Source organism: Geotrypetes seraphini, chromosome 13, assembly GCF_902459505.1.
Source record: "Geotrypetes seraphini chromosome 13, aGeoSer1.1, whole genome shotgun sequence".
Classification (NCBI taxonomy): Eukaryota; Metazoa; Chordata; class Amphibia; order Gymnophiona; family Dermophiidae; genus Geotrypetes; species Geotrypetes seraphini.
The window spans coordinates 59,211,363-59,499,720 of record NC_047096.1 but is presented as its reverse complement, the minus strand read 5'-3'; the positions used below and the strand labels follow the sequence as shown (position 1 = coordinate 59,499,720).

At 42.6% G+C, this 288,358-nt stretch overlaps 6 protein-coding genes across 10 annotated transcripts; 5 read left to right on the top strand and 1 right to left on the bottom strand.

The window, feature by feature from the left end:
* The first annotated feature begins 25,516 nt into the window (after positions 1-25,516).
* LOC117347737 (glucose-6-phosphatase-like) lies at positions 25,517-39,416 on the top strand. Its single transcript, XM_033919049.1, has 5 exons — positions 25,517-25,809; positions 28,086-28,195; positions 30,714-30,819; positions 33,775-33,890; positions 37,565-39,416. The coding sequence occupies exons 1-5, from the start codon at positions 25,592-25,594 to the stop codon at positions 38,074-38,076; spliced, it is 1,062 nt and encodes a 353-aa protein (XP_033774940.1). The 5' UTR covers positions 25,517-25,591; the 3' UTR covers positions 38,077-39,416.
* A 68,127-nt stretch (positions 39,417-107,543) lies between these two features.
* Positions 107,544-131,382, top strand: LOC117347676 (glucose-6-phosphatase-like). 2 transcript variants are annotated; one of them, XM_033918895.1, is made up of 7 exons: positions 107,544-107,612; positions 109,254-109,641; positions 116,701-116,766; positions 120,791-120,900; positions 125,844-125,952; positions 129,057-129,172; positions 130,224-131,382. In XM_033918895.1, the coding sequence occupies exons 2-7, from the start codon at positions 109,424-109,426 to the stop codon at positions 130,733-130,735; spliced, it is 1,131 nt and encodes a 376-aa protein (XP_033774786.1). In that variant the 5' UTR covers positions 107,544-107,612; positions 109,254-109,423; the 3' UTR covers positions 130,736-131,382. The 2 variants fall into 2 exon arrangements, with proteins under 2 accessions (XP_033774786.1, XP_033774787.1); XM_033918896.1 differs by lacking the exon at positions 116,701-116,766.
* Positions 131,383-139,134: 7,752 nt separating this feature from the next.
* Positions 139,135-209,894, bottom strand: LOC117347206 (alanyl-tRNA editing protein Aarsd1-B-like). 3 transcript variants are annotated; one of them, XM_033917804.1, is made up of 17 exons: positions 209,418-209,845; positions 201,706-201,819; positions 201,097-201,163; positions 199,801-199,899; positions 192,119-192,208; positions 190,607-190,669; positions 166,663-166,791; positions 165,342-165,501; positions 162,215-162,272; positions 159,492-159,648; positions 158,161-158,277; positions 155,362-155,492; positions 154,433-154,499; positions 151,681-151,772; positions 148,208-148,262; positions 145,412-145,506; positions 139,135-139,666 (listed from the first exon to the last, which is right to left on the bottom strand). In XM_033917804.1, exons 1-17 carry the CDS (start codon positions 209,420-209,422, stop codon positions 139,528-139,530), a joined length of 1,638 nt encoding a protein of 545 aa, XP_033773695.1. In that variant the 5' UTR covers positions 209,423-209,845; the 3' UTR covers positions 139,135-139,527. The 3 variants fall into 3 exon arrangements, with proteins under 3 accessions (XP_033773695.1, XP_033773693.1, XP_033773694.1); XM_033917802.1 differs by lacking the exons at positions 190,607-190,669; positions 192,119-192,208; positions 199,801-199,899; ... (1 more) ...; positions 201,706-201,819; positions 209,418-209,845 and adding an exon at positions 173,086-173,264; XM_033917803.1 differs by lacking the exons at positions 139,135-139,666; positions 145,412-145,506; positions 148,208-148,262; ... (6 more) ...; positions 165,342-165,501; positions 166,663-166,791 and adding an exon at positions 185,635-186,055 and having other exon boundaries at positions 209,418-209,894.
* On the top strand, positions 173,409-179,780 carry RPL27 (ribosomal protein L27). Its single transcript, XM_033917805.1, has 5 exons — positions 173,409-173,486; positions 173,781-173,863; positions 174,787-174,956; positions 178,227-178,337; positions 179,685-179,780. The coding sequence occupies exons 2-5, from the start codon at positions 173,783-173,785 to the stop codon at positions 179,731-179,733; spliced, it is 411 nt and encodes a 136-aa protein (XP_033773696.1). The 5' UTR covers positions 173,409-173,486; positions 173,781-173,782; the 3' UTR covers positions 179,734-179,780.
* A 7,894-nt stretch (positions 209,895-217,788) lies between the features above and the next one.
* Positions 217,789-247,392, top strand: RUNDC1 (RUN domain containing 1). The gene is made up of 5 exons (XM_033919208.1): positions 217,789-218,287; positions 228,632-228,790; positions 241,648-241,846; positions 244,926-245,039; positions 245,899-247,392. The coding sequence occupies exons 1-5, from the start codon at positions 217,901-217,903 to the stop codon at positions 246,765-246,767; spliced, it is 1,728 nt and encodes a 575-aa protein (XP_033775099.1). The 5' UTR covers positions 217,789-217,900; the 3' UTR covers positions 246,768-247,392.
* Positions 247,393-254,953: 7,561 nt separating this feature from the next.
* Positions 254,954-283,366, top strand: IFI35 (interferon induced protein 35). 2 transcript variants are annotated; one of them, XM_033918794.1, is made up of 11 exons: positions 254,954-255,028; positions 259,631-259,710; positions 263,479-263,598; positions 265,834-265,926; positions 266,723-266,881; positions 271,789-271,905; positions 273,683-273,824; positions 274,199-274,305; positions 277,462-277,648; positions 280,931-281,040; positions 282,114-283,366. In XM_033918794.1, the coding sequence occupies exons 2-11, from the start codon at positions 259,678-259,680 to the stop codon at positions 282,330-282,332; spliced, it is 1,287 nt and encodes a 428-aa protein (XP_033774685.1). In that variant the 5' UTR covers positions 254,954-255,028; positions 259,631-259,677; the 3' UTR covers positions 282,333-283,366. The 2 variants fall into 2 exon arrangements, with proteins under 2 accessions (XP_033774685.1, XP_033774686.1); XM_033918795.1 differs by lacking the exons at positions 254,954-255,028; positions 263,479-263,598 and having other exon boundaries at positions 259,636-259,710.
* The last annotated feature ends 4,992 nt before the right edge of the window (positions 283,367-288,358 follow it).

Sequence of the window (288,358 nt, the reverse complement as noted above, 5' to 3'; positions counted from 1 at the left end):
CCTGACAACCCAATGAGGTTGTGGTCCTCAAGGACTGAGATTGGACCCCCCTGTGCTAAACATTTGTGCAGGGTCTCGCAAACTTTGTGAACCTGCGGCACACTAAATGTGGTGGCCACATCTCAAGGCATCTGGAAGTGCGCAGATGTCGACGCGATGATGTCACACGCATGTGTGACATCATCACATCGACATCTGCATATGTGCAAAAGTCCTCCAGATGGGGGCTCTGTGCCACTAATGGGGGGGAGGGTGCTGGAAGGGAAGAGGTGTGGAGAGGCGCTGGCGCCAGCTGCCTATAGGATGTGCCTCTCGCCATGAGAGGAACATCCTGTACATAGTCAGCCGGCACCAGCACTTCTCCTCCTCCCCTGCAACTCACGGCACACCTGGAATCTCAGGCGGCATACAGTTTACATATCCTTAACGGTTTGTTCTGAATAGCATGTCTTGATCTGTTTCTTAGACTCACCTTATGTCTAGGGTTTACCAGAATTTGCATCTGGTAAAAGGAGGACATGTGGCCCCGCCTCCCAACCCAGGCCTTCCCCCCCCCCCTTTGAAAACCTCATCTCTTCGGGCTGGGTCTGGAATGAATCTTGGCCCTACTTATGTCTAACCCTACTTATGTCTAACCTTGTTTCATTTTGTCTGTCGATCAGTCTGTAATTTCCCCCAAGAATTTTGGATATTTATATTTCTCACGTAAGCCGCTTTGACTTTGATAAAGCAGGATATCAACTTTTAATAAATTTGGAAACTTTATAATGATAATTATTTATTGACTTGATATACTGACTGTACCGCTCGAGGATCAAGGCGATGAACATGTTAAAACAACTAATCTGAAAGGAAAGAATGCCAAAATGTATAAAGGAAAGATATAGTATACACTATTAAAATAAAGAACTAGGCTTGTCGGCCTGTTGTCCTCTGGGTCACCCACCCACCTACACCATCACCTGATACCACTAGACCAGCATGAAAATTCTGGGTCTTGAGTAATGATTTAAACGAGGGAATGATTTTTCTGATCATATGAAATCAGGGAGAGACTTCCAGAGGGAAGGCGACAAAAATAAACAAAACTATATTTCTAGTTGACTCAAAATATGCCTGTCATAGGCTTGGTAAGACCATTCTATTTGAGGTCAATGATCGTAAAGCTTGTGATGGAGCATGGGGAACGGTAGAAGATGAGAGTTAAGGAGGAGGAGGAGTACTTGCGTGCAAATATACGAATTTCCAATGTAATTCATAAATACACAGGCAACCAATGTAAGCGTTGTAAAAGTGGAGAGATGTTTGCCACTTCTCCTTTCTTTCGGTGTTGATGTGAAGAAATTTACATTCTGTATCACCACCACCTTTCCGAAATCTGTTCTTCAGAGATATGATAGAGGTGTATAAAATCCTGAGTGGAATGGGATGACGTGAATCGCTCGTTTACCCTTTCCAAAATTACTAGGCCTAGAGGGCATGCGATGAAGCTATTAAGTAGTGCATTTAAAACAATTCGAAGAAAATATTTGTTCATGCAATGTGCAATAAAACTCTGGAATTCATTGCCAGAGAATGTGGAAAGAGCAGTTTGGACCATTTCCTAATCCACTGCTTAATCCTAGGATAAGCAGCATAAAATCTGCTTTACTATTTGGGATCCTGCCAGGTACTTGTGACCTGAGTTAGAAACAGGATACTGGGCTTGATGGACCTTCCGTCTGTCTCAGTATGACGACCCTTATGTTCTTATGACATTATGTGGCTAGAGCTGCAGACTCCATCCAAAAATACTTTGAGCAATACAGATTGTGATATTTTGAGCTAAAGCAGCAAGTTATTGTGGACCCACAAACAAGAGGCAAAAGCAGAGAGTAGTAGGCACATGACCTCCAAGGTGCATGCAAAAAAATACAATAAGCCAGTGGTTCCCAAACATTTTTGATTCAAGGCACCCTTAGTGCTTCAGTAATTTATCACGGCAACCCTATGTCAAAAGAAATACCTAACAGTTCCCTCCTCTCCTCCCCAATGGTTTGGCTTTTCTCCTCTCCTTCCCTTCCACCCAATCTGGTATCTCTCTCCTCTCTTTCCCTTCCCTCCCCATGGTCTGCCATCTCCCTCTCCTCTCTTCTCCTCTGCCTTCCCTTCTTTGGTCTGGCATCTGTCTCTTTCCTTCTCCCCCCACGATTGTTTTCTCCCTTACTTGTCCTAATCAGGTGTGGCATTTCTCTCCCCGTTGGATCTGGTACCTCTCTCTTCCTTCCCTACTCTGCAGCTTGCGATGCTTGAGCTGCCAGCAGCTTTAAAATACAGCCGTCGGCTGCCTCAGAAGCTTTACCCTCTTGATGGTTGTTTTGTATACTGCCCACTAATATTAGTGGCACTAATAGGACAGTGGCACTCTGCAATGGGGGTGGTGGTCCCCATTGGTGTCGTAAGGTGTGTCTTCTTGATCGTAAATGTATCTTGCAATCTTGGACTGTTTCAGTCCCTCTGTCCTTTTGGTGTATACTTTAGCCTCTTGGGAGGCCCGAGAGGCGGTGGGTCATGCTCGCAGACATAAAAGTTTTCCGCTTGTCTGGGGAGCTTATTTGGCTTCCCTTTTGACCCGCAGTTGTAGTCTTCTTATGAATATTCTATCTTAAAGAGCATGGTGAACCCTAGGTTTGGCTGGGGATCGGAGAGTGCACATTCTTTCCATTTTTTTCCCTTCTTTTGTCTTTCCTTTCTTCCATTTTTATTTTTTTTTTTTTTGGGGGGGGGTATAGGAATTATTTGGAATCCCTGGGGCCACAAGAGTAAGGGCCCTTGGAGTGCTTGAGACCTATGGGTCTTTCTCAGTGTTATTTTTCGGGGGGGGGAATTCTGGGATTTGGGGGGTTGGGATGGTTGGGTTGTCTTCTTTATGACATCATTATTGTTGGTTCTTGGTTTTGTATCTTTGTATTTTGTCTTTGATAAACAATAAAAACAGATTTGAACATAAAGTGTAAAATCCATCCACTGAAACCTGTTGGCAGTGACACCTAATGGTCTGATATGCTATCATATTTGGCTTAATTTTATTATTCTTTCCTAAACACTTTTCCCCCCTCTCCTCTGACCTCCAGGTACAAGACACACACAGAAAGAAGTCCATGAGCTATGCTCCACTTGCTTTCTTCTCAGTTTCTGGAACATTCTAAAAGCAATGGCACTTTATGGACAATAATATTAAAAGATTAGGAAAGGTTACTAGGGAGCATTAATGCTTAAAGTCAGCACATCATAAAGTGAGGAAAGCTGAGTGAGAGCTACAGCACAATTATTCCTGCATCATTCAACTTATTATCTCATATGCTCGTTAGACTTTGCACTTGGCTATAAACTTCTAATTAAACTTACAACTTCTAGGAACAGAGTAAAAGAAATCTCATTAATGCTGACTGCAGTCCAGGGAGCTCCACGATTATAATGTAAGCCAGCTGCCTAGTCAGATGAAGGTAACCACTTTATTTCATGACTAGTTCAAGTTCAATTTCTTTAATATACCACAAATATAAAACCAAGGGTAAATCTAAGCGGTTTCCAATAAAAGTTTAAAATAAGTAAATATAAAAATTGAATAGGGTAGGGAACATAAAATACAATTAAACAATCAAATCAAGTAGGAAATATGAGGAAAGGATAGGATCAGTAGGTTACAATAAACAAAAAAGGTTGGGGGAAAGGGAAGGAATGAACAATATGGTAAATGAAAAAATTTATTTATTTATTCTACTGCTCTCTCAGGGGAGCTCATGATGGTATACATGAATGGAAGGGAAGATTGAGGAGATACTGGACATGGGGGAAAGTGGAAGGGAAGATTAGAGGAGATGTTAGACATGGGGGAGGTAGAGAGTGAAATCAAGGGAGACACTGGTAGGAGTTAGAAGCAGGGTCATTGTTAAATATGCAGGGCTATGGGAGAAATTTGGAAGCAGGCTGTTTCTACTTCATATTTAGGCAGGCTTAGGGTCCTCTATAACACAGAGGCCAGGACAACTGCCCTGTTTATACCCATTTCAATTTGGGGAAGATACCGGACATAGAATAGGTGGAAGGGGAGATCCAGGGAGACACTAGAAATGGGGGAAGTGGAAGGAGAAATCATGGAGATGCTGGCCATAAGAAAATTGAATGACATGATGGGGAGATGCTGGACATGGGGAGGTAGAAGAAGAGATTAGGGAAGATTCTGGACATGAGATAGATGATAGGAAGGAGACAGCAAAGGACAAGAGGGGAATTGCTGAACACGTTGGAAGAGAAAAGAGAAGATAATCTGGACACTAGCAAAAGGAAGAGAGGAGAGAAGCCTGACACAGATGGAGAGAAAGGGAACAGAGAAGGTAGTATTTGGTATGGATAGAAGGGAAAGAAGAGAGAAGAGAGTGCTTGACTTGGATGGAGGGGAGATGTTGGACAATGGTGAGGGACAGATGGAAAGCTTTAGAGAGAAGCAGTAAGAAAAATGATATTAAACAATCTAAAACTTAGCTATATATATGGGGTCATCAACCAGAAGAAGCTCGACTCGGTTAACAAATAATTAAAAAAGATATGCTAGGGGATTAATTTTCAAAATGTTTAGCAAACAAAAAAGTTTTGAATGATTTACGGAAGAATTGGAAAGGACGAGGGTATCTCAAAGTTAAAGGGAGTTCATTCCATAATTGAAAAAATTTAAAAGCCAAAGAAAGGCTATAAAGTTCTTGATTCCTTTAATTCCTTTCCTAGAAGGAAGGGAAAATTTAAATTGTTGAATGCCTCTTGAATATTGAAGACTGGATGGTGAGAAGGAGGGATGAATTTTGATGGCTTGAGAGACAAAAAATAAATAAATAGAAGAAAACTGACCAAGAAAGATCAATTTTGCAAATGTATTTAGGGGAGGAACTGAAGGAGACAGGAGAATGAGAAATGACGAGGCAGGAAGAAAGAAGAACCAGAGTCTGGGACAAATTGATTAGAAAAATAAAATTACCAGACAACAAAGATAGAAAAATACATTTCTGTTTAGTGAGTGGAATCTGTCAGTTGTGAGAATTTGCACAGTGCAGATTTTGGCTTCTTGTGGTTTTGGATTTTTTTTTTTTTACTACATATTTCTACTTGTAGTTTGTGATCACTTATCTGGTATGTAGATAGTTTGTTTGTGCTCTGCATGTGGTAATGAGATTATGAACTCTGTTAGGAAGAGGTCTGTGAGACCATGGGCTGTTGGTTGGGACGGTGTTCACAAGCGCCCTTTTCTGGAGGTGCTGTAAGGTTGTGTACAAGGCAAAATAATTTCTTGTTGTCCAAGGGTTTTATTTTCTATTTCATAGGCATAATAGTTTTTCTTAGCCTCAGCAATATTACATTTGTATTTGTTAATCACTATTCTCCATATTATTTTGTGGTCGGACGTCTTATGTTTCTGTCATTGTCTTTCCAGTCTTCGGCAGGTTTGCTTTACTTTCTTCAGTGTCTCTGTGAACCATGGGGAGGGTTTAGTGTATTTTATGCTGCAGTGGTGTAAGGGGGTGAGAGCAATTAGGCTGAAACAAAGAGACGCCTGTACATCCACCCCCCCCCCCACCCCCCCACCCCGGGAAGGCCTCTCCTATCAGAAACTGCCTGCAAACGCTCCTACAGCCATGTCACCCCTCAACTTTGCAACCAACTCCCCCCCCCCTGCAAATCAGATCACAGAACACATTGATGACATTCCGAAGAGCGGTGAAGACCCTCCTCTTCAATTAAAAGTCCAGCCGCAATCAATCCCTCTGATCCCTCTCCTACCAACAATCCTTAAGTTTATATACTGAATCATCCACAAATATTGGGACTCGATTCAGTTTACATTATTGTTATAAAAGGAGAACAATAGTTGAATCTATTTGCTCACCGTAATACTAGATAAAATCAGTTTTATATTCATCTAAGGCAGTGGTCTCAAACTCAATCCCTTTGTAGGGCCACATTTTGGATTTGTAGGTACTTGAAGAGCCGCAGAAAAAATAGTTAATGTCTTATTAAAGAAATGACAATTTTGCATGAGGTAAAAAAAACTTTATAGTTTATAAATCTTTCCTTTTGGCTTAGTCTAAATAATAATATTGTAATTTATAGCTAAAGAGACATATGATCAAGAAACTGTTTCATTTTACTTTTGTGATTATGATAAACATACCGAGGGCCTCAAAATAGGACCTGGCGGGCCGCGTGCTTGAGACCACTGATCTAAGGCATGTTGAAAAAGATAGGTTTTCAGGGATTTCCTAAATAGATGAAGTGAGACAAGAGATCTATTTAAGGATATACATTCCAAACAGTCGCAAAAATGTATGCAAAAGATCGAGAGAAATTTCCCTTAACAGAAGGGAATGAAAGTTTGAACATATGAGAGTCTTGATCTTGTAGGTCGTAAAGAATTCAGTGAACTAGCTACCAGTGGTGTAAAGATCCCATGTATAATTTTAAAAATTATACTAGTAACTAGTGCATTTGAATTTAATTCTAAAATGAACTGGTAACCAATGGAGTGCTTTCAACAAAGGGAAGACGTGTTCGAACTTCTTTTTTCCAAAAATTAATCTTGCTGCCGTGTTTTGGACTAATTGCAACCTTTTTAAGTTATCCTTGCTCAAATAGGTATATAAAGAGTTGCAACCACTAATTGCCGACTCTTAGGTCCAATTTTCTGTTAAACCCTACCCCCCCAAAAAAAAAAAAAAATCCCTTTGAATACCCCCTCCCAAGCGGACCATAAGTCGCTGCTCTTCCAAGCTTGAGCTTACATTGTTAATTGTTCTGTCCAATGTAATCCCCTTTAATATTACCCCCCCCCCCCCACCCGGAAGCTGCCCTCAAGCTACTGTTCTTCCAAAATTCTGCTTAAGTTACTGCATTGTCATCTGTACTGTCCAATGTAATTAACTGTGAATGTTAACTTGAAACCCGTTCTGAGCTACTGGGAGGACGGAATAGAAATCAAATTAAATAAATAAATTGTTCCAATTTGACAACATTGCATTGGTCGAATCAGTTGTGACAGTTAGTGAGATAGCAACTTATTAATATTATATTCACTTTTCCAAAGAAAGCATCCCTTGAGCAACAGTTGTTTCCAAGAAAATAAATGCTTTAATTTTATATTTTGCCTTTAAGTCTGAGCCAAGTTATCTGAGCCAACCAGAATATTTAATTTTAAGGTCAAATGGAATTTTATGAAAAATGCTGTGTTCTTATCTCTGTGTGCCTATATATGTAAATCTATCTACAAGAGAGATATAATTTTGGGTTCGTTTTCCTTTTTTCCCTTTGTGTTACTGATGGGACTATTTAACTCTGAATTGAACTTTCTCTCTGAAACAGATTCTGTTGGCATTGTTCAGTTCTAATGACCTTCTCTGATTTCCTCATTAGACATTCGAATATGATGAGAGTTGGCGTTGCCGCAGGAAGGAACATGCAGGCACAAGGGGCCTCCATGATCTTGGAAACTCACATAAGCCGACATTTTTGTTGTCTGGCAGCATTGCCTGGAATGAGGAGAAACTGAAGGACTGGTAATGTAGACTAATTCAGAATCTGAGCCCTGTGGATGTTGTTTGCACAGACGTTGAGAGCTGGAGCTGCAGCAGTAGTTGAAGAGACAAATACAGAGAGTTGAATAGCCTTACTGGGTCAGACCAATGGTCCATGAAGCCCAGTAGCCTGTTCTCACGGTGGCCAATCTAGGTTCCTAGTACCTGGTCAAAACCAAGGAGTAGCAACATTCCATGCTACCAATCCAGGGTAAGCAGTGGCTTCCCCAATGTCTTTCTCAATAATAGACTATGGACTTTTCCTTCAGGAAATTGTTCAAACTTTTCTCAAACCAGCTACGCTATTCGTTCTTATCACAACCTCTGGCAATGCATTCCAGAGCTTAACTATTCTCTGAGTGAAAAAATATTTCCTCCTATTGGTTTTAAAAATATTTCCCTGTAACTTCATTGAGTGTCGCCTAGTCTTTGTAATTTTTGACGGAGTGAAAAATTGATCCACTTGTATCTGTTCTACTCCACTCAGGATTTTGTAGACTTCAATCATATCTCCCCTCAGCCTTCTCTTTTCCAAGCTAAAAAGCCCTAACTGTTTTAGTCTTTCCTCAAACAAGAGGAGTTTCATTCCCTTTATCATCTTGGTTGCTCTTCTTTGAACCTTTTCTAGTGCTGCTATATCTTTCTTAAGATAAGGAGACCAGAATTGAACGCAATACTCCAGGTGAGGCTGCACCATGGTACAATAGAAAGGCATTATAACATTCTTAGTCTTGCTAACTATCCCTTTTTTAATAATTCCTAGTATCCTGTTTGCTTTTTTGGCTGCCGCCAACCATTGGGCAGAAGGTTTCATCGTATTGTCTATAATGCACCCAGATCCTTTTCTTGGGCGCTAATCCCCAAAGTGGACCTTAGCATCTGGTAACTGTGATTCAGGTTATTCTTCCCAATATGTATCACTTTGCATTTGTCCACATTAAATTTCATCTGCCACTTGGACTCCCATTCTTTCAATTTTCTAAGGTCTGCCTACAATTTTACACAATCTGCATGCATTTTAACAACTTTGATCAGTTTAGTGTCAGCTGCAAATTTAATGATCTCACTCGTCGTTCCAATTTCCAGAACATTTATAAATAAATTAAATAGCACCGGTCCCAATACAGATCCCTGTGGCACTCCACTGTTTACTCTCCTGGCTGGTTAAATTTCTTATTTGGGTTTAACAGGCCATTTTCACTGACACTTGATCAGTTAGCGCCACTGATAATGACTGGTTAGCGCCTAAAACAAAACCAGCTATTTAAGGGACATTCCAAAGCAGTGGCAAAGCCAGACAGCCAATTTTAGGTGTGTCTGAGCCCAAGGTGGGTAGGCACAATGCTTTCTCTGCCATACCCTACCCTGGCATCATGCAACTTAATATAAATAATTTAGCTATTTAAGACCCTCAAGCTCTGTCAGCTGAAGACTTCTCTGAAGGCAGCCCAAATTCCCTTACAATATGTTTGGCTGGCAGTAACAACAGTCCTTGAGCCACTGATGCTAACACCCTGTGCATGCTTACTTTTTGGTGATTCAAAGATGCTGCCACTGACTGCAGAGCTTGGTGGAAGGGGATTCTGGCCACCTTTGGAGGAGGTGCTCAGCTAATAACATAACATTATACTTATAAACCGCATAACCGTAAGTTCAATGCGGTGAACAAAAGATTAAAAATAACATAACCTAAGGATGATTTAAATTAGTTTGCTAAATATTTTTTTAAAAGATGAGATTTCAGTTGAGTTCTAAAGTGCTTGTAAGTGCAAGCACAACATTACATTACATTACATTAGGGATTTCTATTCCGCCATTACCTTGCAGTTCAAGGCGGATTACAAAAGAATTATCCAAATGTATTACAACAAGAACTTACAAAAAAAAAAAAAAGGTCATTTTCAAAAAGAGTAAGAAATGGGTAAGGTTATTTATTTGGGGTAGTTGGAGTTTGAGACTTGCGGTATTATTTCTTTTTTCAGAGTTTTCTTGAAGAGTATGGTCTTTATTTCTTTTCTAAAAGTCTTGTAGTCGAGGGATGCCGTCAGTAGATTGGTGATTTGGTTGTCTAGTTTGGCTGCTTGAGTGGCCAGGAGGCCATCATATAGTTTTTTCCGTTTGACCTCCTTAATTGGGGGGTATGAGAATGGGGTGTGAGTTTTCCTATGTCTGGTTGCGGTGTTGTGGATGAGGCGGTTATTCAGGTAGTTTGGACTGTCTCCGTATAAAGTCTTAAATAGTAGGCAGTAGAATTTAAATTGTATTCTTGCTGGGATCGGAAGCCAGTACGATTGGAGATATGCTTCTGTAATGTGATCATGTTTCTTTAATGAGTAGATGAGTTTAGTGCTGTGTTTTGAATAGTTTGTAGTTGTTTTGTTATGGTTGTAGGGCATGGGAGGTAGAGGATATTACAGTAGTCAAGTAGGCCTAGTATTAAGGACTGAACTATGAGCTGGAATTGAGTTTTCTCGAAGAATTTCTGAACTTGTCTTAAGTTTCTCATGACTAAGAATGACTTTTGTATTGTTTTATTGATTTGCGGTTGCATGGTGCAGCATCTGTCGATAGTTATTCCTAGCATTTTTATGGTGGTTTGTCTGGGGTAGTTGATTGCGTTGATTTCAATGTTGGTTATGGTTGGTATTTTGTTGTTTTCTAGGAGGATGAATTTAGTTTTATCTGGGTTCAATTTCAGTTTCATCCAGGTTGCTATTGATTTTAGTGTTTGGTATATTGTGTTCGTCATGGAGAGTTCAGATTGATCGAAGGGTATGAGAATAGTAATGTCATCGGCATAGCTGTAGGAGGTTATGCCTTGTTTGTCCAGGTGAGAGCTGAGGGAGGCTGTATAGAGATTGAAGAGAGTCGGGGATAGAGGGGATACTTGGGGAACTCCGCAGGGGTTTGACCAAGGTTCAGATTTTTGTTTGTCTGATTTTATTCTATAGGTTCTTGATTTAAGGAATCCTTCAAACCTTGTGTATACTTTATCTGTGATACCTATTGTATCCAGGATTTGTAGTAGAATGTTATGGTCCACCAAGTCGAATGAAGCGGTAAGGTCTAGTTGTATGAGCATCATTGGGTATCCTTTGTAGAATCGCGCTCAGTGATGCTCAGCACTGTTTAGACATCTAATTTTTGAGACTTCCTATAGAGAAATCGGGTTTTAGGTGAGAATTAGATGTCCAAACAATGTCCTTAATGTTATAATATTTTATTATTATGACATTATTAGAATGGTGATTTTATGGTGGTTTTTTTTATTATAATTGTGATACAGGGAGTTGGATCTTTTTAATGCTTTTATTTATTTCTCTTCTATCAGAGAGAGTGACTGGGATTCGAACCAGCAACATTAGGGTAGAAGGCTGTAGAATCAGGGCCTTAGTGTCCTATGTCCGCTTCAGGTTACATTTTCATCCCAGTTCCCCCCCCCCCCCTTTTTTTTTTACAAAACCATAGCGTGGTTTTTAGCACCACCGCACTACAGTTTTGTAAAAGGGTGTGTGTGTCTTCACTTTAGATATAGGATGGCCTGGGACTGAAGATGAGTGTGTGTACCTACAGTCATGAGTTTAATGATTTATTTCAGGTTAGGAGCAAGGATTTTATTTTACAGTCTTCTTGAGTTTATAAAGTAAATGCATCTATAACATTTTCATGGCATGGCAAGCTCGAGCAACCTACCCACTTTGATAAACACAGAAAGAAGTCTGAAACTGCCCAGTAAAAGATCCATAATATTTTACAAGGTTAGCCATATAGGGGATACAAAGGATGCAGATGAGATACAAAGAAGCTGAGTTAGAAACAAAAATACAGAAACGGAGAAAATGATAGCAGATAAAGATCACACACTCGATCACATCTGCCCATCTGTAGCTGATGGCCCTTCTCTCTTCTCTTGCTAAAACTCGGGACCCATGCCTTACAACAATCAACATTTGCTAATCTAGTCTGCAGGACTGGGTATGGAAAAAAGTCATTTTGTGCCGTTACATTTTATTCTTTTTCAGACTTGTGCCTTGTATCATTTTGCATCCCCAGGTATACCACTTGTAGCGGCATTTTCAAAACTCCAAAATGTAAAAAAAACAAACCCACATTTATATGGCTTCCATAGGTCAGCTGTTTCAATCACTAGGGGTTGAATATCGAATATATGTGGACGATATTATTATTTTTTTCTTCCCAGTGTGTGTATGGGGAGATGAGTTAGAGAAACAGATGAGTAATTATATGAGTGAAATTACCAAGTAGATGGAAAGGCAAGGTCTGAGATTAAATGTAGAGAAGACAGGTTTTGTTGGTGGGTAAATCTGATCGGGAGAGATGGCCAAAAGAACTAGAAGTGGTAGACGAGGGAGTCAATGACAATTTTGGGAGTGAGATTGGACCCTGGGCTTACAATGAATTGTCAAGTGATAAAGACAATACAAATATGTTTCACTCAGATACATTTATTGTATTGTGTGAAACCAATGCTTTCACCGTTTGATTTCAATGCCATTGTACAGGCAATGATCTTGTCGCGGTTGGACTACTGCAATGTCCTGTACAACCAAAGCCAGATGCAGGGCATTGTAGGTGGTACAGAATGTTGCGGCTAGATTGATAACAAGAACATCAGGATATGAGCACATAAAGCCATATCTTCGACTTCACTTTTTGCCAGTTGTGTTTAGAATCCAATACAAAGCAATTATGATCTGTCACCAATTTCTATATGACATGATTCCAGAATTCTTTTAAGAGTAAGATGTCTAGTTATCAACCAACAAGATCACTGCGTTCGGAAAAGTCTGCATTGTTGAAAACAAATGTCAACCCAAAATATGCAGAAACCAATGCAATGACCTTTTCATGTGCAGGGGTAAAACTATGGAATGCCCTTGTTGGCCAAATTCGGAAATGCAGTGACAGGAGTTCATTTAGAAGACTGTTAAAAATGCAATTATTTGTTGATGCATTTTTCAGAGTATTGACTGTTGTTAGAATTAATGCTGTCTGTTTCTACTTGTCCTGATGTGTTTTAACATTTTATGTATGTAACTATTATGGAAACTGTTTTTGATATAAAATGGTATAGAATTTTTAAAATAAATAACAGGGAAGTTATGCAGTCAAACTGCGACTGCTGTAAGTGCACACATGGTAATTTGACATAATGACCGTGTGCTAATGGCAGCATTAGCACCTGTCTATTAATACAAAAAAATATAGGAAAAAGCCATTTTTATGGCTATGGTAAAAATGTTCTTAGTGAAACATAGAAACATAGAAGATGACGGCAGAAAAGGGCTACAGCCCATCAAGTCTGCCCACTCTGCTTACCCACCCCCTGTCTATGCCCTAATGACCCAATTTCCTTATCTTGACCCTCGTAGGGATCCCACATGGGTATCCCATTTATTCTTAAAGTCTGGCACGTTGTCTGCCTCGATCACCTGCACTGGAAGCTTGTTCCAATGATCAACCACTCTCTCTGTGAAGAAATACTTTCTGGTGTCGCCATGAAATTTTCCGCCCCTGAGTTTGAGCAGGTGCCCTCTTGTGGCCGAGGGTCCCTTGAGAAAGAAAATATCATCTTCCACTTCGACACGTCCCGTGAGGTACTTAAATGTTTCGATCATGTCTCCCCTCTCCCTACGTTCCTCCAGAGTGTAGAGCTGCAATTTGTTCAGTCTCTCTTCGTACGAGAGACCCTTGAGCCCCGAGATCATCCTGGTGGCCGTCCGCTGAACCGATTCAATTCTGCGCACATCTTTTCTGTAATGTGGCCTCCAGAATTGCACACAGTACTCCAGATGAGGTCTCACCATGGCCCTGTACAACTGCATTATGACTTCAGGGGAAAACCTAGTGCAAGAGTGTGCTAAGGCCACTTTTACCGCAGCTTAGTAAAAAGAACTCTAAACTGCTAGCCTTAGGTTGAATGCACATTTTCTCAAATGTATTAATCCAGTAGAATGGGCATACAGTGATGTGAAAACTTTTTTGCCTCCACTTGTGATTCCCCTATTACACCTGTCGCATTGAATGGGTTCCGATCTTTAAAGTTAGACAAGTTCCTGCTGAACCAGAACGTACGCTGGTAAGGCTAGTCTCAGATGGGCGCTGGTCTTTGACCTAAGGGCCGCCACGTGAGTGGACTGCTGGGCCCGATGGACCACTGGTCTGACCCAGCAGCGGCAATTCTTTTGCTCTAATAAATCGGCACTTGGACGTTTTTCTCGCTAAAATGTCCAAGTGCCGATAATTGAAACAAAAAAGTTAAACATCCCCGTGCGCTTGGTAATTATTCCAGCCCTTTCTGTTGCACTCTTTCTCTGCCTCGCACTCCCCCTGCACTCATGGATGATGTAATTGGGGGGGGGAGGAGCCAGCCTGCTAAAAACCACAAATAAGTGAAATCGCGAGTGCAGAAACCGCGACTATGGAGGAAGAAGTGTATTCTCTATAGCTGAACCATTTATGTGGAATGCGTTGTCTGGTACCTTACGGTTTTGTAGACATCTATTGCAATATAGAAAGTTGCTCAAGACCTATTTGTTTGTTCAAGCTTTTCTAAGCTAATAATCTGTTTCTTGAGTTAATATTGTACTTTCTGAATACCATTTTTTTTGCAGATTATTAGATTTGTCCTGCTTGATTCAAGTAATGTAGTAAATGAGTGGCTGAGATGTCATTTATAGACTGAGATGGAATAATCTTATGATTTTTGCTGATGTAAGGGATCTTTATGTTGTGCAAATCCTGAACTATGTATGTAATACTGTGAGCCGCCTTGGATAAAGGTGGATTAAAAATGTTTTAAATAAATAAATAACGTTTCCGATGACAAATAACAAATAAGCTAAATTCAGTGTTGCAGTCTAGGCAGATCAACTAGTCAAAAATACGTTTTAAAAATGGCAAAAAAAAAAAGTTTAGACAGGCAGAGTATATTATTTAATGATTTACCTGAATGTGATATGTAAAACAAGCTCCAATGAGACAAATCCACATGGCGATATTACTCAACACCGTCTGCCTTCGCAAAACAACCCACATGGCATTGGCTCTGATCCATGCTGACGTTTGGAAGGTCTAAGGAGATCATTTCATGAAAACTTTTGACCCTTTCACATAAAACCAGTGATCCATACAATCATCGAAAAGCAACCTCAGAGGAGAGTGTGAGTGCCTCACGGGTCAAGGCTGCGGTAAGGACATCGTTGCTGATTCTAAACCAATGGGAAGTTTGAGCCAGGAAACAAACAATATTTGCAGATAACCCCTCATTCAAACAAGGTCATGACTTTTTCTAAGTCTGTGTTCAAGTCAGCCATTTTTCTTTTACAAGAGAGCTGCGACATTTCAGCACTGACAACTAGGTTTTGGATTGTATTTATTATTCTTGATTTATCGCTGTTGACATAAGTATTCATAGAAACATAGAAATATGACAGCAGATAAAGGACAAATGGCCCATCCACAGCACCCACTGTCTCCTACTCTCCCTAAGAAATACCATGTGCATGTCCCATGCTTTCTTGAATTCACACAGCCTTTGTCTCTACCACCTCTGCCAAGAGCCTATTCTGTGCATCTACCGCCCTTTCTATAAAAAACAACAACACGTATTTTCATAGATTATTCCTGAACCTATCATCTCTTGACTTCATCATATGCCCTCATTCTGGAGCTTCCTTTGAAATGAAAGAGACTTACCTCATGTGCATTTATGAGTTACTGCCCGGGCCTATAATATCCTTTCATATCATGAGATGGGCCTATACTGATGTCCATTCTATTCATTTTTCTTTAATATTTAATTAAGTCCAAACATTCTCACCAAAGGGAATAAGAGTGTTAGCTAATTATGGTTTGGACATAGGTATTTAAACATGTCTTGTCTCCCTTCGTCCACCTTTCCTCCAGAGTATACATATTGATATCTTTAAGTCTGTCCCCATAGGCCTTATGACAAAGACCATGCACCATTTTGGTAGCCTTCCTCTGAGTTGACTCCATCCTGTTTATATCTTTTTGAAGGTGTGGCCTCCAGAATTGCATAGAATATTCTAAATGAGGTCTCCCCAGAGTCTTATATAGCAGTATCAATACCTCCTTTTTTTTACTGGCCACACATCTTCCTATGCACCCAAGCATCCTTCTAGCTTTTGCCGTCGCTTTTTCAACTTGTTTGGTCACCTTAAGACCATCACATATTATCACACCCAAGTCCTGCTTCTCTTTCGTGCACAAAAAATTCTTCACCTCCTAAAATGTACCGTTCTCTCGGGTTTTTGCATGCCCAGGCATTTCTTAGCGTTAAATCTTAGCTGCAAAATTTCAGATTATTCTTCACGCTTCGCTAGGTCCTTCCTCATGTTATTCACACCATTAGGGGCATCTACTCTATTGCAGAGGAGGGTTTTAGATTTGTTAGGAACTGAGCAATATACTATTCTGCAAAGATGGGCTCCACCTTAATCAGGGTGGAACCAGGCTGCTGGCGTCACCATTTTAAAAAGGAGATAGAGCAGCTTTTAAACTAGAAATTCTATAATTTAATGATTTAATTTAAATTGTTCTTTTTCTTAGATATTTCTGGGCCAGAAATCTTCCTATGCACCCAAGCATCCTTCTAGCTTTTGCCGTCGCTTTTTCAACTTGTTTGGTCACCTTAAGACCATCACATATTATCACACCCAAGTCCTGCTTCTCTTTCGTGCACAAAAAATTCTTCACCTCCTAAAATGTACCGTTCTCTCGGGTTTTTGCATGCCCAGGCATTTCTTAGCGTTAAATCTTAGCTGCAAAATTTCAGATTATTCTTCATGCTTCGCTAGGTCCTTCCTCATGTTATTCACACCATTAGGGGCATCTACTCTATTGCAGAGGAGGGTTTTAGATTTGTTAGGAACTGAGCAATATACTATTCTGCAAAGATGGGCTCCACCTTAATCAGGGTGGAACCAGGCTGCTGGCGTCACCATTTTAAAAAGGAGATAGAGCAGCTTTTAAACTAGAAATTCTATAATTTAATGATTTAATTTAAATTGTTCTTTTTCTTAGATATTTCTGGGCCAGAAACCCAGAGCTCTGCCCGGTATTGTGCATCTACTGGAGTCTCCGTGAAAGCTCACTCCAGCTCATCTAAACCATCCCAGCCCATCCTCAACTGAATGTCCATATACTGGACACAGACCATGCAAATCTGCCCAGTATTGGCCTTAGTTCAATATTTAATATTATTTTCTGATTCTAAATCCTCTGTGTTCATCCCACGCTTCTTTGAACTCAGTCACAGTTTTACTCTCCACCACCTCTCTCGGGAGCGCATTCCAGGCATCCACTACCCTCTCCGTAAAGTAAAATTTCCTAACATTGCCCCTGAATCTACCACCCCTCAACCTCAAATTATGTCCTCTGGTTTTACCATTTTCCTTTCTCTGGAAAAGATTTTGTTCTACGTTAATACCCTTCAAGTATTTGAACGTCTGAGTCATATCTTCCCTGTCCCTCCTTTCCTCTAGGGCAGTGGTAGGGAACTCCAGTCCTCGAGAGCTGTATTCCAGTCAGGTTTTCAGGATTTCCCCAATGACTATGCTTTGAAAGCAGTGCATGCAAATAGATCTCATATTCATATTCATATTCATTGGGGAAATCCTGAAAACCCGACTGGAATACGGCTCTCGAGGACCGGAGTTCACTACCCCTGCTCTAGGGTATACATATTTAGGGCTTCCAGTCTCTCCTCATACGTCTTTTGGTGCACACCTCCTACCATTTTTGTTGCCTTTCTCTGGACCGCTTCAAGTCTTCTTATGTCCATTGCCAGATATGGTCTCCAAAATTTACACCAGGTTCCAGCAGGCAAAAATCTGGTTCCCAGATCTAGATACAGAAATCGTCACTAAGCACTATTCTAAAAAGCGCTTAGCACCAGTCTTTTCTGATGCCCATTTTTGCTCATTCACTTGCGTTTGGAGAACACCGAGGTGCTGGCTCTGCTTATTCATTGGTACACATTCTGAATAACGGACTTGGTACAGTATTACAATTTTAGGAGGCATTTGCTGAAACATGGCCCATGTCGGGTTTGTTTGAAGTATGTTCCATACAAGCTACCTGCCAGCCTGAATACCTCAGTCATCTCTACTCATTTTTGGCCCATTTTTGAACGCCATTTATAGAATTCCCCCCCTCCCCCCCACACACATAAATACAAGGGAGCATATACAGGGGGAGGTGTATGGACAGGTCAAGTTAGGGTTGCCAGATTTTCCAATTGGAAAACCTGGACCCCTAGACCTGCCCCCCAGGTCCGCCCAGTTCCATGCATCCCCACCCTGTAACGCATGCACGTGACATCATCGAGTGGCATGTGCGGATTTCCTCCCTGCCTGACACGATGTGAGAATGTATAATCCAGACAAATTGCGATTTGAGATGATATAACCCACACAAAGTGCCCGGTTTTGAAAAGCTGTCCGGAGCCCCAGACATGTCCTCAAAAGGAGGACATGTCCGAGGAAATCCAGATGTCTGGTAACCCTAGGTCAAGGGCTTGCGATTAATATAAGTGGATGCACCTAAATGCCGACTTATGTTAGTATTCTAAAATGGAATTGAGGTGTCCAGATGCCTTTCTAGACTTTGCACTCAGCATACGTCATTTTGGCATATAAATTTTGTTGCATTTTATAAAACTTCCCAGAATATATTGCATATTAATGCTGAGATCATGGAGGCAGCAATCGGGATGGAAGAATGGATTTTGGCCTAGTGGAGACTCTTCATATTCGTTGATGAGCTGGATTGGAATAAGAAGACAATCCAGTTCAACTGAGTTCTTGGGCTGATTCAGATGTTTGTTTGGCAGGAAATGTCATGAAGACCCTGAAAAGAGACTGAATCGATATCATCTACTGACTGGGAACCACCACAGTCTTTAGAAAAACAAATTGCTCTGATTGGATTCCAGGTAAATAGCCATCCCCATGTTTATGACACAGTGCTGAGTTTCAAGGTCTACTTTGGAGCACAAATACCATTCCAGCTGATGGATGAGGGCTCTGTGTTGTATTATGTTTACCAGCTGCAGAACAGTTCAAGGATCTCAGCCTGAAATTCTCTCACAGTGAGTATAGATAAGGCCCAATCTTTCCTCCAGGCTGCCACTCATTAACCTGCTTAGCTGTTTTTTGTCACCCATTCACCTCATCATGAGAATCAACATGTTTTCTTTGTACAAGCTGAGCTTTAAGGCAAGGTACCAACAAATGTTTTGTGATTTAAAAAATATATATTTATTTGCCAAAATTTCTGAGTTCCAGATTGTGTTCTGCTAATCTCCTGAATAGCAAGTCATGCTTCAGTTTGAGTTTTTGCAATCATCCTCTCCTCTTCACTACCTGTGATTCACAAATCAGGAAATAGAAGTGCTAAGGGCTAGATTGACTATAGATAGCGACTCAATCGCTGTTGGCCGATTCTCTGGCCAGTTCTCCAACAGCAATTGATTCACTATCAAGTTTGCATGCAAATGATTTGCATGGAGGTGAGCGCAAAGCCCTAACAGCAGTGACAGGGAAAGCAGCTGAGCAGTGCCATGCCCCCACCGTGCCGGCACCCCTGAGCCACCACTTCTCCCCACCCCACCCCTACTGAATTTAAATATGACAGGAGGGATGCCCACTCCCTCCTGCCACCAGATGCTCCTCCCCGCCCGCCAAACTTAAATATGACAGAAGGGATACACACTCCCTCCTGCCAGCGGAGGTCACCCTCCAGCAGCCCCCCCTCCTCCAGCAGCCCCCTCTCTTCCCTGGTACCTTTAAGTCAGGAGCAGGAGGGGTGCTCAGTCAGTCCCTCATGTTCCTCTTCCGGCAGCTGTCCGCAATGCAGGCCTTAGACCCCTCCCCTGGTACATCATCTGATGCACAGAGAGGATCCTAAGGTCCTGATTGGCTCAGATGCCTCAAGCCCCTCCCCTTTGGTGAGGTCTTAGGCGTCTGAGCCAATAAGGGACTCCCTTAGGCTCCCGGATACAAGGGGAGGAACCTTAGAGTGAAATCAGATAGCTTAGCAGGGTTTTAAAATAATGTTTGGATAATTTCCTAAAAGAGAAGTCTATAGGCCATTATTGAGATGGCTTGAGGAAATCCACTACTTATTCCTAGGATATGCAGCATAAGATCTGTTTTATTTCTTGGGATCTGGGTTGACCACTGTTATGGCAACTCTTATGTTCTTATGTGAGCCAAGTATAGGACAGTCAAGCCATTGTGTCATCACTGATGAAGTTGGCTCTTAGGCATTGGTGGAATGAGGCATTATGACATCACAATCTCAGCTCTGGAATGTTGCTACTATTTGGGTTTCTGCCAGGTACTTGTGATCTGGGTTGGCTACTGTTGGAAAAAGATGGCTTGATGGACCTTCGGTCTGTCCCAGTATGGCAATTCTTATGTTCTTATTTCTGCCATGAAAACTTGATGATGCTCATCAAGTCACTGGGACTCGAATATGAGTCAACGGCACCTAGCAAATCATGCACATCTTGTAGAATCGAACTAAGCAGCAACGTGTCGCATAGCTTTTGGGTGCACCCATTTAGACCAAGGAAAATCAAGCCTAATACCTATGCCTAATTTGTGCATGAATTGGGTGAATTCCATAACAGTGCATTATAATTCTAGGAAGACCCACAATCCTCTCTGCTTCTCCCCTGGCCACTCCCCCTTTTCAGATTCGTGCACTAGACCTGGCACGCAGCACTTTAGAGAATACACCGACCAAGTTGCACACCTAACTTTTAATTAGCACCAATTAGGAGCCAATAAAATTAAGATTTTTTACAAACAACTTATTGGGGACTGAGAAGGGACATTTTAAATTGTGTTGTCAAGTTGACCATTTTAAATTGTGTTGTCAAGTTTTCCTTTGCCTTTTTGAATTGCGACAAAGCCGTGATTACCCCATCTAGGTCTTTTGAAGTCAGTGAACTGAAATCTTCTTCCAACCAAAATACACGCTCTATGGAATCTCATGTAGCCACCCCCTGTAATGTCTAGCCACTGTGGTGAAAGCTTGGCCTCATCAGCAGTTCTTAATACTATTTTTATAAGCCATTCCCTACATGTCAAATAGAGACCGGTTGTACCTTTCTGTGATGCACTGACTTTGATGATCATCAGTTAACCCCCCCCCCCCCCCAATGATTAATGGCATTTTATTATTTTAAGCATCGAGGTACCAGGAAGAATGATTTTAAACTGAATTAAAGGTACACTGTTTTGCAGTTCTAAGTTTGATAGCGCTTATCAGTTACGACAAATGACATTTCACCGGCTATTAGTAGCCTGCTACCAAGAAATCTGTAATGTGCGGACACACTTGAAAAATAGAGTTTTGAAAAGTATCCAGAGAATCACAGAAGCTGCTTAGGACCAGAAGGGACTTCAGGAAGGAGGCTGAGCTGACCTCCTCGGCCCACATCAATGTAACCCTAATTTGCTCGCACAGCCTCTGATGACAGAGGTGCCACTGCATTTTTGTGCTCGACTGCCTTCACAGTAAGAAAGTTCTTCCAAACGTCTACTAAGAGTTATGTATAAGCACTCAAAAACTTGGCTGACATCTCCGTCCGTGCCATCCCCACTCTGTTTTCCTGCTGGAGCCTAAGCCTATCTTTTTTTTTTTTTACAAATACTTGTAGCTAATCATTGGCCAGGATAATTACTTGATAAAAAGCAACGGTCTTGTCTTAAGAATGCAGTACGAGTGGAAAGGTGCCCTACTCCCCTTAGATCAATGAACACTCATGAAAACTATTGAATAGCACTCTGCTGGATTCCTCCTTGGCAGCTGCCCAGCTTCTATTAAACCTGTTGCATAATGATGGCTAATTTGAAGTTCTCTCTTTTCAGTTCACGTGTCAATATCTTTGTCTACCCCTGTTTCTACTAATATAAAAATATTGTAAAAATATGCCAATCCAAAGACCTCAAACCTTCTGAGAAAGGGTTCCAACCCTGCCCTGTCTCGTCCCAAACGCTGATGTGCTTCATCCTATGTCTGACCGTTCCATGTTTTATCGGACAGTGTTCTGCCACCAGTGGCATAGCGAGGGTGAGCGGTGCCTGGGGCTGTGGCGCCCCGCCCCCTTGCCCACCCCTCCAGCCGTGCGCCCCTTCCCCGGACCCTTTTTAATTTTGATGCAAGCAGCTGCCAACTTGCTGCCCGCATTGGCTCCAGCGATCTTCTCTGATGTCACTTCCTGGGCGCGGAAGTGATGTCAGAGAGAGCACCGAAGCCGACGCGGGCAGCAAGTTGGCGGCTGCTTGCACCAAAATTAAAAAGGTATTGGGGGGAAGGCAGGGGGGGGTTGCCAGTGCCCTGAGCAAGATGGCACCCCCCCTTTGCTACCACACTATCATACTGTTCACCAACCTGTCGTATTATACTATATTCCACTCATATATAGAATGCCCTTTGCCCCATATCAGTACTATAATGATGAATAATAAATAATAACCAACAACTCTGCACATGTACTATGATATGTGAGAAGTGTTGAGTGTCCTTATCTCTCGCACTAGAGCCGCTCGGAGAATAAGTTTGGGACCATCATATCACTCTTCGGTCCCTTCAGTTGGTCAACTTTATGTAAATTCATTAAGTACCCACAAATGTCTACCCAGTGATGATAAACTACTTATCTTTCTCGAAGCGGCTCAGCGAGAGTTCGCAAAATTGGTGCTCATAAGTGCATTTCCACTAGTTTTGTTGGTCCCCAACTCAGATCAGAGTTTCACCCGTAAGGCTTCCTCAGGAGTAGTGTTCATGACAAATAAAATGAGAAATATTCTTAAAAACCACCCAAACTAAATAATCACACATGTATAACTAGTTCAAACAGAACTGCTCTATTAAGTACCAAATGTTAGATATACAAAGCCCAATCTATATTCTTCTATGCTTTGGTACTATATACTATATTTACAATACTATGTCTGTCATGCTACAATCTCTCATACCAAGTTTACCACAAAATGTTTGCCATTCCATGTCTTCCATGCTATATTTTGTCATGCATGCTTGCCTTACCATTTTTGGCAAGTCATACTATGTTAGCCCATGCTTTGTAACACTAAGTTTTCATACTATGTCTCATAATGCCATGTTTTGTCATATTATATTTTACCATGCTTTGTTTATTTATTCAATTTTCTGTACTGTTCTCCCAGGAGGAGGTTTTCATGAGTTTATTCAGATACTAAAGCATTTTCCCCTGCCTGTCCCAGTGGGCTCATAATCTATCTAATGTACCTGGGGCAATGGGGGGGATTAACTGACTTGCCCAGGGTCACAAGGAGCAGGGTGAGTTTGAACCCACAACCCCAAGGTGCTGAGAATGTAGCTTTAACCATTGCACCACACTCTCCCCCTGTTTTGCCATCTTTGTCAGACAAGGTTTGCTGTGCTGTCAAGTTTCACGTTTCTTTAAAAATTTGATTACATCGCTTTTCCACAATTTTAAAGTGATGTACAATAAAATAGGGAAGACGGACAACCTCATCAGTGATGTCACAATGGCTTGATTGTCCATGATATCGTAATGCCTCATTCCACCAATAAGAGCCAGCCTCATCAGTGATGTCACAATGGCTTGATTGTCCATGATATCGTAATGCCTCATTCCACCAATAAGAGCCAGCCTCATCAGTGATGTCACAATGGCTTGATTGTCCATGATATCGTAATGCCTCATTCCACCAATAAGAGCCAACCTCATCAGTGATGTCACAATGTCCATGACATCGTAATGCCTCATTCAACCAATAAGAGCCAACCTCATCAGTGATGTCACAATGGTTTGATTGTCTTATACTTAGATCACTTTTACTAAATTTTGATTTTTAGAATGGTGCAGTGGTTAAAGCTACAGCCTCAGCACCCTGAGGTTGTGGGTTCAAACCCATGCTGCTCCTTGTGACCCTGGGCAAGTCACTTAATCACCCCATTGCCCCAGGTACATTAAGATTGTAAGCCTGCCTGCTTGAGTACCTGAATAAATTTGTGTAAACCATTCTGAACTTCTCTGGGAGAACAGTATAGAAAAACTAAATAAATATAAGAACAGATGTTTAATTATTAAGATTGCAAAAAAAAAGAGCCACCCCAAAAAACTATGAAGAGTAGAGATCAGGGGTAGACTAGGACCACAGGTCTGCTTACATTAATTTGCTTCTTAGCAGACAGGCTCAAATCTGAATCAGTGGAGAAAGTGGGACATTTGGAAAGGGTCTAGAGGAGGGGCAGCAACTGAAGTGGACTTCCATGGTTTTGGTGTTGGGAGGCCTACAGAATTTTCTGAAAGGTTCTAGATATTACACGAGCTATTTTGTAGTTCATAAAACATGTTTGAACTTAAATTGTCTCTGTTCTTACACTGTCCCCTGAAGTGTGTTGATAAGAAAAAAAGATGTGCCCCTCGATCTCTCTTATTCTTCGTCCCTGCAAAATGCCATTCATGACCCAGTCAGCGGAGAAATGTAAGGATAATGAATTGAATGCTAACAGTTAAATATAACTGGAAGGAAACATTAGCTGGAGATAGGAACAAAGAAAGTATGACATTCATTGGAAAGCTGTACTTGGTTCTTCTTTTGTTTTGTTTTTTTAAATAAAATTTTTATTAGCATTTTATAAACATACATCTTATACATATATAACACAATCCAACTTATATAATATTATATCTAATACAATACGAAATATACTATGTAGCCATACAATCATCCAGAGCAAACAAAACAAAAAACTGCAGACTTTGTACACGATGCAGGCAGCCTTTATTTATAACGAATAAAACATTAGATTAAAAACCTTTTACCAGGCAAGGGACCCAACACGGTCCGTGTTTCGTATAATCTTCATCAGGGGTCCAATAAGTGACGTGTTGAGGAAATCTGAAAAGCTGGTGACACCAGCTTTTCAGATTTCCTTATGACCCGTGTTGGGTCCCTTGCCTGGTAAAAGGTTTTTAATCTAATGTTTTATTCGTTATAAATAAAGGCTGCCTGCATCGTGTACAAAGTCTGCAGTTTTTTGTTTTGTTTGCTCTGGATTGTTTTTCACTGCAGACAGTTGGACCATTGTTTTTCTACTTCGGTTGGGCTTGCCATACAATCATCCAAAATAAAGGAAAAACATATATTATAACTCAAAAATTAATAAAAAAAAAATGAAAACATGAATCTCAAACAAAGTCTCTTTACAGAAATAGAGGAGCCTAGAGTATTACATTACATTAGAGATTTCTATTCCGTCATTGCCTTGCAGTTCAAGGCAGATTACAAAAGAATTACAAAAGACGGATTACAAAAGAAGATATCTGGTAATTTCCAGAGGAGATAAGGAGTAAATCAGGTTTATAGTAGATCAGTATTTTAGTAAGTTCCTACAATATTCATCTAGCGGGGCCCATTTCATACTAAAACTAGCAACATTGTTATGTTTAAAAGCTATAATTTCTTCATACTTCCTAATTATACACAAGTCATTCCACCATTCGTAAAAATTGAGATTAGAATTATCCTTCCAACTGAAGGCAATATGATAGACAGCTGTATTTTCTCCTTAACAAATCTCTTTTGCAAAGAGTGCACTATTGGAGACGGAGGGATGATTGGGCTTCAAGGAGTTAATGATTGCAAGGGGTCAGTAGTCGGCAGACCAGTTGGGTTTTTTTGTGCAACTTCTGAACATGTTTGTGTCACCTCTGTTGGCGGTGTACTTTTGCATGAGGGAGATTTGACGAAAGTGGTGTTTTCTTGGGTCCAAAGATCATTGGTGGGGTCACATTAGCAGGCAGCAAACAACAAGGCTAAAGCGTATAAAACGAAGCGAGAGAGGCAGTGTATTCTCAGGAGACAGACAGAAACTGAACCAACAACCAGCTTCTTGCTCTTAAATCGTACACGACAGCGATGGACGGTCTTCACGACTCAGGCGTCCAGATGGTGCGCTACCTGCAGACGCAGTACAACAGCTCCCAGGACTGGTTCATGTTTGTTTCTTTTGCAGCGGATCTGAGGAACACCTTCTTTGTCTTCTTCCCCATCTGGTTCCACCTCTGCGAGACGGTGGGCATCAGGCTCATCTGGGTGGCGGTGATTGGGGACTGGCTGAACCTGGTCTTTAAGTGGTGAGTAGCAGTAAAGAATGGCACGGGGACAAATTTGTCCCTGTCCCCATGAGTTTTGTCGCAATCCCTGTCCCTGCCCCATTCCTGTAAGCTCTGCCTTAACCGCACAAGCCTCGAACACTTAGGATTTTCAAGGGTTTGAGGCTTGTGCAGATGAGGACGGAGCTTTGGCATTGGTGGAATGAGGCATTATGACATCACAATCTGAGCTCTAGAATGTTGCTACTTAGGATTCTAAAGCATTTGAGGCTTGAGCAGATGAGGACGGAGCTTAGGCATTGGTGGAATGAGGTATTATGACATCACAATCTGAGCTCTAGAATGTTGCTACTTAGGATTTTAAAGTGTCTGAGGCTTGTGCAGATGAGGACGGAGCTTAGGCATTGGTGGAATGAGGCATTATGACATCACAATCTGAGCTCTAGAATGTTGCTACTTAGGATTTTAAAGTGTCTGAGGCTTGTGCAGACGAGGACGGAGCTTAGGCATTGGTGGAATGAGGCATTATGACATCACAATCTGAGCTCTAGAATGTTGCTACTTAGGATTTTCAAGTGTTTGAGGCTTGTGCAGATGAGGACGGAGCTTAGGCATTGGTGGAATGAGGCATTATGACATCACAATCTGAGCTCTAGAATGTTGCTACTTAGGATTTTCAAGTGTTTGAGGCTTGTGCAGATGAGGACAGAGTTTAGGCATTGATGGAATGAGGCATTATGACATCACAATCTGAGCTCTAGAATGTTGCTACTTAGGATTTTCAAGTGTTTGAGGCTTGTGCAGATGAGGACAGAGTTTAGGCATTGATGGAATGAGGCATTATGACATCACAATGTTGTTCCTTATGATATTAAAGAGCAGATGAGGACGGAGCTTGCAGGAATGGGGCAGGGACAAGAAAAGAATTCATGGGGATGGAAAAATGAGTTCCCGTGGGGACGGGTAAAAATTTGTCCCCGTGTCATTCTCTAACTAGCAGTTCAAAGCATTGTGTGATCTCTAGTAATTCTTTAAATTTAGTTGGGATTGTGCTGTATGCTATGTCTAGTGCACCTCATTCCCCACGAAAGGAAGTTCTATGGTGCTGTTCTCATGAACTCAAATCTTTTGATATGGTTTTTCACTCTGGTGGATTTTTTTAGCACAATCATAAATACATTGCTGTTTATTTTTTTTTAATTAATTAAACAGCTACACATTTTGAGAATAGTGTAATTGAAAATCATTTAAAAGCTTGGCAAATGAATGAATTTTTCCATATCAACTGGCCATATGTATGTAACAGTATATGAATCATGAAACTGTTTCCAGGTTCTCCAATTCCAGTATTACTATTGCAGAAAGCATTTTAAGAGAAAGGGAGTAGTAAAAAAATAAAACCCCACCAAAACCCACTTGTATTTAAATCTCTGATCACTATATTTTCAAAAGGTCTCATCAAATTTATGATTAATTTAATGGAATTCTTGCAAACATAAGAAGAACTTAGTTGCAAACAATTCCCTTCTTTGAAAAAATTCTTTTTTTTTTTTATTCGTTTCATCCTTAGTGTAACTAGCCATGTGCACTCGACACTGTTATTGCCAGTAGACTATAATTTAACCACATATTTGTTTAAGCAAACATACCCCCTTGTAGTATTTGACTACTCCAGACAGGCCATTCAGATACACTCACAATCTGGAAGAGGGCAAGGGGAAAAAGGAGGATGGCTTGAGATATCAGTGGAAGTAAAGCCCAGGTGTCTCTATCTGTCCTCCTTATTTCCATTGCTTTCAGCGGAAGTAAAACACAGATGTCTCAATCCGTCCTCCTTTTTCTGGAGCCATATGGTAACCTAGACTAGAAGGTGCTACCATAGTCTTCATTTTCCATCCAAGAAGTTATTTTATACCAAAGCATGCCGTTCAGAGACAGTCATCTCCTGTTTCTCCCCCCCAAGTCCTCTTTTCCAAAGCTTTCAAATCATAGCATCTATTAGAGCCCCTGAAGAGGACATCTTTAGGATCCTGTTCACTGATTAGCCCATAAGCAGCCAAAGTCCTAGCTGCGGCCAGCCCTTGCTATTTTGCCACACTGAGACCCATTGTGAAATTTGGAGAACATTGCCTGGTTTCAGGCTAGGCTATAAGGATTCTAGAGTTTGGAAGAGAAGTCTGACCTCATGTAATGTGGAACGAATGCTCGTTAACTTGAAATGCCACTCTCTCTCTCTCCAGATCTATCAATTGCTTCACGAAATAGTCAGCTAAACCTGATGCTTCTTTTAATTGCAGGATCCTCTTTGGCCAGAGGCCGTACTGGTGGGTCCATGATACGGATTACTACCGAAACATATCTGCCCCTGTTATAGAGCAATTCCCAGTCACCTGTGAGACTGGCCCAGGTAAGAACTCCATTATTTCAAGAAATATTCTGGCATTTTATGAGACATAACACCGTCATGACCGCTGTGCATTGCAGAAGCCATCTCTTGGATTGATCTAGAAATCAAAAATTGCTAAAATACAATCTATGCAATTTTGTGTTAATCTGGTGTAACAAAAATGACAATCTGATAACTCTCCAGCTTCAAAAGATGTACTTTTAAATAACAGGAAGTACGCAGCAATGGTCTTCACAAAATAGTACAGATCTTATCATTACGATTTCTTTTTTGCTTTAAATTGATCTAGCACACTTCCTGCTTCCATGTGCTCTTTCAAGCTCAAGTCAGGTCATTTGTTCCCTGGGGTGCTGAGAATGGGGATGGAGTTGCTATGGAAGCAGCATTTACTGCCCCCCATGCAAGATGAGATAGGGGTAGTTATTGCCTTCTCTCTGACTGGATTCAGATCCATGAGGGAGTTATAGTCCATGGTCTCCAGTCAAGAATGATTAGGGTTACCAGATTTTCCCAAAGAAATATCTAGACCCACGGCCATGCCCCCAGGTATGCCCAGTTCTGTCTCTTCACACTAAAGATGGCACTATTTAACTCAGTTTCATTAATGGTTGGGAGTTATACAACACAAGTCTCCAATACTTCATCCAACCTCCACAATATCCAACATCCCTCTCCACAAAATTACAAGTTGTTCCACATGCTCTCTTATATTTCAAATCTGGCACACCCCATTCTCCCCCCCACCCCTCCCTCCAAGCCCTGGACAAAGTGTCGGGTTTTGAAAAGCCGTCCGGACTCCGGACATGTCGTTGAAAAGGAGGATATGTCTGGGCAAATCCAGTCTCCTGGTAACCCTAAGAATGTTCCCTCTAATGACCTGCCCATGCCCCGCCCCACCCCTGCATCCTGCTAGTCTTGCCCCTTAACCAACACCCCCAAATGCAGCCTCTCTCTCTCTTTCTCTCCAGCCCCCCACCTGGGCCACCCGGAGTTGGGTATGGTTCTCTGAGTCTCCCCGTCCAGAGTATCTCCTCCAGCACTGCAATGTCAAAGTTTCGGGCAGCCAGCAGCATGAGCAGCATAATCCTACTGCCACTGGAAGCCTTCACTCTGTAGCACTTTCTGTTCTCGTGTAGGTGAGATGCTGCAGAGCTAAAGCTACTGGGGCAGGCCGACAGTAGAGGATCGTGTCACTAACACTGCCGGCTTCTCAAACTGTAGAAATTGCAGTGCCAGAGGAGGTACTGGAGACAGGGGAGACTCGGAGAGCCATACCCGAGTCTGGGGTGGGGCTGGACTGAAAAGAGTGAGTCCAAAACCCGAACAAACTACCTCCAGTCCAGAAAACTGTCTGGACACCCGGACAGTCCTCTAAAAAGACTGGATAAATCCAGACATCTGGTAACCCTACCAAGGCTAACTAAGAAAAACCTCCACAGACTCCAACGGATTCAGAATGCCGCGGCCAAGCTCATCTTCGCTAAAAGCAAATTTGACCATGTCTCACCGCTCTTGGCCAAGCTCCACTGGCTTCCGATAATCGCCAGGGTCCACTATAAATGTGCCTGTTTAACTTTCAAAATCCTATATGGTATCCTCCCTCCCTTTATCCCTCTTTCTTGGAATTCCTCAAACCCTAATACCACCAGATCCTCCCACAAATTAAAACTATCCTTCCCCTCGCTAAAAGGCATTTCCCACACAGGAAAGCTAGGGACCTCCCTCCACTTCAAAATCACTGAGCTCTGGAACAACCTTACCTCCCCTCTTCGGAACTTGAGCTCTCTCCAAGTTTTCCGCAAACATCTGAAAACCTGGCTTTTCTCAAAAAATGTAAGTCTCCCTCCAACTTAGGAATCAAGGAAACTCTTATATCATGGCATCCCAAGTCCTCTAAATTTTCTTCACACTTCTACCTCTAACCCTCTGTTGTAGTTCCTTCCTATTTCTCCTACTGTAAACCGCGTCGAGCTCTACGAACGTGGAGATGATGCGGTCTACAAACCTAAGGATTAGATTAGATTAGATGGCGGATGCTGCGGATGGGCAGACTGGATAGGCCATTTGTCCTTTATCTGCCATCATGTTTCTCTTTTTCTATAACCATAAAGCTCTATGACATCACAATGCAGGTGGAAAGAGCCTTAGCCTATGGGAAGAGGAGATGCAAATGTTAAGAGCCTTAGCCAATAGGGAGAGGAGGAGATAGCACTTCTACCTCTAACCCTCTGTTGTAGTTCCTTCCTATTTCTCCTACTGTGAACCGCGTCGAGCTCTACGAACGTGGAGATGATGCGGTCTACAAACCTAAGGATTAGATTAGATTAGATTAGTTGGAGCTGGGATAAACCTCCCCTGAGAGGTTTTTGTATTCACATAATGACTTCTAAACATCTAAGAATGTTTCCAAATTGAAGCACAATTTTTTGACTCGACGTCTGCCCGCTGCTGCCGCCTAATGAGCCCAGCTAGCCACGATCTCTTCATTCCTACTGTTTTCTCATTGCCTCTTGTGCAGGAAGCCCCTCCGGCCATGCCATGGGAGCAGCTGGCGTCTATTATGTGATGGTATCGGCGCTTCTCACCATTATACTCGAGAAGAACCAGCACACCCTAAAGAACTGGTAAGCAAAACGATGCCACTTGAGTTGGTATTGGGACAGACCTTATACTGAAGGACGTAGCTGGTTTCGGGTTTACTAAGATAATGCACAGAAAGAAAAGAAATATAGGCAATATCTTTTTATTGGACTAACTTAGGGGTCCTTTTATTAAGGTGCGTTAACAGATTTATCCCGTAGTATAGAATAGCAAGCGCTAAATGCTAATGCATCCATTATATTCTATGGGCATCTTAGTATTTAGCGTGCACTACACCGGTTAGCACGCCTTAATAAAAAGACCCCTTAATGCATTCTTTGATTAGCTTTCGAAGGTAACCCTTCTTCTTCAGATCAGAAATAAGCAAATGGTGACAAATCGCAGCATACGTACAAGTGAAACATCAAAGCATTTCAACGATGGTCTCACAGGAGGAGGGAGGGGTGGGTAAGGTGAAAGACAAAGAAGGCTGGGTGGGTGAGAGACAGAGAGATATGGGTAGGTGATAAGAAGGTGACAAAGCAGTAAAAATCCATGGTTTGCAATGCGATAGACAACCAAGGTCTGTCTGGTAGGCGTCAAAATATTTTATCATTTTGATTTCCAAGGTCTTACGTTCCAGGATTGTCTTAAAATTTCCTTAAAAATCATTGATGGTGAGGAGGGGCCTAGTGGTAGAGCTGTTGCCTTGGCACCCTACGCTTGTAGGGTGAAATCCCAGTGCTGCTCCTTATGACCTTTGGCAAGTCACTTATTCCTCCATTGCCCCAGGTACAAAATAAGTACCTGTATATATGTGAACCACTTTGAATGTGTAACCACAAAAAAGTGGAATACAAGATGTTTAAATACCTTCATGATGTAAATGCACATAAGGCGATTCTCTTTCATTTGAAAGGAAATTCTGCAATGAGAGGGCATAGGATGAAGTTAAGACAGGGGTAAGGAACGCCGGTCCGTATTCCAGTCGGGTTTTCAGGATTCCCCCAATGAATATGCATTGAAAGCAGTGCATGCAAATAGATCTCATGCATATTCATTGGGGAAATCCTGAAAACTCGACTGGAATACGGCTCTCAAGGACTGGAGTTCCCTACCCCTGAGTTAAGAGGTGATAGGCTCCGGAGTAATCTGAGGAAATACTTTTTTACAGAAAGGGTGGTAGATGCGTAGAACAGTCTCCCGGAAGAGATGGTGGAGACAGAGACTGTGTCTAATTTCAAGAGGGCCTGGGATAGGCACGTGGGATCTCTTAGAGAGTGGAAGAGATAATGGTTACTGCGGATGGGCAAACTAGATGGGCCTTTTGGCCTTTATCTGCCATCATGTTTCTATGTTTCTTAGTCCCACTCCTATTAGGACAATCCAGGAACATAAAATCTTTAAAATTAAAATGATAAAATATTTTGAGTCCCACCAGACAGACCTTGGTTTTCTATCGCATTGCAAACCATGGATTTTTACTGCTTTGTCACCTTCTTATCACCTACCCATATCTCTCTGTCTCTCACCCACCCAGCCCTCTTTGTCTTTCACCTTACCCACCCCTCCCTCCTCCTGTGAGACCATCGTTGAAATGCTTTGATGTTTCACTTATACGTATGCTGCGATTTGTCACCATTTGCTTATTTCTGATCTGAAGAAGAAGGGTATAGGAGCCAACTTTTCAAAATGATTGGGAGGTGCTAAACCCAATGGACATTTCCCATCCCTAGACACACTCCAGAAGTTTGCTCAGTATTGGGGCTGCTCAAGCAGCCACGGCACCCACAGAGCTGGCGCCAATAACAAAGGCTTACCTTCGAAGGCTAATCAAAAAATACACTAAGGGGTCCTTTTATCAAGCTGCATTAGGGGTTTAACGCGCGTAATACCACGCGTTAAACCGCCTGCCGCGCAAGCCGCTAACGCCTGCATTGAGCAGGCATTAGTTTTTTAGCCGGCCGCAGGGTTAGCGGTGATGAAATGTCCGAGGCGCTAACCCCGCTAGCACGGCTTGATGAAAGGAGCCCTAAGTTAGTCCAATAAAAAGGTATTACTTTTGTTTATTCCTTTTGTTTTGTTTTATTTCAATATATTATCTTACCACACCATTTCACTGTTTACTAAGGAAAGGGAATCAATCTTCTCTATGAAAGTTGCTGGAGTATGGCCTAGTAGGGATCGTCCAGCATTCTGCTCTACACCTGAAGGAGCAGAGCAAAGCTATGAAAAAGCCCGGTTCCATATTTTTGCAGACACAGGTCAAAGCAAATGCATTTCTTTAATTTATATACTAAAGGAGATAGAAAAAAAAAGGATTAAGTACAAACATCAAAATAGCAAAAGTACAATCAGAGTGTAAGCAAACAAATATTAAACAGATAAGACACAAAAATAAGAACCTCCCTCCCACCCTGCCCGCAATCCCATCCCTACCTCCCCCCTACAGCCAGGAGTAACAAGAGGATCATTTCTTTTTATTCCTTCTCATGAAAAGCAAATTATTTTTTTTTTTTTAACAATATGTTGGAGAAGGAGTGTGTATGTTGGGAGGGAGAGAAGAAATTGTTCTCTAGATCTTTAAATTCATCACTGGGGGCAAAGTCCTATAACCATGTTGGTCTTAGAGAAAGCTGGTTTATGCAGCTCATGGTACCTTTCACCAGATCAGTGTAAAATTTCTACAAAGAGATACAGGCGCTATTAACTTTTCAGACGGGAGCTGTAAGATCTCAAAAGTCTATGCTAAGCAACATATTTGGATAGTTCCTACACTGCTCCAGTAAAAGGTTCTCCCTGCTTGAAGGAAGTCTTATTTGCCAAAGAAGTGTTACCTTTTGCTCATAAGCGCATGACAAACAGCCCAGGAGCCCACTGACTCCCTCCGTGATTCTGAGGCATCGTATATCTGTGGAAAGACGACATCCAGGATTAAGATCTGCATCTTACATGAAGTTATTCTGTGGTCTCCAATAAGCCTTCTTCTTGCTTTGCAGGTGTCTTTGGGGAGGTCTGTGGTCCGGATTCTGGGGGGTACAGATATGTGTCTGCTTGTCTAGGATCTTTTTAGCGGCACACTTCCCTCATCAGGTCATCTCAGGAGTCTTCTCAGGTCAGTAGTTTCAACCACCTTTGCCTCATTGAAGCGACAGTTTTCTATACCGTGCAAGTGCCATACTTTCAACTCGTCTAAGAAATGTTGGGGGGTAATTTTTATAAACATTTTCCCGCTATCCTTATATATAGGAGAGGATCTTTAAAGAACATGCAAGCCTACTTTTAAGCAGGCCAGCATTCCTGGGAGTGAAGTTGAGGTGGAGGAGAAATTATAAGAGAGTGCGTGCACATGTTTACATATAGAAATGTAAACTAATGAAGGCAGATAGATACACTTGCTTTCATTAGCCCTTCCTCCCCTTTAGTAGATCCTTCAGGCATGGGCGTCGGAACGGGGGTGATCACAATGGCCACAGCCCCCCCCTAAAATTGGTGGTCGGTCAGAAGACATGGCTTTCCCGCCTTCCCTACCCACCTCCACCCTGGCCCCTCTCATTCTAAATCTTTGGGCAGCGGCAACAAGTGAGCCTGCTGCCGTCGGCGTGCCCGGGAAGTCTTCATTCGGCAGCATCCAGTTGCTGTAGAATGAAGGCTTCCGGGGCAAGCCGATGTCAGCTGGCCACTCATTGCCGCTGCCCAAAGATTTAAAATGAGAGCGGCCAGGGAGGAAGTAGGTAGGTAGGTAGGGGTGGCAGGAGCTGCCTATGAATTCAGATGCAGCCGGAAGGCCTTGAAGTATTTCCTCAGTTACTTGTGAGCCTACCTCCAGCAACTGGAAGATGCTGTTTGTACTGGCGAACATTTCAAGAGATATGCGGGAGGAGGTTGAGAGAAAGAGAGGCACCAGCGCTGACGCCCTGGTGAAGACAGTCTGCCCTCTACCCCCTGGTGTTCATGTTGGTTAAAGGGCAAGACAGGCAGTAGTGAAAATCTTAAAGGTATTCTAGCTAGGGGGGAAAAATCTGTGGTACTCCCTTTCCTTGGTGCCTTAAACACATGCTTAGTTTGCTTAATCCAGGGTTGAGGGAAGAATCTCATCTGAAATTCTTCAGTTTAAGAATAGACCAAACCAAGACTTGGTACTCTTAAGAGTAGCCCTACACCGAGAACAGCATGTATGTTATTTGAAATTTTAATCATTCAGAACAACTAGTTAATTTATTTTTCATTAAAGAAAAATGACCTTGTGTATAACCCCTGTATGAGATGTTAATCCTGAGACGAGGTTTAGGGTTCCTTAAAAGTCATGGTTGCACAGTTGATGTAGTGAACCAGTCTGCTGGAAGGGGTATGGACAGGGAATGACTCTCTAAACACTATAAATTAGCTCTAGACTTTGAATTACGCTTCCTTAGTCTCTTAAGTAGGCTGAGAACTGACGCAAAGTGGTCAGACCACCGCAGGTAGTGCAGTCCCAACAGCAGGTCAATTTGTACAGAAAGAGGTGATCTACAAGTCCCATCTATGTGTAGAATCACAATCGGAGGAGAATTGGCTTGTGAGCTAAGGCTGTGAAAAACCTATCACTGTTCCATTTGTCTCTTCCTAATGCATCTGCTAAAGCAGTATAAATTATAGGCTCACAAGCACCTCAAGGACCCCACAACAATTTCAGTATCACAGAGAAAATAAAATGCAAAAAAAGATGGAGATTCTTGCTAGAAGGGTCTGAGTCTAATCCAGGGGTGGGCAACGAGGGCTGCAATCCAGTCGGGTTTTCAGGATTTCCCCAATGAATATGCATGAGATTTATTTGCATGCACTGCCTCCCATTGTATGCAAATAGATCTCATGCATATTCATTGGGGAAATCCTGAAAACCCGACTGGATTGCAGCCCTCATTACCCACTCCTGCTCTAATCAGAAACCAAAGAGGTCATTCTTCCAGGTGGCATCTTCCTCCTAAGAGCCTCAGCATTTGCCCAGCCTAGGGGTGAGCTGGGAACCAGGAGCAGGCATGCCCAGAAGTTTATTTTTCCGATTCTCCATGCAGACCTGAAACTGCTAACCTCAAGGCTAAAACTTCTGGGGAGTCTCCTGTCACTGATCACGTATAGGACCTATGAACTAAGTTGGCAGAAGCCTCTGGCACCACAGCTATTCAAGTGCTGAATACACCCTGAATATGTTCATATCGCTTATTCACACAAGGCCCTCCCTAAAAATTATTTTGGAGTATCTGGTCCTAAGTAAATGTTAAAATTAATCACCCCTTCAATGGAAATGTAGAAACGTAAAGGTGACAAATTTTTCAGGTATCTGCCATATAAGAACATAAGCAGTGCCTCTGCTGGGTCAGACCAGAGGTCCATCGTGCCCAGCAGTCCACTCACGTGGTCCAGGACCTGTATAGTAATCCTCTATCTATATCCTTCTATCCCCTTTTCCTTCAGGAAGTTATCTAATCCCTTCTTGAACCCCAGTACCGTACACTGTCCTATTACCCCCTCTGGAAGGGCATTCCAGGTGTCCACCACCCTCTGGGTGAAGAAGAACTTCCTAGCATTGGTTCTGAATCTGTCCCCTCTTAATTTTTCCGAATGCCCTCTCATTCTTGTATTTATCGAAAGATTGAAGAATCGGTCCCTCTCCACTTTCTCTATGCCCTTCATGATCTTGTAAGTCTCTATCATGTCCCCTCTGTCTCCTCTTCTCTAGGGAAAAGAGCCCCAGTTTCTCTAATCTTTCAGCATATGAAAGGTTTCCCATACCTTTTATCAAATGTGTCGCTCTTTTCTGAACCCTCTCGAGTATCGCCATATCTTTCTTAAGGTACGGCGACCAATATTGGACGCAGTACTCCACATCCGGGCGCACTATCGCCCGATACAACGGCAGGATAACTTCTTTCATTCTGGTTGTAATACCTTTCTTGATGGTACCTAGCATTCTATTCGCCTTCTTAGAGGCCGCTGTGCACTGTGCCGACGGCTTCATTGTCTTGTCTTGATGGCAGACCTGACTGGTCCATCCAGTCTTCCCATTAGTTATACCCATTAAAAATACATGATTACGTTAACTTCTCTTCTTTGGTATTTCTGGGTCATAGACTGTAAAGTCCACCTGGTATTGTCCTAGGTTCCAAATGCTGAAGTTGCCGTCCAAGCTCCCTCCAGCCTATCCAACCATCCTGTTTGCAAGATGTCTACCATAAAGTCTGGCCAGTAACATCCTCATGTTCAAGTTAGTGGAGTTCCCATTGACGCCCTCCCCAGCCCAATCCTACACCAAATCACCACATATGGGACACAGACCATGCAAGTTTGTCCAGTATCAGCCTTAGCGCTTTAATTTACATCCTGCGTTTACAGTAGTTGTATTCCACTGAGCTAGACTTGGGTAATGGGAAATAATTTCATAACTCAGGGATCTGGCCACTTTTTCATGAATATGTGGAGGTATGAGAGGGATCTGAAAATTTAGTGGCCATTTTGAGACTGGAAAATGACTTTTGCTGTTTTACACCAGAGCTTCCAAGTTAACCAGTTCCAAGAGGGTAATTTTAGGTCGGACCTGGATTTCTAACAGTCCTGTCCTGGTGTATTATGGATCCTTCAGCACTGATTTCAATGGGTAGAATCAGGAACTACAAATCCCACACTGCTTTACGATGTAAATTCAAAACCGGGACGGACCCAAAAAATCTCCCTCAAGGGACTAGGTAAATTGGCAGCTCTGTTACTCCGGAAGTCAGTTTCTGTTGCCTAATTTCTGTATCCTGTTGATAGGAATGGCTGTTGCTGAAGCTTTTCATCATATTCAGTCCATCTACAAAGTGAGTCTGAAAAAATACATCTGTGCCACCCTCTTCCTCTTCTGCTTCGCCTTGGGATTCTACCTCCTGCTGAAGGTTCTGGGCGTGGACCTCCTCTGGACACTGGAGAAAGCCAAGAGATGGTGCGCCAGGCCGGAATGGATTCACATTGACACCACCCCCTTCGCCGGTCTGCTCCGAAACCTGGGGATCTTCTTCGGACTGGGGCTAGCTCTCCACTCCCAGCTGTACTTGGAAAGCTGCAAGGGCAAGCAAGGGCAGCAGCTCACCTTCCGCCTTTGCTGCATCCTCTCCTCCCTGCTGGTCCTCCACTTGTTCGACTCCTTCAAACCTCCCACCAAAAATGAGCTTCTTTTCTACACTCTGTCCTTCTGCAAGAGTGCGGCCGTGCCATTGGCTACTGTGGCCATCATCCCCTACGGCGTGTCTCAGCTTCTAAGCCAAAAGGACAAGAAGGTGGCGTAGGACTCTTAACATACTCTATGCTCAAAAGATGAGCAGAAGAGATTAAAATCTCTCGAGGCATGAAATCTCCTGTTCTCCTGTGGAGAAACCCTGTTCTCAGAGGCTCATTGTAGAGTTGTATTTTATTTATTACTGCTCAAGTTATGAAGTGAGTAGAATACATAAGGTGGGATGCAGCTGAGGGTTTGAAAAGAGCAGAAACCTGCCGGTGTACAATGTGACATTTCAAAAGGCTTCCTTCCATAGCTATAACCAATAACAGAACTGAAAGAAAAACATTTCAGCAGTGTCGGAGCGTAGAAACCTGGAACTGAAAGACTTTAATATCCATTTTGCTTTATCTCCTTTGGGGTCTAAGTATCCCTTCACACCAACAGGTTGATACAGGTAGAGTAGCTCCATCTACTGTTACGCCTACTATTTATTATTTCCATAGCGCTGAAAGGCGTACGCAGTGCCGTACATTCTAACATTCAGTCCCTGCTCAGAAGAGCTTACAATCTAATTTAGACAGGACATTTCAGGGTTGGGGAGTTTATAGTGGGTCTAGGTGTCTGACAGCAATGAGGGGGAGTTAAGAGTTGAAAGCAGTTTCAAAAAAGTGGATCTTTAGCTTGGATTTGAACACTGCCAGGCATTAGCCTTAGTTACAGCCCAGCCCAGTGCTGTTTTCTGAAAATAAACAGTAAAAGAACTTTAAACGCTTATTTTAGCCAGAGTACCAGGACGGACCTTTTGGCTTTTCACCTCTCCTAGCTGGACACACGTTGGAATGACTGAGAAAAAGATTTTCTCGCCTAACAGCTGGATCCGCCATAGCTTTAACCTGCAGCTGGGCTCAGCAGCGGACACCGAGCTATAACACAAGCAGAACAGAATCATGTGTCTGATTAAGCTCCCAGCGACATCTGCTTAAGATCAAGGCAAAATCCGGAACTGTACAAACAGCTGTGGAATAAGATCCCAGTTCCATCTTGGAGATCAGTGATGGCATGCACAGATGGGAGGAATTGATATAATTCCAATAGTGGATTTGAATATTCAGCTAGGGTAGAACTAGCAAAGTACTCCCATCCCCTGTAACTTATTCTGAACAGTGGACCCTTTATGGTAGTTGTAGTTAGTATACTGTCTTGACAATGCATGCCGACTAAATGCACCCAAAAGAATTTGCATTTACAGTATATATCTATTTATTTGCAAGCACTTGCGTTTCATGTGGAATTTGTTCTCCTAAGGAATGTACTGTGTGCTTCTGTGGTGTGACGAGATGGACTATTATGTCGATGCTCGGTATCTTTTGATAATAAAACGATGAAACATAAAAACAAAACGACAAATCCTTCTTCTACCTCTCTGTGTTTGTTTATTATGCAGTTGAACCTCACTGGTTGCAAAGGGTCACAGCGGCTTACAAACAAATCATAAATGAAAGAAGCACCAATTAATCGAAAGTAACGTGAACAAATAAACAAGGTATCCATTCGGACAGCAAGCCAATCAGTCAAGTCATGGTTCCTAAACAATTTAGTTCAGAGAGACATTGAAAGATTTTTTGAAGAACCAATGGTCCATCAAGCCCAGTATCCCGTTCTCACAGTGGTCAATCCAGGTCACTAGTACCTGGCCAAAACCCAAGGAGTAACAACATTCTAGAATCTCAAGGATTAAGCAAGATTCCGGAACCCCAAATAGTAGCAAATCAGGGCCTTCCAGATGTCTAGTTATATAAAGAGTTCCGATAATCATCATATAACCCTTACTCTAACACTAGATAGGAAGTGAATATTTTAAGTGTAGTGGGGGGGGGTCCCCCCTTCAATAAAAAGGGTTACTTTGTAACCCTCAAAAAGACAAAATAGTATCCATTCCATGCACGCATTTGTCGGAGCACAATTGTCGTGCGCGCATTTGATGGGTCACCATAAGGAAGAAAGCAAGAAATACCACCATAAGCAAGAAATACCAATAAGAATTATTGCTCTTCTTTAGACCACTAAAAAGGTGGGAAGAGTAGCTAAATGATAAGGAGATAAAAAAAAAAAAAGAAAAATGAACATCATTGTAAGGCTCATAACATGAAATAACCCCCCCTCCTCCCCCTTAGCTTCTGTGATTGGGCAAAGTCAACAATGCAATCAAATAGTTCCAGCTGTGATCTTCTGTAAGTCCAGAAAAGCTCTCAGTTGTTCCGGGATGAAAAAAAAAAGTACCCCCTCCCCTTATACAAATCCTAAATTTGACCCTCTGGAGACATTCCTGGGTCATTATTAGTGGAAACAGAAATTAAGTATATCTTGTTTAAAGAGGGATTAGATTCAGAAGATAATCTCAAAATGTCTATCAAATATTTCTTACATAAGTCTCCAGGTGTTATCCCAAGGGGCCTGGGAAAAATTCAAAAAACAAAGATTATCTCCTACTATAATTCTCAATTTGCGCAATCCTTTGACGTAATAACATCTTATCTTTTATTATCGTAGTTAAAGTCTCATGAAGCATTTTAACTTCATTTTCAACATGCTGTATTTGGTATGTGCTTTCTGATTTAACCCCATCCAAGTTTTTAGATATTAAATCCGATTCCACCTTACCCACAAAAGTGGAAAGCTCCTTCAAGGACTAGGGAGCATGCGATGAAGCTATTAAGAAACCGGAGGAAATATTCCTTCACTCAGCCTTTAATTAAACTCTGGAATTTGTTGCCTGAGAATGTGGTGAAAAGCAGTTAGCTTGGAAGGTTTGAAAAAGGCTTGGATAATTTCCTAAAACAAAAGTCCATAAGCCATTAAGATGGACTTGGGGAAAACCCACTGCTTTTTCCTAGGATAAGCAGTATATAGTAACATAGTAACATAGTAGATGACGGCAGATAAAGACCCGAATGGTCCATCCAGTCTGCCCAACCTGATTCAATTTAAATTTTTTTTTTTTTTTCTTCTTAGCTATTTCTGGGCGAGAATCCAAAGCTTTACCCGGTACTGTGCTTGGGTTCCAACTGCCGAAATCTCTGTTAAGACTTACTCCAGCCCATCTACACCCTCCCAGCCATTGAAGCCCTCCCCTGCCCATCCTCCTCCAAACGGCCATACATAGACACAGACGCAGGCTAGGGCTCTTCAGCTTGGAGAAGAGATGACTCAGGGGTGATATGTGCTTTTCAAGCCTCTCTCTGAGCAGCCTCCTTCATCTTTAATTGGACAGCGATAGGCGCTCAACAGGTTCTCGGCCCAGAAGCGTATGGGGGCTCGTTGGGTTTGGCATGCTTGATAACCAGATTTGTGGCAGTCGTCGGGCATCTTGCAAGTAGGGGGCTTTCTGTTTTTGTCTTTGCTCTCCTCTCGTTACATGACTGTGAAAAATTATTCTTTGCGGGGGAGGAGCCAGCATGCCAAAACCCATGAATCATCGAAATCGCGAGTGATGAAACCGCGAATACAGAGGGAGAAGTGTAATGTTTTCTGTTTTCTCTGTCAAACCTTTTCTAAGAATTCCTCGCATGCTATCTGCTTTCATCTCTTCCATGGCAACACTAATCCATGCATTTCAGCGTATTGTTTATAATGCCAAGATCTGTTTCCAGGGTGGTAACTCTTTATATGGAACCCAACATTAAGAACATACCGTGTGGATTATTTTTCCGTAAGTGCATGATAGGTAATAAAAACCTCCAGAAGTCACACTTGTTTCACTTTCACAGCGGCATGGTTTGCATTGCTGCTAGCTGAACTGGTTTCTCCCCAGAGAAAGAGCTCCTGAAACGTTTCCAGGACTTTTCTTGCACATAATAGGAACTTAGCCTTGAAAGACCCTGGAAGGAAACGGGACTTTAAGAAATATTTACTTTGGGCTCTTTTAACAAAACCGCGGCAGAGGTTATCGTAAATGCTACGATGCTCATAGGAATTCCATGAACACCGGAGCATTTTCCTCACTGGCTTGCAGTAAAAAAACACCTCTGCCGCGGCTTTGTAAAAGCCGGTGTTTATCAGGTAAATGACTGCTGCCATGGCTAAATAAAGCCTTTAGTCTGAGCACAATGCGGCAGAGATGCATGAGAGTGAAGCCAGGACTGACTTAGGGATCCTTTTTTCAAGGCGCGCAACGGGGGTTAGCGCGTCGGATATTTAATCACGCGCTAACCCCCGCGGCAAGCCAAAAAACTAACGCCTCATCAATGGAGGCGTTAACGACTAGTGCGGCAGGCAGTTAAACCCCCACCGCGTCTTGATAAAAGGAGCCCGTAGTCTCCTCCCAGTGAACATGTCTCAGAGCTGTAAACTGGGTTTTACTAAACTGGGTTTTACTAAACTGCGGAAGAGCTTCATACCATGGGCTCCTACATGGCATTGGACACACGCCTAATTCGGAACAACTCTTCCAGACCAAGGAGAATTCAGGCACCCTTCACCCACCCCCCAATCAAAGGCATTCAGTGTAAAAAAACAAAAAACCACGACGGACTACTCGCCACGTAAGCAGTGAAACTAGACAGCCACATCTTCAATTTGCTGATCTCAGCGCCAAACTACAGAACCTTCAGGAGGGAAATAAAAACCAGGTTGTTCAGGAAATATGTCAAGACAAACTCCTGATACCACCAATATCCTCACTCCATCACCAGACTCTAAATGTTCCGACCAATAGCTTCCCTGTAATCTTCTGGAAATGACCAGAATCTCATCCTTTTGGAATCCGCCTAGAACCACAAGGTATTGGTGGAATAAAAGAAGCTAATGTAATGTATGCTCCTAGGAATTGAATGAGTGTCGGAGTATTGACCTCGTGGCCCCGCAGTTTAATAAAAGGAGACATTATTTGCAGGTGTGCTTTATTTTATTACTTTGTTCCAGTGTCTTTCTGCTGTCATGCTATGTGCTCTTTATGCACGAATGTTTCTTTGGAGGTAGTATGGGATATAAGATGCTGTAAATAAAGAAATCTGACCCCACAAAAGGGTTTCTTTACAGATATCTGTTACCTGTAGAGGTTATTCCTGGCAGAATTCTGTAATTGCAGAATTGGTGCCAAATTCCTCACCTCCTCAGGACACGTGCGAGGAGCATAATCAAAAATGTGCCTAAGTCTGAGGATGGATGTTTTGTGCAAGGCGTCCACAAACCCAGCAGGAAAAATGTCCATTTTCAAGCTGCCAAAAGTCTCTTTTATTTTTGAAAATGAGCTAGGTATAAGTTTTGGTCCTTAGGACGTCTACCTTTTTAGCCCATTTTCAAAAACATGCAAAAGCAAGTTTTGTAGACGTACCCACCAACTACCTTGTCTGATCGTGGCAGAAGGAATTCCATCAGCTGAGCTGGTTTCGGGGATTCCTGGTGGCTCAGCTGATGGGGATTCCCCCTGCCAGGATCAGCTGATGGGACACCTACAGGTTTTTCTTTGGGTTTTTTTTGCTCTTTGGGTGGTAGGAGGAGGTCGTGACCGCTAGGGGAGTATAGGGAGGGTGGGATTATACCTTAAATCTTCCAGTGGCCTTCTTGTCAGTTTGGGCACCTTTGTGGAACTTAGATGCAACTCAAACAGGTCTAACTGCTGACATCTAAGTCCCTCTAGGAAAGCTTTGATTATTGCTGGGGTACATCCAGGTTGAAGCCCGTCTGATTCCTGCCCGTAACACACCTCCCAAAACACCCCTTTGCTCTCTGGAAGCACAACAGCTTAGAAGTACCGCTGCATGTCCAAAAAGTTGGTTTTGATTCTCGGCACTTGGACTTCCCTGCTATTAGGACATCCCAAGTGCCGACTTAGGCTGGTTTTTGGACATTTTAAAGTTTTGATTATGAGCCCCATAGAATTCAATGCAGACACAGGCAGTGGAGGAGGAAGTGAACCACATCACATCCTCCTCCTGTGCTGGCTTAGACCTGACTGTTTCTGTAGAAACTTAGAAACATGATGGCAGATAAAGGCCAAATGGTCCCTCCAGTCTGCCCATTCGAAGAATTCACTATCCCTCTACAATATTCCACCCCTCCAATAGGAAGTTCTACCAGGAGGGGCAGAACAAGACAGAGGAGGTCCTAGACCAGCCAGTGTCCCTTTAGTACTGCAACTGTTGGTCAAAGGCAGGGTGATGGGGGAGGGGAAGAGAGAGGAAGAGTGAGAGATGCCAGAATGTAGGAGGGAGGGAAAGAAAGGGATTGAGAGATAGAAAGTTGCCAGACCATGAGGAGAGGAATATTTTGATGGAGCAGAGCCAAGGTTGGAGTGGTCCACCCCATTCCGATGCTTATGCTTCAATCTCTTCTTTTAGGCTCAAATGAACAGCTGATTAACAGGCTGGTAGACCTTTGCAAGAGGAGCTGTTATACTACTGCTCTATAACAGAACTTAGGTGCCTGGGTTCCATTATAGAAAAGGCTCCAACCTTGGGATACCCAAACAAAGGGTTTCCAGAATCTGAACATGAGGTCCCGCCCCCCCCCCCCCAAACCTCTTCTCCTTGAGCTCGATGATGTGATGCGATGATGCCATGTAACGTCACCATGTTGCATCCAGATATGCGCAAATGCCCTCCAGATGTGGCCCTGAGCTCAAAGCTTTTCAAAACCCAGACAAAGTGCTGGGTTTTGAAAAGCCGTCCAGATGTCTGGACAGTCCTCTAAAAAGAGGACATGTTTGGAGATATCCCGACATCTGGTAACCCTATTGAAATGGAGATGCCCAGTTATGGAATTTAGTCTTTCCAAAAATACAAGGTCTAGGGGCCACAAAATGAAGGTACTAAATGGTAAATTTAAAATAAATTGGAGAAAATATTTCATCACGCAACATGTAACTAAACTCTGGAATTCATTGCCAGAGAATGTGGTAAAAGCAGTTAGCTTAGCAGGGTTTAAAAAAGGTTTGACTAATTTCCTACAAGAAAAGTCCATAAGCCATTATTAAGATGGACTTGGGAAAATCCACTACTTATTTCTAGGATAAGCAGCATAAAATCTGTTTTACTCCTTGGGATCTTGCCAGTTACTCGTGACCTATGTTAGCCACTGTTGGAAATAGGAAACTGGATTTCATAACCTTTAGTCTGTCCCAGTATGACTACGCTTATGTTGCTGAATATTGCTGCTTAAAAATATAAGCTAGATGGTTAAGTGGCACTCCCTCCACTCAAGTATCTCGAATCCCACTCCTTTTTGGATAGATAACCTTGACCACATAATTCATATGTCCAAAATTATCCATTCAAGTGCCACACTTTTTAATTTGAAATGTTTTTCAATATTAATCTTAGATCATCTCAGCAAATCAGCAAAGTTGGCAAGGCCCCTTTAGTAGCTACAGGCAGCATGTACGTGGATAGGGAAAGGCATATGCCACCCTTCTGTGATTACAATCAAAGTGGTTTAAATATTATACTTACAGTATGTACTTATTTTGTATCTGGCATTAAGAGCATTATCTATGTACAGGGCACCATTACTGGTCCCAGAAATACATCTTACATGTTTCATTATTACCCTTGAACTAGGGACTCGATTCTAATATGCTGAGAGAAATAAAAACCCCGCTATTCAAGAAATCCATCGAGACTAACTAACACCGCAGGAAGCATTTCAATCTTCCCCAGATCCTACAACCTGCTAACTAAATTATCTATCTTGTAATGACCCTGATACAATGTCCAGATCTCGCCCGAAATAACCCACTCTACTTTGTAAATCTCCTGGAAATCTCCAGATAATCTCTTGTGTATTCCACCTTGAACCGCAAGGTAATGGCAGAATAAAAGTCACTAATGTAATGTAATCTTCTTGGTGTCAGTATATTACATGACATGTCTTGCCTGGGCCCCATCTACAGAAGATACCATTTCGTTAAGAGTGTGATTTCTGGGACCATCTTGGGTGACCATTTGAATCCAGGTCAGCAGTCATCAGCTGATTTTTTTTCTGTTTGCAGATTTGGAGAGTGGGTGAAGCATGGGACAGGTACCCAGAGAGTGGTGGAAAACTGGAACGCTCTTCCGGAGGCTATCGTAGGGGAAAACACCCTCCAGGGATTCAAGACAAAGTTAGACAAGTTCCTGTGAACCGGAACATACGCTAGTCTCATAGGGCTAGTCTCAGTTAGGGCGCTGGTCTTTGACCTGGGGGATACCCCGGGAGCGGACTTCTGGGCACGATGGACCACTGGTCTGACCCAGCAGCAGCAATTCTTATGTTCTTATGTTCTTACCTGGGGTTACCATGATTTTGTTTTCAATTAAATTTCAGTATGAACCAGTTTTCGTGAAATGTGTATGAAAATGGATAATAATTGCTTTTCATGTTTTTTACAGACCACTTTTCTATTCAGAAGTTTGACTTTTTGACAGGCAGGTTTTCTGAGGCAGCCAGCCGCGAAACACGTCGGGACCCAGAGCAGTAAAGACGCAAGCGTTTCAACTTATGAAAGTTTACAGATAAGTGCTTTCAAAATTAAAAACTTTATTGGCATATAATGTGTGCAATGATTTAGAATGTCATCTCAGGCATTTAACTCTCGGGCTTGTACTGGCATTTTGGTCTGACACAAGAAAATCTCAGAGCACAGTGTTGAAATGCCATTGCAGTTGTTGAAAGTTTTGTATGCAAGCGATTAGTTTGCCACTCTGGGGTTGTTTGTTTTTTTTGTTTTAGTTGTCATCCTGAGTGTTGGATATCCAGTAGTCCAGGGGTCTCAAAGTCCCTCCTTGAGGGCCGCAATCCAGTCGGGTTTTCAGGATTTCCCCAATGAATATGCATGAGATCTATGTGCATGCACTGCTTTCAATGCATATTCATTGGGGAAATTCTGAAAACCCGACTGGATTGTGGCCCTCAAGGAGGGACTTTGAGATCCCTGCAGTAGTCATTTTTGCCATCTTCCTAGGCTAGTGGTAGGCAATTCCAGTCCTCAAGAGCCGGAGCCAGGTCAGGTTTTCAGGATATCCACAATCAATATGCATGAGATAGATTTGCATCTCAAGGAGGCAGTGCATGCATATCCATCTCATACATATGTATTGTGGATATCCTGAAAACCTGACCTGGCTCTGGCTCTCGAGGACTGGAATTGCCTACCACTGGCCTAGGCAAAAGCCGCTTGCTCGCGTTACTCTCTGTGTATCTCCCTGTGGATTGTGCAGACTTTTCAGGAGCTCTATTTCCCTATAATTCTTCAGTGAGAAACAATCGCCATTGTCTTTCCCACATGTTTCTGTTGTGTTGCCTGTCCCATTCCACTTTGCTTATCTCACTTCCTCCGATTTTCAGTGGCGGCAGGATGGAACATTAATTTCCTAGTCTTGTAGCACCAAAGCCAAGCATGAATTCAAACTGCCCATTATTTGCAACTTCCGTCATAACAAGAGCTCAAATGTTTTAAAGCTGTTCCACGATAAGTCACCCCAGTGAGATAAGCTGTAGAGTGCACAGCACTCCTCAGTTCATGTAACAGGCTGGAATAAGTAGGGTGATTACTACTACTGCTATGAATTATTTTTAGAGCGCTACCAGATGTATGCAGTGCTGCACAGAGTCATAAAGGAGACAGTCCCTGTTCAATAGAGCTTACAATCTAAACAGCCAAGACAGACAAACAGGATGTCATGAATACAGTTAAGGGGAATGGTTAATCTGCTGGCTGGGTTGGAGGGCAGAGGGGAGTACAGGACAATCAAGCCATTGTGACATCACTGATGAGGTTGGCTCTTATTGGTGGAATGCGCATTTTGACATCATAATCTTAGCTCTGCTTCCTAAATACAAACAGGATGTCATGGATACAGTTAAGAGGAATGGTTAATCTGCTGGCTGGGCTGAAGGGCAGAGAGGAGTACAGGACAATTGAGCCATTGTGACATTGCTGATGAGGTTGGCTCTTATTGGTGGAATGAGGCATTATGACATCATAATCTTAGCTCTGCTTCCCAAATACAAACAGGATGTCATGGATACAGTTAAGAGGAATGGTTAATCTGCTGGCTGGGTTGGAGGGCAGAGGAGTAGGGTTATGAATTGAAGGCTATATCATAAAGATGGGTTTTCAGTCTGCTTTTAAACACGGGAAGGGAAGGGGATTGATCAGGGTCTAGCATGTCCAATAAATAAGGAGAGGCAAGTACAGTTAATGATGTTTTTTTGTGACAGCAAATCCACTTCTTCCTTCTGTCTTTAGGATGGAAGAATATTTCTAGGAGTCTTCAGAAAGTGATGGGCAATTTATCTGCTTGTTACACTACAAGTGTTTGCAGAAATCTTGAATCATCTGTATACCTTCAAATGTTCTGCAGCTTAATGGAGTGATTCCTAGAAATCCCTCCCTCCCTCCTGCTGAGCTAGACTGTGCCTCTCTAGGAAGCCGCTGGTAGTGAGCAGAAAACAGTGCAGAGAGGAGCTGGCACGGTCAGGAGGGGAACTAACTCCATTTTGGCTTGGCATGGGGGGCAAAAATTCCACCTATCCCAGTGCCTGCCCTACTGGAATCTATCCCACACCCATCCCCACCTGCACCCGTAGGTATTTCCAGCACTAAGGATGAAAAGGAAAAAAAAAAAAAAGATGGGAGATGGGGGATTTATTTTTATAGAGCAGATTCAATTATTCTTAAAGGCTCAGACTATTTCAGATTAAGCTTTTGGCACTGACCTTTTTGGCGAGATCGTGTAGAGCAAACGTGTATATTCCCCCCCCCCCCCAAGTTCTATAAAAAGTGCTAAAAACTGTGCATGCAAATTTGGGGTGGGAGCGTTCGCCCAATTAGCACACGCAATTGAATTGAATTATGAGTCAATTGGCACCAATAATTGTGATCTTAGTGAGCTAATTGGTTTTAATTAAGATTTACTCATATAAATTTGGGCACGGAATCGGCGCCTAAATTTTACATGGAAGTCTAAAAAGCGGGCACGCAAGGGGAGGGTCGTGGGCGGATCAGATGCGTTCCTCCAAGATGCGCGCGCAGTTATCGAATAAGGGGGATCCCTGTTTAATTTAGGTGTGAGGGTTTGGGCCGCATTTTTGTTGGTTTAAATGGCTAGGTCTGATGTTGGGCCCAGTTCTTTAAATTTCAGCCCAGCACAAAGCAGGAGACAAATTCACTGCAGATCAGAGGACAAACAAAGCGACAGCGGAGGAGGCAAAAACATACGTTAGTGTGTAAAAGTCGACTTGAATCGCATAAACAAGCACTCCTGCAGAATTCAGCTGTTCGCCTTCCCCTCCCTAAAACTATGTCACTCCAAAAGATTCCTTGACAAAACTCTCGCCTTCCAGGCTGCCAAACTGAACCCATGGCTAGCCCAAATTATCCTTGAGGCCCCCACCTACCTCGGGTTTAGAAAATCTCTCAAAACTCACCTATTCCATGGACCTAACACCCCTCTCCAATGAACCACAACCTCCTCCTTTCCCCTTCCACCTCTCTACCCAGCCTACCCACCTCAATCCTCCCCCCCCCCTCCGACCTACACTCCCTTCTCTCTCTAACCTCAACTACTTCGTCGCTTCTAATATTGTTCAATTGTTGTGAACCACTTGTAATTTTTTTTTGATAAACAAATGTGAACTGCCTAGAACTCCTCGGGTATGGCGGTATACAAAAATAAAGTTATTATTATTTATTATTAACACCCTCCTTTTGTTCATCCCTTAAATGGCTCCTTTCCTATATTTTTCAGATTATTCAGGTACTCAAGCATTTTTCCCTATCTGGTCCGACGGGCTCCCACTCTCTAATGTACCTGGGGCAATGGGGATTAAGTGACTTGCCCAGGGTCACAAGGAGCAGGGCGGGATTTGAACCCACAACCTCAGGGTGCCGAGGCTGTAGCTCTAACCACTGCACTACACACTCCCAAATTGTAGGTCTTCCCTCTTTTTTCCTCTTGTCTCTAGTTAGTCTAGTTATAGTGAATGTCCAGGCATGTATGCTGGTTTGTTGTTGGGTTTTTTTTTTTTACGTGTCCCCCTTTGTAATTGATGTATATCACTTAGAAAAATTTATAAGCGTTTAATTCCTCTAACTTCTCCCCCCTCTTCCTTGCCTCCTCCTCGGACCTTGACTTACCCCAGACTCTCGACTCCTCCGATCCTGTCAGCCACCCAATGGCTTAACAAAATGGATCACCCTATCCAACTAATCACCCCTTCTTCGTTACCTCCCTTACTAAACGCCTCTGCTCTGCTTTATCGAACTCCGCAGTATATATCACCGCCGTATATAACACTACTGTATGAACTCCGCTATATATATGCAATTTACAGCAAATGTAACTTCTCTGCAATTGTAACCGACCTGAAAACTAACTTCACCGTAAATGTAGCATCGCCGAAAATGTAAATGTAGCTATGCCAAAAAAAAAAAAAAGTGTAACTTCGCTGTAATGTCCAGTCTCTTAATCTGTTAACCGCATAGAACTTCCATGGTAATGCGGTATACAAAAATAAAGTTATTATTATTATTAATCAAATTTTAAGTAAAACTTGGAAACTTGATTCGTATTTTGGCTGCGAGGCCTGTCTCAAGAGTCTGAAATGCTGATGGAACTTTTTTTTTTTTTTTACCCCATGAAATTTTATTGAAAATTTAAACAAATTAGTACAAGAAATGCTAAACATGGTCCATAACATAACATAAATATTAAGTAAGCACATATTGAAAAAAAAAAGAAAAGAACAAACAAAAATGGAAGCACAGTACATATACAATATCTGGAAAAGTAATCATAAACTTCTAAGTATCCATGAAGGAAGAAAACCTTGTAATATTAACAATCATGAGAATTACAGTCACAGTAAGAGGATAGAAGAGACCAGGTGAAATGCTTATGAAGCTATTGCTAAGGTGGCAAAGCAAATTCAGCACTCAATCAAAAACGCCAACGTGTCCGTAGAGGCAAATATATTGTGTGCTCCCAAAGCGATCGTTTCATCATCCTTTCGGACTCCTGAGGCAGACTTCGTGGCTTGTCTCCTGCTCCTTCCTTAGTCCCTTGGGCAGGAGCTAAGACCCAGCGGGCCCCGGATTAGGGTAACCCTAAGGCTCCAGAAAAAGGGAGGACGGATCGAGACCTCCGGGTTTTACTTCCAGTGAAGCAATGGAAATAAAACCCGGAGGTCTCAGTCCATCCTCCTATTTCAGGAGCCACAGGGTAGCCATAATCCGGATAGGTTTCCCTCCTTGCTGCTTCTCTTCATCCTTCAATCTCAGCAGTGGCGTAGCAAGAGTGAGAAGCGCCCAGGGCAGCCGTGCCCCTCCCCTGCCCCGCTCTGCTCCTTCTCCATCCCCCGCCACATCGCGCCCGCAGCCATTCCCCACCCTGTACATCTTAACTTCCCCAGCACGAGCAGCATCGCCAATGTTCTGCCCGCCTCGGTGTCAGCTCTCCCTCTGATGTAACTTCCTAGGCACAGGACCCGAAAGTGACATCAGAGGGAAAGCCGAGCAGCAGGTTGGAGTTGCTGCTTGTGTCCATGAAGACATGGAGGTATGAATGAAAGTGCATGCATGGTGGGGGGAGGAGGACAGGGGTCGGTGCCCTCACCAAGATGGCACTCAGGGCAGACCGCACCCCCTTACTACACTACTGACTCTCAGACCCTGTCTGGTGAGGAAAGGCCTCTTCTCTGGGGAAGGAAGGACCTTCTATCTGGTCCCCCTCTAAGGGAGGAAAGACATGGCTCCTCCCTTGTATATAACTTCATTGCATACAGCGCACCGCTAATCAGTAGCGATGCTTATTTATTCAATTTTCTATCCCGTTCTCCCAGGAAACCGGTTTATATGAGTTTATTCAGGTACTCAAGCATTTTTCCCTGTGTGTCCTGGTGGGCTCACAATCTATATAATGTACCTGGGGCAATGGGGGGATTAAGTGACTTGCCCAAGGTCACAAGGAGCAGCGTGGGTTTGAACCCACAACCCCAGGGTGCTGAGGCTGTAGCTTTAACCACTACACTACACTCTTCCCTTCATCTGACCTTTCAAACAACATTAGTCCAACCTTTATTAGGAAACTCCCTTAGCAAACGCTTTGCACCGTAGGCCTTATTTTGTCGCAAATATTTAATCGCAGCTTCATCTTCTTTGCTAAACGCTGTTTTGCTATGTTATTAAGATTGATTTGAAAACAAAAATTGCCACCAGCTTGCTTCTTCCTATCATTCCTCCTACCTACATCTACACCCTTGATAACTCAGGCCATCCCCAGAGGTTAGAGCTACACTGGGTGCACTAGGAATGCCTTCAGCTGGTTACTGGCTGTGGAAGAGAGGAGGCAGGACTGCTTGATCTCGATGAGGACCATTACAGGCTAAATGAAAACTCAGCCGAATTTCACTTGCAAATGCTTTTCTCTGCTTTACCAAAACCAGAAGCCATAAAGTTGACTTTTAGATATGACAAAACACTCTCTCCCATCCTGGCAGAGAAGAGCCACTTAAAAGAGGAAAGACCATGATGGACAGAGCTGTTCAGACACCTTTCCAGGGCTGGGGTTATTCTGCTGGCACAAGATGTTGTTTTCTTTAGATATTTTCAAAGGTCTTGATGCCCCTTGGTCTATATTCTAGAGGCTGAAAATGGGATCCACATAGACTATCACTGCTACAGTAAACTTCCTGCCCTGTTTTTTCATGCCTTCAAGTAGACGGAGTGTGAAAGAGAGGAAGGACAATCCAGTGCACCCCTATAACCTTCAGTGACAGCATCCCTACAAAGAAACATCACACACAGTACAGGAAGTGCACCAGGGACCTCTCAGAGACAATATGCACTATGCAGAAAGAAAACTGATGTATAGAGAGACACCCATCAGAGAGACAACATACGTATAGTTCAGGGAGTGTATAAGGAATTCCCTCCCCCCCCCCCCCCCGAGACGTATCCATGCAGAGGGAGAGAGAGCGTATAAACAGAAATCCTTCAGAGACATATCCATGCAGACAGACAGCATTTAAGCAGTACAGGGAGTGTACCCAGAGAGCCTCTCAGAGATATCTATGCAGAGAGACAACGCAAACACACACAATGTAATGATACCAGTGATACCAGGTGACCCTCAGAGACATATCCTTGCACCCAGACAGACAAAGAATGCAAGCTCAACAGCAGCACATCTCAAGAAAACCCGTAGGGTCCTTGAAAGAATGCCTCCAGGACTGCGTTTTGGTGGACTGCTAGGTGTCTCTTTAAGAGTGGCGCAACCCCGTGGTATTACTTTGCTGACTGACCTTCAGCTTCAGTGTGCCCATGGATATCTCTCTTTTAAGAGCCTGGCAATGAAAAACAGCTCCCGAGAACTGAGGACGCACAGTGGTAAGACTTTGAGGTTAATGATTGATCCCAATGGATCAATACCTGGCCCAGAATACTGTTTGCCTTTCCAAGAAAACAACTTGTTTGCATCAGTGCTTTGGTAATACATTTGTTCATTGGCTTTCTCTGTTCTTTTTGGTAGGGTTGATTGGGGATAGGAGGAAGGAGCCAAGAAATCACTGAAATTCAAACAGAACTGCTCCATCAAATGGCATATACTGTATATAATTCCTTGCAGGCCTGAGATGATGTAGAACATCCCTCACAGAGGGGCCAAGAAAGACTGAAGTGATTAGCGAACTCTGTCATTTTTACTTATTTTAAAATATTCTAGTGTGTATTATCTTAAGATCTAAGCTAGTTACAAACTTACAAGATTGACTGACAGAGAGAATAAACAGTGGGATGGACGTTCTCCATGACTCGGGCGTCCAGATGGTGCATTACCTCCAGACACACTACAACTCTTCCCAGGGCTGGTTCATGTTTGTCTCCTTTGCAGCAGACCTCAGAAGCACCTTCTGCATCGTCTTCCCCATCTGGTTCCACCTTTTGCGAGGTGGTGGGCATCAAACTCACCTGGGTGGCGGTGATGGGGGACTGGCTGAGCCTGGTCTTTAAGTGGTGGGTTTCTTTAAGAAGGACAAAGTGCTGCTCATTCAAGCAAATTACAGAGACATGTGCCATCCTACGTAAATATACTATCTCATATTTTCATTGGTTGAATTATTTTTGCTAAGATATCCATAAAATGCAGCAAAAATCAAGCTAAAATTGTGAATTGTTCTCGAATACTTGGGAGCAAGGAAGCCACACGGCTTCATCTCAGCGCTTGAATCCCTTTCCCTGCTAAGAAAACATACATAATGCATTTTGAAGACTTGCATGGAGATGCCAAATATTCATCACATGGAAAGACAATAAAAGGGAGGTTTTTGATCCTGAAATAAAACTTGCCTTGAACTGCCAATGAAAAACAGCGCGCTGACTACATTAAATATAACTCAAGGCTAGGGCTGTGCTGAATATTTATATTTGATTCAGCTCTGAATGGTGCCCGACTACATTATTCGTATTCAGCCAAATAGTGATTTAACCCCCTCCTTTACGAACGCATAGTGTGGGTTTTAGTGTCGGCAGCAGCGGTAACAGATCTGACACTCATGCAATTCCTATGAGCATCAGTGCAGTTACTGCCACTGCCGGCGCTAAAACCCAAGCTACGCGTTCGTAAAGGAGGGGGTGAATTTGAATACGGATAATCTGACGCTTTACTGTGCTAGATTCTGATGAAATAAACACTTGGCCTCTGACTTCACACTGTTTCTTTTATTATTATTTATGTTAAAGCTCAATGCCTGTTATTTGTATTCAACCAAATAATATTTTTCATTATTCGTATTCGGCAGAATACTAATTGCTCTACTTGAGACACTGTTACACTTGTGAATGTGGGGAAATTACATTTTGGAACGACTATAGTTACACCGTATCATCACATTGTGAAATATTTCCTGCTCACTGACAACAGCTATAGGCTGTATTCCAGGCCAGGGGTTCCCAAACCATTCCGGGGGATCTCCAGCCAGTCAGGTTTTCAGGATATCCACAATGACTATGCATGAGAGAGATTTGCATGCACTGTCTTCTTGGACAATCGCTGCCTGTCTGGCCCGGAACCTTCTCTCCGACGTCAGAATTGATGTCGGGGGGAAAGCTTCTGAGCCAGCTGCGTGCAGCGTGTGAGTCGCTGCACGCACCGTGGCCCGTCTATGTGCGGAGTTGCTGCTGGGGGGAGGGGATGAAGTGTGTCGGATCCGACGAGGTGGCAGGGGCAGCTTCGGGGGTGGTGCAGTGGGTGGGTAGACAGGGAGGGATCCACACCAGTGGCGGCGGCTTCAGTGGGGGGCAGGCAGGGATCCCCGGCAGTGCCTGCAGCTTCTGTGAACAGAAGGGCTTTGGGGGAGGGAGAGGAGGGGGAAGTGGGCACAAACTCGACACAGAAGAAAGGAAGGGGCATGAACATGGGGGCAGTAACTTGGGACATAGGGGGGAGGGAATAGAAAGGGAGAATTGTTGAACATGAGTGTATGAGTGAGAGATAGTGCACATGGGGAAAGGAAGAAAGGAAAATTGGGCATAGAGAGAAAGGAGTAAGGTAGAGATACATGGGGAATAGAAGGATGAGAGGGAGAAATGTTGGATATAGTGGTAGAGAGGGAACAGAGGGGGGATGTAAGGGGGAAGAATGTTAGACATAGTGATGGAGGGAGAAATGTGGCATTTTGCTGGAGAGGGATGATAGAAGGAGCAATGGGCCTGGGGCTGGTGGGAAGGGGTGAAAAATGCTGCACATGATCCGGGGATGAGAGATGGAGAAATGCTGGATGTGGCAGTGGAGGGGGTGGGAGACATGCCTGGATCTCTCAAGACAGATAGACAATGAGAGAGGGAGACATATTGCCAATAGGGGTGGAGGAGAGAGGAAGAAAAGTTGAAAGGACAGAAAGAGAGAGATAGTATCCTCACTAAAACTACTAAGAGTTACTATCGATGACATATTCTTGTATCATGAGCACATCAGTAATGTGGTAAAAAGTTGCTTTTATCGTTTACGCTTAATTCGTTCTATGTCCAAATTCCTTGAACCGAAATCATTGAATATTTTAATACACTCTCTAGTCATGTCCAAATTAGATTACTGTAACTCACTCCTACTAAACATTACTCAAAAAGAAAAAAAATGCTTGCAAATAATTCAAAATACTGCAATTAAAATTATCCACAACGGCAAAAAATACAACCACGTAACACCTTTTTTAATAGACTCACATTGGCTTCCCATCAACCAACGAATAAACTACAAAATATCACTTCTAACATTTAAAACTTTATCCAACAATGAACCTCAATTCATAGACCGATTGTTAATCCCATATAACTCGATTCGATCCCTAAGATCCACAACACAAGGGCTACTTACGGTTCCGTCTTTGAAGATCATCGGAACCAGACGTCACGAAATATTTTCAGTGATGGCCCCTCTTATCTGGAATACTCTCCCTTTATACATCAGAGAAATTAAAGACCTGAACTTATTTAAAACCAACCTAAAAACATTCCTTTTTAAAGCTTCTTTTAATATTTAAAATATATTTTTTAAAATTAGTTCAACAGCATTAAAAAAAAAAGAAAATTTTTTTATTTATTTTATTTATTTTTTTTTTTTTAGAACAACTTTTTAGAACAATTTTTTTTAACCCCAATCCTAACGTTTTTTCCCCCTACTAGTTTTTCGTTTTCCTCTCTCTTGAGAAACTGCGATTTGTAACTTTTACCCACCTTTGCTCCTTCCCTGTGTTCCACAGTTCGTCTGTACTGTCTGTTAGAGGCTTCTTACCCCCTCTTAAGGTTGTGTATAACATATTTTTTAAATTGTTACTCACTTAGTATGAAATAAGCGATTTATCAAATTTAATAAAACTTGATAAACTTGAAGGAAGGAGGAGAGGAAGTGTGCAGGAGGCAGAAAGAAAGAAATATTGGAAATGCAGCCAGAGACTCATGAAATCACCAGACAACAAAGGTAGGAAAAATGATTTTATTTTCAATTTAGTGATCAAAATGTATCCGTTTTCTAAATTTATATCTGTTGTCTATATTTTGCACTATATTTGTCTATTTTTCTATAGTTGTTACTGAGGTGACATTGCATATTTTAAAGTCATCTTTGAAAACCTCCCCAATATAAATTATAATTAACATTTTCTCTGCGTACAGTGTGCTTTGTGTTTTTTTAAATTTTTGTGGTTACCATTATGTATTAATAAGATTATATTATGTGTATATGAAAAATGGATGGAAGAAATGACGTTACAATTTGTACTATTATTATGTGGATGGTCTGGGGCGGAGCTTGGGCGGGTCTAGGGTGGTGCTTGGGTGGGGTACTCGGTTGGTATTTGTTAGGCTTAGGGGGTACTTGACTTGAAGAAGTTGAGAAATACTGGTCTACAACACTTGGATGCTGACTTCTAAAGTGGACCCTGGCAACTATGATTTGGATTCTTCTTCTTAATGTGGATCACTTTGCATTTGTCCACATTAAATTTCATCTGCCATTTGGACGCCCAGTTTTCCACTTTCCTAAGGTCTTCCTGAAATTTTTCAGTCTGCATGTGTTTTAACAACTTTGAATAATTTTGTGTCATCTGCAAATTTAATCACCTCAATTGTTTCAATTTCCAGATCATTTATACATAAGAACATAAGCAATGCCTCTGCTGGGTCAGACCTGAGGTCCATCATGCCCAGCAGTCCGCTCACGCGGCGGCCCAACAGGTCCAGGACCTGTGCAGTAATCCTCTATTTATACCCCTCTATCCCCTTTTCCAGCAGGAAATTGTCCAATCCTTTCTTAAACCCCTGTACTGTACTCTGCCCTATTACTCCCTCTGGAAGCGCATTCCAGGTGTCCACCACTCGTTGGTTAAAGAAGAACTTCCTAGCATTCGTTTTAAATCTGTCCCCTTTCAACTTTTCCAAGTGTCCTCTTGTTCTTTTATTTTTCGAAAGTTTGAAGAATCTGTCCTTCTCTACTCTCTCTATGCCCTTCATGATCTTATAAGTCTCTATCATATCCCCTCTAAGTCTCCTCTTCTCCAGGGAAAAGAGACCCAGTTTCTCCAATCTCTCAGCGTATGAGAGGTTTTCCATCCCTTTTATCAAGCGTGTCGCTCTCCTCTGAACCCTCTCGAGTAACGCCATATCCTTCCTAAGGTACGGAGACCAATATTGGACGCAGTATTCCAGATGCGGGCGCACCATCGCCCGATACAATGGCAGGATAATTTCTTTTGTCCTTGTTGTAATACCCTTCTTGATTATGCCTAGCATTCTATTTGCATACGAGATCTGTTCAAAAAATTCAAGGACAGTTTGAATTGTGTGCCAAGGGGAAGTTCTTTTGAGATGTACTTGGAAGCGCTGAGTAGCTTGAAACCTCACAAGTAACCTTTTGTTTTTTTTTCCATTTGTTGATATCTGTGTTCGTCTCCGAGCTACAGCAGTTTTTGTGAAAGTGTGTTTTCGTGATCAGCTATTTTTCATCATGTGTGACCTCAAGAGCAGCGCCACAAGCGTGAAATTCTGTTGTATGTTGGGTAAGAGCGCTACAGAAACTTATGAAATGGTGAAAGTGGCTTATGGGGAAGATGTCATGAGTTGGGGAAGGTGTTTTGAATGCGTCAAAATTCCTGGATTTTGCGCCAAAAAACTTCTTCTCCAGCCACCTTACTCTCTTGACTTGGCCCCTGCCGACTTCTTGTTTCCTAAACTTAAATCCACGCTGAAATGAAAGCGAATCGACACCATTGACGACATAAAGCAAAAATTTGACGCCGCAACTTTTGGCGATTCCTGAAGATGCATTTAAGGACTGTTTCCAGAAGTGGAAATGACGTTGGGAAAAGTGTATACGTAGGGAAGGGGAGTACTTTGAAGGGGACCCAATGGAATAAGTTGTAAGATTTTTTAAATATATTTTTATAAAATCACTTTTAGGAACTTTTTGAACAGACCTCGTAAATATGTTAAATATCACCAATCTCAGTACTGATCCCTGTGGCACTCCACTATTCACCATCCTCTACTGAGAAAAATGACCATTTATCCCTACCTTTAAATGAGGAACCATATTTAACTGTCCTTTCTGTTTTTGAGCTGGTCAGGATTTGGTTACAAAACACACATAGGATATATGCAGGGGGTAAGCCATTGAGTTTTTCCAATTAAGTTATAATGCATTCTACTTCGCATTTCCAGATTTAGCAAAACCACATATCCTTGAACTTAAGAACAAAGACAAAAAAAGAGAAACTGACTCTTAAACAAAAGAAATTTACTGCCAAGGCCAGAGCTAGACACACTGCATCCAGGGGAAAAGAACAAGGACTGACTTCGCTGGGACCAGATGCTCTGAAGTTCGGTCTCAGTGACATTACATAGCTTCACTAAGGGGGTCCCTTGTAGTGCTGGGACCAGAGCCAATCTTAAACTTACTGAGGCCCTTGGCAGATTTTTTTTTTGGGTGGGGGAAGGGGCACAACTCTACTAGTTTGCTACATTGTGAGACTCATTTTCAAAGTACATAGACACACAAAGAGGTGCATTAAAAAAAAAAAAAAAAAAAGTCTAAGTCCAACTGGAACTTTTCGGCGGCCCCTCATATATCACAAACAAATAGAACAATGGTTACTTTGCACTGGGCTGCTATATTATTTTTAAATCAACAGTTTGAAATATTAAAACTTTTTAATGCACATACCATGATTGTATTACGTTAATTCATATGCATGAAATCAGTTATGTGAATAGAAAATATTATTTTAAAGAGTGCTAACAAACTGAAAGCAAGCTGACAAATGCACACCTTGCTCTAGAGATCTTAAGCTCCTGCCATTTGCTGAGCCATTTTTACATTTTATAAACTGAAAATTGGAAGGATTTGCCCCCAGAACACACCCATGGAGTGAGCATGAGATAACTGCACGTATCATAGTTAAATATCTCTAGGTCAATGTTTTATCAATCTTTTTGAAGTCAATACAATTGTGTGATCCCCCCGAGCTGCAGAATTTAGAGATGCCAAGCTACCCAATTCCAGGCCAGAGATTTCGAGACGGTCCTGGATTTCTGACCACCCCATCCTGAGGCATTATGGCAGTTGCAGTACTGATTTCCATGGAAAGGATCAGGCACTACTTCTACTCAGAGAATAATTAAGCTCTGGAATGCATTGCCAGAGGTTGTGGTAGCAACGGATAGCGTAGATGGTTTTAAGAAAAGTTTGGACAAGTTCCTGAAGGAAAAGTCCATAGTCTGCTATTGAGAAAGACAAGGGGGAAGCCACTGCTTGCCCTGGATCGGTAGCATGGAATGTTGCTACTCCTTGGGTTTTGGCCAGGTACTAGTGACCTGGATTGGCCTCCGTGAGAACGGGCTACTGGGCTTGATGGACCAGTAAGGCTATTCTTATGTTCTTACTATATATTATTTCGATAGCGCTACCAGATGCACACAACGCTGTACATCAAACACACAAGAGATGATCCTTGCTCAAAAAAAGCTTACAATCTAATTATGAAAGACACAATGGACAAAAATGGTGAATGAGATATAAGTTCAAAACTAGGACTGGCCAGAAAGTCTCCACCATGAATCCAGCCAATGTGGCATCTCTGAGAACGATGTACCTATAGAGAACCCACTAGTTGAGATTGGAGCTATTGTTGTCAAGTGACTCTCAGGGAAATCATGACAGGCATCTCATGGACCCAATTTATTTTAAGAAAGAAGGATGGAAAACAATGATGTAAGCATTGGGGTGGGGCAGACCTTGGGGAATAGGCCCCAGCACTTTTGAGTCAGGTCTCCTCCACAACTGGAGTACCCTGTGATTGTCAGGGATGCCCAACCCCTGCCAGCCATTGAGATTTGCAACCAGAATTGACCCAGTGCTGTCTCTGCAGGGAAGAAGTCAATAGCCTTCCTTCTTGCTGCCGACATCAGTAGGCCATGCACAATGAGTGCTGATATCAGCAAGAAGGGAGGATGCTGACTCCTTCTCTGAAGAGACAGCGCTGGGATAGTTCTAGCCACAAATCTTATTGGGTAGTAGGCAATGGGCATACCTGCCAGCAAAGGTAAAAAATGCAGCAGCAATGGCCGGGGAAGGGTGAAAGAAATGTGCTGCCCCCAGTCTACCCCAGCCCCCTCCTCCAAATCCAAAGCTGGCTATGACTGATTGGAAAGTATATGGATACAACAAGGCAAAAGCAAGAGTCTTGCACACTATGGCTATGAGCAGTTTTTTTTAGCGAGATTCTGCTGGAGTATTTAGATTATTGAAGAAGCAAAGATGGGTCTGTTCGGCTATAGGACCATCTGATGGGTTGAGTATGGGTCAATTTGATAGGCTGAAAAGAAAAGCTGTCAAGGTCTGGGGCAATCTGAAAGGCTGAGAGATGGGCAAGTGTTCTTAAGGTATGTGATAATTTCTTCCAGGGTCCTTTTGGACAGAGACCATATTGGTGGGTTCATGAAATGCTATGGTTACTATGGTAATGCTTTCGCTCCAGTCATCAAACAGTTTCCTATCATATATGAAATGAGGTCAGGTAAGGTCATGACACATAAGAATCAATGGTCCATCAAGCTCAGTAGCCCGTTCTCACGGTGGCCAATCCAGGTCACTAGTACCCAAGGAGTAGCAATATTCCATGCTACCGATACAGAGCAAGCAGTGGCTTCCTCTGTGTCTTTCTCACCTCTGAAGTGCTTTTTGTCGTGTCAGCTTTGAAGTGCTTTCTGTTGTGTCAGCTGGATGTTTCCATTGCACGAATGAAACAGGAAATGTTTGCTTTGCTATCTGGCTTGACCAAATGTCACCTTATTTCTTCATTATCAAAAAGATAGAAAGAAATAGCTGAGCCTAGCTAAGTCTGAATGATGCGAGCCAGGCACGGAACACCATTCTAAGCTATTCATCTGGACAAAGGCGTTGACTGACATATTCACACACATATATGCACACATGATATAATACCCACATAAACAGACATAGGCACACACAGACCAATTTCAACTTCAGTGTTTTTCAATTGTAACTTTAAGAGGCCGATATTCAGGTCACGGGAGACAGCCGGCTATCTCCCATGGTTGGCAGTGAAACCAGAAATTCAACATTATATGTGTGTGTTGGGGTGGGGGGGTGGGGAGGGTAGTATCAGGAATGCGAAGCTGCTATGTATGTGGGTTCTAGAAAGAAAGACTACAATGTCAGGGAGGGAGGGTGGGGGGACAGGGTTCCGGAATGGGAAGCAGCTACGTGAATTGACGTGTGTGAATCGGGAGTGATCCAGAATGGGTCAGTACTTTGTAGAAGTGCAGGATGTGGTGTCAGGTGTGTTTGGGACAGAGGGAGAAGAGAACACAGAAGCGATCAGGCCGCGACCTGCTGGAAGTTATGTGGGTGTTAGTCGATATTCAGTGCCAGCACTTGATTAACTAAATGCCCAAAGACAGGACCACTTTATGTGTGGTCCTGTCAGGGCACTTAGCCATACGGACATCAACCCTGAATATCGTTGGTACCGACATCCCCCTTGACTCTTCCCCATGTCCATGCATGGATCACTTCTGTACTGGCCACTTTTGAGGCACCCTCAGCGGTGTTGACCAGTTAATTGCCCCTGAATATCGACTCTCAGCCCACTCAGCGTGATTTAAGCGAAGGATCTGATGCCAAAGGATCTGAGTTTCCAAGCAGGTCCGGGAAACAAATGTTCACCAAAGGGGCAAACCCAAGGGCTAGAGTTGCTTAATAAAAAAATGGAAACAAGATGCAGGCTTAATCTGCAGGCGGTCCGCTCTCATTGGCTGGGCACCTAGAACTGAGGAAAAAAAAAAAAAGCTGCATAGGAATATACACGCAGGCACAAAACCAAAAATCTGGAACAGCTGGGATAAATTCACACAGCTAATATGTTGACTTTCTCCCAATGTTACACATGCAAATAGATCTCATGCACATCCATCATGGACATTGTGAAAACTCAACTGGGATGTGGCCCTTGAGATCTGTGATGGTCCACCCCTGGATTAGTGAACGGTGAGAACTAAATTTGTTCTTCCCATGCTACTCTCTGTCTCACACACACATACAATCTAGTGTCTCTTCTCCCTAAGCTTAATTCCAGCACTCTTTCTGTTCAACCACTTTGACTTCCTTCTCCCCCCTGCCTTCCACATTCCTCCAGGCTTCAGATGCTCCTATGTGGGAACCGCAATACGACAGGACTGTGGTAATCTAGGGCAGGATTGTCCAACGTTGGTCCTCAAGGGCCACAATCCAGCTGGGCTTTCAGGATTTCCCCAGTAAATTTGCATGCACTGCTTCCGTTGCATGCAAATAGATCTCATGCATATTCATTGGGAAAATCCTGAGAACCCGACCTAGGGCATTCTGTCAATTAGGAGTGTAAGTGGGAGCAGTGGCGTAGCGAGGGTGAGAGGCGCTCCTCCCCTCCCCCCTGCTCCTTCCACAATCCCCCATGCCCACCCCCCTTACCTCTAATTGTTCACCGCTGTGAGTAACAATTTCAATGTGCTCCTCGCAACCCCAGCGACTCTCCCTCTGACGTCACTTCCTATGGGTGGCACCTGGAAATGACATCAGCACAGAGCTGACGCGGTCGCAAGGAACTCGTTGACGTTGTTGCTCGCAGTGGTGAACAGCTAGAGATACGGGAGAAGGGAAGGGGAGTTCATGCCCTCTGAGCACTGAGCTCTGTGTAACAGGCATGCCAACCTCTTTTACCTCTGTCATTCATTTTAAGCATCGACCCCTCAGGAATCAAATCTATGTCCCTAAATAACAAGTGTACAGAATTGCCACCAAGCCATAGTGGCAGCCACCCTGTAATATGACTATTAACAAATTAACAGCTCTTATATTAACAGTTAATGTAACATTTTGTTGTCAGTTATTTCTACATAATAAAATGAACTCACCCAGCAGCCACAATGCAAGTACAGTGTAGCAAGAGCTCTCTGCAAGGGTGAGTAGAGCCAGAGCGCCCCCTGCTGTCTGTTGAGGAACTCAAGAGGTTTATCATAGGAGCAACCCTTGTTTTTCGGGTTATTGCTTTATGAAACGCAATAACCACATAATGTGCCTAGCAGAAAACTGTTTGGGAATACATTGAAGGAACTAAGGCTGGCATGGCCTGTGTCCCGTATATGGGCATTCAGTTGAGGACGAGCTGGGGAGGGTTTCGATGGCTGGGATGGTTAAGATGGGCTAGAGTGAGCTTTGACGGAGACTCCAGTAGATGGAACCTAAGCACACTACCGGGCAGGGCTCTGGGTTTCTGGCCCAGAAATATCTAAGAAAAAGGACCATTTAAACTAAATAAATTTATGGAAGACAGGATGGACCACTCGGGTCTTTATCTGCCATCATTTACTGTTACTATGTTATGTATGTTATTTACAAAAAGCAGTTTTATCCAAGTGTTAATTAAAGCATTTACAAATTGCCTTTCTGTGTCATCAGATGCTTCAAAAGCAACATAAAAATAGCAAAATCATTATCAAACTGTAAGCACATCAAATCAAAACAAAATACATAGCATACCAAGAAGGCAGTGCAGACAAATCTCTCTCATGCATATTCATTGCGGATATCCAGAAAACCTGGCCTGCCAGTAGATCTCGAGGACCGGTCTTGGGCAGCCCTGCCATAGAGAATGAAGAGGGGGAAAATTTCACCAGACTCACCCTGTCTCTGCATGCTGTCCTTGCCCCATCCCTGTGAGCTCCATTCCTGTCCCTGTCTCGTCCTCTTGTGCTCCATCCCCAGCAGCATCCATACAAGCCATATGATTTTGTGTGCGTGTCTTTGTATTAACGTATAAAAAACAAGCAAGCAATGTTCCTTACACATTAACTTAACAAACCCAGCCTGGACAAGCCCAACCTAAAACATAGTAGCATAGCAAATGTTAGCAGATAAAGACCCGAATGGTCCATCCAGTCTGCCCAATCGTACCCTCTCTTTAAATTACTGATTTAATTTAAAGTGTCCTTTTCCCTAGTTATTTCTTGGCCAGAAACCCAGAGCTCTGCCCAGTGCTGTGCTCAGGTTCTATCGACTGGAGTCTCCGTCAAAAAGGCGACTCCAGTCCATCTAAACCAGTGTCTCGCAAACTTTCTCGAGCCGCGGCACACTAAAGGTAGTGGCTGTGGCTTGAGGCACCTGGAAGTGCGCGGATATCGCCGTGAGGACATCAGGCCCATGCATGACATCATCATGGTGATGTCCGCATGTGTGTGAAGGCCCCTCCAGGTGGGCCCTGAGACGCCAGTGGGGGGTACCAGAAGGGAAGAGGGCCAGAGAGAAGGAGAGGTGCTGGTGCCCACTGATTGCCTACAGGACGTGCCTCTCGCCACCGGCGCATCTCCTCCTTCCCAGTGTACCACGGCACACCTGAAATCTCAGGAGGCACACGGTTTGAGGTACACTGATCTAAACCATCCCAGCTATTGAAGCCCTCCCCAGGCCATCTACGGGACAAAGACCGTGCCAGTCTGCCCAGTACCAGCCTTAGTTCTTCAATAGATACTATTATTTTCTGATTCGTGATCCTGTGTGTTCATCCCATGCTTTTTCCTCTCCACCACTTCCCTTAGGAATGCATTCCAGCTGTCAACCACCCCTACTGCCCCTGAATTTTAACTATATGAGTGATGAACGTGTCCCCAGAGGCCAATAAAATAGCCATTTTCAAGTCAATGTCATTAATATGCCCAGTTAGCCCTGGACAAGGGCCTTAAATGGCCAGGGACCATTTCTGGCCTTCTGAAATGCTTTGATTAGAAACATAGTAACTATAACCTGTACTTTGAACTGTCCTGAGTTTTTAATCCATGGATGAGCAACAAATCATCCACAATCTCTGGAGATCTACAGTCGTGCCACTATAAAATCCAACAGTTGTTTAGGCTCAAAGAAAACATTTTGCAAGATAAGTAATATAACAATTAGCAGGAAATTTCAAAAACTATGTGACTGCGTTCTAATACCAAGAAGGCCCTTGGGCACAAGGACAAGAAGTCATTCCAGCACTTCTAAGTCACCAGAGATAAATCAGAAAAATACAAACAAATGAGCCCCCAAACTGCTTATGCATAGGACAAAAATACAAGTACAAATTGGGGTGAGGAGGCATCCCTTCTACCAGTCTTCCGTTGACCAGTTAGGGATAGGCATCCCTCCTGCTGGTCTTCCATTGATCAATAGGGACTGTTCCGAGTTCCCCACAGAACTCTTAATGATTTATTTTTTTAATAAACTTTTAATGGCATGGTCAATTACCACGCCAATTAAGCTCGTTATTCAATTTTGAGTTTCACGTGGAACTCGGCTAGGTGTCCTCAATCAGGGCCTAGCAGTGCCTAACCTAGGCACTGTTCGTAGAATCTGATCCACAGTGCATACTATTTCCAAAGAATGCACACTATTATTGAAAACTGGCAAAATGGCAAAATGGCAAAATGGCCGTCAGGCAGTCGGTGGTATGTGGCCAAGTTCCAAGTTTATTCTATATTTAATATACCGACCATCAGCGAGTATCTGATCGGTTTACAGAGTAAAATTACAATGTTAATTACAATATTAAAATTAAAATATAGTTCTAAAAAGAAACATAGAAACATGACAGCAGACAAAGGCCAAATGGCCCATCCAGTCTGCCCATCCGCAGTAACCATTATCTCCTCCTCTCCCTATTGGCTAAGACTCTCTTAACATTTGCATCTCCTCTTCCTATAGGCTAAGGCTCTGTGCACCTGCATTGTGAGGTCATAGAGCTGCCCATCCGCAGTAACCATTATCTCTTTCTCTCTTCGAGAGATCCCACGTGCCTATCCCAGGCCATCTTGAATTCAGACACAGTCTCTGTCTCCACCACCTCTTCTGGGAGACTGTTCCACGCATCTACCACCCTTTCCGTAAAAAAGTATTTCCTTAGGTTACTCCTGAGCCTATCACCTCTTAACTTCATCCTATGCCCTCTCATTGCTAAATAAGTACATAATTGACGGACAAGACGTAGACTGGTTTGATACGTAATGTAAGGGGATTAGGTTGGGAGAATAAAATACATCAAAGTAAAAAAAAAAAAAATTAAAAGGACGGTGAAATGGGGAGGAAGGGAAACAGAAGGAGGGGGGTTGCTTCTTAAAAGTGGTTCACTTTCATCCTTGATCTGAGGAGGGGTGGGAGAAGTGTTTTTGTCTCATGTTAGATATGCTCTTAAATTTGTCGAGAGATTCTTTTAATCGGATGTCAGGTGGGAGAGAATTCCAAAGTGTGGAAAAAATCGTAGAGCTTCTTGATTGCTCCCCATAGGTTCACTGCTTCACTCAGACCGAGCCCTCCGAAAGTAGGTAGAGTTACATCAGCTGAGTCAGAGAGACTGGGCTCAGGCAGGGAGGTGATTAAATGCCCTGGGGCCCAACAGATTAGAGAAGCCTTGAATGAAGAGATTTCCAAGAAGAGGCCAAGGGAGTGGCAGCTGATACTACAGTACCTACCTAACTGTTTGTATTCATTCAAATTAAAAGCAGAAAGTTGTATAATTCATTTAATCAGTAGTGGGTGATTAGCTCCACTCAACATTTCTTTTGTTCAAACTGGTCTTTAGGTGGAGAAAAAAAATACAGGGAGAGTGTGGCGCAGTGGTTAAAGCTACAGCCTCAGTTCCCTGGGGTTGTGGGTTCAAACCCACGCTGCTCCTTGTGAGTAAGAAAACAGTCCCTGCTTCAAAGAGCTTACAATCTAAACAGACAAGACAGACAAACAGGATGTCACGGATACAGTTAAGGGGAAGGGTTAATCTGCTGGCTGGGTTGGAGGGCAGAGGGGAGTACAGGACAATTGAGCCATTGTGACATCACTGAGGAGGTTGGTTCTGATTGGTGGAAAGAGGCATTATGACATCACAATCTCAGCTCTGCTTCCCAAAGATTGAAACTCTTCACACTAGTAATACTACTATGAATTATTTCTATAATGCTACCAGACATACGCAGTGCTGTACAGTCACAAAGAAGACAGTCCCTGCTCGAAAGAGCTTACAATCTAAACAGACAAGACAGACAAACAGGATGTCACGGATACAGTTAAGGGGAAGGGTTAATCTGCTGGCTGGGTTGGAGGGCAGAGGGGAGTACAGGACAATTGAGCCATTGTGACATCACTGAGGAGGTTGGTTCTGATTGGTGGAAAGAGGCATTATGACATCACAATCTCAGCTCTGCTTCCCAAAGATTGAAACTCTTCACACTAGTAATACTACTATGAATTATTTCTATAATGCTACCAGACATACGCAGTGCTGTACAGTCACAAAGAAGACAGTCCGTGCTCGAAAGAGCTTACAATCTAAACAGACAAGACAGACAAACAGGATGTCACGGATAGAGTTAAGGGGAAGGGCTAATCTGCTGGCTGGGTTGGAGGGCAGAGGGGAGTACAGGACAATTGAGCCATTGTGACATCACTGAGGAGGTTGGTTCTGATTGGTGGAAAGAGGCATTATGACATCACAATCTCAGCTCTGCTTCCCAAAGATTGAAACTCTTCACACTAGTAATACTACTATGAATTATTTCTATAATGCTACCAGACATACGCAGTGCTGTACAGTCACAAAGAAGACAGTCCCTGCTCGAAAGAGCTTACAATCTAAACAGACAAGACAGACAAACAGGATGTCACGGATACAGTTAAGGGGAAGGGTTAATCTGCTGGCTGGGTTGGAGGGCAGAGGAGTAGAGTTAAGGATTGAAAGCTATATCAAAAAAGGTGGGTTTTCAGTCTGATATACGAGTGTTTTGAATTACAAGCATGGTTTCGGAATGAATTATGCTCGCAAACCAAGGTTTTACTGTATAATAGTTTTTTGGGGGGAAAAAAAATCTCAAAAGCATGCATCTCGGTGTAAAATCCCAAAGCCCGCAAATTTATGCATTTGCAAACTGCGCGTGATTTGTGCTACGACAGCAAATGGCATTATGGATGGTGGTTCTTATCTTCACATTCTCCACGTTGTCCTGATGAGAAAAGACATGCGATGAGACCCATGAAATCGCTCATTTACAGAAGATTTTTGTGACTAAGGGGCCCTGTATAGTGCTACAGCTCAAGCACTGCCTCTTATTACATTGGTTCATTAACAGTTACCAATATGTAAGACGCTATACTTGCTCAACAGAGAAACATGGGTTTCTAGGGTAATCAAGACTCTTTTGAAGTCTGTAATAAATTTTCATGAAAATCCCCAAAATCTTGATTGCTGATGTGATAGTATGATGTCAGAATGGTGTATTAAGCATCACTCTCTGGCTATGACCAGCTGCTCCTAAGATATTTTATCATTTTACCAGTACATTTCACGAAAGACTTATCTTTTGTTCCAGAGGCTGCGAGAGGTGAGCGTTGAGGGCAGGGATGGGGGGAGGTTGTCCTAGCGCTATGGTTGGTATGTAGAGTTGGAATTTTAGTGTTTTTTCGGAGTTTGGCCCTGTTGTCTTGAGGAGTTTGTTGCCTGTATACCTTTGCTCTTGTCAATCTGTTGAACATTAATGGTGATGAGCAGAAATTTCTCTAAGCATTGTATTTATTTATTTTAAAAATTTCTATTCTGCTTAACAACCTTTAATGCAATGACACCATTAATGCAAAAAAAGATATAAGAGATATAGAGAATTAGTAAATTATAAAAAGAAGGAGTCGATCTCTTAGGAAGGCCTGGTCTTAACAGAGGATCTTCCACTTGGACACGGCAGAGCAAGGCTTGGCTGAGTACTGCGTCCAGTATTGGTCACCGTACCTTAAGAAGGATATGGCATTGCTCGAGAGAGTTCAGAGGAGAGCAACACGACTGATTAAGGGGATGGAAAGCCTTTCATATGCTGAGAGATTGGAAAAACTGGGACTCTTTTCCCTAGAAAAGAGAAGATTAAGAGGGGATATGATAGAGACTTACAAGATCATGAAGGGCATAGATAGAGTAGAGAGGGACAGATTCTTCAAACTTTCAGAGAATAAAAAAACAAGAGGGCATTCGGAAAAGTTGAAAGGAGGCAAATTCAAAACTAATGCTAGGAAGTTCTTCTTTACACAACGGGTGGTGGACACCTGGAATACAATTCCAGAGGAAGTTATAGGGCAGAGTACAGTACTGGGGTTTAAGAAAGGTTTGGACAAATTCCTGCTGGAAAAGGGGATAGAGGGGTATAGATAGAAATTTACTGCACAGGTCCTGAACCTGTTGGGCCGCCGCGTGAGCGGACTGCTGGGCGCGATGGACCTCGGGTCTGACCCAGCGGAGGCATTTCTTATGTTCTTATGTTCTTATATATAGAGATGGAGAAGGAAGCCAGGGTCTGAACATAAGAACATAAGCATCGCCTCTGCCGAGTCAGACCATAGGTCCATCGTGCCCAGCAGTCCGCTCCCGCGGCAGCCCCCTAGGTCAGTGACTTGTAAGAGATCCTTTACTTAAGACATTTTATCCTATATAGTACCCCTCTAACTATACCTCTCACTCCCATTTTCCTTCAGGAACTTGTCCAACCCCTTTTTGAAACCCAAAATCGTACTCTGCTCTACCACCTCCTCCGGAAGTGCATTCCAGGTATCCACCCCCCTCTGAGTGAAGAAGAACTTCCTAGCATTTGTTCTGAATCTGTCTCCCTTCTGCTTGTCTGTTTTCTAACAGTTCAGTTTAATATTGAGTGAAATGGTGTGGTGGCCATGTTAGTCCATTTTTCAAGGTGACATAAGAAATAAAGCAAAGGAAATAAAGTGACACCTTTTTTAATGTTGGAATGAGCTGTTGGTTATTGTAGAAGAAAGGGAACGATGTCTTGGCAGGAGACAGGGTTGGCTGCATCACAATGGGATGGTGGTTGCTAAGGAAAGCTACATTAGTCCCTGGGCCCATCTCTAAGGTTTATGATCAATACCAATGGAGAGGGAGACTTTCTGTGCCATTCTTGTATATATCAATACATTTATAGAGACAGTTATAGATTTCTGGATAGGTGGGAGCCACTTATCTACATTGTTGATATATACATTCTTTTTTTTTTTTAAGACAGAGAAATGCTGGGTATGGAGGTCAGGTTTTCAAATTAAACATGCCATTTAACCAACTTTTAAAGCTGGGATATTTGTTTTAAAAAGAAAAGATTTAGTTTATGGATAATAGTCACAAGCAAAGACGCTGGCTTTGACATTGAGCTACTCGAACTAAGTATCCGAATAAGCATATATATTAGTGATTGAACCAAACTGAACGCTACAAGTTGAAATGAATTGAATGTTTTGAAATGAATTTAGTTTGAATTGAAGAAATGGACTATTGAAAGTTTTATAGCATTTTTATAGTATTCACAGCACTTTTCACTATGCACTTTAAGTATTTCAAGTACTATAAGCACTCTTCAACCATTGATGAAATGGAAAGAGGTGTATTTCCCACACAGGAAAGCTAGGGACCTCCCTCCACTTCAAAATCACTGAGCTCTGGAACAACCTTACCTCCCCTCTTCGGAACTTGAGCTCTCTCTAAGTTTTCCGCAAACATCTGAAAACCTGGCTTTTCTCAAAAAATGTAAGTCTCCCTCCAACTTAGGAATCAAGGAAACTCTTATATCTTGGCATCCCAAGTCCTCTAAATTTTCTTCACACTTCTACCTCTAACCCTCTGTTGTAGTTCCTTCCTATTTCTCCTACTGTAAACCGCGTCGAGCTCTACGAACGTGGAGATGATGCGGTATACAAACCTAAGGATTAGATTAGATTAGGTGTAAGATATGTGAATTAACAAAGAAAATGAAGAAGGATTCTGGATGAGATAATCCCGAATGAGCATGATTAGATGAATTGAGAAGATCTAGCATGAGTTGGTTTTGAGTTTCAAAGATGGCATGCTGATTCGCCCAAAGTATTTGTGTACGCCATACCAAAATAATAAATGTGGTTTTAAATTTAATAAGTTTTTAAGTATTAAAATTATTTAAAGAGTAGGAATAAAGTTTATAAGTATTTATTTGAAAAAAAGTAATGCAGTCTAGTTTAAAAAGTTAATGAAGTATTTAATATATTAAATTTGTTGGTAGGGAGGTGGGGTAAATAGCCGGTGATGTTATAAGGAGGCAAGAGAATAATTCACTCTTCTCTTGAAGTAATCCCAATTTGGGAAATATGTACTCCTAAATCTGAGGCTTGTCCCCGTTGAATTTAAATTAGTTTAACTTGATCAAAGGTTAAAATTCTAACTAAATCAATTTAATGAAAAGTCGAGATTTTTTCAGTAAATTTAGAATCAGTGTTCAGTTTTGATCTTTTTGTAAATGGGCTTTAATATTTGTTCATTAAACTAAATCCAAACCATTAATCTCCAGCTCTCTGATTCTGACGTGTTCATGACGACCTGTTGGTTTTTAAAAGCTGATTTCCAAAATCCTCAGATAATGTGTATGAAAGGCCTGCAAAAAAGAAAACTTCACGTTTATGTACATTCCTTTGTCTGTCCCTATTTTTCCCATCCTCTACACTCATTGTCACTTGCCCATTCTCTTTTGGTTACAATTTCTGTGATACTTTATACTTTTCTCCTGACTTTTCTTGTAGCTGGGTAGGCTGCCCATAGGCATCTGCTGATCTCCTAAGTTGGTAACTCGCCCCTGGGTAGGGTTGCCAGATTTTCCAATTGTAAAATCTGGACCCACCGCCCCCAGTTCCACCCATCCCTGCCCTGTAATGCCCTAATCTCGCCCCCAGTTCCGCCCTGGCCCCGTTCCCCACTGCAGGCGGCGATCCTGAGCCATGAACCCCCTCTCTCCCTCCCTTTCTCTTTTCCTTACCCAAAGCACAACTGTCAGCAGGAGGCAGCTTCAAAATAGGCTGCTTGCAGCCAGCCCTGGCAGGGCCTTTTCCTACGATGCATTGGAAGTGGTGTGTCAGAGCACTACTGGGGCTGGTCATGAGCAGTCTGTGTCTCCTGCCGACTGCTGCACTTCAGGTTAGGAAGAGAGAGAAAGGGAATTTGCGGCCCAGGACTGCCGCCTGCTTCTGCTACTTCAGGGTAGGAGGGAGGGAGGTTCATAGCTGTTTCAGGCTTGGTGGAGGGCGAGAAGGAGGATTTTCAGCTCAGGATGCTGCCGATGGTGCTTTGGGGGACTTTTTTTTTTTTCTACTGGCGAGTTTTTGGGTGGTTGCGTGAGAGCCCCGGTTAACTGAGACCCAGTTAACCAAGACTCCAACGTATGTAGACAAAAGTTAAATTGAACCACCAAGAAGCCAGACTCGTCATACAATACAACACCACAGACAGTGATGCATGTCTCCTAATATTGTACATAATATAAAAATAGCAGATGTAAATTTGAAAAAAGAGAAATAACAAATCACTTTACAAATTAACAAAAACAAAAAATGGAACATAAGATAATATCTTTTTTTTTTTTCCTTCAGGTCAGTAAAGTATATTGCTGTTACAGTATCCTATCCTGACCTGAGGAAGGGGGATTTAGTCTCTGAAAGGCAGTCAAAAATGTATTAAAATTAGTGAAATAAAAGGATCACCTTATTTCCATTTTCTGTTTATAAACATTTATCAACACAGCTACAATACTACTTTATCCTAAAGCAAAAAACATAAATAGAAAATGTTTTCTACATTTTTTATCTGGTTTCTGCTTTCTCATCTTCTCATCATGCTCTTCCTTCCATCCACTGTCTGCCTTCTGCCTCTTCCGTAGGGCATCTGCTCTCTTTCTATGCCTCTTCCAGAAACTATCTGCCGCCTCTTCCATCTTTCCCTCCTTCTCCCCCCCAATTGGTTTGTCATCCATCTTCTTTCCTCCGCTCCCCTTCCCTTCCATCCATTCCTCCCTCTCCTCCTGTGGTTTTAGCATCTCTTTCTTCTCCTTTCCTCCCCTCAGATCTGGTGATCTGGTATCTGTCTCCTTCCCCCTTTCTTCCCCCTAGATCTCTAGTATATCTGTCTCCTTCCCCTCCCACATGCTCTGATATTTCTCTCTCCTCTTCCTTCCTTTTCTTCCCTGGTCTTCCTTCTCAATTTATTTTCTGCCTCTGTCTAGATTAAATTATTTCTTACTATCCAGTTCTCGATTTCCCTCTTTTCATTGTGCCTACCTACAGCTTGTTACCTTTTTCCCTCACCATTTCCAGTATCTCACTAACTCTATCCTCTTCCTCCAATCCAGCATGTGCTTTTTTTACCTTATCCCCTCCTATCCAGTATGTGCCCTCTCTCATCACTTCCATTCAGCTGTATGCTCCCCTCTCTCTCACCACGTCCATTCAGCTGTCTGCTCCCCTCTTTCCTCCTCCTTCCAGCATCTGCTCCCCTCCCTCTCCCATCCAGCTTCTGCTCCCCTTCCTTCTCCTCTCAAGTTTATTATTAAGTTTGAGTTTATTAAAATTTGTTATACCACCTAATCCACTTCCATTCAGCATCCTCTCTCTCTCTCTCCCACTTCCTTCCACCATCTTCTCACCTCTTTTATAGGAACTCTATGATCATCGGAGCAGTGCAGAGCATTCAGCACGCAGGCCAGTACTAAAAATCTCTTCCATGCCTTTGTAAAAAAGGGGGGGGGAGATTATTTTTTAAATTCCCTTCATAAGTATACACTAGAAGAGATGACATGTATGTCACATACGCAAGAATCTGTCAATGTTGTGAGCATCTATATGCATAAGAATACAACTGCCCAGAAAAGTATCATTCTTTGATGTGATTGGTCCTTGAAAACTAACGGCAAGTAATTTTATTTTTATTTTTTTATGCAGTAGTTATCCTAACTTGACCAACAAAGCAATCAAGGCTTTTGTTACCATTTGAATCTTCTTATCTTTGCGAACTTGGATTTTCAGCTCGTGACAGAAATTAAATTGAAACAACGAGAACGACTGCAGATGGTGGATGATGAAATGCATGTTTGCTTGTCAACTATCGATAGTTCCACCGTTGCTACAATTACCCATACGTAGCTTAAAGAATTTTAAATAAATAGCTCTCAAATTTAAATTTTTTTGTTGGTTTTGCAATTTTATAATTTCAATTATAATGTGCCGTGAAAACATTTGCTCCGTTTAGTATGCCGGAGCTAAAAAGTTTGACAGACACTGTGTTAGACCTTTTTGTCTCCCCCATAGACAGATGGAGAAACAGTTATTAAATCAGCTATAGATAGATGAGGAGATTCTGTAATGTGTTGTCCTTTGATTTTCATTCTAGGTGACTTGGTAAAGCTAAAGCCGTGCTATCATCATGACCACGAACTATATTTTTAAACACCTCATTTCAGCTGTGGAGTGTGGGCTCCAAGCTGCTGGTGCTGTACTGAACCATCAGGTAGTCAAAGCCAAGCGCTTTCTGTTCCAAGCATGGTACAGGAGCTTTGCAGATTTCAAGGTAAGTTCACACCAAGGGGAGGGGGAAAAAAGAAAAATTAAATTTTCGTTCAAATACCATCAATGGTAAATGCCATCTGTAAACCTTATTCAGAATGTTGAAAGAGATATCATTTGTAGGATGAATGTGAAACCAGAAGAACATGTTACATTATGTGTTGAACAATTTGATAAACCAGGCAATAAAACAGAAGAGATATGCCATATTAATAATAAGAGGAGAATAACAGTAACATTAACATTTGCGGCTACACTGGGTCAAGGAACGAGTGCAGCACAACACTACTTGGTGTTAACATATAGAATATCCAGGAGGTGTGTCTGAATCAAAATGATGTCTAGAGGGGACAGACTCCTGGATATAGAACCAGCTACCCAGATTAAACCTAAAACACAAGGAAAGGAGTGGGACGTAAAAATGTTAGGGCAATAACAAAGGGAGTGTGTTGAAAAAACAAAGTGCTATATGTCTGAGAGAAAGAGAGAGAGGGAGCATATTTGGAGGCAATACAGTACGAATGATATAAATTCATTATTAAGTAAAAATAAAAAAAGAAAAATTTAAATTGATCAGATGGGTTAAGATGTTAATGGATTATGTATCAGGGATAGAAATAATCCAAAGAATATAAATAATATAGAAACTTGTAATAAAATATGAATTCATCTATCAGTTAAGAAGTTGGAGCTGTACATATGGAGAGCAAAAATCATGAAATGTAGACTAAAGATGCTGTAACATTAATCCGGGGGGTGGGGGGGGGGGTAACACAAGTCATGATGGGCAATCAAAATTGGAAGATCGAAAATATAAAACCATTTAACAATGATTCATAAATAAGGTAAGTAAAAGAGGGTTATTAAGAATTCATCAGCAAGGGGAGTAGAGGAAAAAGCATGAGTAATAGATAAACTAGTTATAAAACATGAGTTCATCCAACCGTTAATAAAGTAGAACAGTATATATGAAGGATAGCTATAAAATTCATCAGGGGGTAGCACAAGTTATAACGGGTAAGGAAAAGTAGCCAATCAAAAAGTAAAAAACAATTTAGTAAAAGTTCATAGATCGAGATAAATAAAGAGTTCATCTGCGAGAGGAATAGAGGAAAAAACATGAATAATAGATAAACTAGTATGAAAAAATGAATTCATCCATCAATTAATCAAGTAGAATTATACATAAGGGGGATAGCTATCATAAAGGCAAAGTTGAAAATGGTTGAAAATTCATCAGCAGGGTATCATAAGTTATGATGGGTAAAAAGTTATCAGGGAAAAGTATAAAACAATTTAACAGTAGTGTACAAATCAAGAAAAAAAAAAAAAGGGGGTTATAAGGAGCTCATCAGTAGGGGGAATAGAGGAACAAACATGCATAATATATAAACTAATAGGAGAGTGTGTGATCATCCGTCAGTCGGTAATTTAGGTCTGTACATAGGGAGGACAGATATCATAAAAGCAATACTAAAAATAATTTAAAGTACATCAGGGTTGGAGTGCAGGCAGTAATGGGTAAGAGAAATTAGTCAGTAGAAAAAATACATTAAAAAGCAAATTAGCAGCGAGTCGTATTCAAAGGCAAAGAGAGGGGAAATATTATGTGACTGAGCAGCAGGAGAAGAGAGATAGAAAATTATAAGTTCATATAGCATAACATGAGTCAATGTGATCAAGATAAGATATAAAAAATTCATGACAGTAAATTCATATCATCCAAGGGACAGAATATTAGGCAAAGAAAGAGATAGGAAACGTTGAGCTAAATTATACTGCATGAAGAGAAGCATCATGGAGGAGGGAGGAACAGAGAAGAAAAACAGAGAGCCGTTGGAAAAGCGAAGGTTACCATGACAACACTCGTAAAAGTAAAGGGTATGCAAAATGCAGAAAAAGTTAAAATATAAATATAACAGCAATTGAACAAAATTTCAACAAGTTGGGTAGGCAAGAGGCGGGAGAGAAAAATGACATACAGTATGTTAGAGTGGTTCTAGGAAAGAGAAAGCACGTGTAGAAATGGCGGGGAGAGAACATGAATAAATAGGTACAAATTACAAGCGTAGTATAAATAGGTTGTAGAGAGAGAAGGGGGATAACAAACTTAAAACGAGAGGGGAGAAAGCTCCGGTTAAAGAAAGTAAAATCTTCGCTGCAGGAGGGAGAGCAAGATATAAAAAAAAACAGAAAAATTGAAGAAACTGAAGAAGGAGGACCCAAAATGGCGGGAGGTGGACGCGTGAGGGAAAAAGATTAGAATAGAGTAGAGCCACTTATATTATCGAGAAAGAAGCAGAAAAAGGAAGATTTGAGTATGGGCAGGTAAAGTAAAATAAGCAACAACAAGTCAGGGTTTAAGAGGGTGGAAAGTCCATGAGTTTGCAGGCAGCGTAGTGAAGAGTCCGATGCGGGGAACCAGGGAGCATACGGCTGGAGAAATCAGAAGGATTGTACAGTCAAGTCCAGTGAGAAGAGCCGTTGGTAAGCTAGTCGGGAAGCAGCAGTGAGTCAGAGGCGATGTAAAAGGGGTTAAGTCGTCCCATAGACTTGAAGGCAGTTCGGTGAGGAGATCGCAGCAGGTAACTGGGTAGCACATGATGGTAGATCACATAGTGAGTACGGCGCTAAGTCCAGTGCAGGGAGCCGCAAATAAGACAGTCAGAGATCGACTACCCCATCTTCGTCTGTTGGAGCCACGCAAGCAGAACCTCCGGGTCACTGTAGTTGTCCGTTTTGTTGCGATAAGTCACCCGGAACCTAGCAGGATAGAAGAGTCCATACTGCGCGCCAAGGTCTTTTAAATCCTGCCGCATGGAGAGGAAGGACTTTCTCTTCGCTGCAGTGGCGGGAGCTAGGTCGGGCACAATTATAATTTTACGTCCCTGATGTAACATGGACGCCTTTCCCTTCGCGGCATTTAAGATTTGTAAGGCATGCTGGAATCGGAGTACCTTGACGACCAGCGGGCGTGGGTGCTTGTTTCCAGGCTGCAGGCTGGAAGGGGAGCGATGAGCACGCTCGAGCTCTAAGATCGGGGAGAAGTCAATGTCCAGGAACTTCGGGAGCCATGAAGTCAGGAAGGCTATCGTATCATTACCCTCGGCCCCTTCCGGCATTCCAAGGATCCGTAAATTAGATCTACGGCTGCGATTCGCCATATCCTCGAGGTCAGTGGTTAGTTTAGAAATGGCCGCCGAGTTAGCACTTATTGTCGGGAGATCTTTTTCCACAGCAGTGACTCGTTCAGACAGTAAGTCGAGACGCTGCTGAGATACAGCCATCTGTGTGTGGATTAACTCTAATTCCCCTCGCATATCTTGTGATATTTCCATGTGTGATTTCATTAGAGATTTTATATTCTGCAATTCTGTTAGGATCGGGTCAATCTCCTCCACGAGGTCTGCAGCGGAGCCAGGCTTCTCAGGAGAGGGGGGAGCCGACTTGAGACGTTTACTTGCTGGAAGTGTGTCGGCTTTAGATTTTTTGCTAGCCATGATATATTAAAAGTTAGAATAGTTGTTAACAAGGCTGCAGCTGAGAAAAAAAATGAAAGAAAGCAAAAAGAACAGGCAAATTCTAAAAGATAAGCTTAGAAAAGGGTGGGAGCAAGCAGCTCACGCGACCATCTTGCTCAAGTCCAAACCAGAAGTCGTCTAGGTTTAAAAAAGGTTTGGACAAGTTTCTGGAGAAAAAATCCGTTGTCTGCTATTGAGCTAGAAATGGGTAAAGTCACTGCTGGTCCTGGGATTGGTAGCATGGAATCTTGTTACTCTTTGGGATTCTACAAGATACTTATGACCTGGGTTGGCCACTTCTAGAAGCAAGATACTGGGCTAGATGGGCCATTAGTTTGTTCCAGTGTGGCTATTCTTATGAAGAAGAAGGATAGGGAAGACCAAAGAGGTGGAGGAGGAGTGCTTTATGAGAAAAACAGTATTAAAGTGGCTGAAATGCAGGGAACCTTGGAAAAGGAGGAAGCAATATGGAGGAGAGTGTGGTGCAGTGGTTAGAACTACAGCTTCAGCACCCTGAGGTTGTGGGTTCAAACTCTGTACTGCTCCCTGTGACCTTGGGCAAGTCACTTAATCCTCCACTGCCCCAGGTACATTAGATAGATTGTACCTGCCCGAAGCAAACTAATCAGAAGGAGGGTGCAATCAACAAAGTCAAGAGCAGCAAATTGATCCAGAAATACAAGCCAAACAACAACTGCAATTCAGGTGTTATCAACCTTAGACTCGCCCCACCCCGGTTCTGCCCTGTCATACCCCCAAGCCCCGCCTCCAACCCCCCCAACCCCGCCCCCCCACTGCCTTCTCTCGTTGGGCAGGACAACGCAATGACATCACACACATGTGCCAACATTGTGTCGTATCTGCGCTTGTGTGGATGCCCTCCTACATGAAGGAAAGCTTTTCACAACTCGGACAAAGTGCCAAGTTTTAAAAAGCTGTCTGAACTCCCGGACATGTCCAGGGAAATCCGGACGTCCAGTAACCCTATTTAATGTCAACCTTTCTGAAATGCAGACTATGTTGGATGTAATCTCTACCTTCAAGGAAACTTGATAACTGGATGAATACATCTTGTTCAGTTCTTTTACCCAACAATTTACTCTTCTTCCAGACATTAAGAGGCCCCTTTTACCAAGTAGTGCTAAAAAGTGGACTGTGGTAGCCCTAACCTGGGGGTTTCATGCGCGCTGAGGCCACTTGTAACACCAACAGCAAGAGGTAGATTTATCTAATTTTCCAATAATGGCCATGCGCTAATTTCCCCCTTAGCGCATAGGCATTAGCATTTGAGCCCTACCCCCACCTATTTTGTAGGCGGTAAGGGCTCACGTACTAATCCTGCGCTAATCAGTTAGTGCACGGCAATGCCTACGCACTAACTGATTAGCATAGCTGCACCTACTCTCCGTCCCCCAAGCATGCCCCAGCACTAAAAAATGAATGTTATTTTTAGCGTGTGGGTAGTATGTGCATATGCAAAAATTATCACGGGATGCCTGAGCGTGCCCCATAGCAGTGCACTATAATGTACAGTAAGCACACATTAGTGCTTTCTGTAGCTTAGTTAAAGGATCCCAAAATCTTATCAGCCCCTTTTATAAGCTGCGCTAGAGGTTTTATCATGGAGGTTTTAGAGGTTTTTAGCAGTAAATGCTCCGACGCTCATAGAATTTCTATGAGCGATGGAGCACTTACCTCGTTGGCCCGCTCTAGAAACCTCTAGCACAGCTTGATAAAAGGGGGTTTATTAGGAACTCTAGCCACATCATCAATCTCCTGAATGAATTTGATGCTGATGTTAATGACATTATACTTGTGGCCTTCGACGTGGAATCTCTTGATATCAACTACCGCAAGATGAAACTCTTCGAAATTTTAAGCACAGTCCTGAACAACAGATCCCTACAAACTATTTAATCAAACTCACATCTCTCGCCATTAAAGAGAATTATTTTTGTTTCCAAGGTCGGTTTTGCAAACAAATCAAGGGCACCAACCACGGGTGCTACTATGGCACCAGATGCTGCCTCTCTACATTTTGAGGATTTTGAACATCAATATTTGAATGCAAACCCCTTCCAAGAAGTGAAATTCTGGAAAAGATACATCGATGATGTTCTGGTGCTATGGAAAGGGAGTCACCTGATTACTTTCATTTCATGAATGGATTAATTCTTAAAGATCCTAACCTCAAGTTCACTTTGAATTACAATTCATTAAAAAAAAATACCTATTTGGCATTCTTATTCTAAAAGAAGAGAATATTTAAAAAGAACCACTGATAAGCATCAGGTTTTTTTTATATCTAAAGCTCTCTCACCAGAAGTTTAAATGATGATAATTTACCTTTATGCCAATTTTTAAGATTAAAAAGTCTCTGCAGAAATTTTGAAGAATTTAATCACCAAGCAAAACCCATGGCACGAATATTCCAAGAACATGGATACCATTCAGATGTATTAAGAGTGATATGCAAAAAGCAAAGCCCGATAAAGAACTCTTAGCTAGGTAGACTGATTGACCAAAGCCTGAGCTAGTATGCACTAGTGCTGCCTGATTCTCCGATTCAAATCGCTAAAGCTGCGTCAGGAGAAAAAGGTCAAACTAATTTCACACCGCTCAGCCTTTTTGACCTTTTTCGCCTGACACAGCTTTAGCCAAACAAGGCCTGTTGGCCAAAGTCTCTAGCTGAGAACTAAGAAGATAATACGAAGAAGAGCAGAAGCATGAGACCTTGAACTACGTGAGCTCTTTAGAGCAGATTCACCAACTAGGGAGTGATGTTGTAGCTGTGTTCTATCAAAGCCTGGAGACACTTCTTTATTCTATATATGGTGTCAATTTTTTAGGAGCTACCTGAACAGATAGAGGAGTCTCCTAGTTCTTTAAGGGAGCATCTGTCATGATGTGATGTAAACATACTGTTATGCATTCCCTTGGAGGAGAGTCATAGTCAAGGAACTCAAAAAGTTCACAGCAAGGTTCCTCCTCTGTCTCCATTTCCAGGAAATGCTATCAAAGCCACTCAGCTAAGTTCTTAATATGCAAATCCAATAGCTGAATTCATGAAGTAGTTTATAAAACAGTTCATGTAAGTTCACATAAAAGTGTGAATGGGTCCAGTACTTTGATATTTTTGGACTAGTACTTTCAGCTATTGGATTTCCATTTCCAGGAAGGTACAAAAAAATTCAAAAGTTTGACACACTGAAAGAGAGAACTGCAGAGACAGCTTCTGAGCTCCACAGAAAACTAAAGACTAATGATCTCACACATTGACGTCAGGTGGGAAGGTACCTGCACACGTGGGGTGTGGGTGCTGCCACAGAGATTTAAAGTGACAGTACACTTGGCAGTGTCTGCTTGTTCTTGGAGAACACTTCCTTTCCAGCAATTGTGAATGCCAAAATTAATCAAACTGTACATTTTAGAATGTTACCATACCCTGGTTCTTAGCAATAGTCCTGCAAGATTACTTCCAGGGATCACAGATGCATTATGAAACCTAGGCTGACATAAGAAGGAGCAATTGGCCATCACTCCTACTCCAACTAATACCAGAGGCTTCAATAACAACCAGGGAAGAGACTGAGGGGGGGGTGTCTATCATGGGGCCTAAAGGTGCTTCATGCCATGGGAGGGTCAGGTGGGGGATCTAGATGTTTTGGAGGGGTTTATTGCATGAATTAGATACTGCGGAAGATGTCAGGGAAAAGGGGTCAGGAAGGCTGAGGTATGTATATGGATGAGATTGGAAAACAACCTTGAGATGCTGTTTTCAGGTGGAAATTAGAAGCAACAATTTTAAAAAGCTGTTTCCATATACATGTGAGATTGAACTACACATGTCGTTTTCCCGCATGAAGCTTTTAAAAATTGCTGCCCCTGTGGGATATGGAGAGACATAAATAAGCAACTATGCATATTTCGTACAAATATTTTACAAGAGGTTTTGTGTTTGGCAAAGCTTTTGGAAAATAACAGAAGAATTGTGCACATTCTGACCTGGACGTCTCAATTCCATTCTGCAATTTCTATCGAAAATGACCCTCCAATTTCAGAAAAAATGGCTTTTCTCAAAAGACAAGTGCTTAAACAATAATTCCAAAAGATTCTCTTCTTTTTGCCTCTAGAGATCTGAAGAGAAACATGAATTGAAATCTGATAGCAACCTTAAAGTGACAGATAAAGAAAAGAAACTTCAATTGAGTGATCAAAATCATGAATCTGATGGCAAGAAGAGAACAAGTGAGCAGCAGGAGGAACTTGTAAGCAACAACCAAAATGAAGATTTAGAAAACCACCAGACATACCTACAACAAAACTTCCATCAGAGACATGTGAGCCATCACCAAAATGACACTGGGACCACAACAGTGGACATAGATAAAGTTCACATTAGTGAATCTAAATATATTATTAATGAGCAAAAGGAAGCTGCTCTTGAAAACACAGCTACAGGAAGTGCAGGTCAGATGCCTTCAATTAGCTGTGATGTACGTACACAGTTTTATAATGAAAGAAATGTCGATGTATATTATCAGACTGACAGAGACAACTGTCTGAAAAATACTGATTACATACTGAAAGATCTGAGGGATTCCCAGGAAAAGGATGAATTTTTGGAGAACAAATACACTGTAGACATCTCTCCATTTGAATCAGAGAAGATAGCTGTCCAGTGTTCTGAAGGACAAGACATTTCCACAATAATTCAAGGAGAGCAAAAAAACACAGAAGCTCCAATTAATGATCAGAATAAAATAGAGGATACACATAAGAACCTTTATGGCTCTCGTGAAAAGGTATCTGGGATCCCAACAGAAGAACAGAAAAATATTCAAAATAGTGAACAGAAAGATATTAATCAACAAAAAGAAGCCACTCATGAAGAGAGCACTACAGGAAGTGCAAGCCCGATGCTTTCGATCAGCTGTGATGATGAACATAGTCACTATTCTAATGAAAAATATGCTAGTGGCCATTTTCAGACGGAGGGATGCTGTTATCGGGAAGACACAGAATACAACCTAAAACACATGAGGGCTTCTCAGAGACAAGATGAATCTTTGGGCAAGGAATATACTATGGATGTATCTCCATTTGAACCAGAGAAAAAAACTGTACAAAGTTCTGAACAACAAGACATTACCACGAAAATCCAAGGAGAATGGAGCTCTGAGCAAAAAGTCACAGTGGTTCCAATTAATGATCAGAATCAAATAGAGGATGCACATAAGAGCCTTTATGGCTCTCATGAAAAGGTATCTGGGACCCCAACAGAAGAACAGAAAAATATTCAAAATAGTGAACAGAAAGATATTAATCAACAAAAAGATACCACTCATGAAGAGAGCACTACAGGAAGTGCAAGCCCGATGCTCTCAATCAGCTGTGATGATGAACATAGTCACTATTTTAATGAAAAATATGCTAGTGGCCATTTTCAGACCGAGGGATTCCATTACCAGGAAGACACTGAATACAACCTAAAACACCTGAAGGTTTCCAAGATACAAGATGAATCTTTGGGCAAGGAATATACTATGGATCTATCTCTGTTTGAATCAGAGAAAAAAACTGTCCAAAGTAATGAACAAGACATTGTCATGAAAATCCAAGGAGAAGGGAGCTCTGAGCTAAACATCACTGTAGTTCCAATTAATGATATGAAAAAAAGAGAGGATTTGCATAACAACTTTGGTGGTTCTCACAAAGAGGAAACTGGGACTCCAAAAGAGAAAAAGGAAAATATTCAACATAGTGAATTCAAAGATGTTATTAATCAAGAAAAAGAAGCAGCTCATGAAGACAGCACCATGGGAAGTGCAACACAGATGTCTTCAATCAGCTATGATTATGATTGTCTTCACTATAATAATGAAAAATATGTCTGTGACAACTATCAGATTGAGAAATACAATTACCGAGAAGCCTTGGAAGACAATCTGAAAGATCTGAAGGCTTCTCAGAGACAAGATGAATCTTTGGACAAGAATTTCACCATGGATTTATCTCCACTTGAATCAGAGAAAACAAGTGCCCAGAATATTGAACAACTTGACATTACCACATTAATTCAAGGAGTGGGAAGCTCTGAGCAGAAAATTGCAGAGTCTGTAATTAATGATCCGAATAAAATAGAAGATTTTCATCAGAGACATGATAGCTCTTCCCAAAATGTAACTGGGACTCCTATGGAGCACCAGGAAAATATTCCAAATATTGAATTCAAAGACATTATACATGAACAAACTGAAGCCTCTCATGAAGACAGCACTATGAGAAGAGCAAGCCAGATGTGTTCAATCAGCAGCAATGATGAGTGTATTCACTATTATAATGAAAAAGATGCAACTGACTATTATCAGACTGAGCAATTCAAATACCAGGAAGACACTGAATATACTCTGAAAGATTTCAGGGTTTCTCAAAGACAAAATGACTCTATGGACAAGAAATTCACCTTGGGTTTATCTCCACTTGTCCAAAGTTTGGAAGAAGAAAACCTTACCACAATAATTCAAGGAGAAGGAAGCTCTGAGCAAAAAGACACAGAAATTTTAATTGATGACCATAACAAAATAGAGAATTTCCATAAGATGCTTAGAGACTCTCACCAAAAGAAAACTGGGACTCCAACAGAGGACCAGGGAGATATTCAATATGAATTCAAAGATATTATTCAACAAAAAGAAGCAGCTCATGAAGACAGCACCATGGGAAGTGCAACACAGATGTCTTCAATCAGCTATGACGATGATTGTCTTCACAATAATAATGAAAAATACGTCAGTGACAGCTATCAGACTGAGAAATACATTTACCGAGAAGCCTTGGAAGATAATCTAGAAGATCTAAAGGCTTCCCAGAGACAAGATGAATCTTTGGACAAGAACACCATGGTTTTATCTCCACTTGAATCAGAGAGAGCGACTGACCAAGGAACTGAACAAGACATTACCACATTAATTCAAGAAAAAGTTGCTGCTCATGAACATAGTACAATGGGAAGTGTCTGCCAGATGCTTTTAATCAGCTATGATGATGAATGTATCCAGTATTATATTGAAAGAAACAACAATATCTATTATCAAACTGAAAGAGCCAACTTTTTGGAAGATACTGATTACATAGTGAAAGATATGAGGGATTCTCAGATACAGGATGAACCTTTGGAAAACAAATACACTGTAGACATGCTTTCACTTGAATCAGAGAAAAATGCTGCCGGTATTACTGACTATTACCAGGAAGACACTGAATATACTCTGAAAGATTTGAAGATTATTCCGAAACGAGATGAATCTATGGACAAGAAATTCACCTTGGGTTTATCTCTACTTGAATCAGATAAGACAATTGTTGAAAGCTTTGAAGGAGAAGACCTTACATCAATAATTCAAGGAGAAGGAAGCTCTGAGCAAAAAAACACAGAAATTTCAGTTGATGACCAGAACAAAATAGAGGATTTTCATAAGATGCTTGGAGACTGTCACCAAAAGAAAACTGGGACTCCAATAGAAGACCAAGGAGATATTCAATATAATTTGAAAGATATTATTATTCAACAAAAAGATGATGCTTATGAAAAGAGTACTATGGGAAGTGTCTGCAAGATGGTTTTAATCAGCTATGATGATAAATGTAACGAAAAAGATGCTACTGACAATTATCAGACTGAGCAATTCAATTACCAGGAAGATACTGAATATACTCTGAAAGATTTGAAGGTTTCTCTGAGACGAGATGAATCTATGGACAAGAAATTTACCTTGCTTTTATCTCCACTTGAATCAAATAAGACAATCATCAAAAGCTTTGAAGGAGAAGACATTACCACAGTAATTCAAGGAGAAGGAAGATCTGAGCAAAAAAACACAGAAATTTTAATTGATGACCAGAACAAAATAGAGCATTTCCATAAGATGCTTGGAGACTCTCACCAAAAGAAAATTGAGTCTTTAAAAGAACAGGGAGATATTCGAAATGGTGAATTCAAAGATATTATTCAAGAAAAAGTTGTTACTCATGGAGAGAGTACAATGGAAAGTGTCTGCCAGATGTTTTTAATCAGCTATGGTGATGAATGTATCCAGTATTATAATGAAAGAAACATAAATTTCTATTATCAAACTGAAAGAGGCAACTATTTGGAAGATACTGATTACACAATGAAAGATCTGATGGATTCTCAGGTACAGGATAAAACTTTGGAAAACAAATACACCGTAGACATGCCTCCACTTAAATCAGAGAAAAATGCTGCCCAAAGTTATAAAGGACAAGATGTTATCACAATAATTGAAGATGAGAGGATCTCAGAGCAGAAAATTGCAGAGGTTCCAATTAATGATCACAATAAAATAGGAGATTACCATCAGAGACATGATTGCTGTTCTGACATTGAAACTAGAACTTCCATAAAGCACCAGGAAAATATTCCTAATATTGAATTCAAAGACATTATACATGAACAAAATGATGCTACAATGACACAGAATGACACAGAAATTTCAGTTGATGACCAGGACAAAATAGAGGATTTCCATAAGATGCTTGGAGACTCTCTCCAAAAGAAAACTGAGACTCCAACAGCGGACAAAGGAGATATTCAATATAAATTCAAAGATATTATTCAACAAAAAGATGATCCTCATGAAAATAGTACTATGGAAAGTGTCTGCAAGATGGTTTTAATCAGCTATGATGATGAATGTAACGAAAAAGATGCTACTGACAATTATCACACTGAGCAATTCAATTACCAGGAAGACACTGAGTATACTCTGAAAGATTTGAATGATTCTCTGAGACAAGATGAATCTATGGAGAAGAAATTTACATTAGGTTTTTCTCCACTTGAATCAGATAAGACAATTGTCGACAGCTTTGAAGGACCAGACCTTACCACAATAATTCAAAGAGAAGAAAGCTCTGAGCAAAAAAACACAGAAATTTCAATCGATGACCAGAACAAAATAGAGCATTTCCATAAGATGCTTGGAGACCCTCACCAAAAGAAAATTGAGTCTTTAAAAGACCATGGAGATATTCAAAATGGTTTCAAAGATATTATTCAAGAAAAAGTTGCTGCTCATGGAGAAAGTACAATGGGAAGTGTCTGCCAGATGTTTTTAATCAGTTATGGTGATGAATGTATCCAGTATTATAATGAAAGAAACATAAACTTCTATTATCAAACTGAAAAAGACAACTATTTGGAAGATACTGATTACACAATGAAAGATCTGATGGATTCTCAGGTACAGGATAAACCTTTGGAAAACAAATACACCGTAGACATGCCTCCACTTGAATCAGAGAAAAATGCTGCCCAAAGTTATAAAGGACAAGATGTTATCACAATAATTGAAGATGAGAGGATCTCAGAGCAGAAAATTGCAGAGGTTCCAATTAATGATCACAATAAAATAGGAGATTACCATCAGAGACATGATTGCTGTTCTGACATTGAAACTAGAACTTCCATAAAGCACCAGGAAAATATTCCTAATATTGAATTCAAAGACATTATACATGAACAAAATGATGCTACAATGACACAGAATGACACAGAAATTTCAATTGATGACCAGGACAAAATAGAGGATTTCCATAAGATGCTTGGAGACTCTCTCCAAAAGAAAACTGAGACTCCAACAGCGGACAAAGGAGATATTCAATATAAATTCAAAGATATTATTCAACAAAAAGATGATCCTCATGAAAATAGTACTATGGAAAGTGTCTGCAAGATGGTTTTAATCAGCTATGATGATGAATGTAACGAAAAAGATGCTACTGACAATTATCACACTGAGCAATTCAATTACCAGGAAGACACTGAGTATACTCTGAAAGATTTGAATGATTCTCTGAGACAAGATGAATCTATGGAGAAGAAATTTACATTAGGTTTTTCTCCACTTGAATCAGATAAGACAATTGTCGACAGCTTTGAAGGACCAGACCTTACCACAATAATTCAAAGAGAAGAAAGCTCTGAGCAAAAAAACACAGAAATTTCAATCGATGACCAGGACAAAATAGAGGATTTCCATAAGATGCTTGGAGACTCTCTCCAAAAGAAAACTGAGACTCCAACAGCGGACAAAGGAGATATTCAATATAAATTCAAAGATATTATTCAACAAAAAGATGATCCTCATGAAAATAGTACTATGGAAAGTGTCTGCAATATGGTTTTAATCAGCTATGATGATGAATGTAATGACAAAGATGCTACTGACAATTATCACACTGAGCAATTCAATTACCAGGAAGACACTGAGTATACTCTGAAAGATTTGAATGATTCTCTGAGACGAGATGAATCCATGGAGAAGAAATTTACGTTGGGTTTATCTCCACTTGAATCAGATAAGACAATTGTCAAAAGCTTTGAAGGACAAAACCTTACCACAATAATTCAAAGAAAAGGAAGCTCTGAGCAAAAAAACGAAGAAATTTCAATTGATGACCAGAACAAAATAGAGGATTTCCATAAGATGCTTGGAGACTCTCAGCAAAAGAAAACTTGGTCTCTAAAAGAGGACCATAGAGATATTCAAAATGGTGATTTCAAAGATATTGTTCAAGAAAATGTTTCTGCTCATGGAGAGAGTACAATGGGAAGTGTCTGCCAGATGTTTTTAATCAGCTACGATGATGAATGTATCCAATATTATTATGAAAGAAACATAAATTTCTATTATCAAACTGAAAGAGGCAACTATTTGGAAGATACTGATTACATAGTGAATGATCTGAGGGATTCTCAGGTACAGGATGAACCTTTGGAAAACAAATACACTGTAGACATGCCTTCACTTGAATCAGAGAAAAATGCTGCCGGAATTACTGACTATTATCAGGAAGACACTGAATATACTCTGAAAGATTTGAAGGTTATTCTGAAACAAGATGAATCTATGGACAAGAAATTCACCTTGGGTTTATCTCTCCTTGAATCTGATAAAACAATTGTCGAAAGCTTTGATGGAGAAGATCTTACATCAAAACTTCAAGGAGAAGAAAGCTCTGAGAAAAAAAACATAGAAATTTCAGTTGATGACCAGAACAAAATAGAGGATCTTCATAAGATGCTTGGAGACTCTCACCAAAAGAAAACTCCAACAGAGGAACAAGGAGATATTCAATATAAATTCAAAGATATTATTCAACAAAAAGATGATCCTCATGAAAATAGTACTATGGAAAGTGTCGGCAAGATGGTTTTAATCAGCTATGATGATGAATGTAACGAAAAAGATGCTACTGACAATTATCACACTGAGCAATTCAATTACCAGGAAGACACTGAGTATACTCTGAAAGATTTGAATGATTCTCTGAGACAAGATGAATCTATGGAGAAGAGATTTACGTTGGGTTTATCTCCACTTCAATCAAATAAGATAATTGTCGAAAGCTTTGTAGGAGAAGACCTTACCACAATAATTCAAGGAGAAGGAAGTTCTGAGCAAAAAAACATAGAAATTTCAGTTGATGACCAGAACAAAATAGAGGATCTTCATAAGATGCTTGGAGACTCTCACCAAAAGAAAACTGGGTTTCTAAAAGAGGACCAGGGAGATATTCAAAATGGTGAATTCAAAAATATTATTCAAGAAAAAGTTTCTGCTCATGGAGAGAGTATAATTAGAAGTGTCTGCCAGATGAATTTAATCAGCTATGATGATGAATGTATCCAGCATTATAATGAAAGAAACATAAATTTCTATTATCAAACTGAAAGAGACAACTATTTGGAAGATACTGATTACATAATGAAAGATCTGAGGGATTCTCAGGTACAGGATAAACCTTTGGAAAACAAATACACCGTAGACATGCCTCCACTTGAATCAGAGAAAAATACTGCCCAAAGTTATAAAGGACAAGAAGTTATCACATTAATTCAAGATGAGGGGATCTCAGAGCAGAAAATTGCAGAGGTTCCAATTAATGATCACAATAAAATATGGGATTACCATCAGAGATATGATAGCTGTTCCGAAAATGAAACTGGAATTTCCATAGAGCAACAGGAAAATATTTCAGATATTGAATTCAAAGACATTATACATAAACATAATGATGCTACAATGACACAGAATGACACAGAAATTTCAATTGATGACCAGAACAAAATAGAGGATTTCCATAAGATGGTTGGAGACTCTCACCATAAGAAAACTGGGACTCCAACAGAGGAGCAAGGAGATATTCAATATAAATTCAAAGATATTATTCAACAAAAAGATGATGCTCATGAAAATAGTACTATGGAAAGTGTCAGCTATGATGATGAATGTAATGAAAAAGATGCTATTGACAATTATCACACTGAGCAATTCAATTACCAGGAAGACACTGAGTATACTCTGAAAGATTTGAATGATTCTCTGAGACGAGATGAATCAATGGAGAAGAAATTTACGTTGGGTTTATCTCCACTTGAATCAGATAAGACAATTGTCAAAAGCTTTGAAGGAAAAAACCTTACCACAATAATTCAAAGAAAAGGAAGCTCTGAGCAAGAATACCCAGAAATTTCAATTCATGACCAGAACAAAATAGAGGATTTCCATAAGATGCTTGGAGACTCTCATCAAAAGAAAACTGGGTCTCTAAAAGAGGACCATGGAGATATTCAAAATGGTGAATTAAAAGACATTATTCAAGAAAAAGTTTCTTTAAATGGAGAGAGTACAATGGGAAGTGTCTGCCAGATGTTTTTAATCAGCTACGATGATGAATGTATCCAATATTATTATGAAAGAAACATAAATTTCTATTATCAAACTGAAAGAGACAACTATTCGGAAGATACTGATTACATAGTGAAAGATCTGAGGGATTCTCAGGTTCAGGATGAACCTTTGGAAAACAAAGACATTGTAGACATGCCTTTACTTGAGTCAGAGAAAAATGCTGCCGGTATTACTGATTATTATCAGGAAGACACTGAATATACTCTGAAAGATTTGAAGGTTATTCCGAGACGTGATGAATCTATGGAGAAGAGATTTACGTTGGGTTTATCTCCACTTGAATCAGATAAAACAATTGTCGAAAGCTTTGAAGGAGAAGACCTTACATCAAAAATTCAAGGAGAAGGAAGCTCTGAGCAAAAAAACACAGAAATTTCAGTTGATGACCAGAACAAAATAGAGGATCTTCATAAGATGCTTGGAGACTCTCACCAAAAGAAAACTGGGACTCCAATAGAAGACCAAGGAGGTATTCAATATAAATTCAAAGATATTATTCAACAAAATGATGATGCTCATGAAAAGAGTAATATGGGAAGTGTCTGCAAGATGATTTTTATCAGCTATGATGATAAATGTAATGAAAAAGATGCTACTGACAATTATCAAACTGAGCAATTCAATAACCAGGAAGACACTGAATATACTCTGAAAAATTCGAATGTTTCTCTGAGACGAGATGAATCTATGGAGAAGAGATTTACGTTGGGGTTATCTCCACTTGAAACAGATAAGACAACTGTCAAAAGCTTTGAAGAAGAAGACCTTACCACAATAATTCAAGGAGAAAGAAGTTATGAGCAAGAAAACAAAGAAATTTCAGTTGATGACCAGAACAAAATAGAGGATCTTCATAAGATGCTTGGAGACTCTCATCAAAAGAAAACTGGGTCTCTAAAAGAGGTCCATGGAGATATTCAAAATGATGAATTCAAAAATATTATTCAAGAAAATGATGCTGCTCATGGAGAGAATGCAATTAGAAGTGTCTGCCAGATGTGTTTTATCAGCTATGATGATGAATGTATCCAGTATTATAATAAAAGAAACATAAATTTCTATTATCAAACTGAAAGAGGCAACTATTTGGAAGATACTGATTACATAATGAAAGATCTGATGGATTCTCTGGATAAACCTTTGGAAAACAAATACACCGTAGACATGCCTCCACTTGAATCAGAGAATAATACTGTCCAAAGTTATAAAGGACAAGAAGTTATCACATTAATTCAAGATGAGGGGATCTCAGAGCAGAACATTGCAGAGGTTCCAATTAATGATCACAATAATATATGGGATTACCATCAGAGATATGATAGCTGTTCTGGAAATGGAACTGGAATTTCCATAGAGCACCAGGAAAATATTTCAGATATTGAATTCAAAGACATTATACATGAACAAAATGATGCTAAAATGACACAGAATGACACAGAAATATCAGTTGATGACCAGAACAAAATAGAGGATCTTCATAAGATGATTGGAGACTCTCACCAAAAGAAAACTGGAACTCCAACAGAGGAACAAGGAGATATTCAATATAAATTCAAAGATATTATTCAACAAAAAGATGAGGCTGATGAAAAGAGTACTATGGGAAGTGTCTGCAAGACGGTTTTAATCAGCTATGATGATGAATGTAACGAAAAAGATGCTACTGACAATTATCACACTGAGCAATTCAATCACCAGGAAGACACTGAGTATACTCTGAAAGATTTGAATGATTCTCTGAGACAAGATGAATCTATGGAGAAGAAATTTACCTTAGGTTTATCTCCACTTGAATCAGATAAGACAATTGTTGAAAGCTTTGAAGGAGAAGATCTTGCCACAATAATTCAAGGAGAAGAAGGCTCTGAGCAAAAAATTCCAATTTATGATCAGAACAAAACAGAGAATTTCTTACAGCCATATTTCAGCTCTCACCACAATGACCAGGAAATAGTTCACATTATTGAATCCAAAGACATTAATAATAATAATAAAAAAGAAGTAGCTAATTTAACCAAACTGATAGAAAATATATCCAAGAATACAGAACGTGGGCTGAAAATTGAAGAAAAATATTTTTCAGACAATATTTACAAGCAGAGTGACCCTGTCCTTTTAAAAATTCCCAAAAAATCTCATGGGAAAAAGAAAATATCAAGAAAAGGGTCTTCCACCATTAAAACGACTTTAAAAAATAAAAATTACAAGCCATCAATCAAATGCAGAATGCTGAAACAGAAATATTCTCTCTCGAACCATGAACCATTCCTAGAACCTGATATCTTTCAAGCTGAGGTGACTCAGAATGATACTGTAGAAATGCAGATTACACAAAAGGAAATGCTTATGGATGAGACTGAAAAAGTTGATGTTATCATGGAGAAGACAGATGCTAATAATTATCAGATGCTTCCAGTCATATTAAGTCAGAAGGAAAACCAGAAAATGAACCAGGAAGAAATAAGAATTGCTGAAGCTAAACAAACAATCTGTAATCTAAAGGAAATAATTTCTGAAAAGAGACATACATTGGAGAATAATGAAATATTTTCCATCAGTCAAGTGATGAAATTTACTATGGAATGCAGTGAGAAAGATACCAGCTGTATCGGACAAGTTGAGATGACTCAAGGAGATCATGTAGAAATGGAGAACAAACACAAGAAATGTGTCAGTTATACTCAGAACAATAGTCTGAGTATTCCTCAACTTGAAATCAGTAAGGGAGCTGATGAAGCTTCAGTAGAAAAAGATATTTTTGCTAGCACTCTAGAACACACTTGTTGCCAGAAGTATGATATAAGCAACAAGCAGAAATATATCAGTTCAAATGAAACTAACGAAAACCAAAACAATCAAAAGGATATCGGGATTTATAGTCACCACAATGTCAGCTCAATATTCCAGAATGAAGAAAACAATGTTGCTATTCAGAATTTAGAAGATGATGAGACTGACATACATGAGATAAACCTTATGCAGTTACAAAAGCTAAAATCAGGTAATATCAAAAAAGATGAGATAACTCAAAGAAATGCTATACAAATGGAGACTAATTTTACCACAGAAAAGGCAGATGTCATGTATCAAGACACGCTTGCAATTACACCAGGCCAGAAAGAAGACCTAAACAAAAATCAGAAGGAAATTCTAGTTACAGAGCCTACAGTAATCATCTGTGAGGCAGAGGAAATCATTCCTAAACAGAGAGACATTTTGGAGGATGGCCAGATGTTTGGTCAAGAGCATCTTATGAATTATCACCAGGAAGACAAAGACAACATGGTTTACATCCAGAAAGAGGCAATATGTGATCATAAAGATGTGAGATATACTATGAATGATGATGCAAATGATTTTGTAAGTTATATTGAGAAAGATGATAGGAGTATTCCTCAACTTGACTCTGATAAAGTTGTTGGTAAGGCATCAATAGAAAAAGATCATTATGCTATCAATCTGGAACACAACCTCGATTTCCAGAAATACAATACAAGCTACAAGCAAAAACATAAAAGTTCAAATAAAGAGGATATATGTTACGATCAAATTCAGATTCTAAATGATGACATGATAGATGTACTAAGGTTTAATCAAATAAGTTTTGACAGTTATAGCCACCATGATGTTGGCCAGAATGAAGCCATTGTCTTCCAGAATGAAGCCATTGTCTGTGAAATAAAAGATTATAATCAAAATTTAGAAAATATTGAGATTGATACACATCAGAAATATTGTCAGATAAACTTTAAGCAGTTACAAAAGCCAAAATCAGAGATGTGTCAGAAAGAAACCGTACATATGGAGACTACAGAAGAGAAAATCTTTTTGGATGAACATGAAAACACTAATATTACAACCAAAAAGAGAGATGCTATTCATGAAGAAACTCCTGCAATTCTACAAGATTGGAACGATGACCTAAATAAAGATCTGGAAAAAATTCAAATTACTGAACCTAAAGAAATCATCCGTGAGGAAATTATTTCTGAACAGAATGACTCTTTGGGGGATGACCAGATATTTAGCATTACTCGAGAATTTGAATTTCTTATGAAGCATCAGAGATGCAATTATAAAGATGATATGTTTTACAGCCAGAAAAAGCCAAAATGTGATCTGAAAGAAATACATTCTGAGATAAAATATACCATGAACAATGACCCAGAGAATATTGTCAATTATACTCATAAAGAAGATATGAGAATTCCTCAATTTGAATCCAATAAAGAAGCTCATGTGGCTTCGGTAGAAAAAGATCTTTGTGTTATTAAACTGGAACATAACATCAATTTCCAGAAATGTGTTATCAATTACAACCCAAAACACATGAATTCAAATGAAAATGATACAATCTATAATCAAAATCAGATTCCAAATAAAGATGTTATAGATGTACCGAGGTACAGTCAAAATAATATGAATGCTAAGCAAAATGTTATTGAGCATTATGGCCTCTGTGGTATTGGCACAATGTTACAGAATGTAACCATTATCGATGAAGAAAAAGAGGCTATTTGTAAAACTTTAGAAGATATTGAGATTGATACACAACAGAAATATTGTCAGACAGACTTTACACAGTTACAAAAGCCAAAATCATATTATTTTACAACAGCTGAGATGACTCAAAAAGGTGCTGTACCAACGATGTCTACACTCAATAAAATAACTTTGGATGATCATGAAAATATTAACGTTACTATAGAAGAGAGAGATGTTAGTTATGAAGAGACTCTTGCAATTTCACCTGGTCAGCATGAAGACCTAAATCAGGAAAAAGTGTTAATTACTAAACCTAAAGAAAAAATCTATGTGCAAGAGGAAATCATTCCGGAAAAGAAAGATAATTTGAAGGATGACAAATTATTATTTACTATCAATCAAAAATGTCAGTTTATTATGAACTACCACCAAGAAGATAACAATAGTCATCACAAATGTAACAACGAAGATAATATAATTCACATCAAGAAAAAGGCAAGATATGATCTAAAAGAGGTATGGAGTTCCAAAATGCGATATACCATGAATGATGGCCTAAGGGATATTATCAGTTATACTCAGGAAGATGATAAGCGTATCTTTCAACTTGAGTCCAGTACAAAGGCTGAGGCTTCTAAAGAAGAAGATCTTTACCTTAATAATCTAGAAAATAAAACCTATTTCCAGAAAAATGATGTGCGCTATAAGTCAGAAGACATAGATTCACATGAAAATGATATAAACGATGATAAAATTGAGATTCCAAATAACGCCTTAATAGTAGTAGTGAGGGACAGACACATCAATGTCACTGCTAATAAAGGCACTGGTTATGAAAAACAAGATGCAATTAGTGGAAATTTACAAAATATTGGGATTGATGCACAACAGAAATGTCAAATAAACTTTAAACACTTACAAAAGGAAAAATTATATCACATCAGATCAGCTGAGATGATTCAACAAAAAGCTGAACAAATAGAGACTTCATGCATGACAAGAACTTTGCACGACTATAAAAAGGTTGATATTGCTACAGAAAAGAGAGATGCTCATTATGCAGCGACTCTTGCAATTACACCAGTTCAGAAAAATTACCTAGTAACAGATCATGAAGAAACTCTACTTACAGAACTTAATGAAATTATCTGTGAGCAAGAAAAAATCATTCCTGAACACACAGATACTTCAAAGGATGACCAAATATTTGCAAGGTGCAGGCAGCCTGAGGTTGAGAAAGATCATCCAATACCTGTGATGAGCTATGGAGAATATCCTACTGCTTATAAGCCAGTTGAGAAGGTGATACCTCAAGAGCTAATGGGGCATATATCCAACCAACATGGAGAATTTCAGCAGAAGTTAGCTAATACGCATCTTCCACATGCTACACAATTGGCAACTGGAGAAAACGTTATCATTACAGACCCGAAAACATTGATAACTGACAATGAGGAATCTGCAAAGAAGAGAGAGTCAAGGTTTGAAGAAATTAATCCAGTAACCATTGATAAAATACATGAGTGGAGAACAGACCAGCTAAAAAGTCTCCCTGAGGAAAATAAAGATTCTATCCATATGTTTGACCAGACTACCCTCTTCCAAAGGACTGACAATGGATGTAATTCTCAAAATGATTTTCAATATATGCCCAAACCCTCTGAAGACAGGAAACTTAGAATCTCAAAGATTCTTTATCAGAACTACATTCTTGAAAAAGAGCAAGCCATCATCTCTCCTGGAAAAATTTTAACTTTTGACATCCAACTTTATCATTCTGCAACAAGAAAAACTGAATGCCGTAGACGTAAAATGCTTCTAAAGATTGCCCCACATTTTATAAAGTTACTTGCCAAGAAACTGCATCCAGCCAAATCTGCAAAGAATGTTCTTAAGAGATCTACAGACTCTGTTTCCATAATTCCAAAGCCTGAGAGTTCAGTAGTGGCCTGTGGCCCTCAGTCCAGTATTTCCCATTTCTGGATCCCAGAATTCTCACTGAGCTTTACACATCGAGAAATTTTAATGAGCGATGCTTGGCTAGATGATAGAATAATAGATGCCGCGCAGTCTTTATTGAGAAGACAGTATAATGTAGATGGACTCCAGTCTATAGTACTATCTATGGTAGAGAGTACACCCATCTCAGGTGCAGGGGTCCAGATCCATTATAATGATATGGAGCACTGGTTTACATCCTCCACTATGAACTCTAGAGTGGAGGTAGCTGATAGCCTACTTCCCACCAAACTTTCTACATCAGTGCAAAATCAGCTACTCAAAAGGTACTGGAACAGAAGGGAAAATGGAAGACTGGAAGTTTACCTTCTGCCAGTTGACCGTCAGCCCAATGCTTATGACTGTGGCCTGTACGCAATTGCAAATGCAATTGAATTTTTGGAAGAGAATGGAAATCCCCTTGCTAAGTACGACAACAGACATATGCGTCGTCATCTTATGCTATGTCTAGAGAATCGGGTATTAGAACCATTCCCGAAGTGCTCCAAGAAAAGACGCCTCAGTAGGATAACAGGAAGGAAAATAGTAATTTAGAAAATGTTAATAAAGGTTCATATTATCTATAGTGCAAACAAATAGAAGACGTCTTTTTATTTCTTAGGCTCTGAACAAAACCAGTGTATATCCTTTTAAAATGTCGTCATTGCCTAAATTTTCTGCAGTATATCAAAATAAGAATCAGTTTAAAATATTCACTAATTGGCTTATATTAGAAATATCAACAGCTAAAGATCTTAATGAAACTATTATCTTTGCTGACTTGTGTCTATGATCATCATTTAGGACCAAAGGCCCGATATTCAGTCGGCGGCAATCGATGTAACAGGTTCGAGAGTTTTCAATTGAAAAATCCAGCGCTGTTTACACTGCAAAATTTTTTATATCGATGTTACCTCCACGCTGGTCCGGTAATACCCGATCAATAACAAAACAAGTGAAATGATCAAAATCATGTGTACCACTAGACAAAGCGCCACAAGTGGAGCCCCATCTTTTCTCGTAGTTACAGGTCTGGTAGTTTTACCCATATAAAGCTTATTAGTTACATCTTAGAACACAAATGACATAATCAGATTTACAGTTAGAATATTTCAAAGTACTGTATACTTCTTACCATCTACTGGATTGATGAAACTGCTTAATTCCTCTGTCCTTTCACAGGTTTTGCACCGAACACATTTTTGATATCCCAGAAGCAGGTCAGAGCAATTAGGGAGGCCTGCCCTAAAAGGAGGGGCCTCCGGGTTGGGAAAGGAGGAGAAGCGGAGAGGAAGAGCCAGTAGGAAAAGAAAAGGAGTGGGAAAAAGGGAGCGGCGGGTTCCTTTAAAGTGGTCTCACCCGGCACGGCCATATTTTAGTGGCGCGCCAGGATGACGGAAACATCGATCTGTAGAGCTGCTGCTATATCGCTCCACAGAACCGCTGCTGTCGAGTTTCTCCGCCACAGGCATTGAGACTTTTGTTGCCAGCAGGCATGCCATGCAGATAGACCACTCATGTGCTGAGTGGTGTGCAGCGGGCAGCATCAGAGGGCAACGTCAGGCAGGGGCCAGGAGAAGTGAACTGCCTGCCTTCTGGAGCAGACAGTAGTTCAGGGAATCCAAGCGTGCAGGCTACAGAGAGGTGTCCCGGAGCTTAGGTGTACTTCCTCAGTGGGAGAGTGCAGCAGGTAGCACAGTCCAGCATTGAACTCCTCAGGAGGTGCATAGGTGCATGAGTGGGTATATTCTCGGTTAGGGTAGTTGGTGCTAGTGGGGATCAGGCGGCCTAGTGCATCGTGGCCACGGGTCCGTCGGCAGTCATATGTTAACAAAATCTAAAAAAATGAAAACAGAGAAAATGGTAGTGCACTGGGGAGAGGTGGCCACATGCTGATGTGGAATAGGCCTCATAGCTCACATCCGGCAGGCTCCTTTGTCATCGAGCCTCTATGTGGCTGGATGACCCCATTTTGAAATACTACCGATCAGGTTGGCATTTAGTATGATTAACAAAAAGAAAAAACAAAATTAAATGAATAAATACAAATAACATTAAATAAATAGCATAAAATGGAGAATTATCTCAGGGGCTTTCACTGCAATAAAAATTTTAAAAATCTAGGAAAACATAAGGAAGAAGTCCGGCTATTTCATTAACAGGGTTCAGAATTGCTTAACTCATGGAATTAATGCCTGTTTCTAATTGACTGCTGTGGATACAAACTAATGTGTGTAGTTTCAACTTTTTATTTAAAATTTTATATAAACGCGTATATAAAATTTCTAAGCGATTAACATTATGCTAATCTCTTAAATGTGCTTAAATTCATTTTCATGGATGTTCAGTTCATTAGCTTGAATGCTGTGCAGTGTCACGGAAGAGATTAACCTACTATGATTATATAACCCACAGCTTATAAAGCCATGTCTTTTCCTTAGCCGTTTGTCTACAGGCATGCCACCCGCAAAGAAGGGTATGCAAAAGCCCACACAGGCAGTGCGGGAGAAGGGTGCCAAGCACAAGAGCTGTACCACAAGAAAAGCTCGGCTAGGCACGCCCTGGACAGCGCAGTAGAGGATCTCGTTTGGGAGTTTCCTAGCAGTGCAGAGTCCAAGAAATGTGGCAGCGCATCCAGAGCACTCCTCAGGTCCAGTAGGCCACCACGAGCTCTGAAGAAATAGTGACGGCCACAGCAAGCAGGGGTGAGTCGCTCCCAGACATGCCTGGTGATTCCATTGCTGGTGCACGGAAGGCAGATGTTCAAAGATCCAGAACTGATGCAGAAGATGATCTAGCCCTGGGCATCGTAATTCAAAATGCCATTGGATTGTTCAAGCTGCAGAGGAATGGGGTGGACAGACAAAGGCCGCAAAGGGCATGGGCCATGGCGGGGTCGACTACTGTAGAGCTGGTGATGCAAATAATTCTGCGGCACAGGCGGTACAGACACCGGCTCTGCTCACTGCCCCGGTCCTGGTCACAGCTTCGGCTACACCATCTGTAATCGAACCCCTGCCAAAAATGGTGGGTACGGAGGATGTTATATGCGGGGTGAATTCCCTGACTAAAGGGGTACCTCTAAAAATAAGGAATAAGGAGTTTATTGACAGATAAGAACATAGGAATTGCCATACTGGGACAGACCGAAGGTTCATCAAGCCCAGTATCCTGGTTCCTTATTGATTAGGGACCAAGATGAAGCTAGTGCGAGTGGAGAAGAGAGCTGGCATAGCTGCCAGGACAGAGATAGGAAGCAAAGAATTGCAAATTGGGTAGCTGCCTTTCACATATACATGAGTGTGGTGGTAGAGAAGGAGCTCGAGCTTACCCTTACCCTTATCTAGCTACCATCACCAGGGCACATAAACGTTACACTGAGTGGGCCTGGTTAAATTATGACATTAAGTTTAGGAAAGTATGGCCGAGGACAAGTCTATCTTGGCAACACCAGGTTTTGGACCAATGGCTTGATGAGATGACTCCTGGTCGGCCTTATAGCTTCATGGATCGTGTTTTGAATAGCATTGCCAATCAATCGCAGCAAACCACTTACGTACAGAGGCCGGCTCCTTTTCCTAGTAAAAAAAACCCAAAACTGCAGACAATTTAATAATGCCCAATGTACCTGAAATAACTGCATATTATGGCATGCCTGTTTCCAATGCGGAGCTCCGCACCCTGGATTTCAATGCTGAAATAGCAGGGACTGCCAACCTCAGCCCACAAGCCAACCTCAGCTAACTGACCCCTCCGCCCCCCCGACTCCCATGCCAATTAATCTAACAGCCATGTTGCTCTGGTTAGCACAATGCCCTCAGTGCGACCAGGCTACACAATTATGGGAGGGTTTCAAAGTCCGTTTCAGGATACCTTTAATGGGCACGATGCCAGGCACCACCCGGATGGCCCCACAATGTGGGTTCAATCCAGATACCCATTGCGTTAGCAAAAGAAAAAAGTTCATAAGGAAATTGATTTAGAGCAGGTGGCCGAAGGCAAGCAGTGAACACGGGGGAATGAAGGAGCCTGATGTTTAGGTCCACATCCTGAAGCAGGTGAAACGCTGGCCATCGTCAATGTGGCAGGGTTCCTATTTTCAGATAAGTATCTGAATGTTCATTATCTTCAGACTTATAATTGATCATTTGCATTGCACAAGGCTACATAGTAGACAGTAAGGAGGGTTTTTATGCCAGTGAGGTTTCCTTTACACCCCCCCCCCCCAAAAAAAAAAAAAAATCAAAACCCAACCTATCACTGAATTTATATAAAAAGATAGGTGGGGTTCTGAGGCTTTTTCCTCTTCCATATGTCATTCTGAAGTAGCTATAATGAAATGTTTGTTCCTCAATGTTCTGAATAATGTTTGAAGTGTCAATAAGCAGAAGCATTTGCTTATTGCATAGGTCCAAGACAGACCAAGGTGCCAGAGGGCGGGCGGATACCTTGGGAGCCCTGCCAGGAAGTAGCATATGCCCCTTGCCTGCTGTAGGTCCCGTAATACCATTTTAGGTCTTTTGGAGACTTCTTTTAGCATCTTGCACCCTGCTCTGGGAGTCAACTTGTTTGGACGGCCAGATATGGGCATGTTGGCAGTTGTTTGGAAAGTCTTCCACTTGTACACTATTTTCCAGACTGTGGAATGGCTAATGTCAAATTCTTTCGAGATCTTTTTAAATCCCTTACAAGCTGTTACAATCTTCTTTCTGAGGGCCTCAGGCAGCTCTTTTGATCTCATCAAGGTGTTCACTCTCACCGCAGCAGTCATGAGCACACCAAACTAAATGTCTGAGGTTTAAGTAGGGCAAACCTCCTTCAAAATGCTGAGTAACGATGTTCTAATCATGTGCACTTGATGTGATACACCTGTGAGTGATTTGAGCCACTTTAATTGGGAGGATATGGGGGAGGGGCCTACTTTATTCCTCAGAATACACATTTTTGTGGATATCTTTTGTTTCTTGAGTAAATCAAGGAAACTTTTTGTTGTTTACCTGCAATTACATCATTTTCTTTTCCAGAGATAAATAAAAAAAAGATTTGACATCGATATGTGAACATTTCTTAAGAAAGAACTGAATATTTCATGGGGTGTCCTAATTTTTTCACATGGCTGTAAACCAGATCCTTGACTTATCACAAGCCACACCCCTCAACCTCAGTCAAATCCCATAACATAAATGCATTGACAAACAGGTATGTTTTTAATAATTTCTTAAAGCCTAATCTCGACACACATAGCCGCAAGTTTCGAGCCAGAGTGTTCCAAAGCTTCACATATACACACCCCCAACAGTGACACCATAGCATCTCCAATCCTTGAATGTACAATTGACATACTCTATACTGGTAAGCAGGCCAAAGCAGTATATAAAATAAATATAGCATAAGTACAGGAAAACCTTGGTTTACGAGCATAATTTATTTCAGAAGCATGCTTGTAATCCAAAGCACTCGTATATCAAAGCAAATTTCCCCATAGGAAATAATGGAAACTCAGACGATTCATTCCACAACCCAAAAACTTTAATACAAAATACTGTATGTACTTGTATTTCAAGACTTCACTCATTTAGAACAGTCACTATACTCCTGCAGCATCAGAAAGAGAAGAACCATCGGTTCAGCTGTGATGATGTGACGCTTGTATACCGTATGTACTCGTATTGCAAGACCTTGCTTGTATATCAAGTTAAAATTTAATAAAATGTTTTGCTTCTCTTGCAAAACACTTGCAAACCAAGTTACTTGCAATCCAAGGTTTTACTGCCATTCTTTTCAGTATACATTTAGTTTTTATACTTATTTCATATAATAATAATAATAATAACTTTATTCTTCTATACCGCCACAATCTTGCGTCTTCTAGGCGGTTTACAATCAAGAGTGCTGGACATTCAGCGAAATACAATAAGTAGATATTCAGAGGAAATACAGAGATCAGAGACCTCAGGAGGCAATAGTATAGAAATACAATTTGCTGAGCGAAAATGTAATATGTACATTACCTACTAAAATGTACATATTACATTTTCACTCAGCAAATTGTATTTCTATACTATTGCCTCCTGAGGTCTCTGATCTCTGTATTTCCTCTGAATATCTACTTATTGTATTTCGCTGAATGTCCAGCACTCTTGATTGTAAACCGCCTAGAACTTAGAAGTCACAAGATTGTGGCAGTATAGAAGAATAAAGTTATTATTATTATTATATGAAATAAGTATAAAAACTAAATGTATACTGAAAAGAATGGCACAATAATATAAAAACGGATAGCTATCATTCAACAGAAGAAAACAATCATACAATAAGTAAAACAGAAAACAGAATCAAGATAAAAATAAATGGCTCATGATTCCTGACAGATCAACAGTCCAAGAGAGTTTCCGCATGCCAAATGAAAGAAATGAGGTTTTTTTAAAAAAATACATTTTTTTAGATGTTTGCTTTCGAAGTAGAACTGGGAGAGAATTCCAAAAAAGTGGTGAGATGCAAAAAACTGCCATGGTGCGAGTAGGCTCAAGGTGAGCATGTGATGATGGAGCGATGCCAGACAATTGGAGCGAGGGAAGAGAGGGAAAATGCTGGAGCACGGGGGAGAGGGCAGGAGGGAAGAAAGAAGGGACAGGGAGGTGAGAGGCTATGAGGACGGGGGAAGAAGAAAAGGAGCAGGTACAGGGCCAGAAGGGTGGAGCAAGGAGAACTGAAAAGAGTGGAACTATGTGGGAGAGGCCAGGAAGGTGGCAAGGACAGGAATAAGGAATGAAGAAAGGAAAGAGCTGACAAGGAACCATCAATATGTCAGAGGCAGGTATATGAGGGGTGAGAGAGAGAAAAGAGGACAGGCAGTATGAAAGTGCCCTTCTATAGTCCAGTGTGTGGAGGTTGGGCCCACTAGGTGAGCATCTGTTTTGGGATAGATGATATTCTGGTAAATATGGGATAAATAAACCAATTTTGACAGGAATCTGGGATGTGGAATTTTGAAGGGAAAGTAGTCATTCGGTTGGCTGGTGCCGAAGTCTTGACTGGATTTAATGGCAGGCCTTTCCAGAGAGTTTGTTTTTTGTTTAATTTATTTTAATTTTATTCTTTTTTTTTTTTTTTCCATTATTTGAATTGGACCTTTCCCTCACCATTTTTGGAATTTTGTTATATCTTTATTATTTTAATAATTGTTTACTCAGGTACTTTAGCTAGATTGTGAGCCTTCAAGACAGACAGGGAAGTTCTAAGTATCTAATTTTATTTTATTGTAAACCACTTAGATCTGTAATATGCTTAAGCGGGCTATCAAATGTTAATAAAACATAAACATAAACACCCTGTCAGAAAGGTCCACAGGCTCCTGGTCAGCTTGTGGAAATGCCGCAGGTGTACCCTAGGAGCCCAAGGCCCCCCCCCCCTTGCTCGCTGCCATACTTCACCTGAGTATCCTAGCTATCCAAATAAGCTCTCCACATCAAATTATCAAATTCAGGAGAAAAGGCATCATTAGGCAGCAGTGAGTCCCCTTCAGCTTCTACGTTCGTGCTCTTAGGTACGCCGCTGTTCCATGGCTTTGGAAAGGGAATTTTTCCAAATGGTACTTCAGCCCTAGAGATCAAAGGGAAGGCTAAGTTGTAAGCTCCCACCTCCCATTCATGTACTGCACAGAATGTGGCACAAGGGTGCTCTTCAAGCGACCATCTAGTGTAACTCTGGCATGAATTAGGGGTAAAAAAGCCTGAGGACTCCATCCCTATGAGTTTTGAGGCAAAACTAGGTGAGTTGAAGGTTCTGGAGAACTTTGAAAACAAATTGGGAAATCCAAGATGGCCGCTGAGGCATTTTAGCACCAAAAAAGGCTCAAAAACAACTTATCCCAAAATAAAAACAACAACAACAACAGGGTTTTAGAGGTGGGAGACATTATAGGAAATGACAGAAACCCTTAAAAACAGGATTTTCAGGACCCCCCTTCCCTCCAATTTTGTCCATAAGCTATAAAATAGCCTTACTCACTGTGACATGTGCTCTGAAGGTGCTACTTCTGCATCTGCTTTAAGAAGTAGCTGGATATGGGAGAAAAAAACTCTACCTCAATCAGTCATTCCTTTAATGCTGAGATCTTCAGGCTGTCAACCAGACTGAGGTCGGACTGATCTTCAACCCACACAGAAACACGCACACAAAGAGAGGGAGGCAAAATTGCAGCCTGCATCCTGAAGAGCTTCGCTGAGCCACCCTGCGCTCAACCCCTGCGATTCAGCAAGTGAGCTAAGGTACTAGGGATACGAACCCCGAGCTCCACAAAGATCTCTGCAGACTGGCCATACAGGTCCCCAACAGATGAACCTGCCAGCTACAGATCCAAGTCTGCTTCTCCACGTAGGCAGAGTTTGCCCCTGAATTGAGGAGCTCTGGTGCACCGATAGCCGCAAAAATACCACAAATAATAAAGAAATATACAGAGCAGAACAGAAAGACACCTTCCAGCTTGCATGCAAAAGGAAAAACTGAAGAGGACAGCAAAGCCCTCAGTAGAATTGTGCGAAGAAACGATATTAGACCAATTTAAATCGTAACTAAAAACATGTTTATTTAAAGATGCCTTTGATCTTTAACTGTTCTCCATACTTTTATGTACTACACTTAATAGGCTCCCTATCCTATTAAAAATGTAATTCTTCCCCCTCCTCCCTTCTGTTCTAGTATGTCTGTGCGTCAAAATCCATGTATCCCCAATTTTATATTTTTATGTATACCACTTAGAAGCTTGATAAGTGGAATATCAAATTTTAATAAAACTTGAAACTTGAATTGAAAACCTGGCGTGGATCCTTCTGCATGGCTTGCGAGCATAGGGAGGATACCCTACTGTCCAAAAGAACACACCTATTACACTAGAACAGAAATTAAAAAGCAAAGCACGAGGACAGAGCGAGGAGCCAGAGAAAGGAAGCTCAAGATAAGGGGTCAAAACAGAAAGCAGGGGAAGGGGCGGGGGGGACTCACAGAGAAAATATGAGAAATGTGGACAGGGTGACAGTAAATGGGAGAGTGACCAAATTACAAGAGATGATGATCTGAGACTGAGTACTGTCTATAGCACAACCATTGGGCCAGACCAAATGAGTTCAAGGGTCTTTATATTTAGCAACAGTTGCCATGTTACTATCTTAGGACTTGTCAAGGGTAAAGAAAATGCCCTCCCCCCTGGAGAGAGGCGAGGGTGGTTCACTCCATGCCCATTCATCTTTTGGCTTCCGTGCAATAGACCAGCGATTACTATGTCACCTGCTAGGATGTTGTGTCAGTGAAGACACTAGTTCCTGAGGGCTGGAAGGTTTAGGGAGCCACTACTCCATCCAGACTAGAATCAGTAACTTAGAGGTAAGACAATTTTTCTACTTACACAAAATTTTCAGTTTAAAGTAACAAATAGGTTATTTTAATGCAAAGCTTCACAATTCTGTTTATCTTTATGGTCATTGTATTCATCTAGTTTATGTCCAACCTTTTGTTTTACCCCATTCTTAAATTTATTTTAACGTTTTTAGCTTTGTAAACCCGCCAGATACATGTTGATGGTCGGTATATAAAAATGTAAATAAACTTGGAAACTTCTATACCGCTACTAATGAGCGTTTACATGAGCTTCTGTAGAAATGTTACCATACACAGAGTTACAAAGAGCTTCAGCGAGGTGTTACAATACAGAGTTATTAATACCGGCATGATTATGTCCTGGTGATTCCCCCCAACCCCCACCCCAAGCCAGTCAGGTTTTCAGGATATCCAGAATTAATATGGCAAGATATGCACATCCTTTTTTTTCATTTTGAGTTTTAGGAAGGAGGAGATTATATTTTTAGTAGATAAATTACATTCAAGGACAGTCCTTGTCCATGGAGGATTTATTATCTAATAGCCCCATTTCCTGTTGTGCATTAATACACACCCTGTATGGGGCTTAGCTAAAAACTGCACAACGCATTAGTACAGGTTAGAAAATCAGGCTTTTAGTTTGTAAGGCAAGGGAGAGTTAACGGATCTGCCCAAGGTCACAATAAGCATCAGTGGGAGAGGTAGAACTGGAACCCTGAATTTCTGCACCCAATATCTCTTAGATTTTAGGGGTTTATAGAATCAGGCCCTAAAAGTCTACCCAAGTGCAATTCTGTAAATACACACAATGTAAATGACGGCAGATAAATCCGTCCAGAATTCCGAGAGAGCCACTTTACTCACGTTACCCCTCTCCTAAAGTCACTTCACTGGCTTCCCATCCGTTTCCAAATACCTACAAAAATGCACTCAACTCAGCTGCCCCTCAATATCTCTCTTCACTTATTCTCCCCCTATGATCCCCCTCCCCCCGTGAGCTCTGCTGAGCTGGTAGATCCCTCCTTTCTGTGCCCTTCTCTTTGACTGCCAGCTCCAGATTCCGTCCCTTCTCCTTTGCTGCGCCATGTGCTTGGAGCAAGCTTCCCGAGTCCCTGCGGCGGGCTCCATCTCTAGCAGTGTTCCCTTTTATGATGTGGTCTTAAGATCTCAATATGATACCTTATTTCTAATGCACTCGAATATTGTATGACAACCTTCCCTAGATGGTCTTTCCATTGATTAAGCTTTAAATGCACCCTTATGTTCTTTGGATTGTATGTGACACATTTTACTCTTTGCATTGTATGACTTTTAGAATACTTATACCTAGGACAAAAAAGCAGGTAAGAATAATTAGTTAAAAAAAAAAAGCCTACAACCATCTAAGCACCAATATCTGTCTTATCATTCCCTCTGTCATTCCCCCATCTGAACACAGTGTATTGATGCACCTTTGTGTTCAGTTTGTCTGATTTGACTAGACTAAACTCTCTTGATCAGGGACTGTCTCTTCTCTGTTTTGATGTACAGAGCTGCATGTGTCTAGTAGCACCTTCAAAATGATTAGTACATCTACTGATTGCTAAAGCTGAGCAGCAAAATGATTTACTTCAGACCTGTTCCTCTGTCAATATTTTTGGCTCCCAGCAGCTTTTGCCTTATCAAAGATCAAGTATCCAGACGGGTGACTGACCTAGGAGGGATCAGGAAATATAAATCCAAGAGCAAAGGGCAGAAAGCCCTCAGTGTAGGATCAGCCCAGTGATGTGAGCCGGCTGCAAGGCGCTTCTCAGCTGAAGAACAAGCTGGAGGGCAGGATGGACGCTCTCCATGACTCAGGCGTCCAGATGGTGCGTTACCTCCAGACGCAATACAACTCCTCCCAGGACTGGTTCATGTTTGTCTCCTTCGCGGCAGACCTCAGAAGCACCTTCTGCATCTTCTTCCCCATCTGGTTCCACCTCTGCGAGGCAGTGGGTATCAAACTCATCTGGGTGGCAGTGATTGGGGATTGGCTGAACCTGGTCTTTAAATGGTGAGTTAAGCATGTGTGGAGCGCAGGTGAGTTGAGAGTAGGGGGAACCTTCTTAAGACTAGCCAGGCTTCATCTAGTCATCCTTCAGGTAATTTTTGCTAAATGGGAATTTCAATGGCGGTTTCAGGGCACCCCTTAATAAAATCATAATTCTGGAGGACTGACGCTATCACAAGATTTCCATATGTGGCTCCCAGATTTGTATATCCAAGGTGCATGCGCAAATTAATTCATGAGCCCTTACTGATCAATAACTGGAAACTAACAAGAGAAATAAAAACCCTGCTATTCAAAAACTTTGTCAAAACTAATTAGCTAACTTTTCCCCCCTTTTACTAAACCGCGATAGCGGTTATTAGCGCAGGGAGCCACGCTGAAAGCTCCGCACTGCTCATAGGAACTCTATGAGCGTCGGGAGCAGTGCGGAGCATTCGGCGCAGCTCCCTGCGCTAATAACCGCTATCACGGTTTAGTAAAAGGAGGGTTTTGTCAAGACTAACTAACTAATGCCATGCCAACGTATCCCTTATTTCAGTCCTAGACCCAATCTTGTAATTAGCTCCTAATCCTGTAATACTCCTGGAAGTGTCCAGCTGACCTCTTGTGTAATCCACCTAGAACTGCGAAGTTAAGGCGGAATAAATTTGTAAATTAATGTAATGGGCATGTCAGGTCATTCCAAAAAGTTGCATGTGTAGTTATCAAAGACTACCTCAGTGCACTTTTGGGCACCAGGTTTCAGCAGGCATTAGTCGAACACTTAAAATTAGTTGCAGGCATCAGGGCTATGAATTATTCTATGAAGGGCGTCCACCCTTTCTAGAATCACGCTTAGTGCCGATTTTTTTGGCTGCACATTTTGAGCCCCATTTACAGAATTCCCTCCTACATGTCAGCATATACTGCGCTATAGATCCAGCTTTGCCTGTTCTCTCTTTACAATTATTACTCCTGGAAAAATTCTGGTGCAACAAATCTTTTAATTGCTCAAAATTTGGGAAAATTCTAGGCACAACTTTTTTTAATTCTGCGGAGCTTCTTGTAGTGTTTTTCGCAGAATTCCTCCCATGTAAGGCTTGAAATCTCTTCCTGCCTTTTCCGTTCTCAGGCTCCAGCCTCCCCAGTTCCCTCTCTCATTCCAATTCACTTCTCTCTCCCTCTAACTCCCAGCAAGACTCTTACTGCTATCTGCCCCCGTAGTCCTCTCCCACATGCAATACCCACTTCTCATTCTTTCTCCTCCCCCCCTCCAGGTATCATTGTATCTTCCTTCCACCCTCAAGCTTTACCCCCCTCCCACACACCAGTGACACACTTTCACCTTGATGTGCCCTACCCCACATCATGGTACATTCATCTTATTCTCTACCCCCCAACCAAGGACCCCATGGCACACTCATCTTGTTAAGAACATAAGCATCGCCTCTGCCGAGTCAGACCACAGGTCCATCGTGCCCAGCAGTCCGCTCTTGCGGCGGCCCCCCGGGTCAGTGACCTGCAAATGATCCTCTTTTGAAGACATTTTGACCTGTATAGTACCCCCTCTATCTATATCCCTCAATCCCCTTTTCCTTCAGGAACCTGTCCAACCCCTTCTTGAAACCCGAAATTGTTATGCCCCTGCCTCACTTCCCGCACCCCCCCAACCCTTCTCAACCTCCACCAGAAGCAGCAGCACCTCTGCTCTCCCCCTCTACTGAGTTCACACGGGAAGAAGAGAAAGAAGTGAACCACTGCATGTGCTGGCTTAGACCCTACTGTTTAAGTGAACTGTGAGGGCCTCCAGACAGCCCTGCAGTTCACATTAACAAGCTCACACAAGAGGACGGAGTGATCAAAGTACGATTCACTCCCTCCTCTTCTAGCTGGGTAAACTCAACAGGGGAGTGGGAGAAAGAGGAAAATGCAAAAATCTGCCTATTATGTGGGCCATGGGGATTTCCGTGCAAGGTCCACCAGGAATAAACTGTGTAAGTAAATGTAATGGTTCCTTTTTGCTCTCTTGGAATAGGAAACCATGCCGAATGCACCCTGGTGGTGGTTGCGCTGCAAATTTCCGAAGAGTTGAATGTATAGTGGGGTCCAGTCATCATTGGTTTATATCAGGGGTTCTCAATCCACTCCTCAGAACACACCCAACTGGTCAGGCGTTCAGGATATCCACAATGAATATGCATGAGATAGAGTTGCATGCAATGGAGGCAGTCCATGCGAATGCACCTCGTGGATATTCATTGCGGGCATCCTGATGACCAGGACTGGGTTGAGAACCCCTGGTTTATACAATTCTTTCAGAAGGTGAAGAGCAAAGCCCAGAATATCATAATGCCTCAACACTGATCCTTACTGTGACTGCATCCTGATCATCCTGTCTCCAAAATAAAACTAGACAAAAGACGGGAAACAACAATAGAAATGATCAAGAGAATGGAATAGTTAGGAAATGAAAAACCACAGAAGACACACCTATAGAAATTGCAGGGAAATACTTTTAAAACCAATAGGAGGACATTTTTTTTTTCACTCAGAGAATAGTTAAGCTCTGGAACGCATGGCCAGAGGTTGTGGTAAGAGCGGTTAGCATAGCTGGTTTTAAGAAAGGTTTGGACAAGTTCCTGGAAGAAAAGTCCGTCTGTTATTAAGACATGGGGAAGCCACTGCTTGCCCTGGAGTCGTAGTATTGAATGTTGCTACTCTTTGGGATTCCGGAATCTTGCTATTCTTTGGGATTCTGTTTGGAAGTTTCAAGTTTTATTCGACTTTGATGAATCGCTTATTTAGTTTTACTAAGCGAGATACAAGTGTTGCTACTCCATGGGTTTTGGCCAGGTACTAGTGACCTGGATTGGCCACCGTGAGAACAGACTACTGGTCTTGATGGACCATTGGTCTGATCTAGTAAGGCTATTCTTATGTTCTTATAGAAGATACACCTATAGAAAAATTTACAGTAAATTTAAAGACCTATTTAAGGACGCTTATAAGTGATCTCCATGGTGACCCGTCAAATGCGCATAGGACAATTTCACGCCAGCAATTACACCCCGACATTTGTGCGCATGGACAAATGTGAGCCCTGAATGGGAGGTGACCTGACAGGATACTATTTTGTCTTTTTCAGGGTTACAAAGTAACCCTCTTTTTTGAGGGGGTGGAGGGACCCACCACCACACTCAAAACATTCATTTCCTATCTAGTGTCAGGGGTAGCTTTTAATCATGATTATGGGAAACCTTTTTAGTGGATATCTGGAAGGCCCTGATTTGCTCAGGCGCCTCAAGCCCCTCCCAAGGGACGGGGCCTGAGAAGTCTGAGCAAATCAGGGCCTTCCAGATGGTACACCAACAAATCTGACGGGCTGCAATTCTCGTGCGCACACTTCTCTGTTTGCACATTTGTTGGGGCACATTTGTTGGAGCACATTTGTCCGTGTACCGATCTCTGTACATTAGAAAGAAGGAAGAGCATCTCCCCCACTACTGTATTGACCTTTATTATCTCTCCTATCGCCAATTGTATTTCTCCTCCTATCCCCCTTCTTTCAATATGTCATTTAAGTCCATTGTTGGCCAATTATGTCCCCCCCCCTTGATTTTATCTGTTCATGACTTTGTATCCCGCTTAGGCAACTTTTTAAGCGGTATATCAAATTTTAAACAAAACTTGGAAATGAAAACACACAGAGGTTTATAAAATCACGAGAATGTGGTGGAACAGGAACAGATGTTTAGCATTTCAAATAGTACAAGGTCTCCATGAATTTAACTGGTACAGGATTTAACAAAAATCAAAGAAAGTACTTTTTCACTCAAAACTCAAGTCATCTGTGAAATTTTACACCACATCTCAGCGGCTCCTCTCAATGGTATGGTCCACGTCCCGCAGAACCTTCAACAGAATACATCTAAACCTCCCATCCACAAAAAAATCTTCAGTGCAAATGCGTTTTCCATTCCATGTTCACCTTTCTAGGAGTAAAAACTTGGAACGACCTTACAGAATCGATCAGAACAGAACCTAGCCACACCATATTCCAAAGGAAACTGAAAACCCATCTTTTTGATGTTTAATCTCCTGTACTCTTCACCACCCTTTACCACTTCTTCCCCCCTCCTCCCCCACCCTCTTCTCCCTTCTCTCTCCCCCCTTAAAGTTGCCTTGAGCCTGCATAAGTATGAGCGATGCATAAACGGAAGATTAGAAAATGTGATCAAGGCATCAGGCACAGCTGGATTTTAATAAGAGTCCCTGAAAGAAAAGCCCACAAACAATTATTAGCCAGGTAGACTGGGGGAAAAGCCACCACTTATCCCTGAATAAGCAATTTGCTGGGTATTTCGCAATCTGGTTTGGCCACTCTGGCCTGACCCAACAGGCGCAGTTTATGTTCCACAAGGTGGATTAAGGCCAGTCCTGGATTTCCTGTGGCATTTGGGGGGCTGCCTTGCTGATTTCAGGGAATCGAATCAGGGAATATAAATACACCACTGCTTACAAGTTTTTTAAAAATATGATAGACCGCCTAATCAAGCTTCAAGGCGGTTTACATATTTAAAATAAAAGGGGATGCATATAAATAAATAAATAATAATCAAATGAATGAACACGAACTACAAAAAACAAAGCAAGACTAGAACTGGTCATTCTACCTTAAACCCTTGTATCAGTCTTGAAGAGTTCCATTGTTGGGCAAGAGTAGAAAACAGCTTCAGTGGATTTCTTCAGAAAGGTGGTAAATGAATCTTAATAAATAAAACCCTATTTGGAATCCAGGGCTAGAGAGTTACATTCAAAGCAGTACAAAGCAATTACTGTAAATAAGAAAGCAACACTGGGTCATCCAGTTTTGAGCACACTGACTTTTTTCTAGTAACGATACCACTTGAAAAACTAACAGAGGCTCTGCAAACCAACTCTGACAAACTAGGCCAAAAAGAAAAGTCTAGCGGGGACACTTGTGAAAATTTGCTGGTATGCTGAAAGGTGAAACCGACTCTTGCAACAGCCTCCTCTTAGGTCAAATATTCCTGGCATGCAGTTTTATCTGTTCATTCAAAACCAAACATGTGTAGGCGAGTGGGAACATTGATGCCCTTTTGTCCAGCTGTCTGGAGTAAATAGTACAGAAGTCACTAGGTTAGGGTTCAGCTTGGATTAATTCTAAACCTCGAGTTCTTCACATTTGGGCCTCTTGGAACAACTTTCATTTAGTCTCATGTAACTCATTCAAGTGAGAACATTCCAAGTTTCTTTATTCTTTGATATACCGTTTATCAAACAGGTACCTAAATGTTTTACAGTGGAATCCGTCTAAAAAAACATTAAAAGTAAAACATATTGTGTAAGAAAAATAATAAAGAAGGAGCATGACAGACTGGAGACAAGATGGGAAGAGGGGCTTTGGTGAATTAATAAATACAGTATACTCCCATGTGAAGACACGGTTCACAGTTCGCGCCCCCAGTCATTTGTGGGGGGTTTTCTGTCTGCCACCTCCGCCCCCCCCCCCCCTGATCTGCTCTGCCTGACCTGCCCGAGACCTGGGACCCCACCATGTGCATTTTCCGGCCCCCCAATCCACTCTTCCTGACCAGCGATCCTGGCCCAGGTCGGAGCCACAGGCACCACCGCCCACCGCCGTTGCCTCTGCAGCCCTCTCCCACCTCCAATCCCCGCTCCTAAACCGCATTCAACAATCGCAGTTTTTCAAAGTTAGCGGAACGCAACCCCAACAAACTTCAGGGGTATACTGTGTACGGAGGTCCGAAAATAAAGGGGTGGAACGTGTTGGGGACGAAAATACACAATGGTAGGGCTCGCTGCAAAAGAAGCGTTTTAGCGAAATCCGTCAAGGAGCTACATGGGTTCCGTTTGAAAGGAAGGAAGTCAGAGGTTGTAGGCGTCTTTAAAAAGAAAAGTCTTAAAGTTTGGGTTTGAATTTTTCAAGAGAGTTTTCTAAGTGGAGATCCAATGGGAGGGCATCCCACAGAGAGGGGGCAGTAACCGAGAAAATGGATTTACAGGTTGTGCCATAGAATAGTTCACATATAGAAGGGATAGTATGCAGATTTAGACTGTTGGAGCAAAGAGTCCTAGAGGGAGCATAAGGGATCAACATATTAGGTCTTCCATCACAGAACTCAAATCATCCAAATACACAAGATCCAAACCTATTTTATCGTGTATTTCTCCTGATCTGGTGTAAACATAGTTCAACAACTTTATAAACGATCTGGACATTGGTACGACGAGTGAGGTGATTAAGTTTGTGGACGATACAAAGTTATTCAGAGTAGTGAAGACACAGGGGGATTGCGAAGATCTACAAAGTGACATAATCAAGCTTGAGAAATGGGCAGTGACATGGCAAATGAGGTTCAATGTAGATAAGTGCAAAGTGATGCATATCGGTAACAAAAATCTCATGCATGAATACAGGATGTCCAAGGCGGTACTTGGAGAGACCTCCCAGGAAAGAGACTTGGGAGTTCTGATCGTTTCCCAACCAAAAAGGCATTTCACTGAGGAGAGTGGCTGGCCGTCTCAGTGGCTGTGAGGAGTCACTAGATAGGTGGTAAGAGCCAGTTAAGGGGAGAAACTGAAGGGTGGCTGACTGGTTTCTTGGGTAGTGAATGTTAACTTGGCGTGGCTGGCTAGGGGAGAAGGGAGATGGTGGACTAGAAGGGAGAGATTGGTGGGGATAATTAGTCTCTAATCTTTTCCATGTAAAGGGCTGCAGTGTGAATGTGAGAAAGCTCTGACGGCAACCAAAAGATTCAAGCTTACACGTACCACTAATTTTGTACACCACCTTCACTTGCTTCTTCAGACTGGGTATTATACATTAAAAATGAATATTAATATTGATTGTACAACACTTTGAGGATATATTTTAAAACCTCACTTTATTTTGGATTGTCAACAGTAGCAAATTCCATAACTAAGACCCCTGAGAAACACAAAAGATTGTTTGCAGTTACTATATTCAGTGGGCAAGGCTGAAATTAACACATTTACAGGATTTGAAGAGCATTTTTGTCAACTGTTTGAGGGCCACAGTGGAAGACTTCGGGGCCACACATTGGAGACCTCTGGTAGAGAGAAGAGGGAGAAGAAACAGACCAGGTAAGAACAGGGTGAGTGAATGAGATGGGAAAAAAAAAAAAAAAAGAGATAGAGGGACTGAGACAGTAGATAACCACAGGGGGGGGGGGGGAGAGATAAAATCTGGGGAAGACAGAGTGGGGGAATAAGGGAAGAGAAAGACTGGGGTGAGGAGGGGACTGCTGGCTAGGTAAAAGACCCTATGAAGGCTAATTTATTAAGCTTGGAATAGAATGACCTGGGAAAAGGCCTTAGTTAAATGAAGCCACAATACATACCATCAGGAGCTGCCATAGACCTCTGAAAGATGTCCCCTCCCCCTTATATGCCGCTAGATCTCTGAAAGGATTCAAAGTGGTTTACAAAACAATTTTTTGTCATTTTCTTCCTTTTATTTCTAATTTTAGATATGTTTTATTTTTTATCTCATTCCATTGTATACCGTTTAGACGCCTGTTTGATAAACAGTATATCAAAGAATAAAGAAACTTAGAAACTTGGAACTGAATTGACTTAAGTAAGGGCCAAAAATCTGATCAGGTACTTTGAATTTCCCCCTCTGTCCCAATGGGCTCACAGTCTAATTATAGTATAGTCCCCCTTTGACTCTGGTGGGGAGGGCAGCTAGCTTCATTTAGGTCCAAAGGCAGCTGTCAGAGTCAGCATTTAATCTCAGGCTGCACCAGTCCAAAAATGGCTCTATATGCAATGTCACTACGCAGATGGTGGCTAGCACTGAAGATCTGTTTAAGGCAGACAGACCCTGATTCTATAAATGGCGCGTTCCATGCCTAACGTAATTTTTTTTTTTTTTTTTTACTTGGTTAACTGGCAATGATAATTGAGAGTGTCATTAAAAAATGTTAAAAAAAAAAAATTTTAATTAATTTTCCTCTAAATGCCTAACTCGGTAGGCACGATGTAGGCGTCTACACTGAGGGACCTAGCAGTGCCGACCTGAAAAGTAGGCGTGGTTAGGGGTGGAGTTTGGGCAAGGATTGAGTTAGGCTCCATCCATGTTCTGTCCCGGCACTATCCACTGGGGGCACGATGTATGGATATTCAATGGCCCTATGTGGATCTAATCTAATCTAATCTAAACCTTAGGTTTGTATACTGCATCATCTCTACATTCGTAAAGCTCGACACGGTTAACAAGAGTTAGGGTAGAAAGGAACTCCAGTGGAGGGAAGAGGCAAAATGAAGAGAAAATTTAGAGGACTAGAATAACCAGAGAGGGAGGAGGAGTTACATTTTTGAGAATAACCAGGTTTTCAGATGTTTACGGAAGAGTTGGAGGGAGCTCAGATTCCTAAAATGGTGCTGTGGCAGGAAGTAGCCACTAGAGAGGTCAGGAAATGCCAGTATGTGATCACAGACCCGTGCTAGAAGGCCCCACAGTTCACCAATATACTTTTGGCAGTAGCAGACCTAGTAGGTAGGGTTCCCAGACATTCGGATTTCCCCGGATATGTCTAGACGGCTTTTTAAAACCCGACACTTTGTCCATGTTTTGAAAAGTCTCCTCAAAAGGAGAGGCACTCATGCCAGCTGATTGTCTACGGGATGTGCCTTTCCTCCTCCCCAGTGTGTCTCGGCACACCTGGAATCTCGGGAGGCACACAGTTTGCGATACACTGCACTAATGTGTGAGGAGTGGCTCAAGTGGTAGAGCTGCTACCTCTGCACCCAGAGGTTGTGGCAGTGGCGTAGCGAGGGTAAGTGTCCCTCCTCCCCCCCTCTTCTTTGCCCCCTACCCTTCCCCCGTACCTCTTTAGTTTTCCCAGAGTATGCAGCATCATGAATTTGCTACCTTCGTCGTGTCGGCCCTCCCTCTGACATGATGCAGGATCCAGAAGTGACATCAGAGAGAGCCAACACCGATGCGGCAACAAATTCATGATACTACTTATGCCGGGAAAATTAAAGAGGTACAAGGGAAGGGAAGAGGTGCACATGTGTGGAGGAGGGAGGGGCCGGGAAGGAGCGGAGGCAGAGAGGAGGATAGGTGCCAGCGCCCCCACCAAGACGGTGCCCAGGTCGGACTGCCCCCCCCTTACTATGCCACTGGGTGGTTGTGGGATCAAATCCCAGTGCTGCTCCTTGTGACCCTGGGCAAACACTTAATCCTCCATTGCCCTAGGTACAAAATAAGTACAAATAAGTGCAAATTTCAAAAAACCGCAAATGCGGTTTTTCACCTATCAAAAGGCAGGGGAAGCAGGAGAGGGCAGCTGGAGTGCCGGCAGGTGAATAAAATCACTCGCAGTTGCTCCAACCGCCTCTTCCTGTAGTATAGTTGGGCTACACCAATCAGGAGCTGCTGTGACATGCAGCTCCTGATTGGTGTAGCCTGACTTTATTACAGGAAGAGGCGGTCGGAATGAGCGAGTCTGCGATTCGTGAACCGTGAATGTGCGGGGGGAACACTGTATCCAAGTCCCATTCCCTTTCATTTTCGGTTCGGTTCAAACTCAATTTGTTTCTCATGAACCTCACGGTATAGCGGTATATAAGAAATAAAATAATAATAATAATAATAATAATTACATAGGGTTACCAGATGTTCGGGAAAATCCGGACATGACCTCATTTTAGCTGGGTTTTGGAAGGTCCCGAGCTCGAGGCCATGTCTGGAGGTCCTCTGCGCATGTTGTTACGTTGACATCCACACATGCACAGGGGACCTCCAGACACGGCCACGAGCTCAGGAAAGGAGACACAAAATTTTTATGGGAGCGGGGATGTGGGCGGAGCAGGGTGGGGGCTAGGGCTGGGGCCAGAGTAGGGCGTGGCCAGGTGTCCTCTTTATTTCTAAGACAAAATCTGGAAAACCCAGTGGCATAGTAAGGGTGAGCGGTGCCCCTCCCCGCCCTCTTCCCTGACCCTCCCTGCCACGCCCCTGCGCCCCCTTCCTTTTCTCTGTACCTTTTTAATTTCTCTGGCATGAGTAGCATGCCCAGGTCGGTGTCGGCTCGCCCTTTGACATCACTTCCTAGGTGTGGGTACTAGAAGTGACGTCAGAGAGAGCACCAATGCTGACACGGGCAGTAGCTTCACGCTGGCAAAGGCAAGGAGTGGGCACTCGTGGCAAGGAGAGGAGGAAGGCTACTGCACCCTTAGGAAGACCATGCCCAGGGCGGACTGCCCCCCCTCCACTTCTCTCTTACTATGCCACTGGGTAACCCTATCACTACAGCATTTAAAATTTGCACAGTCTTTCTTCCCTTTGTAAAAGAGGACAAAACCTGCACTTTAATGTACCAAATTGACAAGAAATCTTTTCCTAAAAACCCCCAACGCAACCCCCAAGCTTACATTACATTTTCAGCATTAAGGCCAGCATTTGCTTCAGAGAGTTGGAAAGGAATTCTAACTGGCCTCATTTACCTTCATTTAAGTGCATTTCAAAACCAGTTAGCAGCCATCTTTGGCGCACAGGTTAATACTCGCACTAGAGCCCTCTGAGCATTCTACCACAGTAATTGTGTGCACTAATCCAGCGCTAACTGGTTTTAGGCTTGGAGCACTGGCCTAGGAGAAAGCCAAGGCCAGGATTCCCATACTCAGAAATTCCAGGTCCACGACCACACTGACACCATACCATAGCGCTAACAATGAACCCAGAATGTGAGTTAACTTTTCTCCAGGTTTGACCTGGGAGTTAAATTTCAGGTGATTAAAGTATAAGAGGGAATCTTTCAGCGTCTTCTTGCACTTCCCTGCATTGGAATATACAGTGATAGCTAATCCTCTCAGTTAAAGGGATTTCTATGCTAAGTTAAGCACATGGTGGTTGTTTTTTTTTTACTCATGTTCTCACACGCTTTTTTGAGTTATTTTTTAAATTAAATCCTGAGTAAATGTTTATTCATATAAAGATGCATTAAATTGTGAGTGAAAAGATACTTTAAGCTTAGCATATCTTGTACATCAGCCTACTTATTTTGAGCACGGGATAGATGAATGCTGGTTCAAGACCATGAACACTGAAGCGCTGCCCAAACCTCGTTTCATTCACACTAATCTTCCCTTTCCATGGTAGGATTTTGTTTGGACAGAGACCATATTGGTGGGTCCATGACACGGATTACTACAAGAACACATCTGCTCCCATCATTGAGCAATTCCCTGTCACCTGTGAGACTGGTCCAGGTAAGAAACAGCAACAATCTTTAATTTGTGGATCACACTATGCCTATATAGGTTCAAAAAGCAGAGGCTGTGAGAACGGTGTCAATAACAACACGTTCACAACACCGTGGAACACACTAGGCAAAAAAAACTTGTAAAGAAACATTTTTAATGTGTAATGAGAGTCCTCAGTTATCTCAACTCTTGCAGGGAATCCCTGTAACTAAAAGAGTTGTAGATTGTACTCAACCCATATGGATGTGAAAACATCCCAGGACCTCCCAATTTATGTGATAAATCAAAAACAGTGTGCAAGTGAAAAATTAAACTCACATACTTCATAGTAATCATGAAAATAGTCCACAATGAAATCCAAATGGACAGAATGCCCCGTAAGTTCATAAATCTAATGCAGAGTACTTATCTTATGATAGCTTCAGTGCCGATTCAAAGCAAACTTACTGCTGTTATCAAGGTCGCTCAACAGAGCTCCGTTTCTGAGGTCTCAGCCGCCTTCTTCGGGAGCATACTGTCACCGTGCGTCACCAGGCGAAGGCCGTGCCATGCCCAAACGGGTATGGCCGAGGAAGTCCAGAGCACACGGCGCTGACCGAGCGGCTAATCAATTCCCAATGGAGTGATGGATCAAGTAATAAAAACACCTGGATTGATTCAAACTTAAAGTACTTTATTCCTTCAGGAACGTCAATTTCCAGAAAAAAAACCCAAAATAACATTCATGGTCCAAACGGAAAACTGGGCTTTCAAAAATAGATTCCAAAATGGCCTCCCTTGGCCTGTGTCCCTCCTGGTCCCCTCAAACTTCTGACACCAGGGACTGCTTACAACTCCCAGTACTATATTCAACTGGTTCCCAAAATTGCTTTCACACAGTTTCTATTTAAAAATTGCTACTGGCAGCGTCTACTGCAGAGCTCAGGGCAGAAGGGACCTCCTCCCACAGTGACCGTTGGTTGTGGCCCCTCTCCACAGGATCCACAATCCAGCCAAAAAAAAAGAAAAAGACCAAAAGACCACAGCAAGTGCTGTGCAGTGCAAACTGCCCCAGCCTAGAAAACAGTTTATTTTCCAAAAATAGTTGCAAAAAAACATTCGCATTGCATTAAAGCACTATATCAAATTTTCCCAAACTTGTGTTTCCTTGGACAGCCAGCCCCATTGACTTCTTTATCCAACTTGCAAACAGTTTCAAATTCTAAGCTTGCTATATGGCAAAGTTTCAGCATGACCTTAGTTCAAATAAAGTCAGGTTCCATGTCACACAGGTCAGTTCCAGCAAAGTCCATGACTTCCTCAGGGTCTAAATACTCATCATTCTCAGAAGTTTCATTCCTAAACTCTTCCAACATTTCAGTATCAAAAGGATCACAAGTTCTGACCTGTGTGTTCTGTTGAGGTCTGCTACTTCAAGTCCTAGGCCCTGTTTCCTCTCCAGCTTGGGTTGGTTCAGTGGCTGCCTCCCCTCTGAGCACTGCTGCTGGCCCTTATAAGCCTCAGGATAACAAGCAACACTTGTTCCTGGCTACAATGGAAACTAGAAGGTTGTTGGTGTCACCTTGAACTGGGTCCTCTATTAATGTTATGAGTTGCCTTGTAAAGATTCCCCCTAGGAACACTATTCCTAGCACTACTAGTCCCACATGCACAGTGTTCCCCCTTCCTTAATTCAGGTGAAAACAAATAGGTATTTTCCTGCTCATGACTAAACCTTCCCTGACTAGCTCTAGGTCTGGGTTGAGGTGTTGGTAGGGTTCTTCCACTTTGGGACAGAATTTTCCCTTGCCTAGCCCTGAGCACAGGTGCTTTCTTACCACCCTTCTCAGTCACAGGGTCTACCCTGTAACAATATGCACTGCTCATTCACACTGGATCTGCATACAAAGGATAACAAAATGAAAAATGGCGCTGCAGTAGTTATCTGGTCACTATGGATACCTTCTGAGCACTGAGACCTGTTTTTAGATCGCCTAAGGCACAACGTATAAGTTCCATCTAGGAAGTCTCGTTAAACTTTTGATTATCGCTGCAGGATGATTAGGTCAAGGTCGGCCCATCTCCCACCCTAACCACTTCTTCAAATATGCCCCTTTTCACTCTGGGCGTACAGCAGCAGTGTGTCTGCTTTCCGCTATGGCTCCTATATCAAATCTACCTTGTGATGATCAATTCTCCTATGTATGCTTGATATCTAGGCTTTGATCTACCTATTGAAATTCTCTGTATTATGTAGTGCTTCATCCCCCTTTCCTTAGGACATCATTCTGCTGAACTTTCCTTTATTGGTCTTCTTACTAATATCACTATCACTTGGACCATCATAACTCAGTCATTCTCATTTCTCTAGACTTGTCCTCAGCCTTGAATACAATTGATCACCATTTACTCATTCATCGGAAATAGGAATAGCAGACAAAATACTAAACTGGTTTATCTCGTATTTCAAAGATCGTTCCTCAAAAGTATCATTTAACGGTTCCTTATCGGATTCATACTCAAATGACTTCGGTATTCCTCAGGGATCAATCCTCGCTCCTCTCCTCTTTAATATTTTCCTGGCTCCTGAATTGGCTTTACCATCTATGCCTATGCCGACGATATCCAACTAATTCATTGTATCAACTTAGATAACCTTGAAGACATCTCCAATATCAATCAAAAGCTGGAAAAAATAGGTGACTGGCTCAACTTTAATAAGTTATCACTTAACGTTAATCAAACTAAAGCAATGATTTTTCCAATTAAGAAAGGTTCTTCCCTACTCTCTCCAATCAAATTCAAGTCTATCCCGGTTCAGTCAGTTAACTCAATCAAGCTCTTAGGCATTACTTTTGATGAGAACCTCAATTTTCATGAATATATAAGCACAGTAGTTTGTAAATGTTTTCACTGCCTCCGGATGATCCGTTCTCTTGCTAACTTCCTTGACTACTCTGCTCTAAATATTCTTATTCATTCCCTGGTCATCTCTTGCCTGGACTACGGTAATGCTTTATATCATGGAATTACTAAAAAAGAGATCAGATGTCTACAGATAGTCCAGAATACTGCTGTTAAAATCATATTTAAGGCCAAGAAATTCGACCATGTCACTCCCCTCATGATTAAAGCCCATTGGCTTCCTATCTCTTATAAAACATTATTACTGCCATTTAAATCAAGAAAAACAGGACAGCCAGAATTTATCAACAAACTTCTGATCCCATACTCATCACCATGCACCCTCCGATCCTCTGATCAAAATTTATTAGTAGTTCCATCACTTAGACACATCAATACCAGGAGAAATTCCATTTTTTCAGTTGTTGTTCCTTCCCTTTGGAATTCGATGCCTAACTCCTTAAAAGAGACAACAACCATGGAGAAATTCAAATCCTTCCTTAAAACGTTCCTTTTTAAAGATGCTTTCCAAGTTTGACTGTCCATTTAAGGATTTTTTAAACTTAATTTCAGTCCACTTCAGTTAGACTGCTTATTGTCATCCAGCCCTTTTGTATTTTCCTGTGTTTCTCTCTTTCCTTTAATTATATTGTACTTCTCCCTTTTCCTCTTGTTTCAGTATGTCCTTTTGTCTTGTTTGTCTCTCGTCTTAATTGATGATATCGTTTCTCTGTTACTATTTGTTCCCCCCTTGATTTTATTGTACAACTACCTTGAAATATTTGATAAGGTAGTATAACAAATTTTTAATACACTTGGAAACTTGGAGATAGACACTAAAGAATGACACGGGATGGTTTCCTGCGGTTATCCGCAGGGACGGGAACAAATTCTTTCCCCGTGTCATTCTCTACGAGTCCAGACACAGATCATCAGTCGACCGCCCTGTTTGCGATAGAACTCGGCTATTTCTTCTCTGCTGCAGTGACTCTATCAGGCAGTTCTCGGTCTCTTTTTTAATGTCCTCAGCACCTGCAGATTCTTAAATGTCTCTTTCTAATCACCAGCTGATGTCACTGCCTTAGAATATCAGACATTAACACCTTCACTTCTATTTGAATGCAGCATTGCATTGCTACCACATACTGGTGAGCTCAACATCTATAAGGTACAGGTGTTTCATAGGATAAAATAAACCACAAATAATCACAGTTTCTATTTGGAGAATTAATGTAGCCTCTCCTGTATGATGCCATCTGAACTTTAAAGGATTCAGTCCAATACCCTGTGCTTCTCAATCCATTCCTCGGGATTCACATAGCCAGTCAGGTTTTCAGGATGCCCACAATGAATATGCATGAAATAAATTTTCATATAATGGAAGTAGTGGATGCAAAATAATCTCAGGCATATTGGGGGGTATCCTGGAATCCTGACGGACTGGGTGAGTCCCAAGGAATGAGTTAAGAACCCCTGTCTTAGAATGAGATGGCTACGTGTCTCCATGCTAGAATGCCAGTCCCAGTTTTATCCCACTCAGGAGAAAGGAGAGATAAGGAGAGAGGGAGAAAATATGTGAGACAGAGTGAAAATGAGAGAGAGGGAAGTGATACAGTATGCAGGTGGTAGTGAAAGGCAAACAAGACAGAGAGGAAAAAGGAGAGAAGGGGAGGGAGAATATTTGAGACAGAGAGAGCATGAATATGAATGAGAGAATATGAAAGAATGCACATAAGGAGAGAGAGAGATAGAATATGAGAGAGAGAGAGCGAGAGCTCAAATACCTGCCACACACCTATCTTTGCATTCTTTGTTCTTGTAAAGGGGGCTCCTTTGGAAAATGCTGTTGTCTGTTGATTGTTTTGCTATTGTCCAGGGTCATTCTCACAGTTATAGCAAAATGAAATATCCTTTTCTGTGCACAAGACTATTGCTCTAGCCCTTTGCATATGGATAAGGAATGGGGAGGTGGAGGTTCCTATGGAGTGCATAGTCAGCATAAAAGAGAGAGAAAAAATCTTAACATCCAATGCTATTTTCTTCCATCCACATTTTGTTTTTACCAGGAAGTCCCTCTGGCCATGCAATGGGCTCTGCTGGAGTCTACTATGTCATGGTGACTGCTATTCTGACCAGTATACTTCAAAGACATCCAGCAAAGAGCTTCAAAAACAGGTAATTCAATCGGGCAGTAGATAGCAGGATTACCAATCTCCAGCGAGAACTGGTTTGGTCTGAGGGGCAAAGGGTAATGGGCCTTGATATGCCGCTTTTTCTGTGTGCTTTATAGAGAATGACACGGTAACAAATTTGTCCCTATCCCCAAGGGAACTCATTTTCCCATCCCGGCCAGTTTTTTTCCTGTCTGTGCCCCATTCCTGCAAGCTCTGTCTTCATCAGCACAAGCCTCAAACACTTTAAAATCATAACTGTTTGAGGCTTGTGCAGTTAAGTCAGAGCTTACAGGAATGGGGTGGCGACAGGGACAGCGACAAAACTCACGGGGACAGGATGGGAAAATTGAGTTCCTGTGGGGATGGGGAAAAATCAATGTGGTTTACATGGAGCAATGAAGTGAGTGTTAAGTGATTTGCCCAGAATCACCAGGAGCTGTAGTGCAAATTGAACTCACAAGACATCTGTTCTAACCAATAGGCCACTCCTCTGAGCAAATTCTCTGAGGTTAAAGTTTAAAAATTCACTGAATCTGAGAAGTCAAAGGAGTGGAGAGAGAGTGTTACATATCCATAAAACAGTGTTTGCTCTGAATAACTTTATGGACAGGCTTCCTATCCTCCCCCCTCCAGCCCTTACTTCCATTACTGGGAGAAGCCAAGGAATAACAACCAGACACAAATTGTATTTAAAACATCAAGGTTTTGGGAGAGTTTGGTGATCTGCTAACTGGCATGGTTCCAACCAAGAATCTACCTGAACCACGAATGACAGCCCATTTTATTAACTTCATGAGATCATTTTATTCATTATTCACAGGTAAGTTAGTACATCTTCCAATTACAATGCAATTTCTTCATTAAGATCCAATGATAAAATTGCATATGATTGCCTTTTGCCACAAGGTCCATATTTGGTTCTTTGGTCATGTGATTTCTTGTCATTCTTACTTCATTAATAATTTCCCTTAATATTAGCAACTCTATAATAACTTATAAATCATGCGCTTGTGGTTTCATTTCTGTCAGTGATCAATGCAGTCCCAGGCAAAAGAGTGTCATACATACTGGGGTTTGGGACCCCTCTATATCTTGCTTAATACTATTTTGCCCATCAAGAGAAGGATAGAGTAAAGTCAGAGAAATTATTTGGCAAGAAAAATCTTAAAGTTCACAGACATGGCTCGCTGAAGTAGCAGCAACCAGAAAGACAACCTGGAAAGTCAAGGCCAAGAGGGAAGCATCCCAAATAGGCTCAAAGGGAGCTATGGTAAAGCCAGACAGCACCCAATTGAGGTCCCACAAAGAGAACAGTGATCTAATCAGTAATTTAATACATATAGTCCCCTGCAGAAATCTGGCAATGGTATTGTGAGATGCCTCAGAATAAGGACATCCTGGGCTCTGAAACAAGAAAGCCCAGCCACTTGAATATGAAGGAATGCCACAGTGAGTCCTGTATCTAGGCCAGCCAGAAGAAAGGCAAAAACTATCTAAAGTGGAGTAGAATATAGCTCCGTCCATTCCTGGTCACACCAATGCTGGAAAGTCTGCCATGCCCCAGCATAGGCAGACACAATAGTCAACTGCATAGACTTGAGAAACAGGGCAAGAACTATCTCTGAATAGCCTGTGTGTGCTACACTGCGCACACAAAATCCATGCAGTAAAAGCAAAGCAACCTGGGTCCTTCATAGAGAACGGATCCTGAGAAAGGAGATCTTGAAGAGGCACGGAACTAAAAGCCACAACCTCTGTGAAGACACTGCAGAACTGAGTACCACAGCTTACAAGGCCAGTCAAGTTTCAAGTTTATTTAGAACTTGATATACTGCTTTTATAAACAAAGCGGTTTCCAATTTATACAAAACATTAAAAACGTATTAAAAATATAAAATAGAGGGAACAAATTCACAGTTACAGTACAGACATAACAGTCCGGACCCACCAGAAAGACACAGCCTAGAAGGGTCGCTATTCGCTGAATGACTCAGCCTATCATGGACCAGGGAGGAAAGACATACAGATGAATCCCCTGAGGCCAGGGTACCACAAGAGCATCGAGATCTGTGCTGTCGGGCTCAGATCTTCAACTGAAGAATTGAGGCGCTGTCATGCCCTATGTTGTGGCTATGAGGAAGAAGCAGGGCTGTCTATATTTTGCAGTGATCAGGAAGAAATGTATTTCTTTCTATTTCTCTGGTGTTGTACTGCATGTAGAGCCTGGCATCTTAGGGTTTCGTTTGTGTACATTAGGACTTTGGGTTTGTGGTCCTGTATTTGCATAGGATTTATCTGTACTCTGCATGTGTGACCAAGGCCAGGTGTTCTGGTAGGAATGAATGCTCTGAAGCGTTATTGCTGTCATAGCCCTAAATAGGAAGATAATTGTTGGCAGTTTGTCTGGGTTTTGGAAGGCTTTGAGTTTGAGGCTGCGTCTGGAGGGCCTCTGTGCATGCACGGATGTTCATGTGATGACATCACACACATGAGCATGCTGTCATCGCATGTGCAGAGGCCCTCTAGATGTGTCCTGGAGCTCTGGGAAGAAGACACAAAGTCTTTGTGGGGGTGGACTTAGAGGCAGACAGGGCGGGGCTGGGAGCAAATAGGGCTTGGCCATGTGCCTTCTTTTTTTTAAGAGGAAATCTGGTAACCCTACTACTGAATAACCTACTGCTTCCTGTTATAACCAGGATAGGAATATGATGTTCTTTTTATTTCAGTAAATTAAGTATGGTTTCCTGTTGTTAGCATACTGCAATTAGAGAATGACACGGTGACAAAATTCATCACCGTTCCTGTCCCCACCTCCGCGGATAACCGCGGGAAATAATCCCATGTCATTTTCTAGTGTCTATTTCAACCTCAGTCCTTCTACACCAGCATTCTTCAAAGCAAAGCTTGCGGGTCAGTGGTTGTGGCCATTCATACTCTGATTCTTCCCTCTTTCCTTAAAGAATGACATGAAGATGGTTTCCCGCGGTTATCCGTAGGGACGGGAACGGTGATGAATTTTGTCACCATGTCATTTTCTAACTGCAATCCAATCAAGTCACAGAAGGATGTTCACATCCTCACACTCTCCAATTTTATCTTATTTAGGTGTCTCCGGAGCATCCTGTGGACAGGATTCTGGGGGGTTCAGGTCTGTGTTTGTTTATCACGGGTCTTCCTGGCAGCCCATTTTCCCCATCAGGTCATCGCAGGAGTATTTTCAGGTCAGCATTCAGTTGCCTTTCCATGTCATGTTCTTTCTAACTGAAAGTTTATGTTCAATTTATATTTTTCAAGGGCTTAGTTTGAGATTCTGTCCCAAACTGAACTTTGGTGCTTTCTGATGTTATTATACAGCATGGGTAAGTTGAATCAAGCCCTCTCCTCAGGGGAAAAAAAATCCACTTTTTTGGAAAGGAGAGTCTGGTGAAATTGTTAGGTCTAAATAACTATGTGAATAGGCTTATCTCTCCCCCCCCCCCCCAGCTCTTAATTTCTATCTCAGGGGAGATCATAGAAAAGAAATCGAAAGCATTCACTATAATGCACTAATCTGCCACATTCCTTTATATGTTTTCTTTGGATACACCGTGTCATACACTGACAGCGGTATGTTTGATAATGAATTAATTGATGATGACATTAACCCAATAAACTGGCGAGCCACTTGTTGTGTGGGGAGACTTTTGGATGTCATCTTACCAATTTTAGTAAGAGGTCAAAACGCTCCTCAAGGCCTTGAATATTTAAATTTCACTTTTGTGTAAGATTTCTTTTCTTTGATCTCCTCTGAGATAGAAATTAAGAACTGGAGGAGAAGCCTGTCCACATATGAAATGTGTATCCACATAAAATTACCCACTTATCATGGATATTAGCTATCCTGTTTGACATCACCATGTGGAACTCATGGAGTTGCCATCTTCTTGCTTGCTTTGGTTTGTCCATTTTCACATGTCCATTTACTGATTTCAGATCAGCTGTCATTAACTTCCAAGCATTGTTTATGTGCAGCAGAAAATCCATACTATGTGAGAAATGATTTTTGGCATGCATTACAGGTTCCTCAAGGAACCTAGGGCAATGATGAGGGACTACAAGTCTTGAAATGTCTTGTTGTTTTGATTTAACGAATGAGAATGCAGAATGTATTTCAATCTTTTGCTGAGCTCTACCTTGATCCATACACTGTGCTGTAAATACATATCCCATGCTTCAGTGGAGTTACACAGCTTGTGAATGGTTCTAACCTGGAGATCTTTCTGTTTTTCACAGGTATGGTAGTAGCCGAAATTTTTGAGCACATTAGCCCAGTCTACAAAGGGAGTCTGAAGAGATATTTCTATTCTACCCTCTTCCTTTTCTGTTTTGCCTTGGGGTTCTATTTGCTGCTGAAGGTTCTTGGTGTGGATCTCCTCTGGTCTTTGGAAAAAGCTAAGCGATGGTGCGCCAAGCCTGAGTGGATTCACATTGACACCACTCCTTTTGCTGGTCTTCTCAGGAACCTGGGGATCTTCTTCGGATTGGGACTAGCTCTCAATTCCCAGCTCTACCTAGAAAGCTGCAAGGAGAAGCAGGGGCAGAAGCTCACCTTCCGCCTCTGCTGCATCATCTCCTCCCTGCTGGTCCTCCACCTCTACGACTCCTTTGAGCTCCCCACAGACGTTGAACTGCTGTTCTACTTGTTATCATTCTGTAAAAGTATGGCCGAGCCTCTGACAGCTGCGGCGATCATTCCGTACTGTGTATCTCATGTTTTACGAGGTCAGGAGAAAAAGGTACTGTAGGAGATCAAAGAGCAGGTACCAGGAAAGATCTTCTTATAAAGAGAATGCTAACAGTGTTATAAGGGAAGCAAGCAAGCATCTTCCTTCCATCCTTCCCTCCCCTCCCCCCTCCATCTATTTCCCAGTCTACCTTGTACAGTGACTTTTCATATTAAATTGTATTTTTAAGAGTGTTAACTTTTGTTGATATCTGTTTATTTGCAATTCATCGGTACAAAGGAAACAAGCCCGGGCCATGATTCTTGGCAATAACACATCAACCTCACAAAGGTATTGCCCAGTTTCAATTTTACTATCCCTGTCTCTACATTTTTTTCAATATCCTTTCTTTTGCCATCAACAGTCACCTCCCTCTCCCCCTTTTCCCACCTGCTTCTAACCCTCCCACTATCTTAGCAAGACAAACACATTTGACAACCTCTGGCAGACGCAGTGCTCACATCCCCATAGTCGTTGCATCTCTGCACATTGCCCCAATCCCAACCACCTCTCCTAAACTGAATCCCTAAATATCTCATAGGACCATCTGCTTCTTTTGCTTTCCTGTAAGTACTGATGTTTTCGCCTTTATAAGTTGATTTTAATTTATGAACTGCTTTGATTGCTCTGTTGAAAGGCAGTATCAAAAATACCTAATAATCAAAACCTCCCCCCCTCCCCCATGGTCTTGACTTATCAACGTTAAATGCCAATTGATATTTTAGATTTATCTAGATTGAGTTTGAAGCCCCCCAAATCTTCTTAATGCCTCCATTAGGGAGTCTTTAGGGTTACTCAGTAAGACCAACATATCATCAGCAAAAGTCCAATCTTTAAATTCCCATGACCCATATTTACTCCCTGAATTCTCTGGTTCTGAGCTACAGCAGAAAAAATAAGGGAAGCAGGGCATCCTACATGAAAAACTTTTCAGATAGCACACCACCGACACCACTGTGGATCTGTAATAAATAGCTCATAGTGTTGCTAGGAAGTATCCCTGTGTACCATAGTACTCCAGGGGCCCTGAACAGACACTCCCAGTCAACCCGATTGAAGCTTTCTTGGTGTTGCAGCTGAAAGTCAAAACAGCAGCAGCGAGAGAAGAGTCTTGCCTTTGTGTAAATAGGACAAGCAAAAGAAAGGCAAGTGAGATATCCTTAAAACCAAATTCTTTCAATTTATTCTTTAACAAAGTAATGTCCCAACAAGGATCCAAGTTTTGGCACCAAAGGGTGCCTTCATCTGGGGATACTGAATATGACAAAATTCCAAACGCCAGCTGGCTTGCTTAGTCGAACGTAACTGGAGCCGTTCGGTGGCGGGGACTTATAAAGATTGGCATTAAAAAGGAAAGTTCTAAAAATGATGTGGGCGTGTGTAGCTGGCGGTGTCATCTGTGAGCAGCCAGGCATATTGATAACGCCTCCTAAGTTTTCAGATATTGGACATTGCCTGCCCACTTCTACCTCTTGCATTACCCACAGAGTACAGCTAGGTAGCCTCTTAGCAAAAATATTTGTCAGGATTTTCAAAATCTGTATTTAATAAATAGATTGGGCAATACGATTCCTCATTTGTAGGATCTTTCTCTGGTTCTGTGATCACCATGGCAAGAGCCTCATTACCATGCTCTGAGAAATACCCTTGGTCTAGCACAGAATCAAAGTAGGTCTCCAGTGGTCTACAAAGCTGCAACTATAATATTTTATAGAATTAACTGGTAAAGCCATTTAGGCCTGGAGCTTTACAAACCTTGAGTATTTTGATTGCCCACTGAATATCCCCTCTCTCCCGGCTAACTGGCACATTCATCCACTCCATATCCACAGATATTAAGTTCCGAAAGCTCATTTCTTCCAAACAGGTTGCAGCAGCCTCTATATCTGGTTCCTAAGCCCTGTAAAGCCCAGCATTGTGTTTGGCAGTTAATTCCTCAGATTTTGTTTTCATATGCTGATCCTGGTCTCAAGCTGCTGACACATTCATGGGCCCAACCAAGGTCCTGTCAATCTGGCCAGCATCTTACCCGATGTTCTTTCACAATGATACATTTGATATTTATAATACAGCAATTCTCTCTTGGTTTTCTCTGGGTTCAAAGTACCTGGGTTGTCAGGGGAGCCCCAATGTACTAATTCTTATTATGCTTCCTGGACCTGTGCTTAGGAAGTGACATCAGAGGAAGAGCCAACACTGGAGTGACAGCAGCATGGGGGCAGGAGCATGTAGAGGTGGGGGGGGAAGCGAAGACGACGAAGGGGGGGCCCCACTGCCCCAGGCACCTCTCACCCTCATTATGCCACTGGCCTGGACTGGGGCTTCGATGACAGCTTCAGAAGTTAGAGCTAGGGCCAGGCAGCCTTCTACAGTCTGCACCCAGATTGTGGCTGAACAGATTCAGCTTTAGTCCAGTCCGCACTCTAAAATAAGTGCTTTCCTCTGCTTTCTTTCAAGGATGACTGCAGATCTATCTCTCCAACTCCCATCTTTCTTGCTGCCTACCAGTAGACCCTCTCCCGCTGTCTGGCTGGCTGTAGTCCCTCCCAAGCAAGCACTCAGGTGACCTCACTAGCTTTGCTACCTATTTAATCTATGCCCTCTCTGGACGGCACCTGATGCATCACATAACAAGGAGCACGTGCTCCTTAGCGCACTCCTTTGTGTAACTCCTGAGGCCTAGTGCTGCGTGATTCGCTGATTTGAATTGATTCAGTAGCAACAATCAAAACTTAACTCTCCTCAAAAAATGACTGACGAACGGGAGCTTTTGAGAGTCAAGTACCTCTGTGACTCCCTTATATTGTTCTGGGGCTTTTCCCATCACCTATGTTTTGATATGTATGGTGACTATTAAACTATATATGCCGTGAGGTCTCCCTCTCTCTTTTTGAGGAGAGTTAAGTTTGATCGTGGTGGTGTTACAAAATAAACCTGCCAGAACATTTGAAAAAAATGCCCAATTGGAAAGGGAAAGCATATCGAATGGAAAAATCGATTCAATTGGTCAAATCAAATCAAAAATTTTTTCGCTGAATCAAGCAGCACTCCCTTTTCTCACTACCTCACTTCTTGTAGATTTCTGTTTCTTTTTATTGCTCTCGTTATGGCTCCAATTCACTTTCTACTTCTCATTCTCACTCTTCCCAAACTCATTCCTTTTCCCTCTCCATGCCACAAGTCCTCACAATCCTTCTCCTTTTCCTATCCCCTTACCAGCCATCTTGTCCATTTACCCCCACTCTCTGATTCCTATGCTCCAGCAAGTTTTTAATCCATGTGAGTATTTCACCCTTGATGCCATGGCATGCAATTTTCTGAAGTAGTTGTTCATGTGGAACTTTGTCGAATGCCTTCTGAAAATCCAGACATACAATGTTGACCGGGTCGCCCTTGTCTATCCGCCTTTTTACTCCCTTGAAGAAGTGCAGCAAGATCGTCAGGCAAGATCTGCCTTTACTGAAACCATGCTGGCTGGACCTCAACAGATCGTGTCCGTCAAGGTGATCAATGATGCGGTCCTTTATCAGCGCCTCTACCATCTTTCCCAGTACCGAGGTCAGACTCACTGGTCTGTAGTTTCCAGGCTCTCCCCGTGAACCTTTTTTGAAGAAGTCAGCAAAGGCCAAGTCAGGAGAGTAAGGTGGCTGGGGAAGAACTGTCATCATGTTTTTTGCGGTTATTCTTCTGGTCGTCGGTCATCAACCATGGAACAAATTTTGCCACAACGCGAGACATCCCCAACTTCTTTGGTAGAATATTGTGGCATGAATCAATGGAGATATGCATTGCATTCCTCTGCCAATTCTCTAACAGTTAATCGCTGATTAGTGCAAATAAGAACCCTCACTTGATCAACATGATCATTATCAGTTGACGTTGATGGTCTTACAGTTCACGATTCGTCTTCCACTGATTCATGACCACTTTTGAACTGTGAATACTATTCAAAACACCTTCCCCAACTCATGACATCTTCCCCATAAGCCACTTTCAACATTTCATAAGGTTCTGTAGCGGTCTTACCAATTTAAGACAGAACTTCACGCTATAGTGCTGCTCATTGAGGTCACACATGATAAAAAATAGCCGATCATGAAAACACACTTTCACAAAAACTGCTGCAGCTCGGCGACAAAACGAGATATAGACAAACAAAAAAAGGTTACTCGTGAGGTTTCAAGCTCCTCGACGCCACCTAGCGCATCTCAAAAGAACTTCCCGTTGGCACACAATTCAAACTGTCCTGGAACTTTTTGAACCGACCACATTCTTTAGTTACTTAGTTATTAGGGACAGACAGGTCCAGTTCTGGGTTGGCATCACTTGTGTGTGAGTCAGTGGGACCAGAAAGCTGAGTCACAGGGAAGGCTCAGGGCCAGTACATGCAGCAGATACGAGTTGCTTTTGCTGCCAGCAAAGAACTGAAGGATTTAAAAGGTAATGGGAGGTTGGGGAGAGTTAAGAGACCCCAGTCGCCTGAGAGGGGAGGGAGAGCTGCTGGGCAGGGGCAGGGTTCTCATGCCCCTCCAAAAAAAATGTGATTGTCTAGTGCGTCCCTTCTGGGAATTTTTGATATTTAGCACCGGTGCCTGGGTAATTATCCAGATAAGATAGAATATTTATTATGGTGGCATTGCAGCAGAAATGAGCTTGCAACTTTTGCTTGCTTCAGACAAGCCTGCAAAAAGCCTCGCTTACCACTGAACCTTTGTGCACATGTGTCTGGCAGGCATCCCCCCCTTATTAGCACTCAAGTTCTGCAGACATAAAATTTGTATGCCATCAGCTTTCTGCACACTCCAGTATTCAGGTCACGGCAGAAGGCAAACATTCAGTCATCCACTACAAGCCTCTCGCCAACAGCCCCACAGTGACAGGTATGCAACTGGGCTTCCATATGGCCTGGACTTCAGGTACCAGGCATTCTTTTAGCCATGAGGTTTGTGTACATGATTGAGCAATTGAAAAAAACAACAACCAATCTTTTTGGTCTCTAGGAAGCAAAACACAGAATGTGACACAATAATTGATTAGTCCTAATCTCTTTGTCAAAGGTCAGTTTGATGCGTAAACATGAATTTCTCCTCATAAAAACAGGTCAACAAAAATGAAGAGCTGAGGGTCAGGGACTGTAGGGTCACAGGGCTGTGGCTCAGGGTGCTGGAGCCACAGAGTGTGTATGATGTGCTGTGAGGACTCTGGAGGTGTAAAATATGCACAACCAAGTCGTGTGCCAATCTGGCCTCCAGCCTTCTCATGGTGTACATGAACTGAATAATTGCACAACACCAGTGTCCAAGAAAAGAAAACCTAGCACACAAAAGAGGTATGAGGAATAGCCTGATTGTTGGAGGGCTGAGATCAAGGAGAGCCTGCAGTTCCTTGTGATGCTGGACAAGTCACCCTCCATTGCCCACAGGTTCAAGCTCAGATTGTGAGCCTTCAGGGACAGAAAAATACCTACTGTACCAGAATATTCACTGCTTCAAGTGATGGAATAAAAGAAGTTCTAAAAGAAATAAAATATGTGGAAATAACAGAACTGCAGCATGGACATAAGAATAGTCTTACTGGGCCAGACCAATGGTTCATCTAACCTGGTAACCCATCTTCACGGTGGCCAATCCAGGTCACAAGTACCTGGCAAAAGCCCAAAGAGTAGCAACATTTCAAGCTACCGATCCAGGGCAAGAAGTGGTTTCTCTCATGTCTGTTTCAATAGCTGACTATAGACTTTTCCTCCAGGAACTTGTCCAAACCTTTTTTTTTTTCAAAACCAGCCTGCATATGTTAATTACCTATCTACTTTAAACTTATACACAATTTCATTCCTTAGCGGCTGCAAACAGGTCAGGCTGTCAAGATAATTCTAACGAGAGACAGATTTGCAAGCAATGGAGGTAGCATGCGTGCAGATACCTCATGCATATTCATGAGGGGAAAGTAAAGATACAAATGGAAGAGAAAATAGATGACAGTAAAACGAGGAGACAAGACATTTTTTAGATATATCAGTGATAGGAAGAAGTACAAAAGTAGAATTGTAAGACTCAAAAGTGAAGGGGAGGAATATGTAGAAGCTGATAAAGAAAAGGCTGAATTGCTTAACAAATATTTCTGTTCTGTGTTCACGGTTGAAGATCTGGGAGTGGGACCGCAGAAGACAAATGCAAATAGGGATGGTGGAATGGTAGACCCCGATCGATTTTCAGAGGGTTGTGTTTCGTGAGAAGCTAGCTAAATTAAAGGTAGACAAAGCGATGAGACCAGATGGTGTACATCCGAGGGTGCTGAAGAAACTTAGGGAAGTTCTGGTGGCTCCACTGACTGACCTTTTCAACGCTTCTCTAAAGTCGGGGCTGGAGAAGGGCGGATGCGGTCCCTCTACACAAAAGTGGAAGTAAGGAAGAAGTAGGGAATTACAGGCCAGTAAGTCTAACTTCTGTGGTAAGCAAATTAATGGAAATGCTTTTTTAAAACAGAGAATGGTGAAGTTTCTGGAATCCGGTAGATTACAGGACTAGAGGCAACATGGATTTACTAGAGGTAGGTCTTGTCAGACAAATCTGATCAATTTCGTTGAATGGGTGACCAGAGAATTGGATAGAGCACGCTAGATGTGGTGTATTTAGATTTTAGAAAAGCCTTTGACAGTGTACCACACGGACGGCTAATAAATAAACTGAGTGCACTTGGGATGGGCTCCAATGTGATGGGCTGGGTCAGGAACTGGTTAAGTGGAAGACGACAAAAGGTAGTGGTCAATGGAGATCACTCTGAGGAAAAAGATATTACCAGTGGTGTGCCTCAAGGTTCTGTTCTTGAGCCTGCTCTTTTTAACATTTTTATAAGCAATATTGCTGAAGGGCTGTCAGGTAAGATTTGCCTCTTTGCGGATGATACCAAAATCTGTAATAAAGTAGACACCCCGGATGGTATGAATGACTTGAAGAAAGACCTGGTGAAGCTTGAAGAATAGTCTGAAATTTGGCAGTCTTGCATCTGGGCTGCAAAAACCCAAAGGAACGGTAAAGTTTTGTGCACGACAGAAGAGCAGGACTTGGGTGTGATTGTATGTGACAATCTTAAGGTGGCCAAACAGATTGAAAAGGTGACGGCGAAAGATAGAAAGATGCATAGGTGCATAGGAAGAGTTATGGCCAAAAGGAAAAAGTATGTATTGATGCCCCCGTATAAGACTCTGGTGAGACCTCATTTAGAATATTGTGCACAATTCTGGAGATCGCACCTTCAAAAAGATATAAAAAGGATGGAGTCGGTCCAGAGGAAGGCTACGAAAATGGTGTGTGGTCTTCGTCATAAGGCGTATGGGGGACAGACTTAAAGATTTCAATATGTATACTTTGGAGGAAAGGCGGGAGAGGAGAGATATGATAGAGACGTTTAAATACCTACGTGGCATAAATGCACATGAGCAGAGTCATTTTCATTTGAAAGGAAGCTCTGAAATAAGAGGGCATAGGATGAAGTTAAGAGGTGATAGGCTCAAGAATAATCTAAAGAAATACTTTTTTATTGAAAGGGTGGTAGATGTATGGAACAATCTCCCAGAAGAGGTGGTGGAGACAGAGACTGTGTCTGAATTTAAAAAGGCATGGGATAGGCATGTGGGATCTCTCAAAGAGATAATGGTTACTGAGGATGGACAGACAGGATGGGCCATGTGGCCTTTATCTACCATCATGTTTCTATATTATTCTTCTGCCCTACGGTATAGACTTTTTGGACACAAGTTTGGAGTCATAAACACATGCTACTGAAAACTATTGAACCACGCAATTGTTCAGGAATAATTTTCAATATATTTCCTCCAAAAACTGCCTTTACAGAGCCTGTTAAAAACTACATAAAGATCATAGTTTAGGTGTATATTGTTACTGAGAATTTACTTGGCTGGAATGACTTCTTATCTTTATTTTTGAATTTATTATGGGATTTTGTTGTTTTATTTGTACAATCTTATTCTCAACTGAAAACGTACCTATTTTGTATATACCTCCAATTCAAATAGTTTCTCTATTCTGCTGATGTTTAATTTCATTTTATGTATTTTTAAAAACCCAATAAATATTATTGAACTTAAAAGATTTGCATACAATGAAGATGCAGGCAATTTTATCTCATGTATGTTCATTATGAGTACATAAGAACAGCCTTACTAGGTCAGACCAATGGTCCATCAAGCCAAGTAGCTCGTTCTCACGGTGGCCAATCCAGGTCCCTAGTACCTGGCCAAAACCCAAGGGGTAGCAACATTCCAGCATCTCAAAGAATAGCAAGATTTCAGAACCCCAATGAGAGTTAGTAGAAAGTGATCCCAGCCTAGAGGAATTAACAGAAGAGGAAAAAATGTAGGAGAATGAGAGAGCAAGACAGAGAACATTCAGACAAAATGATAATGTTCCATAAATGCTGTTTATTAACTCATGTTCCAGTTGGTGATGTAGACAGTGATGGTTGGGCTGACAGCTAATGAATACTTAAATATCTGCAACTTGAAATTTTGTCAATCTGCTTTTCAACTTTTAAGCCACATAAATGGACCACTTCATTGTTTTCATTTCCCCACAGTTGGGTCAATAGAAGGGAAAACAGCTCTCAACCAAATTTTTCAAATATACATCATCACTAAAAGGCCTACAATCGCTGATGCCTTATTCATTTTAGCATCCTAAACAACCAGGTGAAAGGCTTGTGATGTGGTCCAGTGTCCTTTGGTGTTTTTTTATATCAACTCTTAAAAAGTCAACACCATGGTAATACTCTGCATTTCTACCATATCTGTCTTCTCACTCCTCTGTCGGCCGCCAGTCAGCCAGGGCTTCTCGCAGCAGTGCCTCTACTTCGGGGCGGCGGCTCATCTTGTTTGCTTTGCCCTGGAAGCGACCCCGCTTCCCGGCACCTTTTCCCTCCAGAAGCTCAGCCACTCTGCCAGGACAAGAGACAGAAGCAGGGAAATGAAACACAAGAGGAAAAAGAAGGCTGCAGATTTTTAATGGTAACAAGTCAATCTAATCCTAGTTTTATTTATTAAAAAAATTTATATTTAGCACTAAATGGTTTACATAATTTACATACATAAAATTATAAAAAAAAACATAAGACAAACAATCCTCAGAGGTCATATCTGCAAACTAACACCAAAGCTTTTATAAAGAGATCGTGAATAATTCATCAATTATACCAGAGAAACAAATTATTGGCTAGAAAAAGGCGTCTTGAGTAGTTTTTTAAACAAGCCCTTTTTATGGCCATTTCGTATTTGGCCCACAAGGGAGTTACCGATTTTAACTCCTGCACAGCAGAAAGTCATCTTACCAGTCTCCACAAGCCTCAGGTTTGCTTTCGTTTTCAGTAAAGCTAAAGTCTCAGAACATAATGATCTGTTTAGAAAAGCAGCATAATTATAAATTATGTAGCTTTTATGGTTTGTTTTTCATCTTATGTATGTTTTAATTGATGTGAACCATTTAGGTTTTTTTGTAAACGGTATAAAAAAGTTTTTTTTAATAAATAAAAATGTATGCACTGGGAGTAAACCAGAACTGGATGAGTCGACAATACTGAAAAAACTAATCTAAAATGGAAAAAGTTGGCAAACCCCCTGAGTAAAATGCACCACTCGTGTACAATTTTCTCCCTTAGCAAAGAATTTTACAGTACAAAGCCTCCCTTCAACCTAGTTAAAAGACAGCTAGGAAAGTGGCTGGGCCACTTGAAACTTTTATTAAGTACCTGGATCTCAGGTACCGACCCTCCACCTAAAATCACACCAATTGACAGACCTGTTTCACCAATCACATCTTTTCAGTATCTAGGAGTTATAAAAAAACAACAACAAGGCAGGTGGTTGGCAAAATCCAAAATGGTGGTCAAAACAGCAAATCAGCAGAAGTGAAGTAACCAAAATCTGTTTATTGTAGTGGAGACACAATGGACATAAAGAAACCTGACACAGGCTGCGTTTTACCCATGCTAGGGCTGTCCCAGGTACCTTAGATAAATTGTGAGCCCACCGGGACAGACAGAGAAAAATGCTCGAGTACATGAAAAAATTCATGTAAACTGCTCTGAGTTGAATGGTATAGAAAATTGAATGAATGGATCAATCAATCAATCAAGGGTTTAGTCAAACCAGGTGGTGTATAAAAACAGCATCAGTAGCCAGGTTGGAGCAGTTCTTAGCTAAAAGATGGCAGTGCTCCACAGTCTAACTCTGCAGCAACCAGCAGCATAACTCAACTCAAGGAGTTATGCTTGCTTTGTCATTCCTTTTCAGTTCAGATTTCAAGTATGATTAAAACACTGAAATCACTTCGTTTATTATTCTACACATTCATAAATCTTAGATATGAATGCTGTAATACCATCTACCCCAGGTACATTAGATAGATTGTGAGCCCGCCGGGACAGAGAGGGAAAACTGCTTGAGTACCTGAATAAAACGCATGTAAAACCGTTCTGAGCTCCCCTGGAAGAACGGTATAGAAAATGGAATCAATCAATCAATCAATCTATGCAAGTCTGATGAAATCTGACCTCAGACGATTACGAGCATTGCAAAACACCGCTGTAAAAATACTCTGTTGTGCCAAACACTTTGATCACGTTACCCCTTTAATGAAACACCTACATTGGTAGCCCATTGACTATAAAATAAAAAAATGTTTGCTCTATTCAGGTGTCCCTGTATATCTCTCTGTGCTTACAATCCCATATACACCTTTACGTACTTTAAGGTCATTAACAGAAAACAGGCTCCTTCTACCTCCATCGAAGGCTAAATGGGAATCTACCAGGAAGGCTGTCTGAACTCTTTACTGCAACATATCTGATTAGATTAAGCCGAGTCTCCTGATTACGCAGGTGAACAGTAGTGTGGCTGCTCCCTGTGAGTATCTTTATCTTAAAAAGTCAACCAATCATTCCAGAAAGATAACATTGGAGATCTGCTTTTAATTTCCCTCAAAGAGTTTACTGTAAACTGCTTTCATTTGGGTGTCCAAAATTTGCAGTATGTCAAATTTGAATAAACAATAAAACGATCGTTACAGAACCCAAAACGAAAATTACCAAGTGACCACTCTAGCAAAGCCACCGTTTACAGGATAAACTTCTTGCTTCAGACTTGTACTACCGTATTTTCGCGGATATAACGCGCGCGTTATACGTGATTTTACGTACCGCGCATACCCCTCGCGCGTTATATGCCTGAGCGCGGTATACAAAAGTTTTTAAACATAGTTCCCACCCCGCCCGACGCCCGATTCACCCCCCCAGCAGGACCGCTCGCACCCCCACCCCGAACGACCGCTCGCACGCGCTCCCACCCGCACCCGCATCCACGATCGGAGCAAGAGGGAGCCCAAGCCCTCTTGCCCGGCCGACTCCCCGACGTACGATACATCCCCCCCCCCCGGCAGGACCACTCGCACCCTCACCCCGAAGGACCGCCGACTCCCCAACAATATCGGGCCAGGAGGGAGCCCAAACCCTCCTGGCCACGGCGACCCCCTAACCCCACCCCGCACTACATTACGGGCAGGAGGGATCCCAGGCCCTCCTGCCCTCGACGCAAACCCCCTCCCCCCAACGACCGCCCCCCCCCAAGAACCTCCGCCCGTCCCCCAGCCGACCCGCGACCCCCCTGGCCGACCCCCACGACACCCCCACCCGCCTTCCCCGTACTTTGTGTAGTTGGGCCAGAAGGGAGCCCAAACCCTCCTGGCCACGGCGACCCCCTAACCCCACCCCGCACTACATTACGGGCAGGAGGGATCCCAGGCCCTCCTGCCCTCGACGCAAACCCCCCTCCCTCCAACGACCGCCCCCCCCCAAGAACCTCCGACCGACCCGCGACCCCCCTGGCCGACCCCCCCACCCCCCTTCCCCGTACCTTTGGAAGTTGGCCGGACAGACGGGAGCCAAACCCGCCTGTCCGGCAGGCAGCCAACGAAGGAATGAGGCCGGATTGGCCCATCCGTCCTAAAGCTCCGCCTACTGGTGGGGCCTAAGGCGCGTGGGCCAATCAGAATAGGCCCTGGAGCCTTAGGTCCCACCTGGGGGCGCGGCCTGAGACACATGGTCGGGTTTGGCCCATGTGCCTCAGGCCGCGCCCCCAGGTGGGACCTAAGGCTCCAGGGCCTATTCTGATTGGCCCACGCGCCTTAGGCCCCACCAGTAGGCGGAGCTTTAGGACGGATGGGCCAATCCGGCCTCATTCCTTCGTTGGCTGCCTGCCGGACAGGCGGGTTTGGCTCCCGTCTGTCCGGCCAACTTCCAAAGGTACGGGGAAGGGGGTGGGGGGGTCGGCCAGGGGGGTCGCGGGTCGGTCGGAGGTTCTTGGGGGGGGGCGGTCGTTGGAGGGAGGGGGGTTTGCGTCGAGGGCAGGAGGGCCTGGGATCCCTCCTGCCCGTAATGTAGTGCGGGGTGGGGTTAGGGGGTCGCCGTGGCCAGGAGGGTTTGGGCTCCCTTCTGGCCCAACTACACAAAGTACGGGGAAGGCGGGTGGGGGTGTCGTGGGGGTCGGCCAGGGGGGTCGCGGGTCGGCTGGGGGACGGGCGGAGGTTCTTGGGGGGGGGGCGGTCGTTGGGGGGAGGGGGTTTGCGTCGAGGGCAGGAGGGCCTGGGATCCCTCCTGCCCGTAATGTAGTGCGGGGTGGGGTTAGGGGGTCGCCGTGGCCAGGAGGATTTGGGCTCCCTCCTGGCCCAATATTGTCGTGGAGTCGGCGGTCCTTCGGGGTGGGGGTGCGAGTGGTCCTGCCGAGGGGGGAGAAGAATCGGACGTCGAGGGGGGGCATCAGGCTTTCAGGATGGGGACAGGACTTCAAGGGGGGACAGGCAGACCTTCAAGGGGGGACAGGCAGACCTTCAAGGGGGGACAGGACTTCAAGGGGGACAGGCACGGAGAGGCGGGGCAGTGCACCGAAAGTCAGGGTGAGTCGGGGCAACCAGAGGAGAGTCGGGGAGGGCGAAAGGAGAATCGGGGTGGCCAGAGGAGAGTCGGGGAGAGCGAAAGGAGAGTCGGGGTGGCCAGAGGAGAGTCGGGCAGCATGCGCGTTATATGCCTGAGCGCGGTATAGAAAAGTTTTTGTACATATCATCGTGATTTCTGCGCGCTATACCCCTGTGCGCGTTTTACAATGGTGCGCGTTATATCCGCGAAAATACGGTACTGCCAACCACAGAAAGGCATTATTAGTGGCATCCGTTGGCTTTGCTGCTTCTGCTTAACTGGTTTCCAATGGGGGTTTCTTTTGCTTGATTTCTTTTACTGTTAGTTTTGATGAGCTAATGCGGTACCTCTTTGTGCAATCGCTCACTTTGGTCTAACCTGAGAAAGGTTACCGTCATTAGGGTTAAGTAATCTGGCTGGTTTCCTTTTCTATTTAAGAGGAATTTTTAATTGTGTCAATCCTACATTTTCCCACTGAAAAGCTGTATTTGGGCTCCCCTTTTTGAGAGAGGAGGGACAAAGAATGTATACCCAGGCGGTATTGTCTTCTCAGGCTCTCCACTTGGTGCACAGGAACCTCATTTAGCGGAGCTGCATGATCTCCTGCTCCTACCATGCTTCGCTGAATAATCAGGCACCTCTAAGCTACCTGGCACATAGTTGGTGAAGTGAACACATATGTATGTTCTCTAGCTGATTCACCAGCTAGAGAACTGTATCCACTTAAAGCGGGAAATAAGAAAAAACTGCAGACAATATGTACAAGACAATATGTTTATTATATCAAATATTAAATGTGGTCAATGATACCACCTTTCAACAAACCAAGGGACCCGACACGGTACATGTAACATTTTTGAGTCAATGGCTTCCTGGATAATGTCTGATACTGCAGAAGAGAACTGGAAGGTGGTGTTCGAGCCAGGCTGGGAGACTTGAACAGAGGGGCCAAAAGAATTGCCGATTGTTATCCAGTTTGGTTTTATCATAGCCAACTTAAAATAACCATTTACAGATAGGTCCACAATTCACCTGTCTTATTTACTCCAAATAATTTCAAAGTTAATCTTTTATTTTCCAGTTTTAATTATTAATAGCATCTGGGCACGCCCATGATATCTACATATCTTCAATAGTGGTTACATGATCAAAGGGAGAAACCATGCTGTCAGAGCTAGAGAACAGGAGCTCGGATGGAGGGACCCTTTGTTAACAGGGTTGAAAAAGCTTGCAATTTCCATGGCTGTTTGGATGAGAGTTCTAGTAGTAGTGGAAACCAAACTTAGAAAGGCACTATGAGAATCATGGTACTCTTATCTTGGCAAAGTTTGAGGAGAGGACTGGAGAAAATGTGTAAAGGAAATCGTTCCCCCAGTGGAACAGGTCGGCATCTGAAGTCATGCGATCTGGGGTAAAGAGTCTGAAACAAAATTGCGGAAGCTTGCTGTTTAGGGGGGAAGAAAGCAGATCTATTTCCAGTGTTCCTCACCAAGAGAAGATTAGATATAAGACAGACATGCTGAGGGACCACTTGTGAGACTGAAGAAGTCTGCTCAATTTTTCTACAAGAACATTTTGCTTCCCCGCTAGATAAACAACTCTGAGAGATATTTGCTGAGCCGCTGGAAAGGGCGGCAGGCAATTGTCCTGCGCGCAGGTGTTGGGGTGCAATTGACGTGCCACCGAATACTTATGTAGGTAGTCTTATATATACTGTACCTGGGTCCCAGTTTCTCAACTAATTCATTTGGTCCTGCCAGCAGGAACAACCCAGATGTCTTCTCATCTCCGACAGTTAAGAATATCAGGATTTCCTGAGAACAAACAATGAAAGAGAAGGTCAGAGGGCTCCATTTCCTGCATGGGAGTGAAATAAATATAACTGCATACCTATAATGAGTGTGGAGAGCAGGATTCGACAAACACACAGTTAGATAATTTCATTGGGGCAGCGTTGAATCTCTCCCTCCTTTCCCACCACCCCAGGGTCTATCATCTCTCCCTTTCTTTTCCCAACTAGCCTCCTATCCAATATCTCTCTTCCACCTCCCTGCACACCATCCCTTGGGTCCAACTTCTCTCCCTTTCTTTTCCCTCCCTCTGTCACATTGTCCACCATCTCTCTCCCTCTCCTCTGTTTTCAGACCCATTATTTCTTCTACTTCACCCCCCCCCCCTTCAGTCCAGCCTATGCCCCTCCCTTTGGACCCCCCTCCCTCACTTCGTGTACTTCTAATAGCTACCACACCAGGGAGCCCCCCAAATGTCGGCATGCTTCCCCATTCTCTCCACCATCATCCGGGGTCCCCCTGGTCTCTCAGTCTCACTTTAAAAACTAATTACAGCCTGTGGAGGATCGCTGGTGTACTTTCCCTCTGCTGCGGTCTGCCCCAGACCAAAACAGGATGTAGTGTGTAAACTCATAGAAACGCTGATCAAACAGCATATTGACACAATCCTAGACGAAGAAAACCTACGTGATCCACACCAACACGGGTTCACCAGGGGTAGATCATGCCAATCTAACCTGATTAGCTTTTTTGACTGGGTTACTAGACAACTGGATGCCGGAGAGTCACTAGACGTGGTATATTTGGACTTCAGCAAAGCATTTGATAGCGTCCCTCATCGAAGATTACTTTACAAGCTAAAATCGATAGGATTAGGAGACATTCTAACTACATGGATTGGGGATTGGCTGAACGGCAGACGTCAGAAGGTGGTGGTGAATGGTACCCCATCTGAAGCGTCGGACGTGATCAGTGGAGTGCCGCAGGGATCGGTCCTGGGCCCAATTCTATTCAACTTATTCATAAGGGATATGACACAAGGACTTAGAGGAAGGGTATCACTATTCGCCGACGACGCCAAACTTTGCAACATAGTAGGCAAAAGCTCATTACCTGATAATATGACACACGACCTACTGCTGCTGGAACAATGGTCAAAACCTTGGCAGCTAGGCTTCAATGCTAAGAAATGCAAGATAATGCACTTGGGCAAGAGAAACCCGCATAGAGCTTATGTACTAAATGGCGAGACCTTGGTTAGGACCACGGAGGAACGCGATCTAGGAGTGATCATTAGTGAAGACATGAAAGTTGCCAATCAAGTGGAGAAGGCTTCCTCCAAGGCAAGACAAATATTGGGGTGTATCCGCAGAGGTTTCGTCAGCAGGAGACCTGAAGTTATGATGCCGTTGTACAAAGCCATGGTGAGGCCGCACTTGGAGTACTGTGTTCAGTTTTGGAGACCACACTACCGAAAGGACGTGCTAAGGATCGAGTCGGTTCAGCGAACGGCCACCAGGATGGTCGTGGGGCTCAAGGATCTCCCGTATGGTGAAAGACTACAGAAGTTGCGACTTTACTCACTCAAGGAAAGAAGAGAACGGGGAGATATGATCGAAACGTATAAATACATCACGGGACGCATCGAGGCACGCAGCATCCCAGACTTCAAGAACAAATGGGATACCCATGTGGGATCCCTACGAGGTCATGCCAAGGATAGGGTCACTAGGACTTGAATGAGCGGGTCAGTAGAGTGACGGTATAATTACAATGAGCAGGTCAGTAGAGTGACAGTATAATTACAATTATACTTAAGAGGTCAGAAGACCTAAGAGGGTGGGTAAATAGTGTGGGCAGACTTGATGGGCTATATGGCCCTTATCTGCCGTCATTTTTCTATGTTTCTATGTTTCTATGATATCTTCTGGCCCATGGGTCCCTCGACCACCAGAGGACATCCGCTGAAAGTCAGGGGAGGGAAGTTTCACGGCGACTCCAGGAAGTACTTCTTCACCGAAAGAGTGGTGGATCATTGGAACAGACTACCACTCCAGGTGGTAAAGGCCAGCAGCGTGACAGATTTTAAGAATAAATGGGATACTCTTGTGGGATCTTTAAGGAAGTAAATTCAGGGGGGGGATACTTGGAATGGGCAGACTTGATGGGCTGTAGCCTTTTTCTGCCGCTTTTTCTATGTTTCTATGAAGCCTTCTAAACTTTTTACCTAAGTGCCCTGTTATAAAAAGCTCTTTGGAAGCAATTCTCAAAAGCATTTCCATGGCCAAAGCAGTACTTCATGAACAGGTACAGACTTTTTTTTTATAAATCTGTCTTCCCCCAACTCCTCCCCCCTCATCTAAGTCAAGTGTACAGCTTATACATGATGAATGTTGTCCAGACGGGAAGGGTTCATATTTAGTTGCGGACTTTTGAAACTTCATTATACATGTGGTAAAGGGCAGGATTAAAGGAAAACACAAATTCCCAAGAGTAATTTTCAAAGTTTAAGCATTATCATATTTTTGTCTTGAAAATTTGAAGAATCTTCCACAGGGAAAAATATGCACATATGATTATAAAAATGTGATTCAAGTATCCCAGAAACTCTGACCCACTGGGCAGATAATGGAATGTCTCATTTGCAGGACTGCACCCCAAACTTCATACAGCCTGAGGAAAAAGAAGAGCATGCGAGAGGGTTCACAGAAATCATCACACTCACCTCTGGCCCAATCTCACTGGCGACGATGTTCATAAACTCATTATCTCCATCCTTCCTGAGTGGCATAAAAAATAAAAATGAATACAAAAAAAGGTATGTTTGGGGTGGGGTGGGGAGGAGGTCCTTCTTTTGGAAAAGTCAGAACATAAGAGCTGCCATATTGGGACAGACCGAGGGTCTATCAAGCCCAGCGAGTGACCAAATCAAGTCACAAGTACCTGGCAAGATCCCAAAAGAGTAAAACAAATTATCCTAGAAATAAGCAGTGGATTTTCCCAAGTCCATCTTAATAATGGCTTGTAGATGTTTTTTTTAGGAAATTATCCAAACCTTTTTTTAAATCTTGCTAAGCTAACTGCTTTCATCACATTCTCTGGAAACAAAATCCAGAGATGTTTTTGTGTGGCTTCTAATGTCAAATTTATTTTATCTAAACAATATTAAGAATACTAAATTAGTGTATTTTTTCTCATGCTTGTATGTCTGCATGGAGATAAATTTTAAAAAACGATGTTTATAAATAATTTTTATTGAACAAGCAAAAAAAAGATACATAAAACTAACAGAGATATAGTTCAGTTTTTCAAATTACAAAATATTCCTTCCGCACTCCTCCCTTACTTCAACCAGTGATTATACAGTCCAATGTGAAATCAGAATATAATCACACACACACATGAACACAACCAGAATTCCTCTCCTAGCGAGATTCATTTCTTATATACCCCCCCCCTTTGCCAGGCAGGGAATTCCTTATCAGTATCACTCACCAATATGTGAGGAGATATCAAAACAACAAAAGATAAAGAGATTAGGTTCTTACCTTGCTAATATCTTTCCTAGTAAATAGGTGTGTCATTCTGGATAGTACGGTATTCTCCCCATGCCCGCGAGCCATGCAGAAGGAATCCACTCCAGCTTTTTAACACCTCCTCCTTCACTGGAGGGCTCTGCTGCCCCCTTCAGTTTGAACCAAAGCAGGTGATAGCCCTATATAGAAACATATGTGAAGGAAGGGTACGGGGAAATTCCCAGAACTACAACTCTGTTCTGTTCTGAAAATATAACAAATGTGTTAAACATTGCAACTGCTCAACAAAAAAGAAATCCTCAACATAACCTAATTGGAGGGGGATCCTACTGTCCAGTGTCAGCAAGAAATTCATAATTCATTATGTAAAGCGAACACTGAGGGTTTAATTTCAACAAAATAATTTAATTATCTTTTTGTCAATTCCCCTCCATTCCAACTATATACTTTCTTCCGAAGGTACATAAATCCATCACAACTGGATTATTGTAACTCCGCCTACTTGGGAATCAACACCACCCTTACCCACAAAATACAAAACACGGCAGTAAGATTCATTTTCGGTCTGAAAAAATATGACTCCATCTCAACATACCTCAAACAACTCCAATGGCTACCATCTCATCCCGAATAAAATTCAAAACATCCTGCATCATACCTCAAACAACTCCAATGGCTACCATCTCATCTCGAATAAAATTAAAAACATCCTGCATCATACCTCAAACAACTCCAATGGCTACCATCTCATCTCGAATAAAATTAAAAACATCCTGCATCATACCTCAAACAACTCCACTGGCTACCATCTCATCCCAAATAAAATTAAAAACATCCTGCATCATACATCTTATAATCTATGGAAACTAAACCGCTCCTCTCAAACTCCTATCTGATGCATGGTCCACCTCAGCGAAAAATCTCAAGTACAGAAGAATTTTCCAATCCATGTTCACCTTCCTAGGAGTCAAAATCTGGAATGATCTCACAGAGACAATAAGAACAGAAGCCAACCATGCACAATTCCAGAAGAAACTGAAAACTCTACTCTTTGACAATTAAATTTCTAGATCACCTTATGAACCTGTTCTTTTGCTTAGTATGGTTAGGTTTTTCTCGCCCTTCTCCCTTCCTTACTTCTCCTCTTTGCCCAATCTACCCTTTTCCTTCTTTATGTCGCTTAGAGCTTGTTTAGGTTTGTGTGACTCATAAATATTAAATTAGAGTCCACTACTTGGACTCTGAGGGACGCCACTGCAAGACTCTCATCAAGATGGGAAAACAGAAAAAAGAAGACCCAATTGTCCACAGAAGAAGGAGCAAATCCAAACGCAAAAAAAACTGTGGCAACCACAATGTTCTTGACTTAACTCTTTTATTTCTTGCAAAGAAGCTTCAAATGATCTTGACAACTTATCCACATTGATTATATAGAAATTTCACAGACCCGACATGGGCTGTGTTTCGAGGGCCCAAGAAAAGAAGTTTGGAAAAATTCAATTGTGAACTAGTTGTCCAAACTTTGGAGTAGTGATATGACATCTGATATCAAAAACAGCAGAGCCAGCTTGGAGGAAAGCTAACGCCACTGAGATCGGAGCAGAGAATGGCTCCACCTTCTCCTTAATGCATCAGTGCTGAAATGTTTCCCATGTCTTAGCCTAAGCAGAAACCATTGTAGGCTTTTTTGACTATGAGAAGAGCAGCAATCACTACCTTTGTGCGCTAACACCGAGCACCCAAGAACCATGCCTTATGAGCAAAGTGATCCAGACCTTCCATGACCATAGACCACTGAGATAGAAGGTCCGGCTATACCCGCAGTCTGAGACCTGCACCTGTCTGAAGATTTGCTAGATCTGCATACCATGGTCTGCATGTTCAATCTGGTACCAAGAGAATGACTTTCCCCAGATGGTTTGCAATTCTATGGAGTATCCGCCCTATCATGGGCCATGGAAGAAACATATACAAGAGCTCACAGTTGGACCAGAGCATCCAGACCTATGTTTATGGGCTTGGATCTTCAACTGACATGGTCCACCTTTTTGTTTCTTGCTGTCACCATCAGATCAAACGCTGGGCGACCCCAGTGACGAACAAAGGGATGGAAGGCTGCAACAGACGGTGTCCATTCTCAAGGATCCAGTGTCTGCCTGCTGAGGAAATCGGTGTGGACATTGTCCACTCCTGCTACATGTGCCGCTGAAAAGAGCCTGAAGATGAAATTTTGCCCACCGGAACAGTAAGCTGGCCTCCAGATTCAGCCAGCAGACCCTAGGCAAAGCAGCTCTGGGCCTGGAAGAAGGGGGAGAAAGAAGTGGAGGAGGACAGGCTCAAACAAGGAGAGAGAACAAATTCCAGCTTTACTTTAATCAAAATTAAATATAAACAAATAAAAATCACCTTTATCAGAAAACCAGAAATTTTGGTGGGGTCATATTGGTAGGAGACCACAAGGGTTAAAAGGGTATGAATGTGTTTTGCAAATTTCCCCAAGGACTCCCAGCTTGCATGGAGGCACTAGACCTTTCTTAAGCTCCTTCCAGTGCTAATTAGAAATAAACACTAAATGGGCTATCCCAGCCTCCAGCATATGATACGCCACTTTAGCAAATGGACAGAGTTAGAGGAGCACATTATGCTGATTGCCTCATCTTACCTGTGCAAAGAAAACAGCGAGCCTCGGTCTGCACTGCTTTTGAAATTCTGGGCTGTCAACACAGCAAGGTCTCGTAGTAAATTCAAGTTAGTCTGAAATAAGCAAAAAAATAAAAAATAAAAAATGGAGGGCCTGAGTTTTAAAGGATTTATTCTCTTAACTTCGAGGCCATTTTACTAAATCTTAACACGCGTTAACAGATATTAGCATGAACTAAGTGCCTCTTGGCCCATTGGTATAAAGCAGAGCTGAATTTCGATTCAAATTTTAAATCGCGATTAATCATACAATAAAAAGTGGAGCATAGCCAGCACAGGAATGGGGTAGCACAGGAGGAGAACGGGGGGGGTGGGTGGGGGGGGAGGGGGATATGCATTTCCTCTCTCTCCCCTCGTATCATACCTTAGCTCAGTGTCTCACAAACTTTTTCGAGCCAGGCCACGGTGTCCTCGGCTCGAGACACCCAGAAGTGCACTGACGCATGCGTGACATCAGTGCGCCGCCATCAGCGCACACGCAAAGACCCTTCAAATGGGCCTTGCACCAAGAGAAGGGCCTGCGCTGGAGAGAAGGGCCGGCAGAGAGAAGAGGTGCTGGCGTCAGGAGATTGCTTACAGGACAGGCCTCTCTTCATGAGAGGCACATTCTGTAGACAGTCACCTCTCCTCTTCCCAGTGTACTGCGGCACACCTGAAATCTCAGAAAGCGCATTGGTGTGCCGCGGCTCACAGTTTGCGATACTTTGCCTTAGCTGGTGAAGGTGCCAAAGTCCCACCAGTCAAAGAAATCCACTGCCAAACTGGAGAATTTGGAGATTTTTTGGAGCATTATGAAAGTTGTTTGAGCGCGGGTCCATTTAATCACGAGCAACCTCTCTGCAGCATTTTCAACAAAGTACAGATAAGTGACTGGCATGCACACACGAAGGGTTTCCATTTTGCATAGTGACAGTCTGAAGAAACAATTAGTGGAGTTGTTTTGCCTATGATAGGAAGGCAGCTGTATTTTACTTTATGTAAATTGCTGCTATAAGTACACTTGATCCAAACAAAAGGCAAAAAACAGTCTAAGGATTCTGAGAGTGTAGAATGCTAACAAGACATCCCTAGGCAAGGTAGCATAAACCCAATAGTAAATAAAAACTATAGAAATCAATAATTTTAGGGGAAGAGGCAACCTCAGTGTGGAGGATCAGCAAAGGGAGAAGAACTCCAGCGCTTCACACAAAGGGCAAAGGTACATCACCTCTGCCTGCACAAGATACAAATAAGTGCTAAACCACAATAGGGTGTAAGTGACACTAGGAGTGAAAAAATAGCCCAAAACACTCAAAGAACCTTCCCCAAGAAAAATCAAAAAAGAGGCCACAGCCGACTTAGCTTGAATCTGCCTTGCAAATACTTGTAGAGAACGCGATGCCGGGTTCAACCAAGCCCGGTTTCAGGAGAGTAATATCCCTTCATCAGGAACCCTTGAGTGGAGACATAGATATCATCAATTGGAGCCACTCAAGGGTCTCCACTCAAGGGTTCCTGATGAAGGGATATTACTCTCCTGAAACCGGGCTTGGTTGAACCCGGCATCGCGTTCTCTACAAGTATTTGCAAGGCAGATTCAAGCTAAGTCGGCTGTGGCCTCTTTTTTGATTTTTCTTGGGGAAGGTTCTTTGAGTGTTTTGGGCTATTTTTTCACTCCTAGTGTCACTTACACCCTATTGTGGTTTAGCACTTATTTGTATCTTGATTTCTGCACGTGAGGCAATCCATGATGGTGTGCAGGCAGAGGTGAGGTACCTTTGCCCTTTGTGTGAAGCTCTGGAGTTCTTCTCCCTTTGCTGATCCTCCACACTGAGGTTGCCTCTTCCCCTAAAATTAGTGATTTCTATAGTTTTATTTACTATTGGGTTTATGCTACCTTGCCTAGGGGTGTCTTGTTAGCATTCTACACTCTCAGAATCCTTAAGACTGTTTTTTGCCTTTTCTTTGGATCTTTTGAAGTATCTTTGGCATTTTTGAGGAGTTGTTTTGTGCATAAGTACACTTGAGGCATTTTTTCTCCACTTATGATTCTAAGTTTCCTCATAAGCACTAGCGCACAGACCTTCCGTGTGACAAATTGATTGCGTTGTTGATAGCTAATATTTGAGAGAATTTTTGTTTTTATTTTCATTAATTTCCCACTGCAGCTCCAGGCAAGTCACTTAACCCTTCACTGTCTCAGATACTTTGGCATGATATGATTCATTTTGCTGAATATCTGGAATCTAAGAATTGTATCTAAGGATTTTAAAATGTATTTCTTGGGCTGAACTCTGAATGAATCTAAGAATTATGGCTTGATTTCTGAATCTAAGAATTATATCTAAGGACTATAAATTGAAATTCTGAATGAACCTGGCCATCTACCTTGAGAACATAGAAAGCCTGAAACAAAAGGAGTTAATTGCCCATTCAGTGGATTACAAAGGATGGCAGGGTGAGGCAGCAGTATCCCCAAAGACCTTTAGGCCCCAATTCACTAAATGACTGCTATCCGACCCGATTCACAAAACGGCCCACCGCGTGCTTTCCCCCTCGATTGCCCATTTTCCGATTCGACCGTGCAAAATAGCCAAGCGATTGGTTCACTTACATTGCTTGGCTATTTTCCATTGGGTTTTACCATCCTAAAAACCCGACTGCTAGGTCTGCCGGAGGTTTTTCTCTCTCTCTTTTTTTTTTTTTAATGGCACTAATATTTTGCGTGTCTGTACCTTCTGTAGCAGTTTAACTGATTTCTGCATCTTCTCCACAGCTTCCAAATGTTCATCTGGTCCATTTCTGAAACAGACACAGTTTTTTTTTTAATTTTGCCGCTGTCTTCATGGCTACATAACTGCTCTGGTCAGACATAAGGAGTGAGGGTTCTACTCAATAAGGGGGGGACCAGTAAAAAGAATGCTTCTCTTTCAGGAAATAAAGTATAGGTGGGAGAGGGCTGACTACTTCCTCCCCCCCCCCCAAGCCCAAGAACAAGACCCTTGGTTTTGCAGCAGCTGTTTGTAAATAGTCTGAATGACATAGTTACGTATCTCCCCGACCTTGAAAAAGGAGCATAAAACGCGCCGGCAAGGGGATGAACTAAAATGAAGTAAAATGATTAAAAATATATAAAATGCACAGAGTATTAAGAAAATATGCAAACAAAGAATATGCAGCATAGCAAGCTGTATTCTTGGGATCGATGAGGATTGGTGCCGCATCGAGCTATATTATTCGGGTGGCGGTCTGAGGATCCCTGAAAGCACTAGTTGTATTGACAACATTATTTAAAATGTCATTATGTCACATTGAAACGTTGGGAATGAACACTGAGGGCTCCCTTTACAAAGGTGTGCTAGGGCCTTAACGCTCGCAATAACCACTGCCGCTTCCTTTTTAGAATTTTGCGCGTGCGCTAAAAAACCTAGCGCACCTTCGTAAAAAGGAGCCCCGAGTGAAGAGCGACTGATTTAAATCCGAAGAGTTAGTGAAAATTCAATTGTTAGCACTTCCCACTCATCCGGCCTCTGCCTGTCAGTTCACGTAAAGACATGCCCCCCTCCCCCAAGCCGCTTATTTCATGTCTTCTCTGTGCAAATGAAAACTGAGGTGAAGCGAGGGGCAGAGTTTCTGAGAATAAGCACAAATCGTGGCACCATACTTAAGAAGGGAGGTTAATGTCTTTTCCACTGTGTAGCTTCGCTCCAAGTATTTCAGCACTCTATTGCCCGCCAGGAAAAGCAAGTTGGTTTTGTTCTTCTTCCCCTTCTCTGTACCAAGAATCTTAATAACCTTAATTGAAAAAAATAAAAAAGGGGACTGCAGTTACTCAACTGTTTGCCATGAAACAGGCTGTTTTAACACTAAAGTTCTACTAGCCCCGACAGCAGTAAAGCCCCAAGTACAACTCAGACTGCATTTGGTCAGGGAAATAACTTGTGTACATTGCCTTCAGCTTCGATTTGGCAAAAGTCGAGAAATAAATGCAAAATCCTTATAAACCATTAAAGGGCAACAGAAATCAGTGATTTGGCTCTGCATGCAGCTGTTGAGTCTTTTATAGGTGAGAAGCAGCATGTTGGCCATTGTGCTTGGGCGCTTATTGGTTCCAAACGGAAGAATGTCAGTGGGACAAACCAGAAGCTCTTAAGCCAGTCCTCAGGACACACCTAGCTAGTCAGGTTTTCAGGATACCTATAGAGCAGTAATCTCAAACGCAAACCCTTTGCAGGGCCACATTTGGGATTTGCAGATACTTAGAGGGCCTTAGAAAAAAATGGTTAATGTCTTATTAAAGAAATGACAATTTTGCATGAGGTAAAATTCTTTCCTTTTGGCTAAGTCTTAATAAGAATCTTGTCATTTATAGCTAAAGAGACATATGATCAAGAAACTGTTTTATTTTACTTTTGTGATTATGAGAAACATACCGAGAGCCTCAAAATGGTACCTGGTGAGCCGCGAATTTGAGACCACTGAGTTAAGGGGAACGGTTAATCTGCTGGCTGGGTTGAAGGGCAGAGGGGAGAACAGGACAATCAAGCCATTGTGACATCACTGATGAGGTTGGCTCTTATTGGTGGAATGAGGCATTATGACATCACAATCTTGGTTCTGCTTCCCAAAGACAAACAGGATGTCATGGATACAGTTAAGGCAGTGGTCTCAAACTCCAACCCTTTGCAGGGCCACATTTTGGATTTGACGGTACTTGGATGGTCTCAGAAAAAATGGTTAATGTTTTATGAAAGAAATGACAATTTTACATGAGCTAAAACTCTTTATAGTTTATAAATCTTTCCTTTTGGCTAAGTCTTAATAAGAATATTGTCATTTATAGCTAAAGAGACATATGATCAAGAAACTGTTTTATTTTACTTTTGTGATTATGATATACATACCGAAAGCCCCCAGGGCGCGGGTTTGAGACCACTGCTCTAGTGAATATGCATGTAATAACTCCATTATGTGCAAGTCTATTTCATGCATATTCATTCTGACTGGCTAGGTGTGTCCCGAGGACTGAGTCGAGAACCTCCGAGACAGACTAAGGGCTCTTTTTCCTAAGCTGCGCTACAATGCCATGCACGCTAGATGCTAATGCCTCCATAGAGCTGATGTTAGTTTTTCCGCGCTTATATGCAGCGCGTGCTAAAAACGCTACCACAGCTTAGTAAAAGGAGCCCTAAGGGCCGGATTCTCAAAACTTACTGTGCCTTTAATGACGGTCGCTAAACCGGCTCCGCTGATCTATTCTGCACATGTGCCGATCACTATCACCAGCATGTAAATTCGGCAACCCTCCGCAAACCTCATTTGCAAGCGCGGATTTCTGAAACTCATTCGCCTTTTCTAAATCGTCACATTTACTGCTGCAATAGTGGCCTGTCAGATTTTATTGTTTAAAATGGAAAGAGCGTTGGCAGTTCAAAAAGGTTATTATAATTATTATAATGAATAATTTACACTTTTCCCAATTTTAATTCTTACATGTGGATCGGGGGGGGTTGGATTTCTATTAATAATATATATGAATGATAAGATATTATATTCATGTGGTATATTTTTTGTTGTGTATGGAAGTGAGAGGGGGTGGGGGTTATATCTTTTTGTTGTATGATAGACACAAGTGATATTGTGTTCTAATTGTTTGATTTTACTGTACACTTGTTGTGAATTATAAAATGAATAAAGAATTAAAAAAAGATTTTAGTGGCTATTTTAGAAACTCTTCTCCTAAGTGGGCTAGGTTGGTCTTTATCTGTTGTCAATGACTTGGGTTCAAGTTTCAAGTTTATTGAAATATTTAATTTGATCGCAAAATCCAAATACATTTAGTTAAAAATTAGGTTAAAAAAACCAAACAAGACAAGACAATTGGAACTATTTTAACAAAACAATACATGTGAAAAAGGGAGTGAAAAAAAAATTGAAGGATTAAATACAATCCATAAACAAAGAAAATGGATAGGTAATAAAACAAGAGTTTAGGGAAGGTTACCCACTTAATTTTTGCTTACCAGCACTACTAGTCGACTGTAAAGTATCCTAATATAATAGAATTTAAATGATTCCGTTAAAAGCGTCCTTAAAAAGCCAGCTTTTTAGAAGACTTTTAAACTTACTAAGGAATTTTTCTTCTCTTATATTGATCGGGAGCGAGTTCCAAATTTGAGGGGCTGTAACAGAAAAAATCGTATCGCTCCTTGAATAAACGAATTTTAGCAAAGGGACTACTAGTAAAGATTTTTCTTCGGATCTTAAAGATTTTGTGGGAGTATAAGGAATTTCTAAGAATGTGTATTAGTATTTTATGTGTGAGTAATGCAATTTTATATGTAATTCTGTGGTTTACTGGTAACCAATGCTTTTCTTTTAAAAGGGGAAGTTACGTGATCAAATTTTTTCTTTTTAGTGAAGATTAAAACATGGGAGAGTATGTGAACCATCGCAACTATACCTGTAGGTGGCTTAAGTTTGAGACATGTGTGCCACAGCACATGTTGGCATCAACACCCTCAATATCTATTATCCGAACTGGCCCAGCATGGTCATCTGGCAAACCACGGCTTCTCACCTGGAAGACAACGGACCAGTGAAAATGAGAAGCTTTAACAATTCTAGCACATAAAAAGCCCCATTACTGTCTACGAGGTAATGAGAAGTCTCAGGCAGAAATACAATTCACAGAGTGTTGCCAGCCAACTCTATATATGAGCATTTGGATCAGACTCATCCCTGATCCAGGCCTGCTTCTACCTCATCACAGACCTAGACCTCTTAGGGGAATTACAACTATACATCCCTGCATAAATGGTGTAAAATGTAGACTGGTGTTGCCAAAAATAAAAGGGAAAAAAGAGCCAGTCAGTAATCATACACATTAGCGATCAAAACAACCAGGATTATTCAGTTTCATCATTTTATTCATGACTTTTGACAAGACTTGAAATATCAGATGGCAAACATACTTGGGGGGGGGGGAGAGCTTGTCAGCCATTCTTTGCGAGGCTGTCATAAGAACATAAGCAATGCCTCTGCTGGGTCAGACCTGAGGTCCATCATGCCCAGCAGTCCGCTCACGCGGCGGCCCAACAGGTCCAGGACCTGTGCAGTAATCCTCTATTTATACCCTTCTATCCTCTTTTCCAGCAGGAAACTGTCCAATCCTTTCTTAAATCCCAGTTCCGTACTCTGCCCTATTACGCTCTCTGGAAGCGCATTCCAGGTGTCCACCACACGTTGGGTAAAGAAGAACTTCCTAGCATTTGTTTTGAATCTGTCCCCTTTCAACTTTTCCTGATGCCCTCTTGTAAGACACACTCTTTAATTGGATAAAGTTGGGCACCCAACGCTTTGGAATCTGAACTTTTTTTGTAGTAAATTTTGCCCCAGAATCCGAACTCTGCTTTGGAATCCGAACGCCCTGCACATTGTATGTGTCTGTTTCTGCCCCAGAATCTGAATGCTGCTTTGGAATATTTGTTAATATTTTACCTTAAAATCCAGTGTATTTCCTGTTAAAATTTGAGTTTGTGGGACCCAGGAACGGATTAATCCAGTTTCTATTATTTTCAATGGGAAAAATTGCCTTGGAACCCGAACGCTTTGGAACTCAAATGGGGTTCTGGAACGGATTAAGTTCGGATTCCAAGGTATCACTATAGTACTGTCATTTGAACTCAGCATGCATCATCCTGGTGCCTAACTTTCAATGCCATTTATTGACTTTGAACAATCAATACTGCCTTTGGGTAGTCAGTCTGGGAAGCCCAAGGAGTTCTCACTTACTTTCTCTACCTCTGGGTCGTCCACAGACACAATCTTGACAATGACGGGAATGTGTTGCCTGATCTTCTCATTCACAGTCTGTTCGATGGACTCTACCTGCTCTAGCGTGACCGCAGGTGAGTCGAGTTCTATGGTGCTGCGCTGACGGCCCAGCTCCCTGTAAAATTCCCAGTGTGAGTTTGGCACGGATCTATGGAAATTAAATCTTTCTGTACTGATTTTTTTTAACAGGAATATAAAATACAATTAATAATCAGATCATTTAATTAAATAAAGGAGAGCGATTTCTGAAGTAATTGACTTTACAAATGTGTCTTCAGGTGGTAGATTGAAAAGTGAATGTGCAGAAAATGCAAAGACTGAGACAATCAAAAAAAATAAAACCATATATAATAAATATATTAAAAACCTAATGGATAACAATGGAAATAAACATAAGAATATATATCAGTGGGCCAATGAATTAATAAATATATTGAGCAAGACCCGAGCTTTGAAAATGAACAGAATACATACCGTAAATATCTGAAAAATAATCTATACCTAAGAGTAAGGACAGATGATTGCTACAACTGCACTTAGTACATAAAATAAACATAACCATAAACAATATGACCATAAAAATATAGTAACACGTGGCACAGATATGCCTTATTATAAATCCTGAATAAGCTTAACTTACAACAAGGGAAGCCTATAGCAAAACCTAAATGGACATGAATGAAACTATAATTAAGAAAAGGACTGTATGATTAAGTATGGTACAGGTGCCAGACTTAATCATACAAGAAATCTTGGAATGTAATCGCACAACTATGATAAAAGATTGTATATGAATAACCTAGGAACATCCCAGTGAAAATAAAAACAAAATATAGCCTAATGGAATGAACCTAGCATAAGAAATTGCTAGATGCAGACTTGAGCAGAAAGACAGCTTTATAATAGAGAATGACACGGGGACAAAGTTTTTACTGTCCCCACGGGAACCCATTTTCCCATCCCAACAAGTTCATTTCCTATCCCTGCCCCATTCCTGCAAGCTCCCCATCCTGCACAAGCCTCAAACCCTTTAAAATCCTAAGTAGCAACATTCTAGAACTCCGATTGTGATGTCATAATGCCTCAGTCCACCAATGCCTAAGCTCTGTCCTCATCTGCACAAGCCTCAAACACTTTAAAATAGTGCTCGAGGCTTGTACGGTTAAGGCAGAGCTTACAGGAATGGGGCAGGGACAATGACAGTGACAAAACTCAAGGGGACGGGATGGGAAATTTGAGTTCCTGTGGGACGAGGAAAAATTTGTTCCAGTGTCATTCTCTACTTTATAATCACAAAAGGTGACCTAATAAAACAAGAGGCCAGTGGAGACAATACAGTCTAATGCTGTCTACATCCAATGGTTTCCATCTCTTTCTTATATCTATGAATTTGACACTGTTTTCCACCAAAAAACAACAGTTGACCTGTTTCCAATTAGTACAAATCATTTTTAAAGCTATGGTAATTAATAAATCTTATAACTTACTTTGCTCTTTGTTTAATAAGGCACTGAGCTCGAGTGAATGAATTTGGAGAGGACTAGCCTAATTGTTAGATAAGTAGGCTAAGAACCAAAGAAGTCCAGTTCACACCTCAATGCAGCTCTCTGTGCCCTTGGGCAAGTCATTAGATTACTATGGTACTTTGTGTGTCTAAGGGCTAGATGAACTAAAGTCAGTGACCATTGCTAAACCTGTTTTCACAGATTTAGCGACGATCATCGCGTGTTTTCCCCTTAATCACCCATTTTCCAATCCAGCTATGCTAATTAGCTAAAACCACATGCAAAGTAGCCCAGCAATTAACATCACTTGGCTATGCAAAAAAAAATACCAGGGGGTGTGGGGGGTCCAGGACCGGATGGAGGCATGGCATGGGGGTATTTGGCCAGACATGGGGAAAGTAGGCATCCCTCCTCCCATTTTCGCTGCCGTGGGGTACTGTGGGGCCGGTTTGTGGGGATGTCGTTGGGGAGGACCACCAGCACAGGGGAGGGGGGGCTTTTTATTTTTTTTACGGGACAGATTGTGCGTGTGTAACACACACACAACATCTGTGCCATTAAAAAAAAGAAGCCCTAACAGCAGTGACAAGAGTCTGCTTCCCCTGTCACTGCTGTTAGGGCTCTGCACATGTGTCAATCACTCACTGAGTGATTGATCTGTCTTGGTTTCATGCAAATGATTTGTACCTCTGTGCAAATCATTTACATGCCAAAATCGATCAGAGAATCGGCCAACAGCGATCCGGTCGGTGTTACCGACTGACTTTAGAGCATCTAGCCCTAAGTTCTTCAATTCAAGAGTCACAGCAGGCGCAATTGAATATGGTGGGTTTTGTTTTTTTCACAAATTTTAACAGAATTTCAAACAGGACAGCACCAAAAAGTGTTAGGATTTAAACTCTAAAGCAGCAATACAAATGAAATGCTCAGATCTTCTGGAGACAGCCAGCTTACTGCTGCTATGAATCAGCGAGCGACATGTCAGATTGCGCTGACACACATTATCTACCATTTAACCTGGAGCTAGTTCCCCAGCCACCGTACTTCTTCTCTTGGCATTTCCTCTCCATTTATAACCAGACAAGCTCTGCTGCTCTGAGTTAATGCTCTCCAGAAGTAACCTAATGCAGACTTTTAATCTTTTTGCTGACCTAGAGTGCAGCTGGTTCACCTTACCAGGAAGTCGTTTTGAATCCAAACATTAAATCCGCAATGGCAGTAATGAGATGTTGCCCTGAAATTAGAAATGAGTGAAGCATGTCAACACAGAAGGCACTGGCAGAAAGTAATCGCTAGGTCCACCTAGTCTGTCCATTGGTACTGGTATTCCATTCTCCAAAAGCTTCTCCTCCCCTCCCTCTGCACTATCCCAAGCATCCAAGTTTATCGTGGTTTGTTATACCACTTTAGTACCAAAGTGGTTTACATTATAAAAACAAAACAAGGGAGAGTTCAACATATGAAAATTTGAATTGTCAAGACATGGCACAGGAGGAAAAAGGGGAGGGTTACAATTTGTAAAATAAAAAATTGAGAAGGTAATGGGAAGAACGATATGGAGATGGGGAAGACTTAGGTGATCCGCTTATCTAAATCTCAAAAGCATCCTGTAAATTCTGCTCCTCTCTATATTATTCCAAATTCAAATTGTACTTGTTCTCTTTTCTAATTTTTGTAAACCGTGCCGAGCTCTATTGTTATAGAGAAGATGCAGTATATAAGCCTAAGGTTTAGTTTAGAAAGGTTTTAAGGTTAGTTTTGAAATGATTAGAGCTAATGCTGCCACCATTTTGGCTCCTATCACCCCCACTAGAAGTCTGTTCCATGTGCCAGACAAGAGACCTGCTTTTAACTACATGTGGTGAAGTGTTCAGCTATTACAAGACAGTCAAGCAGATACAAATATGACCACCCCTCACCCCCTGCAGAATGTTACTGTGCAACAGTGATCAACTCTACAGCTAGTTTGGAATTTTATACCCACACGATGTTGAAAAGGTTTAGGAAGTTGGTGATGTTAATGTGCATTTTCCATCTCTGCAAATGCAGTCTTTCTACAAAAAGCATTACTTGATCCTGTGTATATTTTGCAACTTTTAAAGTCCTGGTTCAGAACACTTCAGGCTCTATATTCAGCCAGCGACACTCAGCGGTTTGCTGACCACTGACAGCATTATGCCTAGAAATTCAATGCCAGGTCATGTCTGGGCTCTGGCATTGAATTTCCAGATATAGGGAGCCAGAACTGTAAAAAGATAGGGTTGATTTTTAGATTCAAACAATTATAATGAACAATCAAAGATTATTTAAAATAACTAAAATAACAGTGTTTGCAATGACATTTGCAGTCATCCAGCTACTTTGAAGAATATTAAATATTGAAGGAAGGAATTATTTAAAGAATAAAAGCACCAGATGGGAGGTTTTATGCCAGTGACTGAAAGAGGGAGCCTGGAAGGATTTTATGATTTTTCTATATGGCTCCCGTAGATTGCTGAGGCTTTTCCTACAGGTGGCATCTGGTATGAATTAAACAGTTAATAGTAGGTAAGCTCTGCTTGAGCTCTGATTTGACCTACTATTCCCAATCAGTAAAACTGTAGTAAAAGGACCCCATAACTTGAGGGAATGGGAGTAAATTCATCCCAAGTGGCATCAGAAACACAATCCTCTTCCAAAGATAACTTGACACCTTTGAAAGAATCTGAATTACCTTGAACTTTTTTTTTACAGAAAACATCACCAAATGTCTGACATTGTACAGCTCTCCCTACTATTCGCGGTTTTCCTATTCGCAAATTCGATTATTCATGATATTTTTTGCTTCTAAGTTTCTTCTAATTTTCATCTATTTTCAGGCTGCCCGAACCTCCCCGGACCTTACCTAGTGGTCTAGCGGTGACACAGGGCAGGAGCAATCTTCCTATGCTCCTGCCCCGTGCAGAGCCGTCATCAAAATGGCTGCCCTGAGTTCCTGTTGTAGTCTCAACGGGAACTCAGGGCAGCCATTTTGATGATGGCTCTGCACGGGGCAGGAGCGTAGGAAGATCGCTCTTGCCCCACATCACCGCTAGACCACCAGGTAAGGTCTTGGGATGCAGGAGGGAGGCGAGGGTGGATCAGAGCCGGCCCAAAAACTTATTCACAATTTTTCCCTATTCGGGGGCCAGCTCTGCACCTAACCCCCGCGAATGCGGAGGGAAAAGTGTATATCTACTCCAAAGTTTTGAGTAGGAATAGAAGTTAATTTCTTGGACAGAACTTTATCTTGTCAGGCTGGTATTTGAAGTAAAACTGTAAGTGAACTGTTAATAATTTCTTCTACATATCAATCATAAGATCTTTGAAAATCTTATATGATCAATTTTTCTAAACCATTTTAGTGATGTATTTCAGGTACACTGTTAATGTATGTATTTTTGCTGTTGTTTGACAACTTCTCTTGATGTAAACCGCTTTGAACTGCGGGATATAAATTATTACGATCATTATTTTTTTACTATTATTATTAAAATGTTAAACAGTTCTATAGCTGTGGATGAAGCATTTGAAGCAGAATTCCTTTTTTGATATTAATGTAGATTTCTGATGATCATGAAAGCATGTTGTCCAGGTCTTCCTGCAGTTGAATAAGTGGAACTGACATTTCAGCCATCATGCTATGACTTTCTTCAGGCTGTACTGTGAAAATATCAAAGGGGCAGTAGAGGCAGCAAGACACCTATGTAGCCTCAATGGAAACATAGGATTCATCTTAAACAAGACATGGGAACTGTTCTTTCAAAAGAAGTTTAGTGCAAAATGAATCAACACAAAGGTGAACATTTTCCCCTTGCCTAGAGTTTCAGAAAGTGGCATACAGAAACTCCTCCCCTTCCTCCTCCTCCAGACTAAGAACTATCCAAACACATTTTCTCATCAAAATTTAAACGTGACTAACTTTCGCATCAAAATTCAGATTTGTAACCAACAGATTTTCCCACCTCACTGAGGAAATCACCCACCTGAAACCCCAACCAATTAGGTTGAGAACCCACTGTATAAAGTCAAACTGCAGATCTCACAGCACACCCTGAAGAAAGTCAAAGCACAATGGCTGAAATGTCCTTTTCATGAACTCAAATGCAGCAAGACCAGACACAGAAACATGACGGCAGATAGGCCAAATGGCCCATCCAATCTGCCCATCCGAAGCATCCACTATATCCTCCTCCCTAAGAGGTCCTATGCTTTCAAAAAAGTTATATTCCATTCTGTCGTACACTTCTAAACAGGGTACAATTTTACCTGTTTATGCTCTGACCTGAGTGTTGTTGCATATGATCAAACCTCCTCTCCCAGTCCAACTTCACATGCACCTCCAAGTCCAGATTCAGGGGCGTCTGCACAAAATGAACAGCATCAGGCCCTTGACGGGACACTTGCAGAACTGGGATGTCATTTAAGAATCCTCTGTCATCTGGCTACATATGGGGGCAAAAAGCACAAATATGGACCCAATTATTTTGGGAATTCTACAGGAAAAATCTGATCAGAGAAAGTCCTGCAGGATCTAAAAGAGGGTGGTAGGTATTTATTACCGAGATATCCTTTTTTAGGGCTTATTTCAGCTTGAGCAGAAGCTCGTGTAAGTATCATGGGAGGGGCCTTAAACAACCTGGGACAATCAGAGCCTCAGGCCCCTCCCCAGATGCACCAGGAAGGGGCCTAAAACTCTGATTGACCTGGACGCCTAAGGGATTTGGAGGCAGTTTAAAGAGAGAAGAGTGCTATAGAGAGGGGGAGAGACAAAGGAAGAAGATAGATCTTTGAAAGTGAGAAAAGGTAGAAATAGGGAAGGTAAAAGGAGGAATGGTTGTTACAATAAGGGGTTAAGAAAAGGAGTAGAGGTGGTAGGAAATAAGTGACAGGGAAGGATATGGGATTTGGTAAGGAATTTGAGGCAGAAAGACAGGTTTAAATAATATGGATGGAGAGGGGATGAATACAGAAGGTGGAAATTGGGATTTACAGAGTAAGTGAAGGGCATAGGGTGTAAACGCAATTGAAAACAGAAAAATCACTTAAGGGCCGGATTCTCAAACCCTGCCAGTAAAATCTGTTGAGTCACTGTAGTATTGGGAGCAATTTTTATTTTGCAGGTGATTCTTAGCATAATAGCATGCAAATTATATGCACGCGAGAATCGCCGGTAAAGAGCGGGAGAAACTGTGCCTGGCGCTTGCTCAGAAGAGCAACCACTAAGCACAGCTCCCCCCTTCTGTCAAAGCTGCTCTGCATGCTCCAAATACATAAGTACCTGAATACATTCATGTAAACCATTCTGAGATCTCCTGGGAGAAATGTATAGAAAGTTGAATGAATGAATGAATAAATAAATAAAACTTAGCTGCAGGTCTCCCCGAGTCCTGATGGCTCAGCTGATTGACCAGCAAAGGGAAATGTTCCCCCTCTTCCGCCAACACTCCTCTCTCATCTGCTGCTGTGATTTTGAGCAACATTATCTGGATAATGTTACTGAAAATCAGCACTACTTATCTAAGCAGCAGTACCTGCTATCCAGAGAAGTAGCATGCTGAGCAGTCAATTTTACCTAAGTTGTTTAAGAATATCCTTGTTCTCACCTGTCCACCTCCCTCTGGAAACAGCAGAGTGTCTTTTAATATGACCTGAAAGCCTTTCAGAATTCCTTTCTTTCCATTCACATCTGTCTTTACTTCTGCAGGGCTGCAGGATACTACAACTGTGGAAAACTTCAAAAAAAAAAAAAGTGAAATGATAAAAACAGTTTGGTACAAAAGAATCGAGAGACAGAAAATTCTTACAGCATCTTGCATTTTGTGTACAGTTGTAAATAAGAGAGGAATCACCAAAGTATGCAAATGAGAGATGTTTTAGAAAATGAGGTTAGAATATGGATTCTCAACCTAGGCCTCAAGCCACACCAAGCCAGTCTGGTTTTCAAGACAGACACTTTAAAATTTACATGCACTCATAAGAGCCAACTTTTCAAAATGATTGGGGGTGCTTAACAAAAGCTGATGTTCCCTGGTCACAGTAAAGAAATGTAAACCCATTCCTTGCCACTCAAGGCAATAAAACACCAACAGCTCACCAATTAGCAGACCATTTCAAACTCAAGATCATCAAAATCAGGACAACCTTCAACAACTTAACTACCACACTCGACGAGTTAATAACAACCCCCACAATGGAAGAAGCCGTAACTGCAGACAGAACATGGACCACCTTCCCAACTCTACAATGGCCTGATTTGAACCGACTATATAAAAAATACAGCCACACCTCATGCGACTTGAACTACTGCCCATCGTATCTACTCACAAATGCCTCCCACAAATTCAAAACCAGCCTCACGCAGTGGATACAAAGCACTCTCATAGAAGGCCAATTTCCACAAGATCTTGGAGAGATCATAATCACACCCTTACTGAAAGACCAAAAAGGTCCAGTAGACACACCTACCAACTATAGACCTATCGCTTCGATCCCATTATATGTCAAGCTGATTGAAGGACTTGTGGCTCAATACCTCACCAACTACCTAGCTGACCACAATATACTTCACCCATCCCAATCAGGATTTAGATTTTACCACAGCACGGAAACACTACTAGCAACACTACTGGACATAGCCCGACAACACCTCAGTAAAGGACACAGGATCCTAATTATCCAACTAGATCTTTCCGCCGCCTTCGATCTAGTTGATCATACCATACTTCTCCAGATACTTGATGCAATAGGAATCTCAGGGGTGGTTTACAACTGGTTCCAAGGATTCCTTAAAACAAGAACGTACAGAGTTAAGATAAACGATATGAAATTCAACCCATGGTCAAATCCATGCGGAGTCCCACAGGGATCTCCACTTTCACCCATTCTATTCAATCTCTACATCTCCTCCCTTGGTACCACTCTTGACAACCTAAATGTAACATCATTCAGCTACGCAGACAACATAACTATTCTCCTCCCCTTCGAAACCCAAGACCACACCTCAACAGGACACCTGGAAACAATACTGAACGAAGTAGAAAAATGGATGACAAACCACAAATTAAAACTAAACTCGGACAAAACTAAATTCTTAATGCTCGAAACGGACAAAAACCCATCCATAACAGACCTGGAAATTAAAGCAATCAAATACTCAATCCAATCCTCCCTCAAAATCCTGGGAGTGCTGATAGACAGATGCTGCACTATGCAGACTCAAATCAACAAAACTACCCAAAAGGCATTCTTCACAATGCGCAACCTAAGAAAAATAAGGAAATACTTTGACAAAGAACACTACAGGATCATAGTACAATCCCTGGTACTAGGTCTTGTGGACTACTGCAATATCCTATATCTACCATGCCCTACAAACATGATCAAAAAGCTACAGACCGTTCAGAACACAGCTCTCAGACTAATCTACTCCCTCGGAAAATATGACCACATCACCAACGCCTACCTAGACTCTCATTGGCTACCAATTAAAGCCAGAATTCAATTCAAACTGTACTGTCTAATCTTCAAAGTTTTCAACGGTACTGCACCTGCCTATCTAAACGATCGCCTAAAACGTAACCTTCCACCCAGAAGAAGAACACTGACACCATTCTCATACCCACCACTCAATGGCACTCATCGTAAAAAGCTCTATGATAACCTCATAGCAACGCATGCAGCAAAACTCGAACCCTCCATCACTAGATTGTTAACCTCAACATCTGACTTCAAAGCTTTCCGTAAAGAAATCAAAACGCTGCTCTTCAAAAAGTATTTACAATCTACCTAATCTCCCTCCCCTCTTCCACCAACCAGGTTTGATCACTCCCTGGCACCATACCATCAATCGACAAAAAATACATATATTTAAAAAAAAAAAAAAAAAAAAATCCTAATTCACCCTACCGAAACCGATTGCCTACCAACGTATGGAAACAGAATATTTGATATGTATAGTAATGTAACCTGATTTATCTTCCATTGTTATTATGTCTACACACTCTCTCTGTCATTAGTCTATACCATCAATCTGTATTCTCCAATGTCATGTACCCTCCTGGAAATGTCCAGCTCTCTTCTTATGTAATCCGCTTTGAACCGCAAGGCACAAGCGGAATAAAAATCACTAATGTAATGTAATGTAATGTACAATATTGGGGAGTGCTCAGGTACCCACAGAACTGGTTTCTATCTATACAGGCACTGCTTTCATAGTATGCAAATCTATTTCATGCATATTCATTTTGGATATCCTGAAAACCTGACTGACTTGTGTCCCTTGGAGTGGGCAACCTCGGTCCTTGAGGGCCGCAACCCTGTCAGATTTTCAGCACTTCCCCAATTAATATGCATGAAATCTAATTGCATGCACTGCTTCCATTGTATACATACAAGTCTGTACTTTCACTTAAGTCTTGTCTAAACTCTGAATGTACTCTTGTAACCCGTTCTGGGCTCCTTTGGGAGGATGGGCTAAATCAGTGTTCTTCAACTGCCGGTCCGCAGAAACTTCCTGCCGGTTCGCGCAGGCCCGGCAAGATTGACGAGTTGAAATTTCTTGCTGGTCCACGCAGGGCTGGCGAGATGATGGGGAGCCTCTGACAGTGGCTTTCTCCCCTCCCAGCAGCTCTCAGTACTTGCCAGCACAGCGATTCACTTCAGCAGCCTTGGGGCTTTTGCTGAGTCATGGCCTGCCTCTGATGATGCAACTTCCTCTTTTCTCAGAGGTGACCCGACCCAACAAAGGACCCAAGGCTGCCTTAGTGAATTGTTGCGCTGGCAAGTACCGAGAGCTGGTGGGAGGGGAGAAAGCCACTGTTGGAGGCTGGGAAGCTGCTGGACAAGGGAAAATAGAAGGACAGCTGCTACTGGACCTGGAGGGAAAGAGGAGAGATGCTGCTGGGAGGGGAGGAGGGAAAGGAGTCTGGGAAGCTGCTGGACAAGGGAAAATAAAGTGACAGTTACTACTGGACCTGGAGGGAAGAAGGAGAGATGCTGCTGGACAGGGGGAGGAGGGAAGGGAGAAGAAAAAAAGGAAAGAAACAGCTGACAAGAAGATTAGAGGAGGGGAAGAGATCAGGGTCGAATAGAGAGATCAGATGAGGGAAAGGGGAGAGACAGGAATGAGAAAGTAGAGAGATTGATGCTGGGAAGAGGATCAGCAGAGAAATAAGCAGAGGGACAAAGACGCTAGATCTGGTGTAGGAGAGATAAAAATGAAGAGAGCAGTGAAGCTAGAATGAATCATGTAAAAAGGAGAGAGTGAGCGCAGGCTGAATGGAAAGGGGAGAAGGGCATAGAAAAAAGACTAATACCATATGGAAGGGGGAAGAGGGCAGACAGTAGATGGAACGGGCAGATGCTGGATTGAAGAGACAGAGAGGGCAGATGCTGGAAGGAAGAGAGTGAAAAGAGGATGAAAGCAGAAAACAGAGACAACAAAAAGTAGAAAAAATAATTTTATTTCTATTTTGTGATTAGAATATATCAGATTTGAAATATATATTCTGCTAGAGCTGGTGTTAGACATAACTGGGGACTGACTGCAAAGCCCAGGCAGTGCTTCTTTAGCTCCAGCTGGCTTAGAGCTCTCTCTGACCAGGGGGCAGTTGTCCTAGTAAAGTTGCACTCCTCTAACACTATTCCTGTCATGTGTGACTGTGGTATTCTGTTAGCATGATATTTCTATGTAGCATTCTGTAATAATTTGGCTTATTCGGTTTTCTTGATAGTAGAGCGGATATATGTGAAGGGAGGGGAGACAGGGGTTTTGTTGATCCATGCTCTGTATTATTTGTATTTATAAAATTACAACTGCACAGAATATTGTTTCTTTTATACTTTAATAAAATACATTCAATATAAAATTATAACTGAAGCTTGTGCAGATGGGATCAGATGGTTTGCAGGGACTGAGCTCGCAGAGACAGGGCGGAAACGGGGTTTTTAAATTTCAGTCTTAGTAGTTTGCCGGTCCACAAAATAATTCTTTTATTTCTGCCGGTCCATAGGTGTAAAAAGGTTGAAGAACACTGGGCTAAATGAATGAATGAATGAATGAATAAATAAATAAATAAATAAACAAACTAGATCTTATGTATATGAATTGGGAAAATGCTGAAAACCTAACTGGGTTTAATCCCTTGATGACTGAGGTTGCCCATCCCTGGGTTAGAGACAAAGAATAAAGAAACCACCTCATGTTTCAAAGCCAAAACAATTATCCCCTGTATCTTACAACCTCAGATAATTCACAAGATCATCATAATACATCACCTATTTTTATTTATTTGGATTTTAGCTCCTCTGTTCGCCATAGTAACTTAACTTTTGTTACATTCAGTTTTGTTACCTGGAGACTTAGATATTTAAGACCCTCTTTTACAATGCCGATTACCGTGGCGGCCCGCAGTAATCATACTGAAGCCCATTGGGAATTAATGGGCTTCGGTACTGTTACCGCATGGCTTTCTAAAGGGGGGGGTAAGTTTTGTACCAGATGCAGACGGAAGGTTAAGTAACTTACACTTGGTCAGAAGACATATTAGTGCCATTTCAACCCTAGTAACCAGCTCAATGCTGTAACCATTACTAGCTATTCTTATAACTCTTCAACATCATCTGCAACAGTCCTTGGGACATCCCCAGCCAGTCAGGTTTTAAGGCTATCCATAATGAATATATATGGATATAGATTTGCATACCAAGGAGACAGTGCATGCATATACCCTGAAAGCCAAACTGACTATGTCCTTGGGACTACTACTATTATTTCTATAGTGCTACCAGACACACGCAGCGCTGTACAAAATCACAAAGATCAAGAAAACAGTCCCCGATTGAAAGAGCTTACAATCTAAACAGGCAAGACAAACAGGGGAACGGATCATCAGCTGGCTGGGTAGGAAGGCAGAGGAGAAGGGTTAAGGATTGAAAGCTACATCTGCTTTAAAACAAGGAAAGGGGCTTGATGGACAAACTCGGGAAATTTATTTTTGTACACCGCCTAGAAGGTTCGAGTGGGCAGTATAACAAATTTGAAATAAACTTGAAAACCTGATTTACTGTAATTTTATCATACCCCATTTCCAATGCTACTATAACCATGATTCAGAGTTCTCAACCCAGTCCTCATGGCACATCAAGGCAATCTGGTTTTCCAGGTATCCCCAATGGGGACTTGTAAACCACCTCTTTGTGGCTTTGGCATTTTAGAGCTGACATTCAAAGCAGTGGGCACTGGAGGATTCAGTAACTTGCCCAGGGTCACAAGCAGCAGCACCGGGATTTGATCTGGGTCAGACCAGAGATCCATCATGCCCAGCAGTCCGCTCACACGGTGGCCCATCAGGTCCAGGACCTGTATAGTAATCCTCTATATGTACCCTTCTATTCCCTTTTCCTTCAGGAAATCATCCAATCCCTTCTTGAAACCCAGTACACATCTCCCTCGTTATTCACGGGGGATAGAGGCAGAGCTGGACTGCGAATAGGGAAATACCGTGAATATCCGGCTCTGACCCAGCCCTGTCTCCCTCCCGCCTTCCCCCGGCATCACCTGGTGTTCTAGCAGGCTTTTGGGGCAGGAGCGATCTTCCTACGCTCCTGCCCCGTGCAGATCGCCAATAGGAAATGGCTGTCGTGAGTTCCCGTAGTCTCTCAAGACTACGGCGGGAGCTCACGGCAGCCATTTCCTATTGGCGATCTACATGGGGCAGGAGCGTAGGAAGATCGCTCCTGCCCCGAAAGCCTGCTAGACCACCAGGCAAAGCCGGGATACCGGGAGGCAAAAATATGGTGGGGGGGGTTTCCCCCTCCCATGCAGAAACCGCGAATGGGGAGGGGGAAGTGTAACTACTCTGTCGTATCACACCCTCTGGCTGAAGAACTTCCTAGCATTGGTTCTGAATCTGTCCCCTCTGGGTGCGCGCTCCTTGAATGCGAATCTATTTCATGCATATTCATTGTGTGCATCCAGAAAATCGGGCTGGATGAGTGAGAACACGTCTCCCCGCAGCCCGGCTCACCTCCCGGGCATAGCTGTCCCTCTGACACGCAAATGCCATGCTGCGATCGACTGTTTCCGCCCTTGGAAGCAACGTCACGCCCTCTGGCCAATGGCTTATGCGTTCGACAGGACGTCACTACCTCTTCCGGGGTACACTTGCAGCCCTGGGTCCTAAACACGACTGCCCAGATGGCAGCTGCTGAGCAAGGCGCGATGGTTGCCCTAGAAAAAGGGAAGCGCCGTAAGCTCGCCTAACCTTTCCTCGTCGGTTTACTCCCCGGTTTTCAGCTACGAGAGAAGGTGGCGCGTGTCCCCCGGAAGCGGAAGTGACGCACCGTCGCACGCGGTGAAAGGTTAGGCGAGCTAGCGCGCTTCCTTTTTTTTTTTTTTTGGGGGAGGCCGGCTGTCGCGCGTTTGCGGGTGAGTACGCGGTTGATGTAGTTTTCTTTTTGTAATCGGGTGCCATCCGGTACAGGAGGGCGTTGGGACCGGTAATTAGAGGAGGCTTTTCGTTGCACGGGACGAGCCCTGCAGAATGGGGGTAATATTTGAGGCTCAGGAGCGTTAGGAGACGGGATGGAAGCTCGGGGTTATGTGGGCCGCTCGGAGACGATGTTGCAGTTAACACGTTATTGTCCTAAAACTTTAAGGAGATGATATGATATGAAGAAAGCGCAGGACTGAAATTAAATTTATCTTTTTTTTCGTTTCCAGACATGGGTAAATTTATGAAACCAGGGAAGGTTGTCTTAGTCCTGGCTGGACGTTATTCTGGGCGCAAAGCTGTCATAGTAAAGGTACTGCTGACCATTTTTTAGCTGTTTTTAACAGTACAGGAATTATTTATATTTTTAAATATCTTTTGTCAGATTGCTTAGAACAGAAGTGGCAATAAAGAGGACACATCCAACCCCAAACCCTCCCTCCCCAAAACATAACAAATAGAAGTTAAAATGAATCTCTTAAACACTCGCAAGACAATTTGCTTGCTGAAATTAAAACAAAAAAACTTTATAGGACTCGAATATAAAGAGTTCACAGATCTTGAAATTGATTTCTTTTCTCTCCCAGTGTGTGTAAAATTTTCCTTTGTAACTACTCCGTTCCTAGGGGACTAGTGTCTTTCCGCTGTTTAGCATGACTACAATGAACAACTAAAAAGAAGGCAAATAAATTTGAGCTCGTTCTTTGAAAATGGCCCCACATATTCTTTTCCCAAAACAAAAATATCATGTTAAAGGACGTAAGTACCCCAGAAATATTGTGAATAGAGCTTTGAATTTTAGCCCAATAAACTCCAACACAGGGTCCCACTTGCTAATTTGTAAGAGAGTGAGGTATGATCTCATCAGGATACATTAATGAGATGGGAACAACTGGGGGATTGCACTACTAAAGTTTCTAAGGGAATGCCATAAAGACTTTGTCCGAATGCTCATTGATACCATAGCTGCTCATCTATGGGCATGCAGGAATTTCTTGTTTCAGCTGAAGTATCTCATTTTAGGATTTGTGTATGGCAGTAGGAGAAATTGCTTTGTGTTCAAGATGAAGAAATGAAATATGTATTTTTTAAAAATCATTGATGTTCAGAAAGGTTGAAGCCAGAATCCACAAAGCATCAAAAAACTCAACATAAACCGATTTAAAGCTTTTGGGTAAGATTAAGAATTTTAAATGATTTTTTTCCCTCAAAGTGCACTGTGTTTGGTTGTGTTAGAACATAGATGATGGCACCTCAGACAGACCCTACAGCCATGCTCTGGTGGCTGGCATTGATCGATACCCACGCAAAGTGACTTCAACAATGGGCAAGAAGAAGATTGCTAAGCGGTCCAAAATCAAGTCATTTGTGAAGGTTTTTAACTACAATCATTTGATGCCAACCAGGTAAGGCAGGTGGGAATTGTGTAATTAAAGATTTATTAGTCATTTCTAACATGAGTGAATATTCAACATGCTCCAAAGAGGGGTTTTGGGAGGATAAGTTTAACAGTATAGCTGCTTTGGAAGTGTCAGCAATAGTACTATTTATTGTTACTCAAATCCATGCATGCAGGATATAGTGTACCATAAACCTTCACAGATGAGTCATATTCACTGTAAAGTGTCTTTACTTCAACAAATCAGAAGATTTGATCTGAAGATAGACTGGGCTCTGTGTAAGCTTGCTGTGAATTTTTAAAAATGCACTTTGAAATTTTCTCTCTGCTGCTATCACGGGAAAGGAAATGTTTTATATGGCAATTTAGTAATTCTAGTACAATCCTACTCTTCCTAGACTAGTGGATTATTTTCCCTTATTCGCCAGAGCTTGTAAAAAGCCTCATTACAGAGTCTTGAATGCCCTCCAGGAATTCAGTTTCTTAATTGGAATTTGAAATTACAATTTTTTTTTTGCCTATACAAGCTTCGTTTTTGCAAGAAAACCACTCAGGTCTGATCAATGGTCCATCAAGCCCAGTAGCCCACACACAGTGGCCAATCCAGGTCCCTAGTACCTGGCCAAAACCTAAGGAGTAGCAATATAGCACAGTTACTTACCGTAACAGGTGTTATCCAGGGACAGCAGGCATCATATTCTCACGTATGGGTGACCTCCAAGCTAACAGAAATGGGATGGTGGGAGTGTTGGCCCTTAGGGAAATAAATTTTGCAATACAGATTGGCTGAAGTGCCCATCCCTTCTGGAGAAGGACTCCAGACAGTAGTGAGAAGTGAAGGTATGAACTGAGGACCAGGTGGCAGCTTTACATATTTCTTCAATGAGAGTAGATCTGAGGAAAGCAACAGAAGCTACCATAGCTCTAATTTTGTGGGCTATGACATGACTCTCCAGTGCCAGTCCAGTCTGAGCATAACAGAACGAGATTCAGGCAGCCGGCCAGTTAGAAATCGTTCGCTTAGAAACAGGATGACCCAACTTGTTTGGATCAAAAGAGATGAACAGTTGATGAGATGTTCGATGTGGCTTTGTCCGGTCAGTGTAATAGGCCAAAGCACATTTACAGTCTAAAGTGTGCAAAGCGATTTCTCCTGGATGAGAATGAGGTTTAGGAAAAAAATACTGGTAGAACAATTGACTGATTAAGATGAAATTCAGTGACAACTTTTGGAAGAAATAGTGGATGCCCTTCATTGTGTAGATAACATGAGGAAAGACCTAGTGAAGCTTGAGGAATGGTCTGAAATTTGGCAGCTAAGGTTTCATGCTAATAAATGCAAGATCATACATTTGTTCCCAAGGGAACAGTACAATATAGGGGTGAAGAATATTTGTGCACGAAAAAGGAACAGGACTTGTGTGTAATCATCTTAAGGTAGCCAAATAGGATGTAAAGGCGATGGCGAAAGCTAGAAGGATGCTAGGGTGCATAGGGAGAGGTATGGCCAGTAGGAAAAAGGAGGTATTGATGCTCCTGTATAAGTGGTGCAACCTCATTTAGAATATTGTGTACAATTCTGGAGACTGCATCTTTAAAAACAATTAGTTTGGTGATCTACATCATAAGGTGTTTGGGGACAGACTCAAAGGTCTCAATATGCATATTTTGGAGGAAAGACAGGAGAGGGGGAGATACAATAGAGATGTTTAAATACTTATGTGTCATAAATGCGCATGAGGTAAGTCTCATTTGAAAGGAAGCTCTTGAGTGAGGGCATAGAATGAAGTTAAGATGTGATAGGCTTAGGAGTAATCTAAAGAAATACTTTTATACATAGATGCGTGGAATAGTCTCCTGGTAAAGTTGGTGGAGACAGACTATCTGAATTCAAGATAGCATGGGACAGGTACATTGGCTCTCTTAGAGAGACGAAGAGATAATGGTTACTGTGGATGGGCAGACTGAATGGAACATTTGACCTTTATCTGCCATCATGTTTTTATGTTACTTGCTTATTCATTTATTTAATTTTCTGGATTGCAGCTGCGTTTCATGCATTAGTCTGAATAGTGTAAGAGTAGAGTAGATGCACAATCAAGGACTTTGCTTTGATCAATATGGCAGTATAGACTATTCTAGACATTGCTGTAAAGTAAGACAGGACTTATAAAAATTTCCTGAACTTGATTATATTTGTCCCCACCCCCCTTTTTTTTTCTCCATACAGTAGGGAAAAAAAGCTATAGTAAATCACATCCTTAGCTTGCTATCTGGGCTTTACATTACATTACATTACTGGCTTATATTCCGCCTGTACCTTTCAGTTCTAAGCGGATTACATCAGAACGATAACTGGACATTTCCAGGAAGAGAAATACAAATTACAATTAAGGCGTAAGGTCTAAAGCAATTTTGATGAGTGGGTTCTAAGAGGGGGAGAGAGGGGGAAAGGAAGGGATTAGGACATTTGGGTGAATTTCTTGAATAGTAGGGTCTTGATTTCTTTGCGGAAAGCCTTGAGGTCAGTTGATGCTGTCAGTAGGTTGGTGATGGAGGAGTCCAATTTAGCTGCATGTGTTGCAAGTAAGTTGTCATACATCTTTTTGCGTTTAGTTGATATGAGAGTGTTAATAATTGGAACAGACCAGTGTGTCATTGTCAAGATATTAGCTTACTGCTACAGAGGAGATTAAGTATGTGGGGCTGAATCTAAAGGAGTTTCAGGGCAAATAAACAGAAAGGAGATCCATCTGGGACTAACGTGACGAGCCAGGGCCATTGTCCTCCTACCGCATGGGCTGCTACAGCTCCTGGCCTGTTGGCACTTTTATATACTTCTTTTGCTGCAGTGGTAACAGAGAACGAGTGGCATGACAGGGCAGGATGTAAACTCAAGTAGCAGCATGAACCTCCACCCCACCGAGTGCAGGCTTGAGTGATTGCCCTGATTGATGTGACTTTGCAGTTTTTGAGATTTAGCCTGAATTCTGTACAAAGAGAGGCTTATCAGATTATACAGCATGTCTATAGTATAGTTTGTCTGTCTGTTCTCCCATCCCCAGCCCACTTAAATTTAAAACAAGTAAACCTAACTCCTCCAAACTCTGTGGGATGACAGCAGACTTTCGACAGGTGGTGAGTGGTTTGAGAAGACAGTAGTGGGGCAGAATTGGTCATGCTTATCACTATGAGCCAAAACTATTGAAACGAGGCATTTTATACTAGGTTTTTTTCTTTTTACAGCAATGTTTTGTGGTTTTCTTTTCCTTATTAGATACTCTGTTGATATTCCTCTGGACAAAGCCATTGTCAACAAGGATGTATTCAGAGACCCTGCTCTCAAACGCAAAGCTAGGCGTGAAGCCAAAGTGAAATTTGAGGAAAGGTGAGCACAGATTGTTTGTACACTCCTTAATCTATCTCAGTTTCTCTTTTACAAGCTTCTATTGCTGCTACTCACCCAGCCACTGAGTTGTAGCACTTATACACTCCAGCTTGACCTGACGCTAGACACTGTTTCTTTGACCTTACAAGAGCAGTAACCGAAGGGGAGGGCTTTAGACTTAGTTCACACTTTTTCAGTAATAGTTCACGGTGGGTTGTATTCAGGTACACTAGGTATTGTACCCATTCTTTCTCCGCAGCAAAAATGGCCATCTAGATTTCCAGTGGCAGTCTTGTGAGGCTTCAGCAGTCTCGTGAGGCTGCTGTTGAAAGTCTCAGCAGCCATTTTTGCTGCAAAGAAAGAATGGGCAGGAGTGAATGGGAATTGCTCCGCTAGACCACCAGGAAGTCAAGGTAGGTCTTAGAGGGGTTTTTACTCTTGCTTGGGAGGGAGGGAACGCATTCTAGCTGCAGGCTAGTGGGGATAGGGGCACAGATGTGGGTACAGGCTGAAGTCTGCTGGTTTTGTGGGGGGGGGGGAATGTTGGTGGCAGAGGGGGAAGACTCAAATATTAACAGAGACCCCATTTTTGGGGCCTTTTTTTTGGCCCCAAATCTTTTTATATTTGTATATACGGTTCTCCCTGTCCTAGAGGGTTTACAGTATAAATTTGTACCTGAGGTAATGAAGGGTTAAGTAACCTGCCCAAGATCACGAGCTGCAGTGAGATTTCATCCCCTGGTTTCCCTGTTATCTACCTACTGCTGTAACTATTAGGCTGCCTTTCTATCCAGACTCATTGCTTTGGGTAACGATGACCTCATGATTTACGTTTTCACGTCCTTCATTCCTTGTTTTGTGGGGAAATTTGAGTCTGGTGTCTTATATTGCTGATAGTAGGGACATGGGGTGTGGAAGATGTGTTCCATTGGCATTCTGGCAGGTGTTTTACGGCAAACCTATTATTCACAATTATGCAATGTAACATTTGAGGAAAATAGCCCAGGGATACCTCTCCTATGTGAATGAATGCAAAAGAAATTTGTCCATATAGTGATCGAGCTCTGAGATTGCAGCAAGAGCTTAGGATGTGAATGAAAGAACTTTTCATAATTCTAATTTGTTATCCTGCTCTTCTCAAAACCAAATCAGAGCAGTCACAATAACAATATTAAAATAGAAGACAAAAGGTAAAATAAAATAGAAATACTCTCTCAGGGAATGACTTGTGCTGGCCTGCTTAACTTATATGACAGTTGCCTATGCCAAAATTACAGGGGGCCTTTTAATTGTGTACTATGGGAGAATCACTTTGGCTAATGTGCTGACTTAATGTTTGTTTTTCAGATATAAGACTGGCAAGAATAAATGGTTCTTCCAGCAGCTGAGATTCTAAATCTGCAACAGAATCATTGTCCATAATAAAAAGTTATTACAACTCTAGTCTTTGGTTTATTCTTTTTTTTTTTTTTTTAATCATGTTTATTGAGGTCAACCAGAGTAACAAATGGCATACAATGAAAACAGATGCAAACAAAAGCGGCTGTGAACATCGCAAAATAATACAATCACCAGCAGAGAACACAGTAATGATATAAAGTCCACATTTTGCGCAGACAAAAACCAAAAAGAAAGAGGAGCCCACGACCCCCCACCTAGAGTTTATCAAAAAGAACAAATGCAATAGCCAATGAGAGTGTGGGGCTCCTCAGTCCATGAGAAAGGAAACGATGAGCGACAGATAGCTCCAGACCGCGCTCCCATAACTCACCAACCACAAGAACATCCCGGTTCCCCCATTTGACCCCAGAAATTTTTTCTATGTGTAGTGGCTCATTCTGTATTAGGAAAAAGTGGGTTGCTCTGACTATTATATTGTTATATATTGAAATTGTGTGAGTTGCTCTGCTTCTGTTGGGTCACTCTGATGGGATTTATTTATTTTAATCTTTATTTGCCCTTGAAAGATGGCTTAGGTGGATTTTTTGTTTATCTTGAATTATTACTACTACTATTAATCATTTCTCTAGTTCTACTAGGCATACGCAGCATTGTACACATAGGCAGGTACTATCTCTGTCCTTAGCGGGCTCTTGCCTTTTTTTTTTTTTGTACCTGGGGCAATGGTGTGTCAAGCAACTTGCCCAGGGTCACAAGGGGGCCACAGTTAAGTGCTAGGGATGGGGCTTGACGTACCGACTCAAGCAATCTGTTGCAGGCATATGGTGCATCAAGGGAGAAGGGATGTAGTCTGGTGTTAGTAGTGGAGGTGAAAGGCACAGATTTTGCCCGATGAATGGAGTTCCCAGGGAGGAGTATACGGAGAGATAAGGGAGGAGATATATTAAGCTACAGAGTGAATGCATCTGTAGATGAATAAGAGGAGTTTGAATTGTATGCGGAGGCAGAAAGAAAGCCAGTGATGAGGGGGTGACTGAGCATAGTGACTCTGGCAGAATATAAGTTGTGCAGCAGTATTTTGAACAGATTGAAGGGGACAGAGGTTAAATGGGAGACTAGTGAGAAGCAGGTTGCCGTAGTCTAGATGAGAGGTGATAAGGGTTTTGGTGGTGTGCTCAGAGAGGAAGGGTCAGATTTGGCAATATTATAAAGAAACGGCAGGTTATGGCAGTCTGGTGGATTTGTGCAGAGAGACATTAAAGTTGACACCAAGGTTGAGGGCTGACGAGACAGGGAAGATAACAGTGTTATCCACTGAGACAGAAAGTGTGGGGCGAGGAGAGAGGTTTGGATGGACGGATAAGTAGCTCAGTCTTAGCCATGTTCAGTTTCAAGTGGTGGCAGGACATCCAGGCAGCAACATCAAACAAGCAGGCTGAGAGCCAGGCTTGGATTCCTGCAGACACATCTGGGTTAGAGAGGTAAAATTGGGCCTTGATTATTTTCTTTGGATTTAGGAGACATTGGCTGAGACTTCCACCTATCCCTGCTGGTTGTCTCCACTGAAAGTGAGGAGCAAGATGGGAGCATATCTTGTTTGAGGTCTAATGCAATTCCTTTAGTGCCTGAAGTGCTAAAGCTGTTTTCCTATTTTGTGAGTGATGGAAAAGAAGCTTAATAAATTGAGCTCTTTATGGAACTCTTTATGCTACTTAATTAAATACAAAACAAGCAACCATCCCTGCCCAACATACAGTTGTGTTACCCCGTGTTGTTTATCCTGTCTTTTATTTTTCATCAGTCTGCTTCCCTTATCCCATCATCTCTCTCCTCGCTTAAAATCAGTCACTCTGTCCTGGAGTACCCCCTTGCCAGTCAGGTTTACAGGATATCCACAATGAGTATGCATGAAAGAAATGGGCACATAGTGGAGGCAGTACCTGCAAATCAAGTTTATGCATATTCATTGTGGATATTCTAAAAACCTGACTGGCAAGGGGGTTCTCCAGGACCAAATTGAGAAACACTGATATCTAACTAAATACATGCCCAAACTCCATAGAAGCATGATGGCAGATAAAGGCCATATGGCCCATCAGAAACCGTTATCTCTTCCTCTTTCTAAGAGATCCCACACTTTCTTAAACTAAACTAAACCTTAGGCTTATATACCGCATCTTCTCTATAACAGTGGAGCTCGCCACAGTTTACAAGAAATTAGAAAGGAGAACAGATACAATATGGTTTTAGAATAGTATGGAGAGGGGTGGAATTTACAACTTTGAAAATAGCAAGTTTTCAGATGTTTTTGAAATGATTGGAAAGAGCCCAGATTGTGTAGTTGAACAGGAAGATTATTCCAAAACTCAGTAATTTTAAAAAGTAGAGACTTCCCTAATATGCCAATGTAAATAACGCCTTTTGGCGTAGGAAAAGACAATTTGAATTTCTGAGTAGATCAGGTAATATCAGATCTTGCAGCGTTCCAAGACAAGGGAATTACAGGAGGGAAGATGCCATGTAAGATATTAAATGTTAAAATAAACCCTGGAAATTATTGGAAGCCAATGAGATTTTTGCAGGAGTGGAGAGATGTGATCAAATTTACTTTTTGCAAAGATCAGCCTAGCAGCAGTATTCTGGATCAGTTGAAGTTTTTGAAAGCTTTTCTTGGACAAGCTTAAATAGACCGAATTACAATAATCCAGCCTCAAAAGGATGATTGAACAAGGACAGCAAAGTGTTGATGATGGAAACTGGATCTCACTTTCCTCAACACATTTTTTTTACCAGAGAATTAAGATGGTCGTTAAATGAAAGTGTTGAATCTATAATGACACCCAAAACTTCACTTGAGAATTCAACCTGCAGTGAGGATCCTGAAGGCAACACAATGAACAAAGGTAGCTGCTCTTAATTTTGGGCTAAGCCAAAGTGGTTTTGGACTCGTTCAGTTTCATTTGTACAATAAGGGCCCAAGACTGAAGTTTCATTATACAATCTCTTATATTCCCAACAAGGTTAGTGAGGTTCGAGAACAAAGATGTCGTCTGCATATGTAAATAGTGTTTCGCAGGGGGATAAATTGAAAAGTTTCAAAGGACATGTAGGTGTTGAAAAGAATAGGTGATAAAGGTGATCCCTGTGGGACTCCGCATAAAGGCTTCAAAGAGGATGACGGTGCCATTCATATTAGCAGTCCAAATATGCCAGCGTCTCTGTGGACACCTACATTGAGGTGACAAGGCACCTACTATCTAGTTAAACTTTTTAATTGGTTTTTAATGGCACTTTCAATTAGCAATACCAATTTAAAAAGTAGGGGGCTCATAATCGAAATGGAAATATATCTAAAAACCGGCCTAAATCGGTACATAATCAGTGAGCAGGTTGTCCAAGTGCCAATAATCTAACCGGGTTTTAGATGTATTTAAAAATGACCTGGGCCTTCACAGTGCTGCTGAATGACCAGAGCTAAAAGGGGCATGTCAGGAGGAATGTTGAGGGCGGGATTTGGGCAGGATGTGGGCCGTCCTAGACTTTCGTACCTTCGTATAACCAAAAGTTTTACAACACTGCCTAGACAGAACCTGGACGTTGTGACTTAGGCTATCTAAAACCAGGTCTAAGAAAGTATACAAAGTGACCAGATAACCACTACAGACACAAAGTACAGACCCACACACACTGCCCCAATGATCACTGACCCCCCACCCCCATAAAAATCGTAATAACAACTTTACATATCTGCCTCCAGAACATCAACACCTGGCAGCCTGGCATATGATAGCCAAGTAGAGCTGCCCAGAGGTGGCTTAAGTGTTCTTAGGAGTGGGTTAGTGAACCTAAGAGAGGATGATCCAGGCCCATAAGCTACTCTAATCACTGCATTCATGGTGAAAAATATGCACCCCCACAAACCCCCCTAGTGGCTCCTGAAGCCATAAGGGCTATTGGGACGGTAGGTGGGTCTAGTAGATTCTGGGGGTGTTTTGGGGGGCTGACCATGACCTATAAGGGAGCTGTAGTGAGATGTTTATGTGAGACCCTTTTTGTGACGTTCACAGCATTGCCCTGTAAGGTACCCCACTACTCTGGTGCCATGTCTGGGTGTCCAGTCCAACAATTTTCTGGCCCCTCCCGCGGCCAAACGGTCTTTTTCTAGGCGTTTGTGACTTGGACAAATTTTTGGACGAAAATGGGGTATCTATCTTTATACCGTCTGGATGATCAGACGGCAGGAAGTACAGTTGGACTATTTTCGAGAAAAAAAAATATGTTGGATGTATTTTTCGAAAATGGACCTTTTCCCGTGTGACTTACGACTAAGGCCCAAAATGGACTTAGATGTTTCTTTTGATTATGCCCCTCCACGTGCCTTGATTGGCTAGGCGCCTAACTATAGCTATCTTTTATAGAATTGGGGCCTTAATTTGCAGAACTATCTGCAAGCTAAAATCTCTTCACTCATCAGGAGTGTTAACTGGAGTTAAAAGGATTCGTATAATAAGCTTTACAAATATGCAGTAGAAGGGTTTAATTAGAACTTGCTTAAGAACAACTCTGATATACATTCAATTGACTGCTGGGAAGATGCAGCCTAGAGCAGTGGTTCCCAACCCTGTTCTGGAGGACCACCAGGCCAATCGGGTTTTCAGGCTAGCCCTAATGAATATGCATGAGAGAGATTTGCATATAATAAACATGACAGGCATACAAATCTGCTCCATGCATATTCATTAGGGCTAGCCTAAAAACCTGATTGGCCTGGAGATCCTCCAGGACAGGGTTGGGATCCACTGGCCTAGAGGATCCCTGCTTAAAAAGTGGCCATTTTCCACCTGTTATGGTTAAGTAAGTTCTAATCCAAAAGTGGCTATGAATAATCCGTTTTTTTAAGCCAGAAAAGCAAATGGCATACAAATAAACTACATCCAATATTGTAGTAAGGGGGGTGTGCAGTCCGCACCAGGTGCCATCTTAGTGGGGATGCCGGCACCCCTCTTCCTCTCTGCACCTCCTCTTCTTCCACCCCCCTGTGCTCCTTTCCCCATCACGTGCGCACCTTCACCCACTGTACTTCTAGCTCAGGGTTAGGGAACTCCGGTCCTTGAGAGCCGTATTCCAGTCGGGTTTTCAGGATTTCCCCAATGAATATGCATTGAAAGCAGTGCATGCAAATAGATCTCATGCATATTCATTGGGGAAATCCTGAAAAACCCGACTGGAATACAGCTCTCGAGGACTGGAGTTCCCTACCCCTGTTCTAGCTCTTCGCTGGCATGAGCAGCAACTCCAACCCGCTCACGCCAGCTTCAGCTCTTCCTCTGACATCACTTCCAGGTCCCGTGCTTAGGAAGTGACGTCACTGGCGCAGGCAGCAAGTTGGTGATGCTCGCACCGGGGAAGTTAAAGAGGGTAAGGGGCACATGTGTGTGACAAGGGGGAGGACAAGAAGGGGCAGCACTCATCCTCACTTTGCCACTGACTACATCACATGAAGTAAGTTAGAAATCCACTAACTCAGGTCAATTTCTACATTTGAAAATTTCTCCCCTCTGCCTTGCTGAAAAGTATGTGTAGACTGCAGTAGCGCTTGAAATTTTAGCGGGGTTGAAAAGGGGCCATTCTTTGTTAAGGGTTGGGAAGGGGGTGTTTAGATTAATGGAGGAAAGAGGCAGGCATACATGGAATTTTCACAGACTAATGTTAGCTACCTGCACAAATAACATGGATGCCTCCAGTGCACAGAGCTCATCCATATTTCAAAGAGAAGTTGCCCAGGTGGTTTTCTTAAGAATAGCTTGCTTTGCCTTTTTTCGAGTTTCACGCTATGAGCCACAACTCCCTCTGTGCAGGAAGTTGGCAAGTAAGATACAGCAATCCAGGTGCACAGTTTTGGGACAATGCGATAACAAACACTTTAAATCCATCAATAGCAAAGTTCCACGTACAGTAGCGCAGCGTCAGTCCCAAACGTTTCACGCAGCCATTTTCTGTCCATGAGTACGAGATTATTCACATCATCCATGCATACTAACTCTTTGAATGCATCTCATTGCCTGTGCTACTACATGTATATTCTGGCTGTGATGGTGAACAGATGTGAATGTAGAAGGAACACTGGTCACTCATCATTGCAGAGTTAACTTCTTTGTGAAGACAGATGGGCATTGTATGCTTAAAACCAGGTGCTAAAGTTAGTCGTGTGTTGCGATGGCTTTTCTTGCAGCTCTAATGATCTGCCACTGGATCCATTTATTCTGTCAGACACATACAGCTCTTTGTACCCACATTAATTTCTTTCATAATTCATCCTGAAAAGAGAGAATCAAATACCAGTTTTCACTCAGAAATGCAGATTATTCCAATGTTCGTTGAGAGAGACTGTACAATTAATTGCTAATAAAGTCTTATCTTAGCAACAAGTCATTGTCCCTCTTTCCTAAAAAAAAATTTTTTACAGGATAGCATGTGGCTGCTCTGTTAGGCCCATTTTAGTATGTAGAAATAAAGATCAATCTGCAGCTTCTTGACCTTAAGGCTCTGTCCTGGAACCAATTTTCAATTTACACTTGCTCACTCGGAGCACTGATCTCCCCCGGCTTCCAATATCACCTCTAGTCTGAGGACTTCCAGATCTACCTCTCAGCACTAGAGATCTCTACTGAAACCCAGACCAGAGTCTCGGCCATTGCTGCCTGGATGCCTCACCGCCATCTAAAACTGAATATGGCTAAAATGGAGCTGCACATCTTCCCGCCTAAACCCACCTCGCCATGCTCTGTCTCTGAACAACACTCTCATCTTCCCTGTCTTCTTGCAATCTTGGGGTCATCTTTGATACCTCTCTTCTTTGCGGGCCATATCACTAAAACCTACTGGTTCTTCCTCTATCTGACACTTCCTCTCCGAGTACACTACCAAAACCCTTATCCATGCCCTCATCACCTCATGCTTAACTACTGTAACTCGCTACTCAGGCCTTCCGCTTAGACATCTCGCTCCCCTCCAATCCATCCAGAATTTGGCTGCATGACTCATTCCTTGAGAGCTGCTATTCTCACGTTACCCCTCTCTTAACCCTTTCAGGACCAAGGGACATATTTGTCCCATAACTTTAAAATCCTATAAATTTTGATTGGGATAGTCTACAGTTCTAAATTTGATATGTACGGATTCCATATGATACTGCCTTTATGTAAACAAACTGGTTCCGACATTCATTCATTAGCGTCGTTGCCAGATTGACGAGAAGATTCACTTGCCACACTGTCCATAAGCCAGAAGTGCGATTTAAAAAAAAAAAAATAATGATATTTCACAAAAAAAATCAATTTTTTGGCATCTGCAAGCCCTTTTTACCATAAAAATGTCGTCAAAACCACAAAAATTGGCCTACGATCCTTATGGTCCTGAAAGGGTTAAAGTCACTTCAATGGCTTCCCATCCACTTCCGAATACAATTCAAACTCCTCTAACCTATAAATGCACTTGGCTGCCCCTCACTATCTCTCTTCACTTATCTCCCCCTATGCTCCCCCCTCCCCTGCGAACTCCTCTCAGCCGGTAAGTCCCTCCTGTCAGTGCCCTTGTCTTCCTCCGCCAACTCCAGACTTTCCCTTCTATCTTGCTGCGCTGTGTGCTTTGAGCAAGCTGCCCAAATCCCTACGGCAGACTCCATTCAAGCTCCAGTTAAAAGCCCACCTCTTAGAGTGCTTTCAACTCCTTGGGTTCTGCAACCTATAGAAACATAGAATATGACGGCAGAAAAGGGCCATAGCCCATCAAGTCTGCCCACTCTAATGACCCACCCCCCTGACTTTACTCCCTTAGAGATCCCACGTGAATATCCCTTTTTCTCTTAAAATCTGACACGCTGCTGGCTTTAATCACCTGCAGAGGTAGACTGTTCCAATGATCAACCACCCTTTCTGTGAAGAAGTATTTTCTGGAATCACCATGAAACTTCCATCCCCTGATTTTCAGCGGATGCCCTCTGGTGGTCGAGGGACCTATAGGACAGAAGATTCATTTTCCACCTCGATACGGCCCGTAACATACTTGAACGTCTCAATCATGTCCCCCCTCTCTCTTCGTTCCTCAAGTGAGTACAGCTGCAATTTATTTAGCCTTTCTTCATATATGTCAATTTATTTAGCCTTTCTTCATATATGTCATGTCTGTCCAAATTAAATTGTAAGCTCTTCTGAGCAAGGACCATCTATTAAATATCAATATGTATAGTGCTGTGTACACCTTTCAGCACTATATAAGTGATAAGTAGTAGTAGACTAGTTCCTACAGGTAGGCTAAGAATGAAATTGTTAAGCACATATTATATATGACTGCTACCAGAAAATGGCTGGGGTAAATACCATGTTTGTTAGTGTATTCCTTTATAGCCAAACTGTCCCCCAATCCTGCAAAATTATTTTCAAGTCCATTTATAGATTTAGCTGTAAACACCAGCAAACATATTTGTTTATTCTGGATGGTTCACAAAATGATGATAATATCAATATAATAGCACATACAATGGCCAATCAGGGCCTTCCTTAGACTCCTCCCTAAGGAAGTCCCTGATTCGCTCAGGACCCTCCCAATCAGGGCCTTAGGCCCCTCCCTGTGCATCACATGATGTACTGGGGTGGGGCCTAAGGCCCGTATTCGCCATCAGAGGAGGCCTGGAGCAAGAGGGACTGAGCACCCCTCCTGCTCCCAACTTACAATTTTCAGGATATTGAGATGGATAACCTGGACATACTGGACTACCTTGTGGACATACTGGACTACTTTGCGTATGCTGGACACTACATCCATTTTAACACATATTTTCCCACAGTCTAAAACAGCCTTCCTTTACAAGCTAACCAGATGGAACAGCATGTACTTTGCTATCTATGAACGCATGTATCCTTTTGAAATGCTAACCCTGCTGGCCTAGTTCTTGTCTCCCTTAGGAGGATACTTCTCCAAGGTTCGGTGGCTATTGTTCATTTGTGCTGAGCTGTTATAAGTGCTGTATGACATATGCAAGAGTACTTAACATATGCAAGGCACCCTGAAAAGTCATAAAACACCCATAACAAGTAACAACCCCTGAAGGATGAAGGGGGAGTAGGGATGTGGGGGCCTGGTGCCTGGTGCCTGTCTCTAAAGCAAGCCATGGGATTCAGGCACGGCCAGAATGCTGGAATGTCACCCTTGCATCTTTGTTTCAACTTTCTGCATCCTGAAGATATACAGTGTTGTAAAACAAACAAATCAGCCTCAGCAAGGTGATAAGGATTCCAGACATGTAAAAAGAAGTTCACGAAGTGCCCTCTGTTTCTGGACTGCTTGGGCTCCTCTCGTGGGGGGGGAAGTGAGAGAGGCATGGACTGGGGGGGGGGGGGGGGAAAGTTAGGTATACATTTTTTGTATCAATAGGGAGTCATATGACCAGAGTTCGGGGATGGGCCTTTTGAAACAAAGAAAGAATTTATCTGTATAAAAGAAACATGCATCACAGGTAGAGCCAGAGAGTTTTACCTGCTTATGCTGGAGGATGTGCTAGCCCCCTGCTCGGCATATGAGTGTAAGTGTTACACTCCATTGCATATTCTGAACTGACAATATATATTTCTTTCTGCTATGTCTTTGCTGCTATAATTTTGTAAGCCATTATACTAACAATAAAAATATTGTCTGTTTTGGAAAATACAATGCCATCTTGTAGTCATTCCAATGAGGTAAACTAAGCAGCGTTACTTCAATATCCACAATAACTATGCATAAGACCTGAATGCACCTCCTCTACTAGGGTTGCTATCTGACTTAGGGCTAGATGCACTAAAGATACTGACTCGATCACTGTTGGCCAGTTCTCTGGCTCATTCTCCAGCAGCGATCAATGCACTATCAAGTTTACATGCAAATGATTTGCATGGACTGGTATTCCTGTCACCGGTGCATCATGTGATACACGGGGAGGGACCAAAGGCCCTGATTGGTTCAGATGCCTAAGGCCTCTCCCAAGGGTTTTAGGCTCTTTCCTCAGTATCCTGGATATAGAGGGAGGTGCCTAAGGCCCCTTCCAAGGGGTGGGGCCATAGACATCTGAGTCAGTCAGAGTCTTTGGCCCCTCCCCATGCATCACATGATGCACCGGGAAGGCATTTAGACAGGGGCCTGAGAGCAGGCTTCCTGCTTCCAATGTTTTAAAAAGGTATGGGAGATGTTTGGGGGTTAGGGAGGGCATCCGGTCCCTCCTGCCATTTGTTTTGGGTTTGGACCTGTTTGGCTCGGCGGGCCACATTTGTTGGGGGTCTTTGGGGAGGGCCATCATCAGTGGTGGGGGACTTTTTTCATATAGGAGAGATATTTTGTGTGTGTAACACACGCAAAATATCTGTGCCATTGATAAAAGAAGAGAAATGGGCCTAGGCAAATCAGTTTTTATGATCACTATAACCCCATTTGGAATAGCCAAGCAACATTAGTGAATCAATCACTAAGCTACTTTGCATGGGGATTTAGCTAATTTGCATGGCCGGATCGGAAAATGGGCGATCGAGGGGTAAAACACGAGGTAGGCCATTTTGTGCATCGGGTCGGTAACAGCGGTTTAGCGACAATCGCTGACTTTAGTGCATCTAGCCCTTAATGTCATTAGAAACAGTTCTGGTCTTGCTTTATGGACTTGTACTGTAGTTCTGATTTTCTAGGGAAATTCAAGGGACAATCAGAACTACAAGCCCATACAAACAATAAGGTAAAAGCAGGCCTGGCTTAGGCTGTTCCTTATGACATGTAGTGGCAATCCTACTAGAAGCCTAGGCGCCGACATTGAATTGATTAAGTGTAGTATCTTAGGTAGTACATACATCCCCGTCATCCAGATCATCCATTGCAGGAGGGGGGCCTCTCTCACTCACTTTCTGGATCATCTGCAATTAATAGAAAATGAGAAGCAGTGAGAAGAGGAAATGGACTCAAGACTGTACCTGCAACACTGAGGGGCTCTGCCCTGATGCCCAGGTCTAGAAAAATCATGAGAACTTGATTTACTGTTGCAACGATGTGTATCCAACCCTCTGCTTTAGTACAGTGGTGCCTCACACAACGAACTTAATTCGTTCCAGGAGCAAGTTTGTTATGCGAAAAGTTCGTTATGTGAAACGCGTTTTCCCATAACAATACATGTTAAAAAAAATAATTTGTTCTGCAGCATAAAATATGCTAAGATGACATAAAAAAAGATAAATTTGTCAAAATGGTGAAAATGGTGGTCTTGCTGAGGCCAAACTCTTTGACGAGGTCACACTGTTTTACCCCACATTCACTCCTTCTAATTATTTCCCGTTTCATTTCAACAGAAATCACCTTCCTGCTTCATGATATATAAAAAATATTGAGTTTATCTTAAAAGGACGACTGTATACAGTGAGAGAGGGCAGTTAAGTGCAGTGCCTGCGCGGAAGGATGCAATACATCGGCAGCTCGGGCGACTTCGTTGTGTGAAATGAAGTTCGTTGTGTGAAACGAAGTTCGTTGTGTGAATCAAGACATGAAGTTCGTTGTGTGCAGCGTTCGCTGTGCGAGGCGTTCGTTGTGTGAGGCACCACTGTACTACCCTGCTTCCCTGTTATAACAAAATAGCTTATTCTCCTCTTTTCTCTTCAAGAAGTTGTTACTACTGTTTATCATTTCTATAGCGCTACCAGGCATATGCAGTGCTATACAAAACACGAGAGACCGTTCCTGCTTGAAAGAGCTTACAATCTAGTCTAGTTATGTATTATCCAGTTGACTCAGTTCACATATAATTACGACTAGAATACATAGCTGAAAACATAGGAGAAGGAAGAATTAATTAAAAACTAAAGTACACTAACTCATCCAGTTGGATAGCGAGGGTGAGTGGCACCCAGGACAGAAGCGCCCCCCTCCTGCCTCCCCCCATCCGCTCCTTCCCAACCTCCCCTGCTTTGTGTGTGCTCCCCCCTTCCCTTCCCCCATACCTCTTTCATTTTCCCAGCGCAAGCAGCATCACAAACTTACTGCCCGCGTTGTGTCGGCTCTCCCTCTGATGTCACTTTCTAGGCGCAGGACCCAGAAGTGATGTCAGAGAGAGCCGAAAAAATTTGTCCCCGTGTCATTCTCTAGCTATGATTTGAAGTTCTGATTGTCCCATTTTATTCCCTTAGATAATAGGAACTACAACTCCAGGTATGCAATGGGGCAAAATCAGGTCTGGCACTGCATGTTTGGTTGATCCTACATCACACTCCAATCATGTACTGACAAGAGTCCTGAAAGAAATCCAGGCCTACTGCACCCATATGAAATACACTTGTTTCGGCAGGTGATATTTAGGTGTGTGGCCTGTCACTTACGTCTGCATAATGTTGCACCTGGGCCATTTCACTCTCTTCCTCGCCTTCCCAGTCTCTCCAGTTGTCAAAATCCACAAATAACCATGCTGGCTGAGAAAGCACACAAAAGGGGAATATGCTCAGAGGCAGAGGTAGAAGGCAGGCATATTTAAAGGCAAAGAAAATATCTGACTTTTTTTTTTTTTAACCTTGTCAATAAATGTTCTTGCTAAGCTTTCTTCCATTTTTAAAAATGGATAAGATGACTATTCATGTAAGGTAGACCAGGTATGCCAAACTCATGTCTAATGATGGGCAGCTAAAGCAGCTTTGCATTCATTGATGGACCACAGTAAAATATTTGTCCTCGCTATTCTCCCCATTACGGTTACTTAAGAACCAAATTTATATTATAAGAAAAAAAACAGGGGCCCAATATTTAAAATGATTTAAACAGCCAGGAGAGGCTCATGGCTGCTTAATTGCCTGTCTGGGGCTAACCAGGCATTTTCAGTGGCACTTAGGGGGGAATTCATCAAAAGGCACGAACCAACGTAGCGTGCGCTAATGATTACCACATGCTAAATGAGGATTTAGCACACAATAAATTGGTTAGCACCCCTTGATAAATTTCCCCCTTAATCACGTAGTGCCTCTGAAAATACCCGGTTAGTGCTCAAGCTGAAACCAGCTATTTTGGGGTGTTCCAGGGGGGTCTAGAGCAGTGGTTCCCAACCCTGTCCTGGAGGACCATCAGGCCAATCGGGTTTTCAGGATAGCCCTAATGAATATGCACGGAGCAGATTTGCATGCCTGCCACTTCCATTATATGCAAATCTCTCACATGCATATTCATTAGGGCTAGCCTGAAAACCCGATTGGCCTGGTGGTCCTCCAGGACAGGGTTGGGAACCACTGGTCTAGAACAATTCAGCATGGTCATTTCAGTGTGGCCAGTTGAGTGCAGCTGTTTCATCGCTGGCAAGCACTTACTTTGCTGAAGCTGATGTTCCATCAGACAAATATCGTGGTGAAAGAGGGGGGCATATCAAAGGAGACTTGCTCCCCCCACTGATGCTTAAGCCCCAATTGGACTGGTGAAAGAGGGGGGGCATTGCCCCCCTTACCTCTTCACTGGTGCTTCAGGCCCAATTGAACTGGTGAAAGACTGGGAACACTGCCCTCCCCCCGCCCCCTACACAATTACCGTTCAATTACTTAAACCATTAATATGTTCTTCTTGAGATTCAGGGATAATATTCTTCATTTCACTCCAATGTATGATCTATCTTACTCCTCTTATAACTGTATTTTTTAGATGTAATCTATGGTATAACTTTATGATAGTTTTGTTGGGTCCAATAAATTACAAAAATGCCATATACTGGTCTGACCAAAACGGTTATGACCAATCTGGAATAGAAAATGATAGGTCCAGTGGCGTACCTAGGGTATGTGGCACCCGGGGCCCATCATTTTTTGACACCCCCCCCCCCCCCCCTCATGTAAAATTTTTTTTTTTTTTTTTTTTGCAATAACCATGAAATGGAATAAATGGTCAGAATAGAAACAGGCAGTGAAAATTTTCTTTTTTTTTTTTTTTTTTTTTTCCAAAGTATTTTTATTGAGAATGGCAAAAGGTCCAGACAAGCAACCATGGTCTGTACAGAAACTTATACATTATCAAAAAGAACACAGAATGAGAGTAACAGCAACAACAAGCATGAACAAGCCTCTCCCAAGAGAAAATTGCCAATGAGAGGCATAGCAATACACAACAAAAGGCCAAAACTTGGGGCAAGCAAACAAATCCCACCCCAGAACCCACAAGAATAATAAGCCGGACTAGACCCTCAGCCATATTTTATAATGAAAAAAACCCCCACAAGCAACAACACCCAGACCGCTCACCAGACACACCAATCCGCACAACAAGCACCCAAGAAACACCCAGCCACCACCCAGACAAAACTACCAGACACACCTACCCCACCAAGCCCAGACCCAACCCCCCCTCCCCAGAGAGTGCAAGCGCAAAGTGGACCGCGCAAAGGGCAGCTGCAGAAGTGGAAAGCCCCCGATAAGTAGGTTAGCTAAAGAAAGCCCACAGATAGAAGAAATCAGGATAACAGAAGTTCCAACAAATGCTCCCACAGAAAATTTTCTTTTATTGAACCTCATTTATGTAACCATTATTCCAAACATAACATAACATAAATTATGTCTGAATTGTCATGACATCAGAAGTACATATGGAGTAGTTGCAGGTGATGCTTGGGACAGTTCTGATTATGTTAGTTTGGTTTTATGTGTTTTTTTAATAGAAGGGTTTTTATTTCTTTTTTTAAGGTTTTGTAGTTTGTGGTCGAGGTCAATAGGTTGTAGAGTTGGGGGTCAAGTGTTGCAGCTCGAATGGCTAGGAGGTTGTCGAACAGTTTTTTTCTTTTGACGTTTTTGGTTGGAGGGTGTGTGAATGGTGCGTGAGTTCTCCTATGTCTGTTTGAAGTGGATTGAATTATTTAGCTGAAGAAATTAGTTACCCCCCCCCATTCCACACACATTAATTCTCTTCCATTTTTGTTCCCATTATAAAAAAACACTGATAAGTTCCCAGGAAAAAAATACATTAAAATAAGAAGTGAAAACAAAGGCCCCTACAGATGAGAACATAACATAAGAATAGCCTAACTGGGTCACACCAATGGTCCATCATGCCCAGTAGCCCATTCTCATGGTAGCCAATAGTGCTGCCCGATTCAGAGAAAAATATTTCATTCGATCCGATTCACCCTGTTGAATCGATTTTTCGATTAGATTCACTGTTAATGACACCGCTTTTTAAGTTTAAACAAAGTATAACAATAAATTTCACAACAACAATAAATTTCACAAAGTACTTAAAAAAAAAAAAATCACATTTTTCCATTAAAGCAGTTCTGGAGACATTTGCTTGAACAGTCTTTTTTCCCAGTCCATAAGCAAGCAATATGAAAAAGATTTCCTTAATTATCTACTCAAACATTTTTGCTATTTACTTTCATTGTACCTATACTATTATTCAGTAGAAAAAATGGACTTAACTGTGCAGGAAATGAATCTCCTCATACACCCACCATATAGTGCAAAAATGTGCAAAGGTCTGTTTTTTTCTTTCGATCACTACATAGCCTAATGCCACACAAGCAGCGCTGTTACAAACATATTCTGAAGGTCAATGCTAAGGTTGACAAAGTTTCCTTCCTTGGACCAGAAGGAGATACTGACAAACCACTGGAAGAGATTCTAAAACAACTACCCAGAAATAACACCCAAAGACCCACTCAGTGTGTGAACCAGTTGAGTGGAGTGGACTAACTGGGGGTGGAAATGGGCCCAGAGTTTGCTCAGCAGAATTTCCCAGACTACCTCTTCCTCTCAACACACTGACATGCTACCACCACCACCAACACTAGGAACACCTCACCGAGTATGCCAGCAATGCTTATAAACTTTATAAAACACATTATTATATTTTCTTATAAAGCATATATTTTAACTGAACTCAGCCTTGCCATTCACAAAAATAGAAAAGTTCCCATTTCAAGCTGTCTCATGTACACTTTTCAAATCTAACATATTGTAATCACAAAACAGAAAATAAAATTATTTTTTCTACCTTTTGTTCTCTGATCAATATTCAAATCTTGTTGGTCCCAGGCTCTTGTTGTCTTGCTTGCCAGGGTCTCCTTTCTCCGTGCTAACCATCCGTCTGCCATCTCTGTTCTCCCCTTCCGTTTCCCTTCCCTCTCCCGGAGATCTGGCATCTTTCCTTTTTTTTGTCTCCATCCACAGATTCACCTTTTCTCAACTCCCCACCACCCCAGGATCCACCATCTCTCCCTTTCTGTTCCCAACTATCCTCCTATCCAGTATCTCTATCCCCCCTCCACACCATCCCCTGTTTCCAAGTTCTCTCCCTTTCTGTTCCTTCCCTCCCTAAATCCCATTATGCACCATCTCTCTCCCACTCCTCTGTTTTTAGACCCATTATTTCTAACCCCCAAAGTCTGGCATATGCATGTATCTTTGAACCCCCCCTTCCCTCTCCCCCTCTGTGTACTTTTACACCAGGACCCCCCCCCCCCCGAAGGTCTGTCCCCCCTCCGAAGGGCTACACCCCACCCCTGAAGACCTGCACCCCCCGAAGGACTTTACCTCCCACCCGAAGGCCTGTCCCCCTCTGAAGGCCTAAACCCCACCCCTGAAGGACTGCACCCCCCCCCCCCGAAGGCCTGCACTCCCTTGAAGGTCTGCACCCCCCCCGAAGGCCTGTCCCCCCCTTGAAGGCCTGTCCCACCCCCCTTGTAGGCCTGTCCCCCCTTTAAGGCCTGCCTGCCTGCCTTTCCCCCCCTTGAAGGCCTGTCTCCCCCTTGAAGGCCTGCACCCCCCTTGAAGGCCTGCACCCCCCCTTGAAGGCCTGTCCCCCCCCCTTGTAGGCCTGTCCCCCCCCTTGTAGGCCTGTCCCCCCCCCTTGTAGGCCTGTCCCCCCCTTGAAGGCCTGCCTGCCTTTCCCCCCTTGAAGGCCTGCACCCCCTTGAAGGTCTGCACCCCCCCAAAGGCCTACACCCCCCCCCCGAAGGTCTGCACCCCCCTGAAGGCCTGCCTGCCCCCCTTGAAGGCCTGCACCCCTTGAATGTCTGCACCCCCCCCCCCGAAGGCCTGTCCCCCCTTGAAGGCCTGCCTGCCTGCCTGTCACCCCCTCCCCCTTGAAAGCCTGCTTGCCTGCCCGCCCGCCCCACCCTGAAGGCCTGATGCCCCGACCCACCCCGAAGGACCGCTCGCCCCCCTGGCCTCCCCGCACCACCTATGAACAGCCGCAGCAGGATCGCGAAGTCAGCGTCGGGTACCAGCCCTAAGGGGGTGTTCCCGGCCTTGCCGTTCAGTCCCCCGCCACCCCCGAAGGACCGCTCGCCCCCCTGGCCTCCCCGCACCACCTATGAACAGCCGCAGCAGGATCGCGAAGTCAGCGTCAGCGATCCCTGCTGCTTCCTGCGCCACGGTCCCGCCCCTCCTCTGACGTCAGAGGAGGGGCGGGATCGCGTCGTAGGAAGCAGCGCAGGGATGCTGACGCTGACTTCGCGATCCTGCTGCGGCTGTTCATAGGTGGTGCGGGGAGGCCAGGGGGGCGAGCGGTCCTTCGGGGGTGGCGGGGGACTGAACGGCAAGGCCGGGAACACCCCCTTAGGGCTGGTACCCGGGGCGGCCCGCCCCCCCCCCCCCGCCCCCCCCTAGGTACGCCACTGGATAGGTCACCAAGATTATTAAAATACCCAAACAAATGTTGATGGCCTTTTACGTGTGTGTTTGTTGTGAAGTTGGTGATAAAATATTAAAATGATGTAATAAACCTTCAAGGTCTAGGCTCATCTAATTGTTCTAAATGCAAGTTAATGTCTCCCACTAATAAGTGAGAGGATGAGTTCCAAAGTATGTTTCACAATAAAATCATAAAAATTGTCTGTAGCACTTAATCATTTTCCTAGTGGACAATAAAAAAGGTTGCATGTTAATTGTCCTACTAAGGGGGGATCTTGAACCTCACATGCCAATATTTCTAAAGACTGAACAAAACGATTCTTCCAAGATCATAGAGAGGAATTTATAACCCAAGGGACATATATCGTTCAATATCGGGTCTTGGTCAGATTTTAACCATGTTTCTGTTAAAAATACAAAACCTGGCTGATGATCAATTAACTAATCTCTAATTAACTTAGCTTTGTTACCAATAGAGTGATACGTTATAGGCTAATTTAGCGGTATATGAAACGCTAATAAATAAATAAAACCCCTCCTTGTGTAATTTTCCATAATTGTCTCATTTTCTATCAAATATTGCCTTCCTTAATGGTTCTGTTTGTCCCGTAAGTTCTGTATACGGTATTTGCATTGTCTCTTTGTACATTGTTTTAAATTATTTTGGAATTGTACATCGCCTTGAATACATGATTAGGCGAGAAATCAAATTTTAAATAAACTTGAAACTTGGTACAGGAACAATTTAATGTACCTTAATTTGGTTTGGTAGCAGTGGTTCAACACATCTCTTATGAATATTTCAAATTAAGTATTCTTTCTTACGATAATCTTTCTTACAATTATTTATAAGCACTACAATCATATTAGGCTCATGTATTGTTTAATACATTATAACATTACCCTGATAGTATATATTTACATTTGATGGATTACTTAAAGATGTTAATAGAGGTAGTAAATGCCACCAAACTATTTTTTACTCTACTCAGTAGTAGAACAAGAATATACATTTGCATACTATTCATTATGGTACAGATCTAAACACCATAAATAAACAGTGGGAATAGACTTGGCAGATAAAGACAAGTAGTTCACCCTCTCCAAGGTAGGGAGAACGAGAGGGCACTCTCTAAAGTTAAAAGGGGATAGATTCTGTACAAACGTAAGGAAATTCTTCTTCACCCAGAGAGTGGTGGAAAACTGGAACGCTCTTCCGGAGTCTGTCATAGGGGAAAACACCCTCCAGGGATTCAAGACAAAGTTGGACAAGTTCCTGCTAAACTGGAATGTACGCAGGTGAGGCTGGACTCATTTAGAGCACTGGTCTTTGACCTGGGGGCCGCTGTGTGAGCGGACTGCTGGGCACGATGGACCACTGGTCTGACCCAACAGCGGCAATTCTTATGTTCTTAATAAAAATTAATCAGATTAAATTACGCCCGAAGGGGGCACACAAAGGGGCTTGACCTGCCCTTTTGGTATGCTCCTTCGGTGCAGTGCCTTTGGAGCGGGTCTGCTTTTTTAACTGTTACAAAAATAGTACATTAAGGAAAAACATAGTTCTATCTTTATGCAGTCCTTCATAGCTGGTTAAGGGCAGAAAACCTCTCATATACTGACAGGCTAAAAAAGCTGGGGCTATTCTCCCTAGAGAAGCGGAGACTTAGAGGAGACATGATAGAAACCTTCAAGATCCTGAAGGGCATAGAAAAAGTGGACAGGGACAGATTTTTCAGATTATGGGGAAACACGAGTACAAGGGGGCACTCGGAGAAATTGAAAGGGGACAGGTTTAAAACAAACGCTAGAAAGTACTTTTTCACCCAGAGGGTGGTGGATACATGGAACGTGCTTCAAGAGGCTGTGATAGGCCGGAACAAGTTACAGGGCTTCAAAGAAGGTTTGGATAGGTTCCTAGAGGACAAAGGAATTGAGGGGTACAGATAAGGGTTGAGGTTAGGTTATAGGGATAGGAGTAGAGATAGGTTATAGAAATAGTCAAGGATCACTGCTCAGGCAATGGGCCTGATGGGCCGCTGCGGGAGCGGACCGCTGGGCGCGATGGACCTCTGGTCTGACTCAGCGGAGGCAACTTCTTATGTTCTTATGTTCTTAGCCTTCTCCCTATACCTGGAAAGGGCCCAGCGTTCAATTTTTGTATTTTACACCAGCAGTGGTCGGCAAATGCTGATCGCCACCAGCTGAATATTGGGCCCTAGATACTACATTTAGAACGTGCATTAGATACTACAATGCAGGTTACAAAAACTTTCCCATGGACCACATGGTTGACACACCTGAGGTAGACGATAGTTTGTCTTGCTAGCAAGCAATAAAAAGTCTCTACAAAATTGGTGAGCAAACCTCCTCAGGGACGAGCGATACCTGCTACTATCCCACCTCACCTTGTTGTTCTCTTTGGTGAGACGTGGCCAGGCTCTCTTCTCTCTCAGCTTTCTCAAGAAGCAGGTGATAGATCTATCTGATCGTTTCTCTCTGGAGTCCTGTAGAAAAAGAAATTAAATCTCAGAGTAGATGAAGCAGTGTTCCATACACTAACCATTTGGTTTGCAATTTATGATAGATCAAAGAAATGGATGTATGCAGGTCAAACTCTGCATCCTTTCTCCTTCAATTCCTTGCTCATCTAGACTGAATCTGAGTGGTTCAATTTCCACGAATCACATTATTTCTCCCCTCAGGCCTCCTCCCAAAAGATTTATCAGGGCTATGGGATGTTCTACAAACAAAATGACAATAGAAAGCCTAAAGAGCACATGCAGAAAACCCTGAAACCATAGGCTAATCCTCAACTTTTCTGTTTCTTGAGACCTTACTGAGTCTTATTCATAAACTTCCTTTCCTTTGTCCGTGTTTTGGAAAGTCCCTACAAGCTCCGGCCTTATCTGGAGGGCCTCTTAGCATGTACGGATGATGTCACATGCATCTGCGCATGCTCCAGGCCCTCCATATGTGTCTGGAGCTTGTCACAAAGAAAGGAAACTTTCTGGGGGTGGGGCTGGAGGGTGGAACAGGATGGGGGCAAGAGGTGGAATTGGGTGGGGCTGGAGGCAGAACAGGGTGGGGTTATGTGTCCAGGGTTTCCTTTTTTTAAAAAAAATATGGTAACCCTACCAAGAAAGGGACTGTGGCTTGTAACTGCCATGTCCCACACACAGTCTTATATCTGTCTTCCTTTGGCCAGGTAACAAAGTCTGGCCTTAGCCAAATCTAAGAGTCAGGTTCCCAAATATTCAACAAGAAAAGATTCAGCTTGCCTCAGCCAAGCAGAATATCTAGTGGTTGTAGTTAAGGCCACTTCTTCCTCCTTCTCCCTCTGGGCCTCTGTAAATTAGTTCTGGCCCTGCCTCTTATGCTTCCTGGTAGCTGCTTCCCTGACTCCTCCTTCCCATGTCACATCCCATAAGGAGGAGCTACCTATGTTACAGTGGTTCTAGTATTATGAGGGAATATCTAGTAGGGGGAGAGTGGTAGCATCCTATTGACTCCCTCACGTAGTGGCTTAGCAGAAGAACCGAGTGTTATTGTACCATGCATGTGCCATGAAATGCAAGTAATTGTGGAAAAGCCAAGTCCCCCTGCCACATAAGGCAACAGTGACTATGTTGCCAAACTGAGTGGTATACAAGTCCCAATCCCAGGAAGACCAACCAATGAAGAGATCCCACCTCAGTACTTACATTTGGATGAATTGTGTTATACAACTGGATCTCATTGTATATTTCATCTCCATCAGCATTCATGCACCTGTCCTCAAAAACACAAACACCAATATAAGCAGGAAAACACACAGATAAAGAAACATCTGCTGTTCACCCTCAGGTGCATATCCTGATATTTGAGATCGTCTTCTGTAGAGGCCAACCGAATTACAGTTTTGGTTTAGGCTTCAGTGCCAAAACTGGTCTGAAATTCATGTTTGGCTTTGTTCGGCTGGAACTGAAACGTTACACTGGGTTCTCTAGCGCTAGAGGTCATGACAGAGGAGAGGACACGGGCAGGAGAAGCTGAGATAACTCCTGCCCCAACTAGCCCCTAGGCCACCAAAGGATATACAGTAGGTCTGGGAAGGCCTACAGGTGGGTCCAGGAGAGGTGCTCTTGCTATTCAAGGGAGGAAGGAGGGAATTAGAGCTCATGCTGTGCCATGTGCTACGCCAGACCCTAGTAGCCATGTGCTGAAGTTCAGCTGAAACCAATGAAACTGATTGAGATCACCCCTTAGTCTTGTCTTCCTGAAGGAGGAGAGTGTTGTCCAATCTGCTACCAGATTGAAAGGCACTGACATACCTAAATATAATTTTCTCCTTTTCAATGTCTACTTTAACATCCTTGCTGTCTTCCACACAAAACTCCAGGAAGACGTATTTCGGACGATCATACCAGAGGGTTTTTGCAGGTTGTCTTAAAAAGAAAAAATATATAGGTCAACTAGGAATCAGTGCTAAAAATTTTTTTTAATTACACTTAAGACCAAGACAGAAAAAGACTGATTAGCCAAGAGGGCCCCATGCTGCATTTTTTTTGTCAGTCTGCAAGCATGCAAGATTGATAGGGAAGGGGGGGGATACTGAAAGCAGCCCTTGTACAGGGAGGCACTGTTTTGTCCAGCAACTGTCCTGATTACACAGTTCACAAGTGAGGTGGATTATATCAGTACAAGTATATTGCTGTCCCTGGAAGGGAACCTACGGGTGAGCCTATGAAAGAAGTAAGAGACAAAACAATGTCCTAGTTACAGGAGCATAGCAAACAACAGATGTGCCCTGTGTGACATGCCCCCAAGTGCACCTACTTCATTTCAATTACTTCAGCAAGGGAAGCCAATAGATGGTTCAGTTATGGTGTTCCAGCTTACCTTACACCCTGTGTGGTTGTACTACCTAGATGCAAGTAATAAATTAGACTCCGCACTGCCCATCTTGTCCCCATCTATACATCTACACTTAGCCCCTCGGCTGCATTGTGAGTTATACTGTAGAAAAGCATCAGCATCATATCTATGTTCTAATGCATGCTTATTAGCTATTTTGTTGGCATTATGCTAACACCAAACTATATCAATATTATTTGAATGTTCTAAGAACATAAGAACTGCCGTACTGGGACAGACCGAAGGTCCATCAAGCCCAGTATCCTGTTTCCAACAGTGGCCCAACCCAGGTCACAGTACGTGGGACAAACCCAAAGAGTAGCAACATTCCAGAGCTGAGATTGTGATGTCATAATGCCTCATTCCACCAATGCCTAAGAGCCAACTTTATCAGTGATGTCACAATGGCCTGATTGTCCTATACTTGGCTCACACAAGAACATAAGAATTGCTGTACTGGGACAGACCGAAGGTCCATCAAGCCCAGTATCCTGTTTCCAACAGTGGCCAACCCAGGTCCCAAGTATCTAGCTAGATGGGCTACTGGGCTTGATGAACCATTGGTCTGACCCAGTAAGGCTATTCTTAGGTTCTTATGTTATGTTGTCAGTGATCCGTCACATGTTGGGAGACTACTTTATCTTCCAAGAGGACAATGCCCCAGCACATAGGGCAAAGAGCACCATTGAACTGCTACATTGGGAGACCCCAGATTTCATTGGTCCAGACCTCTGGCCTGCAAATTCACCTGACCTAAATCCAGCTGACTACCAGATCTGGGACCTGATATAGGAACGCATCTGCCAGACAGCGATATCTGACGTCAAAGACTTTAAACAGTGCCTCATCTCTGTTTGGGCTGAGCTGAAGCAGTGCGTCATTGACAAGTCCACAGATCAGTGGCGGCCAAGGCTAAGGGCGTGCCTTCGTGCAAAGAGAGCACACCTCGAACATCTGCTTAATTGAAACATTACTTTTTGACTTTACTTTTTTCTGCAAGATACTCATATGCCATAAAACATTTTGATGTGTTTTTATTCAGTTCACAATTCATTTTCACAAGGTAGTGTTGTGGTGTGTGGGAAATATTTACAACATTTTACATCAACTTCATCCAGGATACAATGCACTAAATTTCATAAGAATTGGCCAAGTTCTGGGAGAGGAGTGACGTCACCACGGAAGATGGCCGCTTAAACTCAGAGCTCTGACGGGGCTCGCGGCGTTCAAAAATAAATTTGCTTATCGCGAAGTAGCGAACATCACCCACGGAGGATACCGACGGCGGATTGCATGGCGAGTCGGAGGCGGCTGGAGAAATTTCACTTCACCAGTGTTAAGTCGGTGAAAACTCGCTCGCAAGCTCCCAGCTCCCCGATAGCGGCATCCAAGATGGCGGAGCCGAACGCGCCAGAACCACCAGCGCCCTTGCAGACCGGAACACTACCGTCTGATAGCTGTATGGAAGGGAAGATGGAATTGTGGTTCAGAGACCTCAAAGCAGAAATGGTGGGTCTGAGAACCGATGTCAAAGCTGCGCTGGGGGAGCTTCGAGCAGAAGTAAGTGATCTGAGTGGCAGAGTCCAGGTTGCAGAGGAAAGGTTGAGCCACGTGGAAGTGGTGGAGAAGGAACGAACAGCCACCATGGATACTACTGTAGCACATATGGAGGACTTGAAGAAACAGGTTGAGGATCTGGAGAACCGCTCCAGGAGAAATAACCTGCGTTTCAAAGGGGTGCCTGACCTGGAACGCTTTAAAGATGCTAGGGAAGTGGTCTCTGAATTTTGTATAGCCTTGCTTGCAGATGAGGGCCATATAGATCCACCGGTGATTGATTTGCAGAGGGCACATAGAAGTCTGGGCCAATTGAGGGGTCCTGGTAACCGAGATATAATTGCCTGCTTTGGTGATTTCCAGCTGAAAGAAAAGGTGTTGCAAGCTGCCAGACGTCGCCCGGAGTTTGTGTGGCAGGGGCTGAAAGTTGGGGTATACCAGGACCTAGCTCTGACTACATTACAGAAGCGAAGATCTTTCAAAGAAATCACCCAATTGTTGCGAGCTGAAGGGTATAGATATAGGTGGCTTTTCCCCTTTGGCTTGCATTTTACTATAAATGGGACTCATAGAAAGGTGGATAATGTCCTCGATGCTTGGATGGCATTGAAAGAACTTGGATGTCGGATGCCTCCGGATATCTCTCCCAGGAGTCAGGGTGGCCTGGAACAGGAGACAACATCAAGCGACAAACTACGCGGGGCCGAGGAAAACTTGCCTTCCACGTCTGCTACGGGATAGGGAGATCCAGTCTGGACTACACTGGCTAATTCAAGAATATTCCCACATTAGTAGGGAATGGGACTTTACTGTTGGTATTAGAAAATAGAGTGGATGTTTCTGGCATTCACAGATTATGCTGTTCAGGGTGGTGGAATTTTACAGAAAATGTTGGTTCTTTGGACTTATAGTAGATAGGGGGAAATATGTTATAAGTGACTTCTTGCGAATAAGTGTGTGAATGGAAGGGGGGGTAATGAGGGTAAGCATTACGGGATGTGTCTTTATGGGCCTTTTCAGTTTGACTCACTTCTTATCATGGCTGATTCAAAACTTGGGGAATCAGCTAATCGGAGGGGGGGAGGGGGGAGGGGAGGAGATGTTGGTAAGGGATTCGGCAGACGACGGGCTCTGGGGGATGGGAGATCACCGGGATTACCCCCTGGGCTGACTATAGGATCTTGGAATGTAAATGGGCTAAATAGCCCAGGCAAAAGGAGTATCGTTTTTCGGGAACTGGGTCGTATGAAATGGGATATCTGTCTTCTTCAAGAGACACACCTAAGGCCCCGAGATACGTCATTGCTTCGGCGGCCGCAGTTTGACATGATCTGGACCCACCAGGGAGAGGGAGCATCCAAAAGGGCAGGGGGATTGGCTATTTTGGCACGTAAGGGACTGGGTCTGCAGGTTGAACAGGAATACAGGGACGGGGAAGGGAGGTGTCTGGCGGTACGGGGAACACTACAGGGTCGCACACTAACCATTATTAATATCTATGGTCCTAATGTAGGTCAGGAAGCTTATTATAGGAAATTGAGGAGAGCATTGAGTACTTTTGCGCAAGGTGCGATTTATGTGGGGGGAGACTTTAATGTCCCTCCTGAACCTGCACTGGACCATTCAGGAGGGGGACGCAGGTCTCTGCGGAAACCAGCTGCAGAGCTCAGGGCTTTAATGGGTTCCCTTGGGCTAGTAGATGGGTGGCGGCTATTACATGGTACACAAAAGGCTTACACTTTCTATTCACATGCACAAAATACTTACACGAGATTGGATGGGATATGGATTCACAGGAATTTAGCAGGGGGGCTGCGTGCAGCAGAGATAGAACCGATGCATGTGTCAGATCATGCGCCGGTATGGATATCTTGCACGGAAATGTTAGACCCGGGGGGTAGTACATATTGGCGACTCAATGAATCCCTGCTGAGTTCCCCTCAGGTGGTTGATGCGGTAGACCGTCTTATTGGGGACTATTTAACTTTGAATGATAATGGGGAAGTATCTGATGCTATCTTGTGGGACGCTCTTAAAGCGGTTATTAGGGGCGAATTTATCAAATGGGGGGCTAGATTTAAAAAACATAGAGCCCGAACTTTTCTTCAATTACGAACCCGGTTGACTCAACTGGAAATGCAACATCAGAATAGGAGGGATGCCCGATCACTGCTATCCTTACAAAGAGTTAGGGATGAATTATATCAACTTCAAGTAGAAGAAATGGAACGAAAGCGAGAGCGCTTCCGAATTAATATCTATGAACATAGTAATAAAGCTAGTGCACAAGTCGCGAGATATATCCAGATTAAACAAGCCAGGAATACTATTACAAGAATCACAAGGGAAGTAGGGGGGGAAATACAAGTCAGGGATTCCACTATTCAACAGGAGTTCAAATGTTTTTACTCGGAACTATATGGGCGCCCGGGGCCCATGGAGGAGGGAGCGCAGACTAGATTTTTGGATTCGTTGCAGATACCGGTGTTACCAGATTCAGATCAGGAATACTTAAGAGAGCCGGTACAGCTGTCAGAGATTCTAGGGGTGATTGGGGAGTTGAAGCACGGTAAATCGCCAGGATTGGATGGGTACACTAGCCGATTCTATAAACAATTTTCGGAGCACTTGGGGCCCCTTCTAGTTAGAGTAGCTAATGGAATATCTGGGGGAGGTAGGCTCCCGCCTACGATGGGGGAAGCAGGAGTGGTGATTTTGCCTAAACCGGGAAGAGATCCTTTACTCTGTGGTTCTTACCGACCCATATCTTTGTTAAATATAGATGCCAAAATACTGGCCAAGGTTTTAGCTAAGCGCTTGGGAAAGGTATTACCTACCTTGATCCATCAGGATCAAGCGGGGTTTATTCAGAGGAGACAGGTGAGTGATAACATCAGGAGAACTCTGAACTTGCTATGGAAAGTGGGGGAGAGCCGAGATAAGGCGGTTTTGATATCGATTGATGCTGAGAAAGCATTTGATCGGGTTCTTTGGGGATTTCTATGGGAAGTGATGGATAGGATGGGTCTGGGGGGAAGGTTTGGAGAGTGGGTTCGGGCTCTATATGTAGAACCGAGAGCATGTATACGGATTAATCAATCATACACTGACTTCTTCCACATATACAGGGGAACTCGGCAGGGATGCCCCCTTTCTCCCTTATTGTTTGCGGTGTCCCTAGAGCCGCTTGCAATAGCTGTTAGACAGCATGCATCATTGGTAGGGGTAGTGAGTGGGGAGAGAGAACATCGAATAGCGATGTTTGCAGATGACATCCTCCTATACGTGGGACAACCTGAGCACTCTATACCTTATATACTACAGCTATTTGACACATATGGGGAGGTCTCTGGGTTTAAAATAAATCTAACAAAAACGGAGATTTTGAACCTGACGCTAACAAGACATGAGATGGATAGGTTGAGGGATATTTTTCCCTTCCGATGGGTGGAGCAGGGGATTAGATACCTGGGAATTTATATTCCTTCAAACCTCCAGAGAATTTACGACAAGAATTATATGCCTATCTATAGGCAGATCAGAGCGGACCTGCAACGTTGGCATGGGCTGTGGTTATCCTGGTGGGGTCGGATTGCGATCATAAAAATGAATGTACTCCCCAGACTGTTGTTCCTTTTTCAGACTTTGCCTATCCCAGTTCCATTAGGAGATTTGAGGAGACTGGATAGGGACATTCGAAGCTTTATTTGGCATCGTAGATCGCCTAGACTATCCAAATCCTTGATGTGGGCCCCTAGGGAGGAGGGGGGCAGGGGGTTGCCTAATTTGTCGTGGTATTATCAAGCGGCGCAGTTGAAACTGGTGCTAGAATGGGAAGTTGGGGACTATAAAAGTGGGGTACAAATAGAACAGAATTGTAGTGATATAGTACCTCTGAAATTCAAGATGTGGGCATCGGATGCGCAACGCATGTGGGTTCAGAGCATGTCTAATCCCTTTTTGCAACATTTGGCACGATTATGGAGTCAAACGCGTAAACAGATGGGTGACGGGGCTTTGGTTTCAACATTGGCGGGGATACAACACGAACCTTTATTTCCAGCGGGCAGAGATAACAGGGTCTTTCACAGATGGTATCAAAAGGGGTTAAGAGTGTTTCGTGATTTAATTGGAAAGGATGGACCAATCCCATTTCATATAATTCAACAAAACTATGACTTACCAGACGGGGACTGTTTTGCCTATTTGCAAATTCGGCATTTTATTATAGCTCAGGGTTGGGGTTCTGGGCTAAAGGTTGATAAGGAACCTTTGGAAAATCTCTGGTTGTTGCTGCAGAAAGCACCTAAGCCACTGTCAGTGATCTATCAATTCAGGAGGGGTTATGTACCAGCTACTTATCCCTTTAGATTGGCATGGGAGAGAGATCTGGGCATTCAGTTGTCTGATAAAGATTGGGAAACGATTTGTCGGGAGGCATATAAGGCTTCTACCTGTGCCTTGGTTCAGGAAAATGCATACAAGGTGCTGACGAGATGGTACTATACGCCAGAACGCCTGCATAGAATCTACCCTGGAGTGCCTGACCTCTGTTGGAGATGTGGAAGGCAGGGGGGATCTTTTATGCATATCTGGTGGGATTGTACACTTATTCAGCCCTTCTGGAAGGTGGTGACTGATATCCTGTCTGAATGTCTGGGGGAATGTGTTGATCTTTCTTCTAGGAGCTGTCTCTTGGGCTTATATAACTCCAGGGATTGCTCTTGGCAGACTAAATTTCTTAGATGGGGCTTAGCGGCTGCGAAATGTCTAATTGCCAATCATTGGAAAAGTGTGGAAGCTCCCTCTCGAGATGTATGGGTGTCTCGTTTGCTTTCTATGGGAAAGATGGAGGTAGCCATAGCAAAGAGAAGACATAACTATATCGTCTATTTTCATACCTGGAGGAAGTTGGAAGAAATACTGGATGCTCTGTAAGGGACCTTTGCCTTGTCGTCTGCCGGAAGAATGGGGTGGGGGGGGAGGGATGGGGATTGTGGATAATGGGGAAATTGGTATTTAGCGGGGATATGGGGGAGGTGGGCGTTTGTTTATTTGACATGATTATATTTTATTTTCAATTCACGTTATTTTCCTGCTGTTAGTACATGATACTCCTTGATGTATATATATACTGCTGAGTATATTGTATTGCTCCTGTGCATTGTTAACCATAAAAGTTTATTTTCAATAAATACTTAAATATTAAAAAAAAAGAATTGGCCAAGTTCTGTGGAAGATACAACAAAAAACATTTTAGTGTGGTATTTTTTTCAGTTCAGAGCCTCACACTGTTCTATTAGGGTTGTCAGCTGGCTCCAGGTTTGCCCACCAAAGTTAATCCAGTCCAGGTTTTACTCCATTGCATGCAGGGACTTGTAGTTCTGATTTCCAAACTGGTTTCCCTAAGAAAAGCAAGACTACAAGTTCCTCCATGCAATTGTGTAAAACCTGGCATGGATCAAACCTGTTGGGTGAATCTGAAGCCAGTTAGAAACCCTGTTCCCCATTAGAGGAAGAATAAAGCAGCTGAAACTTCTGCTCAGAGGGTCTCTGCATTCAGTACACCTACCTCATGGCTCCCCTGCTGCTTTCTTAAACTGCGGAGGATTGAAGCTGTTCTCTTTGTACGCAGGATGTTGGCTATAAAGACATTGCAGAGTCTCTCCAGTGGGATATACAGCAGCACAAAATGAGTGCTTGAATGGAGTCCCTGGTTTGTTCCTGAACAGTGTACAACTCAGACACTATTCTTTTGGGCTTGTGGTAATGGCAGCGACCTGTATTTCTCTCTCTCTCCGATGATCCCAGCTCACTATAATTAGACTCTTCAGCTGTCACTTCCCATATATAACCTCTCATCCCCACCCCCTTCCATGCAGGAGACCCCCCAAAAGAGTGCTTTTTAGATCCTTCCAGAAGCCTTCTCCCAGCACTTTGAGGGCTTCCAAGGGATGTAACTGGAAACGATTTAATCTACCGGGCTTAAGTGAGCCTTATCTCTTCACTGAGTCTTGCAGGGATTTATTTACTTGACTGTAACTGGTCTAACAGAGAGAGGGACCAAGCTCGCCAAACACTGTCAAAGCAGCTAACTCCAGGTCACGAGTAATCCTGTCCATGTTTTCTGAACTGCCTTCTTTAAAGCTTTTATTGCTTTTACAAATAAACTTTATTTATAAGAACAATATACATTTTACTTAAGCATTCATTAGAAACATTGCAATTAACACAGAATGCTATCCAAATATCTAGCAATCGGTAAGATGGCATTAGAGAACTTTTTCTCCCTCTCCTGACTCTTTCTTATCAGCATCAGGAAAGAATGGCCTTGTAAACATGCAGATGATGCTGGCACCGAGGAGGAAGAACAGTGGGCAGCCATGGTTCAGACCAGCCGGCCAGCTGGTAGGGCTAAAAAGAAAAGTGATTGGAAGAATGATGAGGCTAGTGTGCAAAATGTTTGATAGGGTTACCTAGGCCCTAGGATTACCATATGGCTCCAGAAAAAGGAGGACGGATTGAGACATCCAGGTTTTACTTCTACTGAAAGCAATGGAAGTAAAACCCAGATGTCTCAATCCATCCTCCTTTTTCTGGAGCCATACGGTAACCCTAGCCCGGTTACCAGACGTCCGGATTTACCTGGACATGTACTCTTTTTAGATGTCCGGGTGTCTAATCGGTTTCCTGGACTGGAGGGAGTTTGTCCAGGTTTTGGAATCACTCTCTCCAGTCCCCCACCTTGGACTTGGGTATGGCTCTCCGAATCTCACCTGTCCCCAGTATCTCTTCTGCCGCTGCACTTTCAATAGGGCAGCCAGCAGTGTTGGCAACATGATCCTGCTGTCATTGGCCTGCCCCAGAAGCCTTGGTTCTATAGCGTCCTACCTAGGTGGGAACAGGAAAGATGATAATGTGCAGGTAGGCCTAGGGTTGCCAAATTTTCCAATCGGAAAATCCAGACCCTTTATACCCATCCCCAGTACCGCCCATCCCCGCCCTGTAATCTTACTATATACCCCTTATAATTTATGATGAGCACTCCAAAGCTCCTCCAAACCCTACTAGACCCACCTGTCTACCACTCCAATAGACCTCATGGTTGCAAGTGGCACCTAAATGACAGTAGAGTAGTTTTGGTGGCCTCCACACTTTCCACCATAAACATAGTGGTTAGAGTGCCTTATGGGCCTGGGTCCTCCTCTCTATGGTTCACCAGCCCATCCACCAGATGTGATGCTCTACTAGGCTTTCCCATACTAAGTGCTGATGTTCTAGAGACAGCTATGAACCATTTCTTTCAGATTTTGGGGGTGGGGGGGGGGTGGGAGGGGGTTAGTGAGTAGTGGGGGAGTGCTGGGGGTCAACTGATCAGTTTGGGTACCTTTGTGGCACTTAGATGCTTCAAAAACAGGTCTAGCTCCGAACCTTTAAGTTTCGTCTAGGTCCTAGGACATCTTGGGAAAGGTTAAATTATATGTGTTGGACATCTATGTTAAGCACACCCAAAGCCGCCCATAACACCTTCTAACATGCTCCCTGGAACTAAAACATCCCGCTAAACGCCCAGGAAAATGGTTTCAATTATATGCACTTTGACGTCCCGGCAACTAGGATGTCCAAGTACTGACTTAGGCAATTTTCTGGATGTCGCTGGATTTGTTTGTTTTTTTATTACAAGCCCCATAGCGCCGTTTAATTGTTAGCACCTGCTACTTAGAATAGTCTCCCTTTGTATATTTAAACTGAACTATCATTTTTTAAAATAAATCTTTAGTTCAAACTTTTTTGTTTCAAAAGGCCTCGAGGGACTGTGTGCAGCATAGGAGGAAAGTCTTCCTTGAACTGTGACTGTTACTGTGTTTATTTTGGAATGTTACTCTGGAAATGTGCTCAGTAGTTCAAGTTTTGTTGTCTGCTGTGTGATATGCGGGTTTTCCAGCTTTCCTACCTAACAATAGAGTTCCTTTCAAGTTTTTATTTTAGTCTGTACACCACTTTATCCTGTTTGGTCAGTTAATAAAGTATAAACTATTTCTTGCAATAATGACCTGCAAAATTAATTGGCAACATGATCAATGTCGATCTCTTAAAAATCATAGATACTACAGACAGTGAGATCACATATATTTTATTCAAAAGGATTTTTGCAGCTGACGTCGTATTGCGTGGGTTGCCAGGAGAGAGGACAATAGCACATCTGCCACTCTTTGTCCCTCCATAGATCTGAGCAATGCCTAATCCGTTCTTGTGTTTGCTCAACCATAAAAGTTATCTGTCAGAGCAGCAGCAGTGCCTTGAAGCCCTGCATAAGGACGTGATTCCGAAGGCGGCAGCAACACTTAGGCCCTCTCCTATCAAACTGCAATAGCAGTTTTTAGTGTGGGGAGCCATGTTGCTCCCAAAGCTCATTGAGTTCCTATGAGCGTTGGGAGCAGCGCAGGCCATTCAGCGTGGCTCTCCATCCTAAAAACTGCTATCGCAGTTTGATAAAAGAGGGTCTTGATCTTTGGCTGCTGAGAACAGCACCATTGCTTCTTTCTGTTGTCTCTCCCCTGATTTCTGTACCTTGCCAGAACAAGAGACACAGGTTCTTTACAGCACTGTTTCTCAACTCGGTCCTGGAGTACCCCCTTGCCTGTCAGGTTTTCAGGATATCCACAATGAAAATGCATGAAAGAAATTTGCATAGAATGGAGGCAGTGGATGCAAATCAAGTTTATGCAAATTCATTATGGATAGCCTGAAAACCTGACTGGCAAGGGGGTACTCCAAGGCCGAGTTGAGTTGAGCTGAGAAACACTGCAGTTTACTCCAATCTCCATAAGAGTATGTGCTTGCTTAAATTGTAGGTTCCCAGCTACGTCACTGCTATGTTGACGTCGGGGAAAACAATGGGCCGTAGTTTGTGGTCTTGTCAAAAAGTTAAAGCTTTTTGGACAGTGATTCAGCAGCGTATACAAACATGGCTTAAGGTGACCATCCCTTGGGTCAAGGGCTGTGGAGTCAGTACACCAAACCTTCAACTCTGACCCCACTCCTCTAATTTCTACTGTCCAACTCAGACCCCTACTAATGTGTAGTAAATCTAGGAAAAATTTGATTAATTATAAAAACTTAGTTTTTTCGTAGACCACAATTACAAAGAGGGAGAGTAAAAAAAAGTGAGGAGCAACTCAAATAAGGAAATAGGCTTAGCAGTAGTCAAAGGCCCTTCTCTTTTCTCTCTTGTGACTATCTTAAGATCTTACTAAACTTTCCCTGGATCTGGACATCTTGCAGGAAATGCCAAAATCTTACTTACTTTTGAAAATGGCCCTCAAGACTGTCAAAAATTAAGGTTTCCTCTCCAGATTTTTAAAGCCTTTGGTCTCCTGCAAGACATCCAAATCCAGAGGCTCAGAAACGTCCATTTTTGAAATGTGAACTGCTAGATGTCCAAAAATAATTTTTTTTAAATCGTCTACTTGGACGACTAGACCGCCAGGAAATCCAACTTTATTCTGTGATTTGTAACTCTATTTTTGGAACCTTTATTGCTTAGCGGATCACATATTCTGAATTGCTTTCAATCCAGATCTTTTGAAATGGAGAAGACGAGAGGTTTCTTCAGGAATGGATTTAGGAACAAGTGCAGTAACCTAATATAAAACATTCCTGCTCCTTGACATGTAATTTTTTAAAATGTTCATCCCAAAACTGATGTTAAATCAAAGACAACATGCTGAAAGTTAAAGTGTTTGGATAATTTAAAAACAAACCCCAATCTTTCATCTAAGGCTGCTTTCAAAGTTCACGGTCCTTTCAGTCAACAGAGGAAATTGCCAGGTTTGAAATTTAGAAATTAGCTTTATTTCCCTGTAATCTGAGCACTGGTAGAAACAGCTCTCTTGCTGTGAAACACAGAGTTCCTTTCAGCAGAATCATGAAAGAACAAATGTCTGGAGCACAAAGAACCAACAATGATTTACCATATCAGTGAGGCTGGGCAGTGGAAGCTTTCCAGGAGCTGTGCCCATGTTACAGATGAATGCTTTCTCTGCCAGCCTTCTTCAGCCCCCAATCTGGGTTCCATCTCTAGATATTTTAGGGTTTGTACTGAAGTCTTGATATTCTCCTGAAGACAGAATGAGACAGATGTGATGTCAGACTTATGGCCCTGGAGAGGGCTTTCCTCTGACTATCCAACCTGAAATCCTCCATAGATCACAAACATATGACTTGCCTACAAACATATGACTTGCCATACTAGAACGGACCGAAGGTCCATCAAGGCCAATTTCCTGTTCTAAAAGTTAAATGGCATTGTGGCTCTGTTCCTCCACTTTTGAACTTGAAACTTGTGATAGAGAAAATCAGACAAAACAGGTAATTTCAATGCTTTCATACTTACCATTCCAGCAGTGTCTACTCAGGTCACAAATACTTAGCAAGATCTTAAGGAGAAAACAGATTTTATGCTGTTTCACCAAAGTCATGTTACTGAATTGCCATTCCAGATGATCACCATTGTGGAGTCCCAACCTCTCTTCTACCTTGTTTATAGGATGGGGGAAATTTTTTTTTTTAATTCTGTGGGGAGCTTTCCTCACCTTTCCCCATACCTTTTTAATTTCCCTGGCATGAGCAGCATACCCACATTGTTGTCTCACCCTTTCTCATCACTTTTTAGGCACAGGTCCCAGAAGTGATGTCAACACAGACAGCAACCTCGCGCCGGGAAAGCAAAAAAAGGTACAGGGAAAGGCAAGGAGAGGAGTGGGCAGGGGGGCGGAGAGGAAGACCGCACCCGGGGTCGACCGCCCACTCTTACTACATCACTGCAGGTGAGGAGGGATCATGGATACAAAAATACCTGCAGACTTCACATATACTAGGGTGGGTACATGGATTTTAATTTAGATTTATTTGATAGCAATAAGGGATCAGATTGAGATGAATAACCTGGATACACTGGACTAACTTGTGTATGCTGGACACTATAGAAACTTTAACACATTTTCCAGCAGCCTGAAAAGCCTTCCTATACAAGCTAACCAGTTGAAACAGCCTGTACCTTGTTATCTGTGAACACATGTATCCGTTTGATACTCTGCTGGCCTTTGCACAAAGTTCTTACATCTTGTCCCTGCTGAGAATATACTTCTTCAAGGCTCTGTGGCCATTGTTTATTTGTACTGGGCCATTATCAGTGCTGTACGACACATGCATGAGCATTTGACATATGAAAACCCATAAACCCATAACAAACAACAACCCTCCGAAGGACGAAGGAGGAGAAGAGGGGGACCGGTCAACCCATGTAAAGAAAAGAAAGGACTTTTAAAATACAGGCTGGACATTTATTTGCCGCCTGTCTTTGAAGTAAGCCATGGGAACCAGGCCTGGCCAGGGTGCTGGAATGTCACCCTTGCATCTTTGTTTCAACTTTCTGCATAAGACTGTTTACAAGGATGCCATCCTGGGGATGATGTACAGTGCTGTAAAATCCACAAGTCAGCATCAGCAAGGTGATAAGGATTCCAGACATGGAGGAAGGTAAAGAAAGTTCAAGAAGTGCCCCCTGTTCCTGTCTGGCCCCCCTCCCGGGAGTAGGGGGGAGTAAGGGAGGCGTGGACCGAGGGGGGGGGGGGAATAGATAGGTATGCATTTTTTGTACCAATAGGGAATAGGGAAGTACATGACCAGAGCTCGGGGATGTGTCTTTTTGGAACAAAGAATCTGTCTGTATAAAAATCTAAAAAAGTGTGATTTAAGATGTATTGTAAATAATATTTAGTAGCAGGGATTCATTCATACCACAAAGACACAAAAACTGTTGACATAACACAATACCTGTGTAAAATAATAGAACAAAAAACCGGAGAAAAATAAACCTCAATTGCAGGCAGCCGGGACTACACAAGTGCCCTAAGCCGCCTGCATCATCACTGGTTTATGAAAAAACTCCGTACAAGTATAAATAAATAACTTTCATTCATGTGGATTATAAATTTTCAGTTTTTCAGTCTTTCAATGTTTTCAAAGTGTCAACATTCAATAGACTTAAAGTGCATCAAAAAAAGATGAAAAAAATCCCAAACTAATTAAACTATGGCAGCAGCTCAGCTATAAGCATACAAAACGGTTTAAGCTACGTGGCCTGTAGAACAACAGTATCAAATATAACGAAGAAAGATATCACTCATCTGAAGAAGTAGGACTTCTAACTTCTTATCCCACACCTAAAGAGGCTACTTCAGGGGATCCATATCGTGTTCAAATTTCTCCATGCTTCTAGCACAACAACAAAAGTAGAGCTGGCTTCTCCAAAATGGATCCGGGGTTGGGGGGGGGGGCAGAGAGATATGAGGGCAGTAGGGAAGAGTGCAAGGGGAGGCAATGCTGAGCACCAACTTCCCTCACTACACCACTTGGTGGAAGAATAGCCTAATGGTTAGAGCAGCAGATTAAAAACCAAGGAATCCATGGTTCCAACCCCACTAATGCTCTTTGTGATGCTAGACAAGTCCCTTAACCCTCCATTGCTCCAGGTACAAACTTAGGGCCTCTTTTACAAAGCCGTGGTAGCGATGCTGTCAATACCACAGCATCATTACTACCATGTCTTTGTAAAAGAGGCTCTTAGTACTACTGAAACGGTGGGAGCAAAATCCTTAAATCTGTTCTTGAGAGAAGAGGAAAAGGATGGAAGTGGAAAAGGGAATGTGTGAACCTATGATTGCTTGTCCTTGGTGCTAAATTCCTAAAGAACTCTGAAGACTTGTCATTCCAATCAACCTGAGGCATGATGCATTTTGTCAGGTACAAAATAAGTACCTCTTTTAAAGGTCCCAGTTGAATAATAAGCATCAATAAATAGTAGTAGTAGTAATAACAAACTCCGCACTCGGCTTTTTGACAAGCAGATCAGGCATGCATATTTCTGGTTTTAATCACAAATGTCTTCCTCACTGGATGACCACCAAAGCTAGAAGATGAAAAAAAAATATATACAGTAAAACCTTGGTTTGCAAGCATAACTCGTTCCGAAAACATGCTTGAAATCCAAAACACTCGTATATCAAAGCGAATTTCCCAATAGGAAATAATGGAAACTCAAGACGATTCGTTCCACAACCAAAAATCTTTAATACAAAATACTATATGTACTTGTATTGCAAGACCTCACTCATTTAGAATAGCCACTACAGCATCAGAGAGAGAAGAGCCATTGGCTAAGTTGTGATGATGTGACGCGGATCGCCGGACTTGATGGACCAAAGGTCTGATCCGGAGATGGCAGTTCTTATGTTCTTATGTTCTTATGTATGTACTCGTATTGCAAGATTTTGCTTGTTTAGAACAGTTACTACATACACTCTTGCAGCGTCAGAGAGTGAAGAACCATCAGCTCAGTTGTGTTGTGTATTCTGTATGTACTTGTATTGCAAGACATTGCTTGTATATCAAGTTAAAATTTAAAATGTTTTGATTGTCTTGAAAACACTTGCAAACCAAGTTACTTGCAATGCAAGGTTTTACTGTATACGCATTTTAGGTATTTATATACCACCTATCAAGGTTATCTAAGCGGTTTACAACCAGGTACTCAAGCATTTTTTTTTTTTTCTATCTGTCCCGGTGGGCTCACAATCTATCTAATATTGTACTTGGGCCAATGGAGTGATTCGCCCCGGATCACAAGGAGAGGTGCAGGATTTGAACCTACAACCTTAGGTTGTAGCTCTAACCACTAGGCCACTCCTAATAGATCATGCAAATCTTTCAGGATCCTTTCTAAAAAAAACAAACCCCCCCAGCCTTGACATGTAAGGGGAAACCCGGGATCTGCCTCCTCCAGCCAGCTAGCGCATGACAGCCTTGAGGGAGGCGGGCGAAGCGCGGTCGTCAGGGAGACGCTAGAACATAGCTGTCAGAAGGAGGCGCGAGCCGGAGGAAGGGCCACGTGATCTCTCTTTCCAAGATGGCGGGCGGCCGAGCGGGGCTGAAGTGCCTCTCTTAACCGTCGCTCTGCTATCGCACGTTAAAGAGTTAAAGGTCGCTGTCGCCATGTCGGCGACGGAGGAGGAGTCGTCCTTGTCGGACGGCGAAGCGAGACTGGCAGGGGAACGGTGGGCCCCGGTGGGGGCGGTGGCGAGCCCCGCCGAGACGGAGGGAAAGGAGCCTGCGCAGCCGCTGTGGCGGGGGCCCGCGCTGCCGGCCGCCGTGCGCGAGCGCCTGCGGCGGTTGGAGGACGAGCAGGAGCAGCTGAACTCGTCCCTGCTGGCCCTCACGTCGCACTTCGCGCAGGTGCAGTTCCGCCTGCGGCAGGTGGTGCGCGCGGGGCAGAGCGAGGAGAAGGAGCGGCTCCTGCGCGAGCTCGAGGACTTCGCTTTCCGGGGCTGCCCGCACGTGCTGGGCTGCCGGGCGCAGGACGCCAGCCTGCTTGACAGCTCGGTGAGTAGGTGACGGGTTTTCTTGCACCTGCCCCCGCATCATGAAAATTGGCCTCTGAAATAATAATAATAATAATAATAACTTTATTCTTATATACCGCCAATAATCTTGCGACTTCTAGGCGGTTTACAATGAGGTGAAACTGTACAGACAGCGAGTTACAGAGTATAACAGTGAACATCTGAAATTAACAACATTAATAATAACAACAGTTTATATACTGCCGGACCGGGAAGTTCCGTGCTATTTGCAATGAGTTAGAAAAGTTTCATAAATTGATTGGAACATTCATAGTTTAGAGATTAGAGGTTAACAGTTTGCAAGATCAGATATGGGTGGGATTAGGAAGGGGGCTATTGTCCTTATTCGTTACCTATGAAATGGACTTGCAACTAAATTGAAAGCTTTTCCTTTAATGTCTTTGGCACAGTGCTTTGCTGAAAGTGGCATTTTGTTACAGGACAACTAATCTCAGAAACCATGTGTCCCAGCTCATAATGGGCTGAATAAGTGGTGGGAATTTCACAGCTGTAGTACACTTAATGATTAGCGTTACTAAGACTTATTACAGAAATCTTTTCAAAGGAAAATTAAAGGAAGAAAATATCTTCCTTCTATATAAGCATCTTTTTTCAAATCAGGCTCCTCAATTTAAAAATAGTTATCTCAACCAAACGTCATTAAGGCTTAAAAAAGGTGCCCAAACTTTCAGTTGGCAGCAAACTGTGTTGTTCCCCTTTCAGCGAAGATGTTGGACTAATAATGTGCCACTTTTCTGAGCATCAGCAGATGGGCAGTGTTGGAGGTGGAGGATCACGTTTGACGCGCCAACGGTGATATCATCAAATTTATTCTGCACAGAAGAAAGGCCCGGCAATCTACTTCTGCATTCTGCCATGAAAACTTGATCATTAAATTGCTAGGACTCTAACACAACTCAATGGCACCTAACAGTCCCCCTCCTTTACTAATGCATAGTGCAGGTTTTAGGGCTGGCAATGGCGGTAACTGCTCCGATGTTCGTGAGTGTCGGAGCAGTTACCGCCACTGACAGCGCTAAAACCCGCACTACGCATTAGTAAAGGAGGGGGAATATTTGTTTCCATTCTGGTAGATTATCAGTTTCTGAAATGATGCGGTGGGGGAGTTTACAAATTTTGGTTGAATTGACATGGAATGACCCATCTGGAGGATCCAGCTCCCTTTAAAAAAAAAAAAATCTGCCAGCAGTTTATCTAAGTATCCTACTGATCCGTTTATGGGTTTTTTTTGTTTTGTTTTTATAGTGGAAAGCATTAGAGCTGGAAGATCTGGTGACATGACTTCTGGACGATCTAGTGACATGGCTTCTGTTTTTTCTCCATGCTTCTGATCGCTTTAAAAGCCACAGGAAGTGGAAGATGCTTAGGTAAATTGCTGGTAGAGAAGAACAAGGAGCTGGATCCTCTGGATTCTGTTCAGAGGATCTAACACAGTGAATCATAAACTTGCCGCAGCAGATTCCAGGTATACTCCAATGAGATGCCAGTAAGGAGGAGAGATGCCAGCTGACTGCTTACAGGACATGCCTATTGCGGTGAGAGGCACGTCATATAGGCAGTCAGCCAGCGCTAACAACTTTCCTCCTCGCTGGCGTCTGCTCCAAGATCCACCATCAGCGAAGTGACAGGTTGAGGGTCGCAGCCGGAGGGCCTCTGCACATGTGCAGATTGGATTGATAATCCTTACCTTCAACATAAGGGTCTTTTAACTATTGTGCTTAGCAGTCTTAATAGTTGAAACCTGAGGCTACTTCCAAATCGCTGCACCTGCCTGGCCTTTCCCAGCAATTCCTACGTTTCTTCTGTTCTGGTGCTGAGCCAGAAGTAACCCCGCCCCCCCCCCTCCTCCCCCCCTGCTGCTGCTGCTTCTTCCTTGACATGACCTCACAACGGCAGCAATGGGAGGTAATTATATCTAGTGGGTGGGCGGGCAGGCTTGGAGGGGGGGGAAGAGGATAGAGACTGGAAGGCAGTGAGGGGAAAATAGGAGGGAGTGAGGAAGGGTCAATTGTTCGGCCTGAAGAAGGAAAGAAAGATATCACCAGACAACGGGGGGAGGAAGAGGACAAAGGCTGGAATGCATTGAGGGGGGACATAGGAAGGGACAATTGTTCAGCCTGAGTTGGGTAGGGGGAAAGAGGACAAAGGCTGGAAGGCAGTGAGGGGAAAATAGGAGGGAGGGAGAAAGAGACAATTGTTCGGCCTGAAGAAGGAAAGAAAGATATCACCAGACAACGGGGGGAGGAAGAGGACAAAGACTAAACTGCATTGAGGGGGACATAGGAAGGGACAATTGTTGGGCCTGAGGAAAGAAAGAAAGAAATTACCAGACAATAAAGGTAGGAAAAATGATTTTATTTTCAATTTAGTGATCAAAATGTAAGTTTTGAGAATTTATATCTGCTGTCTATATTTTGTGCTATATTTTATTTTTCTATAGTTGTTACTGAGGTGACATTGCATATTTTAAAAAGTCACCTGCCTTGACATCTGTGGCCTGTCTCGGCCTGCCCTATCCCAGCCTAGCACTCGACCACCAGAGGGGGCACACAGTACAGAGCCTGGCAGGGAGTGGGGACAAGGTGCAGAGCTTGGCAAGGAGTGTGGGGTTGGGTGCAGAGCCTGGCAGGGAGAATTTGGTTCAGAATGGTTTTTTTCTTGTTTTCCTGCGCTAAATCTAGGGTCTTATGGAGCGAAAAATACGGTATATTTGCACTGCTTTCTTTATATATTCCAAAGTGTAGAGTGCTGTTTCTCTTTCTCTGGTGTTGAACTGCATCTCTTACCAATCTTGGGGTTTAAGTTTGATTTTTGTCTGCATTTATTTAAGTTTATGGTTGCTTGTAGTTGTGTTTTCCTATGTAGGGGCCTTGTTGTTGTGATATATGCATCATAGATATTTGTTTTATGTTTAGTGACGTATGAGATAGTTGATAGGTACAGCCTTTATAAATTGGCTCACCAAGATAACCCAAATTTCTAACCTTGGTTTATATTCGAGTCAACCTTTTTTCCCCCTTTTTTGGAGGGAAAAAAATATACTTCGTTTTTATTTGGATCGGTTTATATTCAGGTATGCAGTATTTTGAAAGATGGCAGTTCTAGGAGCAGGAGCAATTTGGGAGTTGGGGAAGAAAGAGAGATGCTGGGGAGGGATAGAGGGATGCTGGACCTGTTGGGGGATAAATATACCCCAGGGAATGGTGGGCTATCATGCATAATTTCTAAAATATCGGTGCGTGATTCCCTCACATGTAATATGTGAAGTAATTTAAAGCTCTTCATTTTCAAAGACTTTGTTGCATAAAGAACCACGTTTATGTCACTGGAGAGACGGTATTTGCAGTATGCATGACAGATGATTCTGTGAAACTGGCCTTGAGAAAAAAAGCATGAGCGTATAAATATATTTATATATTTTAACCAGAATGATTTTGTGTTTAGTCATAGCCTCTCCTTTCATATACCACACATTTTGCTACTTATGATTCATGGTGTAGGATTCAGCAGCAGATAATACAATGTGTTAGTGTGGGCCAAACACACCCAAGGGCAAACCTGCTGGTCCAGATAGCAAAACTGGCAGGCGAAGAGAGAAGCTCAGTCAGCTAAAGACAGAGAATATAAATGCAGCAGTCTCTCTTGTTTCCTTAAAATTGGAAGTCATATTGCACATTTAAAAAATGAATTATGGGCAGAGCCAGATAGCCACTTACAGCCAGCTTTCCTGCTCTTATTGTTGATTGTAGGTCCTCCCATTGTTGCAAGCAACTTTTTTTTTTTTTTTTTTTAAGCAAAGAACAGCAAAGAACTTTGGAGCTTTGTTGTAAGCAACATAAAATTGACATGACTTTTGCAGCTCTAGTTGGAGGTAGGTGCTCAAAATGAGATACCCCTGTCTGGCCAAGATGGCAATGAATTAGATCTACTTAATCCAATTCCAGCAGAGCTTTTATCTACTAAGACTGATAAAAGAAAATTTATCGGGTGAGTTAAAAATAGAAATAGCTAACCTTATTGTTCAGATGCGGAAACTGATAATTTCAAAGCACACCTCATGTCCACCTCGTGCAAATCAGTCTCATACATATTCATTGTGGATATCCTGAAACCTGACTGGCAGAAGGGTACTCCAGGACCTACTTGGGAGCACTGAAATAGAGCATGCTTACCAGATCCCAAGCTGCACCACTGGGATCATAAAATCGCTATTGTATTCATCCTTAAAATGCACTGTTATCCTCAAGGTGCTGGAAATACTGACTAATCCCTTATCTCTGGTCACTGGTCCAGTAGACTAGTGAGAATGTCTCAAACAATCTCAGCATAAAGCATTTCATTCAAATACCGTATTTGTCACTCCATAAGATGCAATTTTTTCCCTCAAAAAAGTGGGCGGAAATAAGGGTGTGTCTTATGAAGCGAATATACAAAAAAAAAAAAAAACCCCGGCGGTACCTTTAAATGTTGGAGGTCAGTGGATGGCTGCCTGCTGCATGTCGGGGCCTGTGGCACACAAGCGCACTAATTCCCTAATTGGGTCAGTCGCTGGTGGTTCGTAGGGCTGCTGCCTGCTGATTACCGGCACGTCGGGGACAGTGGCGCACAAGCACGCTGCTGCGTGTGCAGGTGCCACTTCTGAATGGCAGTTCTGCATAATCTATTTTCTGTTTAAAGTTAACTTTTTTTTTTAACTCTGTGGAGTTTCACCAGGCTCCTGTATATTAAATGTTTTTATCTTTTTCAAGGGATATGGTGCTGGCTGCTTGGGAGTCCCACATATGGAAATATTATGCCTTCTTGTCCTCGATTAAAGTAAAGAAATATACCTTTAGCAGGTGTTCTCTGAGGACAGCAGGCATATATTCTCACAATCTGCCCACCTCCCTTAAGTTGACTTACTTTTTTGCTGAACTGATGATCCTGTGAGCAGACATCAAGCAGGAAGGCACCAGCATGCGACTAGTATAGGCACTGCCTAAAAGTTTAAAGTGACAGTGCACCTGGCAGTGTCCATCCCAGGTTTTGTGAATGGTGTCTCCCACGTGAGAATATATGCCTGCTCTTCTCAAGGAGCACCTACTACAGGTAAGCATCTTTGTTCTAGGGTAAATCTGTGTGTGCATTCTACCCCATGCCCTCCCACGACATTACAAACCAAACCGTATCGACCATTCCCAGATCCCGATGCATACTATAGCTATCAACCTTGTAATCTCCCTGGGAATGCCCAGGCTAATTTCTTGTTGTAAACCACCTAGAACTGAAAGGTATTGACGGGATAGAAAACATTAATGTAACGTAATGTAACTTATTTATGTATTATTTGGTTACTGTATGGGGGAGCAAAATGTTTTTCTTAGATTAGAAAATCATGCGCTGAGCTTCAGAGTATGACTGTAATACAATATTTACTACATAGATCCTTTTGTGTGCTGTTTAAGGAAAAATAATCATATCGGCACCCTGGTAAGCAATAAGGTGTCTTTGTATATGTCAGTTATAGATCAAATTGTTCAATTATAATGTTTAGTTTTGGCCTTCTATATAAAATTAGTTATCCAGTGTTCTATAAAGTAATTTATATGATTAGAGTCCAAGTCCAAATGAGATTATAGTCTAAATGTTGCTCACAAACAGGTTGAGTGATTTGCAAAAGGTCGTAGTTGGGGGGCAGGAGTGATAGAAGAGAATACAAAAGTGTGCATTGTTTTAAGAGCTGTATGATTTGTTTTCTTGCTTGAGTAGCTAATTATATATTCCTGACTTATTTTCATGCTTTGCACCTGGAGGGTTTGGTAAGTGAAGTTTTAAGTACAAATTTCCATTCTGGGGCTAAAAGGCATGTTGTTATCCTCAGCTGGCTGTTTATGAATTTGTTCAGAAGAAAAGTGTTTATCCAATCTTTGAGAAACACTTCTTTTCTCCAGGTTGTAAGAAGCAGAGTCACTGGATGTTTGTGCTGCTTCAGTGATTTTTTTTTTTCCATATGTAGAACAGAAGGAGTTCCAGTTCGTTTCAATTTTTCTGTAAATCTTTAAAATATTTGCCAAACATTTTGAAAATTAATTCTTTTGAAATTTTGCTATTATCTTCTATTTATCATTTGTAAATCATTCCCTGTTTAGTTTAGTTGTCCAAATGTCTTTCTTAGACGGTGCATACCTCATTCTCCTTAGGAAGGCCAAGAAGGAGCTGAAGGAGAGTAGGGCTGCTTTGAATATTTCAATGTTTTACCTACTAACTGCCCCTATATCCACAGAGTGGGATCTATATGTCTCTATGTGCCCAAAATTTTAAGTTAAGAGAGAGAAAAATGGGATTGCAGAGGAATGCCAATGCTATTCATGTACTTCTATATGAGTAAAACAATTAGCCTTTTAATTCCTTCTCTCTTTAGCTTTTAATAGAAAAATGTTTGGAGCAGACCTATAGTTTATAAATATTCTATGGTAAAGATAGGCAAGTTTTAAATGAAATTAGACCTGCTTTAGAATACAAAGCCTGGTTTTAAGCTTTTCTAATTTTCCATTCTTGCATGCAAGCATCATTACTGACATGCTTTTTGTCTCACATCCTCTCTGCTGTTAGCTAAGTAAAAAAAAATAAAAATAAAAAAATGCTCTATCAGGCATGAAGGGCCAGTGCATGCGCAGACCATCTACAGTCAAGGAAGATGGTCTGTGTATGCTCAAGGATCGCTCTCCAGCGATCCATGTGGTTGGTGGGGGGCGTGCCAACGATCATCCCTATTTGCATGCAGGCCTTTAGTGAATTTGTCAGCCTGAATGCAATCGGGCAAGGAAAGGCAGGTTAGTGAATCTAGCCCAATAAATTTAAACTGCTTTGTCATCTTCTTAACTTTGTCTCCCATCTACCCACCCAGCCCTTGCTCACCCCTCCCTCTTCCTGTGATTGTCATAGGAATGCTTTCATGTTTCACCTATAATATACTGATATTTGTCAACATTTGTTTGTTTCTGATCTGAAGAAGCAGCTATTCAAAAATGCATTGTTAGTTCAAGAAAGAGGTATCGCCTTATCTCCTTTTAGTTTAGTTTTATTTCTATATACTAAGATTTACTATAGGATATTATTTTTAAGATTGTCATAGGATTGTGAGGGTAATTGGAGAATGTGGTGCAGGGTTTAGAGCTACAGCCATGCTGCTCCTTGTGACCCTGGGCAAGTCACTTAGGCCCAGATTCACTAAGGACATGGATTGGATCTGATCCTTGAGGGATCCGATCTGATCTGATCTGGGGGGGGGGGGGGGGCTGATTCACGAATCACCCTCATCAAATGAGGGTGCTCTGTAGCGATCCCGACGCATGCGCAGACCATCTGTAGATGGTCTGCGCATGCTTGAAGAGCAGCAACCTTTTTTTTTTTACTTTTAACTAGCCCAGCAAGCTTGTGGTTTTAACCTGCTTTAAACCCACAGGTTAAAACCACGGGCTTATACTGCGGGGGAAGGCCGTGGCAGAAGCAGGGCAGCTCTTGGGGCAGAGAGCAGGAGAGTTGGGACAGAGAGCGCAGGAGATTCGGGGCAGAGAGCAGGAGATTTGGGACAGAGCAGGGCGGAAGGAGAGTTGGGGCAGAGAGTCGGGGCAGAACAGGGTGGCAGGAGAATCGCGGCAGAGAGTTGGGGCAGAGAGCAGGAAATTTGGGACAGAGTAGGGCGGCAGAGAGTTGGGGCAGAGAGCAGGAGATGCAGGGCGGCAGGAGAATTGTGGCAGTAGCGAGCAGGGTGGCAAGAGAGCTGGAGGATCGCAGCAGAGAGCAGGAGATGCAGTCGGAAACATGTGAATGGCTGGTCCCCAGCAGTCGCTAGTTGTTTGATTGGCCAGCCCAGTTGGTGTTGCAGGTGTTTTTTAGTAAATCGCTGCTTGCTTACATTTGAATGCCATTCCCCCTCATTTGCATGTACAAATCAGAGGATGATCGGGGCAGAGGTTAGTGAATCGAATCGGAAAAGGGTTGCTAAGTGGTCAGAACTTGATTGGTGGGCTTAGTGAATCTAGCCCTTAATTCCCCCATTGCCCCGGTACATTAGATTGTGAGGCCGCCAGGACAGACAAGGGAAAATGCTTGAGTACCTGAATAAATTCATGTTAACCGTTCTAAGCTCTCCTGGGAGAACGGTATAGAAAATGGAATGAATAAATAAATAAATATATGTTCAGTACAAGGTCAGATTACAGTACAAGAGGTTGGGTAAGTTATCCAGGAAGTTACAATGGATGGTTTGACATGGATATTCAATAAGGTTGCTAGTACAGGTAGATCAGTAGTTAATAATACAGTTAGGTCATAGTTACAAATACATAGTTACAAGTTTAAATAGGTCATCTTTGGCTTATCATTATGTCCTAAGAGTTGCACTGGACAAATGGGCTTTTACAAGTACCATTTCAGTTATTTCTGGGCTGGCTCCCTGTCTTGGTACAGAAATGCTTTTAAAAGTTTTCTGAACCTGAGATAGTGGTCACAGGATAGAATGTGTGAGTGGTAGTTGGTTCCAGCAATCTGCTAATTGATATTGGATGGATGAGGTGATTTGCCTGGTAGACTTTATATTGTTGCATGCTGGGAATTTTAAATGGAAAAGTTTTCTGGTAGAATATCTGTTGGAGGCACCCTGGAGTAGGATAGCCAACTCTGTTAGGTAGTCAGGGGCATTTCCTGTCAGGATCTTAAAGACAGTGATGCCTAATTTAAACTTGATCCTTCCAGTTTCATATAGTAAGGCTGTAGATGTTCCGATTTCCATAGTCCATATATGAGTCTTACTGCTACATTTTGAACTAGTTGTAGATGCAACAGCAATGTTTTAGAGCAAATAACTAATATTGCATAACAATAGTCTAATCGAGATAGGATTACAGATTTTACTAAAATTCAGAAAGCCTCTGTTTCGATGTATTATCTGATGGAACTTAGCTTTCTCATCACAAGGAAAGATTGTTTTTTTATTGATTGAAGATGGCTCTCATGGATAGGGAGTTATCAATTTCTACTCCTAGGATTCAGGATTATAGTTCTGTGGAAAGTCTGTCATCTACTGTAATCCTTGGAGTGTAGGGTGGGTCAGTTGAGGGTCCTAGCCAAAGCACTTTGGTTTTGTTCTTATTTAGTGCTGGCCATATTTTATTGCTAGCCTTCTTTAAAAAGAACATCTTTCTTTTGGTAGATAGTGACTGCTCTTTTGTACCACAGTAACTTTGCAATTTTTTTGTTCAAAATGAAATGTCATAGACCAATTAAAACCAGTTTTGGTTGCTGCTATTGAAGTTTGACCTACAAATCTGCCAGTCAGAGGTTGTACAGCAAATAGAATACTAGGAGAAAGAAGCTATCTGGTTGGTTAGAAGTCTTGCTCCATGGGGACAGAGAAAAAAAAACTAGAAGCAGGGAAAAGAATAGAATATGTATATTTTAGAAGTGTTTGTAGTTTTATTTTGTAAATGGGAGCCCGAGACCTCAGTATCGATGGGCGTAATGCAACATGGGGCTGGTAAAGCCCTCGTGTTGCCCATCGGCTGGGGGTAGGTGGGATTAGAGTAGGTAGGGGGAGGGCAGAAGGGAGTAGCCACTGGATTGGGCAGAGGGCCTGTCAGGGTAGGGAGTTTTAAATTGATTGGAGGAGAGGCGCGGGGGTGAGGTTTGAAAGCCGGGACCCTAGAGGACTCGGCTCTTTCTGAGGTCCTCCAGGGTGGCTTTTCCCGCCCGCCCGCCCTTTGTTGAGGGTAGCTGTTAGCTCGGGGGTGGCATATTCCCAAACTACTGGGTCATGAGGCTCATCAGGTGATGAGCGTTGGGACGGCAGGGAGCGTGCCCGGTGGGTCAGGTGACCCGGAAAAGGGGCATGAGGGACATGCCACCCCTCTGACTCTTGCTGTGATGGTGGGGTCGAGAGAATAACACTAATTCATCTGGTAGCTCGGGAGGAGCTCGTTATACAATGTTAATTATGTTAATGAAGTTAAGATATGTTATGTTTATGGTTAATAAACTGAGCTGCAGCTGATTATACCAACCTGAAGACTCTATAGTGTTTTTGGTGGAATTAAGAGGGAGAGTAAGAGGAGAGTGGGGGGTTTTGTTATATATAGGCAGACCCCGCTGTTACTTGTTTGCTATTGGTATTTTGTGTGTGTGGGGGGGGTGTTAAGTTCATCGCATTCTCTAATAAATAAAAGAACAAAATTGGTCAGGTACAGTCTGCTGTTATAAGCAAATGGTTCCACTCTAACCTTGCTACTGAAAGTGTTAAATGTCCTTTTCCTTGAACCTGTTTCAGAGTGAGCGGGAAAAGCGAGAACGCATTGAAGCTCAACGTGAGAAGCAGCGAGAGTTAATTGTACAGCTGAAGACACAGTTGGATGATCTTGAAACATTTGCATACCAGGAGGGGAATTATGATTCACTTCCTCAGTCCATGGTCATGGAGAGACAGCAGGTGAGGTTTCTGGTTCATAGAATGTCTGTCTGCTCTTTTGTTGGCTGAAACTTAGGTCTCCTTTTACTAAGGTGTGCTAGTGTTTTTAATGCATGCAGCAGATTAGCACGCGCTAACCCCGTACTACGCTGCTAGAACTACGTACCCCGTACTACGCCAGCTCAATGCTGACGTTACCGTGTAGCGCGCGCTATTCTGCACGTTAAAACCTTAACGCAGCTTAGTAAAAGTAGCCCTTAGGAGATGCTTGTCTGAAATATTATTTCTTTCCTAGAGCATATTCTTTATTGTGGATTTTTAAAAAAAATTATTTATTTATAATTTTCAACAGTTCAGTACAAAGAACAGAAAGGAATGAAAAATAAAAATAGGAAATAATATAAAAAAACAAACTAATTACTACATCATCATTCATCTAGCCCAGTGTTTTTCAACCGCTGTTCCGCGGCACACTAGTGTGCCGCGAGATGTTGCCTGGTGTGCCGCAGGGCCGCCGGGCCCGGAGCTGACAGGGGGCCCGAGGCAGGGGCGCCAGTAGCTCGCCAAGGCAAAGTGAGTCGATCACCCAGGACTCACTTTGTCTTGGCGATCTAATCTATCGAGCCGATAAGTCTTCTCCCCGACGTCAATTCTGCAGTCGGAGAGGAAGTTCGGGCCAGCCAATCGCTGCCTGGCTGGGCGGAACTTCCTCTCCGATTGTAGAATTGACGTCAGGGAGAGCATGTGTCGGCGTCGGCTTTGGGGCCTGTTATTCATTGGTGGGTCCTGTTCCCCGATGGCAGTGGCAGTGGCTTGGGGAACGGCAGGGAGAAAGAAAGAAAGGGGGCAGGCAGGGAAACAGAAGGAAAGAAGGGAAACAGAAAAAAAGAAAGAAAGGTCAGGGAGAGAGGAAGAAAAAGTTGGGGGAGGGAATGAGGTGTGGAGGAGAGAAAGCATACAGGCTGATAGAAGGGAAAAAAGATTGGATGCACAGTCAGAAGAAGAAAGTGCAACCAGAAATCACCAGACAAGGTAGGAAAAATGATTTTATTTTAAATTTAGCAAAGTGGAGGCAGTATTACCACAGTTTTCAAAGGAATTTACTCAAATAACTTAATAGTTAACTGGGTAAATTCCCAGAGATGAAAACTTCCCTTCACTTACTATGCACAGTTCTGAATTTATATCTGCTGTCTATATTTTACAATATGGTCACCTTTTACAAAACCGCAATAGTGGTTTTTAGCGCAGGGAGCCTATGAGCGTCAAGAGCAGCGCTGGACATTCAGCGCAGCTCCCTGCGCTAAAAACTGCTATTGTGGTTTAATAAAAAGGATGGAGGGTATATTTGTCTATTTTTGTATGCTATAAAAACCAAATACAGAGAGAGACTGAGAGCTGTTGACGAAGAGCTACGTGTGTGTCTTTCTTCGATTCCAGCCAGAATATCAGCTTTGTGTTCAGCCAAACAGGCCCAGGTTTCGCACTGAATAAAGTATTTTATAATTTTTATAATTTTTATTTCGTAATAAAGTAATTATAAAATACTTTCTTTGTGTTTATTTGATTCCTATTCAAGAGAATTACTTTATATATAGTCAATATAGGCAGAGAGTTAAATTTTTTAACATTTTCTAATGGTGGTGTGCCTCGTGATTTTTTTCATGAAACAAGTGTGCCTTTGCCCAAAAAAGGTTGAAAAACACTGATCTAGCCCACATCAACAGGGGACAAAACCTAATAATACAAATAAAAACATTCAATAAGGTAAAGGAGGAGAATGAACTAAATACAACAATCTTTTTTTTTTTTTTTAATTTCTTTATTCATTATAAATTTTCAAACAAGTGTACAATAAATCACTTCATAATATACATTTCCACTTGAAACTATTACAAATTTCACACCACAAGAATTATCTCCCTCAACCCCATACATATATCTTTATAAATATCCAACACTTTTAAACCCCACCCCCCACCCTCCACACATTAATAAATGGGGTTAAATACAATTTATTTATTATAATACAACAATCTTTAAGAAATAATCATAACTAATATATTAAATAAGTTCAAAAATCCTCCAAATCTAGGTGATTTCTTTAATTAACACCACAAAAAAGAAAAAGTCAAATATTATTAAACCTTAAGCTGTTCTTGTTGATTCAGAAAACTTTCTAATTGAATTGAGTCCTAGAAAATGAATTCTTTACCCTGAAACTGAATTAAACATTTGCAGGGAAACTTGAGAAAAAAAACGTGGCTCCTAGAGCCAGAACTCTAGATTTCAACTGGGTGGCTCTAGCCATATCTGGAAATATTGAAACTGTATTATCGCCACAGAATTTTGCTTGCTCATTTTGAAAGTAAGTTTTCATAATTAATCCTTTATCGACCTCGTTTACACATGTCAGTAAAAGAGTGGACCTAGTCTGTATATTGTCTTGGGAATCTTCTAAAAATTTGGTTAAATTCAGATCAACAGGTACCAACTGGTCCACTCCCTTTTCAACGGTAATTTTTTTTCTTTGTGAGATATAATAACAATTTGCGATTACCAAAGTTTCTGAGTTTGGAAGTCCCAGTACCTTTTTAAAAAAATTTATGAAGCAAAATTTCTGGTGAAATTAAATGAGTCATTGGGAAATTTACCAATCTCAGATTTCTGGAACATTGCAAATTTTCCATCAATTCAAATTTAGAATGTATTATTTGGGAATCTTTAATTGCAGAGGTAGAAATCTTCTGCAAGGTGGAAATATGTGTTTCTACTGTCCCCAAACGTTTATCCAACAGTTTCAAATTAACATCCACATTTTCAAGTTTCTGAATAACTTTGTGAGAGAATTGTACATTTTGCTTTATGACTGTTTTCAACAACCCCTCCATTCTAAAATGTATCTGCCATATATCCTTTGGAGAAATATCCTGTGAAGGCTCAGAGGGTAATTGCTCAACAAGAACATCCTCTTTTATAGATAAGATCTGTGGCATAGATGTATGTATAAGATATTCTTGAGGAGACTTGGGAGCCGATCTCCTGAGCCAAAAAGAGCCAAATTGGCTTCACTTTCACTGGATTCTTTTGGAGGGGGAGGAGGAGTTCTATCTAAGGGACTAAGCGATGCCCCTGAAGGTGTATCTTGTTCCCCAGTAAGAGCAAACTCCCCACTGGGGGGTATTATATGGCGATCCATTGGCCCAGTCACAACTGGTGTGGAACTTTTAGACTCGACTTTCCTTTTTCCCTGAGTATGCAGATTTACGTCGTGTCCCAACATACAGGGTATATTTCATGCTAGTAACTCATTCACAGACATGTAATTTAATCAAAATAATATTTATTCAATTTATATACAATTAAACTTGAGGTTACAATTAGAATTAAGATTAAATTGCATTACATTCATTGCCAACTCTGTAAAAACATTCTGTGTGTGAGGGGGTAAGCCCATCTCTCCCAGGCTAACTGGCCCATATGGAGAGAGAGGAATCTTCCCTCAATCAAAAGCTGGTGCCTGCTTATGTACTCTCGCAATGACCAATAATACATCATTTGACTCTTCCAATGTTCAGTTAACACGTCATTGTACAAGGTTGGACTTATTTGAACAAAGGAATTCCTTTTGGCTTTTATAGGTAACAGGCTTAAAGAAAAATTTTACCGAATTATAATGGCTTTGGCAGTATATAAGAAATAAATTATTATTTGTTTACAGCAATTTCTGAATATGCATAAAACATTATAATATACTTAAACTCTAGCACCACTCAAGCTGACAATTTACTCTGTATCCTTAAAAGTTTGAATCTCTGACCATGTCTCTGTAAGCTGACAACCTCAGGTTTCACAGGCACACAAAGAAAGCCCATACCAAGTAAACCTCCCTTAATTAAAATAATGTGCAGACCAGAGAACTAGAGATTTGTAAGCAAATAATAAAAATGAAAAACAGTGCCACACATTACAGGCCTATAACTTGCTGTAGGTGTACATAAGACAGTAAAGGAAAGTAAAATTAAAATACAGGATAAACAAAGAGTTTTTTTCAGGAAACAATGCATGAGACAATGATAAAGAAAATACACATCTGGCAAGAAGTCATAATGGGCCTATTAGATTATGCAATAAAGCCTCTTAGTGGGCGCCTTCGTGGAGCACCTGAGAGGAGCACCAGCGGACCTTAGAGACGTGAGCACCTACACCCCGGAGACTACTCCACCGGACCTCCTGCCTACCTCCAATATAAGGTAAGGAGCGAAAGATACCCCGCTCCTCCCCCTCCAACCAGGTCTCTAAGAGAGACCCACTCCCTCTACCTAACAACCCAAACACTCCAAACCAGACATCAAACATGAAGCCCTCCCGAAATACACACAAAATAGCTACCATCCTGATAATCCTCCTCATTTCTAGCTGGAATACAACAGCAAACAACCTACCCACCACAACCTCAACCGCAAGCACAACCAACTTCCAAACCCCCAACAGAAGAATACTCACACCAAGATACCCAAACCACCACACCAACAATCAACACCCCATCACTGTTATCTGGAGAAGAAGATCAACACCCCCGAAAACAAAACCTCAAACAACCACCACAACACTCATATACCCGGAAACAACTTACTTTCCACAGTCCAACACGACCTCCCTTACATGTGCCTATGTCAACATCAGATCTCTAGGACCCAAAACAGAAAACATAAAAAATTGGATAACAACAGAAAAACTTGACTGCTTATTCCTCACTGAAACCTGGCTAACCTCAGACACAGACCCTAGAATAAAAGAGGTATGCCCACCGGGATACAAAATAACAGTAACCTGCAGAGAGAAAAAAAGAGGAGGAGGACTAGCAATAATATTCAAAAACTCCCTAACTCTAAACATACTCGAGAAAGTATCCACTCCACAAATGGATTTCCTAGCGTGCCAACTCACAGACACAACACTGGAAAACTCTCTAAACTGCCTGCTCTGCTACATAACGCCAGGAAACTGGACCACAGTGAGACCCGAATTTGAAAACTTCATCTACCAAAATTCACTAACAGCTGATTTTAACCTCATACTAGGAGACCTAAACCTACACCTAGAAGACCCAACCTCCACACCAGCAAACAACTGTCTATCCTTCCTCAATGCATTATCCTTCCAGATCCTAAACCCACAAACCACGCATGAAAAAGGTCATCAACTGGACATTGCAGCATTCATGTCTCACCAACCATCCAATCAAGAAATCCAAACTCCTAACGGAACATGGTCCCCATCCCTATGGTCAGACCACTACATCTATAACTTCAATATCAATTGGACCAAAACCAAACACACACCTCAATCAAAAAAAACCACATATACCTCACGCAAACATATCGACCCAACCATTTTCTGGTCAAAGGTAGACGAAACCATCCAAGACGGCGACCCAAAAAACTTCATCTCCCACTGGAAAAATGTATCCACCAACATCCTTGATAATCTGGCACCCCTACAAACCAAAACCAGAATCAGCAGGAAATCAGACCAATGGTTTGATAATGAATTACTCCAACTCAAAAGACAGTGTAGAAGATTAGAAAGAAAATGGAGAAAAAAGAACCAAGAACAAACAAAAACCGACTGGAAAAAAATCAACAAACTATACAAAAATCTACTAAAAGACAAGAGGAAAAGCTACTATACCAAGCTCATAGGCACAGAAACACAAGATTCCAAAAAAATTTTCCAAATCCTGAAAGAATTAACAGACACTAAACCACACACTACCACCACGAACACACCTCCACCATCACCTACCCTCTTAGCAGAACATTTCAAGAATAAAATCACCAACACCAGAGCCACACTCATCCTCAACCCATCCAAGCAAAATCCAATCACAATCCACACTACAGGAAAAGAGGCAATCGCAGCAGACAGAATTTGGACTCAATTCCCAAACATACAATGGTCAGAATTCAACAAATTCTACAAAAAATACAGCCATGCCTCCAGTGACCTCAACCATTGCCCCTCATATCTCCTTACCACCTCTAGTGTAAAGTTCCGCACCATAACTCTACAATGGATCCAATTCACGCTCACAGAGGGCACATTCCCTGACAACCTCAGCGAAATCGTCATCACCCCAATCCAAAAAGATCCAAAGGCACCACAAAACCTCCCATCTAACTATAGACCTATAGCCTCAATTCCGCTATATGTCAAAATTATAGAAGGCCTAGTAGCCAAACTCCTCACCAATTACATAGAGGACCACAACCTACTCCACCCCATGCAATCAGGATTCAGAACAAACTTCAGCACAGAGACATTACTAGGCTCCCTCATGGACACCGTCAGACAACAACTTAGTAAAGGAAAAAAAATGCTACTCATACAACTGGACCTATCGGCGGCATTCGACCTGGTAGACCATAACATCCTTCTACAGATCTTAGATGCAATAGGCATCTCAGATAAAGTATACGCCTGGTTCGAAGGATTCCTAAAACTCAGAACCTACAGTGTAAAATCTAACAAAGAAAGATCAGAATCCTGGTCAAACCCCTGCGGCGTGCCACAAGGATCTCCACTATCCCCCACCCTCTTCAATCTATACACTGCCTCTCTAGGAACTCATCTGGATAATCTAGGCATAACATCCTATAGCTATGCGGATGACATCACCATCCTCATCCCATACGATCATTCCAAACCAACCATGACAGACGAACTTCTCCAAACACTGGAAGCAGTCACAACCTGGATGGAAAATCACAAACTTAAACTCAACCAAGACAAAACCAAATTCATCCTCCTAGAAAACGACAAGATCCAAACCACAACCATACTAGACATAAACGCAACCAAATATCCCATCCAAACAACCATAAAACTACTAGGCATGACCATAGACAGATGCTGCACAATGCAACCGCAAATAAACAAAACAACTCAAAAATCATTCGCAATCATGAGAAACCTGAGACAAGTCCGAAAATTCTTCGAAAGTACACAATTCCTACTTATAGTACAATCCCTAATACTAGGCATATTGGACTACTGTAACATACTCTTCCTCCCATGTCCAGCAACCACGATAAGACAACTACAAACAATCCAAAATACAGCCTTAAGACTCGTCTATTCATTGAAAAAACACGACCACATCACCGAGGCCTTCATCAACTCACACTGGCTCCCAATCCAAGAAAGAATCCAATTCAAATTCTACTGCATATTATTTAAAACCCTACACGGAGACAGCCCATCATACCTGAACAATCGCCTCATCCAAGCAACCAACACCAGACACAGAAAAACGCACTCCCCATTCATACCCCCCCCATCCAAAGAAGTAAAAAGAACAAAACAACATGACGGCCTCCTAGCCACACAAGCTGCAAGACTGGACAACCAGATATCCAACCTGCTGATGACCTCCCCAGACTATAAGACGTTCAGAAAAGAAATAAAAACCACACTTTTCAAGAAATTCCTAAAACAGCAATAACAACACGACTTCTAAAAAACCCTTAAGATCTACATCTTACCTAACTAGCTATTCACTATGTAATTTTGTAATTATGTAACTCTGTAATTCTCTAATTCTGTAATTCGGTAATTCATTGTAATCCTGTCCTTAAACTAACCTTTTGTAATCCGCCTTGAACCGCAAGGTAATGGCGGAATAGAAATCCCTAATGTAATGTAATGTAATGTAATATGTAGCCAGTGATTAGTTCAAAATATTATGAGTCCAGAATGTCTATGCAAATGTGAGCAGCAACAAGTAAAATCTGTTTGTGAGTTGGCAATCAGTTGCAGTGAAACTGGAATAAGGGGAATGTCCAAGAATTTAAAATTTCATAATGCAGCTTTTCCTGTCCTGTCTGTCAGTAAAGGAACCAGGATCAGTTCATGTGTGCTGGGGGAAATTCAGGCATAAGGCTTGTCCTCACTGTGCACTGAAACTGCTACTAAATGCTGAGAGTGTATGCTTCTTTTTCTTTGTCCTAGGGAGTCGAGACATGCAGGCTACTTGAATGCTTTGTGCCTGCCAAAACTAAAACAGCGTTACTGTGATGGAATGTGGGTGTCTTTTTTTTTTTTTTTTTCTTTTCAGAGGGATGCGTGTGGCACTGCAAAGGAAGCACATGCTCATTAACAAAGGCAACATATAGTAATGGAGGAGCTCTCCCTCTGCTAGGCAGGCTAGCAGAAATTCTGCTGAGAACTGCAGCTCCTCGACCTGTATTGCTGAGAGACAAAACACAGGTTGAAAGAGACTTATACAGGGTCCTGTAGTGCTGAAAAAGAAAACGCAGGGTGAAAACAGGTCACACAGGGTCCTGTAGAAACAAATATGAACATGGCAACAATTAAAATGCAGACCCACTAATCTAAGAGACATAATTAAACTTTCCACTAACACAAAAGGATTATTGTCAATCCATATATCAGGTTCCTACCCCAAAGAGCTTACCTGTAAAAATTAAGCTAAAACTCAGCTCCATGTCTGCCCATTCACATAAATAACTGTCCGCATTTTCTCTTATTTTCAAAATCACTGCTGGGTGTTTTTTTAAGCAAAATAGTGCCCTGAAGGAACAATACTCATCAAAACAAAAAAAAGAGACACTGAAGTTTCAAATCCTTTAAACTGACGGTGGTGCTCAGAACCAAAGGTGGCAGAAAAATCACAGACGGGGACAAATCCCTAACTGCTTTTCAGAGTCTATCATTGCACCATCTTGTTACCAGTGCAATGTGCTAGAAAGGTAAGTATTTGGTTCATTAAGTGCAAAAAAGTCTTTTCAAACGAGTGCAAAACAATTCAATAATATGACATCACTTCCGCCCTTAGCAATGCCTGATGGAAAGCCAACACTGCTCAGGGACATGATTAAGGCTAGAGGCAAAAACTATCAGCAGCGGTCCCTCACCGGTGAGGTAGGTAATCCTCTGAGGAAGCTTCAGCCGCAACGTCTTTTTTAAGGCAATTCCTGAAGCCCCAGATGATGTCATTTCTGCCCTTAGCAATGCGTGATGGAAGGTCAGCATTGCTCAGGGGCGCAATTAAGGCTGGAGAAAAAAACTATCAGCAGCTGATACTCCTTGAGGAAGCAACAGTCCCTCACCGACACCCAGTGAGATAGGTAGTCCTCCAAGTTGGTTGTTTGTTTGTTTTTAATTCACTTTTCTGTTGTAAAATAATTTGACTTATGATTCTCATTGGAAATAAAGTTGGGGCTAGTCACAGTAGAATAGGGCTCAGAGGATTTAATTCACTACCATTGCCATACTGGGACAAACTGAAGGTTCATCAAACCCAGTATCCTGTTTCCAAAAGTGACCAACCCAGGTCCCAAGCACCTATCTAGATTCCAAGTAGCAAAACAGATTCTATGCTACTTATCCTAGGAATAAGCAGTGGATTTCCCCAAGCCATCTCAATAATAGCCTATGGACTTCTCTTTTAGGAAATTATCCAAACCTTTTTTAAACCCTGCTAAGCTAACTAATTTCACCACATTTCCAGCAATGAATTCCAGAGTTTAATTACACATTATGTGAAGAAATATTTTCTCTGGTTTGTTTTAAATTGACTACTTAGTAGCTTCATTGCATGTCCCCTAGTCCTATTATTTTTGAAAGAATTAGCAAATGATTCACATCTACCCTTTCCACTCCTCATTATTTTATAGATCTCTATCATATCACCCCGAGCCATCTGTTCTCCAAGCTGAAGAGCCCTAGCTGCTTTAGCCTTTCCTCATAGGGAAGTTGTCCCATCCCTTTTATCATTTTTGTTGCCCTTCTCTGTACCTTTTCTAATTAAGCTATATCTTTTTTGAAATACTATCATGTAAGCCCAGACCAGATGTATCCCACATATTAGCAAAGATGGAAAGAAAAGGAAACGAGAACTGGCATGGTTAAAAAGTGAAGTGAAAGAGGCTATTAGATTTTTAAAAAACATCCTTTAAAGAATGGAAAAAGGATCCGAATGAAGAAAATAAGAAGACACACAAGCACTGGCAAGTTAGATGCAAAGCATTGATAAAGAAAGCTAAGAGAGAATATGAAGAGAAACTTGCCAAAGAGGCAAAAACTCATAACAATTTCTTTAGATACATCAGAAGCAGAAAACCAGTGAGGGAATCCGTGGGACCATTTGATGATCAAGGAGCAAAAAGGGCACTCAGGGAGGATAAGGCCATAGTGGAGAGACTGAATTAATTCTTTGCTTTGGTCTTTACAGAAGAAGATGTAAGAGATCTACCAGAACTGGAAATTATATTCAAGGGTGATTATGCGGAGGAACTGAAAGAAATCTCTGTGAATCTGGAAGATGTACTAAGCCAAATTGACAAGTTAAAAAGTGATAAATCACCTGGACCGGATGGTATACATCCCAGTGTACTAAAGGAACTCAAACATGAAATTGCTGACATGTGGTTAGTGATCTGTAACCTGTTGCTAAAATCATCTGTAGTACCTGAAGATTGGAGAGTGGCCAATGCTGATTTTTAAAAAGGGCTCCAGGGGAGAGCCGGGAAATTACAGACCGGTAAGCCTGACTTCAGTATCTAGAAATCAGATGATTTTAGCGACAGGTTACAGATCACTAACCAATTGCAAAAAATAAAATTGTGGAACACGTAGACAAACATGATTTAATGAGACAGAGTCAGCATGGGTTCAGCTGAGGGAGATCTTGCCTTACCAATTTGCTTGACTTCTTTGAAGGTATGAATACACATGTGGATAAAGGTGAACCAGTTGATAATAGTATATCTAGATTTTCAGAAAGCTTTTGACAAAGTTCAACATGAGAGGCTCCTGAGATAATTAAAGAGTCATGGGATAGAAGGCAAAGTTCAGTTGTGGATTAGGAATTGGTTATCAGATAGAAAACAGTGGGTAGGGTTAAATGGTCATTTTTCTCAATGGAGGAGAGTAAACAGTGGCGTGCCGCAAAGATCTGTACTGGGACCAGTGCTATTTAACTTATTTATAAACAATCTGGAAATTGGAACGATGAGTGAGGTGATTAAATTTGCAGATGACACTAAACTGTTCAAAGTTGTTAAAATGCATGTGGATTGTGAAACATTACAGGCAGACCTTAGGAAATTTGACCATCTTGGTCACAAAAGCACAGTTTTGTGGAAATAACAGAAATTTTTGATATTTTTTAGGCATGAGCAATTAGGAAATTAGTTATTGCCCACAAATAAAAATTGTGTAACATAGTGTAAAGTGTGTGAACATTTTGTGAAATGCAGATTCCTTCTTTGGTTCAGAAATTTGCATAAAGTTGTCACTGTTAGTCGGTGGCAGGGCAATTACTTTACAGTTCACTGTGACCCGAATAGACCTATTTTCCTACCAGATTTAAATAAATCAATTTTAAAAATTGATAGCAATTCCAGGGTCATTAGCTCTGTTCTGTGTGGCAGAAATTTGAATGAAAGTAAGGGAACCAATAGACAAGGACATACATGATGATCTTATAACCAGTTTCACTGTAGGAAATGATTAGCTCTGTTCCTTGTCCCGTTATCTTATTAGTGAGAAAAATATGGGTACAGTAGAGCTATCATTTCCATGGATTTCAGGCTTCTCTGTAGTTCTGACTTTTTCCTGGAATTTTCTTTGGAATTGGTGTGCTGTCTTATTTTCGTTAGAAAGCATATCTTATGATTCTAAAACTGGAAGATTAAGTCTAAAGGCCATTTAGTGCACCTGCCTCTTGACTTTTCCCTTGTATCATAGATACCTATTGAACATCCTGTGCCTTGCTATTCTTTCTAACATCCAACCCAAATCTGCCCTGATGCAATTCAGATTTATCACATCTAGTTTTTTCTTGTTACATGCTAACCATTAGGTCTTCTACATTGTGTATCATCTGGTCCTGGAAATGCAGCTTTAATTTTGTCTCTTTAATTAGGGGGTGGGTGGCTCATGGTACCAAGATTTCTGTTCTGGTTCTGAGTGATCTGGAAGAGGAAGATAAAACTACTGCGAGGGAAAAAAATCTAATAATCTACTCATGCCCAAAACTGTAGGGTTTTGTAGCTCACACAGATGGTATAGACCGTATCAATTTTTTGATTGTAATGGTTTTGTTTTCAGAAGCTTATGTTCTGTATTTCATCTGGTCCAAGAGTTTAAAGTTACAGAGACTATAGGAGGAGCTCCATATAACTTCTGAGAAAAGACTAATTTGGAATTGCTTTGTTTGACGCCATAAATCACTTTGAGAAATTTTGCAAGAAATAAAGCTAAATAGTCCACAAAGTTTATCAAATTAACATTTTAAAAAATAATTTTTAGTGCTTCTTGCACCCCATACAGCACTTCCCATGCATGAAACAGGATAGTCCATTCTACCTTGTTGCTAGATAATGTAAATAGAGTTTAGATCTGTATAGATCCCAAATACACCCCATAAGTGTGGCTCTAGGTAATTGACAAGTGGTTCTACCTTGTATCATAGATACCTCATAGGCAGCCTACCAAATCATTTCATCATTGGGCCAACCAATGATGAAGCTGAATTTGCAATTTTTAACATGTAAGTTATTTAAAGAAAATAAAAAAATATAAATGAAAAATCATTTTTAACAAGGTTGGCTTGATGAAATGATTCAGTAGGCTACCTGTGAAGTATCTATGATGCAAGGTAGAACTAGTTGCAGAAAGTCTATTACTGTTAGGCTTCCATTGTTGAAGATCCTTGTACCCTTGTTTGGTACTTTATATGAATCGGTGTACTGCTTTGCATTAATTATGGGGCATATTAAGTTGAAATCACTCAAATAGAAAAATCCAAAGTTGGACGTTAATGTCAATTGTTCTGTTATGTCCTGTAGGTGATCATAGATGAGTTAATAAAGAAGTTGGACGTGAATTTGAATGAGGACATTGACTCTCTGTCACCGGAAGAGCTGCGCCAGCGTGTGGATGCTGCCATTGCTCAAATAGTAAATCCTGCAAGGGTTAAAGAGCAGCTGGTAGAACAGCTAAAGACACAAATAAGAGATCTGGAAATGTTCATCAATTTTATCCAAGGTTGGTATGTGCTAGTTTATATTAGCAGTAATACTTGTAAGTTAGAGGTACTAGTTTATCTTATAAAAGAATTGGTTAGTTACTAGTTATCTTTTAACCTGATTAGAGAGACTGTCGTATATTATCTTGGCTTTCCTTTTTTTAAAGAAGGAAATTCAGCATGCTAAGCTGATTTAGTATTCTACTTAGTTCTAAACAAACTCTAATCAGGGTTCAGTTCCCCTTTGTTTATCTGCTGTTTCATCAGATTGTTTTTTATTTTAAATTTTTATTGACAGTTTTAAAGTACAAAGCACAATAACTATGGATACAAAAATGCACGTAGAACAAAAGAGTTCAAAAAAGCATCCCAGCAGACAGCATACCTACCCTAATATACAACATAAATCAACCCAAGAAGTCAATAGTGAATCACTCATGTCCCGCAGATAATCACTAGGGTAAATGTATCCATATTCACTGATCCTCCAAGGTAGAAAAAAGTATTTTATTGTGATGATATCAATTGGTCCATGTCAGCTTTGGGAAATGTGTATCTCTGATATCTTTATTTAAGTATTTATATACCAATGACATTACCTACCCCTTTACCCCTCTCCCAGTGATGCTATCTACTAAAGAGGTCTGAGGTTTTTCCTCCTTGAACAATTCTTTCTGTGTTGCCTCTGTTGATTCTACTATTTAAATTCCAGCTTATTTTTTTAGTGAATTAAGTGACTTGCTCAGGGTCACAAGGAGCAGTGTGGGATATGAACCCTCAACCTCGGTGCTGAGGCTGTAGCTCTAACCACTGCACTACACTCTCTATTTCTGTTTCTCCAATATTGCTGTAGTCTGACTCCTTGAAGTTTCCATTTCAGTTTTGTTTTTGCCTTCACATTTCTCTACTACTGTCCTGTCATTCCTTATTTCATATTTGTTGTGTGTCTATGTTTTGCATGTATGAACAAGATACGGTTTTCTGCTAGCTAGCATTCAGTTTCTTTGTAAAGATTTGTGGGAGTCCTGTTCTGTTCTCTCACTAAATGGTGTATTGGTATTCTAGGCATGATGTATATTTACAGTGTTGCTTTTTCACAGATTAAAAGTTGTTGCTGTTTTGAGTCCTGGGAGATAGTACTGTTATGATAGAGTAAGGTTTTGAGGGATTGAGTCTACAAATGGCATCTCATGCTGTAAAGGATGCCTACAATATAGATGTCTGACTTGTGCCAACGGAGGTGTCTAGGCACACCTACCGACGCCCAAGTCTGGCATGGGTGTGGTTTCCACTAGAAGTGACTTTAGGCGTCTGTAAGCATCTCTATGTGAAGCAGATGCCTTAAATATAAGCCTGTAAAATGCTGGCCTACATTTAACGATAATATATGAAAGCCACTGTTGTACTCTCAATCAAATCATGTACTATTTTGTCTTTGTTACTGTTACTTTTAAGGTTAACAGTAGATATTTTAGTTAAACTAGAAGTGAGTGAACTAAAATAGCTACTGTTAACATTAAAAGTAACAGTAACAAAGACAAAATAGTAAATGATTTGATTGGGCCTACATTTAAGGCATCTGTTAGAAAATAAAAAGCCACAATTAATCTAAAGACTTCTTAGGTGGCCGCTGAGATCAATGTCCTTTATAAAATCAGGCCCTGAGTGTATTTTTGCATGAGTTTGTGTTTTAATGTTTTGCAATGGAGGAATTATATGCTGGTCTTACTGAGGTGACTCCAAAACTTTAATTTTAGTTTGTCATAACATTAGATAGGGTTTGTGAAATAATCATAGAATATACACATGTATCACTTTTTCTTCTGAGATGGCAACCATAGTGTAGATAGTTGGTTGTAGAGGGTTATGGCAACCTTACCCACCACAAGTCCCTGGCGAGCACTGAATAGAAACAGAAAAGCAGAGCAGCTGCATGTCACGCCATAGCCTCCTCTTTTGCCACTCTGTACAGAATGTAAAAATTTAACCATGTGGATCAAATTTTGCATTTAGCACCGAAGAGGCAGAGGAGGAGGATGTGGCCCAGTGCACAGCTACTCTTTCCTTCTTCTGATCCTTGCCAGACTGGAGCTGAGTTTGAGGGAATGTAAGCTGGGTGCCATGTTGGGCAGAGTGGTTTGGAACTTAGTTGGCTATGTGCTGCAGGGGAGAGGAGACAGCAGTATGTATCTGCAGTGGAGGAGGGGTGCATGAGAGTTGGGTGTACACCAGGGGATAGGATGAGAACTGAGTGCCTGTGCTGCTATGGGGAGGGGGGAGCGCAAACTGGTGTGCTGAGGTGTAGGAGCTTTGTGCGGGTAGAGAAGATTAAAAGCTGGAGAATAGTTTTGCGAATTCAGGTTGTTTTTTTTGGGGGGTGTAGCAGTCATCATTAGGAGACAGCTGCCGGGGGGGGGGTATATGCTACAGGAGCGTATATGGATTGGTGATTGACAAAACTGTGTATGTGCTGAGGGGGGGGGCAGAGAAGATAGTGCCATGTGTATGCTGGGGGAGGCAGAAAGAGAGCTATAGAGGTTTGTGTGTGTGGTGATGGGGGAGGCAGAAAGAGAGGTATATTTATGTAAGTGCTGGGGCAATGTAGAAAAAAAAAATTGGGGGATATTTGTCCTGGAGAGGCAGCTACATTGAAGCTATCTTGATCAGAAGGATATTTAAGAGTAATAGCAACCACAGAAGTGCCGTTAAGGCACATTGTTGCCCTGGAGGTGGTTCTCCAACAACCATCTTGATAAGATAAGTTTAAATGTTTTAAGAATCCAAATTTTTTTTTTTTGGCAGGGGTGAGTGGAAATTGAGAGGCGCTACTGTTTGGAGAGGTAGAGGTGAATGAGGCTACTGCTCTTAATGGCATGTGAGCCAAAGCTGTTGCTAGGTAGGTGATAGAGGGCTGCGGATGGAACTAACAACCTACTGTATGTTCCCTCTTAGCTGAACTGGAGTCTTCCAACTGCATTGCTGCCAATGGGGGTTGGTATTTCCTAGATTACTCAGGAGCCTATCACCTCTTATCTCTCATTGCAGAGATTCCTAAGGAGTTAATTTGCAATCATGAATCATCTTGCTGTTTTTTTATAGATGAAGTTGGTAGCCCCCTTAATGAGGAGATGCACTGCAAGTGCTCAACGGGTCAAAGTGATGGAGGTGGCTCTTCCAAGCCACATATCAGGAAGACCCCTGGGAACAGCAAAGGTAGGTTATTGTTTTCACAAGTAGGACTCTTTAGTTCCTTCCTCTGAGACTTCTTTTTAGCCTTACAGTGAAGGCTAGGCTGCAATCCCCTAACTTTGAATACGTGTAAAACTGTGGAAGAAGTGTGCTTTTTTTAATAGGTTTTTGAAGGTCTAAAGATAAGAGAGCAAATAAGTACATTGCACATAGCACTCTGCACGCTGGCTAAGACCAAAGCTCTGTAGAAATACTTAAACCAAGACTGTTCAGAATATCCCAGGTGGATCTTGTTTTCTTTTAAGACCATACAGTCTATCTTTTCCTAGTCTGTCCTATCAATTCTTTCAGACTAAACTCAGAAATTTCCTCCTTATCCTAGCAGTTCAGCAAATCTAATAATGCAGGGACAGTATAGCTGTATTATTTATTTTGTATTCCTAATTTATAATCTCATTAGAAAACAAGAACAAAAACTTCTTTTAGACAAGAAGAGGTCATGCCATAGATATTTCCTTAGAAAAGAGAAAAATCTGCAATTTCCCACAAAACTTCTAACCAAAATCTTTATTCAAAAACGGTAGTGGAAGAATTAACTTGCCAGAGGGATGAGACCCATAATGCAGCAAATAATCCCGCCCTTTTACACAGCCAGACTAGCGGCTGCCATTGCGGTAACAACCCCGAAGCCCATAAGGATTTAAAGGGATTTGGGTCTTTGTAAAAGAGGGGGAATGTCTCTAGCACTGCTGCTTTTCATGTAGAATGCACTTGCTGAAAGAAGACTAGATTTTGTAACTTGCACAGTGCTTTGTACATTAATGGCACTAAATGAATAATACATATTACCATTTTTTCTGTTTTTCATCCTGGATTTGAGCAGTGAATCCGGAACAGGCACGAAAGATGCGAGAAACAGGGCTGCAGCTGCTGCGTCGAGCGCTGGCCATTCTGCAGATCTTTGCCATCAGCCAGTTTGGTTGCTCTATGGGCCAGATATCCAACAGGCTGTGGCAGCAGGATGAGGCTGCCAAGGACTATTCTCCCTTGGTTAGGAAACTGGAATCCACTGTGCACAGAGTTAAACAGCTGGCCCTGAAACAGCAGCAACACACTGATCATGTGATCAGCTACACCTCAAGGCAAGATATTTCTTTGGGCGGGCGAGATGAACTGACGGTGGCTGTCAGGAAGGATCTGGCTATAGCCATCCGGGACCTGCTGGCCCACGGACTCTACACTTCTTCACAAGGGATGAGTTTGGTGATGGCCCCTATTGCCTGTTTGATCCCTGTGTTCAGCACTGCCCCACAGACCATGCACCCCTGGGAACTCTTTGTGAAGTATTACAATGCTAAGAATGGCCGAGCCTTTGTGGAATCCCCAGCTCGCAAACTCTCTCAGTCTTTTGCCCTGCCAGTATCTGGAAATGCCATTGTCACCCCCAAGCAGAGCCTCTTGTCTGCCATCCACACAGTGCTCACGGAGCATGATCCATTCAAGCGCAGTGCTGACTCTGAGTTCAAAGCGCTGGTCTGCATGGCTTTGAATGAGCAGCGCTTGGTCTCCTGGATTAATCTGATCTGTAAATCAGGCCTCCTAATTCAGTCTCATTACCAGCCCTGGAGTTACATGGCCAACAGTGGCTTTGAGAGTACCCTTAATATCCTCAGCCGGCTCAGTCATTTAAAATTTAATTTGCCTGTAGACCTAGCAGTCCGTCAGCTAAAGAATATCAAAGATGCTTTTTGATGGTACTTTATTTATAGTTCTTGTGTCAGCATTATTAGGTATGGGATGATCAATAGGTTGTGGCTTTTTGTGTTCTAAAACTTTGAATCATATTTAGTAAAAGTTATTCCCATAGACCCAGAAAGAGAGAGTTCACTTGCAAAGCTAGAAATCTGTAACCTAGGCACTCATATTTGTGTGTTAACATGTAAATATTTTAAAATATGGTGCATACATGCATATCTGCCTACGTGCTATTTGCAAATATTCACTTACATCTATGTATAGGGGCCATGCTACTGAAATGCATTAAGTTTTGAGTTTAAGATGCTATAATGCAGAATTTTAACACATTGCAAGCCCAAAACTAAAGCTGCATCAAGAAGGGGTGTTCCACTATATTTTAATGCAGGACATGTATTAACATTCAGATTGACACATGGTACCTGCTCTTGGTTAGTGAAGAAGCACTTATTGATTTCTGTTTAGGAGATGGTAAGGGGTCCACATTAACTCTGTTAGCTAAGAACATAAGAATTGCCACTGCTGGGTCAGACCAGTGGTCCATCATGCCCAGCAGTTCACTCACGCGGCGGCCCTCTGGCCAAAGACCAGTGCCCTAACAGACTAGCCCTACCTGCATACGTTCTGGTTTAGCAGGAACTTGTCTAACTTTGTCTTGAATCCCTGGAGGGTGTTTTCCCCTATGACAGACTCTGGAAGAGCATTCCAGTTTTCTACCACTCTCTGGGTGAAGAAATTTATCCCCTTTCAATTTTAGAGAGTTCCCTCTCGTTCTCCCTACCTTGGATAGGGTGAATAACCTGTCCTTATCTACTAAGTCTATCCCCTTCAGTACCTTGAATGTTTCAATCATGTCCCCTCTCAATCTCCTCTGTTCGAGGGAGAAAAGGCCCAGTTTCCCTAATCTTTCACTGTATGGCAACTCTTCCAGCTGCTTAACCATTTTGGTCGCTCTTCTGTGCTTGGTAAATGGAAGATACTAGCTGACTAATGTGTCCGCTTCCTCTCTGCCTATACCACACCCCCTAACAGAAAAATTTGGTAATGGGCAAAAACAGACCACAAAGCCCTGAATCTGTCACGTTACCCTGTTTCTGTACATTCATTTCATGTTAAGTGCTTAACACCCTTTAATAGAAGGGCCACATAATGTGCATTTGTAAGGGGGTGGGACATAGGCAGAGCTCCCACTTATGTACATAACTTTTATGTGCATCCCTGCTGCATAGATACTTACATTTATTCCTGCTACAGCTTTGTGTCCACTATGTGGCCATCTCCAGAGTTAGGTTAAATAACACTAAATTCACTTCCAGTGCACTCCATCAGGTGGCACGCAGTAAAATGCATTTACTATACTAGATTTATTGAAATAAAGGCAAATTTGATGCAGCAAAATGTAGACAGTGTGGTATTTTGTAGAGAATACATATTAAGGCCCCCCTTTTATCAAGCCGCGTTAGGGTTTTTTACCACCGGCCCTGCAGTAAAAGCTCTGACACTGAGTGTTGGAGCTTTTACTGCAGCAGCTGGTGATTTTAAAAAATCCCTAACATGTCTTGATAAAAGGGGGCCTAAATTAATTCCTTATTTTGCCTTTTTCCTTTCAACATAGAATTCCAAAAAAGCTGCTACTAAGTAAGGTCAGTAATAAACAAGAACTTTCCCTATTTCAAGATCCCAGAATCCTCTTTCAGACAGCCAGAAGAACTTTGAGCACGCTGCTCCTTTTTTTATGTGAGCCAGACTGTTCACACTGTTTTAAAGATCAAGGATTGTGGAGTTCTTCTGGATTACAGTCGAGCACTATTATTGGACTGATAACAGAGAATGCAAGTCATGCTGCTGTGAACTAGTCAGTGAAAGAATTACCCATGGGCCAGTGTCCAGAACAGGAAAACAAAAGCCTTTTGACAAAAAGATCACAAATATTTGGTAGTGAGGTGCCTTAAACTGACATTGATCACCCTTACTACAACGACTATTGCTACTACTTATAACACATAAAGAGACGGTCCCTGCTCGACAGAGCTTACAATCTATTCAGGACAGTCAAACAGGACAAATGAGGGATTAGGGAGTTGCTTATTGTGGAAATGATTGAAACAGACAGGGGTACTGAACAGGTGGAAATAACCCTTCAAATTAAAGATACAGTTCAGTAGAGGCAAAAATATTTTTAAGCAATCAATGCTATTTGCCTCCCAGAATTTTATGAGCATCAGCATTGCTGGTAAATGCTGCCATCTGGGCTTCATTGCAGCAGGAACTCCTAGAAGGTGTGCCACATGTGGAGAAGGAAGCCCCATCCTCCACAGTTGATCTTTCAATGTGCAAAGGCTCACCTGTTGGCGATCTCAGCAACACTCATTGCGGGAGTGCTGTATGTGCAGACAGATTTTCTCAGCCCATTGTGCTTGTATAACAATAGAAGAAGGAAATACTTACAGGAAGTAGCAATAAAAGCTATAATAAAATGTGAAAAAATTCAAATGTCTAGTATGCAATTTAGTCACAGAAAATGTTGCAAATGTATCCAAGATGAACAATTTAGAAGAGCATATGGTTGTGCTTCTAGCCAAAGACTTCAGTGTCCCAGAAATAAAGACCAATGTTGTTGAAATTGCTAAATACTTCGGTAACAATCATTTTGCAGCAGTAGCAGCTCTGAAAAGAAGGGGTGGAACCAAGCTAATGCTCCCACAATATGTTAGATCAGGGATCTCAAAGTCCCTCCTTGAGGATTTCCCCAATGTATATGCATTGAAAGCAGTGCATGCACATAGATCTCATGCATATTCATTGGGGAAATCCTGAAAACCCGACTGGATTGCGGCCCTCAAGGAGATACTTTGAGATCCCTGTGTTAGATGGAACTCTGTAGACTGTTTTGAGTAGTATATCAAGAACTGGCCTAACTGGTTATAAATATTAAGATTATACCAGCAAGAATGAGTCTGTAGAAAACCATTCTTTAAATCAAGTCTTTCTAACTAGTGATTTAAATCAAATCCAAGCGGATACATATTGTTTCATCTCTGATAATAAACTGGAAGGGATACTAGGTTTAGCTATATGATGTAATTCACAAACTGCAAAATTGTGTATGTTGACCCACTAAGATTCCTACAGTATCTAAATTTATCTTCAGTTCATGGGCAAAGAGTTCCATAACAAGGGTGAATAAAAATGGGGAATATGGGAACTCTTGTCTAGTGCCTCTGTCCAAAGAAAAACTGCTGGTATAAGCTCCATTGATTTTATTGCATGCCTTTGAGTCAGTATGCGGTCCTCCCTAAACACTCTTCCTAGTCCCACTTTCTCAAATACACTAAACATGATTGCCCTTACCCCCAATGTTTATGAATGTCATTATCTCTATCACTTTTTAGGAAAAATCTGAAAACATCTCTTTCAGAGATTCTTAACTGAGGACTGATCTGATTTATTTAAAATTTTTCTATTACCTTCATTATTGTTTTCTATTATATTCTTTTAAATCTTTGTGAGTCCTTCCTGGAATGATCTAGTATATAAGTTGGAAATTAGATTAGATTAGACTCAAAGCTTTTTTCAGAATTGGTCACTAGTAACAAAGGGTTTTTCTTTATTGGATTATCCAGATTAAATTTAAAGCTATCATACAGAATTTCTAAACCTTAGAACTAAAGGACATACATGTGTGCTAGATTTTTGCAAGGACATTTGCTAAAGTGTGCTAGATTTTTGCACATAATGTGGGTTAATGGCCAAAAGTAATGCAGATTTAGTGCAGAGACTCAAGAGTAAATGATGGAGGTGTGTCCAGTTTTCTCAGCAAAGTCTACACAGACAGGGTCTCTAATATGCATTCTAGTGCAATGTGTCTAGTCCTGAATGCTAGGGTTATGCATCTGAATGTGCAAGTTGCTTGCAGAATGCTGTCAATCATCTTTTGAACTCTGCCTCCTTCCCAGGGAGCTTCTCATGCCCCCTCAGTTTTTCTGCAAGCAAGTTGCTCAAAAGTGTGGGGAGATATGTTAGAGTCGTTTAAATATCTATGTAATGTAAATGTGCATGAGTCGAGTCTCTTTCATTTGAAAGGAAACTCTGCAATGAGAGGACATAGGATGAAATTAAGAGGTGATAGGCTGAGGAAATATATTTTTTTTTACAAAAAGGATGGTAGATGCATGGAACAGTGTCCCAGAAGAGGTGGTGGATTACTCTGGAGCCTATCACCTCTTAACTTCATCCTATGTTCTCTCATTGCAGAGCTTCCTTTCAAATGAAAGAGACTCGACTCATGCACATTTATACTATGTAAGTATTTAAATGTCTCTATCATATCTCCCCTCTCCTGACTTTCTTCCAAAGTATACAGATTGATATATTTAAGTCTGTCCCCCATATGCCTTATCACGAAGACCGTACACCATTTTAATGGGGACAGTGTGTGGTGTTAGTTACTAAAAAGCCAATATTGAAGAAAAATAAAATTAGAAGAAGCAACAGACTAATAAAATTGTATACCTAAAATACCCTAATACTAAACATTGGAACTTGGGAAAAACTTCAACTTGGCAGATCTAGGTGTCTGATATCTTAAATTAGGTGCCTAAATCTTTTGAACACGGGTCTGTTGGATTGTTGGGAAATTTTACATGGTCTAGAGCAGTCTCACATACTTTCCGGCTGGTGGCACACTAAATCCAGTGCCCCGGCCGGTATACACCCAGAAGTGCGCGGAGGCCCATCTGGCCGTGACCTGCTTCGAAGGAGGGATCTGCGAAGTGCAGGGAGAGAAATCTCAGGAGGCACAGTTTGCATCTGGTCTAGAGTGACAACTGTTTTAAGTAAAATAAGTTAGTCTAGGTGTTTGATCATCTGTACCTGTATTTTGATACGATGTTACAAAAGAATGTATTGTTTATGTGCATAGAAGAGGTATGTAGGAGATGCACATTTTATTGGAAAGGATACATGGCATTGATGTTAGTAACAAATTGTTTCTAAGGTACGTATTTTTGAATTCAGAGTGAGAACAGGAATGAAATGAAAACTTGACACATCATGAGAAGCCCACTAATAAAACTAATCGCAACTGTACATTCTTATAAACCTGCTTCCCCAGACTGCAAGATGTTACAGAATGTAATTTTTTAGAATTTTGCCACTAGGGGATTTACATGCTGTTCATACAGCCCTGTAGTAGGGTGTGTCACATTGTAACTATAGATAGATACCTTGATCTATGTAGTGGCCTTTGTCACTGAGACCCCCCACCCGTCTCCCTCTTTTGCCCTCATCATTGTTTCTCCCTATCTACCCTTGTATTCTGACACTGTTTTAGTCAGGACTATGGCATCATTACACCAAACCTTTGACTTTCAACTCCTACTCTTACTAATATTTGGCTTAAAATTTTGGTTCCGGATCTATTTGTTTGTCCAGATTTAAAGTACTGGTAAATATTCATCATTACTTTAAAACCAGGACATTTTAAGTTACAACCCTGGTTTAATTAAAGAACTTCAGTTGGTAAATGAAGCCAGGCCTCCACCAGTCCCTCAATAAGCCAGAAGTGTTCTGAAGCAGCAATGAGGTATAAACATGTTACCTATGATCACAAACTGTTATACAGGGGATTGTGTGGTGCAGTGGTTAGAGCTACAGCATCAGCACTCTGAGATTGTGGGTTCAAATCCCTCACTGCTCCCTGTGACCCCACATTGCCCCAGGTACACTAGATAGAGTTTGAGCCCATAAGTGGTATATAAATAATAAATTTAAAAAAAAATGCATCTACTATATTACATATCGGTATATCTATGATTAATCAGTAAATTGACTGGATGCCCAGCTTCAGAATTTAGTCCTTTTCTGTCAGTGCACTTTTTGTTAAACAGATTCCAAATTGATCTGCAAATTGTAGCTTGGATTGGAGGCTACATTAAGACCATGCCACACTGCCTCTTAAGATCTACTTTATAGAGCACCCAGAGCTAACCAATGAAGAAAGGTGGGATGAGCAATGAACTTCCAGACTGCAATGAGAAGATCTAAGGTGCAGAGAGCTGGGTTTATTATAAAAATCCTCAACGTGAAGAGAGGTCCAAATTGTTGTAAATATATGAGAGACCCATTCAGAGGTACCCATGAGTAAAATGTTTCCAGGTTACAAATTGAGAAAAGCCACGTTATAATTTAATTTGTAGGGAGCAAGCTTTACTATGTTTGATATCGCTGACTGTAAAACTGTTTTATGCATATTTGTGCTTGCATGAATAAGCAAGTCGGGGGGGGGGGGGGTATGAACATTTTTAGACTTTAAGGCTCAGAAGCTCTAAAATCACCGTTAAAATGCTATGGGTTGCTGTGGTGCCGGCAAATTACCCGATTTGAAAATGACGCTCGAAGGCCCATGGAAATCCCACCCAATCTGTCATTGGAGAAAGCAACTGACATATGCACAAAATAATCCATGGAAAGAGGCATCATAGGTGCATGTCATAAGAGGAGGGGTCAAACGTGAAAATGTTTTTTTACACTGCTTTGGTAAGACAAGTGCCCCTTATGCAATCGGCAGCCTGAGTTTTAAAGGGGGAGGAGGGGTTCTGTCCATACAGACTTTAGACCAGTGGCATAGTAAGGGTGGGAGATGCCCCCTCACCCTCTACTCTGCCCCCCCCCTGCTGTGCATTCCCCTTCCCTTCCCCTGTACCTGTTTAGCTTCCCTGGTGCGATTTCTAACACTGCGGGTGTTGGCTCTCCTGGCATCACTTCCTAGCCGTGGGACCCTGAAGTGATGTCAGAGGGGAGCGCTGAGGCTGGTGGGAGGAGAAGGTTGGAGCTGCTGCTCATGCTGGCAGAGAAGTATGGTGGGGATAATTTTTGAAGGTGCTGACATTGCCACCAAGATGGCGCCCAGGGTGGTCCACCACCCCCTCCCTTACTACGCCACTGCGTTGGACTCAAGCTGTTAGAAAGATCTTTTAAAGTGCAATTGTTGGAAAGTATTTCTTGTCAATTTTATGTGCATGTGTGGAATAGAATGAATACTGTACAGTATTTATGTATTTGTTGTGGAAAATAAAAGCACCAATCTGGTTCTAATTCTGCATGACTAGTTTCTGAGCAGTCAGCCAAGTCCCATCCCCTTTAATTTTGCTGGGAAAAGTGGGTTATAAATAAAATAGAGCAAACAAAGTCATTTACTATGGGATTCCTTGGTATCTATTACAAGCTATGGCAATTTATCAACCGTGCAGAACTTTGCAATGCGATAGAGCGTTATCGGATATTCAGAAGTTAAAAAAAAAAATCCTTAAAACTGCACTATTTTTAGAAGCATTTCAATAAAGTTGAAACATTGAATGCTGGTTTTAAGACAGGGGTGTCAAAGTCCCTCTTCGAGGGCCACAAACCAGTCGGGTTTTCAGGATTTCCCCCAATGAATATGCATGAGATCCATTTGATTGTACTGCTTTCATTGTATGCTAATAGATCTCATGCATATTCATTGGAGAAATCCTGAAAACCCCACTGGATTGTGGCCCTCAAGGAGGGACTTTGACACCCCTGTTTTAAGATGAACTGTACTGTAAAGATGTATTTAAAATGCGATTAGTCAACATGTTTGTAAAAGTCCTGTTTGTCATATTCTGTGCATGTTATTACTGTAATGCCGCCTAGATATAGACGGTTGATAAATATTTTAAATAAATAAATAAATAAACTACTGGTGCGCTGGGCTACGAAATGGGATGGGGCTGTGTGGAAGATCTGAGCAGAGTGTACCCTAAATCTCTCACTGAAAAAGTTGTTCCCCTTGGCAGCTCTACTCAAATGGTTTTTGCACATAAAATGTGTGCCGACCTTTTCGTTTTTGTTTCAACTTGTGCACCGGTTCTGCTGCCTCCTGTCGGTCTTTTAGTGGAAGTGCACTCATAATTTCCATTACCCTGCGGCGCTGGCCCTCTGAACGAAAAAATAAAAAAAATAGCAGCTCTGAAAAGAAAGTCACAAAAACTGGAATGAACAGCATTCCTAAGAGTATCAAAGAAAGCCTGGATCTCATTCAGATTCGAAACTTGGTTAAGTGGAAATTGGGAAGAGGAACAGAACAGATACATCCGGGTATGTTAAAAGGACAGTGATGTTGGATCGTTTCCTATTGGCAACGAAAGGCTGGGCGGGGCTTATTGAGCGTCTATTTAACGCAAAATGAAAGTGAAAGCAGCCCTGGCGAAGGACGGATCCGGGATTCTGAAGCGCAAGTAAGAGGGGGGATCCTTAGGACTCTATCTGGGGGTCGGTTTTCCGGATCGGGAGCCCCGGAGAGTGGCTAACGCTACTTTTCGACTCAGATCGACTTCCAGAGTGTGAAAACTAGAAGCCCAGGATGGCGTCTGCCTCCGGACTGAGGGGACAAGCTAGAAATGGCATTGCTAAACTAGAAGGACAAGAAATGATAATATGAGATTGCAGGCACCAGTTTGGGGTGGGGGGAGGCTTCAAAGGTTGCAGTTCTCTGTTTAAGATCGGAAATGCTTTAAACATTTCGTTTCCCCCAGGGCCAGGGCCAATATTATATTGGGCCAGAGGCAACCCCCCCCCCCCTAGAGTTACCATATGTCCAGGTTTCCCCAGACATGTCTTCGTTTTGGTGCTGTTTGAGGGGTATCTGGGCAGCTTCTTTTGCCCTCTTTTTGTCCATATTTCGTTATGTGAATATTAACCTGGGGAGGGCAGGCTATACATATATATAAATAATAAAATAAATTTGTGGGGCAGTAGGCAGCAACTTGCTGAGAATTAAAAATCGGCCCCAGAGTCTGGACCCTGCTGCGATGCCTCAGGCTGAATGTACTGGAACCTCCTGCAGACCGAGGCCCAGGTAGAGATTGGAGGAAGCACTCCCCCCCCCCCCCCCCTCTGCCAACCAGGACTACATAGGAGTTTGGAAAGATGATATTGCTTGGAAAAGCAAGTGAAATGATAAAAAGCTTTCCACTGAATGTCTGAAGTGAGAACAGTGGGGAAAGGACCCCTCACAAATGATCAGACAGTGATGGGCATTAGAATTGAAATGTTGGTAACGAGTTAAAAAGCCCAGATCTCAAAGTCCTTTCTTGTGAGTTCCAAAGTTTTGTCTCGCTGACTTCTGGAAGTCAAGGCACACTAAACCCTGTGCCACAGCTGAAGGGCATCTGGAAATGTGCGGACATCGACGCAGTGACATCATGTGCATGTGTGATGTCACAGTGTCAAATGTCCGCATATGTGCGAAGGCCCTCCAGACCAAGGGGGGGGGGGCTGCAGGGTGATGAAAGAGGAGAGGTGAATAGATCAGGAGAGGCCAGCTGGCTGCCTATAGAACGTGCTTCTTCCCATATATCTATATATATGTATCTGTTCTTGGGCCTGTTCTTTTTAACATTTTTATAAATGATATTGCTGAAGGGTTGTCTGGTAAAATTTGCCTCTTTGCGGATGATACCAAAATCTGCAATAGAGTAGACACGCCAGACTGTATGAATAACATGAAGAAAGACCTGGCGAAGCTTGAAGAATGGTCTGAAATTTGGCAGCTAAAATTTAATGCAAGGTCATGCATTTGGGTTGCAAAAACCCGAGGGAACGGTACAGTTTAGGGGGTGAAGAGCTTTATGTGCACGACCTGGGTGTGATTGTATGTGATGATCTTAAGGTGGCCAAACAGGTTGAAAAGCTAGAAGGATGCTAGGTTACACAGGAAGAGGAATGGCCAGTAGGAAAAAGGAGGTATTGATGCCTCTGTATAAGACTCTGGTGAGACCTCATTTAGAATATTGTGTACAATTCTGGAGACCGCACCTTCAAAAAGATATAAAAAGGATGGAGTCGATACAGAGGAAGGCTACTAAAATGGTGTGTGGTCTTCGTGATAAGGCGTATGGGGACAGATTTAAAGATCTCAATCTGTATACTTTGGAGGAATGGCGGGAGAGGGGAGATATGATAGATGATGTATGAGTCGAGTCTCTTTCATTTGAAAGGAAGTTCTGGAATGAGAGGGCATAGGATGAAGTTAAGAGATGATAGGCTCCGGAGTAATCTGAGGAAATACTTTTTTACAGAAAGGGCGGTAGATGTATGGAACAGTCTCCCAGAAGAGGTGGTGGAGACAGAGACTGTGTCTGAATTCAAGAAAGCGTGGTTTAGGGATGTGGGATCTCTTAGGAGAGGAAGAGATAATAGTTACTACGGATAGGCAGACTAGATGGGCCATGTTTCTATAATTCACTTATCTGTGCTTATAAGGTGCCTCATGAACGTCTACTCCGGAAACTGAAGAACCATGGGGTGGACGGAGACGTGCATAGATGGATCAGAAACTGGTTAGCGGGTAGGAAACAGAGGGTAGGGGTGAAGGGACACTACTCAGACTGGAGGAAGGTCACGAGTGGTGTTCCGCAGGGCTCAGTGCTCGGGCCGCTGCTATTTAATATATTCATAAATGATCTAGAAACAGGAACAAAGAGTGAGATAATAAAATTTGCGGACGACACCAAACTATTTAGTGGAGCTCGGACAAAGGAGGACTGTGAAAAATTGCAAAGGGACTTGGACAAATTGGGAGAATGGGCAGAGAGATGGCAGATGAAGTTCAATGTTGGGAAATGTAAAGTATTGCATGTGGGAATCAGAAACCCGAGGCACAGCTATACGATGGGAGGGATGTTATTGAATGAGAGTACCCAAGAAAGGGACTTGGGGGTAATGGTGGACATGACAATGAAGCCGACGGCACAGTGCGCAGCGGCTGCCAAGAGAGCGAATAAAATGCTGGGGATAATCAAGAAGGGTATTACAACAAGAACGAAAGAAGTTATCCTGCCGCTGTACCGGGCAATGGTGCGTCCGCATCTTGAGTACGGCGTCCAGTATTGGTCACCATACCTTAAGAAGGATATGGTGTTATTCGAGAGAGTTCAGAGGAGAGCGACACGACTGATTAAGGGGATGGAAAGCCTTTCATACGCTGACAGATTGGAGAAACTGGGTCTCTTTTCCCTGGAAAAGAGAAGATTAAGAGGGGATATGATAGAGACTTACAAGATCATGAAGGGCATAGAGAGAGTAGAGAGGGACAGATTCTTCAAACTTTCAGAACATAAAAAAACAAGAGGGCATTCGGAAAAGTTGAAAGGGGACAGATTCAAAACGAATGCTAGGAAGTTCTTCTTTACCCAACGTGTGGTGGACACCTGGAATGCGCTTCCAGAGGACGTTGTAGGGCAGCGAACGGTACTGGGGTTTAAGAAAGGATTGGACAATTTCCTGCTGGAAAAGGGGATAGAGGGGTATAGATAAAAGATTACTGCACAGGTCCTGGACCTGATGGGCCGCCGCGTGAGCGGACTGCTGGGCGCGATGGACCTCAGGTCTGACCCAGCGGAGGCATTTCTTATGTTCTTATGTTCTTATTCTTAAAAGCTGTTCCGGGTGCTGTATACCTGTTGGCAGCTTGTCATCTTTTGTGCTATTTGGGGGGTGGGAAGAGGATAAAACGAAAACCCCTTTGAATGTTTTCTGATTGGAAGTTTCTTGTGATATATTGCATGTTTCTGTGCCTTGTTGATATGTTGGATATTGTCTGCTCAATAAAGATATATTTTTTTTAAAAAAAGCTGTTCTGGGGCTCCGACGTAAGTGGAAAAACATAAAAGTGAGGAGGCTTGCTACAAGATACCTGAACTGGAATGAAATATGTTCAGGTGTAGCCACTCCATCGAGTTATGAATGTGTACTTTTTGAATATACATAGATAATTATCCTGATAAGACTAACCCCTCCCCCTCATTGATATCTGTGGCTGGCGTACAACTATGGAATGCCTCGTCTGGTATCCTGTGGTTTTGTGTGGGGAGGATGAATTTTAAGAAAATGCTGAAAACTCAATTATTTGCCAATGCCGCCTTATGCTAACTTATATTTCAGTTGATAATCGCCTTTTAGAATTGTGTTTGACAACTTGTTTGTATTTCTGAATCGATCGAATTTGCGCTCTATCCCTGTTTATAACAGGGACGATTAATAATGTTGGTTAGATATGTCTATTTTATATGTGGTAATCGCAGGGAAACAAGATTTTATGTATGTGAAATGGAAACCGCATAATTATACGCTGTATATAAATTTTTTTAATAACTAAAAATACTAAGGTGCGCTAATCGAATTAGCGCTCGCTAAACGCTAACGCATCCACAGACTAACATACACGCATTAGCAATTAGCGCACACTAATTGGTGAGGGCCTTAGTGGAGGACAGAACTATTAATGAAACAATAAAAGATAAAATAAAGGAATTTATTTATTCATTTTTATGATTGGGAAGCACTGTGTTTTGAGACTTTGTGGATCTGCTTCTTCAACATCTTACAATCAGAGATTTAAGCCACTTTAAGTGATTCTCTAAAGTTGTCACAGTCTTATCTTTGTCCAATTTTACCTATCCAGTTAAGGGCTGTATATATCAAGATATGGCCCAGCATTGAATAAATGGGCATAAGGCCCATGGCAGCCAAGAAAAATGCGCAGTGCCGGCTGAATATTTATCCCCAAATTTTCAACATGTGTCAGAGGGCACACACCGCTCTACTAGGATGGGGCTTATTTTCCTGGATCCATTTGGGGGGGCAGGTCCTCTTTAGTTTGCAGACAGAGGGGCATGGTGCTAATTTAAAAAAAAAATAATTGTAAAAATGTAAAAATGTCATTAGGGCAAAACAAGGATGGAAACGGGGGAATACAACCCAGAGAGATAGCAAAATGGGCAAGAAGCTGCGGGTGGCGCATTGCAAAATCACTCACTTCCTCTTGTGTCTTGTTGCAGTCACCTGACCAGGTTGAGCACGGCTGCCAAAGTCATTTTCAGATTTGATGGAAACAGACTTGGAAGACATGAGTGCCAAGGTAAATTTAGAATAGTAAAGGGAAAAGAACTAAGGTATAATATTTCCTGATAGTACTTGTTTTCGGTCTGGCCTCCTTCTACTTCCCCCCACCCCCTTCCAGTTATTCCGGATAGGCTAAATATCTTAATTGACCAGGGTTTCCTGATCCAGAGAGCTTCCATATAATGTCATCTGCTGGGGTAATAAAAGATATCACTGCCTGTAGCAATTCTATTTTCTTGAGGGATAACACAGAGCTGGATCTCTTTAAGCAATAGAGAATGGATTTCAGCTAGACCAGGGGTGTCAAAGTCCCTCCTTGAGGGCCGCAATCCAGTCGGGTTTTCAGGATTTCCCCAATGAATATGCATGCACTGCTTTCATTGTATGTTAATAGATCTCATGCATATTCATTGGGGAAATCCTGAAAACCCGACTGGATTGCGGCCCTCGAGGAGGGACTTTGACATCCCTGAGCTAAACCCTAAAGAAACAGGTGGGGATGTACACACCACTGTACATTGATGATAATGTTAAGTATGATATGCCCCTTACCCAGAGAGCTTATAGTTAATGTAGCTACCTGAGACAGTGGGAAATGAAGCGATTAGCCCCTGAATCTCAAGGAGTGTTAATTTTCACTGGTTCTCAGCCCATCGCTTTAACCACTAAGCCAAGGTTTCTCAAACTCTCTGTCGCAATGACCCCAGAGGCTTGTCTTCTATGATGCTGCTGCCCCAAGCCCTCGTACATTGTCGCAGCCAATGCTGTTGTCATCCCCCAACTTCTCTGGGGTCCGTGCAGGCCTGTTACAGTCCAGGCTTGGCATAAACATAACGTCCAAGGCAAGACAAATGATGGACTGCATCCGTAGGGGTTTTGTCAGCAGAAAGCCTGAAGTCATAATGCCACTGTACAGATCCATGGTGAGACCTCATCTGGAGTATTGTGTTCAATTCTGGAGACCACACTACCGGAAAGATGTGTTGAGAGTTGAGTCGGTTCAGCGAATGGCTACCAGGATGGTCTTGGGGCTCAGGGATCTCACGTATGAAGAAAGGTTAAAAAAACTGCGGATGTACTCACTGGAGGAGCGAAGAGAGAGGGGGGACATGATTGAGACCTTTAAATATATCACGGGGCGTATAGAGGTGAAAGATGATATCTTCAGTCTTACAGGGCCCACGGTAACCAGAGGACACTCGCTGAAAATCAGGGGAGGGAAATTTCAAGGTGATGCTAGAAAGTACTTCTTCACCGAAAGGGTGGTCGATCATTGGAACGAGCTGCCTCAGCAGGTGATTGAGGCCAACAGCGTGTCAGATTTTAAGAGAAAATGGGATATTCATGTGGGATCTATAGGGGAGTAAGAATCAGGGAGTGGGTCATTGGTATGGGGAGACTCGATGGGCTATGGCCCTTTTCTGCTGTCAATTTCTATGTTTCTATGTTTCTAACATGTAACCTTGTAGATCTATGCGGTTTACAAAAGATTACATCAACTTACAACTGAATGATCATCATGGAATTTAATTACCCAAAAATCTAGAGAATAAACTAGTCAGTGATGGCTTTGATTTTTGCATGCCCAGGTCTTGACCCCAAATATAAGGTTTTGTAACCTCATTTGGAATCACGATTTAGGGCTGGATTCTCTATTATCACTGGTAAAATCCAACAGGTCGCTGTATCGGACATAAATCTAACAATTTGGAAAAAACGAGCCATTTTGAACCTCATATTTAAATGAGGTTTGTGGAGGATTGCAAAATTTATAGGTGATGGCAATCGGCACATGCGCAGAATAATCCACAGAAAGAGGCGTAAATGTATGCATGTGCCAGGAAAATCTACGCCGTAGGGCACGCATATCATAGGCGTGCCTTATTGGTGTGCAATATGGGCACATGTCATAAGCGCACATCACATGTGGCTGTAGCCATTAGGTGCTTGTGTCACAAAAGAGATAAAAGCCCAGCGCTTTTAAGGCAGTTTCCTTTTCGCGTCGACTTCTCCCTCCTGTAGTTTAAGTACATTGGCTGAAAAGGCTATGTTGGTGGGTCAGTCGTAGGCGTGCCAGTGCTATCGGGTGGAGCAAAGGGGAGGAGAAGTGCAATCGGCTTTCAACGAGCACATATAAGACACACCTTTGGTGTATCTCATTACCCAAGATGGCCGCACTTGCCTGATGCTCTGAGAGACCCGTGGGAAGAACTTTTCCTTTGCTTCTCTTCTCCGTTGTGGGGAGAGATTTTTCTTTGTTGCCATGCCAAAGCGCTGCAGCAGAAGCACTGCCTGAGCCTCATGGCGCCCCGAGTCCACCCTGCTAGGCACAATTGATAGCTTTCTCTAGAGATTGAATCAGGAGACATTAGCCAGGCTGCCTGCTTGAGACACCTGCAGGGAGCGGTAGAGAGTTAGATCTCTTGGGCTCTGATACTACACTTAGCCCCGACATCAGAACTCTTCTTCCTCAGCCGCCGACTCCTAGTTCCTTAACGCTGGGGAGGAAAACCCTGTTGGTGAGGATCCCTTCACAGAAAGCTCAGAGGTCAACTTCACAGGAATGCACTCATACCCCTGGAGTGTGGGGGCGAGACGATGGAAGATTCAGCTTTAATTCCAGCTACTGAGCAGGAACAGAACTCGTATGGTACTCCATTTGCTGAAATGCAGAAGGGTGAGCAGTCCGCAATTAGGCAATTACATTTTTCTTTTGATAAATTCTCGGAAGTAACCCTTGATTTACTGTGAGGCTTGGTTGCGTATTTGGGTAAAACCTTATGTCCTCAGCTTCAAAGTCTAGGCAGGCGAATAGTCAAAAATTTAGTGGATATTTCAAAGATTTTGGAAACTTCTGATAAAAGAGAGAGCCGAATCATCTACACTTGTGGCATTACTGCCGGATAAAAATCACTTCAGATGCGGCAGAGGAAAGGCCCTGCTGGGGCTGGCCACAGGCAGCCTGTTTACACTGCTGTTGCTGCTGCTGCTTCGGGTAAGTGAGGGTGGTCAAAGAGGCCAGACCCTCATGGAGGAAGGGAGAGCTGACTCGGGAGGGAGGGAGGGACAGGGGGGGAGGTGGACCAGTGTGTGTGTGTGGGGGGGGGGGGACGGTCCAGCAGAGGGAGGGAAAGTGACCCTGATCAGAAAGGAGGGTAGGAAGAGAGGAACAGATGCTGGTCCTACAATTGAGGGTGGGGGGATGATAGAGAGAGGAAGAGAGCAAGGTTGGAAGGCAAACAAAACTATTTTTAGAGTAACTCTCAAGCAACCAGAAACTAGTGGGTCCTTTTATCAAGCTGCGCTAGCAGGGTTAGCGTGTCGGACATTTCATCACACGCTAACCCCCGCGGCTGGCTAAAAAAACTAACGCCTGCTCAATGCAGGCGTTAGCGGCTAGCGCGGCAGGCAGTTTAACGCGCGGTATTACACGTGTTAAACCCCTACCGCGGCTTGATAAAAGGACCCCTAGGTATCCGGCATCCACCAGTTCCCATGGGTGCCGGATAACTGAGAGTCTACTGTATTATTTATGTGAATAGTGTGTTTATAAGCATTTTTTATCATGAACCACAGCCAGATACATGCACCTGAGACGTGCTTTTCACAGTACTGGCACCCCCAGACCAGCTGGTCATTTTTGGTCATTAAAAGCCAGTGCTTTGTTTAGAGAATAAACCGGTGATGATAGGGAATCGCTCGGAGTGCTCATTTAAATATTAATGACCCCATTTTGCTACCATTATAATATTAATTACCTCATTGTACTACATTTGCATGGCAGAGTCAAAGCAAGCTAGGAAGCTCCGAAACACCCACGGTGAGCCATTCTGATAACCAGGCGGTAAAATTCTGGCCCACTAAACTGGCTGGAACCGGTTTAGTGACCATCATTAAAGGCATGGTAAGTTTTGAAAATTGAACTAAGCCACTTCCTGTCCTTATGGTATGAAACTCTAAGGTGTAAGACTCGGGCAGTAGCAAAGCCACTCCTGTTATTTTGGGTGGGCCTTCCCAAACTGCTCCCTGCCACATAATTTATCCTGCATCTTGCCACCTCTTCTTCTGTCCCTGGATCTGGCATTTGCCACTATCCTCCCTTGCCCGCAGCTTTGAAACCTCCCCCTCCCCCCCCCAGCAATGTTCATCCGCTACTTGCCCTGATTCCACAGGCTTCCTTCTATGTCGTGCCAGAGAAAAATACAGGAAGTGACATCAGTGAGGGTGGAACATACAGAGGAAAGTCTATGGGGTCGTTGCAGGAAGTCAGTGCGTGTTTAGAAAAAGGTGTGTGTGGGGGGGAGGGGGGTGTTGCCGAGCTGTGAGCTAGCGAGTTGGGGTATTTTCAAAAGTATTCCTCTCCTGTTTCTACTTTTTTCTTTATTTAATGTCGTAAGTCGCTTCTTTTTTGCTCCACTAACGCGGCCAGTGTTTTGCAATGTTTGTTGTATAACTTCTGCTTCAGGGTATATTCCCATGGAAAAAAGCTAGCAATTTGAAAGCATACACAAAGTTTGGATAAAAGTCGTTCTATTGAGAAATTACCCTGAGGCAGCGATTATACAATGAACACCATGAAACGCTGGTCGCGTTGGTGGAGAAAAAAAGAAGCAACTTAAGACATTCAATATAGAAAAAAGGAGAAATGGGAGAAGAGTAATTTCAAAAATACTGAGCATACAGCTAAATGAAAGGAAAGCGTTTAAGATAAGTACAATACCTCCAGTTTCTCCCTTATTCGACGGTTTTTCTTGTATGTAAGTGTCGCCAAATCAGTGTAATATAGAAATCAAAGAACTCTGATATTTGTGGGAATGAAGGAGATTTGATATACAACCTTCCTGAAATAAGATTGATAAATTGGATATATAAAATAAAAGAAAGAAAGAAAAGAAAAAGAAATTATATAATTAAGTACGAGCTAAACACGGCTATTTTAAAGAGGAAGGAAGGTGGTTTTTGCCAATGATTAAATCAAGAGTTTTGTGAGTGACCACATACAGATGCCAGATGGTGCTTTTTGCTTTAGATCCGAGGCTTTTTTCCCTACCTATTAAATAGAAAAATATACCAGTAGAAGAATACAATAAATTTATATAAAAAAGACCCCATTAGAGATTATCATATTTATTTATTTGACGCCACTATTACAAAATAGTGGATAGAAAGAGTGTTTCTGTATAAATTACATGCCCAATTTGCCTGGAACAGAAAAGCAATCGTATCTTTTGTTTAAAATGATAGACATATTGTCAAACGCTTGATGGGAGGTGCCGGGGGAGGAGTGGGGGAGAGCCCTTTAACTTTACTGGAATTATGGTGCAAAATCTACTCCTCCCCATCTTAGTGTGGTGATTCTCAAAACATCAAACTGCATGTTTATTAAATCAGTTGTATCCCCTTTTTCTTTTCTTTCTATTTGAAAATAGTTTTCTATTTTGGGGAGTAAAAGTTGCTTCCTTGTATTTGGCCATGCCCCCAGCTTTTGAAAATCTCTTTCTAGGTTTGTTTGTTTTTTTGTGGTGTTTAAACTGTACATATGTGGCAGGAATGCTTTCAGAAGGTTCCACCTTCTTTTCCTTAGTGAAAATACAGTAAAACCTTGGTTTGCAAGTAACTTGGTTTGCAAGACAAGCAAAACATTTGATTAAATTTTAACTTGATATACAAGCAATGTCTTGCAATAGAAGTACATACATCATCACAACTGAGCCGACGGTTCTTTTCTCTCTGACGCTGTGGGAGTGTATTGACTATTCTAAATGAGCGAGATCTTGCAATACAAGTACTATAGTATTTTGTATTGAAGTTTTTGGGTTATGGAACAAATCGTCTGAGTTTCCATTATTTCCTATGGGAAAATTCGCTTTGATATACGAGTGCTTTGGATTACAAGCATGCTTCAGGTTTTACTGTACTTTATTACAATAGTTACTCATTCTTTCCTTCTGGCTCTGCCATCATGGTTTGCTGGTTCCACAGAGGTGGTGCTGTGACACCCTAGTGATTGCTAACTGCCAAAGTGGCTACTCACTTTGTCTGCATAGAATTAAGGATGGACCAGTTTAAGATCGAGAAAGACTATCTTTAGTGCAAACTGTGTAATTTTTGACTTAAAATGATTTTATTTCTTACTTAGGAGTCTATTCCATTGGACCGCCAAAACCAGTATTCCCTTCCAGAATTGCAAATGACACCAGAGTGTCTGCAACAGGAACTTGAGAACTGCAAGGTACTTCTAACTCCTGAAGGTTGTAAGCTCACCTCATTCCTGCCCAGTTCCCAGCTTTCTTCAGACCATTTCCCGTAATGATGCCACCACATTCTGACCCCGGCACATTTTAAAAAACTTTTTCCTTCATTTTTCCAGGACAGGTGGGGTGTAATGAGTTCCATTCCGACTAAAGTTCCTTGTGATCCTGAACAAGTCACTTAACCCTCTGTTCCCCCAGTTCAAAACTTAAATTATGAGCCCATTGGGGACAGAGAAAATTCCTGCAAAAATATATGCAAACTGCTTTGGTTGTACCACAGAAAAAGTGGTATATTAAATCCATGACCCCTTCCTCTGGCTAGAAGTGATGAGTCAATGCTGGGTTTTCTCCTTTTTTAGGGAAATTAAAATTACAAGTCCCAGCATGCAATGCCGATAAAGCTAGGGCTGCATCAGCCTGCCCCTGACATGTATAGCGGAGTGGAGGAGGGAGGGTACAGTGTCAGCATATCCACACTGAAATGCATGACAGTTATGCATATTAGAACAGTGTTTCTCAAGTCAGTCCTGGATTACCCCCTTGCCAGTGACATTATCAGAATATCCACAATAAATATGCATAAGATTGATTTGCATATACTACTTCCCAGATTGAAGTTTAAGACTGACTGTGATGGCTGAAAGCCACCTGCCAAATCAGCTAAAAATATCTCAGTCTTATAACTAAAAGCCACAGGCTCTCTGGGTTTCAAATTCTGTCATTAAACGTGTCTCAATAGGTTGTGTCCACTGACATTTTATTCTCTTCCCCTAGGCCAAATATGAAGAGTTTCAAAAAGATAAAAGTGAGCTGGAGAACGCTAGAATGGAGGCAGAAAAAGCAACGAAAGAGCTGAAGGATCGCGCGTGCCGGCTGACGATGAGAATTGAAGGAGACAGGCAGGAAAATGAGAACCTGGAACTGACTCACCAGGTCTGTTTCCTTCTCCTTCAGGGCAAAGCTGAGCTCTTTAGGACAGTATCCACCCAGTGGTATCCCTGCTTTTATTTTCCTCTTTTTAAACAAGCCATGTCTGTTTGCAGAGTTCATTATAACTTATCAAGCCTATCCAATATCTGTCCTCAAGAGCTGAAAAGGCCAGATTTTCAGGATGTCCCTAATGTAGAGGCATTTAATTTTCAAAAGGGCAACTATGATAAAATGAGGAAAATGGTTAAAAAAAAAGCTAAAAGGATCAGTTGCAAAGGTTAGGACTATAAACCAGGCATGGATGTTATTTAAAAATGCCATTGTGGAAGCCCAGACCAGATGTATTCCACGTATCAGCAAAGCTGGAAAGAAGAGGCAACTAGAGCCAGCATGGTTAAAAGGTGATGTGAAAGAGGTTATTAGAGCCAAAAAAATCCTTTAAAGAATGGAAAAAGGATCTGAATGAAGAAAATAAGAAGAGGCACAAGCACTGGCAAGCTAGATGCAAAGCATTGATAAAGACAGCTAAGAAAGAATATGAAGAGAAACTTGCAAAAGAGGCAAAAACTCATAACAAATTTTTTTTAAGTACATCAGAAGCAGAAAACCTGTGAGGGAATCTGTGGGGACCGTTGGATGATGAAGGAGCAAAAGAGGCGCTCAGGGAGAACAAGGCCAAAGTGAAAAAATTGAATGAATTCTTTGCTTCAGTCTTTACGGAAGAAGATGTAAGAGATATACCTGAATCGGAAATGGTTTTCAAGGGTGATGATGTGGAAGAACTGAAAGAAATCTCTGTGAATCTGGAAGATGTACTAAGCCAAATTGACAAGTTAAAAAGTGATAAATCACCTGGACCGGATGGTATACATCCCAGGGTACTAAAAGAACTCAAACATGAAATTGCTGACCTGCTGTTAGTGATCTGTAACCTGTTGCTAAAATCATCTGTAGTACCTGAAGATTGGAGGGTGGCCAATGTTACGCCGATTTTTATAAAGGGCTCCAGGGGAGATCTGGGAAATTACAAACTGGTAAGCTTCACTTCAGTGCTGGGCAAAATGGTGGAAACAATGATAAAAAATAAAATTGTGGAACACATAGACAAACATGAATTAATGAGACAAAGTCAGCATGGGTTCAGTCGAGGAAGAAGGTGAGCCAGTTAATGTAGTGTATCTCAGAAAGCTTTTTTTTTTTTTTTTAATCTTTATTCATTTTTAAAACTTTCAACAAGTGTAACCTAAGATACAATCATTTTATACTTTTAACATCACTTAATTTACCATCAAAGTTTAACTCGCATCAAATATCCCTCCCCCCTTATATCTAACAATTGTACTTAAGCATAATAAATCATAAAATATTCCCTCCCCCCCCTCCCCACCCTGGACGTGTATGAACAAAGGGAGATAATAATATTCATTCTGTACAATATTTTGTTAATGGCTCCCAAACATCCCTAAATTTCTTAAAATGCCCCTGCTGTATGGTATCTCGGAAAGCTTTTGATAAAGTTCCTTATGAGAGGCTCCTGAGAAAATTAAAGAGTCATGGGATAGGAGGCAAAGTTCAGTTGTGGATTAGGAATTGGTTATTGGATAAAAACAGGGTAGGGTTAAATGGTAATTTTTCTCAATGGAGGGCGTGCCGCAGGGAGTGGAGTGCCTCAGGGGTCTGTACTGGGACTGGTGCTATTTAACTTATTTATAAATGATCTGGAAATTGAAATGATGAGTGAGGTGATTAAATTTTCAGATGACACTAAACTGTTCAAAGTTGTTAAAATGCATGCAGATTATGTAAAATTGCAGGCGGACCTTAGGTAATTGGAAGACTGGGTGTCCAAGTCACAGACGAAATTTAATGTGGACAAATGCAAAGTGATGCACATTGGGAAGAATAACCTGAATCACATTTACCGGATGCTAGGGTCCACCTTGGGGGTTAGCACCCAAGAAAGGATCTGGGTATCAACATAGACAATATGATGAAACCTTTTGCCCAATGTGCAGCGGCGGCCAAAAAAGCAAACAGGATGCAAAAGGGATGGTTAACAAGACTAAGAATGTTATAATGCCCCTGTATCGCTCCATGGTGCAACCTCATCTGGAGTATTGCGTTCAATTCTGGTTTCCTTATCTCAAGAAAGATATAGGCCTCCTTTTACGAAACTGCGATAGCAGTTTCTAGCGCAGGGAGCCACGCTGAATGGCCCGCATTGCTCCCGACGCTCTTTGAGTTCCTATGAGTGTCGGGAGCAGTGTGAGCCATTCAGTGCAGCTCCCCGCGCTAGAAACTACTATCGCAGTTTTGTAAAAGAGGGGGATAGTGGCACTAGAAAAGGTTTAAAGAAGAGTGACCAAGATGGTAAAGGGGATGGAACTCCTCTCGTATGAGGAAAGACTAAAATGGTTAGGGCCCTTCAGCTTGGAAAAGAGACGGCTGAGGGGAGATAGGATTGAAGTCTACAAAATCCTGAGTGGAGTAGAACCGGTACAAGTGGAATGATTTTTCACTCCGTCAAAAATTACAAAGACTAGGGGGACACTCGATGAAGTTACAAGGAAATACATTTAAAACCAATAGGAGTAAATATTTTTTCACTCAGAGAATAGTTAAACTTTGGAACGTGTTGCCAGAAGTTGTGGTAAGAGTGGATCGCATAACTGGTTTTAAGAAAGATTTGGACAATTTCCTGGAGGAAATTCCTGTTAATGAGACTGACATGGAGGAAGCCACTGCTTGCCCTGGATTGGTAGCATGGAATGTTGTTTCTCTTTGGGTTTTTGCCAGGTACTAGTGACCTGGATTGGCCACCGTGAGAACGGGCTTATTGGGCTTGATGGACCATTGGCTATTCTTATGTTCTTAATGTGCATGAGAGCAATTTGTATGCTCCCTACTTCATGTTATGCAAATCTCTCTTATGTATATTCATTAGTGCACTCCTGAGAATCTGGTTGGTTTACAGCCCTCAAGGACTGAATTTGGACAAATGACACTCCAGCAGGGCTGGCTTTAGAGGATGGCATCCAGAAGAGTTGTTCTGGGCTCCTATGCCACAGCAGGCACAAAGGCTGCCTCAATCTAAAGGAGACTTAACCTGAAGGTGAGCTTTGGGGTCTCCTCCCAAGTTTTTGCATGTCTAACACCAGTTGCACATCCCAGGTCGTTTTTTTAAACCAGGAAATTTCCAGCTCAAAAAGTTCCAGGGCTATGAGTATTCCTTCATTACTAAATAGGGATTCCCCCTACCCCCCCCCCCCCCCACACATCATATCTTACCAACTTACTTTGGACCAGTAATTAAATTGACCGTCCTTTGCTATGGGCTACCTTACAGAACTCTGCAGTTGTGGGCCCTAAATTCAACCAACAGGTATTAGCGCTGTATAATTACAAAGACTACCCCCCTTCCTTCCAAAGCCTGGGAGAGCTGCTGTCACAGCACGTCTAGCCCTGGCTTAACTGGGGGAGCAAAGACCTGAGCTGGGAATTAAACCCAGGTCCTCTGCATGGTACTGCACACCTAAACCTCTGGGCAAGCTTGTCACTTAGGTTGAAAGGTAATATGACATCCTGGAAAACATTTGTGTGGTGTGCATATAGTACTCTTGAAAGAGAAGGAGAGGGGAGAAGGAGAGAGACATTGAATCCAGGAACAGAAGGGAGTGATGGAGAGATGCTGGACAATTGGAAAGAGGGAAGATAGCGAGAGAAATGCTGGACCATGGAGGGTGAGGTCAAGAGAGAAGGGACAGGCTACAAGGATGGAGAAGGAAGAAAGGGGGAGCAGATGCTGGGCTAGAAGAATGGTGGGACCCTGTGAAAGAGGCCAGGAGGGAAGAGGTGACAAGGAAATGGATGAGATGATAGTGATTACAGAGTGTAGAACTGTGATAATGGGGAATAGGTTGAAGATGAAAGGATATGGAGGGCTGAGGAAAAAATTAGATGGGGAATGGAAGAAAAAGGGATGCTAAAATATGTCAGAAGCAGGTATAGTGAGGGAATTGATAGAAGAGAGGAGAAAAGACAAATGGACAGCAGCTGCTTGAAAGAAAATTAGCAGACAGGAAAGCAGAAAAGAAAAACTGGAATCAACATGATGGAAAAATAAAATGTCTAGACAAAAAACCCCATTTTATTTTGAGCGTATTAAATGGAATATGGATAATAATTAGCAAAAACATTGTTTAGATTGACAAATTTGCATAATTTTGCAACATTTTCCTCCTTAACAAAGCCGCACTAGAGTTTTTAGCGCCAACCGCCGCGGTAATAGCTCTGAAACTCATAGAAATTCTATGAGCGTCAGAATTGTTTCCAAGGCAACCAGTGCTAAAAATACTAGTGGCTTTGTAAAGGAGGGGGTTTGTGCACAGAATTATGACTTTTTTTTTTTTTTTTGCATAGTATTCCTCCAGGAGTAATATAGAACTTCAGACTTCTCAAACAGCTGCAGCAGCCAACATGCACAAAATAGGAACATGCCTGTTTCTTGGTTTTGCTGCATCCTCTTAGGTTTCCCTGGGGCTTTTTTTTGGGGGGGGGGTTTCTTTGTGTTCTAAGGTTTGTCACTTTCATTCTCACCACTGACGCCTAGTGGCCACAGTTGGGCCCCATGGTTGCAGGGTTCCAGCTCTGGACCATTGCTGCAATGATTGACAGTATGTTGGGGTGTGGAATATTAAAAAAAAAAAAAAAAAAGAGAAACAAAATCCTCAGATAGTAACAAATTGAAGGCTTAGATGCTATTCTAACTGAACTGGAAGCAGAAAGGAGCAAAAGGATGTCATCAGGTTAAACGAAAACACCAAATATTCAGTCATCTGGCAGCTCTGCATCCATATCCCATACAAGGTATGTCCCCAATGGGCCAACATCTATCCTGTTTTTGGTTACAGGTTATGTTGGACGAAGCAGAGGATGAAACTGCAAAACTGCAGAAGATGAAGCAAGATCTAGAGGCACAGCTGCAAGAGGCAGCAGAAAGAAAGAGAGTGCTGGAGGAAGAGAGGAAGGTAAAGGAGGAAAAGGGCCCTGGGATAGGGAGGAGCAAGATTTTACAACCCAGAAGTGAAGGCTAGTTCTCTGTTTTGCAGTACATACCGATTTGATTAGTAGATGTAAAACGAACTCAAAAATAAAATGAAAGCAGCATTCGGACACCCCTGCAAAGAACTGAACTGCAGGTTGTGATGCCTATTTCTGCAGTGACCTAAGAAATATTTGGGCGTAACTGTACAAGTTCAGAACTGGCTCTATCTCCAATGATATGAATCCATAGATAGGGTTACCATATGGCTCCAGAAAAAGGAGGACAGATTGAGACATCCGGGTTTTACTTCCATTGCTTTCAATAGAAGTTAAGCCCAGATGTCTCAATCCGTCCTCCTTTTTCTGGAGCCATATGATAACCCTATCCATAGGGAATCTCTAGAGCAGCACTTCTGGTCCTTTCCCAGAGGCACACTTAGCCAATCAGGGAAACTTTCATAGAAAGAATGTCATATATTTGAGACTCAATCTCAAGCATATTAAATATGGTAATCCTGAAATCCTGACTGGTCAAGGCAGGAAAGATGCAAGAGAAATAGGTGTCCCTGGCAAACCTTTAGTCTTGTACTCCCTGCCACCCCCCCCCCCCCACACACACACACAATAAACTTTAAGGCCTCTAGACCCCTGAGATTTGAAACTTAAAACAACCGTGATCACCCAACATCTCCTTTTCCAAAATAATTTAAGTACTGTAAATGGGTTCTGAAACTGCTCTTTAGCGCCCCCAGAGGTTGCTGTGCTAAGTAACTACAGTATCTGTCTAGTGGTTAACTCAGGCTTCCTAGGGACTCCACAGATTTTTGGGTTTTCAGGATATCCAATGGACACGCAAGAGAGAGTTTTGCATATACTGGATCTCCAGTGAGTACATATTTGTCATGCATGTTCATTATATGGATCTAGATTGGGCAGGAACACTTTCAGGATTGGAATGGGAACCACTGATCCACAGATGTTACCATACAGGAGATTTTTCCTCCAATACGAGGGATCTCTACCCAGTTCAGAACACACCCAACTGGTCGGGCTTTTAGGAGATCCTTGATGAATATGCATCATGGGATGATTTTTCCAATATGCATGCAGGCTACTAAAATGGTACGTGGTCTTCATCATAAGGCGTATGGGGACAGACTTAATGATCTCAATCTGTATACTTTGGAGGAAAGGCGGGAGAAGGGAGATATGATAGAGACGTTTAAAAACCTACATAATGTAAATGTGCATGAGTCGAGTCTCTTTAATTTGAAAGGAAACTCTGCAATGGGAGGGCATAGGATGAAGTTAAGAGGTGATAGGCTCCGGAGTAATCTGAGAAAATCCTTTTTTACAGAAAGGGTGGTAGTTGTATGGAACAATCTCCCAGAAGAGCTGGGACAGAGACTGTGTCTGAATTCAAAAGGGCCTGGGATAGGTACGTGGGATCTTTTGGAGAGAGAATGAGATAATAGTTACTGCGGATGGGCAGACTAGATGGGTCATATGGCCTTTATCTGCCATCATGTTTCTATGTTTCACTCCCTCTATTGTGTGTAGAATGTTCTCATGCATATTCTGAAAAGCAGATTGGTTGGGTGTGTCCTGGGCTGGGATGAGAAGCGGTGCTCCAAGGATGATATCTCTTCAGCAGTAAGACTGCTCCATGCACCCACCGCCCTTCCATGGGAATATGGAAGTTTATGATGGAGGAATCAGTGTGGGTGACTTCAGATACTGATCATAAACACCGGTTTTCAGATCTCTTGCAGACCTGAGAGACGAATGGTTTTCAAGGGGCACATTCAAGACGCGGAGCTTCCAGACGGCATCACTGTCAAACCCAGGATTCAGCTCCCGATTTCCGGGGGATGTGCACTGATCACATTTGATGAGGCAGAGGGTAAGAAATGCAGGCTTAAGAACATAAGATTTGCCGCTGCTGGGTCAGACCAGTGGTCCATCGTGCCCAGCAGTCTGCTCATGCGGCAGCCCTTAAGTCAAAGACCAGTGCCCTATTTGAGTCTAGCCTTACTTGCATATGTTCTGTTCCAGTACACATTCCCTTTTGAGTTACATGCCATGCTTTATAGAATATCATGCAGCCAGCACAAGTTTTAATGGGTGCTGATTAATGTCAATAATTGGTTGTTTGTCAATTAATCTGAGTGTGCATCTTAGAAGCACGCCAGAATTTTGGTATGGAAATCTAGGTGGCAGGAGTTAGCGACTTCCTTTACTGAGTTAATGTCTCGTCCATTTCTGCCTCTCTTTAAGTGGCTCAGAATATCATCGAGATGAGAGACCATGATGTTCCACTGGAAGAGTGTCACCTACGGGTGAAGGCCTGGCCTGTGCATTTGCTCATGCCCTCGGCTATAGAGGTATGTTTGCCCAACCAGAATGAGATTTTTGGAAGGATTTTGTAGTGTTATTTTAATTAAATTTTTTACAAAAATATATAACAAACTTGCATCACCAACTGGCGTATGTAATCACAAAATCCCAAACCTATCCCCTAAAGATAAACCAAAAGAGGACCTTGACTCTTTTTTAGCCCTCTAATAACAGTACCTTATTCCACCCCCGCCCCCCCTCCGCCATCCCAAAGGAGCAGTGATACTCTGAAATAACAAATGCATAATTCAGGCATCAGTTCACAGTGAGTTCAAGATTAAGCTCTACCCTTTGGACTGTGCCTCTCAAACTGTGTGCTGTGGTACAATGGTGTGCCCTGAAGAGATTCTGGGTGTGCCCCAAGAAAATTCTCTTCATAAGTGTACACTAGAATAGATGATGTATACGTTGTGTACGCAAGACTCTGTCAATGTTATGAGCGTCTGCGCGCGTAAGGATAGAGCCGCCCAGACAATTAAATTTTTTTGTTGGTTTTGCAATTTTATCACTTCAACTGTAATGTGCCGTGAAAAACCTTTGCTCCGTTTAGTGTACCGGAGCTAAAAAATAGTTTGAGAGACACTGCCTTTGGGGCTTAAAGATTATATATATATATATATATGAGTCGCAGACCAGAGGAAAATGCTTCTTAACATGTCAAAGAATGTCCAGCATCCTTACCGTCCAAAACTGCTAAGTCCTGAAACCGATTCCTCCACCGCCAGTAGCTGGGAGATTCTGCAGAAGTCCAATATTGCAAAATGCATTTCTTTGCAAGAAGGCACATTTTCCGACACAATAATCTTTCCTTTGGTTATCCTTCAAAGCTCCAGGTAGATTCAACAACTGAAGCACATTTGGAAGAAGTTTGTGCACTAAAAGTGATTCTTCCGGCTGGTTCGCTGTTATGAAGTACTGAGGATGGGAAAGTGAAATGGCGTCATTCTGCTGGCCAACGTGTGATGCAGAACAAATTGAATTGTACTGCCGCAAAGGCGAAGCTTTTCCACCTTCCCAATTCTTTAAAGAAAAATAATGGAACATAAGATTAGACAATACAAAGCATCCAGGAAAGCTTTAAAAACAGAGGTTATTCCTTATATAGGGGAAGAGGGGGGTCAGGAAATTCCTCCCCCTCTCCCTTTTTACAAAGCCATGCTAGCGGCTGCTGCTGCAGTAATTGCCCCAAAGCTCATAGAGATTTTGTCGCACGGCAGCTGGCTAGTGTGACTTTGTGAAAAGGGGGAGGGTTTAAGTTTAGAGGAAAACAAAGGACTATCCCCCCTTTTTAGGAAGCAACATTGGCTTTTTTTTATGTGGAGCATCGGTGCTAATATCACTGCAGCTGGTGATTAAAAAAAGGCCTAGCGCGACTTAGTAAAAGGGGAGGTTTAATAGTTTAGGGGGATACGAAAGGCTACAATAGTTAAGATTGAGCTAGAATTATGTATTCGTAGAGGGCTTTTATTGATTTTAAAGTAGTCATTGTACGTACACTGCATAATACTGGTGGCAGTCAGCAAAACACGATCACTGGCTCAATATCAGCCCCTCAAGGGCACTGGTTCTTAAACCTGTCCTGGGGGACCCCCAGCCAGTCGGTTTTTGAAGATATCCCTAATGAATATGCATGAGTGAGATCTGCCTATAAAGTATGTGACAGGCATGCAAATTTTGCTCATGCATATTCATTAGGGATATCTTCAGAAACCTGACAGGCTGGGGGGTCCCCCAGGACAGGTTTAAGAACCACTGATTTACTACGTTGTAGATGGTTTAATACAGGGGTGTCAAAGTCCCTCCTCGAGGGCCGCAATCCAGTCGGGTTTTTAGGATTTCCCCAATGAATATGCATGAGATCTATTAGCATACAATGAAAGCAGTGCATGCAAATAGATCTCATGAATATTCATTGGGGAAATCCTGAAAACCCGACTGGATTGCAGCCCTCAAGGAGGGACTTTGACACCCCTGGTTTAATACATTGGATTATTACTTTCTCCTGGTGTTTCCATAGGAGTTTGTAATCTTTTTAGTCTTTGCTGGACCCTCTAGAGCTCTTCCCATAGGAGGGGAAATAATAATAATAATAGCTTTATTTATATCCCGTCATACCTTTCAGTTCAAGACGGTTTACAACAGGGGTCTCAAAGTCCCTCCTTGAGGGCCGCAATCCAGTTGGGTTTTCAGGATTTCCCCAATGAATATGCATGATATCTATGTGCATGCACTGCTTTCAATGCATATTCATTGGGGAAATCCTGAAAACCCGACTGGATTGCGGCCCTCAAGGAGGGACTTTGAGATCACTGGTTTACAATGAGAGAGACGGCATGAATGCAGCTAACTTAGGTCATGAGCATGAAGTAGGAGGAAACAGACAAGCGTGTAACGTACTTGTATACAACAGGAGCACGCCGGAAAACGTAGAGGAAAAACGATTAAGGAAGTTAAACAAATTTATCAAATAAATGTATAACTCGGTGCCCTAATGCTGAGGATACTTCAGTAGTGCTTCTCTTTTTAAAACTAGGCCTTGCACAGTTTAAAGTTCAGGAGCTTGGGACAGAGGATCACAATCTGTTTCCTTACAAACCGTATAAATTAGTAGGCAGATTCTTCTTAAAGATTACTAAACTCTTCCAAAAAGAGTATTAATGAATTAATTTTATCTATTTAAGAAATGTCTAACCCATTTATCCTAAGCAGTTTATAAAATACAAACATAATCGTAATTGGACATACGTTATGCTGTGTTTTGTTTTAATTTTTGTATCTAAAATTCATCTCAACCAGTACTATAATCCAATCGGCTAAAAGCCTCCACAAACAGAATTGTTTTCAATACCGTCTTAAATTAAATTATAGCTTTTTTGTGTAGTGGTTTTATTGGGTTGGTTTTTTTTGTTTCTTTACTGAGAATTGGTGTAAATCCCCCCAAATTCAGATACAAAACACACAGAAGTAAAATGGTGAATAAAGCTTCTGTTGATTTTGATGAAAAGTTGCATTGGAGGATGTCCTGCTGTACCAGGGACCTCTAGCATCTGCCTTTGAGTACCTGAAGTGTTAGAGTTCTTGGGTTGGCTGGGCTTCCTTGCTGCATCTGTTTTCAAGTCTCTTGTTTTGCCTCCAATTTCCAGATGCAGATGAAACTCTGTAACAGGAGGATCCTGGTCTCCAACATCCCGGCCTCTGAGAGAACGGACCTGCTTTTGGACAAACTGGAACTCTTCTTCTCCAAGCGCAAGAACGGCGGTGGAGAGGTGGAGGAACGAGAGTTCCTACCCGACACGGGGAACGCAGTTCTCACCTTTCTGGACAATGGAGGTGGGGGAGCCAACACAAACCCAGCCCTTTCCATTTCTAAGTCATGTCTCACCGGAGTCTTTATGGCGTCTGAGTCCCTTGCCCTTACTGGTGTACCATAGACGGGGAACTCTCAGATATTGCTTACTAGTCTTCTGTAAGACTGGCTAGTGGTAAGGTGGCTCCAGTGTAGACTACGACTTCTGTGTGGTACTTACTGATTTTACTTCTTGAGACAGGAAAATGCTGCCTTTGTCCAAAAACATTCCCTGTTTTCTTGCCAGTGTAGAGATTCTCAAACCCGCCCTTGAGGACCTCCAACCAGTCTAGACAAAACCCACATAGGAACACCTACAGGACTGGGAGGGAACCACCGATCCAGAGATGTAGCCATACAGGAGGTCCTATAACGAAGGGGTTCTCAACCCAGTCTTCAGGGCACAACTAGCCAGTCAGGCTTTCAGGATATCGACAATAAATTTGCATGCACTGCTTCTGTATGTAAATTTATCTCATGCATAATCATGATGGATAGCAACAATAACAAATCATTGTTCCATTATAGTAGAAAAATCTGAAACAAAGAGTGGAACTGATGTTCTGGATCATTCCAAATTTATGGTGGATGCCTGTCCGAGGGGGGGCATCATTCCACATGTGGCATGGCAGGTGAAGGGAGGAAGACAGGAGTTTTGGTCTTCACCCCTTCTCTGGGGGGATTAGAATCCATACAAAATGTTTCCTAGGCCAGAAATTTTGGCTGGAGTCAGAAAATGGGAGAGTTTGTGTTCCCAGCAAAGTGCAGCTTCGTGCTGGCGGACAAACCCCAGCAGGCACCACGGGAAGTCCTGTCAGGTCCCTCCAGGCAACCTGGGCAGTACTTCACTTCCGAATTCATACATATGATGTATGAAGCTTTTTTTAAGCTACAGAAGCCACCTCTTGTCTGGATTACTGCAATGTGCTTCTTGCGGGTCTTCCACTAAGCCATATCTCTCCTCTTCTTCGGTCTGTTCACAATGCTGCTGTGTGCCTCGTATTCAACCAGGATCATTATATGCACATTACTTCTCTCCTCAGGTTGCTTCACTGGCTCCCTGTCCATCTCTGCATATGATTCAAACTCCTCTTACTGATGTTCAAATGTACTCGCTCTGTAGCTCCTCAGTATCTCTCCTCTCATTAGAACATAAGAATTGCCGTACTGGGACGGACCAAAGGTTCATCAAGTCCAGTTGCCAACCCAGGTCCCAAGTATCTGGCAGAAACCCAAAGAGTAGCAACATTCCAGAGCTGAGATTGTGATGTCATAATGCCTCATTCCACCAATGCCTAAGAGCCAACCTCATCAATGATGTCACAATGGTTTGATTGTTCTATAATTGGCTCACATAAGAATTGCCGTACTGAGACAGACCGAAGGTCCTTCAAGCCCAGTATCTCTGTTTTTAAGTAGTAAAACAGATTTTATACTGGTTATCCTAGAAATTATAAGATCAGAAAAAGCAATGCATTTGTTGGTGGATTCAGCATATTATAGGGCCGATTCTCCAAATGGCGTCCGGGAAGGGGTAAAACGCAGACTTCACGGACCTCGCGGATCTAAAACCGCATGTCCTTAAAAATCCGAGGTCCGCACCACTTTTGAGGTCCGTGCCACTTTTAGTCTCTGGCTCTGACAGAGCTCTATGACAATTTAACTCTGAAGGATCCTAGCATAGGGAGGGAAAAGCATTAGGATCCATCGGAGTTAAATTGTCATAGAGCTCTGTCAGAGCTAGAGACTAAAAGTGGCACGGACCTCAAAAGTGGCGCGGACCTCGGATTTTTAAGGATGTGACATGCAGTTCAGGTCCGCGAGGGAGCCGGGGGCCTGAGCTGAGCTGCAGGGAAAGCGAAGGCGGACTTGTCAATGCACGGACCTTGGATTTTTAAGGACGTGCGGTTTTAGATCCGCAAGGCCTGTGAGGTCCGCGTTTTACCCCTTCTCACAGTGTCCTGATTGTAGGCGGTGGTACATGTCCTACTGCCTTCTCACCAGCTAATTAGGACGCACGTTTCTAAAAAAAAAAAAAGAAAACGTTTGAGGATGGACGCCTACATTTTAAGTGTGTGTAGTGCTTCAACTCCCTCTACTCTCCCCTGGGAACTCCATTCAGCAGGTACCCTTCTCTACTGCCAGCTCTTATCTCTGTCCCTTCTACCTTGCTACGCTGCATGCCTGAAACAACCTGCCTGGCTCATTACGGCAAGCTCCGTCTCTGGCGGTATTCAAATCCAGACTGAAAACCCGCATATTTGAAGCTGCGTTTAAATCCTAACCCTGCCAACGTATCTGTCTGTCATCCCCTCCCACCTCTTCAGCCTCCTCCAATTCCCTTCTTGAGCACCAAGTTCAGACCCCCCCCTTTGTCCTATCAGATTCCATCTCATCAGCCCTCTCCCCCTCTAATTCCCTACCCCTTTTGTCCTGTGTGTCTGTCATAATTAGATTGTAAGCTCTTCTGAGCTGGGACTGTCTCTTACATGTACAATGTGCAGCACTGTGTGCGCCTAGTAGCACATCTTCTCTCTGATAGTGGCCCATCCAGGTCATAAGCAAAAAACCCCACTGGGAATCCCAGAGAACAAATTTGGGAATTTTTGAGCCAGTGAGGGGCTGTGAAAGGAAGTTTTACAATATATATTTACATAAGTACATAAGCATTGTTATACTGGGACAGACTGAAGGTTGATCAAGCCCAGTATCCTGTTTACAGCAGTGGCCAATCAGGTCACAAGTATCTGGCAAGATCTCAAAAGAATAGAAAAGATTTCATGCTGCTTATCCCAGGAATAAGCAGTGGATTTTCTGAAGTCCATCTTAATAATGGTTTATGGCCTTTTCTTTTGGGAACTTGTTCAAACTTTTTTTTGTTTTTTTTAATCCTGCTAAGCTAACTGCTTTTATCACATTCTCTGGCAACGAATTCCAGAGCTTAATTACACACTGAGTGAAGAAATATGTTTTCAGATTAGTTTTAAATGTACTACTTTAGTAGATTCATAACATGAAATCTTACAATACCGATTCACATCACTCACAAGCAGTAGACAAAAAAGTAGCAGGGCTGGTTAACCAAGAAATAACCCGATTAAAGTGTGATTATTGCAGGTAACCACCTTGGGTGAATCTCCTGCTGGGTACAAAATGTAGGTTTCTTGCTCATTGAGAAATTTAGGGGGAGGAAGGGGACTCTGGTGTCATTTGTTAGAGAGTTGTCTGATTCTTGATTATGAATTCATTGTGTTGTCTCTCCACAGTGGCGACAGAGCTGGTGAAGACAGGCTCCTTCAGTGTTCTGCTGTCAAACGGCAAAACCCATCTACTGAAAGCCACATCCTATGTAGATGGGGAGATCAAAGATTTAAAGGTACATCTTTGCATGAGCATGCTGGTCTTGGAATGTGGGGGTGGGGGTCATTCTAGGGTCTGTGTTTCTTGGACATATCTCAAGATTTAAGAGCCACACGCTTACATAGTCTCTCGGAGACGGTCTGGGATTGATTCTAAATACGGTACCTAAGTGTTCCTTACTTGTAGGTGCCGATCTGTGTGTCTGTCAGTCAATTGCTAGGCATCGCTAGGTATCATTGAGGTAGGCGCTAGTATATTAGACCAGGTGCCTAACTTGCATGCCTAGTAATGTCTGCCCGTAACCACATCTACTTTTCAGGTGGGCATTCTAGGCACCATGTGGATATCCAGGCACAACCTTAATTACTTATTTTAAAAATCAATTTTTAATTGGGGTTTAACAGCTTGGCATGCCATTCAACCAATTAAAAACCAATTTAGTTGTGTGTATGGATTTTGTTAGGCGTCGCTAGGGTGCCTAAGTTAGGCACCATTTATGGAATCAGATCGTGTGTGTGTGTGGGGTTGTGTTTGGTGGGGGAGGGAGGGGGAGATCAGGCCCCAGTGCGCTCCCTTCCCTTTCTTACTTCTCCAGTGTAAGCAGCATGCCCCCATTGGTGCTGGCTCGCCCTTTGACGTCCCTTTCTAGGCGCAGGTCCTGGAAGTGACATCGGAGAAAGCGCCGATGCGGGCAGCAATCTTCTGCTGGGGAAGGCAAGGGGTGAGCAGAGGAGGAGGAGGAGTGCGGCACCTTTAGGAAGACCGGGGCAGGGGTGGACTGCCCTTCCCCCCCTTACTATGTCACTGAGATCAGGGGATTGAGAGGGAAGGAGCATCTGGTGTGAATTTTGAATCTCTCTTTATCCGCAGTGTGTATGTGTCGGTGCCCCTGCCGCAGGCGCTGCTTTCAGAATCGCAGTTCCCAAAGACCCTAGGCGCCGGATCTAGAGGTTTTTAAACCTACTGCTGCCCTCTTCCTGGGTTTGACCATCCCTAGGTGTGCCATGCGCTTAGTCATTCTTAAGCCCCGTCTACTGTCCTCCTCACACCAGTTCTGTTATTTCCTCTCCTCTCCCCCATCATCTGCAGTTCAGAACATCCACCTGTAGGAGGAGTGTGCTGCTAACCGGAATCCCTGATGTCATGGACAAGGAGCCGCTGCAAGACCTGCTGGAGATTTACTTTCAGAAGGCCAGCAATGGTGGTGGTGAGGTGGAGGCTCTCTCTTATGTGCCGGTGGGGAGCCACGCCGTTGCCTTCTTTGAAGAGGACACTGGCTCTAACAGCAGTGCCAGTGGGGGGCTCTAGAAAGGATGGGACTGCCTTGGTCTGACTTGAGCCTCCTGATTTTACAAACAATCCTTCCCAAGCCAGCTGCTCATCTTCATGAGAGATTCTCACAGAGAGCTCTGATGGAGATCTGCTGTTCAGCTGTCTGTGCTGTATTCAGACTTCACTTTCTGTTTTGTGCGAGTTAAATTTCAATTCTATCTTGCCACATCACTGATGTTAGCATTCGAGGTGCACCAGATCTCCTGTTCCAATTTATGGCCCTTGCAGCTGCATTTACAAAAGAAGGGCACTGCATTTCCTTTTTTGTTTGTTTCCTGTTAAATGCAATTAGACCTAGCAGTTTTTGATTTTGGTTCCTACTGTTATCCCAATTACATTCTCCTGGAGTGGATGGTGCTGTTTTAGGTGGTTCCTGAGGTTCTTTTGAACCTTATCCTCTTCATGATGGAAAATAATTCAGGGGGATCCCCTGAGGTTCTCCACTCTCATCCATTTTTCTCATGGCATTTGTGAGCTCCATGGGGATAGGTTATGAAACCCATTGGAATCTTATATTCTATTTATACAGATGCTATTCTGATATTTTTCCACGGAGCTTGACCATACAAGGACTATTATGTCTTATTCATGTAGTAGCAGCTGTTTTAAGCAGAAATGTTTTAAGATTGAACCAGGAACAAAGTAGCATCTTATGGTGAGGTGGCAACCAGGTCCTTCAAGGTTGCTCCCCCCCCAAATGCAGAGAACCATAATGCTAGACTCCCATCTTCAAACAGAAGCCCAGGTAGAAATGATGGTCCTCAGGACGTTGTCAGATTTTATCTCGTTTAAAGGTAGCCCAGATAAACAGCATCACACAGAATGTAGCTGCTAAAATGATTTGGGGGAGGGGCAAGGACTGTGACATCACTACACCTTGTCAAGTATCTCTTCATTGGCTGCCTGTTTATTTAAACTTATGTTGATTGACATTATGATGAATGGATTGACTCCTGTTTGTTTGAATCATTTTATTAATTCGAACCTATAATAAGACACTTTGAAACGTACATTCAGCCTAGTTTGACTGCTTCGAAGGATCTTAACCCTGCCCTTGTTTTTTTTTACAAAAACGTGCAAGGATTTAATCGCCAGCCGGCACGCTGAATAGAATTCCTATGAGCGTCGGCACAGTGCGCTGGCTGGCGCTAAACACCTCTTGTGCGGTTTTCTAAAGGTGGGGGAGGGGGTGCAAGTTGTGTCACAAGACAGAACTGTTACAAGCCATAGGCCCACTGTCTGGACTATTCTTCCTCCTGCTTCCTAAAGTATTTTTGAAAGCCTTTCTTGGTCCTTTTTTAGGTTTTTAAACAATTGGTAGAGGCTTTTTATATATTGGAAATTTTATTGTGATGAGAGGGCGATGAGGTCTTGTTTTGCTTAGAGATTTTTTGTAGATGTTATCATATGACATTTGGATTGTCGTCCACTTTGAACATAAATGCTCTGCAAATCGATACATTTAAGAAAAATATTTTGGCCTCGGTGGCTGGGGTATAGAACGGCACTGGAACAAATTTTTCCCCATCCCGTCCCTGTGAGCTTTATCGCTGTCCCATTCCCGTAAGCTCTGCCTTAACCCTCGAACATTTATGATTTGAAAATGTTTGAGGTTTGTGCAGATGAGGACAGAGCTTACAGGGATGGGGGGAAAATTTGTCTCCATGTCATTCCCTAGTTTGGGGAGTGTGTGTGTGTGGGGGGGGGGGGGGTCTGTGAAAATCATTATAGAGAGATTTTGCTGGGCTTTAGGTATTGAAACATAAGCTGGAAAAGATGCTGCCCCTGCTTGACCTTTATGTTGTTGGGGGGTTTCCTGATCTTGACCTGGAAACCCTCAACCAGGGGCTCGAGGATCCTTCAAACAGGAAAGAAGGAAAAATATCCCCAAACTAACCCACAGAGTGAAACACTGAGAGTAAAGCAGAAATAGTCCCAGCTGAGAACTAGGAATATCAAAAGTGCAGGCAAGAGGTATTTGGCTAAGTTATTTAGTCAAATAAACCTTTTTCAGAGGCATTGAAAAGACCAGACAGAAAGATGCAGCCATCTTGGCGGATGAATACATTCCTTACCAAGCTGTAACCAGTAGCTCTGGGCAATGTAAAACAGTCCCATTTCCCTACACCAGTAACTCATCATCGTAGCAATAAATGAATGTTTGACAGCACTGGAAGGCAGAGATGGCCAAAAACCAGATTCTCTGTCCCAAATACAAAACTTATCAGTTACCTTATATAATATTACAGATCTGTGAAGGTCCATATTTACTTCCAGGAACAGACATAAAGTATATACTTGAATATAAACCGAGGTAACTCCCCCTCCCCCAATGAAAAAGGAGGAAAAAAGGTTGACTCAAATATAAACCAGGGGGTTAATATACAAGTTCCCTGCCAGCTCTGCCCCATGTCCCCCATCCCATGCCTTGAGGGCCTCCACCAGGCTTGTCGTAAGACCTGGTGGTCTAGCGGTAGGTGGGGCCAGGAGCGATCCCTCTCGCATCCTGTCCAGGCCAACTCAAAGAACTTTTATCTCCCTCCCACCTCCCCAGTGTATCTTTTGAATCCTTGGTGGTCTAGTGGTAAATCAGGGCAGAAGCAATTTTCCTTCGCTCCTACCCTGTGTAGAGCTGCTAGCTGAATGGCTGCAGTGAGTTCAGCGAAGGAAGATCCCCCTCAGTTCCCTGCTGGATTTGAAAGGTATGCCAGGGCAGTGGGAGGGGAGGTAAAAGTTCTTAGAGTTGGATGAGACAGGAAGCAGGAGGGATCCCTCCTGTCCCAGCCCACCTCTGGACCTCCAGGTCTTAGGGCAGTCCCGGCGGAGACCTGCAACAGGTCCGGGAGATGGGCAGGAGGGCACTGACCAGAATATAAACAGAAACTCCCATTTTGGGTAATTTTTTTGGTCCCAAAATCTCGGGGTAAAAGGTCAGAATTTGACCTCTCGCATGTACACACACTTTTGCAACCGTTGCCTGTACTAGTGTACCTGTCATTGTAAATCAACGTCTACACTTTCTCAGACTGATACTTTGCTCATTAAGTGCTACATAATTTCAGAAATGTCCTATAGCAAAGAAACTGACGGTGGAAACAGAAGAGGGAGGTGTCCCACCTCGAGTCCTTCTTTCCTGCAACCTTACTTTCTCTCACTAAAAGAGCCAGGGTAGCAGTGGCATCTCAAATTATACCCCCTCCCTCAGCCATCTGGAAGTGGCAGCCTGGCCTCGGCTGGCACAGGAGGCGAACATAGCATGAAACATCGTAGCTTTACTCCTCCTGGCCAGATAAAAACTGCTGCCCCTGCGATTCTCTACACCTAGACCAACTCTGCCAGGGGGTCCTGATTATGGTAGCCTAAACTTCAAGAAAAAGCTAAGCATCCGATTTCATTCCCTGGAAACATGGGAGGTGGCAGAATGCCTATGGAGTTTCCTAGTAAATCAATTTTGATAGAGCAATTGTATGGCAAAAAACATAGCTTAAAACTTATTGTGACCAGTGGTTGCAACCTTTGTTCCTTCTAAACGGAGCATATCAGCAATTGCTCGTACAGTCAAGGAGCATCGCTCACAAAAATACTTGCAAATCTGGCTTTATCCCAGGACAAGCAGGCAGGTATTCTCACTAGTGGGTGATGTCATCAGACAGAGCCCCGGTACGGACGTCTCACAAGCACGTGTTGCTTGTAGAAACTTAAAGTTTCTAGATGCCCGCACCGCGCATGCGCCGGTGCCTTCCTACCCGGAGATCCGGGCGTGTCTCCTCAGTTCTTTCTTTTCCGCGGAGCTGAGAAGTTCAACTTCATCATGCGCTAGCTGAATTCAGTTAAATTTGCCTTCCTTGTCCGCGTTTTCGCTTTCTTTTAATAACAGTTCTTTTCTTTTCGTAAAAAAAAAAGAAGATTATTTCCTCCGGCGAGTCGAACGGGCCGGCCACGTGGCTCAGGCCCACTGGCTTCGACCTCGCGGCGGAGATTTTCCGGCCTATGTCCCGGCCAATCACCGGGTTTAAAAAGTGCAGCAAGTGCCAACGCGCGATTTCACTCACGGACCCTCACTGGCGCTGTTTGCAGTGTTTGGGCCCTGACCACATTCCGAAATCGTGCAGGCCTTGCTCTACCCTTACGGCACGCTCATTCAAGCGGCGTTGCCTATTGTGGGAATCGATGTTCAAGATGGACGCAGCTAAGGATCCCTCAGCCTCCACTTCATCCGATACCTCCCCGGTTCGGGCAAAACCGGCATCGACCCCTCCTGCATCGAGCGTGGTGAAACCGGCATCGCTCGCCCCGACACCATCCACGAGCTCGACGTCGGTGCCTGCCCCGGTCTCCTCGGTTCAGGTACCTCTTCCTTCCACAGTGCCACCAATGGTCATCAAAGTGCCGAAAGCTACTAAGCAGAAGCACTCGGCCTCGAAGGAGCGCGATGTCCGTGCAGGAGGACCCCCTTTCGGTGCGGATCCCTCCTTATCGGCTTCGCTACGGTCCGTGCTGGAAGCTCAATTCGTTGAGCTCATGCAGACCATCGGACCCGGGCTCATCGCTGCCATACAGGGTGACCTCCCGGTACCGATCCAAAGGGGCGGTCCGCCCCCTCCCCCTCCCCCACACCGTTCGACCTCGACAACCGACGAGGACGAACGGGGGAGGGCGGCGATGCCCACGCGGCAAGCCTCGCTTACCGATATGCCGCCATTAGAACCCATTACGCCTCCACGCCAACATGGGACCAGACCTCCGATCGATACTCGAAGCCCTGGGCATAGTCAGGAAGAGTTCTTCCGTACTCCTTACCAGACTTGGGTAGCATCGCAAGAACCCGCATCGCAAACCCAGTTACGATCCACCGCTTCCAGCCCTATCCACTTGGGGGCCTCGGGAGACCATGCGATGCACAGACGATCCCGATCCCCGTCCCGCCACCGAGACGGGCACCGATCGAGACACTCATCCTGGCACTCCTCACGCCATTCGGAGGTGTCACCGCAGAAAAAACTGCAACGTAGGGGATACTCCTCATCAGAGGTGTCCCCTCCAAGGGGCCCGGAGTACGAGGAGACACCGGTGCCCGATTCTCCTTGTCACTCCCCGATGTCCACGGACCTGGAGGCCTCATCATCCTCCAGCCCGTCCCACAGACCGACGCTGGCGGAACAATTGTCCTTCTCATCATTCCTCCGACAAATGGCGGATGATCTGGATGTGACCCTTGACACGGGCTCCAGATACTCCAAAGAGTATCTGGACACCATGCATTTACCTAACCCTCCAACGGAGTCGCTTCGGCTCCCCTTGCATAAATTACTGGACCAGACCTTCATGCAGTGCTTCGAAACGCCGTATTCCATACCGGCGATCCCCAGCAAACTCGATGCTCGATACCGCATCGTGCACCATAAAGGGTTTGAGGGCCCTCAACTCTCCCACCAATCCCTACTGGTCGAGTCCTCCCTTAAACGCTCTCACCCCTCCCAGGTCTACGCCTCTGTACCGCCGGGCCGAGAGGGGAGAACGATGGACAAATTTGGTAGAAAATTCTACCAAAACTCCATGATGGCGTCACGGGTGCTAAACTACAACTTCTTTTTCTCTTCCTATCTGGAGTTCTTCTTGCCGGTGCTCCGCAAGTTCACTCCGTTCATAGACAACCAAGCTCGATTCGAGTTCGAGGAAGTGGTAGCCTCCCTCTCCCAATTACGCCTCCAGCTGATGCAATCCTCCTTCGATGCATTCGAACTCTCGGCACGCGCCGCCGCAAGCGCGGTAGCCATGCGTCGCCTGGCATGGCTCCGTACTATCGATATGGATCCCAACCTACAGGACAGACTCGCCAACGTACCATGCGCTGGAGCTGACCTGTTCGATGAGTCTATCGAAACTGTTACCAAGAAGCTGTCGGATCATGAAAAATCCTTTCAATCCATCCTACGGCCCAAACCCAAACCTCAACAGTCCCGACCTTACAGGCCACCCCTGATTTACCAGCGGCGTTACAT

Coding starts and splice junctions, on each gene's coding strand:
- LOC117347737 (XM_033919049.1), top strand. CDS start 25,592: ATGGACGGTCTTCACGACTCAGGCGTCCAGATGGTGCGCTACCTGCAG. Junction 25,810..28,085: donor CTGAACCTGGTCTTTAAGTG/GTGAGTAGCAGT, acceptor TTTTAATTGCAG/GATCCTCTTTGGCCAGAGGC. Junction 33,891..37,564: donor CATCTCAGGAGTCTTCTCAG/GTCAGTAGTTTC, acceptor TCCTGTTGATAG/GAATGGCTGTTGCTGAAGCT.
- LOC117347676 (XM_033918895.1), top strand. CDS start 109,424: ATGGACGCTCTCCATGACTCAGGCGTCCAGATGGTGCGTTACCTCCAG. Junction 120,901..125,843: donor CACCTGTGAGACTGGTCCAG/GTAAGAAACAGC, acceptor TGTTTTTACCAG/GAAGTCCCTCTGGCCATGCA. Junction 125,953..129,056: donor GCAAAGAGCTTCAAAAACAG/GTAATTCAATCG, acceptor TATCTTATTTAG/GTGTCTCCGGAGCATCCTGT.
- RPL27 (XM_033917805.1), top strand. CDS start 173,783: ATGGGTAAATTTATGAAACCAGGGAAGGTTGTCTTAGTCCTGGCTGGA. Junction 174,957..178,226: donor AATCATTTGATGCCAACCAG/GTAAGGCAGGTG, acceptor TTTCCTTATTAG/ATACTCTGTTGATATTCCTC. Junction 178,338..179,684: donor AAAGTGAAATTTGAGGAAAG/GTGAGCACAGAT, acceptor TTTGTTTTTCAG/ATATAAGACTGGCAAGAATA.
- LOC117347206 (XM_033917804.1), bottom strand. Junction 192,209..199,800: donor TCACCAAAGAGAACAACAAG/GTGAGGTGGGAT, acceptor GTGCTTTCTCAG/CCAGCATGGTTATTTGTGGA. Junction 190,670..192,118: donor AGGTGCAACATTATGCAGAC/GTAAGTGACAGG, acceptor TATTAATTGCAG/ATGATCCAGAAAGTGAGTGA.
- RUNDC1 (XM_033919208.1), top strand. CDS start 217,901: ATGTCGGCGACGGAGGAGGAGTCGTCCTTGTCGGACGGCGAAGCGAGA. Junction 218,288..228,631: donor CCAGCCTGCTTGACAGCTCG/GTGAGTAGGTGA, acceptor AACCTGTTTCAG/AGTGAGCGGGAAAAGCGAGA. Junction 228,791..241,647: donor TGGTCATGGAGAGACAGCAG/GTGAGGTTTCTG, acceptor TATGTCCTGTAG/GTGATCATAGATGAGTTAAT.
- IFI35 (XM_033918794.1), top strand. CDS start 259,678: ATGGAAACAGACTTGGAAGACATGAGTGCCAAG. Junction 265,927..266,722: donor AGGAACTTGAGAACTGCAAG/GTACTTCTAACT, acceptor CTCTTCCCCTAG/GCCAAATATGAAGAGTTTCA. Junction 266,882..271,788: donor ACCTGGAACTGACTCACCAG/GTCTGTTTCCTT, acceptor TTTTGGTTACAG/GTTATGTTGGACGAAGCAGA.